Source organism: Alosa pseudoharengus, unplaced genomic scaffold (genome assembly GCF_046254945.1).
Source record: "Alosa pseudoharengus isolate Yale_2024_CS ecotype anadromous, Long Island Sound unplaced genomic scaffold, YU_APseudo_1.1 YU_APseudo_1.1_scf_21, whole genome shotgun sequence".
In the NCBI taxonomy this organism is placed as follows: Eukaryota; Metazoa; Chordata; class Actinopteri; order Clupeiformes; family Clupeidae; genus Alosa; species Alosa pseudoharengus.
This window is the reverse complement of record NW_027468674.1, coordinates 25,807,031-26,070,669: the sequence shown is the minus strand read 5'-3', so window position 1 is coordinate 26,070,669 and position 263,639 is coordinate 25,807,031. Positions and strand designations below refer to the sequence as shown.

The 263,639-nt window shown below is 42.5% G+C and overlaps 22 protein-coding genes and 3 non-coding genes across 44 annotated transcripts in view; 14 read left to right on the top strand and 11 right to left on the bottom strand.

Moving 5' to 3' along the window:
• Positions 1-23,902: 23,902 nt before the first annotated feature.
• On the bottom strand, positions 23,903-28,875 carry desi1b (desumoylating isopeptidase 1b). The gene is made up of 6 exons (XM_076298342.1): positions 28,449-28,875; positions 28,158-28,179; positions 27,988-28,057; positions 27,727-27,836; positions 27,018-27,140; positions 23,903-26,523 (listed from the first exon to the last, which is right to left on the bottom strand). Exons 1-6 carry the CDS (start codon positions 28,537-28,539, stop codon positions 26,430-26,432), a joined length of 510 nt encoding a protein of 169 aa, XP_076154457.1. The 5' UTR covers positions 28,540-28,875; the 3' UTR covers positions 23,903-26,429.
• Positions 28,876-28,991: 116 nt separating this feature from the next.
• On the top strand, positions 28,992-35,089 carry xrcc6 (X-ray repair complementing defective repair in Chinese hamster cells 6). The gene is made up of 13 exons (XM_076298341.1): positions 28,992-29,107; positions 29,375-29,450; positions 29,550-29,662; positions 29,859-30,000; positions 30,365-30,616; positions 31,102-31,288; positions 31,645-31,831; positions 32,394-32,562; positions 33,377-33,538; positions 33,876-34,005; positions 34,161-34,261; positions 34,415-34,531; positions 34,703-35,089. Exons 2-13 carry the CDS (start codon positions 29,378-29,380, stop codon positions 34,900-34,902), a joined length of 1,833 nt encoding a protein of 610 aa, XP_076154456.1. The 5' UTR covers positions 28,992-29,107; positions 29,375-29,377; the 3' UTR covers positions 34,903-35,089.
• A 137-nt stretch (positions 35,090-35,226) lies between these two features.
• On the top strand, positions 35,227-39,987 carry LOC143138535 (uncharacterized). Its single transcript, XM_076298979.1, has 8 exons — positions 35,227-35,516; positions 36,535-36,612; positions 36,787-36,837; positions 36,996-37,046; positions 37,760-37,810; positions 38,387-38,437; positions 38,527-38,589; positions 39,019-39,987. The coding sequence occupies exons 1-8, from the start codon at positions 35,432-35,434 to the stop codon at positions 39,756-39,758; spliced, it is 1,170 nt and encodes a 389-aa protein (XP_076155094.1). The 5' UTR covers positions 35,227-35,431; the 3' UTR covers positions 39,759-39,987.
• Positions 39,988-42,063: 2,076 nt separating this feature from the next.
• josd1 (Josephin domain containing 1) lies at positions 42,064-47,614 on the top strand. Of its 2 annotated transcripts, none has more exons than XM_076298339.1 (5): positions 42,064-42,207; positions 42,698-43,408; positions 44,125-44,253; positions 45,061-45,255; positions 45,752-47,614. In XM_076298339.1, exons 2-5 carry the CDS (start codon positions 43,122-43,124, stop codon positions 45,852-45,854), a joined length of 714 nt encoding a protein of 237 aa, XP_076154454.1. In that variant the 5' UTR covers positions 42,064-42,207; positions 42,698-43,121; the 3' UTR covers positions 45,855-47,614. The 2 variants fall into 2 exon arrangements, with proteins under 2 accessions (XP_076154454.1, XP_076154455.1); XM_076298340.1 differs by having other exon boundaries at positions 42,617-43,408.
• A 274-nt stretch (positions 47,615-47,888) lies between these two features.
• Positions 47,889-53,698, top strand: cbx7b (chromobox homolog 7b). 2 transcript variants are annotated; one of them, XR_012990137.1, is made up of 6 exons: positions 47,889-48,266; positions 49,291-49,334; positions 49,462-49,527; positions 49,642-49,708; positions 49,808-51,120; positions 51,946-51,981. XR_012990137.1 is itself a non-coding variant. In XM_076298338.1 (6 exons), exons 1-6 carry the CDS (start codon positions 48,198-48,200, stop codon positions 52,146-52,148), a joined length of 795 nt encoding a protein of 264 aa, XP_076154453.1. In that variant the 5' UTR covers positions 47,889-48,197; the 3' UTR covers positions 52,149-53,698. The 2 variants fall into 2 exon arrangements, 1 of the variants encoding a protein (XP_076154453.1); XM_076298338.1 differs by having other exon boundaries at positions 49,808-50,153; positions 51,946-53,698.
• Positions 53,699-53,922: 224 nt separating this feature from the next.
• Positions 53,923-83,632, bottom strand: ep300a (EP300 lysine acetyltransferase a). Its single transcript, XM_076298336.1, has 31 exons — positions 83,343-83,632; positions 78,773-79,416; positions 77,316-77,477; positions 75,723-76,044; positions 75,230-75,343; positions 74,250-74,456; positions 73,655-73,748; positions 72,252-72,368; positions 71,944-72,061; positions 71,538-71,721; positions 71,361-71,414; positions 71,056-71,132; positions 70,678-70,842; positions 69,176-69,685; positions 68,705-68,941; positions 68,440-68,608; positions 68,087-68,205; positions 67,301-67,540; positions 66,450-66,538; positions 64,956-65,036; positions 63,695-63,751; positions 63,416-63,493; positions 63,236-63,303; positions 62,957-63,107; positions 62,703-62,849; positions 62,407-62,520; positions 61,985-62,150; positions 61,691-61,858; positions 60,824-60,985; positions 59,950-60,231; positions 53,923-59,633 (listed from the first exon to the last, which is right to left on the bottom strand). Exons 1-31 carry the CDS (start codon positions 83,434-83,436, stop codon positions 56,346-56,348), a joined length of 8,478 nt encoding a protein of 2,825 aa, XP_076154451.1. The 5' UTR covers positions 83,437-83,632; the 3' UTR covers positions 53,923-56,345.
• A 12,866-nt stretch (positions 83,633-96,498) lies between these two features.
• On the top strand, positions 96,499-108,829 carry l3mbtl2 (L3MBTL histone methyl-lysine binding protein 2). 6 transcript variants are annotated; one of them, XM_076298298.1, is made up of 18 exons: positions 96,499-97,233; positions 97,858-98,268; positions 98,482-98,644; positions 98,881-99,014; positions 100,004-100,115; positions 100,351-100,430; positions 100,747-100,864; positions 101,041-101,175; positions 101,453-101,541; positions 101,895-102,144; positions 102,568-102,635; positions 103,340-103,444; positions 103,726-103,873; positions 104,168-104,250; positions 104,422-104,656; positions 106,807-106,905; positions 107,635-107,877; positions 108,232-108,829. In XM_076298298.1, the coding sequence occupies exons 2-18, from the start codon at positions 97,873-97,875 to the stop codon at positions 108,378-108,380; spliced, it is 2,607 nt and encodes an 868-aa protein (XP_076154413.1). In that variant the 5' UTR covers positions 96,499-97,233; positions 97,858-97,872; the 3' UTR covers positions 108,381-108,829. The 6 variants fall into 6 exon arrangements, with proteins under 6 accessions (XP_076154413.1, XP_076154412.1, XP_076154415.1 ...); XM_076298297.1 differs by having other exon boundaries at positions 96,499-97,278; XM_076298300.1 differs by having other exon boundaries at positions 96,499-98,247.
• trnaq-cug (transfer RNA glutamine (anticodon CUG)) lies at positions 96,863-96,934 on the bottom strand. Its single transcript has one exon. It is a non-coding gene; the product is annotated as a tRNA-Gln (tRNA).
• A 330-nt stretch (positions 108,830-109,159) lies between the features above and the next one.
• On the bottom strand, positions 109,160-115,300 carry chadlb (chondroadherin-like b). 3 transcript variants are annotated; one of them, XM_076298304.1, is made up of 9 exons: positions 115,012-115,300; positions 114,766-114,800; positions 114,013-114,180; positions 113,633-113,827; positions 113,164-113,465; positions 112,369-112,867; positions 111,445-112,131; positions 110,446-110,612; positions 109,160-109,610 (listed from the first exon to the last, which is right to left on the bottom strand). In XM_076298304.1, exons 3-9 carry the CDS (start codon positions 114,178-114,180, stop codon positions 109,310-109,312), a joined length of 2,319 nt encoding a protein of 772 aa, XP_076154419.1. In that variant the 5' UTR covers positions 114,766-114,800; positions 115,012-115,300; the 3' UTR covers positions 109,160-109,309. The 3 variants fall into 3 exon arrangements, with proteins under 3 accessions (XP_076154419.1, XP_076154420.1, XP_076154421.1); XM_076298305.1 differs by having other exon boundaries at positions 115,016-115,300; XM_076298306.1 differs by lacking the exon at positions 115,012-115,300 and having other exon boundaries at positions 114,766-114,827.
• Positions 115,301-115,848: 548 nt separating this feature from the next.
• rangap1b (Ran GTPase activating protein 1b) lies at positions 115,849-125,270 on the bottom strand. The gene is made up of 16 exons (XM_076298310.1): positions 125,200-125,270; positions 124,325-124,448; positions 124,014-124,141; positions 123,790-123,849; positions 123,518-123,697; positions 123,237-123,371; positions 122,886-123,044; positions 122,485-122,598; positions 122,271-122,370; positions 122,033-122,117; positions 121,741-121,897; positions 121,446-121,550; positions 121,176-121,278; positions 117,810-117,898; positions 117,306-117,427; positions 115,849-116,879 (listed from the first exon to the last, which is right to left on the bottom strand). Exons 2-16 carry the CDS (start codon positions 124,434-124,436, stop codon positions 116,801-116,803), a joined length of 1,728 nt encoding a protein of 575 aa, XP_076154425.1. The 5' UTR covers positions 124,437-124,448; positions 125,200-125,270; the 3' UTR covers positions 115,849-116,800.
• Positions 125,271-130,672: 5,402 nt separating this feature from the next.
• On the top strand, positions 130,673-147,392 carry zc3h7bb (zinc finger CCCH-type containing 7Bb). 2 transcript variants are annotated; one of them, XM_076298295.1, is made up of 22 exons: positions 130,673-130,876; positions 131,777-131,837; positions 131,929-131,965; positions 132,086-132,283; positions 132,735-132,893; positions 133,147-133,227; positions 133,439-133,498; positions 133,612-133,654; positions 133,843-134,084; positions 134,988-135,291; positions 135,585-135,643; positions 136,397-136,496; positions 136,752-136,913; positions 137,247-137,452; positions 138,546-138,646; positions 139,189-139,370; positions 139,637-139,713; positions 140,065-140,333; positions 141,307-141,412; positions 141,740-141,848; positions 142,210-142,343; positions 143,653-147,392. In XM_076298295.1, the coding sequence occupies exons 2-22, from the start codon at positions 131,779-131,781 to the stop codon at positions 143,686-143,688; spliced, it is 2,724 nt and encodes a 907-aa protein (XP_076154410.1). In that variant the 5' UTR covers positions 130,673-130,876; positions 131,777-131,778; the 3' UTR covers positions 143,689-147,392. The 2 variants fall into 2 exon arrangements, with proteins under 2 accessions (XP_076154410.1, XP_076154411.1); XM_076298296.1 differs by having other exon boundaries at positions 130,673-130,890.
• A 728-nt stretch (positions 147,393-148,120) lies between these two features.
• tefa (TEF transcription factor, PAR bZIP family member a) lies at positions 148,121-156,588 on the top strand. 2 transcript variants are annotated; one of them, XM_076298318.1, is made up of 5 exons: positions 148,121-148,333; positions 152,135-152,497; positions 152,865-153,073; positions 153,649-153,860; positions 154,312-156,588. In XM_076298318.1, exons 1-5 carry the CDS (start codon positions 148,261-148,263, stop codon positions 154,331-154,333), a joined length of 879 nt encoding a protein of 292 aa, XP_076154433.1. In that variant the 5' UTR covers positions 148,121-148,260; the 3' UTR covers positions 154,334-156,588. The 2 variants fall into 2 exon arrangements, with proteins under 2 accessions (XP_076154433.1, XP_076154432.1); XM_076298317.1 differs by lacking the exon at positions 148,121-148,333 and adding an exon at positions 150,618-150,886.
• Positions 156,589-157,513: 925 nt separating this feature from the next.
• Positions 157,514-160,292, bottom strand: phf5a (PHD finger protein 5A). The gene is made up of 4 exons (XM_076298335.1): positions 160,181-160,292; positions 159,743-159,766; positions 159,311-159,477; positions 157,514-157,720 (listed from the first exon to the last, which is right to left on the bottom strand). The coding sequence occupies exons 1-4, from the start codon at positions 160,230-160,232 to the stop codon at positions 157,631-157,633; spliced, it is 333 nt and encodes a 110-aa protein (XP_076154450.1). The 5' UTR covers positions 160,233-160,292; the 3' UTR covers positions 157,514-157,630.
• Positions 160,293-160,646: 354 nt separating this feature from the next.
• On the top strand, positions 160,647-170,394 carry aco2 (aconitase 2, mitochondrial). Its single transcript, XM_076298303.1, has 17 exons — positions 160,647-160,714; positions 162,384-162,526; positions 162,744-163,002; positions 163,651-163,743; positions 163,863-164,021; positions 164,225-164,375; positions 164,771-164,875; positions 165,033-165,124; positions 165,227-165,332; positions 165,447-165,604; positions 165,786-165,859; positions 166,011-166,122; positions 166,275-166,553; positions 166,792-166,983; positions 167,214-167,346; positions 167,852-167,973; positions 168,271-170,394. The coding sequence occupies exons 1-17, from the start codon at positions 160,679-160,681 to the stop codon at positions 168,403-168,405; spliced, it is 2,349 nt and encodes a 782-aa protein (XP_076154418.1). The 5' UTR covers positions 160,647-160,678; the 3' UTR covers positions 168,406-170,394.
• A 662-nt stretch (positions 170,395-171,056) lies between these two features.
• Positions 171,057-175,576, top strand: csdc2a (cold shock domain containing C2, RNA binding a). Its single transcript, XM_076298330.1, has 4 exons — positions 171,057-171,298; positions 173,879-174,171; positions 174,602-174,724; positions 174,996-175,576. Exons 2-4 carry the CDS (start codon positions 173,996-173,998, stop codon positions 175,156-175,158), a joined length of 462 nt encoding a protein of 153 aa, XP_076154445.1. The 5' UTR covers positions 171,057-171,298; positions 173,879-173,995; the 3' UTR covers positions 175,159-175,576.
• A 563-nt stretch (positions 175,577-176,139) lies between these two features.
• Positions 176,140-179,476, bottom strand: LOC143137951 (phosphomannomutase 1-like). Of its 3 annotated transcripts, none has more exons than XM_076298326.1 (9): positions 179,398-179,476; positions 179,048-179,160; positions 178,745-178,862; positions 178,567-178,643; positions 178,364-178,455; positions 178,170-178,269; positions 177,943-178,018; positions 177,510-177,625; positions 176,140-177,428 (listed from the first exon to the last, which is right to left on the bottom strand). In XM_076298326.1, exons 2-9 carry the CDS (start codon positions 179,120-179,122, stop codon positions 177,312-177,314), a joined length of 771 nt encoding a protein of 256 aa, XP_076154441.1. In that variant the 5' UTR covers positions 179,123-179,160; positions 179,398-179,476; the 3' UTR covers positions 176,140-177,311. The 3 variants fall into 3 exon arrangements, with proteins under 3 accessions (XP_076154441.1, XP_076154439.1, XP_076154440.1); XM_076298324.1 differs by lacking the exon at positions 179,398-179,476 and adding an exon at positions 179,292-179,388; XM_076298325.1 differs by lacking the exon at positions 179,398-179,476 and adding an exon at positions 179,292-179,388 and having other exon boundaries at positions 178,745-178,859.
• A 7,664-nt stretch (positions 179,477-187,140) lies between these two features.
• gucy2cb (guanylate cyclase 2Cb) lies at positions 187,141-217,228 on the top strand. The gene is made up of 28 exons (XM_076298792.1): positions 187,141-187,147; positions 194,381-194,530; positions 195,027-195,139; positions 195,749-195,816; positions 196,145-196,360; positions 196,881-197,002; positions 198,322-198,424; positions 198,718-198,829; positions 199,681-199,795; positions 204,684-204,766; positions 204,923-205,040; positions 205,770-205,854; positions 206,678-206,780; positions 206,974-207,036; positions 207,221-207,292; positions 209,237-209,341; positions 209,463-209,549; positions 209,721-209,853; positions 210,334-210,471; positions 211,388-211,476; positions 211,633-211,724; positions 212,244-212,402; positions 212,860-213,052; positions 214,379-214,553; positions 214,990-215,088; positions 216,568-216,662; positions 216,810-216,886; positions 217,045-217,228. Exons 1-28 carry the CDS (start codon positions 187,141-187,143, stop codon positions 217,226-217,228), a joined length of 3,156 nt encoding a protein of 1,051 aa, XP_076154907.1.
• Positions 217,229-219,509: 2,281 nt separating this feature from the next.
• Positions 219,510-235,631, bottom strand: kctd17 (potassium channel tetramerization domain containing 17). Of its 5 annotated transcripts, none has more exons than XM_076298319.1 (7): positions 235,199-235,631; positions 230,360-230,468; positions 229,944-230,035; positions 228,038-228,187; positions 227,430-227,555; positions 226,636-226,787; positions 219,510-223,629 (listed from the first exon to the last, which is right to left on the bottom strand). In XM_076298319.1, exons 1-6 carry the CDS (start codon positions 235,538-235,540, stop codon positions 226,683-226,685), a joined length of 924 nt encoding a protein of 307 aa, XP_076154434.1. In that variant the 5' UTR covers positions 235,541-235,631; the 3' UTR covers positions 219,510-223,629; positions 226,636-226,682. The 5 variants fall into 5 exon arrangements, with proteins under 5 accessions (XP_076154434.1, XP_076154436.1, XP_076154435.1 ...); XM_076298321.1 differs by having other exon boundaries at positions 228,086-228,187; XM_076298320.1 differs by having other exon boundaries at positions 228,038-228,184.
• On the bottom strand, positions 229,627-229,698 carry trnaq-cug (transfer RNA glutamine (anticodon CUG)). The gene has a single exon. It is a non-coding gene; the product is annotated as a tRNA-Gln (tRNA).
• A 2,249-nt stretch (positions 235,632-237,880) lies between the features above and the next one.
• Positions 237,881-243,411, bottom strand: plbd1b (phospholipase B domain containing 1b). The gene is made up of 11 exons (XM_076298791.1): positions 243,380-243,411; positions 242,267-242,506; positions 242,096-242,179; positions 241,715-241,853; positions 241,386-241,526; positions 240,018-240,162; positions 239,724-239,924; positions 239,255-239,395; positions 238,522-238,707; positions 238,258-238,364; positions 237,881-238,089 (listed from the first exon to the last, which is right to left on the bottom strand). The coding sequence occupies exons 1-11, from the start codon at positions 243,409-243,411 to the stop codon at positions 237,913-237,915; spliced, it is 1,593 nt and encodes a 530-aa protein (XP_076154906.1). The 3' UTR covers positions 237,881-237,912.
• Positions 243,412-244,458: 1,047 nt separating this feature from the next.
• Positions 244,459-244,531, bottom strand: trnar-ccu (transfer RNA arginine (anticodon CCU)). The gene has a single exon. It is a non-coding gene; the product is annotated as a tRNA-Arg (tRNA).
• Positions 244,532-244,825: 294 nt separating this feature from the next.
• Positions 244,826-248,062, top strand: cby1 (chibby 1, beta catenin antagonist). Of its 2 annotated transcripts, XM_076298334.1 has the most exons (6): positions 244,826-244,988; positions 245,448-245,530; positions 245,623-245,728; positions 245,855-245,967; positions 246,067-246,154; positions 246,260-248,059. In XM_076298334.1, exons 2-5 carry the CDS (start codon positions 245,453-245,455, stop codon positions 246,124-246,126), a joined length of 357 nt encoding a protein of 118 aa, XP_076154449.1. In that variant the 5' UTR covers positions 244,826-244,988; positions 245,448-245,452; the 3' UTR covers positions 246,127-246,154; positions 246,260-248,059. The 2 variants fall into 2 exon arrangements, with proteins under 2 accessions (XP_076154449.1, XP_076154448.1); XM_076298333.1 differs by lacking the exon at positions 246,067-246,154 and having other exon boundaries at positions 246,260-248,062.
• Positions 248,063-248,538: 476 nt separating this feature from the next.
• slc16a8 (solute carrier family 16 member 8) lies at positions 248,539-251,697 on the top strand. Its single transcript, XM_076298311.1, has 4 exons — positions 248,539-249,707; positions 249,935-250,078; positions 250,368-251,201; positions 251,458-251,697. The coding sequence occupies exons 1-4, from the start codon at positions 249,491-249,493 to the stop codon at positions 251,685-251,687; spliced, it is 1,425 nt and encodes a 474-aa protein (XP_076154426.1). The 5' UTR covers positions 248,539-249,490; the 3' UTR covers positions 251,688-251,697.
• Positions 251,698-252,377: 680 nt separating this feature from the next.
• Positions 252,378-256,182, top strand: pdap1a (pdgfa associated protein 1a). Its single transcript, XM_076298329.1, has 6 exons — positions 252,378-252,575; positions 253,279-253,361; positions 253,531-253,605; positions 253,705-253,826; positions 254,052-254,203; positions 254,391-256,182. The coding sequence occupies exons 1-6, from the start codon at positions 252,563-252,565 to the stop codon at positions 254,423-254,425; spliced, it is 480 nt and encodes a 159-aa protein (XP_076154444.1). The 5' UTR covers positions 252,378-252,562; the 3' UTR covers positions 254,426-256,182.
• Positions 256,183-261,289: 5,107 nt separating this feature from the next.
• Positions 261,290-263,639, top strand: part of sh3bp1 (SH3-domain binding protein 1) — a 10,147-nt gene continuing 7,797 nt past the window's right edge. Inside the window, exon 1 of one of the 2 annotated variants that reach the window (XM_076298308.1) lies at positions 261,290-261,551. In XM_076298308.1, the coding sequence (XP_076154423.1) occupies positions 261,505-261,551 (47 nt within the window). In that variant the 5' untranslated portion in view covers positions 261,290-261,504. The remainder of the gene's footprint in view (positions 261,552-263,639) is intronic. The other variant, XM_076298307.1, reaches the window with a different exon arrangement.

Here is a 263,639-nt window from a genome sequence, read left to right as displayed (position 1 = left end):
AGGGGCCCTCTGTCAAACGTGACCTTTCTCTAGTGAAAGGAGATGCAAATGGCCAGTCACTCAGCTGGCCAGAGCTCTTTATAAGCGAGAATGAGTTCTGGGGGCACCTGAAATCCATTGAGGAAAGATGTCTGTCACTGCAGGTTTTTTTTATCATCTTGGCAATTTCAATTTCAGGGCTTGCATTCCTCATCCTCTCGGACCATAGGTGTATATCAAGGTGCCTGTAAATGCTATTTTAGACTGGGTCATTGGCTCGTGAAATCTCCACAGCCTGTCCTGTCAATCTACGTCTTGAATGGCCGAATGCATCTCAGGGACGGACTCATAGATGGTGATATTTGTATATAAAAGCCAACTAATAATGATAGGAACAGATATTCCCAAAGGCCCTTTTGTGTCGTTGTTTCTTGATTTTTGAGAAGTCCGGCTTGCATCTCTAAACTGCTAAAAATAATTTAAGAGTTCTTCAAGAGGTCGACTTCAGAAAAGGCATTTACTTTTGTATTCATTCTTTATAGGAATTCCATAGGTGAAGAGTGAGAAACAGCTAACTCAAAGTGCACAGATTTGAGATATGTTGATATGCTAGATAATAGAGAGTCACATACAGTTACAGGAATTCTTTTGTATATAGTTAATTATCATTTTTAGTTTTGTCAGTGGGTGGTATCTCTATGAACCAGCAAACACTGGAGACACCCATCCCAAAATGTTCACTACTGAGCTTCTTTAACTCCTCATCTGTGAAAACTGCTTCTGAAAATTAACCCTTAGTCCAATAATCAACACACTATCATATCATTTGTACAAAGTTCTCCTTATGGATACATGGATTTTTCCAAATTTTCCAAAGGTCGTGACACAGAATGGTGGATCCTGATTTTATTTACTCAGTGCAATATTGATGGGATTGATCCAGCACTTTTCTGGTATACTTTTGCAAAGTGATGGTGTTTGTCCTACAGGGTAATTACTAGCATCAATGAGAGATCTGGATTACTGGACTATATTGATTAGATGGGTTTGTCAGTATGTACATCACATGCTTATTGCGCAATACATACCATGCAATGGAACTATCTAAACAAATCAAAATACAGGTAGATCCAACACATCAAAAGTGCTACTTTCCGTATGCTGATACTTTTGCTGTCAATTAACATGACAAGTGTAGTATAAGACATGAATAGAGCTTTTGAGGCTGTGACTTTAAGTCCATGTAAAGAAACTTTGAAAACATGTGACAACAGCACTGTATGAATCTATTTCGTAAGTCATTAATCAAATGCATGCGGAACAGCTTGTCCCCACAGAGGTCATGGCTGACATACCAGTGAAGATGAGCCCTTATGGCCCCTCTATTCTCACCATTTCTACCAAACTTCTTTAACAAAGTCGTCCCAATAGGGAAATGGCTTAACCATCATTTATGTATAATATCCTCTTACATGTATGTGTAATGTATAACCTCTTACATGTTTGTGTTTTGTGTATGGGTACAATCGTTCAACTAGATGCATCTATTTCCCTCCTGAGAGTTTTGCCTCCCTCAAAAATTTCACCCAACTCTGGGTTCATCTTCTCTCCCTCTTTTCCTTCTAAAATCCAACATCTAAAAATACTGTAAGCTGTGTTTTTTGTCTCTGCTATTTTGAAGTCTCAGGAATAATCAGAATAACAAGCATGGAATGGATAGCTCGCGTTTGCTATAGCACTTCAAACCTGAGCTGCCTTGTGGGATAAGCTTGAAAGGAAAACAATAATGTTACCCTGGTGAAAAAAAAAGATGGAGAGCTGACTCATGTAACGCCCAGAGAGAGAGACCATCTTCCCAACAAACTCACCATCACACTTCAAAATGTCCATTCCACTTCAAATACTTCAATCTCTCTCATACCTCCTGTCACATTCTGTATTTGTCAATACTGATCATTAAAGCTCCACGAGCACTGAACTAGGTTGAACTAGCAAAGAATCAGTTAGGTCTTGCCTCGCTCAATCGGTTGGTATTGAGGAGGGTCCTTTTTCAAGCAAATTGGGTCAGAGCCATTTTCCAGAGTTCATAGCAAAGTCATTGACTAAAGGTAACCGAATTAACATGTCTTGCTCCCTTTCATTGACTTTCAAAGTGTGGTGGGATTTGTTTAAAAGCGGCCACTTTGAGCCAACCATGTGTAATATGACTGCAGGCTTCACAGAGACAGAGAGAGAGAGAGAGAGAGAGAGAGAGAGAGAGAGAGAGAGAGAGACAAACAGAGAGAGAAAAGGTGAAGGAGAGTGGAGGTCAGGAACAGAGGCGGCTGGAGCGAAGTCGCATGAGAGTATTAGTGAGGGGAGGGTAGTGGTGATGGTGGTGACAGTGACGATGAAGAAGAGGCCCCCCAAAAGTGATTTAAAAATAGTGATTTATTTAGAGTGGATGATTCAGACCGGTAGCCGTTCGGCAGGAATTGATTTGCAATGGGCCTTGTCAGAGTCCTACTTAATCTTTTTGTTTGGAAGCTTCTGGAAACCTGAGGGGAGGGGGCTTGAGTGGCTTCGAAAAGAGATTTGGACGTGAGAAACAGTAGATGGAAGGAAAAGGGAGAACAGGCGCAGACGCACACGCTAGGGTGGAGAGAGGGATTGGGGGATGGCGGAAAGAGGAGAAGAGGAAACAAGGGATTAGAGCACTGGAGGACGTGTGTGATGGTGGCAAAAGCAGGATTGAGCGGCAAGGGTTGAGCGGGAAAAGACATTTGACAGGCAGGGCTGAATTAAAAACGAATTTATTTTACACAGGCAAAGATTTGTCTACCAAAGATTTGTCTTTGGGAAAGAGCGTGTTTACTAGTGGCAAGCCAAATCCACGTCAGTCCCATTGGTTGCCATGTTCTTGTAAAAACCCTAGAAGTTTTCACTTGTCCACTCTCTTCGTACATACAGAAGGTTGATCAAACATCTGCATGTATTGACCGAAGCCATCCACACTGGAGGAATGAATAGGTCAACACATCTTTGAAGGTACTGGAAATGACCTTACATTTGAAGCTGCTGTCGAACATCAAATCCCTGAGCCACTGCATTCCAAAACCATCAAAGAGCAATTTACCAACCTCACAAATAAAATCTAATTTTGAATCCCTTTGTTTCCTCATGCAAGAGCTCGGCATGGTAATTAGAGCTGTACAGGACTGGCAGATGGATTAGTTCATTTTAATGGGGTCTGCGCAGCTATTTTTGTGCCTCCCTGTTATTGGTTTCCTCATACAGTACGATAATGTCAATGTAAAGCATGCCTCTGGCATAGCCACTATGGAACATTCAGCTCTTGCTTCCTTCACTTTCGAGCTCTTTGATTTGCCACTCTGTCCCTCTGCAACAAAATGGACCCTTTGTGGCCCGGGCCATTAGAGTGAAAGATACGCAAAAATTGTTTGATATCATTCCGTATTCTCCACAACAGATCTTCATTCATTTACACAAATACATGGACAGGCTCCTCTCCATCTCCTTCTGTTTTACCAAAAGATGTTGTCAAGTGTACTGCTGATTTAACATTCAGCCCCCCGGAAAATGACCTGTTTCTTCGCCCTTGCCATCCTTGCTACGGGGTTTCCTTCGCAGGGCTGATGAGTGGTTCACTACGCCTTGTGGGGGTAGAGGAATTTCAAAAGAATTTCAAAGTCCCAGTGGAGGTTGGAAAGACAGCAAAAGTGGAGGCTCTGGAAGCTTGAGAGCACAGTCAGGCTCCCCCAAGCCACTGGGCTGCAGTGGAGGAGGTTGCCCATAGCAGAAGCAAAGCCTCCCACATCTAAGGTTAAAAGACAGGTCACCAGAGGGCAACGCCAGATTTTGGCAGCATCTCCGTCCAACCCCATGCTAGTTTTTACCCCAGCATAGATACTATAGTAATCAACATTCAGTGTTTGGTGCACTTCCCTAATTCACTTTAATAGCTAATTGGCGGTGGTGGTGTAGTGGTTAAGGAGCTGGGCTAGATGCAGTAGCCTGAGAGTTGTGGATTTGATTCACGGCTTCCATCGTTGTGCCCTTAAGCAAGGCACTTAACCCCAAGTTGCTCCAGGGACAATCTCTTGTAATATAATTTACATATGTATCTCACATTGGACAACAGTGTCTACTAAATTAATGAATGTAATTGATGCATTTTAAGCTGATGAGTTGAAACATCATTTTTTGTTGTTGTTGTTATTGGAGTTGAAGCTCATTGGCTGAGCTATGATGTGACCAACAGGAAACGTACACTCCGAAGAGCCACCTGGGCAAATGAGATGGAGTTGACTTGGTAGACTGGGTGGTCAACGTGGTGGTACTGGTGAAGAGAGCAGCTGGACCCTGACCACGGATCTGGCCCACATGTGGCCTGCGTCTGGCTCAGTCAAGGCCACAGATCAGTTCCTTTCTGGGGGAGGAAAGCAGGAGAACCACGGTGGAGGCAAACCCCCCCATAGCAAGCTCAGCAGGCTAGGTTGACTCCTGCAAGCCACAAACCACAAAGTGCCCCCAGAGGCCGAGTACTCCCCTCAGCTCTCCTGCTCTCTCCCAGCTCACGTGTGTTACCGAGGTCCCGAGGAGCGAGTCTGGGAATGATAATCACCCCTTAATGAGGAGAGATCTTGCCGAACACGCTCGCAGCCCCCGGGTTCAGGCGCACTCGGTGATAAGTGGGATCTTGACTGGCCAGATTAACTGCAGTGGTGAAAGAGCATCATTACAGGCATTATCTCCACTCTCAGTGCTTGGCATGTATTGAGCTTGACTCAGTCTAATACCGCTCATCTCTGGTTCTGATACATGTTAAAATTAACAATATAACACCCAATTATAAGAAAGGCCAGCGCATTCCTAATAGCAAGTGACTCCGGAACTGATCAGCATTCAAGCCAGATCTCGGTTTTGCTACTTGGATGTTAATATAGTGATAATGAAACAAAAACATCAGGTGTTTTGAGAAATTTAAGAGCTATATAGATCAAAACTCCGATGCAAACACAAAAGAACACGAAAGGGGGATTTATCTTTATACTGTTAGTGTTGCTATGCTTTTATGTATCTAGCACTCCCCTGTTTGACAAGGTGTCTAAAAAGCTAATGAGTGATAATCTTACTAATAAATCAGTGCTTTACTCACAGTCAACCATTAGAGCAAATGTATGCTTGAACTTAATTATAGTAGACAGAGGAATTAGTTCTCTCACACACTCATGCTTCTAATGATCTTCATGATAATATTTTTTGTTTACATAGCTAAATTCATGTTTTCCCTGTTCTGCTCCTCTGCACACACACCAGTCACTGAGCTACTGTGGGCGGAGATAGAGGCATGTGCCAAACTGTCTTAGTTTCCTTGGTAGTTAACTACCCAGAGAGTCAAAACATTCCATCTCCTAATGTCAAACTCACTCCAGTTTTAATACAGCTGCCTTCCCACCCAATAAACCCTGTCATCCCCATAGTTAACACGCACGACCCCTCCCATAAATAAAGCTTCCTCCCAACAAATTCCAAAAATACACCGTTAAAGCCAGCAAGCATCATCCCCGTAGTTAACACTCACAGGCCCTCCCATGTCACGCTACATTAAAGGTGTGCACTGGCTATGCTCCTCTCAGTTTTTCCAGGATAAATGCTCTGGACAGCAGTGGCATTTTAGTGCCCTTCGCTTGCAGCTGCTCCTACACAATGCACACTGATATGTTACTCAGTAAAGTGCTGTTGATGATATCACTGCCAAGACAAGCTAAGACACGATAATAACATGCCACTTACATGTGGCTATTCCAAGAGATAGGAAAAAAATGTGTCTAGAAAAAAATGTCTTGAATTTTAAGTTGAATCTTCATGAACCTTCATGAAATTTAAAGACATACACAATTTGATTCGACAGAGGCAACTGATAACAAGACAGTTCAGATAATACTCTTCCTCTTATCATGCATTCAGCCAGTCAGGATTCATTTGACAAAACTACCGAAACCATGAGTAGGCTTGATCTGCAGTGTCCTAATTCTCTACTATGCATTCATTAACCATAAACCACACTTGCTGACTAATCAAGACATGGTCATGGAATTAAGATGTTTAATTCTGATTAGATCTACACAAGAATTATTTAAGTAAAAGTACAGGTGTACGTCAGATGCATAGATTTTTTCATTGATTTAATGTGTCTTGGGTGCATTTACAAAAAGCTAAGTTGAGCATTGAGGGGATTGAGGAGGGGGGGGGGGGGGTCACAACCACCCCATCCCCTCATATTTTATGCCTATGGGTCGAACAAATATATTTATTTTAATGCCAGATGTAAATGGCCTGAGATGAGATTGTGGATGATGAATTCCAATATGAATTTTCAGCCTCCTGTTGTTGAGTTCAGATGAAAACCTGCATTTTGATTAACGTTTGAGTTTGTGCTTTGGATGCAATGCATGTTTCTCTTGAACACAGGGCACGGTTGCTGAGTCATAAACTTCCCTTGGATAAGGACCAGATGTTGCAGTAAAACCTGATAGCAGTGAGCAAACATCAATCTTTTTCTCCTATATTCTCAACTGCATCTAAATATTTCAATTAAAGTTTATAAATTCCAGACTGTGTCAATTTGTCTCTATTGTTGCAACTCGTCAAATAACATAACCTACAAGATAAACAAGGAGGTAAAGGTATTTTCAAAGGTATTATCATAACATATTATAAATGTCTCAAAGCAAGTGATGTTTTGATGCTATGATATTTATACTAAGTCCTTCACAAGACACTCTACTAGGTTACACTCATGACTGCTATCACAAAGTGACCACTAATTCACGTAATTAACTCCAAACTTTCTCAACCCATCTTTGTCAGAGTTTACTGTCCTTCCGTTGTGTTAATTCCTGAGCTGGGGAACACTTGGAGAAGCCGCTGTCTGCGCTGGTTAGGACTACACTCTGTCAGCATAGCCATAGTCAGTCAGTTCTCTCAGTGCCAATAGAGCAAAAGGTCAATCAAACACTAAAAGACACCCGCAAGTCATTTTAATAGCCCACTGCACACTAAAGATGAGTTCTTGTGTTCTCATGTCAACGTTTAGTCTGAGCGAATTAGCCTAGAAAAGGGTCAAAGGTGGAAGTAAATACAGCAAAAGCATATTTGGTATCATTTGAATCGTAATTTTCTGTAGATTAAGAATTTGTGGTGCCTACAGCTCAGATTTGTACCGAAAAAAATATATAGGGCTTTGAATGGAGCATGGCACAATGATTTTTGGGCCAAAAACGTATGTTAGTACATCTTCATATTAGCTGATATTAGAGATGTCCGATAATATCGGCCCACCGATATTATCGGCCCGATATTAGCATAAAAATGTAATATCTGTTAATATCGTTATCGGATTTTTTTTGCCTTAAAACCGATAAAATAATGCTTGCGTTACACCCAAATAGTGCCTATGCGCTCCTGAAGCGTTTACAGGCGCACAGATGATGACCTCATCAAGCTGCGTCTTGAAGCATACAAACAAGCGTGGATGGCTGCAGTAACAAACTTGCTCGCTCTGTTTTAACATTATGTCTGGTTTGGAATTGGCCATGGCCGTCGTAGCCCCTTGAGTTGGCCGTGACGCCCCTTTGAAAATCAGAGGTTTACAGGCCACGGTGGCCTTCGTGCCCCCTTCTTTAAATATTCTGCTTTGCGTCCTACTAATAGCGATATCTATAGCCAAATTACGCAGTGGAGAAAGTGACAGCGCAAGAAAGTGCGTCCAAATTAACCCATTCTTCTCAGTTGAACTACTCGCGAAGTAGCCTACTCATCACACAGACATCACAAGTATCACATGAAAGAGCTTTTTCTCAGCTTTTAAACGATGTTAGCCGCTAATTGCTGTGGTGAACGGTTCGCGAGAAAAGTAAATAATACCATCCAATCATAAATTCTACTGAAGGTTTTGCGTCCATCTCCCTACCCATTCATCTCGGTGGAATACTTCACGAACCCTTCGTTTAACATATGACAAACCATATATCAGAATAAACAGCAGACCTTACCGAACAGAAAGGTGTAAATCAGTCCCCTGTACAGTTAGCCGTTCCAGACTAATCCCGTTTTGAATTTGCAGTACATTTCAACATACATGGATGTCTCCAAATTTGGGATTTAAGTTTTACACTGTGTTTAAATTGTTCCACATTATTTCATAACGGGCCAAATACAAAACAAATATTACAAATGTCACCTAGACATCGGTAAATCAGAGGACAGCTGACTGTAAGAGTTTGTGAAAGTAGCCTTAATGATCACAAAATGCTAAGCATGCATCTAGGCTATTTGAGTTTCTTAAAGCTGAGCTGTGCTTAAATTGTTCAATACATGATTTCATGACAGGCCAAATATAAAATAAATGTTAAATATAGCCAGATGTGGACATCTGATCATCTAATATTTTCAGATATCTAGGCTATATTTAACATTTATTTTATATTTGGCCTGTTATGAAATCATGTATTGAACAATTTAAGCACAGCTCAGCTTTAAGAAACTCAAATAGCCTAGATGCATGCTTAGCATTTTGTGATCATTAAGGCTACTTTCACAAACTCTTACAGTCAGCTGTCCTCTGATTTACCGATGTCTAGGTGACATTTGTAATATTTGTTTTGTATTTGGCCCGTTATGAAATAATGTGGAACAATTTAAACACAGTGTAAAACTTAAATCCCAAATTTGGAGACATCCATGTATGTTGAAATGTACTGCAAATTCAAAACGGGATTAGTCTGGAACGGCTAACTGTACAGGGGACTGATTTACACCTTTCTGTTCGGTAAGGTCTGCTGTTTATTCTGATATATGGTTTGTCATATGTTAAACAAGGGTTCGTGAAGTATTCCACCGAGATGAATGGGTAGGGAGATGGACGCAAAACCTTCAGTAGAATTTATGATTGTGGATGGTATTATTTACTTTTCTCGCGAACCGTTCACCACAGCAATTAGCGGCTAACATCGTTTAAAAGCTGAGAAAAAGCTCTTTCATGTGATACTTGTGATGTCTGTGTGATGAGTAGGCTACTTCGCGAGTAGTTCAACTGAGAAGAATGGGTTAATTTGGACGCACTTTCTTGCGCTGTCACTTTCTCCACTGCGTAATTTGGCTATAGATATCGCTATTAGTAGGACGCAAAGCAGAATATTTAAAGAAGGGGGCACGAAGGCCACCGTGGCCTGTAAACCTCTGATTTTCAAAGGGGCGTCACGGCCAACTCAAGGGGCTACGACGGCCATGGCCAATTCCAAACCAGACATAATGTTAAAACAGAGCGAGCAAGTTTGTTACTGCAGCCATCCACGCTTGTTTGTATGCTTCAAGACGCAGCTTGATGAGGTCATCATCTGTGCGCCTGTAAACGCTTCAGGAGCGCATAGGCAATATTTGGGTGTAACGCAAGCATTATTTTATTGGTTTTAAGGCAAAAAAAATCCGATAACGATATTAACAGATATTACATTTTTATGCTAATATCGGGCCGATAATATCGGTGGGCCGATATTATCGGACATCTCTAGTTACAAGCCACCTTATAATTTCTTACAAAGCACATTAAGGGACACAAAGTATTAGGATAGCAGTTAATTTTCTAAATTTTGTTTCTGAAAGATGAGACTGTTGTAAGAAGCAATATTTTCCCCTGGGATGAATATCAGTATTTAGTTTTGCTCAGTACTGTCTTGATTCATTATTTTCCATTTCACTGCAATGGATGATGAGACTAACCTGACTCTCGTCAGATGAATTTCGTTCCGCCTAGCTCCACTAATCCATCTGGGATCGATCCATTGGAGTGTTGCTTCAGAAGGCTGGGCCTTATCAAAAATCCTTGCATACAGTATGATTGGATAAGCCACTTGTCCGTCCTCTATTAACATGCTACTTCAACCACTCACATTGAAGCCAACCCGTGACGCAGAGAACAGTCTCACAGTCACTTCTACGCTACGTCACATCTATGAAACTCCCGCCCTGCGTCCTGATTGGCTCTACCATAAAATCTGGTCCCGAAATCACTCTCAACGGAAGCGATCCCAGATACAAGGATACAAGGAAGTTTATTGTCACATGCATATAGTTACTGGAAGTAAGAAACGCAGTGAAATTATGTCTGGTGTCAGCCTATTTGTGCATTTATGGGGGGGGGGGGGGGTAGAAGAGGGCAGTAGAAGAGGGGTTTAGTAGATTAAGTGGCAAGGGCTGCATAAGAAGGTGGGGGAGGATTGGGATTGGGGGGGGGGCACCAACAAGGTGCACCCAAGAGCAACAGGGACAAGGAAAAACTCCCTTACCAAGGAAGAAACCTTGGGCAGATCCACGGCTCAAGGGGCTAACCCAACTGCCAGGGGTCTTGGTGTGTGTGTTGGGGGGATGACAAGGGAGATGGGATAGTGCTGTGTATGTGGGGAGAGGGCAGTGTGCAATATGTGTGTTGGAGAAGCTTCCTCATGAGACAATGTGCTGTGTATTGGGGGGGGGGGGGGGGCAGTGTGCTGTAAGTATGTTGGGGATGTGTGTTGGAGAAGATCCTGAAGACAATGTGCTGTGTATGTAGGGGGGGGGGGGGGGGCAGTGTGCAGCAAGTATGTAGAGGAGGCTTACTGTAGCAAGCAGTGTGCTGTATGTATGTGAGGTGATGACAGTGATGATGTAAGTGTGTGTGTTTTTTGTGTGTGTGTGTTGGGGGTGGGGCAGAAAGGCTAGGCAATCAAGGACATGGGTAGATAGATGGAGGATGAAATCAAAAATAATAAATAAAAAGTTCTATGGAGATGTGCAAAAGTTGGAGAAAGTCAGATATGATATGTGTGTGTGTGTGTGTGTGTTTTGACGTGTGATGAAATAAGAAAATAAATAAAAGGTCTGTAGCATAGGGAGAGGGATGTAAAAGTGCTAAAAGTCATGTAGGTGTGTGTGTGGGTTAGTCGTTGACTGGACTTCTTCAGAACATATTGAGTGTTAACAGTCCATGTTAAGTCTTGTGTGATGAGTAGGCTACTTCGCGAGTAGTTCAACTGAGAAGAATGGGTTAATTTGGACGCACTTTCTTGCGCTGTCACTTTCTCCACTGCGTAATTTGGCTATAGATATCGCTATTAGTAGGACGCAAAGCAGAATATTTAAAGAAGGGGGCACGAAGGCCACCGTGGCCTGTAAACCTCTGATTTTCAAAGGGGCGTCACGGCCAACTCAAGGGGCTACGACGGCCATGGCCAATTCCAAACCAGACATAATGTTAAAACAGAGCGAGCAAGTTTGTTACTGCAGCCATCCACGCTTGTTTGTATGCTTCAAGACGCAGCTTGATGAGGTCATCATCTGTGCGCCTGTAAACGCTTCAGGAGCGCATAGGCAATATTTGGGTGTAACGCAAGCATTATTTTATTGGTTTTAAGGCAAAAAAAATCCGATAACGATATTAACAGATATTACATTTTTATGCTAATATCGGGCCGATAATATCGGTGGGCCGATATTATCGGACATCTCTAGTTACAAGCCACCTTATAATTTCTTACAAAGCACATTAAGGGACACAAAGTATTAGGATAGCAGTTAATTTTCTAAATTTTGTTTCTGAAAGATGAGACTGTTGTAAGAAGCAATATTTTCCCCTGGGATGAATATCAGTATTTAGTTTTGCTCAGTACTGTCTTGATTCATTATTTTCCATTTCACTGCAATGGATGATGAGACTAACCTGACTCTCGTCAGATGAATTTCGTTCCGCCTAGCTCCACTAATCCATCTGGGATCGATCCATTGGAGTGTTGCTTCAGAAGGCTGGGCCTTATCAAAAATCCTTGCATACAGTATGATTGGATAAGCCACTTGTCCGTCCTCTATTAACATGCTACTTCAACCACTCACATTGAAGCCAACCCGTGACGCAGAGAACAGTCTCACAGTCACTTCTACGCTACGTCACATCTATGAAACTCCCGCCCTGCGTCCTGATTGGCTCTACCATAAAATCTGGTCCCGAAATCACTCTCAACGGAAGCGATCCCAGATACAAGGATACAAGGAAGTTTATTGTCACATGCATATAGTTACTGGAAGTAAGAAACGCAGTGAAATTATGTCTGGTGTCAGCCTATTTGTGCATTTATGGGGGGGGGGGGGGGTAGAAGAGGGCAGTAGAAGAGGGGTTTAGTAGATTAAGTGGCAAGGGCTGCATAAGAAGGTGGGGGAGGATTGGGATTGGGGGGGGGGCACCAACAAGGTGCACCCAAGAGCAACAGGGACAAGGAAAAACTCCCTTACCAAGGAAGAAACCTTGGGCAGATCCACGGCTCAAGGGGCTAACCCAACTGCCAGGGGTCTTGGTGTGTGTGTTGGGGGGATGACAAGGGAGATGGGATAGTGCTGTGTATGTGGGGAGAGGGCAGTGTGCAATATGTGTGTTGGAGAAGCTTCCTCATGAGACAATGTGCTGTGTATTGGGGGGGGGGGGGGCAGTGTGCTGTAAGTATGTTGGGGATGTGTGTTGGAGAAGATCCTGAAGACAATGTGCTGTGTATGTAGGGGGGGGGGGGGGGCAGTGTGCAGCAAGTATGTAGAGGAGGCTTACTGTAGCAAGCAGTGTGCTGTATGTATGTGAGGTGATGACAGTGATGATGTAAGTGTGTGTGTTTTTTGTGTGTGTGTGTTGGGGGTGGGGCAGAAAGGCTAGGCAATCAAGGACATGGGTAGATAGATGGAGGATGAAATCAAAAATAATAAATAAAAAGTTCTATGGAGATGTGCAAAAGTTGGAGAAAGTCAGATATGATATGTGTGTGTGTGTGTGTGTGTTTTGACGTGTGATGAAATAAGAAAATAAATAAAAGGTCTGTAGCATAGGGAGAGGGATGTAAAAGTGCTAAAAGTCATGTAGGTGTGTGTGTGGGTTAGTCGTTGACTGGACTTCTTCAGAACATATTGAGTGTTAACAGTCCATGTTAAGTCTTGAGTAATGTGGACACCAAGGTATTTAAAACTTGTGACTCTCTCTACAGGTTGCCCGCTGATCATTAGTGGGGTGTAACTGTAGTTCTACTGCTGCCTTCTGTAATCCACTACCATTTCCTTGGTTTTATTGACATTCAGTGTCAAGCTGTTAGATTGACACCACTGTGCCACCTCATCAACCTGATCCAAGTAGAGCTGTTCATTGTTGTTACTAATCAGGCCCAAGATCACTGTGTCATCTGCAAACTTGATGATGGAGGTAAGACTACTGTTGGCTTTGCAGTCATGTGTCATCCATAAGATGGATGTGAGTGGAGTAAACATTGGTCTAGTGTTATCCAATTGCGTGCAATGAGATTTTCAAATGCATGCTTGGTGCCGCCCCTCGAGTTGGGCCATTACATTGTTTGTGGAGGGACCCTTAATCTTTCTAGATTAACAGGGTCTGGATTTTCAGGCTAGAAAATGTCCACTTCCAAATCCAATTGTCCAATTAACAATTACCACTTGACTATTTAGTAATTTAGCACTCTGGAACAAGGCGTCCGAAGGAGACAATGTAGATAGAAGATTTTCCGAAGACTGTTGATCTTTATTCACCGTATTGCAATGATAGTACAGCCCAACCAAAGTCCAGACCAACCATCAAAGCAATAGGGAGGAGATGTCATCAGCTGGGGCCCCCGACAAGATCTCCCCTACGGATGGCTATACTGTACACTATATTTTATACTCCTCAGCCCTTGAGAAGTGCCACCCTCTCACGCCATCTCCATCAACACCCTTCACCAATCTGTACCAAGCAGGGTCGCTTACATTGGTGGAAACCATCTTCCCATCATGCATAAAACTATATGCAAACCTATGTAATGCATAGGTAACATATGTAAAATAGTGTAGCCCTAAGTTTTTCTGTTTCCTTCCAGTTTGGTGAAATAAGGCCTTATATTATTATCTTCCTAGCTAGACAGACCCTAACTCGTAAGGCACAGTGGCCTCCTCATCCCCGTCCTGTCCAGTCCTCACCAGCTTGATAACACCCCCTCTCCCTTAACCATGTAAGGAGGAGATCATCTCATCCTGGTACCCCCAGTACTTTATGAAACCCATGATTACATCCCTTCAAATCCTGAAAACCCACCATAATACCTAGTAGAGTCCTAGGTAATATCAGTCCGCTGCTGCTGTTGCTTATATGCCTACTACCAACTTCAGGGAACAAAGTATAACTATTGCAATGCGATGCAAGGGTAGTTTTTATTTCTAACAGTATTCTATCAACACAGACATTTACATCAATTGTCTGGCGTTATAATTTAATTTGAAAGAAATAGCTGTAGATGACAATGTTTATCAGATGTTTGACAGAAATGGTTTGGATTTAATCTAAAACTCTGAACTGAAACAGTTATTTTAAAACAGGTATTCACACAGATGTTTGCATTTTTAAAACAGCAAATTATTTACATTTCCCCTGGTTTCAGAGAGGCTACTACTACAATACTATATAATAAGATGTGGAGGTTGAAACAACTTTAATAAATAAAGTTTGTTTCGCTTTAATAAATGTCTTAATCTTTTTTAATGTCAATTCAGATAGTTGATTCTATGCCTCAGCCAGCTATAGCCTCATGACCTTTAACCTCTACTTGTGACCCCATGATCTTTAATGCCTTATTAGTTAATTTAGGCTTAATTAACTGTGTTGGGTTTAATGAGGATCCTTCAATCTGCTTGAGAGGTATAAAACAAACATTGCATGTCAACTATGACCTCACGTGACCTTGACCTTTGACCCCAAGACATTAAACACCTACTAATTTCATCAAGAACTTATGGTGAGTAAGTACACCAAGTTTGTTAAAGATCCTTTTACCAGTATGGGAGATATCAGCTAATATCTATATGTGATAATATACGATTTTGGCCCAATAATCATTATACCATGGTCCATTCAAAGCTGTATATCTTTTTTCTGGTACAAATCTGCACTGTAGGCACCTGAAATTCTTAATCTACATGAAATTACGGTTCGATTGATACCAAATATCCTTTTGCTGTATTTACTTCCACCTTCAACCTAGTGTTAATTTCGTCAGACGAGACGAGAGGAAATATGTTCGTCAACAACCTTTTTTTTCATGACTAAGACGAGATGATGACAAGACGGCAGTAATGTCCTGAAACACTGACTAAGACTATCTTAAGATGCATTATTGTTGACGAAAAAAGACGAGACTAAAATGTTTTGCCTGAAATAAAAACTAAGATAAAATCTCCCTTCATGTTCGTCTACAAAATGAGAAGACAGAATATCTAGCTGTTACGTTTTCAAAATATTCCGAATGAGTTCATATGCAACAGCTTTCCTGTAGGCTAGTCTACGTGCTGTTGCTGCAACCCTGTGGCTGCAACACGAAACTACATGGAACAAGAACACTGGAGATTTCTGCCAGTTAGCAAGCTAACTACCTAAGCTTTATGCCACAATGCTACATACCCAGAAGTTGAAGCTTCTCTCATACAAATTAACATCCCCCAGAATGTCCATACGAAAATGTTCAGCATGTAATGTCAACTATTCATCTAGTTAGACTGATGATGCAAAGTTTGCTAGTAAGTAAGCTAATATGGAAAGTTCGCTAGCAAGTTAGCTATGGCTAAGATGGAGAGTCTGTATGGGGAATGTGTTGTGTTTGGGTGCATATCTCCATCTAGCGAGGCGGAGTAAAATATTAATAGTTTCGCCTACGACAGTGTTTCTCAAATTTTTTCAGTTTCAGGACCACTTAACTAACCCTAGCTAAAAAAAAAAAAAAAAGATTAGACCTACTTCAACAGTAGCCTATAATTAGTCTACACAATAGGCCTACTCACTGAATCACCTTGCTTATTGTCTTTGCACTTTGCTTATTGTGTCAGAGGATTCATACTGTATGATTTAAACTGGCATATCTTACATAGACAGTGTTGCAGAACTGTTTGGATTTACATACAAGTTATATTGCAAACAACTCATCTATATTATATTTTACCACGTCTGCTCGCGGACCACTTGGGATAGCTTGCAGACCACCAGTGATCCCCGGACCACACTTTGAGAAACACTGGTCTACGAATATGACAGTGGTCCAGTCAAATCTTTTACTGTCTATGGTCAAATCCCAGCCGAGCTATAACTGTAGCTCGACTTACCTGTGCATGTACTGACTGACAAAAAATCTGAATGAGTAATTATAACAGACGAGTAGCCCTGTGGACACACTATATTGTTGGAAAATTGAGATGTGTGAAACACTATTTGACTTAAATGGTAATCAGAAATAATTTGTTATAAAAAAAGACTAAAATGTGTTGACTAAAACTGACTAAGACTAAGATACCTTTAGTTTTCTTTTCACTAAAACTAGACTAAAATTACGAGACTTTTAGTCGACTAAAACTTGACTAACAAAAAGGATATTTGAATGACTAAATATGACAAAGACTAAAAAGAACATTTCGTCACAAGACTAAGACTAAGACTAAATTAAAAATAGGTGACAAAATTAACACTACTTCAACCCTATTTCGCTCAGACTATCAACTGACACAGTAGCGGCTCCTGGGTTGACAAATAGGCGGGGCAGAGTCTGATGATCAAGTTTAGAAAAAAAAAAGCCAACTAAAGGCCCGGTTATACTCGCCGCACTGGACCGGTAGCGCAACGTGACGTCAAAATGACGTAGATCTCTCTGGCGCGCCAGGGTTTTGGCCGTGTAGCCCACGGTAGCGCACCACTCATTTTTTTTCAGACGAGCGCTACAAGGCGGAAACAGGAAGATGGACTAGTTCGAGGGCAAGCGAGTTGCAGTGTTTTGTTACAGTCGTGAATTTTTAATAGTTTGCTGGATAAGTTAACAAAGTTACCAGTCAGAGTTGCAACACATGGAATTAAGAGGAAAGAATAGAAACGATTTATTTTCAAACAAAGGATATCTATTAAGGCCTGAACAAAATCTTTCCACTTCAGGAAATTACACAAACTCAGCCAGCTGCTAGCTAGCTAGCCAGCTAACTAAACTGTTTAAATGATTAAAATTTCCCTCGGGATGACTAAAGTATCTATCTATCTATCTATCTATCTATCTACCTGTGCGCACACCTTGGAAACTAGATGATAATGATGGTGGTAGTGAATAGTAGCAACCAAAGTCTGAAGTACCATCACAGAGGCTAGGTAATAGCAGAGCCCGTTTACATTCTCTGCTACTAGTGTTTCTTAATGCAGCTTCTTCTGCTGTGTAGCCTAACGTAGTTAGCGTTAATCTTTTCACAACAGCGACACCTCTGTTTAGGACAATATTGCAACTAGTGTCGTGACCACGACGCGCGAGTATAAATGGTTACGGCGCTTCTGTGACGTCACATTGTCGCGCTACAGGTCGGGTGCATCCATAGATATATACACTAGATGTCGCCTTCTGCTTCTCAGCATGCGTCAACACCGCCGCCATCTTTGTACAGGGATCTGAATCGCTAAACTAGTTCTCCTGTATTGTCAGCGTTACCTATTAGCGACGTTTGGCCATCCCCAGCGATAGAAAACCTTTTTAGCGATTAGCGACAAATTTGGGAACTTCTCACAATGATGGCAGATCGGCTTCTTTGTTGTTGAAACGTAAGAAAATCACCTTTCTCATGGCTTTGTCATTTATGAATTCAGCTACATCTCGTTTGCCCATGGCACTGACCCATGATTATAAAAGTAACGACTGGCGTAGCCTATGTAGTAGCAGAGGTAAATGTTCTACAGATCTACAGCAACTTCTGGTGAGATTACAACTTACATGAGTAAACGAGACGAGGGGTATGTGGCCTCAACCAGAGCCTGTCTACGAAGAGCCTGTTTACTTTCATTGTATCGAACCTGGTTGCAGTTTACTCATTGTTCCTCTAGGGGCCGCCGCTAGCTAGTGCAGAATGAATAGGAGTCTTTGAGGCTAGACGGGTAAAATGTATCTTTATTATCGTCTTAAGCTTAGTTTTCTGTAGACTCAACCATAAATACATGCCTGTCAGTTGGAACAACCCAAAAAATTAGATAATTGCTTGAGATTTTGACGATTTATGGTGATTTTATTTTCGCTAGATCTTTGCCCAGATTGACGCTAATGCATTATAGAGGAGTGGATCACTGAAGCAAGATGGCGTCTCGATTGACGCATTCGTTCCAATGAACAGCAGTAGTCAAGGCGACATCTAGTGTATATATCTATGGGGTGCATCGAGTATAACCGGGCCTTAAGAGGCCGTTTACACGACACCGCTGGGTGGATTTTCTCTTACTGCTTTCACACCTTTAACGACTCCGGCAAGAAAAAACCTCACGTGTAGCCTACACACAGAGGTGTTAAAATGTGCTGTAGGCTAGTGCATATGCCAGACCAGTCGATGGCGCCGCTGTGCAGAAGCTTCACGATAATTTCGTGTGAATGGCGTAGAAAAAAACATTGTTGAAAAAGTTTGTTAAGTCAGAGAATGTCTAATAAGTGCTCTGGTTAAGCAGTCGCATGAAATAAGGAGACTACAGACAATTCGGTTTTCAATTCAACTGTTAAACTAATAAAGTTCATTTTCAAGGTATGTGACTGCTATGTGAAATTTCTAATTCTTAGCCTACGCATTGCATTAGGTCTGAGCACCACTGGAGAAAACACTAACATGCAGTAAGCTACTGTTTAACTAAGTTAAGCTAACGTGTGCTTCTAACTTAGCCACTAAAGGCTGATAGGCTACATTGTGCACATAAATCATGACAGGGGAAAGAAAAACATTTTAATATGATAAATAAATGGTTTGGTTTGTTTTGACAAGCAACATGTCAGGTCGAGTGCCGTGGCTGAGTTGAGAGGTGGGGCTATGTCATAAAGTTGCCGGCTTCGCACCTACAGGCGTCTACACGGCGAAAGTTAGCCGGCGGTTTCAAAAGTTCCCACTTCGGAAGCCGGTTTCAAAAGCTATCGGTTTCAGTCTCCTAAACTGCCGGCGTCGTGTACATGCAAGGCGTTACCGTTAACAAAACCTCACCGGTTTCACAAAAACCGGCGTCGTGTGCACGTCGGTCCACGGAGATTTTGTTCATTTTTACGGCTTTCTTTCTTTCTATGGCTAGGCTATGAGCGAAATCTGGGGAATGGAATCCCATAATGTTAGCACTTGCGGTCAAAACACCATTTTTTTCCATGCATTATATGGTTAACCTACTTAATGTTATTTTATTGGGTAAGGCTATTTGCACCCCTGGTACAATTAACAGTGTATGCTATTCATACCCTGGTGCAATAAGAAGTTAATTCTATTCGTGCCCCGGTGCACACAGCAATGTGTCCTATTAGTACCCCTGGTACAAATATCAACGTATGCTATTCGTACCCAGGTGCACACAGCAATGTGTTCTATTAATAGCCTACCCCGTCTGGTACAAATATCAGTGTATGCTATTTGCACCTCTGTGCATTTATTCTGGCATATTGATCACACAATGTAATAATAATTGAAAAAAAACAAGCAACATGTTTTTTTGTTGTTACGTGAGCAGAAGTCATACACTTTTTGCTAAATGCACTGGGGTATGATGTAACAAATATACAGTAATACAGTAATACATATGAATGTAGTTGGATTGCAGTTCATTGGCTTTACAGTAAGATGGAGATTTGATATTGCCCAACTGATACGATGGGTGTCCATTATCTTGGCCTTGATCATTGTAACGTGGGGGCGTTAGCTCTGGGGTGCGCTGGTGCAGAATTTGGGAAATGTTTTCACTCACCTGGTATGGACTCGGATATAAGTGGGAGTGTGTTGCATTTCCTCGGTTTTCCTGGCCTAAGCCAGATAAACAAACCTGTAAAGCCTGTTCAGACGTGTCTGTGGGTTTCGGGGAAGAACAACTTTGATATTCCTTTTCGCAGAATATAGAAGAATCTTTTCTTAAAATAGAATGGAACACCCCTATATTTTCTAAGAATCCATTAGCGGCTCCTGGGTTGACAAATAGGCGGGGCAGAGTCTGATGATCAAGTTTTTAAAAAAAAGACTCACTAAGGGCGGTCCACGGAGATTTTGTTCATTTTTACGGCTTTCTTTCTATGGCTAGGCTATGAGCGAAATCTGGGGAATGGAATCCCATAATGTTACCACTTGCGGTCAAAACACCATTTTTTTTCATGCATTATTAACCTATGGTTAACCTACTTAATGTTATTTTATTGGGTAAGGCTATTTGCACCCCTGGTACAATTAGCAGTGTATGCTATTCATACCCTGGTGCAATAAGAAGTGAATTCTATTCGTACCCCGGTGCACACAGCAATGTGTCCTATTAGTACCCCGTCTGGTACAAATATCAATGTATGCTATTCGTACCCCGGTGCTCACAGCAATGTGTTCTATTAATAGCCTACCCTGTCTGGTACAAATATCAGTGTATGCTATTTGCACCCCTGTGCATTTATTCTTGCATATTGATCACACAATGTAATAATAATAATTAAAAAAAAACAAGCAACATGTTTTTTTGTTGTTACGTGAGCAGAGGTGATACACTTTTTGCTAAATGCACTGGGGTATGATGTAACAAATATACTCTAATACAGTAATACATATGAATGTTGTGGGATTGCAGTTCATTGGCTTTACAGGAAGATGGAGATTTGATATTGCCTAACTGATACGATGCATTTATGTATCCATTATCTTGGCCTTGATCATTGTAACATGGGGGCGTTAGCTCTGGGGTGCACTGGTGTAGAATTTGGGAATTGTTTTCACTCACCTGGTATGCACTCGGATATAAGTGGGAGTGGGAGTGTGTTGCATTTCCTCTGTGTTCCTGGCCTAAGCCAGATAAACATACCTGTAAAGAATGTTCAGACATGTCTGTGGGTTTCAGGGAAGAACAACACCTTGATATTCCTTTTCGCAGAAAATAGAAGAAACTTTTCTTGAAATAGAATGGAACACCCCTACATTTTCTTAGAAGTTACTGACAACTGCCAATGTATGTGCTCCATCACAAACCATTAGAAATGCCATAGCATGGGTCAGATCTTACATTACAGTTCAGCATTATTAGTGCTGTGCTGTGCTGTGCTGTGCTGCAAAGCTCACCCCTTCCCCCAACTGAGTGACCAGGAGTCACTATTTTCCCCCTGGCTGGACAGTCTCTCCTCCACAATATGCTTTTTTGTGTGGGAATGTGCTCAAATTGCAACCACCCCTCCCCCCAATGCTCATGCACTCTATTAAAAACGGAACAAAAAAAAAATCTACAGATGGCTATCACTAGAGCATTGCATAACCCAAACGTAACCACAGAACAGCTATATTCTAAAACACACTTGCGTAATGGGTCAATTGTTGGCAGGGTAGAAAAACTACCCCTTTCCCATCTCAATTAATAGGGACCACTCACCACTTCTCACGCCCAGGGCAAGCCAGTTAGCCTCAGCACTGCTGCTGAAAATGACTCAGATCTGGCTGGTTATCCACCTAGGCAAAATATTTTCAACTGATGATTGCTTTTTAAGCAAACACATGATAAACATATGATTTTTTTAATTACTGTGTTGTTAAAATACTATTCTCCACTTAGTCACTGCCTGATATACGTCCAACTGTGAAGCACTAGAGTCTCTTAGTCATGTTTACTTTTCCATTTTGTCATCATAGAAGTTATGTTCTATGGTTCTAGTGTGATAGAAACGAAACATGCAAATAGAGGACAATGGTATGGCTTCCACATTCTTCAACTCTAGAGTTCTTTGCTCTTCTGATTCCCGTAATATTCTTTTTCTAGTTCGTCAGTGCTTACTTTATCTGTGCACTCATTGCCACATATACTCCGTGGTGGTCACCTATGTGTGCAAAAGTAACCTGCCTGAGAACGGATACACAGATTTTTGTGCATTGGGGAGGAAAGATAACAATGAAAACTTTGAGTCAGGCCATAAACCTCTACTAGAACTAAACTAGATTTGCCCCCACATTCTCTCCTACACTTGAAATTATAGTCCACGAGCCCATTATCCATATGTGACTGAAGTATGTGAGGCTTACCACGGTGCATGCATGTGTGTGTGTATTTGTGTGTGCATACATACGGATATGAGAGGGGTATCTATGTCCTCCTGTTTTGATTTCGTAAATGCGAGTAGTTAATTAGTGGCATGGCCTGCAGATTTATCTCCCAGCGAGGCCTTTTGTGTGTGCGGCTTGTGGTTCTAGCCATATGTGACATGTGGATGGCGCCGTTGAACACAGAGCTGTGACAAGTTGCCTGGCAGATACGTTTGTCCTCTAAATGGCAAGGCAGTTTCTTTGTACACACAAGCGAGTTTAATTTAAACCCACAATAGAGCTAATGTGGAATCTGAATGTCATTTCAAGACATGTTACGGCAGATCATTACTGGTTCATGTAATGGAAGATGACCAATTAAAGTGGCATTAGCATGTTTAGTGGGAGCGACACATTGGTATGAATGTGGCCAAACAAGCTTAGATGTGTCTGTCCCAGGAGAAAGCGACTAAGTTCTTAGGAGCTATAAATGAAGTGCTCGATTCTGCTGATCTGTTGTGCAAGGCCAATGGGAGAGGAAATAGCATGTGGCGGCGGTGATGCAATTTATCAGCAACCTTTTGAAAGTGTGTGTGTCTGTGTGTATGCATGTGTTTGTGTGGGCTGACAATACTTTGTTATTCTTTTTATATGCAGATGGTGTATGAACTGAGAATGTAGGAGGTAGGTATATATGCTATGTAGTATTATAAAACAGCATTACATCTACTAGAATTAGGATTTGAACACTCCCCCTGTAAAAGCAATTCCAGCGTTTTAGTTTTCCTATCTAGATTTGGGCCCTAGTTGGGTGGCGAAAACAGCCTATTCCGTCCAGGCAGGATGTCTTCAACTACAGCAATAAATTAAAAATGTTTGTTTTCTTTTCTCTCTGTTCTGACATATTATGCACCCCATTATACTCTTAACTCATTTGTAGAAAGTCACTTATTTAGTAAGTTAGAAAACCAAAAATATTTTCCACCAGCACATCATACACCAGGTCCCAGGGTGACCAGGAATCATGTTGTCCTTGTATTTCACCTTGTATTTCAACCCTTTTTTGGTGCATCACCTTACTGTTTGATAGTCTGTTTCACCACCCCAAAAAATATTTTCTAAAGAAATGGCAACAATTAAAGCAGGATATCTGCCCTTTGTTGTAAAGTGCAGTCCCAATCAAACTGCTTGTACACGAATCATCACTACTCACTGACTGGCTAATCTAAGTAGATCACCTGCACCACCTGGTGGTCACAATTTGTACTCCATCTGCATGTGGGTGGGGTAGTGACTTGTTGAAGGGCTTCTGTACCCAAAGTCTAGTTTCACTTCCTTGAAAGTAAACGTAAAGGGGAACTAGAGTTTGTCCTGGATTTGTTTTCTAAACCCCTCCCGTCGACACCCACACACAAAGACAGAGGGGGCATTGTGGGGTCTAAAAGTAGAAACTGAATACAATTATCATGCAACAAAGCCGTTGTGTTTCCCGCTGAACAGACTTCAATGATTTTATTATTTAGCTCTTCTCTCTGGGCCTTGTGGTTTTTACTAGTAGGAATTGCCGTTTCCTTATGTTGTGTTGTCTTTGGATGTTGAATATGTTCAACATCCAAAGACAATACGAAACATAAGGATGTTTTGCACTGGGCAGAGCACATTGTAAAACAGCCCAGAATCAAACTTTTCACCATATTCCCACCATTCTACCACATCCCTATACACTAACAATTGCTCTATTCTACTCTCATAAAATAATGAGATGACTGGCACCCCAAAGTACCTATGAATAACTGGCAGACTTATATACTTTGGCTTGGAGTATTTATTTTCAGTATCAGTAGTGGAGGGATAAAGACATAACCCAACAATAGTAAAACGGTTTGTTTAAAAATGAAAACAGAGGCACTCTTCACTGCAACATCAAAGGAAGAGGTAAGGTATCAAGGTTATCACTGTCTGAGATAGAAATGTAGTCAAATATAATATAGATACTGATAATAGAATTTCATAATAATAATACACTTTTGTATTACAAAGTTTAAACATTCAGAAAGTCAAGTTTAAGTAAAGTCAGGGAGAAAAACATTAATCCTTCCTTAAATAAATTACAATAAATTTTGACTATAACCACGGTCTGAAAATTAAACCGCTGTATGCAGCATATTATGGCATGTTATAGTGGTGCACTCAATGTGACACAGGAAGAGCAGATCAAATCCTTAAAAATAAATGTAAATATATTAAATTGTCATTTTGAATTTAAAAGTAATTCATCTCATTTGTACATGGAAAGTTTGTAAGTTGCGCTTACATAAAGCAATAATGTTGCCAACCATGATCCAATTTTAAGTAATTGGAGTCAGACTGCATGGCTCTTGTCCACCATAAAGAGTCTCCAAACAATTTCTCTTTTCTAACTTTACTGCCACTCTATAAAACTAATGGTCAATAACCACATCCGTTAAAATTCCCATATAGAAAGACCCTGTAGAGTGCTTCTCCATATTATCTATAGATAACTCAAATGTAGGAACACACGAAATCCAGGAAATAACCCACAACAAATCATGATAATATTGGAAAACATTGGTAAGTGAGTGGACTTGGTCAATATGGCCCAATGACTGAATATGGACAGTCATTGGTATGGCCATGCAAAGGAGACTAGTTTAATATATATTGAGCGTATATAATAATATAGTCTCTTACAACAAATACATTGCATGACAACCCTTTCAGTGACATTACAGGCGATTCATTTTGTATGGCTCATAGGCTGATGAGACCACATTGTTCACATAGCTGGTTCAGAAACACTACTCTGCCATTCTGGTATCCCTGTTTTGTGGTCCTCAGTGTTTGCTTAGAGCATGGCTTTGTCACAGAAACCACCAAATTCCTGATATTCCTTGGCATTAAATGTATGTTAAAACATATCTCCTAAAATCCTCAAAACTCACGCCCTGACACATTCCTCTTGATACTTTAACTTTCAACTTTCAGCTATCTTTTCCGTCTTTCAGAGTGGGACATGGGATATTGGTGACAAGAGAACACAGAATACACATAACGATTATTATTATAAATAGTAAGGTACATGAGAACGAGATGAGAAATTAAACGGATATGGCTGGCCGTAGCTGCGGAGAGGAGAGGAAGACTATACAGCTTTGACCCTTCAGACCTGATGGTTCTTTTCCAAAAATACATTGATCTTTCTCTGTGCCGCTCTGATGCAGCAAGGAGCGGCCGCGACAGACGCACTCAGACTGAGGTATAGAGGAGGGCTGGTCCTGCATGTCTATGACACTTTAAATCAGTGGTTCTCAAAGTGTGGGGCTGCCCCACTAGTGGGAAATAGAGCCATGACAGGTGGGGCGTGATGAACAGGAGGAAGTTGGGGGGGGGGTTTGTGTGTGTGCCTATCTTTAATAATGCCTTTCTTTTTTGACAAGGAAGATCATAGATTTAAAAAAAATAGCCACACACAAACATAGGAGTCATAACCAGGCCGATATGAATTTAAAATAACATCTGATCCAGCTGACCGAGATGGGAAATGTAATATAAAACCAAAATGCAGAAAAAATATTTTAACGTTGCCATTTTGCAAGGTTGATGGGGTCAGGTGGGGCCCACCTCCAACATGAGGAATGACAGAAAAAAATTGAGAACCACTGCTTTAGATCAACAAAAATACACAATGGATAGCTTGGTCCATGGTCTTGGCTATGTCTCCACTGGACAGGAAACGCAAGGGTGAGGGATGCTGCTTGTCAATGTCAAGCACAATTTAGTAAAAAACGGTTTAGTTTAACTAATCTGGCAGTACTTTTAGATGATACAACTAAAATCTCCCAAAAGCATTTTTGAGGATTTGGGAAATTTCCCCTGCTTTTTCACAGTAATGTGGTCTGCACGATTGACGTTTTTTAATCTAAACAAACAATGAGAGTTGTGAGTGGAGACAGAAAGTTGCACTTTGGCCCCATCCTGAAGCAGTGCCTACAGGTCAGCTTCAGTATCTCCTTATGTGAATGTGAATAAAGTTACAATAACAGGATGGCGCAATACAGTATGGTTACAGTACTGTTTGGCTTATGCCTGCTAGTCCAATAGTAGCAAATATGACTTCTACTCTACCCAGTAAGTTAATACAATCAGTTGAATTTATTTTAAAACAGTGGTAAAGTTAAAAAAAAAAAAAAAAAAGACTCCAGGGTGTAGGACAGGATTTGGTCAGGCTGCTGGTGGCTAGAGCGACATCACTAGAGTGGACACTGTTGATGGATCAGAGCTGTGGACACTCTCCTTGTACCCTGCGTACCTGCCCTCTATCTCTGTCCGTAATGCCCGTTGATGGGGTTGCTCCCAGGTGGAGCGATGGCTACTGAGTCCAGGAGGGGGCGCAGTGCTTGACCAAAGGGCCTACAGGGTTAATGAGGGAAGAGATTACCCACAAAGCTGCCAGTCTGTGTTTACAGAATATACTATGTATGCATACAAATATTAGAATTCTCTGATGTTTTTAAAGGTCTGATGATTTTTAGGTGTATTCATGAAACCACTTGTAGTGTATTACTTGTGGTGGAAAGAATATGTAGTCCTACTGTTGTTGGTATTGGCTGTAAAAAACTTTACGCATCTATGCTTAACAAGTGCTACTTAAATTATCCACAATATGTGTTACATATTCATTGAAAGTTTTGTTCTTTTCTACATCTCCTGTATGCAAACTAAAATGAATGAAAACTGGGGGTGAGCTCACTCTACTGGCGCAATCATTTCCATCAGATTATTAGTAATGACATGTGATCCTATAAATCAAAATCCTCTTTAATCGGCTGCGTTCCTGTCACACACCAACACAAATTGCACAATGCTGTAAGCGGTGACTACAAGCACTCTGCGAGATGACTCACGTGGAGAGAACCTCAGACGGCAGGTCCGTGATGTAGGACGGGATCTTGCGGCCGGTAAGAAACTGGGCCACTTCATTACTGAAGGTGTTGCAGTTGTGCTCAAACAGTTTGTAATTCTCTGCGCTGTGATGAGAGAGAGACAAGCAGGAGGACTCACTAGGATGCTTTCTGATGTGTGCTCTATATCAATATTATTTGCATGAATCAAAATACACTTTATTAGGCTGTTTTGAACACACAGTGTATGACTGAACGCTAGTTTAAAAAAAAACTCTTCAACAAAAATGTTTGTTCAATCATGTTCAATCAATGTTCAATGACAAAAAAATAAGTGTAGGAAAGACTGAAGATAACTACATGACACATAAAAAACTTGTGAAAGGCAACTTTAAAATTGTGCACTTTCCACACACTTTCAAATGCTGAAGTGTGTCTTTCATTGTGGAATGTGTGTAGAACAAAAAATGAAATTGTTATAAAACAGCAATGTTATGGAAAGACCTCCAGGGGGGCATTGCCAGCCTCTAGAATGGAGGCCTGTCATTAGGTCTAAAACTCTGAGTTGCAGAATGCATTATGTTGAAAGACACAATGTCTATTTTGCTTGTTTTTATGTTAACCAACAGAGACTGGCAAAAACACCCACAGAGCTGCAGAAATTCAGTTCAGTATTATCACAAACAATAATTGTAGTTATTGGCAGACTCACCTATAAGTAGACTCCCCTAGACTTGTAAGGTAGTTCATGAAGATATCCTCAGTCACCTCTGTCTCTCCTAAATCTACAATAGAATCAGGCTGACCCAGAAATGTACCACCCTACAAAGCACCGGGAAACAAACAAGATCAGTCATTTCCACATTCCACTTCAGACTCCTGGTTTGACTGCATCAAGCCATCACATATAGTTTACATATTTGAGGGAAACGGGCAACTCTGTGGTTTACTTTGACAAATGAATGTCCCTTACTGGTGGACAACTGGCGATGCCTTGTCCCCCATAGAAAAACTCCTCTCCATGGATCACAATTGCTGTGTGCCTGAGAAGGAAAACACATTGATTCACCCTCTTAATCCTTCTTAATGTCACAATTGTGAAGTGCCAAATCTGTCTTTTTCATATACACAGGGTTTACTTACCATATTCCGTCCAGTTGTTTTCCTGTACATAGATAAAGGAGTTGTTAATACTTGCCACTAATTATCAAAAAACAAAATGACTAAGCAGAAAGTGTGTCTTTAACTTTCTGATAGGCTATGTGACAATGCTAGTCAGCTATCTTCAAAAGTGGGATTAGCGAAGACAAGAAAGTAATTTGTTGATTTATTATAGCCTAACTTGCAAAAGCAAATCTCATAAAAAAAAATAGATTTAACAAAAACAAATACTTCTATGCCCAAAACTTACTTACCCCCCACCACTTAACTTACCCAACATCGCTGGACTGAGTTGACGAGCCATGCCTTTAGACAGGTCATAGATGTGCAGTTTAACACTGAAATTTGTGTTTTCCTGGTCCATCTTACTGTATGTCAACTTACAAACGTTGTCCAACGATACCAATGGAGAGGGAAACTAGAGACCTAACTAGCTTGCTTGCTCACTAGCTAACGTAGCAGCAGTAGCAATACAATAAACTTTTGCTACCTAACGTAGAAGCTTACAAACATGTGTGATGTGATACGATTCGATTGGGTTTAAGAAAATAAGACAATAGAGACGTAATAACCTCAATACGACTCTAATCTATCTATTTATCCAAGTACACAAGGAAGTATTTTAAAACGATACAATGTATCCAATATATAGTTAAGATATCATCTGATGTAGGTGTAGCCAGTGCTGTGTCACAGTGACTCAAACGCCCGGGTGTTTACAAAATTGCTTGCACGGGCCTTGGTTTCCAAACAGGAAGTTATAGAAGCGCCTCTAGGCGGCGACGCTTTTCTCTTTGAGGTCTGACACACCAACGAAGAAGTCTTCGCGCTCATTAACTGGAGGAAGGAGCTCTACTATAAGTCTTGTTTTGTTTACCAGTGATACAATTGTTTAACTATCGTAGATTGTTTAATGCTATCCTAGGCTTGAGGTATGTGCCATACATCGTCAAGTTATCAGAATTACCATAATGTGAATTCCATGCCTACATTTCTCTGCACCTTCTTGCCAAGTTTGTGCTGATCCTGTGCAAATCAAAAGTTAGTCCTATCATTAGCTAGCACAAGTAGTAGTGGTGTCGCGACATTAACTAAAACAGAAAGTGTTATTGCATCCCTTATCTCTTTCGTTTGCCATGAAACGAATGGATACATTCATGAATTATGTTTTTCTTCTGTCAACTGCTCTGCACATGTAGCCAATGGCTGAATGGAACGCATATTATCGCAATGAGGACGAGGAGGTGGAACAAGAGGAAGGCGATGAGGGCGCAGGTAGTTTAGGCTGTTCATATGGAAGTCGTTATTATAACAATAAAGTGTAGTCGTGATGGTTTCAAGACAAGTATAACATTATTGATTTTCTTTTTCCAGTCGATTATAAAAACACTGGGCGTGACAGCCTTGTCTTCCTGGTGGACGCGTCCAAAGAGATGTTTATAAAGGGAGAGGATGGAGAACCCTCCAACTTTGACATGACAATGGAGGTATATGACACGAGTGGAAGTGTGGTTGGTAAACCCCACAGCTGTCATTCGGCCATAGGCCTCTGTTCTCTTTTTCTTGCTCCATTGTTCTCAATAATATGATATTTCTTACTTTGTGATTTGCTGTGTAAAAGCATGTTTGTTTAGTTGTCATAGGCTACTTTGTTGTGAACCATCTGTTTTTTTTTTTTTTAAGTGTGTGCGAAGTGTCTACATGAGTAAGATCATCAGCAGCGATCGAGACCTGGTAGCACTGGTGTTCTATGGCACAGAGAAGTGCAAGAACCCCAGAGACTCCTTTAAGCATGTTTACATATACCATGACCTGGACTCACCAGGTAAGGAACCCTCCATCCTGCCCTGGGAGGTCCCCTGCACTGCACATGTTCTGTGTGTCTCTGCTCCTAACTCACCTGGTTAAAGAAACTGGAATTGTAATGGTCTTGATTAGCTATCATTTTAAGTTACTAACTGAACAAGCAGAGAAAGGTGGAGGACTGGCAGGTCAGAGGTACCATGAGCAGGATTGCAAATCACTGCCCTCAGACTAAAATTATAGCACCTCTTAAACATCCCAGATGTTTATGATGCCAATCGCTTGCCTACTCTTCCTATCAGCGACTCTATCTTTTGTTTAGCTTCATTTCTGTAATATCTTAATGTCTATATGTCTCTCATGCATATTATTTCATGCTTCCTCAGGGGCCCGTAGGGTTCATGACATCGATAACCTGCGAGGGGAGAAGGGTGCCCAGCTGGCAGCTGATGTGATGGGCAGTGGGGAGACGTCCCTGGGCGATGCGCTCTGGTGTTGCTCAAACCTGTACAGTGACATCAAGCTGCGCCTCTCCCACAAGCGCCTGATGATCTTCACCTGCCGAGACTCCCCTCACAGCGATGACAGTAACCGAGACAGGACTGCGCGCACAAAGGCCTCTGACCTCAGAGAAACTGGTGGGCTCACACTTCTCTCGCAAAAAGCATTGCTAAAGCTCAGCTCTAGCAGAAAAGATGTAATTTGACAGATGCACAATCATTCATTTTAGAATGTTTTCGAGGTTTGATTACAACCTGTTCAGGAACCTTGGGATGTTTGAATGTTTGTTGTTTATTTATTTTATTTTATTTATTTTTCTTTTTATCTATCTATTTTGCTGACAGCTTTTATCCATAGCAACTTACAGAGACCAATTGCAGGTTCAGTTCCCCTGGAGCAACTCAGGGTTAAGTGTTTTGGGCACAATGGTGACAACCAGGAATTGAGCCCACAACTTTTTAGCTACTGCACTCACTAGCCCAGTTCCTTAGCCACCACACCACCGCTACCATATTTACCTGTTAAACCTACTTAAATCCCTCTATAGGCATAGAATCTAGATGCTGCCTCGATCAAGGGTCTCTTTATATTTTAGTTAATGATCATGTGTTGTTTCTCATAGGTGTAATCATAGACCTGATGCACTTGAAAAAGCCAGGTGGATTTGATGTTGGCCAGTTCTTCTGCGACATTGTGAGCCCTCCTGAGGATGAGAGTGAGCTGGGCCTGCATTTGGAGCCGAGCGGGAAGCTGGAGGACCTTCAGAAAAGAGTCCGAGCCAAAGACATGAAGAAGAGAGCCCAGAGCAGGCAAGTCAGACATGTCTTCAAGGCAACTGTGTATTGCTCAGTAGCTAACATTTTTCCCATAGATATTTCAATATCTCAGTAAAGCCTAAAATGTAAAAAAAAAAATGTGTTTTTGTTGGCCATTGAAACACTGTATTCAGTCTTGGCTTTGACTTTGACTTCATGATGACTTTATAATGACAAACTTTGTACAGAGAGATAAAAATAGTCGAGAACAAGTCTAAGTTTGAAATTAACCACATATGTTCAATAATGGTTTGCATATGTTAAAACACTCATGAAAGTATAGCTGGGTACTGCAGAATTTGATATATTTCTGAAGCTTACAAACCATTTGTTGCTCAATTTTTATCTAGGCTTACATTCTCTTTGGGAGATGGTATGAAGGTGGCCGTGGGTGTATATGTGTTGGCAAGGACTGCCACCAAGCCCCCATCTGTCCTGCTGTACAGAGACACAAATGAAGCTGTGCGGACAAAGACCCGTCTCTTCCACACAAACACCGGTAGTCTTCTGTTGCCCAGCGACACTAAGAGGGCCCAGGTAACTTTGGTTTATCTCTACTAACAAGCCATGTGTCCTTTTTGGGTGTTGTTACATGAGTACTTGTAATGGCATTACTTAAAGGTGCTCTGAGCGATGTTGGGTAATGTCACTTCTGTTGATGTTCAAGCAAAACAGCTCACCCCTCCATCCCCCTACCTCCAGTTCAACTGAAACTGGTGGCTGGAAAAGTTTGTTATGTTTCATGGTCCAGGCTGCACTAGGCTGTTTTTGTTTGCCGGTTTTTGGACCCTGGGCTGTCTACAGAGACCGTGTTTTATTTTTATTTTTTACAGTGTATTCAGGGGACAGGCAGCTAGTGGATTGTGAGGAGATGTTTGCTGTATATGACAACAAATGTTGTAGCTTAGAAACTGCGTAACATCGCTTAGAGCACCTATAAATCATTACCATTTAGAATGATGAAACATTCCATTGGTGTAGACATGAAATGTATAATACTGTATGCCGTAAGATTGCACTTTATATTGTGATTGTTTGTTTGTCTCTTATGGCACAATGACGATGATTTTGTTGATAGAGTCTTTAATCTTCTCATCAGGTCTATGGACAAAAGCAGATAGTGATGGAGAAGGATGAGGTGGATGAGATGAAGAAGTTTGATGATCCAGGTCTGGTTCTCATTGGGTTCAAGCCCATGAGCAAGTTGAAGGTGCACCACCACATCAGGCCTGCCGTGTTCATCTACCCTGAGGAGGAGCAGGTCTCAGGTCAGCCCGTTAAGCACACGTGATCTATGAGATGACGTGGAAAAAAATCAGTGGAATAGATATGGTGGTAAATATAAACCATATGAAATATGGTTCACACAGAAGTATAAATAGTTTGAGCTGGGTTCAGATCTGTGAGTTAGAGAAGCATTTTTTCCTGTAATTGTGATGTGAATCTGGTAATTGTAAGTTTACTACCGTGCTATAATAAAACATATTCTCTCCATAGTAGATGTAAAGCAAACACATACAAGCAAAAAGTGAAAGTTACATTTGAAACAGAATACCGGTAGCCCCGAAATGTGGGCTATGGCAACCCGAAAGTGCACAGGGTAATCCAGATGTGGATAGCTGGTAGTGGTGGGGGAATAAAATCGATTCTGTTCAGTATCGCAAAATGTTGTGCACACAAGCGTATTCATACAGTAGTGCATTTTTGCCAATTCCCATCCTTAATTGCTAGACGACAAAAATCACATGAATGCCGTATACTTGGTTGATGTGTTGATTAGTTGTTGCTTTTAAAAGGCAGGCCACACCATACATGTAACTGAAGCGCTCCGTTTGCAGAGCATATGCACTATTATACAATTGGCTTCCACTTTAAATCATGGAACTGGCCACGTCAGACGTGATAGAGGCGCATCATAAAACAAAATCCGGCCAGTTTTCTAAAACTATTTTACGCTCTGCAGACAAAACACTTCAATTGGGCACCTGCTGTAGCCCGGCTGTAAGTCTAAAAGAATGATGGAAACATTTTGTATTGTGTTTGTAATAACTCCAATTTCTTCTCTTCCTCTTTTCTCTCCAGGTAGTTCCTGTGTGTTCGCAGCTCTGCTGCGTCGCTGCAGCGAGAGGAACCTGTTTGCCGTGTGCCGGTACATCCCCAGACGGAACACCCCACCTCGCTTTGTGGCCCTGGTGCCCCAGAGAGAGGAGCTAGACCAGGGTCAGGCCCAGATCACTCCCCCAGGTAACATGCCACCTCTCTGGGATGCATAAGAGCAGTTAGAATGACTGTTTGAATCCAAGTCTTTTTCCAAGAGAATACTAGCTTGCACTGTTTCACTTGAGACAAAACTTATCACCATGTTATTACTCAGCCATACTAGTTAGATAGATAGATAGATAGATAGATAGATAGATAGATACTTTATTGATCCCCAAGGGGAAAGTTACACTGCCATTACAAATTGACACGTTTTTGGAAGAGTATATATCACTATCAGTAGTATGTACAGTATGTCCCGTGTGAACATTATGAAATGCCTTTAACTCTGTCATTAACCCATTCCATTGACTACCTCCAGGTTTCCATGCCATCTTCCTGCCTTATGCAGACGATATACGCACCCTGGATGTACCTGAGTGTCCCACAGCAACAAGCGATCAGACAGACAAAATGAAAGAGATTGTGCACAAACTTCGCTTCAAGTACAGGTAGACCAACTACCAAACCATCTGGCTACTTTGTTACAAGTTCACCTGATCTATTGACTACCATAGCTGTTTCCTAATTCCCAAAGAGGTGTTGAGAACATCAGTAGGCATACTGATGTATGATAAATAATACCCTTTTCCATTTCTCATTCAAGATGTGATGCATTTGAAAATCCAATGCTGCAAAAGCACTTTAGAAACTTGGAGGCTTTGGCCCTGGATCTCATGCAGCCAGAAGATATTGAGGACTTCACCAGTAAGGCGTATTCATAATTATTTCAATATACTCAAATAAATCAATCCCACATGTACTGGACCCATGACGGCAAGCTCTGAACACAGCAGTTCATCTTTGTATTTTAAATGCACTTGCTCTTGCTTTCTTTGTGCCATTTGTCATTCTCTCCAGTGCCAAAAGTCGAAATGATGGATGAGCGACTTGGACCGCTTGTTCAAGAATTTAAGGACCTTGTTTACCCTGCCGACTACAACCCAGAAGGAAAACCCGCCGCCAAGCGAAAAACTGGTGAGAATGACCATCAAAACTCCATGAAGTATCCATGAAGACACAGAGAACTTTTACCTTACTTTCCAAAAAATAATTATTTTCTTTATCCTACAATGACGGTGAAAAATGGTTTAAGAACAATTTCTATGATTCATGTTGAGATTTATATTGGGGTCACCCTATTTACAGCTGACGCAGGAGGAGGGGCAGAGAAGAAACCCAAAGTGGAGGTGTCACAGGAGGAACTACGTGCCCATGCAGAAAAGGGTACCCTGGGGAAACTTACAGTTCCTGTGCTGAAGGAGGCCTGCAAGGTCTTTGGGGTTCGAACCACAGGAACAAAGAAACAGGAACTAATTGACGCCCTTACGGCCTGCATAACCAAATAAAGCTGTTTAAATGATAAGTTGGGTATGGTACTAGGATCACAGGTGAACACTATGTTAAGTCCAGTTAAATCAAATTTTACACGTTTTTTGTTGTTGTTGTTGTTGTTGTTGTTTAAACATGCGTAAAGCTATAGCGTTAATGTTTGTCATCGCAATACCTGCTGATAATAAAAATGACCAACAGCCATATGTGTGATGTTTTATTTAACCAGCCATTGTCACACTGTAGGCCATCTCGTATTTCCCGCCCTTCTAGTTGGTTTGGTTATGTGAGGCGTAGGCCTAGGCTACCTAATTAATTAAATGTCTCGGCTTCCGCATACTTATAACGTTGACAAATGACCGAACGGGTTTGAATAGTGAAATGAAACTTTGATTTTGTAAAGATATCACTTATAAAGAGACGTAATAGCGCGCGGAGCAAGCTGGGGCATTTCGCTTGTGATAGCCTCAAGAATTACGCGCAGCAAGCTGGAGCATATGACCGGGGCGGCGCTTTGTTAGGAAACAGCCTAAGCGTTGAGGAAACATGGAATGTGATTGCAAACCGGACAGCCCATGTACGACGAGTTCAAGTTGCGGAGAAGAGTCTAATATTGAATCAGCTGTCAAAGGTGAGATTAAATGATATGAAATATCAAGTTTTTCAGTGACACTGAAGTATTCAATCTCTTTGTGTTAAAACTCCAACTCATGTTCGTGGGATGGTCCTATTATGATCCACGCTGTGTGAAGCATCATCACCAGCTGTTTGAGCCGAGGGCTACTGGTGGACTTCCTCCAAACAAGCGATCCGACTATTGAGCTGGCTAGGGCACAACGTGTGCGCAAGAATTCTCTTAAATGGAATCTACCTGTGCTATAATGAGTCGACCTAGTTTATGAGCATAGATTTTCTCTAAGGTTCAGTAACCTACAAATTAATCCTTCTCTTTCACTGCTTCCAATCCGTAGGCTATACGTTTCTGAAATTCTCCTCTAAGCGATCCGATTAGGTGGCCAGACAGTGGCCCATGCATGCTCACCTTTGTTTTTGTTCGCATGCTCATTTCAATTGCCTCATCGCACCACACTTGACTAGGCCTATTATATATATGTATATATCAATATATATAAATATATAGACTGAAAGCGTGTTTGTAGGCCCGATTGACATAATACATGAGGTGGGTCTTATCGACAGTGTTGTTATTGGGCTCCTTGAATATCAGAGTGCCAAGACCCTAGAAATTATACTTCCTTTAATTGCAGTGAGATTTTTTTTTAAATAAGAAGAGAAGAATATTGGAGATGAATTCAGTCTCCTTCTGAAGCCAATTCACTTTACTCCACCAAACACAAATAGGGCAGGGGTTACCATGAAGTTGTCTGTCACACTATTCTTAACTTAAATCCTCAGTGGTTGAAGTGATCAGTTAAGCTCGAAAAACAAAGATGAGACTTGATATAACATTAAAAGAAAGCCCTACATATTCTAAAGTGAGTAAATTAATGTAGATTTTAAAACTCTCCGTATGCTGTGTGTGCAGTGCACATCATGGAATGGTTGGATATTTCATGACTGATATGATTTTACATCTTTAGCTGTATAAAGCTCACACAGCTCTTCTTTCAAATGTGTTCTCTCCTCAGGTCTGTGGATAGATGCCAACACCCTGTTAACAGGATTGATTTCAGTTGCAGGATATCTTCTCTTCAGATGCTCACAGGGTCTGTATGATTATGCTGCTTTATTTCATACGACTCACTGTTACATGGACAATAAGGCAGTGGAGAATAGTATATGTATTAAGGTGCCTAACTTTATTCTCTGAAGTTAGTGAAATATAACCAGATGAAATATGAAAAACAATACTCCTTTATCATTTATTCCTCTGTTTGCAGCCCTACCAGGATTGTTTAGATGGCCAATTCGCATCATATGTTCTCTAACTGGTAAGTTGTTTTCCTTGTCCAGTAAAGTAAACTGCTGTTCGGATATATTATTCGGATATACTATTCGGACTAATTAGGTTTTAGGGGAATGAAACAAGATTTATTGTCAAGTGTACATCTTATGTAAGTTAAATATTAAAACCTTCAATCTTCTAAAGGCATTTCATCTTTATGGAGCTGGTTGACAAATCTTCTGAAAGCTGTTCGTGGTATGTATTTTGGAAAGAGGAATATTATACATGTAATTCTTTCGCCAAAGCTCAAAATATTCAAGTATGCAGGCAATGTTTCTGTTACTTCTTCAACTTATGCTTTTTACCTCAGCTCCTTTCTGACACAAATTGTGTTACATTGTCAGTGACACTACACAAGCATCTAATAAAAATGTCTGTTTTTTTTTTGTTTTTCCTGCTGCTGATACGCCAACTCCACCCCCACTGTGTGTGTGTGTGTGTGTGTGTGTATGTGTGTGTGTGTGTGCGTGTGTGGGAGTGTGTGTGTTCACCCCGATTTCTTACTGGACTATGCATAGTGACACTTTGAGACACCTGGACACTTTTTCCACTTTTTCCAGACTCTTTTTAGCTGCTCTTTGCTATGTACCACTCAGCTGTGGCACATGTGATGAACCACTTTTTTCTTCTCATCACAACCACAGCTGTGTGTGTGTGTGTGTGTGTGTGTGTGTGTGTGTGTGTGTGTGTGTGTGTGTGTGTGTGTGTGTGAGAGATTTTGGCTAGATGTATGTAAGTGTGTGCTGTATGGTGAATATATGTGCAATGATGTGTGTAATGTCTGTGTGTTTGTTTATTCTGTATGTATGTATGCTACTGGACACCTTAATTTCCCTCGGGATTAATAAATGATACTCTACTCTACTATACTCTACTCTACTGTTTTATCACAACTGTTTTTTTTTCAGGGCTCAAGACACTATTCCATTGGTTTGGTCGCATATGGCACTTCTTTGTTGGTGAGGATTTCTTGTTGTTGGAACTTTCAATGGCTTGTATAGCGTTGTGAGCCTTACACTTAGACACATTATTGTGGTTATGCAAAGTAGTCATAGGATCAGTTGGGGAGGTTTAAAAATGTAAGTCGTGAATATTTTCTATAGTATAAAACACAACAACTGGCTACAGTGCTTGTACCACATTCGGGTCCAAGTGCCCATGGGTACCCAGGTTCGAGGCCAGCTCGGTCATTTCCCGATCCCATGCATCTCTCTCTTCCACTCACATCCTGTCAGTCTCATTGATGTCCTATCACAATAAAGCAATAATTCACACAAAATATACTTAGAAACACATCAACATATCAATTTCTGTAAAAATGCTTAAAAACAAACCATGAGGCTTTTGATTGGATTTATTTCTCTATGCCAGTACATGTATTTCTTCTTTATCCATCACATTTTAGCACCATATTTTTCCATTTTCAATGTGTGAGCTCTTTGTGTTCACACTTGTTTCCAGTTAATGGATCATTCGTTTTTTATAAATTTACATATCATTGTTTATCTTGTACTTTTGGTTTTCTCATCACACAGCACTACTCGCAAAATTTAGCTGGGTGCCAGCTCTCGTCAAAGCCATTGCAGGTGATTCTCCACCACAAATGTCATCTGTTTGTCTGAATGACGATATCTCTCTCTGCCTGTCCTTAGTCTTTTTCTGTTTGTGCTCCTAGGTGTACTTACATCAATAAAGCAAGGGCTGGAATTTTTATTGAATTTAAAGCAACGTGTAAAAGGTAAGTCAGTTTAAATGCAAATTGCTGGGATGTGTCATAAAGTTGCACAATCTAGAAATTTCCTTTCCATCAACTTTCATTGGGTACTAATTTAGTGCTCATTTAAGGTAGTTCCTAATTCGCTTAAAATTCTCCTACCCTTGACAACAATGTTACAGAGTGCATTATCAGCTGTCCCGGGCCACGCACATCAGCAGTATCAGAGATTCCATCTCCTAAGTCAGTGTTGCATCAAAATGAGTTTGCATTTTAAATAACCTGACTTAAAGTTGAGTTTGCGATATTCAATATTTCCTGTTCATGTGGTAAAAGTGGTCATAAATAGTTCATGGAGAGCCACAGTAGGGTATTGAAGAAAGAAAAATAGCATGTAAAAGAGATTTTGTGTACTTTAAACATATTGTTTTTTTTTTTTTTTCATTCTCTCAGGGCCATTTAAAAACAGAGAGGCTAAAGCACAAAACATCAACAGTCCACTTCCTAGCCCTAAATATGATGACCAGGGTTTGCGACTCATTGTGGTCGGGCCACAGGGGAAAAGCCGGCTCTCGCTGGTCAGCATTCTGCTCGGCTCCAGCACCTCCCTGAAACAGAGAGACGCTCAGGAGTGCAAGAGGTGGAAAACAAAGATAGATGGGAGAGAGGTGACAGTGGTGGACACCCCAGACTTACTGGGCAAAAGCCTGGAGACGGCTCAGAGGGCCCGAGAGGCCTTACGCAGTCTTCAGCTGGCCAGCCCTGGCCCGCATGCCTTCTTGCTGGCCCTGCAGTGCCCTGGCTCAAAGGCCGGAGGCGACTTAAGTGACACAGTAAATGTCTTGCATGCCTTAGAGGAACTTGTGGGCGAAGGGGGCCTGAGTCATGTGCTGGTGGTGCTCCTCACCCAAGCCGAGAGTTGGGGTGGACGGGGGGCGCGCACCCTGTCTCAGCTTCTGGAGGAGGACGCAGGGGACCTCAGGGAGGCGCTGGCCATGTGCGGCCAAAGGGCTGAGCTGGTGGGCGACGGGGGGGATGCAGCCCCAGGGCTGCTGGAGAGGGTGGTGGAGATGAGGGCCCTGCAGGGCCACTACGTCCACGAGCTCCAGCGCAGGGAGGAGCGCATCAGGGAGGAGCTGCTGGCTGACATGGCCCACGTCCTCACACAGAAACTCGAGGGACACTGGGGCTGAGAGCAGAGATACAAGGCCCTGTCAGACAAACAAGGCTCATGAGATTCTGATCTGTGTAGTTGATTTGGGCTGTTTGAGTGTGACTACAAGCTAACTGTTAAAGGAGAATTCCAGTGTGTTATTGATCTAAAGTGTGTTGAAACATGATACCGCGTGTGAACGTATGTCTCATAGCTCACCTCGGCTTGTCCCCTGCACTCAGAAATCGACGATCGACGCCATCTTGAATTTAGTCACAATAAGTCGAGCAATGAGTACGAACGAACAGGTATGATAAGGGATCAGATTCCAAAAATAATTCAGTGGAAATGTAGCAGCAACTGGAATCCATGCATTTCCACTGAATTATTTTTGGAATCTGATCCCTTATCATACCTGTTCGTTCGTACTCATCGCTCGACTTATCGTGACTAAATTCAAGAAGGCGTCGAACGGTAAAATTCCTAGAGGTACTGTCTGTATAAATCGTCTTGTAATAAACTACCAGTGCTTTTTCAAAGTTCTCCATGTCTCGTTTTAAATGTCAAGGCCCTCGGAAGTCTACCAATGAAGTATGGAGCTACTTTGAGCCTCGTAAATGGTGTAAAACAGTGATTTATTTGCATGGCTAGGCCGATGCCCGAGGCACCGCAACGAAAAACTGTTGGTAGCATTGGCTAACTAGCGCCAGATTTCTGAGTGCAGGGGACAAACCGAGGTAAGCTATGAGACGTTCACACTCGGTATCATGTTTCAACACAGGTCAAAATCACACCGGAATTCGTGTGTTTACACTGGATTTTACACTGACACTACTGGCAAATTTAATATATTGTATTTTTCAAGGATGATGGTACATTTAAATTTTGTTCATTTTAAAACTAATATTTTAGTACAGTTTGTACATCGCTAACAGTTTTTCAAACTGGTGCTGCAATAAAAAGGTGACATAAATATAAAGAACAGGGTGCTTGCTCTTTTTCCAAATTAAAATTCCAGACTTTTTTAAAACTGGATTTTTTTTTCTCAAGACCTTAACTTTATGTACTTGTATACTTGTGTGCCTACTTCCTACTTCATTGGTTGAGATTGTACCAACTGTGTTTATTAGAAATAAAATTTTTATAGGCTAGAATTCAATTAACAAATGCATTATTCACAGTAAATTATGCTTTGCGATTGATGGACTTTTATTTTGACGAGTTGTCGTCGTTCTGTCTTCCACATTCATGAAAGGTTTGGTATGAATGTTGAGTCATGTCTCATGAAACAGTCATGAATGCTTTATGTGAAGTTTATGACAGCTGCTATGAATGTGTTAAGAACTCACCCGTCAAGTAAAGTGTTACCAAACTATCTATAAAAAAACATGAATGGATGGATGAATGTATGTAGAATTCAGTCTCACTCACATCTAATTTTTTCTGTCCTTGACATGACTGAACTTATCTTTATGTTATCTCATTTTAACTTCTGAACAAGCTGTATCACAACACTCACAAAAGTGCATACATTTGACCTAGCGCACTTGGTTAGAACAAAAAATAAACTGCACAGTATGGCAAATACTCAAATTTTTAATTTAATTTAACTTCAAATCCAGCCATAAATTCAAAAACACGCAACGACCCATTTCTGTTGACCACTAGGCTAGCTATGTGTCAATAGACCTCAGCAGTGACGAAAAGGTGCCAGACTAGGCTAAGCAAGCGTTGATTGGATATCATTCCATTAGGCTAATACAGTACGTGTTAGTAAAATTATAGTTTTATAGCCTAGCCTACCTTCCTATTTCTCATTTCACAATGCCTTTGAGCATACTGTAAGATTCTACCATACATTTTTTCCATACTTTATTAAGACTTTCACACAAAATTCAAGACTTTTCAAGGTCTGGAAAACAGTGTTTCAAAATTCCATACTTATTAAGACTTTCAAGACTTGCGCAAGCACCCTGAAAGAAAGATCATCGATGATTCATCCCTTAAGTTACAGTAAAGTTGTAATTCCAGTTCAAGCAATGGGTGGAGGCATCTAGCCTAAATATTTTTCTTTCATCCATTCTTTCAACTGCACTGTATGCCACTGTGAATCATGCAGAGAAGTTTGTGGAGGGTTTTTTCCACTCTAAAAGAAAAAAAGACAAGAAACAAGTACGGTATATTGCACATGTATAATGCAATGCCTGCGTTAGCCTTTAGGACAGGCTATGATTCCAAATAAGCCCTTTGTGAAATAGGAATCACATTTCGCAGTGTTTAGGGAGGGACCACAGTACGCATGTAGTGCGTGACGCAGACTGTGACAACCCAGCGAAACGCAAATAACGTTGTGCGCATGCCCGTGTTGAGAGAGTGCTATAAGGAAAAGTGGTAAAGACAAAGGAATAAACAACCTTAGGATACAGACGAGGACACAAATCAGAAGGATATTGACAGTCCATACACTGCTACACCACATGAAGACACAAGTAAGTGAAATGGTGATAAACAACGAATGTGTGTTTTGGTCGCTTTTGGTTAATGTAATCAAACGAGTAGGCTACTCTGTGCACACACCACTACGAACGATTATTTTAATGGAATAAAAACAGGAAATGGTGATCTTTCGTCAATACCTTGCCTTTAAGTGTGCGTCTGATAACCCTCCGTGAAATGTTAGGTTGTGTGAAACGTGGCTCTCTTGGCCTTTTGATTTCTGTTCCCTACCTACCGTGGGTGCTCCTGCTAGCAACCATAGCCAATCAGCTGGTTGAGATGTTTGACCCCCCTACTCCAAACATTACATGCTTAAAAAGTTCACAACTATGAAGTTATTTAATGTCTTTTAACCAACTAAAATAGCTTCCTCAGTATCTTTTGCTTTTGTGGCGTTTACAGGAGATGTGTTTGACCATTTTCCTTTTGAAGCCACGAGATCAATAACATTGAAGTCTCCCTTCGTTTCTGTCTCCTCCGCAGCATCTGACTTGAAGAACTTTTATGGCTTGACTCGACTTTTTGATTACCGCCAGTTTTTGTTCCACCAGCCAGGCTTTCACTTCCTTTTCAGTCCACTCTGAGACCAGCTGAAACTTGTCATGTTAATGTCTGTGACAACCACAGACATGGAAAGAACTGCATGTCTATGAGTCCTAAAGCAAATGTCTGTGATCGACACAATGGGGTCCAACCAAAGAAGATAAGCACAGTTGAAAGTTCACCTCCTGGCTCCAAGTTGTACCAGAACAGTGTCCCTCTTGATAACAGAACGTGAGGTCTGGCTAGCCAAGGGGGCCTGGCTTTCTTTTTTGCCAAGTGACTACCATCCCCTCCCCTTGCCACACATCCCTCAGGCAACTGAAAAGTTGTGGAGATGGTAGTGTTGGCATAGCCGTGGAAAGGAATGGGGAGTGCACCGTGCTCTGGAAAGGGGAGGGGGGTAGGGGGTCTTCAGGAACTGGGTTGTATGCCATGGAAGGTGAGCAAGCAGAAGGGGAATCTGGAAGGTGCTGGCAGTGCGTCAGATAGGGAGGAGGGGACAGATTCTACCCTGTCCATAACTCCTCCGCCACCTCCCGCCATCTACCACGAGAAACAGCGTCGGGAGCTCTGTGCTCTCCACGCGCTCAACAACGTCTTCCAGGACGGAGCGGCTTTCACCAGAGATGCATTGCAGGAAATCTACCAGAGGTGAGGGAATGGGGATATCGTAGGTTCAAACACAATGGGAAGAGGGTATATTGGATGGAATACCAGCTGTTCAGTAGATTATCTGGGAATTTGCTGCTCTGCATGTTTTGGGTGTCTCAACTTGAACACACCTGATTCACCCGACTAATAATAGAGCCCGTAATCAGGCATGTTTGGCTTATTTAATAGTTAGAGCCCAAGCAGTACTGTGCATCCACAAGAGCATGATGAAAGATCACCACATACTGATAACTATTTCACAACCATCCTCCTGTTGTTCCTCCAGCACTGCTGCTTTTATTGAATTTGTCCTGTCAGGCCTCTGCATACACTGATTAAACTGTTAACATTTGCTTGTCCCCATTCAGGGAGGTCTGAAACCAAAACATTTTGGCATTAGTCCTGAATGACTGTCTGAAATACCAGCTGGTATATAGGCTGTGGGCTGTGCCATTTTTGGTGGTGATGAATACTATTATAAGCAGCTCATTTGTAATTACAGCTCTTACAAACAGAGAATCCTAACAGACCAAAGAAGAACAGTGGTGAATGATCCTTGTGCAGAATGTGCATGTTGTCTTGGACTTTGAGTTATAAAAATGTTGTCAGTGCTAGCAGAGGGATCTTTGCCTCATCTCTCCTCTTTGTTTTTCTCTCGCGCACACACCCTCATTTCCTTGCCTGCATATTTGTTTTCTTTCCTCAATTTCCTCAAGACTCTCCCCGAGCACTTTGGTGACGCCACACAAGAAGAGCATGCTGGGTAATGGCAACTATGATGTGAACGTCATTATGGCTGCACTGCAGACTCGTGGCTTTGAGGCTGTGTGGTGGGACAAGAGAAGGTAAACACTGGACTCTTCATTACAATCTTAAAGCAACGACGATGTAGTTCTTTTACCCTCAAACAGTTTTAATACTCATTTTGATACAATATTGACTTACAATGAAGAGAATGGAGTCTCTGCAAGGCAGGAACACCTAGTATTGCACTATGTAATAAGGGTTGGAATTATCACAGAGGTGACAATACAGTACTATCCTTGGTACAGTGATATTTGGGCCCCAATTCTTCTTGTTCTTTATGTTTTACAATACAGCCAGTATCGTGATTCAATTCTGCAATACATTGCGATTTATTTCTACCATCATTTAGAGTCTGTAGGCATCTTGCCATGCTAAAATTGACTTACTGTCCGATCTGCCCTGTGACACGAAAATAACAAGGTTGCATGCCATCTTATGGAATTCAGCAGAACTTGTGGACTTCAGCAGAAGCAATCTGAGTAGATGAATGTACCAAAATACATTTTATATAATATAATTTAAAATAAATAAAAAATTGTGGTGCTTGGTGCCATAGCGATATATTATGCCAAAAAAGATTGCAATGCTACAATACTCAATATATTATCCCACCTCTACTATGTTATGCTGTCATGGGTAGGAAGGAGCATTACTATTTAAAGATGATTAGAGTCTGGATGATTAAGGTACCCCCTTAGTGCTAAATGGCTACCCAGTACGTTGAAAATTGACAAAAGGTACACTGTACCTATGTGTTATACTGTGTTACTGTTTTTTATGTTCAGTTCAATACCCTGTATATGCATGTGTTCTGTCAGTCATCATGTAATCACTCTTGTCTATAGGGATGTCGGAAGCATTGCTCTGCCCAACGTTACTGGCTTAATATTGAATGTGCCCTCAAACTTGCGCTGGGGTCCGTTACGGCTGCCACTGAAAAGGCAGCACTGGATTGGTGTGCGGGAAGTTGGAGGCGTCTACTACAACTTGGACTCCAAACTACGGAGTCCTCATGCCATTGGAACAGCTGATGATCTCAGGTACTAGAAATAGTTTTTCACATAGCTGTTATAGTGTAAAGTGATTTTGATGGTTGAAGGTATATTGGGAATCACAATGGTGGGAATTCATATCCTAAGAGATGAGCTTAACATTCATATCATCACTATGCACCGGAGAAGGCCATATGGCCACAATATAGGGGCCGTACACTAAATGCATAGTTTTGAGGGCCAATATGTTTATTTTCAACCTTTTGTGCTTGAATTTGGAGGTGGCTGGTGTTGCGTCTATATTTACCAGCATTCCATGCTACATCTTGCCCAATTCTTGTATTCCGGCTAATTTGATGTTTTGATGTGTGGAACTTTCTTTAAAAAAAAAAAAAAAACATTGCCCAGTAGCTCCATTCTCAAATGTGAAAAATAAACTTCAGTATTTAGAGAATCCACTAGGAGGCACTACTTTGTAAAACCAGGTATCCCCTAAGTGGTCATTCTGTTTTTTCTTTCTTTCCTTCTGCGGAAATGTCAACAGGAAGTTCCTGCGTCACCAGCTTCGAGGGAAGAACTGTGAACTCCTTTTGGTCGTGTCAGAGGAGGTTGAGGTCCATCAGACGTGGAGGTCTGATACCTCTTGAATGTTGCTGATAGCTTTTTCGTCTCACTCCAGCTGTGGTTTCAGGAGGGAAGGTTGGTCCAATCAGGGAACCTTTTTCCAAGCAGTTAGGAGTTTCACTCCACCAATCACAGAAGCACACTGGCGAGCCCCTTCTTCTGTTTACATACCCACTGCTGGACTCAGGCCAATCAGACTGAAGCAGTGAAGGTAATGGACACACAGGGATTGCAAATCACATCACAAGAAACCACAACACTATACTGATTGATGACAATTATGTTCGGTGTTTGGAATTACTATGTGTTTTTATATAAATATATATATATGGAGTATTTTTCAATGTTTTTTGTTTGTTTTTTATGGTCTAATTTCAAAGTGGAGAAGTCTTACTGTGTATAAAGCTACCAGTACTTCATTCTCTGTATACCTCTGTACAACATCGTTGTCCCTGTAGCCTTCTCCCTCTGCCTTTCCCTCTCTCTCTCTCTCTCTCTCTCTCTCTCTCTCTCTTTCTTTCTTTCTTTCTTTCTTTCTTTCTTTCTTTCTTTCTTTCTTTCTTTCTTTCTTTCTTTCTTTCTTTCTTTCTTTCTTTCTTTCTTTCTTTCTTTCTTTCTTTCTTTCTTTCTCTCTCTGTCTCTCTCTCTGTCTCTCTCTCTGTCTCTCTCTCTGTCTCTCTCTCACTCTGCATCAGCATCTCTTCTCTCAGTTGTCATGGTGTATTTTGTCTGTCCTGCCTCTAAGTTCTCGGCCTCTTGTGTCACTGCTCACGGTAGGACACCCCAACTCCAAAAAAAAAGACAATTTCAAACCAGTAATTTCACTGAAGTTTTTAGCCTTGTTCCAGCTTTTTGACAAATGCTTGGAAAGACCCAGAATTGCCTGTGTAAAATTGTTTCTTTCCATATGACGTTATATAGTTACTGATAAGAAGTACCTTGTGTAATGCATGATAACTCCTTCAGTGGATGTTATATTCACATAAGGAGGGTTCTGTTACAATCACGATTGTTACTTCAATACCCAGTGCATGCACATCACTGTTGTTGGTCCTCTACAACACTATACTGAAATCAGAAGTTGACCAGTAAGTTGTGTATGCCCTTCAGGAATGGAAATATATCCTGTTCACTTGCCAAAAATGCCATTCTTTTTCATTTCAGTGATAGGTTTATGATGTTACAAAATTCATACAAGTAACCTTTGTCAAAAGTATACTTTGGGTTGGGTATGTGACAGTTCAGAAAAGAGATAGAAATTGACATGTGTTTTGTAAGTGGCAGAGTTTGTGTCAAAGTAAGACTTTAAGACATTGAAAGTACATTTAAGAAGGCTGACGCAATGAAGATGATGGTTTGTTTGCAATGTTTGGTATTTGTTGTTTGGTATTTGCCCTGTGTTATCAAACAAACAATGGAACTGATATGGTGACTTAAATATGTAACTCTACTTGAAGGAAAGTTGAACACTCCTCCTCTTGACTATGTAGTTTTTCATTTTTAAGAACGCAACATGTAGTAATGAGAGCATACCACTCTATGAGGTGGCTAAATTGAAGTCCCAAAGAACCATGATTGGACATCCTAGTTCAGAGTTTCAACATTCCACACTACATATACCATGGTGCTTTGGGAAAAGGGTAGTAATGTTTTTAATTGATTATTTGCCATGACAATCTGTCACTGTTGCCCTTTTTATTTGGGGCATCTGGTTAAAATGTGCTTCTGTGTATGTTTTGTTTTTCGTTACACAAATAAATGCTTGTATTGGCACTTTAATACATTTTTGCTGTGACATCCTTGAAGGTCAAAGGTAAAAAGGTTAAACCACATAGCACGCCTTTGCCATAACTTAGTGAGTCAAAAATCCTAGCCTACTGCCAAAAACGTGCCTCCCCTTTTGATACTCTCAAGAGCCCTTTAATTTGCTGCCCTTGTACCAGCAGTAATATTTATACAGTCAGACATCCATACGCGGAAGGCGATCTGTCAGTGACGTGCGCGAACCAATGTAACCTCGGTTTTGCGCCGGCAAATTGCAGTAGATAAGAGACTCAAACGACGAACGCGCTTGGGTAACACGGGGACGCGCCCAACAGTGCAGATGTGTCGCAGATTTGAAAAGTCATTCCATACACAGATAGATCTAGTAAAAGGAGATGGAACGGGCAGCAGAGCATCGAAACTAAACCGAAATCAGGCCAGGGGTTAGATGGGGAGGGCCAGGGTGGGAGTAAAGCTTTAGTAAACGCTTTTATTGCTCTGACCATTCCTGTTATTTGCGTGGAAGATAGGAACGCATTCTGCAAACAAACATCAGCAACTGTTTTTTGGGGGGAACAGACGGAGAACGAACTTTAAGAGGAATGGAGCTGTCAGCGATTGGGGAACAAGTGTTTGCTGTGGAGTCAATCATCAAAAAAAGAATAAGAAAGGTAAAAAGCTGCGTAGGGACCGCTTTTGTGAAATGACAGGCACCGATTTCACATTCTAACAAACTAATTCGATTTTATGCATAAGTGCCATACGTAGATAACGAATTGAACGCATGACCGACACTGCTACTTTAGTTCTGATACTGTTTTAAGCCATTAGATAAATATGGGGGAGGGAACTCGGGAGTGCCCCTCTAAACGTAGGAGTGCGTTGCCATTGCATTAACCTAGGCTACATGCTACGGTAACCCATCAGGTTACCAGACATGCGAATTGAGTTACATAACATTAGTTTGATTTTGGAAACCCTTTAATGCGCAGCTCTGTTTTAATCTGTTTTTCCTGCAACGTTATTTTACAGCATAGTAAAGACATAGTGAAGTCCGCTGTTTATCCCATCATTGGCAGCATGCAATGTGAAGTATGACAACTGATACCTAGTTTGATGTCATGTAGCCCGTTATTAATGTCGCAGGCTATACAGATGACGTCGTCGAAAATGGGTCACACAAATATATTTTTCTTGTACCTTAACTGGTTTGTCATTGGAGTAGCTTGACATACATATGTAATTGATCTGTAGGCATGAATTACATGACCGATATAGGCTGAAAAGTAGCGAAGTAAATGATTCTTGGTGCGTGCGCCGGTAAACGTCATGAGGTGGACACGGGGACAGTAGTGGAGATGCACGCGACTTTACCCCTGCCTACATTTCCCACCTCTCCTTGCATCACCAACACACCGCCTCTCAAAATATTCTCGAATGCTTGGATGTTGTAGGCTGGTAGTAGGATACTTGTGGCATTTGGGCGCCCCTAGGATGCGATTTTTGACAGACACGAATGCGCTCATGTTGGATGATGTCATACCAGAAAATCATTCGAGATAACGTCACCTTCCAGTTGCCTCTTAAAAATTAGAGAAATGAAGATGACTTCTTCAAAACAAGATAGACTAGATATGGAATACCCTAAAACAATTCATTTTTAATGACATTTATCGCCCCCCCCCCCTCCTTTAGGGAAATGTGGAGTATTTGCTGAAGTGGAAGGGGTGGCCCCCCAAGTAAGTAATACTGCTATTTAATAATATTATAATACTATAATGGTTGTAAATACAGAAACATTAAGATTACACATTATATTGTGTAATATAAAGGGGAAATTATTGACAATCCCTTCCTCTATTATAGGTACAGTACATGGGAACCTGCAGAACACATTCTGGACCCACGCCTGGTTCTCGCTTATGAAGAGAAGTAAGTGAGCCAACTTTTTGGACTGCAAAGGCACCAGAAAACACTTTGTTACTGTATATGTGTCCACTCTGGTCTATCCTTTCTTCTCATCTCACCATCTCACCCACACTGCAGGGAGCAGAGGGACAGGGCACTGGGTTACCGGAAAAGAGGACCGAAGCCCAAAAAGCTGCTTCTGCAGGTTCATTCAAGTGACCACCATAACCATTGTGTTTACTGTGGGTGTATAAGTTCCAGTACTCTTTCATAGCTATGTACTATCTGTCTTGACTGATTCTAGGATGTCTATACCATGGATCTGCGAAGTGCGCACAAGCCCCAGACACAGCCACCAGCCCGCTTGCGGCTCTCCCTTACACGGACGCTAGAGCCACAGTCGACCACCTCCACAGACCAGCCTTACCAGTCGTACGGAGGGGGTCTGTGCCACGGGCTAGCCCAACACAAGAGCAAACAGAGCCAGGCACAGTACACATGGGTTCCCAGTCCCCCACAGACACCCACCCCTTCTCAGGGACTGTCAGAAGAGGACTGGGTGGAACAGGAGGAGGAGGAGGAGGAGGATGAAGAGACCGGGGCAGAGGAGGCCGAAGTGGAGATGGCCATGCGGCGAGATGTCCTCAGCAGTAAGTGTGCTAGTTGGTCAGGCAGAGGCACACACATAATCACTACACTGACCTAATTCCTACGGGATGTGGCAGGGCTGTTTGTCAACCCTGTCGCACTGTAGGCGACCCTACTGGGCATGCCACCAGCAAAATAAGCTCCCTGAAATCCAGCATTACTTCATTCAGATCAGTTGATCAGATGTGTGGATTCTCTTCCACAGGCAAGGATTAAGCCTTTGTGGCAAATGGTTTTCTGGGGAATAAGGTCAATAAAGGTTTAATTTATTTCAGTGTAAATACATCAGAAAAACTTTATTATTTCTTTATTGTTTTTTTGTTGTTTTTTTTCAGTGGAAATGTCCATTGAAGTTCTCTTTTTCCAGGATTAGTCTTAATATATGTGCAGGAGTCTGGTCCTTAGAGTTTGATTTCTATACTTTACAGTTCTGTATTTCTATTTTCTCAGTTCCACATCAGTCAGTGACCAGTCCAGACTGAGACAAAACCTGTAACTTGGCATAAGAGATGGAATATAAGTGTTTCATCAACTACTATAAATGCAGTACGTGTATCTGAGGAAACATTCTTTTAATCTTAGATAGATTTCCGTATATTCAAATCCAACAGGTAATCAAATACACACTTCTCTTTAGTGCTCCTAAAGCCACTGGGTCATTTGTTGGGTACCCATTTACAGAGCCATTGTCATATTTAAACACAAGTTTATTATTTTTTTAGTGCACTTGGTTTCACCTTTAAAAAGGTTCTTTGTGTCTTGACCAATTGTCTTAAAGGTATCCAATGCCGTTTCTTTTTCTTTTTTTTTTTGCTACTGGGCTCTCCCTACTGTTGCGGCATATTTGTATTTTACAGAACTGTCGTAAATACCACTCATAGTTTGCACCCTTCCCCCTGGACAAGGTACATGTGGATTTGTTTACAAACCGGCAAAGATAATCTCCTAAGAGCCATATCAACTGACAAGGTAATATTACACAATTTCATTCAAATAGGCTATTGCACAACTGCCGTAAAGCAATTCGTGATTGTCCGGGTTGGGGTAGAGCAAGTTACAAGGCTGGTTCCCCGTAGAGGGGTAGGCTATAGACCTCTGAAGTTCGCCTACAAAAAATGCTACCATCTTTGCCCATAAGGAGATCCGGTGTCTTGAGGTTTTTCCTATGGAAAAATAACATGGGGATTTTTAATTATCACACCTGTTAAACTCTAGCGGGGACAACGAAATTGGAAATGCAAACGTTTTGCTCTACACTTTTGTCCTCTGCCTTCGAGTGGATACTGTGATCTGTGGTACGGTAAGGCGGCACACTTTGATTTTTGCTACCCCAGAGCAAACTTGCAATGCAACTTGCCATAGGTAGTTAGCTTCAATTAACACCCGGATGTCCTTATATGGGCAAAGATGGCAGCTTTGGGTACTTTTTGTAGGTGAAGTTCAGAGGTTTATGGCTGCGGAAGGTGTGCGATTCTTCACATTACAAGTTAGTTTACCATCAAAATGACTTTGAAGCTGTTATAGTAAGGTAATAAACTTTGCATAGGATGTCTTAAAAAGCATTAATACAGAGAGTTGACCAAATGTATTGAAACAGGCAAATGAAATGCATGCAAGACATGTTTTCTATGGTGAACAGTATTTTCCACATGCTCACATCATTACGAAACATATTCACTGTGAAGTTCGTAAATTTAACCCTTGTACGAAAACTGAGCTCTCATTTGAATTGGCTGCCACTGCAATGGGTACCAGTGGTTCGCTTGATCTTGAGCTTGTCCTTGCTTTTCTCAGGACCTGGAAGGTCAAAGTGCTGGTCCCCTGATACCCAGCCGGAGGAAGTGACCGCATCCCAGACACCAGAGTGCTGGAGCCCGTTCACCAGTGCCGAGGACATCACTGTGACGGACGTCACCATCAACTCTCTGACTGTGACGTTTAGAGAGGCCCTGACTGCCAAGGGCTTTTTCAGGGGCTGGGACTTGGAATTTGAATGAGCCTTGGCAAATGATGAAAGGATAAAGGGGAGAAAGAAAGGAGGAGGAGGAGGGTGGGTGTGGGGGTTTGAGTGTGTGAAGAAGTCCAGACCTTTTAAGACAATAGACCTCTGAAGTTCACCTACAAAAAAGCAGCCATCTTTGACATCCAGTATCTGGCAATTTTTCCTATGGGAAAATAACATGGGGATTTTGAATTATCGCACCTGTTAAACTCTCGCGGTGATGAAAAAGTCCGAAATGCAGACGTTTTCCTGAACACACTTTTGTCCTCTGCCTTCGAGTGGATACTGTGATCTCCGGTACGTGAAGGCGGCACACTTAGATTTCTGCTACCTCAGAGCTAACTTGCAAAGCAACTTGCCATAGCTAGTTAGCTTCAATTAACAACCGGAACTCCTTATCTGGGCAAAGATGGCCGTTTTGGTTCTTTTTTGTAGGCGAACTTCAGAGGTCTTTTTTTAAATGGGTCATTTTGTATGACACCTTTGTGAGAGAACGAGGAAAGGTGTATGTTTTGCATAGCTGAGACACTACACACTTATGTAGGTACGCATAGCAAACATAGACCAGGGTTAGTCAGCAGATATCATTCCGTCCACTTTTCGTTAAGCCTATGTGCATGATATTGGGCCCCTGTGAAGTCAATGGAGTTAACTTTCAATTTCAGAGATTTGTTTGTAGAATCTCTTGTGTAGTTTAGACAGTTTAGCACACTGCCCTGTATTCTGTGATGTTTACAACATACAAGACAGACAAGGAATCCAGTGTTCACTTGGAAGAAATTGGACTGTGCTTGTATTGCCCATCAGTAGTTCCTTAAACAGAATTCTTTCAAAAATCTATCATTGGTCAAAAAGTACCAATTCTGCTTCGACGCTAGTCTCGGAATACTGACACGGTTTATATGGTGTGACTGTGTTTGAGACAAACACTGGCTGTGACTGTTGCACTGAAAAACAGTTTGTCAGTCATGCACTTGCATGAACCATTTGCTTGCTGTGTTATCGATTTTATATTATGTTCATCCGAAGTATTACACTCACATTAATGTATTAACTGTTACTTTGAAGATAGATCTTAGTTTTTCTTTTAGATTTGTCTATCGCTCAACACACACACACAAAAACATGAACATCCTATCACTAGTCAAACAAATGCGATTTCAAATCAGTCATCCACAGAGGGGTTCTTTGAAGAGGAGCTTAGAATGGCCTTTGCACAACTGTTTTAAACCTGAGGGTCTTACTAATGTTGAATGTATTATATTTATTATTTATTTAAAAGTAGTGTATTTGTTAGTGAAACAAATGGACTAAATGCACTCTTTGAATGGTGAAGTATGTGAGTGCCTATAGAGTAAGGTTTGCTCAAACAGGGTATATTCAATGCGAGTTCACTGGGTTTCAAATACCCATAGAATTGCAAGAGACCTGGGAAGTATTGGCATTGTGCAGTATGAACATTTTTGTCTTTATGTTGACGTTAATAAAATTGTTGCCTTTTATATTGAAATAAATTCATGTGTCCACATGTATACCCATCTCCAAGTTTGAGTTTCCTTGTCCACAATTTAACAGTTATGAAGAATAGAGTAGAATGTGCTGATCAGGCTATATCACCATGACAACTGTGTGAAACATCCATACACATGTTACTTCAATTCATTCATTCATTCATAAGGCAGATTAACCCATTGTTTTTCTGATTATCAACTACATACGACATAAACCAACGCAAGAACAGCACAAACCACCTGGTATATTTTCCAATGGTACAAACATACTTTAATGTACAATTAAATAATTGGCAAAGAAATCTGACCACCAAAATAACTTAAAAAAAAGGATAACTACTGACACTGGAGCAACAGTTAATTAGTTCTTTTTGCTTCTGCTCAGCAAGCACCATAATGTGTCAACAAGGGGAAAAAAGTGGTCAAAAAAAATGTTTTGAACACTAAACAAATAGCACATGGTCTTTTCCAGTCTCTCCTTTGAAAAACAGAACAAAAAAAGAAGTAAAATAACAAACCAAAAATAAACGGTTCAGTTGCCATGGTTTGTACAGTGATTCAGTATCTATATGTTTTTATATATGTAAGTATAAGACATTTCTTCAAATGGCATGATATTTACTCAGCAATCCCCAAATGGGTTGTATACTGTATGACCGCAGTGCCATCTTGCATCCCCAATAGATCATTGAAGAAAAAAAGAAAAATCATTTAATTTATCAATTTACGTAGCTTCAAGTTTTTTAACTTTCAAAAAAATAAAATTAAATAATATATCTATATATAAAAGACAAGAGTTATTTCTCCATGTTCTTATAAAATAAGTCTCAAGGCATATTGCCATGGATTCTGCTGTGGTTACTTCCCGACCCTACACCAACCCTTAGAGAAAAATACTAAATCGACCAATTCTCGATTCTATTTATATTAGCAGTCCATCTTATTCCTGAAATACACTGTGGGTCTCCACGATAGCATGTCAACACATTTTCTTTTGTGTGTGTATATGCAAGAGAGCGAGAGAAATAGATTGAGAGAGAGTGTGTGTGTGTGTGTGTGTGTGTGTGTATATGAACAGCAAAGTATTTATTGTGTGAAACAGAGAGTATTGGATACGCACCAATCATCATTTCAAGAGCTGAAATGTACTCAGAGAAGGCGCATTGGTGCTTGTTCAGCCTACACTTGACCGCTCCAAAACCTCTACACTTCACGTCTTGGGTGAAGCCCCTTCCATCTAAGCTGCCTATACTTCGGCCGCTCCTACCAGCATGAATCAGAGGGAAAAACACGGTTAGAAAAAAGTTAGTTCTTCGCCTACCCATCAGTAAGTCTGTACAAATTTTTTGTTTTATCAATTTACATTTTATTACAAAACAAAAACAAAACAAAAAAACAGTATTTAATTATTAAAGTCCACAGTTTGTTTTTCTTTGTACAGTAAAAATTATTAAATTAAAATCCCATAAACTCAGCACACAGGAGAGGAAAAGAGAGGAAGTCGGCGCAGTGCTTCCCTGGGAGGGGAAGGTTTGAAGAGAGAGAGAGAAGGCTGAGAGGGAGCGTAGTCAGTGAGATGGCAAAACAAACAGAGAGAGGGAGGGAAAAAAGGACAATCCTTCCCCCATCCACCCTCCCAGACGTGAGGGATTGATTCCTTGCAAAGCTCCCTCCTTTTCTCCCTTAAAAAAAAAAGAAAAAAAAAAAAGAAAAAACGATTTCCTTCCTTCTTCAGGTCTCCTCGGTAGACAACAACACAGTGTCCTGTAACTGAGCCTTCCTCTAAAGCCAAAAGCCGATGCCTGCAGTGCACCTATAGTGTCAGCAGTAATTTCATGGTTCTAAGTGAAAGTGAAAGACAGAGAGTGAGAGAGAGAGAGAGAGAGAGAAAAGGAGGAGGAGCGCACATTCATGGGAGAGGGTGCTTGAGTGCAGGAGAGCCTTGACACGCGTAGGACTGCCGTTTCCCACACATCCCAGCAACAGCCAGCCATCAGTTCCCTAGCAACACTATCAAAAAGTTCAGATAAGCCCCACACCCCTCATGAAAAAAAAAACAAGAAAAAGATTTAAATGAAAAAATGAAAAGATGAACTCATCCGTTATCCTTGCCTCATTCCGGTCCTTAACAAAAATATATTCTTTGTGAATTGTAAGCAGTCTGAATCTACATACGCTATAAACCGTCAAAAACACAAAGTGTAATGGAAAAAACGTTGATATTTAGACCGATGAAGATGAGTAATATCATAAAAAAAAGTAACTGCAAAAATGATTACAATCAAGACCGCTTTATGGAGGAAAAAAAACCCAAAGCTATTATGTTCACTAACTTCGCTCTTTAATTTTTACGCCACTTTTAAAATCTTAAAAAATATTTGTAAAAAAGGCAGACATTTTGACCCCAAAAAATAGTACTTGTGTCATATACTAAGCAAGGATATTGCCCAACCCTTTTCACCCATACCCATTTGAACACAATTGGCAAAAATATATATTAACAGCAATAACTTACCATTCATTTATTTAATTAATTTGTCAACTTGTGTATTTAATGAAGCATCTCCCATAGGAAGTTCAGTTCTTTTCATTTATATCAGAAAAATATTAAATAATAATAGGAAAACCTTAAACTGCCCTCACCCAATGGTGCCGTGGCAGTTTCCAATAGCATGGAAATGCTACATAATGTCTAAGCCATTATGATTCATATTAGTCCCGAGATCCTGGTTGTTACCGGACATCACATCGTTTACCCCAGGCCCATGCAGTGCCCCCATACTCCCTAGCTGGGACAGCATGGCATTCTGATCCGACCCAAACGGGCTTTGGTCCATGTTGGGCTGCTGCTGTTGTTGCTGCTGCTGTGGAGGGGGTGGTGGCGGCACCATGCCGGCGTTGTGATGCTGGGGTAGGTGTCCGGGGTGCGGAGAGCCCGTCTGGGTCTGCGGGGAGATGCGGTGGGGCGAGGGCTGCGGCTGCATGCGCGGGGACGGGCTGGAGTGCGGCGGCTGCGAGTGGGGCCGCGGCGACGGCTGCGGCGAGCGCACCTGGTTGCTGAGCGACGTGGCCAGCTGCTGGCCCTGCAGGTGGGGCGACTGGGCGATCTGTTGCTGCTGCTGAGGGCTCATGGGATTGCTGTGTTGTGCGGGAGAGCCGGCGCCAAGATGCTGCTGCAGACGCTGCTGCATGGCCTGCAGGTGCATGGCCTGCTGGGGGCCTCCCTGCTGGGGCTGCTGCTGCTGCTGGACTTGAGACTGGGGGTGTGGGCCTCCTCCACCAGGGCCTCCTCCTCCACCGTCAGGCCCCTGAAGACCAGCCATGGCACTCTGCTGCTGTTGTTGCTGCTGCTGCTGCTGCTGCTGCTGCTGTTGTTGCTGCTGCTGCTGCTGCTGCTGTTGTTGCTGCTGCTGCTGCTGCTGCTGCTGCTGCAGCTGAATTTGGTGCTGATGCTGGAGCCTCTGCTGGAGAGCAGCTGCCACCTGGGGGGACATGGTGCCACTGTAGCCCTGCTGTCCTCCAGGGGCTCCCTGCGGCTGCTGCTGCTGGAGACCCCCGGGCTGGGGCTGGCCGGGCTGGTTGGGGTAGCCTTGCTGCTGCTGAGCGAGAGGCTGCTGGAACTGAGCGTGATTACCCATTTGCTGCTGTTGCTGCTGCTGCTGCTGCTGTTGTTGCTGCTGCTGCTGCTGCTGCTGCTGCTGTTGTTGTTGTTGTTGCTGCTGCTGCTGCTGAAGCAGTTGCCTCCTTAGCAGTAGTTCTCTGAACTGGGGCGAGATGTTGGGCATTCCGGAGCCTTGGCCTGGCATACCTCCTTGTTGTTGTTGTTGTTGTTGTTGTTGTTGCTGCTGCTGCTGCTGTTGGAGAGCTGCCATTTGCTGCTGCTGCTGTATGTTGCCAGCCAGCATGGGCCGCTGTTGGAGCTGCTGCTGTTGGAGCTGCTGCTGTTGCTGCTGCTGCAGAGCGCTCATGGAGGCCATGCCCGCCGCCTGGCCCATGTGCATCCCTGGCTGAGGACCCCCGGGGTTCGCGTTGACCTGCTGGCCATCCATGACCGCCGGGCCGCCACCAGGCGCTCCAGGCATGCCAGGGCCGCCGCCCGGTCCCCCACGTCCCAGGTACCTAGGTGCCCGCTGCTTGATGAACGTGGCCATGAGCTGCGGGTTGGAGCGCAGGATGTTAAGCACCTGCTGCTGCTGCTGCGCCGAGCTGGGTGAGCGCAGCGTGCGGAGGAGGTCCTGGAGGGCGCCCTGCGGGAGGTTGGCTGCGCCGCCCGGTCCTGCTACCGCCTGTCCACCAGGGCCTGCTATCATTCCCATGGGCCCTGGCTGCCCGGGCTGGCCTGGCTGCTGCTGCTGCTGCTGCTGCTGCTGTTGTTGCTGCTGCTGCTGCTGCTGCTGCTGAGAGGCCAACTGCTGCTGAGAGGCCAACTGCTGCTGAGAAGCCAACTGCTGCTGAGAGGCCAACTGCTGCTGAGAGGCCAACTGCTGCTGTCGCTGCTGCTGGGCTGCCAACATGGCCGCGTGGTTCATCTGGGTCATCATGGGCCTCTGCTGGGGGGGCATGCCTGGGCCGCCCCACTGCTGCGGTGGACCGCCAGGCTGCTGCTGCTGCTGCAGTATCTGTGGCGGGATCTGGCCCTGGGGGCCTCCCTGCTGGGGCGCCATGCCCGTACCCACTTGCTGCTGCTGCTGCTGTTGTTGCTCCATCTGTGCCCGGGCTGCTGCTGCCGCAGCGGCTGCCGCCACCTGCGGGGGCAACCCCTGGCCACCCACCATGCCGGCTCCTGGGTGGCCCATGCCCATCTGGCCCTGGGGCTGGCCAGCCTGGTGGTGGTTGTGCGAGGGCATCATGCCGGCCTGGTTGGCCTGCCGCTGCATGATCTCCCGCTGGGCCAGCTGCCGCTGGTTTTCGGCCACGCGCTGGATCTTCAGGGCCACCTCCAGAGCGGCCTGGGGAGGCCCCGTGGGCTGCTGCTGCTGCTGCTGGGCCATGGAGGCCTGCTGGGACATCCCCCCTACCGGACTCATCCCAGGCTTGCCCATGGACATTTGGGCTGGAGCCCTGGGGTTGTACATGCCAATGTTGTTGGGGTGCTGCATCTGCTGGACCGATGGAGGCTGTTGCTGCTGTTGTTGCTGCTGCTGCTGCTGCTGCTGTTGTTGTTGCTGCTGCTGCTGCTGCTGCATCATCTGCTGCTGCTGCTGTTGATGCTGAGGGGAGCTCATCATGCTGCCCGGCCCGGGCATCTGTTGGAACTGTTGGATCTGGTGGTGCTGGGGCATCCCAGGCTGCTGCTGCTGCTGCTGCTGTTGTTGCTGCGGCTGCTGCTGCGGTGGCATCTGAGGCTGTGGAGTCCCCCCTCCGCTGCCCCCCATCCCTGGCTGGGGCCCTGGCGTCAGGCTCTGCCCCGTGGGCGTCTGCGGCGTGCCGGGCTGCGTGCTGGGCGTGGGCGTGCCCGGCGGGCCGCATTCCTCCGAGCCCGGGGGCCCGCCGGAGCCCGCGCCCGCCATCTGGCCCGTGCGCTGCATGCTGGCCATGCGCCGCCGCAGCATCTGCGCCTGCTGGAGCCGGTGCTGCAGCTGCTGCTGCCGCAGCTTGTGCTTGATGTTCAGGCAGAAGGGCACGGGGCACTTGTTCTCTTGGCAGTGCTTGGCGTGGTAGCAGCACAGCGCGATGAGCTGCTTGCAGATGGGGCAGCCGCCGTTGGTCTTGCGCTTGCAGCCCTTGGTGTGCTGCACAACGCGCTTCATCTTCTGGCACGAGGGCAGCGAGCAGTTGGCGTTGCGGCACTGGCAGGCGTGCACCAGCGACTGGATGCAGCGCTGGATGCTCAGACGACGCGAGTCGCCAGGGTTCGCCACGGCCGCCGCCGCCTGGTTGTTGCTCTCGTCGTCCAGGCCCAGGCCCAGCTTCTCCATCTTGTGCTCGTGGCCCTTGACGCTGTAGCAGGCGATGCACAGGTCGTAGTCCTGGGAAACAGAGAGAGACGGGAGAACGGGAAATGGTGTTTTAACGATGTGGATGTCAGAGTGCCAACACTGAGAATTTTTGGACCGACATTCAACACCACATTTATCATTCTTGCACCATTTATTTAACTTCAGAATGAATCCGCCTTTCGCTTTACTTGGACTGGCATCGAAACCACCTTTAACATTTTCACATCAAATAAAAACCACAAATTTCTCATGGAAATGTTGTTCTCTCCTACAGACTACAGTGCTACACAAACATTACAATGGTCACACGTAAGTGGTCATTTCCCCTCGCGGGTCGTGTCCTCACCTCGCAGACGGTACAGTGCCAGCGCGTCTCCACGTGGTGCTTGCACTCGTTGCAGGTGTAGACGAAGCGGTCCTGGCTCTGGTTGTGTAGCTCCACCAGCATACACATGGAACTCCACTTGGAGCGCCGCAGCGAGGAGAACTCCAGGTGCTTGTCGCGCGCCAACGTCAGGAAGGCGTCGCGCCCGTCCATCAGGTCGCACGCCATCAGTGGGTCCGGGTCGGTGATGGGCGGCAGCGTGTTGGCGGTGGGCCCGGCGATCAGCCGGATCACAAAGAACACCTGGCGGAGGAGAACAAATCAGAAGAGATTGAGAATGTTTCGCTTGGCGAACTTCATAGGCACACAACGACAAGACAACTGCAGGACTAGATTCAATTCAATTGAATATTAGCCTCATAGCTCCATGAAATACAGGCCCCAACTTGAAACTGGGGTTCTTCACAGAGCCCAGCTCTGCCCAACAGATAACACGGTTGGCCTTTTTGTCTTCTCTGTCTCTATTAAAGTACATGCAAAACTGGATGATATCATAATTTACAAGATTGGTTCCCACTCTATAAATCCTGAGAGGTTTAACACCCATCTAAAAATATGGTGTACATTATGTTCTATAAATCATAGAGAACATATCTAAATGCATCTAAAAATATGATCTACATTATGTTCTACAAATCATAGAGAACATATCTAAATGTATCTAAAAATATGATCTACATTATGTTCTACAAATCATAGAGAACATATCAAAATGTATCTAAAAATATGGTCTACATTATGTTCTACAAATCATAGAGATCATATCTAAATGTATCTAAAAATATGGTCTACATTATGTTCTCTATAAATCATGTTCCCCCTTCCTGTTGCCTACCTCTTTGTGCTTCTCCATGGTGGCGTAGAGCTTCTGGGAGAGGTCGTTGGACACATTGGGCATCCCGGGTTTCTTCTTGTTGGCTCGGCTCAGGCTGCTTTTGTTCTTGCTTGTCTTCTTGTTGTTCTTCTTCTTGGCATTCTTGCTGTCGCCTTTCGTGGCCTGTGGGAAGCATAATGAGGACATCAATGCATTTCATTTCTAAGGCACCTCTTGTTCTGAACATAAAAATGAAACGATGAAAGTACCCTGTATGGAGGAGCCAAAAGAAGACAGTGAAACAAAATAATTTCATGATATTTTGGATTTTTTAAATGCAAAACTGACACCGACTGATCTATTTTAAAGGATAGGCACCACTCAGATTTTCCTTTTTCATTCAGATAGTAAGCGAGATGTTTTACTTTAGCATGCATTTAAGAGTACGCACAACAACAAAATAGCCAAACATTTTTCTTGGCTACCTCAGCTCTAGCCCACCTCTAAGATAGAAGCTTATTCTGGAACAGACCGAGCTGTTCCAGTTGGACCTGCCGGTTGTGCTGATTTAGAATGCCAGATAATATATCTCCACCTTTTATTAACAGAGCCAGGGATGTGCATATTAGGTAAATGAGTGAGTGTTTCCTTCCATGTTCCCTCCAGTTCTAAGAATGCACTACAGGCAAAAATTAAGGACTTTGGAGAAGTCAGTTTCTTAAAAACACCATCTCCTCTCACTGAAGTGAATGTTCATTCATGATTGTAAACACAGTCGTGTAATGAAATCCATGCAAATATGATTAGCTAAGTGAAGATGGATTCAAACAGGGCCAAATCCACTGAGCTTGCTCAATCTAAGTCCATTGAGACTTAAGTCACACTCACGTCAACACTCTCATTGGAAGTGCTGTTCTCCTCCCTCTTCCTCTCCTCCTCCTCCTGCTCCAGCTCTTTGATGCTCTCCTCCAGGACGTTGGGCCAAAAGTCTCCTTCGAAATAGGGCAACTCTTTGGCACTGGTCAGGCGGTCCTCTGTGGCCTGCTTGAAGATGTCCTGAGAACAACAACATACATGGCGGTCAAAACCAGGCAAAAAAAGAGAAAAGAATAATAAAAACGTCCTTTAAACCTCTACTGATCAAACTTGTGTCTATGACGCGGTTTCACACTGATAACTAACCTTGTAGTCGTGCACTATGCGCTCGGACACGGCCTTGTCCAGCATCTTCTTGTACCACTCCTGCAGTCTCTTGGGCTTGGGGATCTTTTGATCCATAGGGTGACAGTGGAAGATGTAGTCGTCGCCTTCGCTGGGTGGGCAAGCCCAGATATGCCCCTGGGTATACCTACACACACGGAAGCCATTAAATGTCTACGGTCACACTGGTGTGACGGGGAATGTTGGAAAATTAACATTCTAAAGAATATCTGGGTTTTTTTAGAACCTTGAATTGTTGCGGAACGGAATCTTCTATTAAAATGTTCAAAAACCCACACCCAACCCACACACAAGGGTTAATACAGTTAGGACATCACCCAGTTTGTGATCATTGTCTTGCCCATAACTTATCAGTAAGGGCTACAGAGCTAACTTTAACTTACCCCAATCTCCTTGCATACTCCAGGTACCCGAGAAGGATCTCGTGGTACACTGCAGTCCTTAGATGCCGTGGCTGGAAGAAGTGGACACTGTCCAGATAGGATATGTAAACTCGCCTATGGGGGAAGAGGGGACAGACCAGGTAAGTAAAAAGTCAGCATAATGGATTTAATTTAACTCAATTAGTCAACTGAAAATTAATCTTCCAGGCATCAAGAACTTCAAATCTTTTCTTGACCTATCACTCTATAAACACCTCATGTGGTCACAGTAGTATGACTAATTGAGTGAAACTTGCCTTTGATTAGGCTGTGGGCAGTCAGAGCCATACTCCTGTACATGCATGCCAAAAAAGCAGACGTCCGCCCCATCAATGTCCTCAAATGCAAACAGAGCTTTGGAGCGGTAAGGAAATGACTCCGCCATCTCTCCACTGTCCACAAACCTGCAGACGGACAGACACACAAACTTAATCAATCTCCGAATCCATGATGGAGCAATCATTTTCTGTGGAGATTAGACTACAGGTCATCAGTTTGTCTCTGTGCTCACCTGGACTTCATTCCTGGTTTGACCTCCACGACCTTGTCGGAAACGTGAACCACACGGATGGTGACATCGCCGGCTTCGGGGTGAGACTGTCGTCTCAGGTAGTCGTTCACCCGCGTCTCCAGATAGCTGCTGAGTTTAGTCTGAGGCAGCCCTGGTGAAGGACAAAACACAAGATAACATTAGTGACAACAGGAGTGCTACAGCCTAAGGTCCAGTGATGTGTAGGCACTCGTCCACTCTGCGTAAATGGGCCAGAAGGAAGGTCAAGGTTGTGCTTACTCTTGGCTGCATATTTATTCTCCTTCCGCGACTTATTCGATTTCTTCAGACAGCTGTTACATACAAATCTGCAATAAACCAGATGAATGGTGTGAGGTCAGAGAAGAGCAACTCTAAACGAGTTGAGAAGCGACATCAAATCAAGAGTGAGACAGAACACGGGAAGATCGTTTAACTCACCCTGATGGCCAAATCGTATCATGGTGCAGAACGCAGATTTGATGCATTTTACGCCCACAGTCCAAACAGGTTGAAAACCTGCAGAGAAATACATAGTAGTCATGCAAAAAATGCAGATGAATAGAAAAATGACTAAAACCACATTACATACTATTTGTAACTGAACGTCAGAGATTTGGAGGGCTATTTGTATTTTGTTACGCAGAGCAAATCTATCTATACTACATGGTTATGGTTACATACACCAATGAGCACAGATTAAGTGACTAGTACACGTACATTTCAGGATCCAGTGTGTCATTCTTCTTCTTCTCAAACTGCTCTTTATTGATGGACCTAAAATGGGAGTGGACAGACACAATAAACACAGTCCCAGAGACAAAGGCAGTAATGCTTACAAACAAACAAACAACAACAATGCTAACAAACAAACAATCAAACACACACAACTTGTAACAGAGATTATGGTTTTGTAAAGTTAAATTCCATGCTAGAGGATTCAATTCATGAATTTAAACTGTTAAAAAGTTAACTGACTTGCAATGTTTCTCTTCAAAACAGACTGTTGTTACCACTTTAAAAAATCTAAACGTTTTTATTTTTCTTAGAAGAACCTTGAAATGAGCCAATGCCTGAATACTGTTTCAGATTCAGCCAAGACTCTTGGAAACTTAGGAGTTTGTATAGTCCAAATAACCAGAGGGCCTTTTGAATCCCTTATAAATCATACAATTAGTCAAAAGCTTTTGCCAATTTATTATTCAGGAAACTGAACTCCCATCAGTATACCCAAGACTCAGAAATAACCATCCTATCCTTTGGCATAAGTTATTTTCAGGATCTTTCGACACAACAGGAACACAAGCCAATGAAGCAGGGGGGATAAATAAGACGGGAAATGTGAGAGTTAAAAATAATTTAAAAAAAGAAAGGAAAAATTGGAAGATGTATTACATGTGATTTACGATCATTCAAATTTCAGGCTTAATTTCTCTAACTAGACTCGTTATTCAGGCGTGACAGTCATTCCTATTTATTGTATCTGGAGATCATGACCCAACACGTCTTGTTTCCTTATTTTTTTTATTTTTTAATAATGTTGATGCTTTTCAGGTGCAATTACTTTCAGAACTGACATTTTCCACAAAACCGGAGTTGCATTAATCCCCTGGCAATTTAGCCACTTCTCTTTGCAACCCAAACCTGGGAATGCATGCACCGGCATGTCTACGCGTCTCCACAGCGCCTGATGAGCACCGGTCTCTGCCCAGGATGCCTTATGAACCGCTGACAGGTTGACATTTGGAGGAGTGGAGCTGAATTTCTTGGACTCTACTCTGCTGTTTATGGAAGGTCTCCATTCAAAATGTAACCCAGTCCTTGTTTCAAAGAGACTGTGTGTGTGTGTGTGTGTGTGTGTGTGTGTGTGTGTGTGTGCCTTTTTTTCCAGGTTCAAGTCTAATAATTAACTGTCTGGGGATGAGGTAAGGGAGGGAGGGAGGAGGATGAGGAAGAAAGGGAGGAAGAGGGGGGTACTCACGTCTGAGGCTGGGTGGGGTCATCCCCCAGGGACACACTCTCACCCTGGATCTCGTTGAAGCACTTTTCACAGAAGTGGTACCTGCCAGCAAGAAGCCCATATTTTGGTGAACTACACCGTTCAGCCATACGGCAACAGCCAATCACAGAGACGGCACGAGGACGCAGCCACCAATCAGGGCGGGACGGGGCGGGGCGGGGCAGGCCAAAGGGTAAGCAGGCACAGACGGGGAGCGCAGGACAGGGTCGTCATCAGAGCAGCCAATCATGATGCAGGATTTACAAGGAGTAGGGTTGGAGTTGGGGAAGGGGATGAGGGGATTGGTTTGAGGGTTGATTGGATGAAAGCAAGCCATGACGAGCAGACATAAAAAAAAGAGGAGGAGGAGGAGGGGGTGGGTTGGGGGCATTAACATGGAGGGGTTAAAAAACAACAGGGAATGGATAGGAAGGGAGGTTTTGAGGGGAGACAACACCACGGACAAACACAAGACAAGCAGAAAGCCAAAGCAAAGCACAGATTAGCGTTTGTACAGGTAATGAGGGTCAAACCAGCACACCTACACAGCTGTGGCAGAATCAAGGGGGGGGGGGGGGCTGGGCGATGGGAAACGGTCATTTAAGGACACATGAGAACACTGAACACACAAGCAGCAGAAGCAAGGCTGTTCCGCAAGCCAGGCAAGCTCATTTTAAAGTTGGTGCGCTCATTATGCTTTCCATTGCAATTAGTCTGCTTTAGTTCATTTATGTCGTTACTGATCATTTCCCTTTGGGACCAATGCACTTATCTCAAATTAGTGTCGCAAACTACTATAAGGCCTACAAGAATGACAACAGAATAAAAAGCACCAACTTTTAAAATGGCGGAATATAACAGACAAAGCAACCACATTTAGGAGTTGATTGGTGGAGTAAATATCAGCACAAGATTAACAGAACACGATTAACATTGCATTTGGCATAACATTTCAATGTAGATGTTGACTTTGTAAGACAATTCAGGTGTCAACATCATGTTAATCATTCAACATCATCATACATCACTGGAATTTCTGGAACAATAACCATAGGCCTACACAAAAATAATATTAACACGTACAAGTTTGTCTGGATTAACTTTTGTTGTAACATCGATTTAGTATGTTTAGTAGAATTAAGTTGTACAGTGGTGGGAAACAGATGATCTATTGGCTTTGGATGACATTTTCAAACACAAACAGGCATGAGCTTGTATGCCTGTCCGAGTGAATGTTGTGATTACTGCGCAGGCCTCTGAGGAGTGGAGTAAGGTTGCACAACACTGTTAAGGCTAAGGCTGAGTCAACGCTCTCTCATATACTCACCCTTTACTCCAAATGGACACTACGGTCTTTTACTCTGTGTGTGCGTGCGAGTGCGTGCGTGCGAGTGTATGTGCACTCATGCGTGCCCTGTCTGTCTGTGTGTCTGTGTGTGTGTGTGTGTGTGTGTGTGTGTGTGTGTGTATTCATACCTGTTCTGATAACTGAAGTAAGCAGCATCTCGTGGTATAGTGCACAGCTGCTTGCCATAGCAGCATAGAGTTTGGGGGGAGAACTCCAACTGTAAAAGATAAGAATTTAAGGAGAGAGAGAGAGAGAAAGAGAGAGAGAAAGAGAAAGAGAGACAGACAGAAAAAGGGGAAGAGGAAGAGAAAGACAGTGAGTGGTGAGCAACCTTTCCTTGTGCTTGTGAAATGAATGGCTATTGGTAAAAGCTGAAACAAAACAAGGCTGTGCTCGAAGGCCTAAAAACGCTGTGCAAGCAAAAAAGAAACACGCAAGACAGTGATGGTCATTGTAAGCCTCGCCCCATAAATTTGGGAACACATAACTTAGCCCAAGGCTCTTGTATTTTGTGACACAATCGTCTGCATACACCAAGTTTAAAAGCCTGTCTTTGCCCGAAGATTGCCCGAAGCAAAATCACGACCAAGACGGGTTAACTGGCATGTGCCGCCGCACCCCCCCCCCCCCCCCCCTTCGTGATAACATTACAAACAATTGCCCCCCTGCCCCAACCACCCTTCCCCCCCCATTCCCCCTCATCAACAACATGGCTCTCTCCCAGGAGGTAATGTGCTGAGCTCTCCGGCATTTAACGCTCAGCCTCACATGGCTCTCCTCGGCTCAGTGCTATGACAGGTGCGAGGAACTGCGGCCCGTCCACTGAGACTCGGGCTAAAATGGATAGGGCTAAAAAAAGGGCCAAGCACACAGGAACAGTGAAAACCGTGTACAGCTGTACATTTCAAATAAAGAAAAAAACACATTAGTCTATTCACACACGACACACACACACACACACACACACACACACACACACCTTTCTCCCACAGCAGTAGCCCAGGCCCTGCATGACAGGGTCGATCTCCTGCTCGAAGACCTCAGCCAGCTTGGAGCAGTACTTGTAGACGCGCGAAGTCTTGCGGTTGTAGAGCCAAGCGTTGTTGAACATGAGCCAGATGTCGTCCACGTACTGCCAGGGCTCTTGGTACTGACCAGTGTCTAGCTTGCGCTTGATGGTGGACAAGTCGATGGGGTTCTTCACAATGTCAAAGTAGTCCTGTGGAGAACAACATCAAACAGTTTTACAAGTCAGAGTCAACGGAAGTAGCTCCTTTACACTTATGTAGCTCCTATTTTTGAGAGTGGTTGACAATTCTGCCCGGTATGAATACATGGTGTTTGTTTCATCTAAATGGTAAGGAGGAACCTGACGGTCAGTTAATTTCCCCTAGAAGTCTCCACTACTCAATCACAGTGCTTCTGGCCATGTTATAACTGTGTTCATCAGTACAGATGCAATCTACAGTACCGTTACTACACTTACAAAGCTTATTAACAACTTTGCTCAGTGTATTAAGTTTGTCCCTTCTCAGCTGATGTACACTACACTGTTGTGGTGTAGAGGTTTCATTCTATTTGAAACTCTTAATGGTGTTTTACACCTCCATATTTACACCTACTTGAACAATTCTTCTCATACACACAAGCTGCAATAGACATAATTGATGTAAACTGCACGCCATTAAGCATGATCCCAAATCAGCACTCCAACTCAAAAGGTGTATCCTAGGTCAGTGGCAGAGATCAAAGTGTTGGTACGTACAGGAATGCCCAGCAACTGTGGATCCACAGGTTGGCGGAAGGGCAGGGACTCTGGGTCCTGGCGATACAAAGCCTCCAGTGTGGGCATGAGGGCTTGCCGTAGCTCCTCTGGCTTGAAGACTGCACAAAGTGGAGAGGTCAGAGGTGAAAGGTCAATGAAATTAGTAAAAAACCTGAATCATTTGAGTTCATATTAATAACTAATGATTAATGATCATTCATGTGCAATTTGGCTTTGTAGCAATGTTGCATTAAACGCTTGTTCAGATCCTTAAAAGTATAGAAAGAAGGCAGTACAGGGAATTAGTTGAAACTAAAATCACAGCATGACTAATGAAAGGAATACAGCCTTACTCTTCTTTTTGCTCTGCGGTCCTGCAGGCGAGGAGCTGGTAGCTGAGGGCGTTGATGCCTCCTCCTCTTCTTTGGGTTCCGTCTTCACTTCCGGCTTCCTGTCTTCCGCCGTGGACGTCTCCATGGCGCTACCTTTCCCACCATCACCTGATGGCTCCTCTTTCTTTATCTTAAAAGGGTGAAATTCAAATTTCAAGTTTAACACAACATTGCAATTAGGACACGACAGCAGTTCACAGCCGACAGTTCACATAACATGACTTACATCTGGTTTCTCTTCAGTCTTCACGCCACCCAACTTTCCCATCCTGCCTCCACCGGCCGACTCCTCTTCATCCTCCTCGTCTTCGTCGTCCTGCTGCTTCACATCCATCTTGGTGTTGTGGCCAGACGTTGCTCCGTCGCAGGGCGCCTGCTGAGACGAGGTGTCAGCGCTGCTGCTACTGACGGAGGCCGGCGTGGCTACCTGCCCGTCCAGGTGGAGCGAGCCCTTCTGAGACAGCTGGAGAGAGAGCAGCGAGAGTCAGGAGGGTGAAAGAAGCAGCGCTTCTGAAACTAACATTTAGCACCACCATTGGGCATAGTTTAGCCTTGATATCTTCAACTCATACTGTATAATCCCTTATAAGTACATAACATATTTTGTCCTAATCAAAACTTATTCCCTGACGACATGATTAAAACACAAAATTTAATGCATCCATTTAGTTAGGTATCCCCTTGCAAAGCGACTCACTGGAGTGCGGGGCAGCTGAGATCCGTGCCCTGCGTTGGGGGTGGACAGAGTGCACTGCTGGCTTCCCGAGCCCACCGAGCCTGGGCCGCCTCCCATCGACTGCTGGCGCATCTGCGGGGGCTTGGGAGAGGCGCCTGGCCCCTGGGAGAGGGGCTGCGGGCCGACGCTGCCGGGCAGCTGAGGGAGGCCGGGCGTGTGGGGCTGCGGCGTCTGGGAGCCCGGGTGTACCGTCGGCGGAGGCGTGCGGTGCGGGGTGGGACTGCGGCTGCGGGCCGGCGAGGGCGAGTTGCGGACGGCCGGGGGGCAGTGCGGCATGCTGAGGGGCTGCTGCTGCTGCTGCTGCTGCTGCTGCTGGGGAGGGGTGGAGGAAGAGGAGGCCGAGGGGGGACCAACGCTGCCGGGGCCCGTGCCCATGCCCGAGGACATCATGGAGGAGCCGCCGCCGGCCGACCCGGGCTGGCCGAGGGGGCTGTTGACGGGCATGGAGGGAGGAGTGGGCATCTGGGCCTGCTGTGGGATGGCAACACACACAGGCTCAAGAGAGGAGCTCAAATACACCACCACACTTCAACACACAGCAGCAACTACAGATGTACAACAGTAACATCAGTGATGCTGACAGCCAGTACGTTTAACATGCACAGTTTAGCCGAGCAACAGTTATAGCTGTTATAGCTATAGATTGGACTGGACTGCTGCGTTTACATGCTGGATGGGAATTATTGACCGTAGTATGCATGTTTTACTCCGCTACGCTAGATGGCGTAGGTCATCTAGATGCTCCCCTCCCTGCTCATAAAGTCCATATTAGCTAGATTAGCTTGCTCAATTGCTAGCCAACTTTGGATTATAAGTGTAACTAGTTAAATAGTTGACTTTACTTTTTGACAATGTTCTTATGGACATACTGGGGGATGTCAATTCATATATGTATGAAATATGGTGCAACTTATGAGTATGTAGCGTTGTGGCATAAGGTTTATGTAGTTAGCTTACCAACTGAGCTAAAAAGGCTGAGGTGTACAGAGGTACGCATGTAGAGTACCACAGTCAAATTTCAGTTTGATAGCCGTGTATATATGCTTGAGTAGCTTTATGTCATATTATATTTAGAATTATCTAGGTGTGTTGGTTGGACCGAAAGAGCTTCGATTTCCTCCGATTTTAGCCGACTATGCATATTTACATGCATTTAAAAAACTTTGGTTTGGGTTGGACTAACAATAATTTGTTTTTTTTCCGAGTGTCATGTAAACATACTGAGAGAAGTGGGGGGGGGGGGGGGGGAGTGATCCGCTATGACCTTGCCTGTACTTCACCATACACGAATGACAAAACTAGGATTAGACACAGATACAATCTAGAGATACAGAATTATGTTCTAAACAGGTCACTCCAACTCTATGGAGACCTCAATGTCCATTAGTGTACTTGACTCTACAGTCAAGTCTGAGAGAGGAAAAGATATATACATGAAGACCAGCAGGTAAAGACTCTCTCACCTGAGCCATGCTTGCCTGGCCACCAGACTGGCCCATGTTAACGTTGACGTTGCCGAGAGATGGACCGGCTCCAGGGAACTGGCCCTGCACTGGTGCCATGTACTGGTTCTGCATCTGGGCCACACTGGACTGGGCCATCCTCGCTCCTCCTCCCATTCCCATCTGCTAAGGAAGGAAGGAAACACACACACACACACAATGTACAACCGTCAGACGCATGAACTCTGTGACATTTACTTAACTGGGTCACACTGACACCACTGCGCACACACACACAGACAGTGAATTACGCGTCAGCAGTGGCAAGGCACCAGTCTGCTATGAGCAGTGACCAGTGGTCAGTAGCCATGAGCTGAGGGGGCTGGTCAGAACTCTTACCTGGTTCATGGGCGTTCCAAGCTGAGGGGGCGGAGTAGACCTGGGGCCCATGGGCATCTGGTTAAAGGGGGGCATTCCTACCAACCCAGAGAAGAGGAGAAGAGGACGTTAGACTGAAAGCAGTTTTTATGGCAATTTTTTGTTAAAGGGTGAGGAACACCACCACAACAATGATCACAATTTTAGAGAATTTTTGATTTAATATGTTTTCTTATATGAACAAGAAAACACAGAAATAATTAAACCCATTGGTCAAATAAATGGGTATGAATAATAAACACAACTGTTCCAATGGTCAATCATACCTGCAGGGTTCTGCATCCGGTTGACCATTTGGGCGGGACCTGACAATGGACCATCTACAGAAAGAGGAGGAGAATGAGACACTGTGCGCATTGGGAATTAGTGTAGGTTGATTAAGACAGAGCATGATGCGTTTTTTTATGGTGTTAAGATAAAAGTGTGTGTGTGATTCCACTCACTAAGTGGCAGTCCCGTTGGCGGTGTCGGCTGGCCCATTACAGGAGGGCCCGGTGGCAGGACATTGGGGGCCATGCCTGGTTGATTTCCCATAATGCCTTGCTTCTGCAGTCGTGTCCGCCGCTTCTCTTCCAGCTCCTTCTGGATCTTGTAGATCTTCTCTGCCAGGAGATGGTAGTACTCAGCCTGAAACACCACCAAGGAGCGCAAGAGTCACCAACAAACAAACAAAGATGGAACATCCCATTGAAGACTGAAGGGGTGAAGATTAACCATAAGTAACCAAACAAAACACCAGCCAATGGCCACACACACATACGAGAACACCTCCAGAATGTCCAGACAGGAGCGGTGCCTAATTATCCAGCAACAACTCCCATCTAGACACAACAACAGTCAGACCCTTACCCTGCTGTTGGCAGACTCGTACATGTCACCCTCCACCTTCCGTGCGTACGCCACCAGGTTCTCCATCCGCCGGTCCTTCAGAGCAGCGGGGTCTGGCGTCGGGAAAATGGCCTGGACACTGGAGAGCGCGACGAGGGTGAGTAACATAAATGGCATGATCATGAATCATCTCAGAATGCAATGTGATCTCAGTAATGTGACACAGGGTTAATTAAGAGACATGATGAACGTGGGTAACAACTAAAAAATTAAGTTTGGTAAATCTGTGTGTGTGTGTGTGTGTGTGTGTGTGTGTGTGTGTGGCTTACAGCTTGTGGACGAGATGATTGCGCAGATCCTGTGTGATGTCCTCATGCCAGCTCTTCCTCATGCCCCCGGTGGAGGCTGGGTTGGCTGTGGGCATGGTGCCGCTGTCATTCATCAGGCTGCACAGGGGAAGAAAAGGGGGGGGGGGGGGGTGTGTTACTTAGAACTCAGTCTTTGGTAGACCGCACTAGCTTACAGGTAGTCCATCAGGCAACATTTAAATGAGACCAGGAGGGAAATGACAAAATTCCAAATCTGACTCTGAAATCTAAATCTGACTCTGAATCTGACATAATGCCGTTTAATGCCCAGCCAAGCCCTATGTGTTGGGCTCTAATAAACCCAACAACAAGGGCTCACACATCTAGTGTGTCAGCGTAACAATGTTTCTTAAGCCACATTTCAAGCCAGAGAATTTCATATATCACAGTAAGCATTGTAGCTTAAGCTGTTTGTAACAGAGAAGTGCACCAAAGACCTAATGACCTAACCTGAACACCCAACAAGTAAAGACACCCATCCATGGGCCAAGCAATCCTTGGGAAACCGGTTCTGTGGTTTAAAAGAGGGTCCAGCCAGTTCTCACCTCCTACGTTTGCTTATTATCTGGCTTCACAAGGTCTTTGTGTTATCCAGGTTATCCAGGACTGTGTTTGCCAAAAAGGCTGTTTTATGCTTCTACAATGATACGCGCTGCCTCGACGCCTGCATGAACCTTTCAAAGTTCTGTTTCTCCTGTGTCTGCGTCGCTCACCACCAAAACGGTAGTCAGAATGGCAAACTCCATAGACTGCCATGCTGAAATATTAATCTCATTTGTTTGGCCTTTTCTTGCTTAAATTTTATAAATCAAGTGTTGATTTGAAAATGTTACTAACAAATAGACCCTTTACAAACGGATAACCCGGTCATTGAAACCAAAATATGTCGGAGTTTATTTGCAAAGCTTATGTCAGTGAACTAGCATGTTGCTACTCCCCATAGTAGGCTGCTTGAAGCAACCGGCTCTCAATACACAGGGCAAGTCAACCGATCACAGTCCTTGCAGTCAGCGCTGCCTCGACGCAAGATTACAGTTTTTTGGAGGTGCGCGTCAGGCGACGGTGGAGGGTGGGGGGGGGGGGGGGGTACACTGTAACGAACAGGGCTTGGAGGGGCTACGCCGTCGATTCAACGCAGAAGCAGAAAATCATTTAATTTCAATCAAAGAGTAATTTAACAACTACCATAGTAAAATGGCAGAAAGAGAAAGAGACTATAATTTTGAAAAACCTTTCCACAGTTACCTCTGTGGTTGTTCAAAAGAGTTTTCGGGAAACATTGTCCAGACCTCGCCCTATATGAAATCAGACTCCTACAGAGCATTTCTGGTCATGGGCTGGTTGCAAAAGGCTGAAAATCTCACCTTGAGTTCATGTTGAGGTGCATCATGGTGTCCTGCAGAAGGCTGCCCTGGTTGGGTCCCTGGCTGCCCACTGCTCCATTCACTGGATTCCCTCCTGAAAAAAACATGTGATGGGTGAGCAAAGCTTGGACAAAGAAAAAAATGAGCAGAACTTCCCCACACCCCTAAACTGTTAAAAATGTGGTCTGGGTTTTACTGTAGATAATCCATTCAATGATCCAAGTAGGCTTAGTCCAAAGAAATGTCGCAACCACTGTGGAATCACAAAAGTTCAGAGATTTTTCACATCTGCAAGCTTTCACTGAAAAAAGGTCATTTGGGAGAATTCCATGTTCTACTCTGCTCTGCTCCCCACAGCGTTATTAACCAAATGATTACATCCCACCACAGGAAATGGGGATTCATTAAAAAGTGATTCACCTGCTTTTCAAGTCGTCCCATCAGAAACACTATCTGAAGTAAGAGCAACTCGCTTGCATTTGCAAAAGGGTGAAAACAAGCACTTAAACAACGTGTGTGGTGCTTTGTCTGCGTCATTCTTCCAGGAGTTGATGCCCAGCCCTTATACTGCCCTGTGCCCGCTGTGAACACTTACCCATGGCGTTGAGGGATCTGGACGTGGCCTGGTTGGGCTGAGGGTGCACCTGGTTGCCCGAGTAGGTGAGGCCCAGGGCGGCATAGGCCCTCTCGATGGAGCTGGGGTCAATCTGGCCCGGCGTGTTGAGGCTGGGAGCGCTGGGCTGGCCGCCGGTCACTGAGCCCAGCCCACTGCCCAAACCGAGGCCTGCAGAGCCCACGAGAGCTGTGGGGAGAGAGGGATGAAGGGAGGAAGAGAGGGGGAGAGAGGGACAGAAAGAGGGAGAGAGAGAGGGAGAGAGTGGAAATAGACAAGTGGCGGAAGAAGAAGAGATTCAGTCGAAGTTACTAATGAAGTGAAACATTAAAACAAGTCACATTGTACATGCTAAGCACCAAATATCATGAGTAAGATTATGGTTTTCTATGTGATCAGAACTGAACCCAAAGAAATAAACATTCGAGACAGACAATATGTCTTCTGTTGGGTTGGCATCTTAAAAGACACTATGCTTTAGTGTCTATTTGTTTTAGACATGCACAGCTGCCCAGCTCCAAGATGAATGATATAAATCAGGTCCCATCTCCAGTTTCAAGTCGCCCCAGCACATTTATCACAGCGATTTTATTTAAACAACTAGATGAAGAGAATCTGATCTGGAAACGATCCTGCCAAGGGCCATTCAAATGCCTGATCAAATTCCCAACTAAATCTGTGCTTTATTTTTATAGAAAGTGAACTGATATGGGTGGATCTCAAAAAAATACAGGGTAAGGGGGTTGGCATCGGATTCCATTTCACCCCATGCAGGATTGCCAAAGTTGTACTAAGAATATGCCGAAATGCCATCAGCAGGAGCTGGCAGCGTGGTGCCCTGCTGTGTGTGTAAAGAGTGAATGTGTGTGTGTGTGTGGGTGGGTGGGTGTGTGTGTGTGTGTGTGTGTGTGCGCGCGAAGTGGCGGGACGAGCGGAGTCTGGACAAGAGTACACACACTCACACTGCTGATTCCTCTTGTCTCCGGCGTTTTTGAGCGGCAGACACACAGGGCAGTCCTGTCGAGTGCAGTTCTTCCAGTGGGAGATGATCTGTCTGGACGAGGCACAGTGCGCCACTGTGTAAGGACGCAGAGAGAGAAAGAAAATGAGAGAGCGAGAGAGAGAGAGAGAGAGAGAGCTTAAGGTCAACACAGGTCACGATGAGCCCTCTTCACCAAGTAAGAACACAACTAGGAATGGGGCACTCTTGTGCTGAACTACAGAACCTCATTAATCACTGGCCAAGTTAAAGCCATAATATTGATGCAAGTCTTGAGGAAAATATATAAACAATAAGGTTCTTAAAAGACAAACAAAAAGTACATTCTACTATAGATGGATCGCATTTTTCTTTAGAGTTCAAAGATAAAAAAAAAACCCTCCTTAAAAACAATTTTAATATCATGCATTCATCCTAAAAAACGGCCACAACCCACACCCTCACAAGCCCCTCACCTTGGCAGGTCTTGCCGGCCTGGCAGTGGGTCATGTGGTTGAGGACGTTCTTCATGGTGCGGCAGTGGGGCAGGTTGCACGGGCGCATCTCGCCGTTGGCCTGCTCGCGCCGCTGGCACTTGTGCGCGTGCAGCAGGAGCACCAGCTGCTGCTGGATCAGCTTGCGCTTCTCCGGGTCAGCCGTGGGGGGCACCCCCACCCCGACGCCCACCCCGGCAGACGCCCCGCCCGGGCCCGCTGGACCCAGGCCACCCTGAGCGTTGGGCACCATACCCGCTGGTCCTGACGTGGCCACCCCACCTGCTGTGGGCTGCTGGGAGGCCTGGGACAAAGGGGAAGAGGGAGAGAGAAAAGGAGAGAGGAAGAAGGGAAAGGAAGAAGGGAAAGGAGAGAGAGGGGATGTTAAATTGGATATTGTGAGTGGAAACTTGCAGTTCGATAGCCAGAACATGAAGAGGTCCGCTCTGGTTTTCATCCGTTTCAGTTTCAAAAGATCCCACCTGGACTCGATTCTATCTATTTACACAATCAACCAAACGAAAGGTGGCCACATTTGTGCAAAACATGTTCTACGGACCCACAATAAGACTAAACTACAGACAGGCTTTACTCTACTATGAAGATATTTTTGTGTTTTTCCCCATTTCCCCTTGGACCTGGAGATGAATAATGTCAGAACAATATTTCTGAATTCAACATTTTCATTGAGCTATATGATTTAAGATGGCAATAAAGACACAAGACTGTTACTCAAAAAGTGGGAACAATTTAGCTCAATATACAGTGGGAGAGGGCGAGACAGAAATGTGTGTGTGAGTGTGTGGGGCTGAATGATGCCATGTAGGCTACGTTTACACTGGCAGGCCTTGATGCACGGTTCTGATTTTTTGCCTATCGGATCTTCTTGCCTGCCCGTTTACATCTACGTTTAAAAGTGGCCCATATCAGAAAAGTCTGTGTTTACATGGTTCACTAATTTGCTCAACACTTGAGCCGGCCCGCATGCGCACAAGAGGGTTTGGTCACGGGAATGAAAGCAAACACACAGATGGCACTGAAAATGCACGGATCAGATATAGGCCCAAAATCGAAACTGTGCATCAAGGCCTACCAGTGTAAATGCAGCCTTACACACTTCTAAATTGCACCACATGCCAACACTGTAAGTAAACCTGGACTGAATAACTGTATAATTATAATTATAATAATTATATTAGAGTTTACACTATAGCATGTAGCAACAACTGTTGAATTGGGCCTGGAGTAGTCATAGAACTTGTCTATGTAAAAGTAAGAGCGAATAGAGGCAGGCAATCCCTCCTGCCCCCAAGCAGAAAATTGGTAGAGAAAAAAAAAAAAAAAAAATGCACGGCGGTGTAGGGTCAGTTCAGTTTGGGAATTTCCTGCTACTAATGTGCTCGGAAACCAGAGCACAAGCACAGCTCTGCTCAGAGCCGTAAGGTGCAGCGCAGCAGCAGAATTAAGAAGCCCTCATGCATAAGTAGCAAGGGACAGAGAGGGAGGGAGGGAGGGAGGGAGGGGGAGAGAGAGGGAGAGAGAGAGAGGATATCAGCATGTTGGTTTGTTGCTCACCATTCCGGCCATCCCTTGCATGGGCTGCGGCTTCTTGTCCATGCTGAAGGGCAGGCCGGCTTTGTTCTGGAGCTGCGGGGCCAGCCCAGCTCCTCCCAGACTCTGGCCTGCGGACTGGCCGTACGGGCCTCCATAGGGGCCCGCGTTTCCCACCATGCTCATCTGAGGAGGAGCGCGAGGAGAGGAGATGGAGTTATGGAAGAGGGACAACAAAAACACACATTTGTTAGCCTACACGTCAACAAAAAACAAAAAAGTGTTTGAGTGTTTACATTTCTTCAAATAGACAATTCTCAACGGTTCATTACAGACTCATTACGTGCCATTAGGAAGAAAATGTGAACTGGACAGAATCAAGTGCTTATTAGGCCTATTACATCCTGATAATAGTGTCAATTATACCAAATACAGCAACTGAAACAACAGGAAGATAACATCAATACAGGACCTTAAACGAAAGACTCCACTAACTCAAAACTCAACCTATTAATCAGTGTCTGTTCACAAAAAGAAACACCACAGCCATTTATCAAAATGTAGAACGATGCAGTACAGTAGAAGGCATCAGCTGAGGACCCAAAGCGTTCTACTGCGTGCTAGGCAGGGCAGGGCAGTGGCAGGTCAATGACGCCATAAAAACAAACAATAAAAACAGCACTACTTTCACTTCGGCCAGCTTAATTCCTCATTCTTCACAGAGCGTGCCACATTAAATAACAAGGCGGCTGCACCGGGCCTGAAGTGAAACAGCCATTTTCACTCCAGAGGGGCACTAACTCAGTCGAGCTTTAGTGCTCATATGCAGCGCCGCGGCCGCAATTAAAAGCAGCCATCTTCTCGGGGGCAGTGGCAGACGCAGGGACCGCTCCTCATCAATTAGGCAGGTAATTTACGCCCCCATTAAGACATCAGAGACAGATTAGACCAGACAACTCAATTAGAACGCCAGCAGCACGGAAGGTGGAGCTCATCGGAGAGCAAACGACTTTGAGCTTGTCAGCAGGAGGATCCTCATATCTCTTGTACGATACAAACCTACAAACCACGACTATCCTGATAGAGGGGGTCAGATAGGGGCCTTTTTTTTTTTTGCAAGACAAAACCATCAAACCAGCCACACATACAAACACTTGTGTGGCCCTGCAAAACATCAACAATTTTAGATCTTCGACACAGTCAATGCACAGATGCATTTTGCAATAGCAAAATGACACATTAAACAAACAATATTCTTTCACTACTTCAGGGAACAACCTCATGGACAATTTAGAACATAAACATTACTGCTGCCTCTACTACCCTATGGGATTCAAAGTATTTTCTTTTAACGCTAGTTGGCCAACATCTCCATTCCTACACCGACATTCCCAACACTGAACTCTGCCCCTTTTCCTTTAACTCGATGCATCCGCCCACACAGAGCTAGGCTCGGCGACACGCCTGCAGGGTCCTCTTACCTTGTTCAGTGCTCCGGGTTGCTGTGCTCTCAGTGCGTTCTGGCCGGCCACTCCTGGCTGCTGTTGCTGGAGCGTCTCGGCCAGCAGGTTGCTGTTGCTACCCATGCCCTGGTTGGGGTAGCCCATCCTGGGGGAGCCGTTCATCACCTGCCCCCCCATGCCCATGCCCTGCTGCTGGGGTGTGGGGCCCACTCCCTGCTGCGACTGCGGTCCGGCGCCCTTCTGGACGCCCATCATGCCTCTGGTCAAGCCGCCCACCATGCCAGCCATTTGCTGCTGCTGCATCAGACTGGACTGCTGCGGGGACATGTGCTGCTGCTGAGACTGGGGGCCCATTCCCTGGGGCCCCGGCGACATCTTCATGTTGCCCAGGAGGTTGCCCATCCCTGGCCCGGCCTGGTTTGCCCCGGGGCCTCCCTGCTGTTGCTGCTGGGCACCCGAGCGGAGGAGCTCGGAGAGCTGCTTGTGCTTGGCAGCGGCGTCCTGGCCCACGGCCCCGGCCATGCCCAGACCCATGGAGCTGGAGCCCGGGCCCAGGCTGTTGTGCAGCTGGCTGAGGTCGCCCCCATTGGCCAGGCCCAACTCCGAAGAGCTGATAAGTTCATCTGGGAGGTCGTGTTCCAGGTCAAAGAGGGAGCCAAAATCTGCAGGAGAGGGACGGTCATATAGAGGAAGACACAGGGAGAAAGACAGGCAGAAAGACAAGGATGGAAGGGAGGGGGGAGAGCAAAGACCAACATTAGTTTTGGTTGCGAAACGATGAAAGGATTTCCATTAAATTTATTCACAATGATTTCAGTTTTGCACGCGTTGATGCAATAAATCAAGTCCAACAAGTCCAACAAAGCCATAAAGTCATCAAAGTCGGATTTGTTTTAAAAAGAAACTTTTCCCCGTAAATGACACGGACGAATAAGTAAGAATTGCTCCAGCATGAACTTGAGTCTTTTGCCATTCCACAGAGCTGAAAGACAACACAATAAAAACATCTCGTTGTGGCTTCCACTGTGTGATGCCCGAGGCGTTTGCGTGCAGCGAGCGGGAGAGAAATGCTTCCTCCCTGGGCAGAGCGGCAGCACAGAGCAGGGCAAGTGTGGGGTGGCGGTCCCCTGGGCCGCCTGTGGGTTTGACTGGGTGCCAGGGGCTGAGTGGATGTTGTAAGGTCGTAGCACTGAGCCGTAGGGAGGTAAACACTGGCGCCCAGCTAAGAGCAAACAACACTTACGTTCACACTCGCGCGCACACACACGCACACACACACACACACACACACACACACACACACACACACACACACACACACACACACAGGAGTGTGTGCAGGAGTACACACACACGCGCATGCCCACACACCCCCACACACACACAAGTGCAGGAGTACACACACACGCATGCTCACGCTTCTGCTGCTTACTTAAGGGGCGGGCCTTAAGGGTAGGAGAGATTTCCAGAGTAAACAATCATATTTCACTGACATATCAGGACATAAACAAGCAAGCAAGACCACCAACCTGACAATTACAAGCCTTGCTGTTCGACTGCTGACAGCAGTGCTTTTTTGTGTGCGACTAAAGTCAGAAGTTATGATACAATTGGTTGTTAACAGATGGTATTCCTCAAAGGGTGCTCATCCAATCACTTGCCAAAGTTTATGAAAAAGTACACACAAGGTACTTTTTTAAATAAATAAATAAAAAGCAGCAGCAGCCTGAATATGGCAAAATCCAAAGATTCATCACTGCCTGCCAAACACATCACACCTTTCAGTGTTTCCCACAGAATTGAATTCCATTTGTGGTGGTTGGTTTGCAGAATTAACTTGAATGCAACAGTTTTTAACAAATTAGCACTGCGTGATTATGATGCTAACCAGATTTAAGCACAATTTAGTACAACCTGGAAAATCATTGTGTGGTTGTCAATGTTGATATTGTGCTGGGCCGCCACAAATAAGTCAATGTATGGGAAACTGCCTTTAAAAGTAGCTCAGCAGCTCTCCACTAAAAAGAACCAGCTTATTAAGAAACACTTGAACGCAAAGCAACTGGAATCTTTCAGCATACATGATGCTGTTCACTACATCTGAACTGCTCACGAGTCACGCTGTTGCACCAACAGGCAGGAAAGCAGGCCAGGATTGCTTACAGCCTTCTCTACTGCCAATCAAATTAAAATCAAGAAGCCCTCTACCTCTTCTCTCCCTCTCCATCCACACTGCCGGCTTCCATGGAAGCAGTTGACAGCATGAGAGGTGGCCACATAAGTGTGCCTAGAGCTAGTTCATGCATTTCATGCACATGACAGGCCTTCTCCTGCAATATCAGTCTGAGCCTAACAATCTACTTGCTTCTGCATCTTCAGAATATCATAGTACTGCCTTTTTGGGTGCATTTAGAGAACATACACTCCAAATCGCCATTATCTGAGCTGTTATCTGATGGATGAATGACAACATCTGAGGGTAATATAATTGCCAACACTACCCCGCCCCCCACCCACCCGAATCCAGCCAGACCAATCTGAGCCAAAATGCATACATCACTTCAAACGTCTTGCTGACAAATGGGACTGTCAGCCATTTCGAATCACAGTCTGTCCCCTGTTTTTAGAACTACGGGAGGAAACAAAACGGTGAATCGCTCAACTTCATAACTTAGGAGTTGACTTAGGAATGCAAATGGCATTATGGAACAGTTTCACGGCATGGGATGAATCTTGCCAATTATATTAACTGGCGATGGAGGAGAGATCTAATTTGGATTATTAATTCAACAAACGTGTTGTCGGCCAAAAGACGTGAACAGGCATTAACGACCCAAATCGTGTTAAATTATGCATAATCAGTAAAAAATGAACATCTGCCATGGACAAGGAGAAAAGCACAGTGGTCTGGCATAGTGAAGCAATGTTTAGGGCTCTGAGCAACCACAGATGAACATCAGTGTTTACAATAAAAAACGAGGGTGTCACAGTAGTAGTGGGGCAACTTTTTCACACTTAAGACATTATCATTAATTGTTCAAAACTTCTTAATGAATCATTTTACATTTCAACATGTCAATTTATTCAACATGGAGTTTAGTTATGAGCTTATGAGCTAACTTACCCCACTATCCGAAACTCTCTTACACAACAAAGTCTACATCCCATTTAATGAAATCACATCCTCACTTTTCTATAATTCTGTGAACATAAGATATGGGTTCTTAAATTAAAATGCAAAAATCGGAAGGGAGCTTCATCCCAGTCGATTGAAAGTGAACAATAGAAATCAAGATGCAAAGAAAAAAAATGACCGCACATAACTGGTGATTTCTGAGCTAACTTCACAGACTTTTTCGTTCTCACAAGTGGCCTTATATACCACAATCCGCGTGATAGTAATGGCTTCAAATGACCACCGATAAAGGTTTGTTTCGGGATAGCATATACGTAGGGTAACAAGTTTAAGTTTATTGTGTTCGGAAGCTCCAATCTACCAGCTCAGTTAGCTTAAAGCCATCTACTAGCCAGCGAACTAACAATGGCAGGGTGCACTGCTAAGAGTTGCATGGGCCTGCGACACATCAATCTGTTATTAGCTAGAAACCAGTTTGGACTGTAGAGCTAACAGAAACACATAACGCCAAAGCTTGCCAGCTTAGAAAACTCTATCTGATCACGACAAATTTGTATTATAAATATATCCAGTAAACAGTACTGAGGGGAGCAATTAGACCGATTGGCGAAAGCGAACAAAGTTCGAAAGATGATAACTTGCTAGTTAGCTAACTAGTTTGCTAATTAGCGTCGAATGCCAAAGGCTAACCTAGCCAATAGGCTTTTTGTCGCTAATGTTGTTGAAACGGTGTAGCCATTCTTGCTAGGTTAAATAGCACCTAAGCTAAGACTATGCATTGTTGATTGACGGACAAAGTGTCATTACCAAATCTGCCTCTGCTGTTTTTAAAGATTTGAAGCAACACTTAGTCAGCTAGTTGGATGAGTTGTATCTCATTTTTTCATTGCTAGGTGAGAAAATATTATTTGCAGTTGCTTGAGATTTGACTTCGGAGGCAACTTGCAAATTACTCAGCAAGCGTCTTTTATAAACTAACGTTAGCATTAAGAAAACAATTTGGAAGAGTGAAACCTGTGCTTTGAAAATGAAAAAAAAATGCTCCAAGACATGATGAGTGGATAACTGGCAGTGACTAGTCGAGGAGCATTCAAAACAATCATGGAAGTAATGCAATACACTGAGCTGCTTAACCTCTACCAATAGTCAAAGCGATAACACAAACTGGCTCAGCTGGCTAACAAGCTAGCTAACAGCGTTAGAGAAATAGCGACCACAGCTCTGGCTAGTAAGCTAGCTGGTCTACTGTGTCAAGCTAGCGTAAGCTAGTCCTGTTTAAGTCCCTCATATAAGCTAGCAAGCTTGGTAGCTAGCTAGCTAGCTTGCTACGACAAAATAGAAACCATCACTCGTCATTCCTCCAAATTAATATTTTTAGAAGCATTGGTTATTAAATTTAAAATGATTAAAATTATACAAGACAACATTCGAGAAAATAACTATTATGTTTACCGTTTCCATCGCTGGCGGAGACAGAAAGTGCCGGAGAGGATAGTTTAGGCCTCTTGGCTGAAGGCGGGCCAGAGTCCAGAACGTTCTCGGCCATATTTTTTACGAATTAAAAAATATATATCCACAGAGATAATCGTCTTCGCCTGTTTTCGAAGGTTGTTTTTCGTTTATCTTCATAAAATTTGACTTTTCCCCCTCCTTTTTGGGGACGAAGGGGGGGAAAGTCCCGTGTACAAAATACTCCTCTTTCCTGGGTTCGCCTCTCGATTTCAGCTTCGGCGTATCAACCCCCCTCCCCAGTCGGATTTTTTGTTCTTTATAAATTTCTGCAAGCGGCGGAGGAGGGAGGGGGAGTCGGCGAGAGGGAGCCACACGTAGCGGCTTTCGACCTCGAACTCGTAAACAGTTTTCATGTAAGAAAATTGTCCCAAAGAATATGCTGTGGTATGTGTTATTTGTCTTTTTAACCACTCTGCGCAAGGAAGTGAGGGTTTATTTCGGGGATCCTTATTACGACGTGTGTTGGTATTTACAGTGCCCCAGAAGATATGGAACGGTCAACAAAATATTTCTTCATCTTTGTAAATTATTTCTTATCATCTTTAATGCGAAGTTACCTTATAGTTTCCACATATGTCTAATCGGATTTTTTTTATATCGGTTAATGATCCAGTTTGCACCACTCTAGGCCTTTTTGTCCTCCAGTCCAATTAAAGGCAGATTCAGACTTTTCTAGACAATTATTATTGTCATTTGAATAACTTGACAAATACTAGGGCACCTGGGCCTACCTACACCAGTGCAGTGCCATTGTTTTTGTCTAAACCTTCTGACCCAAAACAGTTAAAGAGAATTTGATTGTAGCCTGCAATTTACTTTGGAGCCATGCATTGCACATTAAATAAGCTTCTGGCCTATCAATAAATGCATATTTCTTTTATACTGTAAGTAATCTTTCTAAAACATAGGCCTACATGTAAAACCGAGAGCCTTTCAAAATTAAGACCAACAGTTAGCAAGCCAGTTTTTTTTACTAAATGGCTGTGTTGGCTTCATAGGCTAACTATTTTTTGTACAGAATGTTATAGCATATTCTTATAAACTTTTTTAATGCCTAGGTCCTAGATTGAGGATATTTGATCTGGCAGTAAGCCTAACAGGTCAGCCTAGTTGAACTGTTCAAAGTTGTTCAACAGTTTTGAGGAGAGATGCTGGCACACAGTAAGAATAGGCCTACCCTTTTGTCTTTGCAATTCATTTCCATTCTCTATAATACCACATTAAACTACTAGGGGTGTAGGTACACAAAATCACGGTTTGGTGTGTAGGCCTACCCCGGTTTTGAAGTCACGGTTTGGTTAATTTTTAGCATGGTAAGCATGTAGGTTCTGCAGGCCCAAAATGCACTGACAATATTGCTGATGTGCAACGGGAATAGTATTTTCAAAAGTTTCAAATGTTTTTTTTTTTTTTTTTTGAAGTTAATTGACTAAACTGACATATACTGCAATTTAATGTGTTTGTTTGGGAACTAAAATTCTAAACATGGTCCACAGGCAAAAAAGCCTACTGTTGAATACTGTTAAAGACTGCATTCGGTACACATCTGTATTGAACCTTACGTCCTGTACCTAACGGTTCGGTACGAATATGTATACCTTTGCACCCCTATTAACTACATGAGCAAATCCATGTACAGAATAAAATATTTTTTTGTAGCAAAAACATCAGGTGAGTGAATAGATGGCATGGGCTGGCAGCCAGGAAAGCTATGGGATACTTTGCGTGACTCTTCATTGTCCTTCACCCACAACCCTCTATTGTCCGATCTGTGGCAAAAAAAAAAAAAACTTTAACTATACACTGCTTTGTGTCTCAACATTTTACATTAATTTATTTGTTTTATGCCAAGCAAAATAGTACTGTAAGCAGAAGCAAATGAAGGAATTTGAATGCAAGATCATGATGCTCAGTTTCAAATCCACAAATGGTAAAAAATTGCAGGTGCATAACATCAGGCTCAGTTAAGGAATTGATCCAACATTTATATTATAATCCCTAGTTCTAGAAGGCCTAGAAGTGTCCAAAGCATTATACCTCAATTCATTGTCCCTACCCTCTTTTTGCATCAGAGTATCTCCATTGGTGCATTAACTATCATCTAATGGTCCCTTCAGACTACAAGACTTTTCAGTTACTGACAGGAAAGTGCTAGTCACACACAGTCTGGGAAAACGTGATTCAATGAGAGCAAGAGCCACAGATAGTTGCAGACTGCTCAGTACCGAGCAGATTTGAATGCTAAACCTGTTGGCTACACCAACTTTGAGCGACGACTAGGAGCATGAGTGAACTGAAGTGAATTTTGCAAAGACTTCCAATCTACCCAGGCTTAATGCGAATGATTCATATACACCCCTCAACACTGACAGGTAGTCACATCTAGTTTTTATTTGAAATATGCTACTCAGTCCAAATAAAAAAATAATAATCTTCAATCAAATAATCTTCAAAGAACTCATGAAAACCCAGCTCTTCAGAGAGTACTTCCTCTCCTAGCACCACCAACAACTGAACATGCTTAATCTAGCACTTACCACTTGACTACCTCCCTGTAGAACTGTCACTCGATTTGATATGAGTAGTACTTATTGCTGCACTAACATGTCCTTATCCCACTGCACCTTGATTGTTTTTTTGTAAAAGGCTTTGGATAAAAGCATCAGCTAAATTGTTAAATGTAAATGTAAATAATTGTCCAGCACACAGAATACACATATGTTTTGCAAAATAGGCCTACGGTGCATTGTTGAGTCATGAGTTATGATTAATTATTGTTTATGTTGTATAACACACCCCTTATTTGAAACATTAATATGGGGGAAGGGGTTGACCTGTAAGGAAATTTGTTTTCTGCATTTTGTGCACACATTCAAACACACATACACTTAATGTACAAAAGATAACATTTAGACCTTAAGCATGAGTGTACCTGTGATTTTGTATGAATATTATAGCCCTTTGTTTATTTTCAGAGGATAATAGATACCAGACAGACAGTGTTATATATGTTAACTATAGTTAATATTTTGTATTTTATGCAATTGAATGCCCTTATCCCTCAATTAAGTTACTATTCTGTTCTCCATATCTAGATTCAGTCCGATAGTGATGCAGAATTACAGTTAGTTCTATTAAAGTTCAATATGCGCTGAGTGATGCACTTTTCTGACCGATCATGGCATGGTGTAAAATGTTATAGTCTTAAAAGTTAAAAAAGTAAAAGTTATAGCCTTTGTTAAACATTCATTTTACTCTGTACAAATTTCAGACTTTACCAGCACCAGTGACCCCCAGACTCTCATATGTCCTCAACCATGATAAGTATCTCTTTATTTGTTCTGTTCCTTTTCTCCATGATCCAGGCACCTCTTCTGATTTCTCCCCATAACATAATCTTCCACACATCAGAACCTGCTATCCCCCCATGCAGTTTTCCTTTCATTTGCCAGTCTCAAATAGCCTTATCTTTGAAAATCTGCCAAAATTCCAAAGCCTCTTCATTAATGAAGATAAGACAAGTGTTTTATGGGTACTTTTTAATAAAGCTGCCAGATGAGAACCAGTGAGGCATCTGTTTCTCATGTTTCTATCCTCCTGCACAGTTTTGCACTTCTCTTTCTATCCTGGTCAAGGCCCGTTTTTACAGTTCTGTGTAGAATGTATTGCACACTATGTTTCTTTGCTTCAACACGAACACAGCGTTTTAGGTGTCCAAAAACGATAATTTTTGAAAGCGGGTTCCAAGGTGGGTACTTTTGAAAACCCTGTTTTCTTCATGCCGTGAGACCATCAAAAATGGCATTTTAGTGACAACATAGGCCCACCCCCAACCTCTGACTCTTAAACCCAGCTGCCCTCGACATGACACTCATAGTATTGCCTAGAAATACTAGTTTTCATACATGACATTACCTACGATTATACTCAGTAAACATCACAACTGGTGCTGCACAGCACCAATAGCTTATCATGACTTGGTAAACAGTGTTTTTCCTACTGTATGTGTTTTCTCAATGCATTGCAATCCTACTGTCAGTGACTGACGCGAGAGAACTAGCCAGAAGTTATTAGGGAAGTGCGATGTAAAAGTGAGAAATACTAAGCGGAGAGTCTGATCACCTCACCTTAGAGCAGGGGTGGGCAACTAATTTACCCAAGGGGCCACATGACATACTGGGACTGTTGAGGAGGGCCGGACCCAAAATACCGAACTCAAGTCTGAACTCAATTCTGTTCAATTCTATTCTGTTCTTGTATAACATTAAGTAAATCATATGGTTTTGTTTACTAGTCGTAAGAACAGATGAAAATGTGAGGGAGACAAAGGAAAAACAGCAATATTATTTAGTCTATGTCCAGTATTTAATCCTCATTCTCGAAAATGATTTTTTGACATTGACATTTTTTTCAGTTTTCAAAGACTGATATAAAAAAGTACTACAATATCTATATAATTAGGCTAGGTCATGAAAATGTGAAGGAGTCAGTACAACCGATAGGCCTGTGCCACCATTTCATCAACACTCAGCAATATTTCATCATTAAATCATTACCATCATTAAATTAACTCTATGCAGAATTAGACTACGAAAATGTGGAGCAGACAATAGTAGGCTGTCATTAGTTAATCAACATGCACAAAGAAAACTTTTTTAAAAATGTAGGCTATGTTTTTGCTTTAACTTTATGCACATAACTGTGATTGGTCAACTCGCTCTGTGTGTTGAGCCGGCTGCTTCAAGCAACCTGTGGGTAGTAGCATCATACTAGTTCGCTAACATAAGCTTTGCAAATAAACTCACATATTTTGGTTACAATTACGGGGTTATCCGATTGTAAACTGTCTATCTGCCAGTAACGTTTTGAAATGAACACTTCGTATCGCCAACGAGCAGCAGTAGGAGTTCGTTCTAACAACCTTTGCGGTGGTGAGCGACGCAGACATAAGAGACACAAAACTTTGAAAGGTTTACGCCGACGTAAAGGCAACTGCATTGTGTCGACGCAGAAGCATTCTATTCACCAGCACATCAGTGAGGGTGTTTACGTCGTATGCATCCACGCACAAATGTATGGGCGTACAAATAGCAGTCGCTTTCAAAATAAAAACAACGATATTGATTTGCATGCATTATCTCTATGCTAGGCTCTTGACTATTGTTCTTTCATGGACCATACGCGGGCCGGTCAGGGAAAGCCCACGGGCCGGATGTGGCCCGCGGGCCGTATGTTGTCCATGTATGCCTTAGAATGACTATTATTCTGAGCTGTCCATGATAAGATATGTCAGCATGTAGGGGTGGAGAAGTTCAGCCATATTCAACAACAGCTGAATTGAGATCATTTGGCATTTGACAATAACTACAGTGGCCATATCCTCCAACCAGCCACAATTACTCTAAGCTATCAATTTCTCATCACTGTTTTGGTCCTTCGAGCCAGAGCAGAATTCCACTGTGTTGAGTGCAGATGTACCTATATAATACAGTAGGGTTGGGCACTGAAACATGTTTATTGTACCGGGTCCAACATAAATGGCACCTATTTCAGTGCTACTTAAATCCCCAGCTTTTTATTTAAACATCTAACATACATGTAACAGAAGCATCACTGCAGATGATCTTATATCACCAGTGCCTACAGTTAGCTAACAGAAACACATTAACATGCCTAAAGCTAAATGTTCAAAAATATGGCAGTATTTCCGAAGAAATGCTGACTCTGGCGTGCAACATAATGTTTAAAAATTATTTTGTGGACTGCTGATTTAGGTGCTAGCATGATTATTAGCTGAATACAATGTGTTATATTTATCAAATATATTAGGAGGTCAACTGGGGAAAAGTGTATCATGCTTTAATTTTTGCAAATGTAGCAGATATCAGCTATAAGATGTATGTGGAGATGATGAGAGGTCTATGTTGCTAAATAAAAGGTGTCACTTCTGCCGATATATTCCAACAAGGCACTATATGAAAGGGCCCTATCCGTCAGAAACGGATGGTTTAAATACAACAAAACAGTTTTACACTTAGTTATTCACTTTCACTATTCAGTCCTTAGCACTCACCCCCCCCCCCCCCCCCCACACACACACACACACACACATACACACACCTACATGACTTTTAGCACTTTTACATCCCTCTCCTAGCCTGACGAGCCAGACCCACATTACAATGTAGGTTCTGGGCACTCACCATTCGCAGTGCTCAGTGCGAGGGGTGGGATAATCAGTTGTCTTTCAAATTCCCTCTGCACGCAATAGGACAGCGGCAGCGCTATGAGTCCCATGCGTTTCCCACCAGCAGAGCTAGTTGGCTAGTTCAAACGTTTGCCAACTTAATAAAAGCTTAACTCGTGTCACACTGTTCGCCAACAGCAACATCCATCTTATTTGTTTTCAAGTAGCAGGGAATTCAAGCCAAACCGTTGCAACTCTGCCATCAATCATTATGTTAAGCCCACCTAACGACTCTATACACGATTTCATTGGCCTGATTGAGTTTCGATTTCTGGAGCTCACAAGCCAACGGAGAGTTGCTAGACTAGCCCTGGCAGCAAATGTAATTGCTGCCACTAGGGGCGCGTCTAGATTTCTAGGCTATCCCTCTCCCTATGCTACAGACCTTTTATTTATTTTCTTATTTCATTTCATCACACGTCAAAACACACACACACACACATATCTGACTTTCTCCAACTTTTGCACATCTCCATAGAACGTTTTATTTATTATTTTTGATTTCTCCTCCATCTATCTACCCATGTCCTTGATTGCCTAGCCTTTCTGCCCCCCCCCCACCACCCCCCATCCCCAACACATGCACAAAAAACACACACACTTACATCATCACCTCACATACATACAGCACACTGCTTGCTACAGTAAGCCTTCTACATACTTGCTGCACACTGCCCCCCCCCCCCCTACATACACAGCACATTGTCTTCAGGATCTTCTCCAACACACATCCTCTACATACTTACAGCACACTGCCCCCACCTACCCACACACACACACACACAGTCACTGCTCCACTCCCCTCCCGCCCACACACACATCTTCACTGTCATCACCCACATACATCATACATACAGTACTCTGCTTGCAATAGTAAGTCCCTTCACCATACTTGCAGTACACTGCCCCCCCTCTCCCCTACATACACAGCACATTATTTCATCAGGAAGCTTCTCCAACACACATCCCCAACATACTTACAGCACACTGCCCCCCCCCCCCCCCCCCCAATACACAGCACATTGTCTCATGACATATTGCACACTGCCCTCTCCCCACATACACAGCACACTATCCCATCTCCCTTGTCATCCCCCCAACACACACACCAAAACCCCTGGCAGTTGGGTTAGCCCCATGAGCCGTGGATCTGCCCAAGGTTTCTTCCTTAGTAAGGGAGTTTTTCCTTGCCCCTGTTGCTCTTGGGTGCTCCTTGTTGGTGCCCCCGCGCCTTTCTTATGCAGCCCTCGCCACTTAATCTACTAAACCCCTCCTAAGCCCCAAGGTGAGTTGCACAGTTTTGAAAACGAACGTTAAGGGTTGTTTTAGGACATGTTTGAGTAGCCTACTACAGTATGCCTGTTGGCAGCCACCCTGAGCAGTCAAAGGTGATTCAAAACGAGTCAGAAAAGTCGAGACAGGACCAATCATCAAAATTTCGGTGTCCACCACTAGTTCATCCAAAACAAACCAGAAAAGGGCCTTAAAGTGCTAAAAAACGGAATTTTCACTTACATCATCACCTCACATACATACAGCACACTGCTTGCTACAGTAAGCCTTCTACATACTTGCTGCACACTGCCCCCCCCCCTACATACACAGCACATTGTCTTCAGGATCTTCTCCAACACACATCCTCTACATACTTACAGCACACTGCCCCCACCTACCCACACACACAGTCACTGCTCCACTCCCCTCCCGCCCACACACACATCTTCACTGTCATCACTCACATTACATCATACATACAGTACTCTGCTTGCAATAGTAAGTCCCTTCACCATACTTGCAGTACACTGCCCCCCCTCTCCCCTACATACACAGCACATTATTTCATCAGGAAGCTTCTCCAACACACATCCCCAACATACTTACAGCACACTGCCCCCCCCCCCCCCCCCCCCCCCCAATACACAGCACATTGTCTCATGACATATTGCACACTGCCCTCTCCCCACATACACAGCACACTATCCCATCTCCCTTGTCATCCCCCCAACACACACACCAAAACCCCTGGCAGTTGGGTTAGCCCCATGAGCCGTGGATCTGCCCAAGGTTTCTTCCTTAGTAAGGGAGTTTTTCCTTGCCCCTGTTGCTCTTGGGTGCTCCTTGTTGGTGCCCCCGCGCCTTTCTTATGCAGCCCTCGCCACTTAATCTACTAAACCCCTCCTAAGCCCCAAGGTGAGTTGCACAGTTTTGAAAACGAACGTTAAGGGTTGTTTTAGGACATGTTTGAGTAGCCTACTACAGTATGCCTGTTGGCAGCCACCCTGAGCAGTCAAAGGTGATTCAAAACGAGTCAGAAAAGTCGAGACAGGACCAATCATCAAAATTTCGGTGTCCACCACTAGTTCATCCAAAACAAACCAGAAAAGGGCCTTAAAGTGCTAAAAAACGGAATTTTCACTTACATCATCACCTCACATACATACAGCACACTGCTTGCTACAGTAAGCCTTCTACATACTTGCTGCACACTGCCCCCCCCCCTACATACACAGCACATTGTCTTCAGGATCTTCTCCAACACACATCCTCTACATACTTACAGCACACTGCCCCCACCTACCCACACACACAGTCACTGCTCCACTCCCCTCCCGCCCACACACACATCTTCACTGTCATCACTCACATTACATCATACATACAGTACTCTGCTTGCAATAGTAAGTCCCTTCACCATACTTGCAGTACACTGCCCCCCCTCTCCCCTACATACACAGCACATTATTTCATCAGGAAGCTTCTCCAACACACATCCCCAACATACTTACAGCACACTGCCCCCCCCCCAATACACAGCACATTGTCTCATTATATATTGCACACTGCCCTCTCCCCACATACACAGCACACTATCCCATCTCCCTTGTCATCCCCCCAACACACACACCAAAACTCCTGGCAGTTGGGTTAGCCCCATGAGCCGTGGATCTGCCCAAGGTTTCTTCCTTAGTAAGGGAGTTTTTCCTTGCCCCTGTTGCTCTTGGGTGCTCCTTGTTGGTGACCCCCCCCCCCCCCCCATCCCAATGCGCCTTTCTTATGCAGCCCTCGCCACTTAATCTACTAAACCCCTCCTAAGCCCCAAGGTGAGTTGCACAGTTTTGGAAACGAACGTTAAGGGTTGTTTTAGGACATGTTTGAGTAGCCTACTACAGTATGCCTGTTGGCAGCCACCCTGAGCAGTCAAAGGTGATTCAAAACGAGTCAGAAAAGTCGAGACAGGACCAATCATCAAAATTTCGGTGTCCACCACTCTAGTTCATCCAAAACAAACCAGAAAAGGTCCTTAAAGTGCTAAAACCCGGAATTTTCCTTTAATAATGCAGTTAGGAAATGACTTGGGTTGCCAAGTTGTCTAAGTACTGCAGCATTGTATGGAAAGGGATGGAGTTACCAATGACCGGCATGGTGGAGGAGCTCAAATGTGCTAAGACCAGTCTGGAGACTCTGTCACACTCCAAGGATCCAGTCATCAAGATCACTGCCCCGTTAGTGAAAACAGGAAGGAAGTGGAATCAACAGGAAGCAGTCAGGCATGCTCAAGGTGCACTACATAGACATATTGTTCGGTAGGTGCAAAATGGACAAGCCAGACTTGGTCATGGTGCTAGGTGGAAAGCATAGGGTAAGTCTACAGCACAGAAGACACAGATAAGTCTACAGCACAGAAGACACAGATAAGATAACCAGCTTTGTTGCGAATGGCAAGCAACATGTTTAACATTGAGCAAGCAAGACGTTCGACGGTGTCTCAAATTAAATGAGGACAATGGATATACTGGCATGGTGTTGAGAAGAGGAAGTTCAGCTGGAGAGAGGCCATGGATCCTTACCACATTACATTCATTGCAGCCACTTATGATGTTTTTCCAACTCAACAAAACCTCAATCAGTGGGGTGGTGAAGACAAAAGCTGTCAGCTGTTTTGTATGGGTCATGGCTCTTTAAAGCATATTCTGTTTAGATATAAAATAGCCTGACCCAGGATCGCTACACCTGGAGACATAGTCAGATTTTAAAATCATTGGTGTGTTTGCATGAGAACAGAGTTAAATCTTTGCTAGGAATTTACAGGGACAGTAGAATTTTGTTTCTGAGAGACAGAAAAGTGGCCATTGGGCAAATACAAGCAATATACAGGAAGTTGTGGCAAAGCACAGGATTAGAAACTCCTGGTGGATGTCAGAAGGCAACTGCAAGTGCCACAGTATATTGTTGTGACTGCTTTGAGACCAGACATGGTGTTGTATTTAGCGTGTGAGTGCATTGTCTGCTAACTTGAAAGGAAAGGAAGAAGTCAACGTATGCAGAACTGGTAGCAGAAGTAAAGCACACACATGCCCACTAAACCCATGTCAGTGTGATCAAAATGTCTCTCTGGAACTTCAAAAGTCTCAAGTGGAGCCGCCTTGGAGTGGCGGTACACTTTAACTTGCTGGCATTCCATGCAGGCAGCTGCCCACTTACAAACATCTTTCTTAAGGCTGTGCCAAACGGACTTTGCTCCCACCATCTTCTGTGATGCTTTCCTGCCAGGGTAGGAGAGGCTGTGAATGGTGTCAAATACTTGCCTGCACTAACCATATTGTACAATAGGCATGGGCTGGCTGTAGAGAGCACTGAAATGTTGGTCTAATAAAAGAAAATAATTTTGCACCAGAAGTTGAGTGTGTGATGAGAGTGTTTCTTTTGATTGAAATCATTAAAGCAACACCAAAGAGTTTTTTGTAGCTTAAAATAATGTTTCCAAAATCGTTTCAGTGGTTCATCAACTTGTAACAGGGTGAACGGCACTTCTGCATTCGCTTCACAGCCCTCTATCGGCTATAACCGCACTATGTAAGTTTGCCAGATTGGGTAGCGGATCTGTAGTTCGATGGAATGAGACATAAGAAACTACAAATTTGACTTGCATCTGATGTCGCAATACATCGTACTTTCAGAAATCGTGCAATATATTATACCTTGTCTATGGACATCGTTATTTGCAAAGCCGGTGCTGGATAAACAAATAGCGTGCGTGCTCCAGAGGGAAAGTTCTTTGGTGTTGCTTTAATCAGTTGGTTTATCTCAGAAATGTTTACCCCATTGTTTTCCCCGCTGCATGACAAATGTGTGTTGTAATCTCTGAAATGAAGGCAAGTTGACTCCCTCTGCTATTGGGATGACCAAGGGTCAGACGTCTTGGCCTGGCAAAAGAGGCTTGTGGTCAACAGACATTGATCAGAAGGGTCAGTGGTGGGCAAGCGTGGATTCACCAACGGCACCTTAGTGTCAGTGAAAACCTAAACCCTCCCTAGTTTGGCAGCCTTTCCCTTGAGCACCAAATAAAGTGGACGCATTAAGTGTGGCATGTGGGGCTAGACCATGGTAAAAATTCACCATGCCCCAAAACTGCTGCTGTGCCCTGACAGTTATTAGCTTTGGGAACTGCCTGATCGTCTCCACGTTAGCATCCAAAGGCACCGCCTCCTCACTGCTTAAGAAGACAATGGAGCACAACCCAACCTGGCATTTGGCTGGGTTGATGAGCACAAAGCCACTCAAATAGGACCCTGAGGTGTTATACATGTTCAACCCTGGATACTGCCACTAAGATGTTGTTCAGGTAAACAAAAAGGAAAAGCAAGTCACAGAAGACACTGTCCGTGAGCCGTTGGCAAGTCTGTACTGCATTATTCAGGCAGATGAACCCAAATAACCCAAACAGGATGATAACAGCAATCTTAAGGACATAACTTTCCCAACGCTCTGGATGGAGCTACTATTGTCAGCCTCCAGAACCGTTGAATTTCCAAGTCTGTTGCAGGCAAAATGCTTACCCATGGCCCAGTGGCACAGGGATTTGAAGGATGCATTGGTTACGAACCACAAACTGTCCACACAACCAACGCCCGTCACAGCTAGTCAGCCTCTTCATTTCCAGACTCCTTGGAATGACAGACTAGGCAACACCTGGTAGTGTTGGGCCTATAACAAGCATGGTAGTAGCCCTTCTTTCTTCTGCTGCACTGTAATGATGACCGCTCTCTCTGGATCACCCATTTAAAGGGGAAATAGAGACTGAGAGCATAGGTTTAATTGCCTGCACAAGAGAACTTTTTAATCATGATCAAAACACTTCAGTTCAGTTCACTGTCAGTTCAAGTGCACAGAACAACGTTGCAACCCAAAAAACATCATCAATTAAAGATACAACAACATTGTCAACCGTATGACACTGCATTTAGAATGCCACATGCTACACCAAGCTTTCCAGTTTTATTCATATTCTGTAGATTTTTGTTAAAAGATTTGTTCACGTACATTCATAGCCTGAAATATATAACACTGTCTTCTTAAAGATGGCAAAAGTACCTTTTTATGGCCATTGACAGTAGGCCTAATTCAGCCTTTAAGGGTAAAATGATATCCTATCCTCCATATATACACAGGCCTATATATTGCTCTGTTAAAATATTTTACACCAATTTGTCAACAAAATGAAACAAAAATATGGAACCTGACTTTTGTTCAAATTTCTGTATTTGAAAAGCATGCACATTAGCTAGATAATGCCTCGTGTTTAAATTTAACATTTCAGGCAAAATTATGGTTTAGTGGGCCTAAACCTAAATCCTACAAAAGAATATTCACAAGAACATTTGGCCTGGACATGTATTGCTAGCTTTGGAATAGGCTTAGTCTGGGTGAATCCAGACAAACCTGTTAGCAAATTTGAATTTGCTTTATGATGACCGATAGAGCAGTGCATTCAGCACAACCAGTGGATTGTGATGGTGACAGGGTTAAACAGATATGGACGTGTATTTTCTTTGAAATTGAGTAAACAACTGTATTTAAAACCTTTGTGTAGCCTACAAGAAAGATGTAGGCCTACTTGCTGCACCTCTGAAAAAAATGGTATAGTTTAATGCACCAATTTATGTTTAATTTCACTGCTGGTTATGCCCCTGGAAGTAGTCATAACTCACTGGAGCCTTTCCAGACACACTCAATCCTAATTGAGACTTGAGAACCAAGCTAGGCCTACTCCCTTACAGACTTGATTCTCCATGAATTCCACAAACCTACATCAATGAGTAATTTGTATGTATAGTGATGATGGTAGGTTATTTACAAAGTCATCTGCGGTAGTAGTTGCTTTTTTGGCAGATGATAGAGCGTGGATGGTCGCGGCAGGACATGTTCAAAAGTTAGGTTCTACCGAGATTTGAACTCGGATCGCTGGATTCAGAGTCCAGAGTGCTAACCATTACACCATAGAACCTCTATAGGAACGTTGCACGTCTCGGATCAAATTGAAAAAGCAATAGTATTTCCTTACAGTTTTTTAGATATTGGTTCTAACATATTTATTTTTTAAGAACTGCACTATGTAGGCCTACGTTAATTAGGACAATAGCGTGTATTGTGCACTTAAAACGTCTACAATGTGTTGTTAACATGATCGTATGCCCAAACTGGTACCGCTTGGCGGCGATGTTGAGCCATGTAGCCTATGTTACGGTCTTGCGATTTTCAACATCGTCGAAGAAGAAATTGGAACGTTTTCGAGTGGTGGATAAGGTGAGTTGATGTCTATCCAGGCTGTTTCACTTGTCATTAAAACAGGTAACATATATCAATGTATCGCCATATTCAGTTGTTTGGAACAACTTAGGGTTTAAATGTGTCTACAACTGTCCAGTCTATTTTTATTGAACTCTGATGCTCTGTGAAAAAGACCATGCCATGGATTGTTGGGGATGGTCCGAAGGCAGGATAGTTCTCGTGTTAGGATAGTAAAGCTAAATCTAAAATGTTGAAGTCTTCATACGCAAGTCTTTTTAATGTCCCTGCATACACCAGTTTGAAATATGGTGCTCTCAAGGCCATGTCTGTTATGTGGCACTCTTAAAAGGTCTGACTTGGAGACCACTCATGCTGCAGATGAAGGCTTGGCGTAAACCTTGTTTTTAACCCACTGTAGTTTTGCACGCAAAACTTGGAGTAGCCTAAAAGAAGACAGGGGCAAGCTGCATTTGCCTTTCATTAAGTATGGTATCATGTCTACATTAAATGGAGTAGCGGTATTAATCTGATGTAGGCTATTTCATTCTCCAAACACAGCCATTTCATTCTCCATACACAGCCATGTGAATGTCACAAGGATATTCTTAGCACACTCATTATGTTTCCTCTGACATCCAGCATTAGGCGAAGACCATGCCGAACCGCTGTTGTGCATATGGCTGTGGAAAGTCCTACGATCAGAATGTGACACTCTTCCGCTTCCCCAAAGACCCTGAGGACTTTCAGAAATGGGAGAAACAGGTTCAGAGGACCCGCAGTAACTGGGTCGCCAAACCCTTCTCCCACCTGTGCAACGAGCACTTTGGCAAGGACTGCTTCGAAACCAGACCCAACTTCATTAACAAGACCCAAGGAAACAAAGGCCTGAAGCTGAAAGAGGGGGCCGTGCCGACCGTGTTCATCCGCCCCCCGTGCAGATCCTGTGGGGGCCATGGCACAGGCTGCCCAGTCTGCACCCCCAGAGGGAAGCGCCAGGGTCTGTGCATTCAGCCAAGGGATTGTGGCACGGTGTGTAACACCAACAGAGAGGCAGGTTACATAAGAATACTTCTAAACAAATGTGTGTAATCTAACGTGGATCTAATCTCATCTTGGATGACTTGGGTGTGGATTGTGTTTATATGCAGTTTTTATTATGGCTATTGTTTCGTTGTGCATACAACAGTATAATCTCTATGATTGCGCATACAAGCATATAATCTCATTAAGGGACAGGTGATTAATTGTTTTTCTCTCTTTCAGGATGATGGGCCTAAATGGGCTCCGGCTTTTGGTAGTTCAGAGGAAGAGGAGGAAGATGATGATGATGAGGAGGAGGAGGAGGAGGAGGAGGATGAAGGTGAAGAAGACATGGAGGATGAGGAGGGAATGGAGCCATTTGATGAAAAAGACAAAGATCTTCCTGGTGAGAAGATAGGTGGGGGTTGTATAGGTGCACCGCAGTAATATGTGCGGTGTTTGGAAGATGATAGATTTTTATACCATTTTTATATATCTAGTGTTTGTGTGCCATTTTAAATAATCTGTATTTTATTCTCTCTTTAATCACTCAGAATATGCCATTGCTTTCACATACCACTAACAACACTTTAGTTGTTATTTCCCTCTCACTACTACTCCCTTTCTACCCTTCTTACTCAGCTGTCTGTGAGATGTGTGGGACCACAGGCACCAAAGGTAACTTCTACTCCAAAACCAAGCGATTTTGCAGTGTCTCCTGCTCACGGTCCTTTTCTTCCAACTCTAAAAAGTCCTCCATTTTGGCTCGACTACAGGTATTTATGTCTCTCTCACTGTCATATACCAAAAGTCTCTCAGCCTTCTATCTCTTTATACTTACCTGTGTTTTTCCTTCTATGGTAAACTATATTAGCAACTCCCATTTTGCCAAATGAGTGTGGAGAGTCACTGTGACCAAACAGAGTTGTAGGTGAACATTAATTATGTTGTTATTAGCCAATCTTTGCCCATGGTGAGATAGTGGATTATATGGAGTGCTTACAACGGTTGTACAGTGGTGTGTTTGCCCCCTTCCTGATTTCTTATTTTTTGCATGTTTGTCACACCTAAATGTTTCAGATCATCAAACAAATTGAAATATAAGATAAAGATAACACAAGTAAACACAAAATGCAGTTATTAAATAAAGGTTTTTATTATTAAGGGGAAAAAAATCCAAACCTACATGGCCCTGTGTGGGAAAAAGGGTTTGTCTCCCATGTTAAATCATAACTGTGGTTTATCACACCTGAGTTCAATTTCTTTAGCCACATCTATGCCTGATTAATACCTGTTCTTAATCAAGAAATCACTTAAATAGGACCTGCCTAACAAAGTGAAATAGACCAAAAGATCCTCAAAAGATAGACATCATGCAGAGATCCAAAGAAATTCAGTAACAAATGAGAAAGAAAGTAATTGGGATCTATCAGTCTGGAAACAGTTATAAAGCCGTTTCTAAAGCTTTGGGACTCCAGCGAACCACAGTGAGAGCCATTATCCACAAATGGCGAAAACATGGAACAGTTGTGAACCTTCCCAAAAGTGACCGGCCGACCAAAATTACCCCAAGAGCGCAGCTTTTTCACTCCACTGTTAACTTTGACAGTTACTTTAAATAACATGTTCCGGTGGACTATTAAAATCCTGTTGGGTTGAAGATTGAAAACATAAGTGGCATATCACAGTGGCCTTTCAAAAGAGTTGTTAGCTGCTAACTGTCAATAACTCACTTTGTTTGGTATGTTCTTTGGTATATTTACAGGGAAAACCGCCCACAAAGAAAGCTACAGTGTTGAACAAGACTGGTTTTACAGGTATCCTCCCCACCCAGCCTGTGGTACCTCCACAGGATGCTCCAGCTGTTGGGAAAGAGGGTGAGAAAAGTGTCTTCCTTCATTACAGTTTTGACTCTAGCAATTTACCTCTCTCTGTCTCTCATTTTTAGATTCAGAAAAGAGAACTATAAGAAACCCAAACTAGACTCTCCACATGTACAGAACAAGAAGAACTATTTGAAAACATTTGCCTTTTATACATTATTACTCTAGGTCATGAAACATTGCAACGTTTCTAACACATATCTCTGCTTCTCCACGTCCCTCCCCCAAGCAGCAACACTGAGTTTTGATTGGGGTGGTTATCTGGACAAACACGACAATCCTGCAGCATCAGTGTCCTCCTTTAGACATGTAAGGCTCTTTCATTACTCTAAAGGGATGTTTCTTTAGTCATGTCATATGATCCAGTTAAATTCTGATGTTTGAATGAATTCCTGTTTTACTCTAAAAATCTTTTGGGTTCCGCAGTGGATTATGGTAGATGATTTCAGCTGGTTGATGATTTGGAGGTTTAGGTGGATGATTTCTTCTAAGTACCCTTCCTTTTGAATGAATGAATAAATGAATGAATGAATGAATGAATGACTGATTGAATGACTAATTGTTTGGTAGGTTGGTCAACACTCTGAAACATGAGAAATTAACGTCAGGCTTCTGTTGTCAACAGGTTCCTCTTTCAGACAAGTGGGACGACATCAGAGAGGGTATTAAAGTGGAGATTGTCAACCACAAGGCTACTTTCCACGGCAAGGTCTATTGGATCGCCACCGTTATCAAACTAGCAGGTGAGACTGTGATGTTCTTCACTGGGCAATGGCTCTGTTTGTTATTTTTGTGTGATACTTAATGTTTCCACTGAGGTCTTAACTATTGAACTCAACTGCTAAATAAACCAGACTGATAAAATGTTTTTTGCACTGAAGAAATGGTTGCCTACTGGTGTGTTTGTATTCCTAACTAGGTTATAATGTCAAGCTTCGCTTTGAGGGCTTTGAAGAGGACAGCAGCCATGACTTCTGGTGTAACCTGGGCAACGCAGACATCCACCCAATTGGCTGGTGCGCTGTAAACAGCAAGCTACTCGTGCCCCCACCCTGTGAGTCAGCAACTTCTCAGGCTCCCTAGTTCACAGCTATTTTTTGTCTTCCTCTTACAGTATTTGTTTACAGCTGTGTTGTGACTGCATACAAAACATTTAGCAAATCATATTATGGCAAATAATATTTTATTTGCATACACAAACTATTGCAAAGAATGTACTGTATATATCTCAGGTGTTGTCTAATACTAATTAATGGTGTACAACACATTCTGGGTATTAAATTGCGGTTACAGGGAATAATGATGTTTGGACTCTTCTTCCCCCACCACAGCTCTGCATCAGCAGCTGGCGGACTGGAAGACCTATCTGATGAAGAGGCTGGTTGGAGCCCTCACGCTGCCTGTGGACTTCCACATCACGGTGAGAATGGCAGCTCTAAACCCCTCTCTCATGGCTTTTATGGAGAGTGGAACTGTATCAGATTCAGAAACGTGCTTTATTGGCCAAGTGTGTTGATGGACCGAATTACTTTGTTTCCGGCTGTTGGTGTGAATTAATTTATATAATCTAACATCTTGACATCTGAGCATAATATAATCAACATTATAGACAATTAGACAAAATAGACAGTACAGGATAATCAGACAATGTTAATATTATTTACATCAGGACACAATATACAAATGAAATACCCACTGTATAAGAAAGTACCATAACTCATAGATTCACTTGCTGCCTTTTCTCCCTCTACCTGTCTCTGAATCTTGGATCAGTTGGCGGATGCGATGCGATGCCCCTTTCGCCAGGGTATGCGTGTAGAGGTGGTGGACCGGGCACTGGTGAGCCGGACGAGGCTGGCGATGGTGGACACGGTGGTTGGGGGTCGACTACGGCTGCTGTACGTGGTGGGTGGCCAGGTGGCCAAAGACCAGGAGTTCGCAGACTTTTGGTGCCACATATACAGCCCTCTGGTGCACCCAGTAGGCTGGTCTTACAATGTGGGCCACCTCATCAAGGATGCAGGTAAATGGAGCTTTGGATACAGTTTAGGCTTTCTATTTCTGCATAGTTGTGCGCATTTATTTTTTTTGTATGTTGTCCTTAGATGTCATTATAAACATAAATACATGTCCACTTATAAAAATGAAAGATTGGCTGTGGGCCTTTTTTGTTTGAGAATTCTTAACTGGTCACGGTCTGTACATTTTAGCAGGGTAGCTATTAAATCCTGAGATAACACAATGTGTATTGTGATTGAGCCTGGGATAGAGCTGCTGGCACACCACTGTGGTCATTATTTAAATCTTGTAATGAATGTAAGCTGTGACACAGTTGTGAAAGCCTTGTCAAAGACGTTATTTTTTGTAACATGGTTTGCTTCCCAACCATGTAAAGTTTTAAATATTTGAAGATGCTGTTCTTTTGTTTGATTTGTATATTTAATAGGATATCCTGAGCACTCACCAGCACTCAGCAAGTTGTCTTCTGAAAGTTTCCCAAGTTTATTCAAGAAGGTGAGAGAGAGAGGGGTTTTTGCTTGTGGGTGCTGGACTGAAACGGCTTTATCTGTTAAACCCTGATTTGTGAGATTTTAAATCAAAGTCAGTTTGACACTACAGATGATTCTCAACATCTCATTCCACTTCTATGCAGACGACTCAACTGTATTTCCCACTGAAGTCTAGGGACTCTCTACAGTCTCTCCTGGACTGTCTGGAGGATATTAAAGGCTGAATGGCAAATAACTTCCTCCAGTTAAACAGCAACAAAACAGAAGTTATGATCTTTGGCCCTCCCAAATCAAGACACACTCTTGTCAGCAAATTAGATCACCTTGTCCCATATTTCAAGTCCCATGCTAGAAACCTTGGTGTTATTCTTGATTCAGAACTTTGTCTTGACAAGCAAATCTGTGCTGTTGTCAAAAGCAGCCTTTATCAGTTTTATCAGTAATTGCCAAAAATCAAACCTTTCCTGTCTTTTTAAAGATCTTGAAAAAGTCATCTATGCCTTCATTACATCACGACTGGACTATTGCAACTCTCTATACCTAGGCCTTCCCCAGTCCCTACTAAATCGTCTTCAGATGGTTATAGTGTTGATCAGTTTTGCATTCTCTGCCAAAGCATGCTGTGCATTTTACACAGTGATACTAAGTATGATGGCTGACTACCGGTGATACTACTGAAGTGATACTGACTGCATGTATGTGTCTCAGCCCAGGAGCGTGTACATGGAAGGTGGCTTTTTTGAGGAGGGGATGAAGCTGGAGGCCATTGACCCTCTGAATCTGGGGAACATCTGTGTAGCAACCGTGCGGAAGGTTGGTCACTTCTCCTTCAGTCAAACCGCTAGAAAGTGTTTTGCTTTCATGGTTTTTGACCTGCCGGGAATAGTATAGTTATTTTCTGCATAGCAAATTGTGTTGCCTTTTAAAAAAGGGTTTGCATTATGAGACAATGTAAAAAATTGGTATCTGTCCAAGGTTTGGTGTAGTCTCCTTGTGTTTCATTAAAATATTTTAAAGCAAATTCTTTTTGTACCTGAAATGTTATAATATTTAACCGTATTTCTGAGCTGTGTGGTACTTGTGTCTTGTCGTAGGTACTTCTGGATGGCTACATCATGGTGGGCATTGATGGTGTTGAGATCGGCGATGGCTCTGATTGGTTCTGCTACCATGCCAGTTCGCATGCCATCTTGCCCACGGGATACTGTGATAAGAACAACATCCCCCTCACCGTTCCTCCTGGTAAAGCTCACCTTTCTCATGGTCATGTGAGGTGAAGCACCATTTGGTTTAGCTGGGTAGAATGTCCCAAACGATACTAAACTGAATCCGGCCCTAAAAACTTAACTGACTTAAGGGTTGTAACAGAGCATTGTCTTTGAAACTTTATGCATTTGGCTTTAGATGAAGCCGTAAGTAGAGGTGTTTTTATAGAAGATCATTAAATATACAGTTTTTAAACCAACTAGACCTAAATAATCAGAATAAACATGGGTATTAGGTTATTTATTTTATACTTATTTTGAATTCTAACAGGTCAAGACTCTTCAACTTTCACTTGGGATACATATCTGGCAGAATCGTGTGCAGTAGCTGCTCCTAAAAGGCTTTTCAACACTGTGAGTGCTTTGAGAGCTCCTCAATGAATATTTCGTTTACGTAGTTAATGTGTGTGTGTGTGCGTGCATGCGTGCGTGCGTTCTCTAGCATCTCTCGGCTAGATACAGGAGGGGTGTGAGTTCCCCAGCTGTGTCATGTGTTTGCATGTCACGCCATTTGTTTGTCCCCAGGATGAGGTGGGCCACGGGTACATCCCTGGCATGAAGCTGGAGGCTGTAGACCTGATGGAGCCGCGGCTGGTGTGTGTAGCCACTGTCGAGAGCTGCGTGGGACGCCTGCTGCTCCTGCACTTCGACGGCTGGGAATCCGAGTTTGACCAGTGGGTGGACTGTGAGTCTCCAGATATCTACCCAGTTGGCTGGTGCGAGCTCCACGCTTACCAGCTTCAGCCACCTCTCAGTCAAGGTATGGGGAGGACAAAGCCAGTGGCATTGTGTAGCTAGATTTCATGTAGTTTCTCATATATAGGTGCTGGTCATATAATTAGAATATCATGAAAAAGTTGATTTATTTAAGTAATTCCATTCAAAAAGTGAAACTTGTATAATGTATACATTCATTCCACACAGACTGTTTATTTCTTTTAATTTTGATGATTGTAACTGACAACTAATGAAAACCCCAAATTCAGTATCTCAGAAAAATAGAATATTGTGAAAAGGTTCAATATTAAAGACACCTGGTGCCACACTCTAATCAGCTAATTAACTCAAAACACCTGCAAAGGCCTTTAAATGGTCTCTCAGTCTAGTTCTGTAGGCTACACAATCATGGGGAAGACTGCTGACTTGACTGTTGTCCAAAAGACGACCATTGACACCTTGCACAAGGAGGACAAGACACAAAAGGTCATTGCTTATGAGGCTGGCTGTTCGGAGCTCTGTGTCCAAACACATTAATAGAGAGGTGAAGGGAAAGAAAAGATGTGGTAGAAAAAAGTGTACAAGCCATAGGGATAACCGCACCCTGGAGGAGATTGTGAAACAAAACCCACAAAAATGTGGGGGAGATTCACAAAGAGTGGACTGCAGCTGGAGTCAGTGCTTCAAGAACCACCACGCACAGACGTATGCAAGACATGGGTTTCAGCTGTCGCATTCCTTGTGTCAAGCCACTCTTGAACAAGAGACAGCGTCTGAAGCATCTCGCCTGGGCTAAAGACAAAAAGGACTGGACTGCTGCTGAGTGGTCCAAAGGTATGTTCTCTGATGAAAGTAAATTTAGCATTTCCTTTGGAAATCAAGGTCCCAGAGTCTGGAGGAAGAGAGGAGAGGCACAGAATCCATGTTGCTTGAAGTCCAGTGTAAAGTTTCCACAGTCAGTGATGGTTTGGGGTGCCATGTCATCTGCTGGTGTTGGCCCACTGTGTTTTCTGAGGTCCAAGGTCAACGCAGCCGTCTACCAGGAAGTTTTAGAGCACTTCATGCTTCCTGCTGCTGACCAACTTTATGGAGATGCAGATTTCATTTTCCAACAGGACTTGGCACCTGCACAGTGCCAAAGCTCCCAGTACCTGGTTTAAGGACCATGGTATCCCTGTTCTTAATTGGCCAGCACGCCTGACCTTAACCTCATAGAAAATCTATGGGGTATTGTGAAGAGGTAGATGCGATAGGCCAGACCCACAATGCAGAAGAGCTGAAGGCCACTATCAGAGCAACCTGGGCTCTCATAACACCTGAGCAGTGCCACAGACTGATCGACTCCATGCCACGCCGCATTGCTGCAGTAATTCAGGCAAAAGGAGCCCCAACTAACTAGGAGCCTCATACTTTTCATGTTCATACTTTTCAGTTGGCCAACATTTCTAAAAAATACTTTTTTGTATTGGTCTTAAGTAATATTCTAATCTTCTGAGATACTGAATTTGGGATTTTCATTAGTTGTCAGTTATAATCATCAAAATTAAAAGAAATAAATATTTGAAATACATCAGTCTGTGTGTAATGAATGAATATAATATACAAGTTTCACTTTTTGAATGGAATTACTGACATAAATCAACTTTTTGATGATCTTCTAATTATATGACCAGCACCTGTTAATAATATAGCATAGCATATATATGTTATAGGTACTTGTAGCGCATGCATGTGGTGAATGTAATTGTTCTGCAGATGATAACAATCAGTCTCTTAGGCTTATGTTGTGTTGGGTTTCGGAAAGATCAGCTTTGATGGTGTAATGTAGTCTTTAAATACACATACCTGGCAGCAATCAAGCATGCGTCATAGAGATAAACCATCAGCATTGTGGTGCCCAAAAGAGTAGATAGATACTTTATTGATCCCCAAGGGGAAATTCAGGAATTACAATTGCAAAAGGAATTTTAATTTTGAATACAAATGTGTAAAGTGTAATTGTTTAAGTACTATATAACATGAGAGTTTGTAAAACATTTGACTGTGTGTGTTTCTTGTCCCAGCTTATGGGAAACTACTGACCTGGTTTGACTATCTAGGGGGAAAATGAATGATAACCATTGATGGATGTGGCAGTAGATAATGTGTAATGAATATTGAAAATTGATGTAGGTGTGTTTGGCCTCTTTGCAGAACCTTCGCAGGGGCAGGAGCGCAAGAAGACTAACAGACCATACTCAGGAAAAAAGAGTAAGTCTGCGCCAGGTAATAGACAGCCTGACACCATCGAACGTGAGTTCATATCAGCCTACTTGTGGTGGAAGTGGATGGGGATTTAATAGCAGTTCTTAAAAAGAACCTTCATTTTTATGATTTGTAAGTCTGAATGTGTTTATAATTGTTTCCTACTTTAGTAGGAACTAGAGTTATCATAAGACCTCTTACCATTTATTAAAACAAACACAAAAACACACCTCTTCTTGCAAATCTTTTGGGGGAAAAATCTGCTAGGGTATGTAAACTTAAGAGCAAAACTAACTGTCAAGCAATATATTCATTCCCAGCCCTACTGCACCACTGTGTCTTCAGAAGTATCAAAGTGATTTCCCTTTGTTGGTACATTTTCTGTGTATGTGGTTGGTATGCTTACACATTCCATGGGTGTTTTCAAGGAAGATGGCGCAAGCGGAAATGGATCTGGTTTTTTCTGAACTCTGAATCAGTGCTTTAAAGCACTGTCCAAAAACACTGTTTCACACTTCAAAACACTGTTTGTGGACAAAACATAATGGTGTGGTGTGGACATGCTGGGGACAATTTTAGTGGGCCTACTTCCATCGGAATCATTTTGATTTTCCACTCAAGCTTATGTATTATAAATAGTCTGAATGACTTGATGAGTTTGAGTGATCGATGTTCCCAACTTTAGTTTGCCCAGCTGTACATGGCAAAATGGAAAATAGTCAGTGGTTAAATAGTTGATTCAGTGTGGAGCTGTTCTTAACATTTGATGTGTTTCAGGGAAAAGGACCATGAAAAGGAAGAGTAGCTCCACCACGCCACCCAAACAACCCCAGAAGCAGGATGATGCACCTTCCTCAGACAAGCAGGATGAGGCCGTCGACCAGGCTGTGGAGGACCCATCCTCAGACAAGCAAGAGGCAGTCGACCAGGCTGTGGAGGACCCATCCTCAGACAAGCAAGAGGCAGTCGACCAAGTTATGAACCTAAAGACTGAACCAGAGGAGGAGCCAACGGAGGAGAGTATGTGTGATTTAATTTACCAGTGGTCTTTTAAAAACCCCATGGGAGTTCGATACAGTATCCTTCCATTCTATTTAGGGATTTGCAGTCTTGTACACTGCTAAGAGGATACATAGTTGACATTTCATATATGACTCCTGAAATAATATAAACTTAATATAAACTTAAACCGTATACAGAGGCCCAGAGATTCTTCCAGAGTTTAGCCAGCTCTGGATTTTTCAACTTCAGCATGACCGCTTAACTTGCATCACTGTGTGGGTGTGTATACATAAGTTAGTGGTGTCTGCATTTCTTCATTGGTTAAATTTCTCTAATGTACATTATCTTCTGTTCCACCCGCTCCCCCAACAGTAATTGCTGTGAAGGTTAAAGTGGAGGAGGTGGAAGCGGAGATGCCCATCACCTCCTGCCCGTCGGACACCGAGGTGGACACCCCAGAACCATCAGTGGCTGACGTCAAGAGGGAGGAAGACGTGACACAAGTGGAGGGAGCGGTGTGACCCCCTCCTCTCTGTGACCAGAACTCTGTGAAGTAGACATCCTCGGGTCTTTCAGGACTATGGCACAGTCATTAGTCGTGTTGCCTGCGGTTACGCACTTCAGGGCAGATGCGCAGTGGTCTTTTCATGATGGCCACCACCGTACAGACTGCATTCGGAGAGGAAAACCAAAATGATTCACAGCATCCATACCAAGTGGTTGCTCAGATGTCCCCATTCCAACTCCACTCAGATGAGTCCTGCCTATTGTGTATGTGGGCTGTGTAAGCCGCTCAGTGAGATGTTACCTCCCCATTCATGGTTGTCTTGTATCACAGCTGTGAGATGCCACTTGTAATAGAGCAAGGAGTGCTCTATCACAGGAGGGATTATTACTTTTGTTGAGACTTCAGTTATATCTGTTTAAGGTTGCTTAGAAGATAAATAACATTAAAGTGAACTTTGTGTAACTTTTTTAATGGTTTTGAAGTGTTGAAGAGTTTGAGGAGTTTTGTCACAATCTTGTTGGCAGTTAGCTTCAAGATTTTACCTTGTGTAATCCAATAAGACAAGCATTCTATCGTCAAAACAAGTAAAAATGTTCTATCAAAACTCCTATTGGAGGAGAGAAAATAAAATGTTCCTTTATCCCCATTCTTATCAAATACCAGAATCTGTGATGGCTTTCTGCTAGTTAGTCTACACAGTAACATTGGTTTTAGGTTTTCCAAAGTACATTCACAACCAAATGAAAAGATACTGAAATAAATCGTGTTAACATTCCTCTTCCTAAAAACATTTAACCAGTACACACTATTAATGTAATATAAAATACCTTTATACACAAATATGAATGTAGTTTGGATTACAAAAAAAAGGATCTAGGTGTGGTTCCAGATGTGTGGTAGTGACTAAGCTGTGAATACATCTGTGCTGGGATCCTGTATGAGTTACACTGCCTTCCTCTTTTTCAATGTGGCCTGCTTTTCTGTCTGTGTTGTGTGAGGTTGGGTCTGCCTCTTGCCTGGCTTGGCTTTAGCCTTCATCACACGGACTACTTTTGGCCCGTTGAGGAGGGCCGGTTTGGGCTTGGTGGCCTTCGGGGGCTTGGAGGTGCGGGGGGCTTGTGTGGAGGGCGGCCTCTCGCCTGGGCAGCTCTTGAAGATGTGAACGTCCTTGACCCTTTGACCCTTGAGTTCTGGCGGGTGAGCGCAGGTGGCTCTGACCTTAAGGTTCACCTTGTCAAGCCACCTGAAACGGACACACACACACACAAAGGGCAAACAAAAGCATAAAAATCCATCAGAACATAGCCTCTTTAAAACTGCTCAGTACACCGACCACATACTGTGTAAAAGGAAAAAGTCTAGCTTGCTGTGCTTTTGGCTTGCTGTACAAGTTGTTTAATAAGTGAATTTAACAACTGTTCTAAGGAACTCTGTTTTTATGCTTTGTTATAAGGAACAGTTTGTCTGAAGGTCAGGTACAGTGTGTGTCAGCATCTACGGCCCCAAAGTGGAAGAGTAACACAGTGAGCTGTGGTGTATAAGTGCTGTACATACCTCAACCTCAAATAAAGCCAGCCTATGATACATAGTCCCCATATTGGTTAGATTCGATGTATCAAAATGGCCAAGGTTCAGCATAGCAATAATACTGAATTTACATTTTTGGAGGTTCTTTGCTAATTATTGCTCTATTCTATTCATAACACAAGTTTTAGCGTAGGGTACTGTTATTTTAGTCTTTGGTCTACTACTCTTTTCACTGACAGATAAATATTGTTTTTATGACATTATCTTGTTTCTTGAGAACGTGTTCTAGCTACTTTGTAATATATTGTGATGATTTACTACCAGAGAGTGTTGAAGCGGTGACCTCACTACACTGGAATGAACACATGTGGTGGGTCCCATCATGGTCCTGTACTGCGTCAATATGTCTACATATTTAGCAGAGGTGAGCTCACAAGATGTTTGTTTAGAGCTCGGTGGTGTGATCTGATTGAGGCCAAAACGGTGTCCTTTCTCATTTGTACCACTAGGGGACAGTCTACACTTGTGAGCTGTGTAAGTATGCAACTTACTTCCGTAGAGGCAGCAGTGGGCAGTCACAGTGAAAAGGGTTCTCTCCCAGGTTTATGACCTCCAGCCCAGTCAGAAGCCTCAGGTCAGGCACCTCCTCCATGTGGTTGCCCTCCAGGAAGAGGCTTCGCAGCCCAGACCCCAGCCCAGACAGAGAGTCCTTAGACATCTAGGAGAGGAGTGGAGAGGAGAGGGTGTTACAGAGGCAAGAAGGACTACAAGGACTTTCTTTGAATGTTAATGATGGTCTGTATATGATTTGCAGAACCAAGTAGCTCTTCCAATTGCGTGATACATAATATTTCATGATTGCAGGTGCTGTATCTGTCACTATTGTTGACAATTATGTTAAAAGTCCTTCTAGGCCCTTCATCCAGCAATTCTGCTCTAGCTCACCCTTTCAATCATGTTTCTTAGTAGTGTTTATATCTGTAAAGCTCTTTACTGTTTATTACTTAGATCAGGGAGTCGAGACCCCCTTGGGGATTGCATTTGGGGAGATCATTTTAATTCTACATTGAACCACCACCAAATTCATCTGTTTTGTTTAAATGGCATTTCCATTTCTAACACACATGCATACAAACAGCGTTGTTGTTCACACTAGGCAGTCAATACATTGGCAGTCTGACCTTAGCTAGGGTGTGTAAATTGGCAATAGTAATATTGCAGCCTTTGTGGGCTAATAGTTTTGTCATGATAATGTAGTCCTCTGTGGCTTTGTTGTAGTAGTATCTGTGCATTGTTGTTTATGGTCAGAAATTGCTGTTACGAACATGATAAAGCGCTCATGACACCGCTGATGGTTGATAACGTAGAAGTCTCATCCACTGTCTATGGAGATGGGTTCTCAAAAAAAGTAACATTGCTCCAACTCAAGTCTCCAATCTAAATGTGATCTAAAAGCACAGCCGTAAAGCTGTGCTCAAAAACTCAAAAAGAGGTTGAAAACCACTGACTTATACCATTGTAACTAAAGATGACATTCTGGTACCACCTACCTTCTCTAAACCCATGTTATCCAGATAGAGGTGTTTTAAAGTGGCCCCAACTGCCCGGAAGGCCTCAGCGGCCACCCAGCGGATGGGGTTTCCCGACAGCCGCAGCTCCCCCAGGCTGCTGGCCTTGGATAGAGCATCACTGGGCACGTCCCTGATCTTGTTGCTGCCCAGATGGAGGGTGTCGAGGTTAGGTGCCGGGTCAAAAGCCCTCGGCGAGACCGTGTTGATGACATTGGACGTGAGATAGAGCGCCCGCAGGTTCTCTGCACCAGTCAGAACGCCCGCCTCCAGCTTGGTGATGGCGTTGTTCTCCATGTGCAGTGCCAATAAGCCAGGCAGCAGCTTGAAGGCGCCCTTAGGGAACTGGGTGAAGCGGTTCTTCTCCAAGTGGAGGTAGGTGAGATGCGGCAGGCCCTTGAAAGTGTCGGGGCTGAGGGAGGAGAGGTCGTTCTCGGACAGGTAAAGGTAGATAAGGCCCTTCATGCCATTGAAGGCGCCCGTCTCCAGCTCGTGGATCTTGCAACGCTGCAGGTGGAGGGAAACCACGTCAGGAACGCCGGGGAAACTGTTGCTAGGGATGTAGTGGAAGTGGTTGCCACGCAGGTCCAGCAGGCGAGTGTCCGGAGCGAATCCGCGAGGGACTTTAGTGTGACCTTTGTTCTCACAGGAGGAATGGAAGATGTCAGCCTATGAAGGAAAACACTTCAGAGTCAGTTCTAAAAATCAAGCTCATTATCATTTTACTTATCAAGATCATATCCATCATCATCATCATCGTGACTAGGCCTGAACCAACAGTAAACTGGTATTAACCACTTTTGAATTATTGAATAATTTTTGAAAAATGTTTTTATGTATGTCTTTCAATTTTTCACACAAACACATCTGAACAGCTTGATCCCGCTATCCTGCTATGCTTCTCACCTCACAGTGGCAGTCAGCTGGACACTTGACCTTGTTCGGGGGTGGCGTCGTGGGCAGGGTGGCCCTCTCCTGCTCCTCCTGCTCGGCCTTTAGCATGGCCTCCTGGCTCTGGCAACGCAACTCCCCTGGCTGCACGGCCTCCAGGTTCTCCCCAGACAGATGCGGCGGGCCTCCGCAAGTGCCGCCCAGTCGCACCTTCTCCCGCAGGGCCCACTCGCGCAGTGGCCGCAGGTAGCAGCTGCAGTAGATGGGGTTCCCGGCTAAGTTGAGGCGCGTCAGCTTAGGGGAGCCTGCGGCTAGCGGCTGCAGGACGCGCAACTGGTTGTGGCTGAGGTCCAGGTGAGTGAGGCTTTTGGAGGGGAGCACAGCGGTGTTGGAGAAGTCCTGAAGGGACATGTGGTCCAGGAAGAGGTGGGTGAGTTTGGACATGGAGACGGTGTCCTCACCCATGTAGGTCATGGGGTTGTAGCTCAGATCCAAACGTGTCACCTCCGGAAGTCTAAGAGCGAGAAACAAGTATGGAAATGTATTGAAGGACAGTTTTAGCTTTTGAGTCGGTCAGAATAACTTCTGTTAAAAACATTAGTAATAAATATTCCCTTAATATCACTTCTCTCACATCCATTTGAACTGCAGAACAGTTTTCAGTCTTTTTGCTTGTAAATGTAAATTCATAGCCTCTTACACTTATACACATGAATACTCTTCACCTTAGTTTGTTTCCTTACAAAGTTGCCTACATTGTCTTTTACAAACTGCATTATTAACTGAATTCACATGAGCTGTCAAAATTACCTGGTCATAGTTTCAGTAGGGAAAAACTGGAGCTCATTGTGGTCCAAACTAAGTCTTGTGAGGGTGAAGAGCCCAGCAAGAGACTCAAGGTCCAAGTAATTGAGGGAATTGTGACTAAGGCGTAGCCACTTGATGTTTTGCAGGCCCTGAAAGACCATATTAGGCAGGTACACAAGCTGGTTGTGGGTGAGGGAGAGCAGGTTGAGGAAGCCAAGCTGAGAGAAAGCCCCTGGTTTGATCTCTTCTACCCTGTTCCGGTCAATAAGAAGCTGCTTCAGGGAGGACAGCCCATCAAAAGACTCCTAAAAAGGACCAAAGAAAGTTGAGGTATGAGGTGATGTAAAAACAGAACAATATGGGCGGACACTTCTAACAGTGCTAACATTTAACATTTAACACTTTTAACATTTAATCCCCTACACCTGCTTCTCCTTGTAAAATGAACTGATTATAAAAAGCAGGGTGTCACCTGGAGGAGAATTTCAATGTTATTGTTGGCCAGGTTCAGGAAGACAAGGCGACCCAGCCCACGAAATGCGCCCTCCCGCACCGTGCGGATGTTGCTGCGCTGCAGGGACAGGTGGGTAAGGTATGGCGTGTGTGCGAAGGCATTAGTGGGAAGCACCTGGATGTCGTTCCCTCTCAGGTCCAACTTCACTGTTATCTGAATTGAAAATATAGATGCTTCTTTATATTATGCGTGTGAACTAAACAAGAACACCTGACAGATATCACGCCATGTTTAAATTATTTCAGTGTTATAACATCAATACTGGAATTGCTTTAAAATTAATAAATAGAATATCCCCTACTGTTAAATAACGTGCACCACTTTGAATGCCATCTCACCTCATCAATGGTCGGAGGAACCGTCGTTAAATTCTTGTTGACGCACGCAACCGTGAGTTGTACTGCGTCACATACGCACAATTTTGGACATTTGGCTGAATGCGCCCCAGGAATCCCAAGTATTAACAACGCCATTACTGGCCACAGGGAGACGTACATTTCACCCATCTGTATAGGGGAAAGCAACTGTATCTGTAAAGTTGATCAAAATAAATAACTCCAAAATGTGTTATCTGTCTTAAAATAGATAACCTGTCTGAGATGACACGCAATTCAATAAATGCGTGATATTTCCCGAATCAGTAGTCTAATAATATAATCTACCGACACATTTGTGGATTAGCCTCATTTCTTGGCCTTCGCAAAAAATCTGGTATGCGTAGGAACACTACAAGGCACTGTCCTAGCGGCAGAATCAACAAGAAAGTCCACGACTGGACAAGGCTAACTTCCCAACCCAACACCAAAATCCACAAACATGCAATGTTTCTTATGAGTTAGATACATCACTGTTTGTCTGCTGACACTGAATATGCCTGTGTCATATCAGACATAAAACTTTGTTTAGTAGAATGTATGAATAAGATTTCTCTTTGCGCAAAAGCCATGCGCATGGAAAAATTCCCAATACGTTACGTAGAGATAGTACAATATCACTTCAAAATTAAAATAATCAACAGAAAGCCTATTTATCGGTAGGGAGGGCAGGCCTATACATTTTGCATACTTAGAACACGTTTATAAACAACTTACATTTGTGTCACCTGATGTTTACCGCAGCTGTCCAACTTCACGTGTTGTGTATGCATCCAGGAGAAACGTGTGGAATCCAAATTAGACAGGAGAAACAAATAAACAGCAACTACATCAGTAAAACCGAAAAAAAGTTTCAATAAGCTATACCTTAAAAAATGGCATATCCAGATATCTAAATCATGATCACGCAGACAAGCTTGACTTGAACAGGACAAGATATGGTTATGAACTGAAGAAACTTACGCACAAGATATGGAAGCCCAGAGAACTTTTAGTCGGTAAGGTATGTGTGCGGTGTCCCCCTAGGGAGTCCACCTCAGTCCACAGTTTAGCTGGCAGCGGCGGGTTTGCACAAAGGCGCGCAGTGTTTTCTCACTGGGCACTCACTCGCGGCTGCCGGGTGTCTCTTATAAATAAACCATAGAACACAGTACGTGGTACTGGCGGTTATATTCTGAATTGAAAACGTTTTCCTTGTCACTTTTCTTTAACGTGAATAAGCTATACTGCACAATATACCAGTAGTGTAGAGTAACAACAGTGTAACAAATACCTGGTCCCTGCAGCAGCCTTTCTTAGAAAAAAAGTTGTCCCCTACAAAATGAATAACTGAGCTTGAATTGTCAGTTTTGGTTTAATATGATCTCGCCAGTCACAAACCCTTGGTCCCCTTGCAGCCGTATGCTCTCTCACATTGTCTGGTCTGCACAACAGCCCTCCCTCGGCCGTTCCCCATCTAGAATAAACTTCTTTTATCCTCCATTCAGGCCAACCAACGCTCGCTAGATCCATCCCTATGCGCGTTCAAAGTGCTATAGAATTCTGTCTCTCGGCCTAAGAAAACAGCATTATACAATGTCGACTCCAGAGAAGTGAAAATATGCTGCAGACATAAGTCGAGCCAAGAAGACAACCAAAAAGTTCAGCAACCATGTCATGGTGGTACAGAGCTGTTTACCCATTAGTCAGCCTGGAGTTATTTGATATCTGTTCATGAAGAGGAAATCTAAATGAAACCATTCAGGTCGTTTTACACGTATTTTACACTTTTTACACAAAATATGAAACAATTTGAAGATGTAAACTCACTTGTATCCATTTAATTGAGTGGTACTGAGCATGTCAAAAACAACAAATATAAACCACACATTCACCATGTGTCAATACAAATGTAATATTGTAATAGCTTGATAATGTGCACAAGACAAAAGTACCTCTTCTACTTGATCCTTCTTGTAAGTTAGGTTATATTCTACAAAGGTATGTAGCAGCCACCTTGTTTAATTCCTCTCCCTACTGCAGTCACCTGAGTACATATTTTGATATTGTCAAATGCTTTCCAAAATGCATATGTACACACACATAATTATTTTGAAGACAAATGTTGAGAAAAAGGCAAATTGGAATGTGTAAATGACAGTGCTGCACAATAGAAAAATGCAAAATGGTTAGTAGTCACCTTTGTTATGTCTTCCCTGTTCACCTTAAGTCTATTGCTCCACTTTTTAATATTTTTCCCTTTCATTATAAAAATATACATTAAAATGTAAAAAAAAAAAAAAAAAGACCTGCATTGTTGATTAAACCCAAACCATCCCACAACCTGATCTACAGTTCCTATATAAATGAGGCACTTTTCAGTCTCTTATCGTCCGATCTTTTCTGAAATGTACATTAACAGATGGACGATCCTCAAAGTGACCTGTATTTAAGGTTTGCTACAAAGGACACTGAGATGAAGCAGAGAGTTGTGATACAAAATGTGAAGGCATATGTCCTTATAGCATGAATGTATGAGTGGTTGTCACGTCTGTTATTCACAGGGCATGGGAGGGTTTCAGCTCGGGTGCGTAAAAAAAAAAACAGGTCTTACTAAACTCATCACCTATACAATTCAAATGCTACATTAAAAAAAATAAACCACAGGAAATCTCAAAGAACTCTCAAATGTCTTATTTGTTGCATTTAAGCAGCCTTTGTGGAGACCTGCAGTCCAATGGCTGCCAGACTCCTCTGCACTCTCCGTGCTCTTTTAAGAAGCCGTCCTTCTGTCCAGTGCTGCCTGGAGGGCGTCTCGGCCACTGCTGCAGCTGCTTAAGGCCTCACCATATCTGTGGGAACACACACATTTTACCATGGGGAACTATGTGAACACTGACTACTAAAGCCCTTAGTCATACAAGTGCAAGCTGTAAACTAAAAGCCAGTAGCAACATTACAGTTGGTACTGATAAAAAAAACTGCTGATATTTTTCACAATGTAATTTGCGTTGTACTGTTCAAGCCTTTCTGAACAGAAACAGCACAATGTTTTTATTCATTACATTTGAGAAGTATATTCTGGTCCACCTGTAGATATGTAGTTGACGTTGATGCAAACATTAAATAAAAAGGTGAACAGCTGTCAATACCTAAGACTTGAAAACATATATATTTGTCTGAATGTCACTTGCCGCTCACATTTAAAATCTATGAAATTAACCCGAATTCAGTTCATATTTGTTGGTATACAATATGGAGTGACTTATTTGTCTTACTTTGAAACAAAGGTCTGCAGCACATCTGCGTGGTCCCGAGGGAAGTACTCCTGCTCCACAGAATGAGTCAGAGCCAGCAGGTGACCAGGCATCACGCACGCTTTCTGAACCTTGCCCTCTCCCTACAACAATAAAGATGCTTAGATGGAGAGCTCAAAGCACTAAAACTCACATAATAATCCAACAGGCAAACAGATCAAGTAACAACTAGTAAGGACAAAACCTGATTTAGTGCAGGTAGGTTTCGACAGACCAAGAAAGTAAGCTTTTAGTAGGTACATGAAATCACCTTCACTGACATTTAGCACAGGACCGTTTGGAATGGGTTCCATTACAGTTAATTGCAAGACTACAGTAATATATAATATGGTAATACATACCAATCAATGCAACTATATAGAATGATACAATATATAAAGTTAATCTAATTATTTACAAATCTCCCATGTTGGATGAGTTGAATTACGTTTTGTGCACGCAGTAGTCAAAGCAACATTAAGTTACCTTCAGCAGCCCCAGCGTCACCAGAAGGGAAGAGAGGAAACTGTAGGACTGGAAGCATGAGCCACACAGAGCTTTCTTCAAAAGGGCATCTGTTGGACAAGACAGTGATCTTAATCATTCAGGTCCATCACATTCATCATGGCATTCAAAATAACTGCATTTAGTTTTTACTTTTGATGTTTAATATAATCCATTCCAGACCCATTTCAAATAGAGGACATTTACATTTATTCATTTAACAGATGCTTTTAGCCAAAGCATTATATTCAATTCAATTATATTAAAAGGCCAATTGTCCCCAGAGCAACTCGGGATTAAGTGTCTTACTCAAGGGCACAACAACAGGCGCTGTGAATTGGGGAATCTTTTCTGGCCACTGCATGCTAACCCGTCTCCTTAACCAAAAAAAAGATGGCATTGTTGAGCATTTGTGGCTGCAGTGTAGTAGCTTGCTAAGTAATTAAATACTCTTCCAAAAAAACAGTGAGCATGAGGCAATACAGCGAGTTATCTTTCATTTGGATTCACTTTCAACGGGGATCAGACTGCACCGACACCGTAATGCTTGGTCTGTGAGGAAAAGCTATCCAACAGTGCCATGGTCCCAAGCAAGCTTAAACGTCATCTCCTAACTAAACACCCGTCACTTCAAAGCAAGAACACCGAGTACTTTGTTCGCCTGCCTGAACATACTCAGAAACAGGTAACTTTAATGAGGAAAAGCACAAAGATGTCTGAGAGAGCTCTCAAAGCTAGCTACTTAATAGGTGAACTCCTAGCCAAATCAAAAAAGCCACACACTATGGCAGAGACTTTAATACTACCTGCCTGCAAAGCCATTGTGCCATATGTGTTGTTTTGGAAAAGATGCACATTACTGGGGAAATTTGCATTGCAACTTGATGACTCTACGGACATTAGTGGACATGCTCAACTCTTGGCCAATGTGCGTTTTGTAGATGGAGATGCCATCAGAGAAGACGTCCTATTTTGCAAGAAAAAACAACAGGAGAGGACATTTTTCGGGTCACATCAGAATATCTTCAGTGGGAAAACTGCGCTAGTGTCTGTACTAACGCAGCAGCAGCCATGGTCGAGCACACAAAAGGCTTCGTTAACAGAGTGAAAGAGAGACACCCAGATGTGATTGTTATGCACCGCTTTCTGCACCGCAAGGCACTCGTTGCCAAGACTTTACCAGCAGACCTAGCTCCATTGTCGGATGATGATGTGCACATGGTAAACTTCGTACAGACAAGACCTCTGAAAAGCCGCATATTTGCATCTTTATTTGAGGAAATGGGAGCGGAGCATAACGCCTTATTGTTCCATACGGAGGTCCTATGGTTGTCGCAGGGCAAAGTGCTGGCCCGTATGTACGAGCTCCGGGAGGAACTAAAAGTGTTTCTGACTGATGAGAGTTGCCATAATGCAGAGCTGCTGGCAAGTGATGAGGCTGGCATACTTGACAGATATATTACAGCATTTAAGTGAACTGAACACAAGAATGCAAGGCCGAAAAGAAAACCTGCTCACAAGCACAGACAAAATAAATGGATTTCGTTCAAAGGTGCACCTCTGGCAACAACATCTGGAAAGTGCCAACCTTGACATGTTCCCCCTCACTCAGAAATGGCAAGGAGATGTTAACACTGCTGCACTGTGTGAGATAATAGGTAAACATTTAAAATCTCTGCACTGAATGTCTCGACTGGGTTAGGGACCCATATAGCTCAGCAGCAAAGGACATGACTTTGCAGGAGCAGGAGGAACTAACTGAACTGAGATAACACCGTGGTTTAAAGCTAAGCTTTTCTGATCTACCTTTCGACAGTTTTTGGTTGACTGCTGCCAAGGAGTTCCCCATTCTGGCAAACAGAGCTATTTTGATATTGCTCCCATTTTCCACAACATATCTACAGTATGTGAGCTGAGCTTTTCAAGCATGACTGCTATAAAAACTAAAAACAGAGACTGAGAGCTGCTGAGGAAGAGCTTTGTGTGTGCCTTTCTTCAGTTCCTGCCAGGATATCAGCTTTGTGTTCATCTAAATAGGCCCAGATTTCACACTGAGTGAATAAAAACAAATTGAGAGATTAAATTGACATCATTGTGTGTCACACAGTGTGTCATTTTCTAATATTTTGGTTGGTGGTGTGCCGCAGGATTTTCCTAATGTAAAAAAATGTGCCGTGGCTCAAAAAAGGTTAAGGAAAACCCACTGATTTATGTGGTAGAAGTGTGAAATATATATTTTTGAAATTAGTGCCTTGACCGAGAAAAAGCCGAAAATGTATTTTTGGCTCATGTGGATGAAAGCCAACAACTCCCAGAATTTACTGCCCTTTGCTGCCCTGCCAGGCCACTCCCCCGGAAAGTACAAGAGGGACTCATTAATGTCACATAAGAATTCTAAAATTAAAACGATCATTGTTTTATGTTGCACTCAATCTTGTGGCCATATATTGTTCTTCATATGGAAGTTTTCAAAAATCATGTGTTTTGCGAACATTAACAGCACATCATTGTTGCCTATTTGCACGAAAGTCACGCATTTTACATTTCCATGTCAGGTGTCCCCGCGAATTGACAGCATAGACTACCATGTCCGACATTAAAATAATGTCCAGTAGCAGCGAAAATTGCTGAACTTTTTTACATCACATCACAAATGAGTGGTTATGGGCTAGGTTGATGCAGGCCCTTGAGACCAACATACCAAAACATTTTTCGTCATCCTCGGTGCCACGGCTGTCGGTAGTTTAAACTAGCCTATGTAAACTTCGGAGAATTTCAATATTTTTGAACATATTGTGAATGAATGGCCGTCACAAGTTGTCGTTAGCTGTAGCCTAGTAGATGCCAGGAGTGTTTATCACAACAAACTTCCAAGATGCAGTAGGCAGCTGTGCATTCATATTAGACAAGTGGTAAAAAAGTTAAAACGATCAAAAGTGTTATGACACTTATCCTACCCTATACATTTGGTAGATTCAACAGAGAACCATTCCTGTGAGAGTAGGCCTGCGAAAAAGCACCACCTATCCACAAATCTAGCTAGGTTTATTTGTGTTTGCAGTCATCCTGAAATATGCGTAGCAGTGGCACCGGATTTTAAACACATAACAAGCCCACGTTGCATGCAACGCCTGTGCGCCTACTTTGGGGGACTCAGATGATGCTGAAAAAAAAATCAAAACACGTTTTTTTCGCGCCACGGTAATCCACCGAGGTAAATTAAGATAATTACAATCAAACCAGGAATTGTTATTGTCCAGAATTTTATCGTGGTTACACCGGTAACCGTTACATCCCTACTATGCATCTTGTTCAGACACTGTAGGTCCACTGCTGTAGCTCTCTTACCTGTAGTGTCCAACACAGCTTTCTTCACTTCAGGCTCCTCTTCATACACAGAGGAGATCTTCAGAAAAGCATCTGTAATCTTGCTACAATCGGAGTAATCCACCTTACAGAAAGAAAGAATGACATCATGATGATTCTGCATTCACTGAATTCCACCATTAATGAAATAAAAACAAATTGCTATTGAACCTCTGTGCATTGCCAAGGGTGTCCTGAGTTTTACTAATGTCTTTTCTATGTATTGGTCTCAGCGCAAGTTCCACCTCTTACCTGCTGCTCAATGAGAAGGGTTCTTTTGGCCCCAAGATCCAGAAGCTTCTCTGCTGTGGGTGAGGTAAGGAAGGCCTGGAGGTCTGGACTACAGGCGGGGGACACCTGGGACAGAGGAGGACCACACAGGGTCAAATGGGAGTTAGTCTTCTAGAGGGAGATTTTAGATGAGAAACAAGAACCCCCTGTAATTGCAGGTAATTGCAAATACCTGAACCATGCTTCTGATTTCTGTTATGATGACTTACATGACAGTTCTGAAAGTGCTCTTTGGATTCCCTGACCAAGTGCTTACCCGGTCTGATGGCTTCACGGGGCTGCCGTCGCCATCACTGCTACCTTGTGATTCGTCCAGACCATTCTCCTCCTGCTCCTCCTCATCATCACTCTGTTCCTCTATTTCTTCATCATCGTCTTCATCGTCATCTTCATCTGGCTCACCCTCATCATCACTACAGAGAAGGACTTCAATTATACTTTCAGACACCAATGTACAACAAACATACACACATTTGTATACAGCTGTCTGTAAATAAATCACTGCACCAGACAGACAACCATAAGACAAGCAGAGAGAAAGATTTTACCTGAGTGAGCCCAACATGTCTGCCATGTTCATGCTCTCCATAGCTTCTCTTACTGCCTCACAGCCTTCTTCACCAAAGCAGTTACCTACACACACACACACAAATATGCTCACCTAATTGTCAATGACACAAGCTCACAATACAGTAAAAATGCCAAGATATTAGCAATGAAATTAATCCAATCACTATGCCACTGATTTTTTCCTTTATTTAAAACTGGCTTATGACCATGTCATACCATTTAAATCCAACTTCTCCAGCTGGGGTTTGTCTTTCACACATCTGGCTACCACTAGCGCCGCAGCCTCTGACAGCTCACCAAAGGACAGGTTCAGTTCCTGGACAACAAAGTCATACAAGTGCACAAACAGGTTCACATCGCAAAACCCTCACCCAGGTTTTATGGTCGTTTAAAACAAACTGGGTCGTTTAAAACAAAATGTGTTTCTGACCTTGAGAATGGGCAGTCCTTCCCTCAGCGCAGCAGCGATGGCAATGGCTCCTTCTGACCGCACCAAGCAGTCCCCAAAGTTTATGACTTGGACATTGCGAAGGTGCCTGAGGGCCTTAACACACAGCACAAGCAATCAAGTTCAAATGGTTACGTAGCCTAATACAGTTCAAGAACATATCAACCCTTATAGATTGGAGCTCTATTTTGCATTAGTGAATGTATGCTTGAGAATGCTGTATTGGTCAGCCCAAGTTTGAAACCCAAATAAAACGCTTGTGAGTCCGGGTCATTTTAGATAAAACCCTGGTAATTCCAAATGCACTTTACTTCTTTTTTTTTTTTTGCATGGCTGGTAAATGCCCAGTCGTATATTCATGTGACATCTCTCCAGGCCCTCACCTGTGCCATTGGCAGTGCCCCTCTCTTGGTGAAGGTGTTGTCATTGAGGTTCAGCACTCGTAGATCAGGGTTGTGTTGCATGGCTCCAGCCAAAGCTGTTACACCTTGGTGGTTGATCCCATTTTGAGGCATATGGACTTCCTCAAGACTCCCCATCAACTGAGACAGACAGGGAGAGAACGACAAAGAGAGTGAGCAAGAGGGGGGAGAGAAAGGACGCCGGGTTAAGGAGGAACCATGGCATAATAGAAATGTCAAGTGGGATATTTTACAGCATTATCTAAAACTGACTGTGGCATCCAAATCCAATTGTGGCATCCAAAAAAGACAAATCAGACAGCAGATGTATACCTGGAAGGCCTTAGCAAGTGCAGTGGCGCCTTCATTCTCCAAGCGGTTCCTGCCTGCTATGAACACCTTCAGCCTCAGGGGAGCACCAGCGTCACTGGACTGCTTATGACACTCAATCAGTGCGCTTGCTAAGATCTGATACAAAAAAACAATACAAAAAAATGCAAACACATAATGGATCTCGCGTTACACCTGATATACATAACCCTACATAAAGCTGTCCATATTTTCGCATTGGACACTGCTGTTGCTGCCACCTTAACACACTGTTAATGCCTCACCTTGCCTCCTCCGATACCCATGCCACAGTTGTTGAGTTTCAGTTCGCGAAGGGTGTAACAGGCTGGACTTTTTAGAAGGGTCTCTATGCCCTTCACTCCGTCTGGCCCAAAGGCATTGTCACTCAGGTCCAGTTCAGTGAGTCTGGCTCCTGATTTTATCAGGGCACTGCCCAGCGATTTCTATGGAGGAGAGCGAGAGCGGGTGAGAACTGCTAATGACCGGTTTCTCACCGGTTAACATCAGACTGAAGCCAAACATATCATGGACTCACCAGGGCAGCAGGGATTTCAGACCGAAGGCGCCCTGTGAACATGTCACTCCAGCTACATCTCTGCATGAGAAAGGAATAAGAATTGCTAGTTGAATAGCTTATTGAATACTAGAATAATGTATTCACACAAGCATGTCCCAATGACCCAGAAACATTCCCCAGTTGATTTAAATCACTAATCATTACTAACATAATAGAATGTAGTGTTTGCATGCAAAACATACCTGCAATTCACTTTTATTTTCCAGAGCCTCAGCAATCGATTCTGCTGCCTCAACCCCAATGGTGTTTCCTTCAAGCCTCAGAGCTCGTAGCCCTTGGAACTCCTCTATGGCATGCGCTATTTCAGCAACTGTTGAGGGAGACGTGCAGCAGTATGACAACAGTAACCCCAATGACTACAGAGTTACTTACATGTTGCTAATACACCGTATCAGTTGTTCTGTACACGCCTGCGTCGGAGTTATACTCAGCGAAAGAAAACAAAATAGATCACAAGATTGAGGCTACTTCATTCTAAAACTTCCTCTCTTACCGGATTGGGCATTATCTAATTTAAGGCCTTGTCCCTTGTAGCTCAATTCTCCATCACCCACATGCGTTTTGGCCAGCGCCTCTGTCAACTGGGCGATATCTTCAGACGCCATTCGGTCAGCAACCTGTCACACACGTACCAAGAGGATGTGTTAAAATGCAATTCACTGATAAGTGGCTACATCATAGACACATACCGTCTATGGGCTAAATTAAGTAACGTTAACGCTAGTCTCTCACATTACTATAGGTGTTAACGTTAGCACGTTGTCTAATGATGGGCAATAACAAAATAACAAGTAATTAGGTTAACTCATGAACCGTTAACGTTAATTTAGCCGTAAATCGACTATAACAGATGTTGCAACATCTGGACTTATTAGCTTATCGCAGGCAAAGCGCTAGCACTTGCCTAAGGTTTCCTCGTTGACCAGGCTTCGGGCACAATGACACCCACATTAGCTGGTTACTGTAACATTAACCATCTGTGACTAACGTTATAACTTAACGTTAACAGCTAGCAGGCTGATGGATCGATTAACGTTAGTGTTATGAAAAGCGTTCAATTCTAATTAGGCAACAAAAATGAATACCAATGTTACATTACGATTAAGGGAAATCATTCATTAGATTACTGCATCATATAATAACGTGTTAACTGCTCAGCTAAGGTTAGCTAACACTAGGTACCAGCCCAGCTAGGTAACGTTAGCAAGCTAGCGCTGAAGACATCTAACCTATACAATTGACAACTTTTGACGACATAATTAATGGAGCGACTAATATATTACATCGCATGGCTTCCCTATTAATTGATTTTCTATTTCATCAAAGGTGCATGAGCTACTTAACATTATAACAACCACTCAAACTCACCGGTTACCACGAAGAATGGTTTTAAAACGACACCGTTCTCAGACCTCGCGGTTTCCTCCCGCGCGTTCTCGTAACAGGTTGAAAACTTCAGCAGCGTGCACCATGGTGCTCACGAGTCACGCAGGCATTAGGAGGGGCTTGCTTGAGGTGGGGGGGAAAAAACATTAAAATAAGATCTAAAATTAGGCTAGTCTAGTTTTACTTGGTTAATATGAGTATGGTAAAATTATCCAAAACAATTCAAATGTGTCCAATAAATTGACGTTTAAAATTGTATACAGTCAAGGTCAATTAATTTAGCAGATGCTTTACATAAATTCATTTTAAGGCTAAATGAAATTTCAACCCAATTAAAATTGATTTAGGCCTATTTCAACTAATTATATCAATTTAATCGGGAGGTCTATGTCAGAGGAGGAGTGCCGGTGTGTCCCATAAGTGTGTCCCCTTTTTCCAGATAGGCTACTTAACAGAGCCAAAAGTCCTCATCACTCCAAGATGACCCCTGCATGTAGATAACCCTACACCTCAGACCTAAATTATTACAGATTACAGAATTAGAAACTCCTTCCAATACAACCCTTCAAGGCTAAACCCTGTTAACATGTGATAGGTCTAAAATGTCTGGGGGGAAATGCAAATTCTACAGCTGACCGTGCATGTTATTATGTCCGCCTCGCAAGCGAAGCGGCGGTTTAGTCAGTTTTCTTCTTTTTCTTCAATTCATTTCTGTCAACGATTGGGAAACTGAAAGCAGAGAGGGTTAAAGCGGAGCTAGTAATCAAGGATCTTTGCTGAAAGACCGGGCTGCTTGGTGGGCATGTAGCCCCACAAGGATGGCGTAGTAGTAGGCTACACAGTCGTTTTGATCCGTCGCCCACCGGGCCCCGAGAGTGTAGGTCGGACACAGTTATCTGTGAATATCTCGAGCACCGTAGGGCCTATGAACCTTTTTTCGTATGTTGGTCTCAAGAGGCCATGTCAACCAATCCTATTAGCGTCGTCACCTAGTTAAAAATGAAAAAGGGAAACCGATGCGTTTGTAGCCTAATCGCAGGTATCTTTGGCTGATATGTTCAAAACTGCACGAAATTTAAAACGTAGGATCATTATGCATGCCATTTTCCTGAATTTCGTTCATGGGGGCCATACAATAAATTACAGTTTTTCTCAGTCGCTTTGGTGCTTTTCTCAGATCAGAATGAAAATTCTCATAACTATTAGTTCAACCTCCACAACATTTAGTCATTTGTGCACATCATAGTAGCAATTTCTCCTTCCTCTGAACAAATTGCAAATGCTTTTAGACATGTATCAGTTGCTTTCATACAATTCTCTGCTGTTTTTTAACATTATCATTTGCTTATGTCATGTCAGTCAAAATGAACTATACTTACACTCTAAAAAATGCTGGGTTATTTTTTCAACCCAAACGCTGGGTTGAGGCTGTTGGGTCGTTTTGTTTGGTTGTTTTTACTCATATTGGGTCATTTCTGTAACCCAGCTTGCTGGGTTGATAGTTTATCACTGCTGGGTTGATAGTTTAGGGCTGTGCTCCCCCCTGTCCCCCACCTGACGTGGAGTACACTACCCAGCACCAGGGTGACTTCAACACAGCTGCATAGTTATTTGAAGGTTGAGAGAAAAAAAATCGGCAGGCAGGCAGGCATATTCTTTCAACCGTCCAGTCCAGCAGCTGTCAACATGCAATGGAAATCAGGTGATTTCGGAAGGTATGTATCTGCTTTTATTTATTTATTTTTATCCAGACGGATTTTAAAAGTCCACCCAGAGACATACCCTTCGTGATATCAAGGAATATTCTGCCTGCCATTTCGTTCAGCTTCAAGCAGGTTAGCAGGTGTCATTCATTCCAGCTAATATTAGCTACTGTTAATGTTAAATCTACACAAAGACAGACTCATAAAACATATTTCTGTATTCACTGGGTAGGAACTGCTGAACAGAAACAAAACAAACTTTTACAACGAACTACAATTAGCATACCAGCAGCTGGTAGGTAACGTTAGCAGACTTGGAAACTTCATGCTAATTAAATATGCTTCGTGGCTAACGTTTGTCAACTAGAACTAGCTAACAGTCGAAGTAGTCTCTTCACAACACACGTAACTTACGATAATAATCATGCCAAACAACATCTTATTAAATCATTCAGGGTAGCCTCATATTATAGCCATGTAACTTACTGGGTGGTTCTTGGTGGTAACATTAACTTGGATTCACTAAGAATGTGTTAACATAGCTAGCTAACGTTAGCACTGCTGACTGTCAGCCTAATGTTAGGCTAACGTTAATGGTAATGTTACCTGCTAGTGTTATCAAGCTCATCTGACATTTAAACGCACGTTTTGTATTACCGGTATTACAACTCCATAATATGAGATGGTCATGGTTTCCGAGTGTGTTGCACTAATAATTTGTCTCCTGGTGGATTTTTATGTCTGTCAACATCATGCACTGGTAATGGTTCATGCACGTCTTGATATAAAGTTTTGTAGGCTAACCATGATTAAAATGCACTCTTTTTTTCTTTGATTGACAGGACTGACCCCCAAAACGGACTTTGGAATCTGCCTGCCTTCATGGAAGTATCACATGCATTTTATACTAGGCTATCTATTCAAAAATAAAGAAAACTATCAAATAAATAATTATGTTTAACTTTTTTATTTCATTGCATGGCTTTTGATGGACATTTAATATAGACTGTCTATATCAGGCCTAAAGCTGTTAACAGAAGGTGTGACTTTCAAGTAAGTAAATACAAACTTTGAGTTATTACAAGTTTGTACAAGCAGAGTATTTTAAAAATCAACCAGTAGTTTTGGGGGGATTTGGTTACTTAACCCAAACGTTACGTAACTTTAACAGTTGTGTCAACATAACCCAACATATAGGTTAAATGTCAACCCAGTTGTTGGGTTAAATTTAGTAACCCAATTTGCTTGGTTAAGATAACCCAATGCTGTGTTGGACCACATTTTACTCAGCGGCTGGGTTGAAAACAACCCAGTTTGGGTTGTTTTCAACCCAGCATTTTTTAGAGTGTATGGATGCTGAATAGTCATTCCCAATAAAACTAATAGTCTTAATTTCATTGCTTGAGTCATTACATACAAAATTGTTGAACTAGTTATCAAATTCTGTCACAATGCTGTGGAATTGCAAAGAGCATACAGTAAAAATGTACGTATTCAGTGTCTTGTACTCACTCCCCTAACTACAGCAATGTGTAACTTTACTGTAGTTTTCAAATGGCTGTACAAGTACTGTAGTGCTGTCTTGAGCATGTTCAGGTAGTGTCACCGAGTTCTGACCTTTTTTTTGCATTGGAAAACACTGAGAGAACTGTCATAATGAAAACATGACAAAGCCATTTGACTATCTTGTTCATAAACGATGGTGTCAAGACTTCTCATTTTGATGACACTGACAGTTTCATTGACATGAATATCTGCTTTTGAGGAATGGACTATCCATTTTGAGCAAGTGACGTGCTTTTGCAGGTCATCCACTAGGTTTTGCTGTTTGCACAAATTGTTTTGAGAAATGCAGTGCAAATGTTAATAGTGATGTGAGAATAGCACCAAAGCGACTGAGAAAAACTGTAATGTGTATATTCAGTGACTGTACACCAAACGGCCTGTAGATGGCACAGTTTTCTGTGTAGGATCATTATGACACCCTCTGAATGCATGCCGAGTTTCGTGAAATACTTTTTATGGGGGGGGGGTCATAGGCAGCTACACACATTCGCGCGTGCACACACACACAAACACACACACACATGCAAGCCCACATTTTAATGCTTTTATTTGGACCTGGACAGGAAGATTCACAGATCCAAACATTGAGTATAAGTATCACACCTAGGCAGCTCTGATCAAACACAGAATGCATTGCACTATTTTCATTCTTTCTGCGCGGCATGATTATGGGTAAACATGGCATTGTCATTTCTAGATGGATATACTACCTATTATTGCAGAAATGGAGCAGTACTTAGCCAGTTTTTTTGCAATTGGGTAGCTTAATCCACACAGTACAATTCACGTAAAAGTTTGTGCACATTGCACATGCCCAAGACTCCCACAAGAATGATACAAGTTTGCATTTAAACTCCATGTTTGTAATATTGTCAGCAAGTGTTTACAAATCAAATGTCCATGTACAAATCAAAAGAACATTCTATTTGAACAATAGTCCCCCCCCCCCCCCAGATTCATTAGATATAAAGTGAAATATTTCAAGCCATGTTTTAATCTTGATGATCAGCTTACAACTCATGAAAAATAAGTATCTCAAAATATTAGAGGTTAGAGTGCTGTAAAGTCCAGAGATGTACTGTGGTCTTGTTGTTATGATTAGTCTGATAAAGAATACAGTGTGGTTTGTGGTTGGATGGGTACCACGTAGCCAGGTTTGATCTTGTTGGCAGGACTTGAAGGCACACTTTGGTGGTAAACGTGAGAATATCCTCGCCAAGAGAGTTTGACAATATGATGTGGGAAAGGGAGTGGTTTGCAAATGGTAGAAGCGCCAGTTTTCACATACTGTACACACACACACACACACACACAAATCCACACACCCATATAGATACACACACAGCACGTGCATGCACACACAGAGGCACGTACACACACACACACACTCACAAGTGACCCCACACACACACACCAGTATGTGCAGGACTGGGCGGCAGTCATATTTTGTACCGTTCTGCGGTACATCTAGTTTATAGATTGTATGAGAATGACCCTATGTATCAGGCGGGAACTAATTGTCTGTGGTTTGTTCATTAACATCCCATTGTTTGCAAGAAACAAAAAGTCCTTCCTGAACCATATTATGGAAAGTTTATTATTGATGGAATGTTCTTACCCAGCACAGATGTAATTTATATGAGCAAATGTAAATTTATGAATTGTTTAGACCAGGGGTTTTCAACCAGTGGTCTGCGGCCCACTTGTGGTCGTGAGGACATTGCTGTTGGTCCCTGATCATGGATTCAGTAATGTAGTTTCAATGTGTGAATAAGTAGCCTATTTTTATTCAGTGGTGGTCCTGGGGTTACGTAATTAGTCAGAATGGTGGTCCCTGGTTCACAATCAGTTGAAAACTCCTGGTTTAGACAGTGCCTGATATGCACATGATTCTGCAATTAGGTCTAGTAGTCCACATTGAGTTATCTTTTGTTTATCTGGGCCATCAAAATATTGTCTATAAATTACATTATTACACCAGCTTAATGTAGGCCTACATTAAGCTGGTGTAGGCTATTTGTATTACATTTGCAACAACATTTTTCAGATATCGTGACAGTCATACAGTGATAATGATCATTTCCCATGAGTATTTTGCGTCCTCTTGCGGTCATCTTTGCAAATACTCAAACAATCCTCCCTTTAGGACCAGGGGAAGCGACCAAATTTATCGAGTCGAATAAACTTAAGCGCAACTTGGTGAAGACGACCAAGAGTGAAATCTATCACATGTTCCGTCCAGATTTAGGAGCTTGTGTGTGTGACAATGCGACACTGTGAAAGTATGATTCTGGACGAATAGAAGCAATAAACTACATGTTCTCCTAGTAGTTTCGCTGCATAAAGGATATATATCGATCTAAAGCAGCTTTTGGACAGATTTATCCGCGGTGGGTTGCTCACGGTAATTTAGCTAGCTAGCTAAGTTAGCATGCACAGCGTTTAGATTCACTTGTAAATGCTAGAATGTAATTGGTTGCATATGTCTTGTTTTCCTTGCTACATAAATTGCATGATAGTATTACTGTTCTGCATCATTTCCAACTTGTTAACAATCAGACAAGATGAGCTACAACTACAATTGATTTGCTAGCTGGCTAGTTAGCTAGCTAACTTAGCCGACAGGCTAGCTTGAGTTCGATGTCTATGATATTCTCTACATTTCGTATGGAAACCGAAATGATTTTGTAGTTCGTTGAAATGTTAAGATGCTTTTTTTACTTGCGGGTATGCTACTAATCTGCCCTTTGTATGTTCATTGTGTGATTAAATCACTCCGTAAATGTATACATTGTAGCCTTGTATGTAAACAAATCCAAACTTGACAGCATCTAGAATCTACGCTTGCTAGCTTATGTTACCAAGTCGTCGGTGTGCTACTAGCCGGGCAGTATCTTGGCTACATTCGTGGATACGTTAGCAGACATAGCATTAACTGTTGCAGGTATATTATTAATACCACTCTCTATCATTGCAATATGTAAGTAGTTCTACAACAGCATCAATTAAAAAAACACATTAATGTTACGGGATTCACTTCCACATCAGCAAGTTACGCAGGATGTGGGTCAAATTGTTACGTGAGGGCGGGGATGGTTCATAGCCTCTCGCAAGCGGTTTGTTAGGCCCGGTAGGAAGTTAGAATATAATATATTTTTTTCTCTCCTTTAGTGCTTTGCAATACGGGTTATCTGACAGATAGTAACGCTAATATATCAGATCATTGGGTTGTGTGAATGGTTTGTGTAATGACTTCATCGCTAACAACTGGTATGTTTCGGCATTTTTAGCAATGGACCCCGAGCGACAGAAGAGGAAAGAAGAAATTCAAAAAGCGTTGGGTTTTATTCAGTAGGTTGGAACCATTGTCATATCAGTCATGTTCATGCATACATGCTTTTATGTGTATTATGTTCATTCATACAAACTGTGCTTGATGTAGGTCATCATTGCCTTTTCCTGAACCTGAAGGCTATGAGGTAAATATTGCTTTTCTTAGACAGCCTAACTCGTGCTCCTGAATGCATTTTGACTCTGGGTTCTAGGACCAGTAGATACAGTTATCTAGAACACACAGTCTTGTCATTTTTCCCACCCAGGCATTTTTGACTCAGCTGGTGTGCAATCTCCTGGATGAGGGAAATGCAACATTTCGGGATGGGGAGTGGAGGCAGGCTGCAGTGAACTACAGTGAGGGGATCAATGTGGCCCGCTACGCCCAGTCTGAGGCACTGGCCATTCCCCCGGAACTGCTGGAGAGCCTCTACGTAAATCGGGCAGCCGCTCACTATCACATTGTGAGTCTCACTCAATTTGGAAACAGAGAGCTGTTGTTAGATGTGTCACACTCAAATATATCTGGAAAGTGACAGTGGTTTGATAACCTGGCATACATGTTTAAAGTGCTCACTGGAAACTCTGAAATGGCCACCTTACCGGTTACTGTCACTTTGCTTTCACTTTCATTTTATTCTTACCTGCTTGATAACCCCAGTGAAATACTCTCAAAGGCTGTTCTGTTGGTGATGTTTGTTGCCACAAAGGTTGCTTTGTTAGTGATTTTGTTTTTGACGTTGCTTGATTGTTCATTGGTCGCTGTGGGAAATCACCTACCTATAAGCACTAGGAATCTAACATCTCTACTGTGTATATTTGAAATTACAGTTAACCATGTTTCCATGTCAAATTCATGTAACAATCCTTTACTGTCCTCTCTCTCTCGCTCGCTCTCTCTGTCTGTCTGTGCAGGGAGAGTATGAGCGTGGTGTGCAGGACTGCGATAGCGCGCTGTGCGTGTTTGAGGGCAGTCGCCGGGCGCTTTACCGCAAGGCCCTGTGCCTCCGCGACATGGGCCGCCTCCGTGAGGCGTACGAGTGTGGCACAGGATGCCTCCTCACCGCCCCACAAGTATGTGACGAAAGAATCAAATATATGTATGAGTAGTTGGAAATGTGTGCCTTTTATTTGCATACATTTGACTTGCCTTTCTCCAATCAGTGTTGTTTACACTGAGAAATCTGTGAGAAAAAACTGAGTTTTGCAACAGAATAAATCTAAAGGTGTGCCCTGTTGTTGCAATAATGAAGAGATTGCTTTACTTGCATTCTTATTTGTATACTCATTAGTATTTTTTTTTTTGCTCTCTGATTTGCTTTCTCAGGACAGACAAGTGAGTGAGCTGGCCCAGGAGTTGGCCAATAAACTGGGCTTGAAGATCCGTAAGGCTTACGTCAGCCCACAGGTGTGTGTGTGTGTATGTGTGTGTGTGTGTGTTAATGCCTTTCAAAACATGTTTTGTGTGTGCATGAATGGTTTCAGCAGAATGGACACTGGACAATGGAGCTCTGAAATAGTTTGGTCTGCTTTGCATTTGATGCACACAGTTCCATAAAGTTTGTATATAAAGCAGAATTCATATCTAATGAATCTTTGTTGGAAATGTTTTTGTGCAGGTGGACTCAAGTATGGCTGGATCTGAAAGCAATGGCGATGGGACTCCTTCCCCTGGGGAGGTAGGTGATGTTTGTGTTTCATCATGATTTCTCTTGACTCATTTTATGACCTGATTTAGTAATGGTGTCTAAAGGCTTTGATAGCAGCTTAATTTTTTCATTCTTTTATTCAGACATCCTCAAATGGCCTTGAGTCTTTAAGTGAAATTGGATCAGGTAAATGCTAACAGATTTATTTTATTGTTGTAATAAATGGTGTTCACATTTTTCAGGAGATGTTTTACTGTGGCTTGTTGTGAATTGCACACTGTTGTAAAATGAGACTTTCTGTTCTCTTTCTCTGTTTCTTTCTTTCTTTCTTTCTTTCTTTCTTTCTTTCTGCTTCCTTCCCTTTCTGTCTGCAGACATGTCCAGTGCTCAGTGCATCCCTGCGCCGTTGGCCACGCCCATCCCCGTGAGCGACGACGCTGCGCCTCGCTCCCTGTCACCCGGTCTGCCCCCCGAGACACCCGAGAGTCCTGGCCAGGGCCTGGCGAGCAGCGTGCAATACTCGGTGCCTGTCTCGGAGCACATGGGCGACTGCAGCGTCATCAGCGAGGACATGGACCTGCTGGACTGCCTCCCCAAGGGAGCTGAGGTCAGCGTGGTGAGTGACCTTGCCGCGTTTCCCTCAGCACAGCCCAAACACACAGGATGGAACCAGAGGAGTGAGGGAGGGAAGCGGTAGAGGGAGGGAGGGAGGGAGGGAGGGAAGCGGTAGAGGACGAGTGGGAGGAAAACAGTGCTCAGAGGGAATGCACAATGAGCAGACCTAAATGTAAGATAGAGAAAAGGAGAGTAGAGAGAGTGAGCAAGAAAAGAAAGAGGAAAGGAGGATAAAGTTCAGGGAAAACAAAGAAAGAGAGGAAAGGAGCTGGGAGGAGGTCAGGGAAGTGGAGAGAGGAAAAGGGCAGGTTAAATGATGGACAGAATCTGTGAATGGATTTTAGGCATGGCGGGGTGGGGTTGGTAGACAGGAAAGAGGAGAGGATACGAGGAAGAGTGCAGCAACAGGAGGAAGAAGAGAAGGAGCAGAGCGAGAGTCAAAATGGAGGGACGAGAAGAGATCTGAAAAGGAACAACAGAGAGGTGGAAAGAGAGAGAGGGAGGGAAGGAGGGGAAAGAAGAGATAAGTCATTTCTACTCCACGTCATGGCATCTTGTGTTTTTCTCGGCAGACCTTAAGTCTGTCAGGAATCAACAGCACACTCCCAGGATGACTCAGCAGCGTCTCACGTAGCAGACAGTAATGTGACCGCTCGGTATTTGTTTGTTCGAGGCTTGATCGTACTCAGGACAGTTACTGTGACCGCTAAAGTGCACCCAGTAGATGCTGTCATTTTATTGCACAAAAAAGTTTTTATAGGTATATAATATAAGGTATATTATAACCTTTATTGGAATTTTTTTGGCCTAGAGTAGACTAATAACCACCCTCTAACCACTCTCTAATGCAATGCTGTTTGTTGTGCTGTTGACGACTGTGCTGTGCTTCTGTCCCCTTCTCCAGAGTCCTGTCCAGGGAGCTATCCCCACCAACCTCCCCAACACGGCGGTGGCCTTGCGGTCGGCGTACCCTTCTGGCCTGCCGGCGCCGTCGCCCCAGCTGCCTGCGGCATACTTCAGCTCGGCGGTCAGCCCGCTCTCCCCTCTGGAGCCCTTCCCCATGCTGGCCCAGAGCGAGGCCTCCAGTCCGAGGCTGGACTCGCTGGGCTTCGGCGTCGGAGCCGGGGCCACCGACATGGCAGGGAAGGGGGGCGTAGGGTCCCCCGAATCTGGAGGACTGGACTCGCTGTCAGAGTACACCCTGCCTGGTGAGTGGTGCGAGATGGCCTGTTTTCTGATGTCCTAAATTATGCTGGTCAGTGATCAGACCAAAGGGACTTGCTGATCTTGCATGTACAACAACTTTTATAATGCAGGCAGTCATATCCTGCAATTTAGGACCTTGTATAGCTGTGGTTTTATTCATGATTAATTTCTTCAAGCAGTGTAAACACAGATATTGTTGCTGACCCCTAAACTTAATTGCAGTGCATATTACTTCGCATAGTGTAGTTGCCTGTTGTTTAGTTTGCTGGTTCCTTATTTCTCCTTTAACCTTTAGGGGGCAGAATCAATCACAGTTTCATCCCAGGACTGCGCAACCACAACGCCTCGCACACGGTAAGTCCCTACTGCTAAAAACACACAACATCTGTCAGTCTGTTCTCTTTTGGGAAATTCAAAGGCATTTTTCGGACTTCCTTATTTTGACACGAGCCCCATGTGATGAATAGAAGTTGTAGGTTAAAGAAATAACAATGACTAATAAAATGTCATCAGATGGCAATGGCCTGATGCAGTATGCAACAGGAACCTGGGAATTTCGTTTTAGTCATCTTTTGTAATTCCAGATCACTGACTCTGCACAATAGCATTTGGTACTTAGGCTGTGTTACTGGTGAGGAATTAATTTTGAAATGGAGCATATTAGTTCAGCATTGTCAAATGTTTTGATGTTTTAATGGTTTTATGTACTGTACAGGCCAAAAGTTTGGACACACCTTCTCATTCAATGCGTTTCCTTTATTTTCATGACTATTTACATTGTAGATTCATCAAAACTATTAATGAACACGTGGAATTATGTACTTAGCAAAAAAGTGTGAAATAACTGAAAACATGTCTTGTTGTATTCTAGTTTCTTTAAAGTTGCTTTTTTTTAAATGTAATACCATATTCAGCAAGCCATAACTTGACATATTTATCTGTGGGCCAAATAACTTTGCATTCATTCATAGTTTTGATGCCTTCAGTGAGAATCTACAATGTAAATAGTCATGAAAATAAAGAAAACGCATTGAAATGAGGAGGTGTGTCCAAACTTTTGGCCTGTACTCTACATATATACACATTGATATGTTTTTTTTCTTTTAGAATGGTCCCGCTGCCACCAACCTCTCCTTGTTGTCCAGGAATCCCCTTGCTGCCACGCATGAGTTTAGACAGGCTTGCCATGCCTGCTACAGCCGAATAGGTACCCAGAATGGCTGCTACTTACTTGCCATATATTTGGAGTGATTATTTAGCCTTTTTGGAGTGATTGGTTGTCAAGACATTTGTAATGTCAGGAGCAAAATATTTGTTAAATACATTTTTAAGATCTTTTACTTTGTTCTTTCACGTTTGAAACCAATTTGAAGTCAACTTACACAATGATACTCCCCAATTGATGTAATTGTGAACCGATGTTGCACAGTAGTCAGCAAATGGAGTATTTCCCATTAATCAGGCCCCCGGGTCATGGACTACAAGTACCAGCCTGAGGCGGCCCACCGCTGCAAGAGAGACGTGCTGCTATGTCGCCTCAAGAACTCCGAGGACCCCACATGGAAGAGGGTGCGACCTCGGCCCGCCCGAAACAACTTCCTGGGCGCTTTTGTCCTCTGCAAAGGTAGGAGTGTCTGCGTCAACATTCAATATTAGAGTATACAGTGCAGTCTTATTGATCTAAAGCATCTCGTTCAAGTGATGTAATACAAGACTTCAATAATCAAATGGTGTTTTATTTGGAGAAACATTGATTTGCTTTCCCCTCCACAGTCATCAGTGTTGCTATTAATCCATTCCCACATTCCCAAAAAGGCACTTTAAACCTGGTCTCTCTGGTCAGGTCACCATCAGCTGTCTAGACTGTCTAGGCCAGTGTTTCTCCTCCTTTCATCCCTCTTTTCTACTTCTGTTTTTCCTCCTCTCCTTCTCTCTATCCTCCGTTCCCGTTCTGCAGAGGTGCAGGAGCGGCAGGAGTGCCAGTACGGGGAGAACTGCACCTTCGCCTACTGCCAGGAGGAGATCGACGTGTGGACGCAGGAGCGCAAGGGCGCGCTGAGCCGCGAGCTGCTCTTCGACCCGCTGGGCACCAACGAGCGGCGGGCGCTGAGCGTCACGCGCCTCCTGCAGCTGCACATGGGCATGTTCATGTTCCTCTGTGAGGTAGGGCACGTTCGGCCCTCGCTAGGACACTACATAATAATAATAATACGTTTATTTTATATAGCGCCTTTCTCAAACCCAAGGTCGCTTTACATAGTAGGAAGGCAGGGAAACACAATAACAAACAAAACAAACAATACAACAGAGACAAAGGCAGGGAAATACAATAACAAACAAACAAAACAATACAACAAAGACAAGTTATCTGTAGGAACTATGTGTTGGGTGTGGAGGAGAAGTGATCATTAAACAGAAAGGTCTTGAGATGTGCTTTGAAGAAAGGAAGAGAAGGACCGGCACGAAGGGGTTGGGGGAGGGAGTTCCAGAGTTTGGGGGCCAAGGCACTGAAGGACCTGCCACCCAGGGTGGAGAGTCTGGAGCGGGGGATAGCCAAGAGGTTTTGGTCAGAGGATCTGAGTGAGCGGGATGGAGTGTAAGGGGTCAGGAGGTCGCAGATGTAGGGGGGAGCAAGGTTGTGGAGGGCTTTGAAGGTGAGTAGTAGTACTTTGTATTTGATCTGGACTACACACGGAACTTGCGATATGCACACACAGTATGGCGTCATTACGGTTGTGGGTTATCTTGTTTGTTTGTATAGACTTTGGCTGGTCTAACGGCTCCCACACACAGTAGCGTGCGGTGCAGTGCTGGAGACGCATCCCGTCCAATTTACATGGGCTTACATCATCCGTTGCCGAACTGAGTTGTGGGTCCGTTGCGTCGCGTTACTCCCGTTGCTCACGTCGAAAAGTTAAACTTTTGCTTCACCGACGGACAACAACAGAAGGCACCAGTCAATCAAATTACGGTTATACTTCTAGTCATTTGCATAGCTAACAGTCGGGAAGACCCACTGGCATGCTTTGACGGAACGCAACTGTGTGTGGGAGCCGTAAAAGTCCATCAGAATTTTTATTTCTTCTTTTTAACCTTTTCTGAGACTTTTTAATTATGTGTGTAAACTCCTTTGTGTTCATTTAAGTGTGTATCACCATGGAGTGTTACCATGACGTAGCAGAAAGTGTGTGTGTCCCCTTGGATAATCAGTCCTCTCTATCTCCTGTCTGTCTCTCCCCTCCATGTCGGCCCTCAGGAATGTTTTGACAGTAAGCCTCGCATCATTAGCAAGCGGAGCAAAGAGAACTTGGCCGTCTGCTCCAACCTCACTGCCCGCCACCCCTTTGACGATAACAAGTGAGTAAAAGCGACGCTGTTCCTGGCCCCCGTGAGTCGTCCAAAAGCCCACTTATCTCTCCCCGTAATGGCTCCCAAATTCAATTTCCCCGTCCTGTTTTGTTGGAGGGCATCGACTGCTGTCTGCTTTCATCTGGTGGCTCTTCTCTCTGTGTCCCTTTCTTCTGTCTTCACCTTCATCTCCGTCTCTCCGTCCTACGCTTCACATCCCCCTCTGTTCCTTACAGCATTGGCTTGGTGTCTTCGTCTCCATATGTTGTCTGCACACTACATGTTTCCTCTTTCATGTTCATCATTTCATTCTTCTCCTGTACTCCACTGTTCTTCTGTCTCTGCTACTCTACCCGTGAGCCGTATCTCGCCATGTTCTTTTTTTCATGATGACACTTTTCTGTCCACTGCTAGTGTCTGCCTTCCTTGCATTGTCTTTGTTGTGTACCTTTCAACCAAATTTTCAACTTACTGTCCATCTCTCTCTCTCTCTCTCACTCTCCTCTTCTCTTCTCTTCTCTTCTCTGCCTCTCTCTCTCATTCTCTCCCAGGTGCCTGGTGCACGTGGTGCGTTCCGCCAACGTGCGCTACAGTAAGGTGCGCCCACTGCACCCGCTGTGCCAGTTTGACGTGTGCCGCCATGAGGTGCGCTACGGCTGCCAGCGCGAGGACAGCTGCTCCTTCGCCCACTCAGTCATCGAGCTCAAGTGCTGGGTCCTGCAGCAGGACACAGGTGCGTGCTCTCACACACACACACACACACTCTCGACACACACAGTCATCCTCACCGCATCCTCTCCCTGCTCTCCCACACAGTCTCACTGACACATTCACACACTCACTGCCTCATAAGAACGATCATTTGTGGTGGGTGTAGCAATCTGCTGAATGAGATTATAACATTTATGATGCTAGTAATGACGCCTATCCTCCTTTGGATTATTGTTGAGTAATATCTTCACTGTGTGTGTGTGTGTGTGTGTGTGTGTGTGTTTTTAGGCATCACCCATGAGGAGATGGTGCAGGAGTCTAAGCGGCACTGGCAGAGGTTGGAGCAGAACGCACAGAGGCAGAAGGTGAGGCTTCAGAGGCCAAGGGCACAGTGCCGTCTGTTGTGCCCAGTCATTGTGGCCGCACACTGAGCAGCCCTGTGGGCTAATGTTACGGTGCTGCCAACACACTTCACCCGCTCTGTCGTTACTCTGGAATGGATACGCATCCTGAGTCATTGCTGGTGTCTTATCCCCTTTGTGTCTATTTGAGATACTTTTTTTCTTTCCAAATGCTTTCTGCCTTTTTATAATGCTTTCCTTTCCCCTCTCTTTTGCCACACTCTGATTATTTATCTCCTTTCTTTCTTTCATTCTTTCATTCATTCATTCATTCTTTCTTCCATTCATTCTTCCTCTGTGTCTGTCTGTCTCCAGCCTCAGCACATCCCTCAGCAGCCCAGCAGCAGTGCTGGCGGTGGCGGAGGTCCAGGTGGGGTCGGGGGCATGGGTGGAGGAGTGGACGGTATGCTTGGCATAGGAGGTGGAGGTGGTGGTGGAGGTGGCGGAGGAGGAGGAGGCAGCTGTGCCCGCGGCCGAGGCCTCAACCTCAAGATGAAGTTTGTGTGCGGCCAGTGCTGGAGGGAGGGCCAGGTCAACGAGCCCGACAAGCAGCTCAAGTACTGCACAGCCAAGGCCAAGCACAGGTGAGATGCCCTCACCTGTACCAGTGGGAACCACGTGGGGAGGGATTTGCTTGTGATGTATTGTTTTCTCAGCTGTTGTGGTGTACTTAGAAATGGCCTGTGTCTTCTGTCTTAGTGACTCAGCAAAGGCAGCTCTGGCAACTGGAACAGAACTGCACACAATGGACACTTAGGCAGGCCAGAGCCCAGAAATAGCTTTTGTTTTCATTCGCTCATATTGCAAGTGGACTACAAGAAAAGACATTTGGGGCATGTCACCACAAAATGAGTCCAGTTGCCCAAAAAAAGGAAAAATGGGTTTATTCGATATTCAAAGTCTACAGTTGAACTTAAAAATAAGGGGTCATTTGGGGAAAGTTTTGAGAAAATCTGCTGTAAAATTTGTTATACATTAACTGAAAAATAAATGCATAGCGACCAGATACTTTGTGTTAACCACCATTAAACTTTGTATAAAAGATAGATGATGACAACAAGCACCTTATCTTTCACCTTTTATCTTTCCTTATCACTATTTCAAATAGATCAGCATCTCAGCTCACTTTAAAAGTATGCTCCGAACGACTAACCTCCAATGACATGGGTGTCTGGGACACAGCAGTAAGACTTTGCTCAGACCCCACCCCCTGACCAAACTTGCGCACATACACATTTATTTTGCCTACAAAGTCATATTTGGAGATTGTTTTACAGTGTAATATCGTGGTGACCGATACATTATAGATGAAGAAATGTATTTGCGACAAAAATAGAAAAACAATATTTCAGACATTTTCTTTCAAATAGCTATATCTCAAAATTAACCTTAGCAATATTGGAGTCATTTTGTCTTGACACATTCCACGTATTGATCTGTCTGTATCTGTCGTCTCCTCTGTCTGTTTCCTTATTTCTTATCGTATTTTCTACTCTCTCCCTGTCTCTCCCTCTCTGTATCCCTCGCTCCCCCCTTCTGTTTTCCTCTCGTCCCCAGCTGGACTAAGGAACGCCGGGTGCTGTTGGTGAAGTCCTTTGAGAAGAAGAAGTGGGTGGTGGTGCGGCCGTTGCCTTTCTCGCGCACCTACCCTCAGCAGTATGATGTGAGTCCCCACTCCCACACGCAGGCTAGCTGCTAGCTTACTGGCAGGAAGCTGGTTGCATAAGGCACATTAGCCTAATTCAGCCTTTTGGGTCTCTTTTGTCTGAATGCGACTTCTTGTGTTGGGATCAATGGGCCTTTAGAAAGTCACAGGCTCGGTCACAATCAATTTTCACTTGCTCTTTTGGTACACTGAGCCGTGACACTAGAATATAAGATTGACACTAGACAAACAAATACACCACAACAACAACAACAACAATAATAATATGCCAGGTATAAAGACATTTACTCAAGCTTCCTCCCCATCTGTCTATGACTTCCCCAGATGTGTGTTCACGTGATGAAGCAGAAGAAGTGCCACTACATTGGGAACTGCTCCTTTGCTCACAGCCTGGAGGAGAGGGACGTGTGGACGTATATGAAGAATAACAGCTGTGAGAACGTTCTTCCTGTTCCTCCTTCCTCCTCACTCTGTCAATCACTCCTCCTTTCACGGATTCCCTATGCTGTTTTTTTCCCCGTGTGACTCAGTGACATATCTAGGCTATACGTGTGTATAAAGTAAGGTGGCAGTGGGCACAGTAATGTCAAATACACCAAGTACATTAACTGCGTAACACTGATGTCAAATATTTCACAGAAGTGAATCTATGTCTCTGTAGCACTCTGCAGCTCAGAGCAGGACCTCCATGTCCCACTGTAACCTTGTCTGTGACGTGTCTGTGACCTGTCTGTAACTTTGTCTGCGACGTGTCTGTAACCTTGTCTGCGACATGTCTGTGTCCCTGTTCACAGTGCGGGACATGCAGCAGATGTATGAGATGTGGCTGGCGCTCACCAAACAGAACCGCGGTTCCGACGGAACGCTCATAACCCCGCCCCCCGAAGAGAAACAGATTACCATGACAACAGATTACGGAGAGTCGATAGTGAGTAATAGGAGTTGTCTTGGAGTGACTCATAACATTCCTGGTGCATTTATGAACTTAATATGTTTTTGCTTTAGTCTTTTGCAATGTTCACAAATTTGCTGTGTTTCAGATCTTTTTTTTATTCTTTGAGATAACTAAGAAATTTGCATTCATTACTTTTAGATTACAATGTAATAGGATGCTATCTTTAACAGACCAATTGGATTAAATTAGTTATGTGATGTGCCAACAGTTTTGTCCCAGATTGGAGCGACTTTGTTGTGCTGTGGGTGAGAGCAGATGAACATAGGACTTAAATTCCACTAGTGACCGTAAACAAAAGAATCCTTTGAGCAAATATGTCTCCAGCTCCCTGAATCCAGGCACAGTATTTGTCACAGCACACATGATTAGCAGATTATATCATAGCTGTACCACATGGCTCAAAGAGTGGGTTTTTTTTTCCCTTTTTTCCCCCGGTTTTAGATGTTGTTTAGGGGGCTTGCATTCCAAGTTTCGCTGTGTTTACAGAGGTACCTTAATGCAATGGTTCTTAAATTGTCTGGCTTTGGGACCCACAATTTCACGCGTTCATTTAGTCGCAACTCATATATAGTCTTAACCTACTTGCGTATATCGCTAAACTGATGTCTAACATGACATGTCACATTAACACTGTCTATGTCCATGGCAACGACTCGCATACGAATAAAGTCAAAATATTGATATTAGATATTAGATCTGATAAAATAGTACTTAAAATGGCCAATTTTTCCGCGACCCACCAGTTAAAGGTTGTATCAGCGATGATTTCAGGCCCAAACATATCACATTCATCTATTCTTTCCTAACGATTTGCTAGCTGTCTGCCCCATAAGCAGGCCGTCAAAAAAACGTGTCTCTGTAGCCACCCTAGGCTCCAAAATCTGTACACAAAAACAATTGCTACCAACAAGGGTTGGCAACCAACTCAAAGGCTAAATAAAGTGTTTCAACCAATAACCGAGGAGATGCGTGTTTAGAAGAGTTTTAATTGCACGGGAGGGAGGGGGAGGGAGTAGCGAGCTAGCTCTGTTAGCTATGTTTTGGGAGTAGCGAGCTAGCTCTGTTTTGTTTGAACATCAACAGAAGTGACTTTAAGAAACACTGCCTTAATGAATAATCCTCAGGTTCTTTTTGGTTTAGTTTTGTTCATTCTGGAAAGGATACCTGTAAGCTTAGGTGTGTGTGTGTGCGCATGTGAGCAATTATTATTATGATTATTATTTGTGTAGCACTTTTCAAAACCTAGGTCTCAAAGTGCTGTCCATGTCTTTCCTTCCGGCAGGCTGGGGGTAGGTTGTCAGGTGGCGGTGACCTGTGACCCCGGTCAATGCAAGGAAGAGAAGCTGGCCAATGGGCAGTGAGAGGGAATGAGGATTCCTGCAGCAGCATAATGAGCCTGCCCCACCCCAACCCCCGTCCCGCCCTCATCCATCCCAGCAGAAGTTTGTAATCACCCACCCCACCCCACCCTCCGGCACCACCACAAATTTGGAAAACTTCAGGAACCCTCACGTAAGGCAGAGGCAACACAACCATCAGTAGGACCAAAATGTGCAAAAACACCGCAGCACACATACACTGCATCACACACACACAAACGCTCACACACACACATACAAATGCACACACTCACAGTTCCTCTCGACATCCGCACCCCGACCCTTCCCACCCCTTCTTTTAAATACACCTGCTTGGCAGCACTGCTCAGAGATAAATGATAAAAGCCTGGCACATTCGCCCGTGATATGTGGGGACAATCTGATTATCAAAACCCTCTCTTTTTGTAAAGAGGAAATTATGCCAGAACTTTTGTTTTGTTTTCTTCCTTCTTTTTTTGAATATAAATAGTACTCTGGTTGTCTGCCATATTGGCGGAAGAGTATGAATGTATTAGCCAACCAAGGCCATAATGAGGACGTTTTTTTTATTTTAAAAAACAAAAAACAAACCTCAGACACATTGAGAATTGTGGAATGTAATGTTATTTGGCAAACCAAGGTGAATCTTGGGGAAATTAGATTTCATGGTAAAACACCCCATTAACCCCCCCTCCCCCCTCACTACCACCCAAACCCCACCCTAAATCCTACTGCACCCATTAAATTCATCAAGCTGGCGTGTCATCAAACTGCTTGCCAACCCCCCCCCCCTGGCCCCCGGGCCCTGCATGGGTGTGGGTGTGGGTGTGCGTGTGTGTGTGTGTGTGTGTGTGTACTATTATCAGACCCACAGGCAGGAATGCGGACACTTGCCTGAGCAACTCCATAGCCCCCAAGCTCAGGCTCTCGAGACTGAACTATAGCAGCCATGTTCTTTTTTTTGGCTTACAACCTTGTCTCTCAATACTTGGAAAGATCCGCAGATAAAGAAACTTTTTCTCACATAGGCAGGCCGACATTGCGCCCCCTCCGACCCCCCCCCCCCCCACACACACACACACACAGACACACACATACACACAAAAAAAAAAAAAAAACTGAGTGGCTGCTGACAAAACCAAAGGGGAACTAGGGCTCATTGCCATCCCTGATGTTTGCCCACAAGTTCAAAGTATGGCCTGTCTGAGGAATGTGCAAATGGCTTGCAGCCCTCCAGTGTCAACACTGTCTACACTGGCAAAACCCTTGATGCTGTGGAATTTGGAGGGCATGGATTAAGAGACAAAAGTAGTCAAATAATGCACCATTTGATGTGCCTATCTATCTAGTGTTATACCCATTTCCAAAATATATAGTCAGGGCATGCCTCAGGAGTCCGAGCAAGCTTTGTCCTTATCTACGTTAGAAAGGTATGTGGAGGTATGTCTATATTCACACACATTATACACATACATATACATATTTACAACTATCGCTATACTACTAATGATTATTGATAACTTAGCCGTTAAGCTTAATTAAATATAACCTGACCTTGTATTGATTACATAGAAACTCTTGTTATTGAGCTATGCTATATGACCTGTATTGCTGATTAGATGACTAGTGAACTTTTTTTATTTTCATTGCTTCTGTGAGGGTCATTCCGACAGCCTTGAGTAAGTTTTTGATGTGCTCTGCAATAGTAAGAACAGCAATGTTGATGGAAAAAAAAACAATGTTTCTTTGCATGAGCAAGTGGTGGTTAACATCAAAGGAAAGAATGGCAGTGTCTACTGCCAGGTCTGTTAGCAAACAGGATAACTTTAATGTGTGGAGACCATGCAGTAGCCCTTTCCAACGGCTGCGTCAGCTACTGTCTGTTAACCGCACACAGTATGACAGACCTATAAAGTTCGGCTGCTTTTGGAATGGCCCAGGTGTATGCTTCACTGAGGGATTGTATTACTACTATTATTATGATGATGATGACTATGATAATGATTGCTCTATTATGACTATTTCTATCCTCTTATATGCCATTGATATACGTATACGTTAATTGCGATGTATAACTCTCTCTTTATATATATATAAATATTATGTATCCATGTATAAATATTATACTTAACAGTAAATAGATGTCCATGTATGCTAAGTGGGCTGTCCAGTGACACGCTGATAGATGGGTGAGGGGGCATCTGGTGATAGTTGTTGGCAGATTGAGTGGCAGTGTTGGTTGCATCAGTTTTCTGTGTGACTTGCCCATCGCTGTTGCACATTGAACTGCCATAAACCCAATGTAGATTGGGCCGCTGGCATTTCTTACAATAGTTGTAAATTACATAAGTGCAGCCAACATCGTAGTATACATGTTATAAACTCACTGGCGAGAAAGAAGCAATTGAGATTCCTGACATTAAAAAGCTAAAGGTGTTGGTTTTGATTCTGTAGTCAGTGAAAAGGTGTTTATTCTCTAGTTGGAAAGTTAGTAGAGTTCTTCACCCCCCTGCCCCCAAATACTCTGTGATGTTGTAACAATGCAACCATCTTGTACCTGAGTTGCGTAAGAGACCCTGTGACTGCACACAAAGCATACATTGATATTTATGTTTGTCTGCATAGCGCCTTAAACAATATATACATATACATTTATAAAATGCCCCTAACATATATAATCGTACTCTTCCAATATATGATATAATGATATATATATATACACACTTAGAAACTCGTATAAGGAAAATAGGTAACAGGTGATGGATGTGTTTGTAGTGATTTTCTTTTTCTCCGGTTGTTTGCAGAGTGTGGCTGTCTATTATGTGCACAGCCTCTCTTAGTTCCCCTATAAAACTCTGTCCTGATATAGACCATCATGAACTGAAAAAAGAGTGAGTGAGAAGGCAGAGAGCAGTGCATCGGGCATAGTCCATTTCAGTTTAGGATCCAAGATGGAGTGGTAATCACTCCCCTTCCCCTGGATGAAAGGGCCTGGTCCCCACGTTTACAAAGTCATATCAGAGAACTGGGATGTCTTACCTTTGGCTAAGAGAGGGAGAGCACTTGGAGAAATTATGTAGAATCACTCCCCATGACTCTGTCCGTCCCTTCCCAGTTAATAGTCATGACTTGTTTGCTTCATCTGAACATGGAACAAATCTTTTGGGTTCATTTCGGGGAGTAAGATCACACGTGGTTAGATGACCTATGTGTTCAGCTCTTCCAGCTAAAAAGGGAGATTTTTTTTCTTTTCTTTATAAACCAGACAACTCAACATACACACATTGGCAAGATTACTCATTTACCGCCTATGTCATGCAATTTATTTAACAGGGTGTTCCATGTATAATTTCGACAAGTCCCCTAATATAGGTTACGTTTAAACTATGTTCAAACGGATAACAGCTGAGAAACTCACCTAGTTTTATTACGATTTTTTTCAGTGTCTTAGTTGCCTGAAAAGAATCAGTGTTTTCAAAAAAAGGTGAAAAACAATGCCTCTTTTTTGTACTGTATTTTTACATTTGTTTTTGTTTGTTTGTTTTGCCTTGTTTCGTTTTTTTTTTTTTTTTTCATTTCTCCTTTTTTCCCTGGTTGGAAGATAAGTATGATCACAATGGACCAAATCTCATGGAAGTGTTTAACAATAAAGAATGTTTTAGAAAACAAAGGTGGTGTTTAGTTTGTGACATGAAAGGACTAGGCTGAGCTAACACTGCAAGACCTTTGCTCTCAATTGTGCCACTAGTTTACTAACAATAAATACTCTTGTTGCACACCTATGATGAGGGTAGAAAATGACCTTGGGTAGAGCATATGCAAAGCCTGGCTTTATAGTGTTGATATGGTAGTGGAAAGGGGAGGTCACCGATTCCTCGCCACGTTTTTTCACCCGTTATTTAACCTAGAATGGAATGCAACTGGGTCTACGTGTTGCACTTGTAGTGATAAGTTAATGATGTCTTATTGCTAAATTGCTTAATGTTACCGTGTCGAAATATGGAAGGGAAGCTCGAAGGATGTGGTAGCCTACATTGGAGTGCAAAGATATTAAATATGCAATAGATGCACCAGGACATTCTATTCTTGCGCATCGTCACGTCGATCCGCGAAAATGTTGAGCTCCGATTTTGCACGTTTGATTATCACAATAAATAATGAGAGGACAACATTTAAGAAAATGTTTGTCTATGTTCTGTCCGACTTCACTTATTTCGTAACATGTTTTTTTTTCCCGTGTGGCTTAGATAACGAGAAGACTGATGCCGTTGGTTTTTGCTACGGAAATGGCGTTACATAGAACCAATTGGAAACTCACAAACGTTTCAAGGAGGTGTTTTTCTCCCACTGTGAGCATTGATTTGTCAGTGACCATAGGTGTGGGCTGGACTTGTTGAGTAACCTATTGATCACATTACGAACCTCGGACCTTATGAGCTCAAGAAAAGTTTCAGAACTGACGAGTGACAAATCAATTTGACCTTTCAGACGGTACATGTGAAAACCCTAGCCTTGGTGTCTAATAGTCCAGGATGTCTTCAGAGATTCCGGAGATTTTCAAAGCCTTGCTTGAGTATCCATTCTCAATCCCCAACTTTGATGACGGTAAGAACTAGGCTATACATTCAACAACATGCTCATATTTGTGGACACATTCTTACGCTCCTCCTGCGTAAAAGTGATATTTTCTCAGCTCTGTCATACAATTTGCCTTAAAGGAGACGCCTAACCCACAGTGAAAAAACATTCTTGCAACCTATTAATAAAGCCTATATAAGTAACGTTGTGGAAAAGCAAAACGGAGGACATCGTCTAAGAAATCCGAATGACATCTATTTGGAGTTAAATTGCCTGCCTGTCTGTCGTGTGAAAGAAAAAGGGCCTAATTACAGCCAGTTTAATAGGGTATACAGGCCTCCTACAATACAAATGTAAGAGTGAAACGTGTTCGTATCAACACTGTCATTTATGCTGACAACACCACCTGTGGCTGTCGCCAACTGTTGGTAGTTGTCTCTAACGGAGACTGTGAAGGTGCGGAAATGAGGATAAATTTACTTTTGTAAACATGAACTTGGCATTTAGAATTTTTATAAACGCTTTTGTAGCTGGTATGTGCTATTATGCTGTCTTGGGTCGGTTCCCGAGCGTTTTGATTCTTCATGCGATGGTTAGGCCACACACTGATTCGCCTTACGTAACTTTAAGAGACTCGGATTTTTGCATGAGAAATCATTAAATGGTCTTAAAACCAAAACATTGCCTTAGAGCCATGTTAACACGACAACAGCTGCAGGCTATCTCCAAATTCTAGCCTACATTGACAACTATTCGCTCAATGATTGATTAACATTTGACCGGGTCACAAAGTCGTGCAGGTGAGATTGCATAGGCAATGAGCAGTGTCTGGAAACAAGTCGATGAAAAATATTGTAGAAAACTGTGATTGCATCTTTTCAGGTCTAGCATCAGATTTGTAGATTGGACCAGTGGCTGCAGGCGCATGCCGTCCATTGTTGGACTACGATCACCTTTAATTTAATTTGTGTTGTGAATATAGGCCTATATAAATATAGGTCTACTAGAGGTCGGCCTAATAACTGACTAATGTTGGGATTGGCAAAACTGTGGGTCATTTGTCGCCAACCGGACCGCCAGAAAACCGATTTCCAAAACAGTGGCCGTCCGCAGCCTCTTGTGCAGTAGTCGAGTTGTGCAAGTCCGTTTTTCTGCATGTATAAACTGTGCGTTATTTCGAACACGACACAGAACTACCACTAGGTTATGCCATGCACTCTTCTGCACATAGGTGCCCCTGTAGTACACATACATAATGCAATAGCATAGATATCATGCGCATTGTGCCCCAAGAAAGGCTCAAGCTGCATTCATACGTGTTGTGGAACAGCCTTAAGTCATCGACTGATGTCCTTGAACAGTTTGGACACCAATTAGGCGAATTGATGCTAGCAAAGCAATTCGTTTAACTGTGATTGGGTAGTATGCAGATGTGCATACCCTACAGTATGTGCCTATTTGTTTATAATGGGTTGGTTGTAGACTACACTAATGTCCTTAGTTGCTGCCAAATTAAACGTCACTGCGTATCGTGTATTTTGTTGTATGTATTGTAACCCATGACCTACAATGCAACGGGTGAGAGCTGGTTTGGTGAAGGATATCCTCGCGGCTGTTATCGTGCTATCAATAGAATTTGATGTAGGCTGAGTTGTCTGAATTAGCTCGACAACGAGCTATGACTACTGGCTGGGTGCTGGGTAAGCTATAAACCAGACTGTAGGCCCACAGACAACCATGTCAAGTTGGTGACATGACCGAGCAGGAGTTCACGCAGCGGATCACTGCAACACCCATAGTGCTACTCTGCTACTCCGCCCAAGAGTCAAGCTAGACATATAGGGGCGTGGTGGCATATTTACTAAATGTGTTTACACACATGTGCGGACACGTGAGTTGTGCTGTAGGGTAATTTCGGACAGTTGGGCAGTAGCCGGTCAGAATATAGGTTAATTCACTGTGGATAAGTCTTTCTACAGGCTAAACATTTTCTTACTCTGCAAGGTAGGCTAAATGTGTCCTGGAAACGACAATTGCCTTTTCCAGGACTAAAGTGTTTAAAATATGGCATACATTGTGGTTCAATTTGCTATGGTACTGTGCGTAATGGTCTAGGAAAATGGGGTATGTAACTTTTAGGTTAGCCAATGAGCATTCGCTTGAGTGCCATAGGCGGGTTCTTGACATATGTACTCTAATATTTAAATAAGGAGGACACGGGCAGCCTATCCGAGGCCTGTATTTATTTATTTATCCTAAAATAGGCGCGGTTTCGCTTGAATATTGAATTAGTAGAAGCTCTGAGTTGGGTCAGGTTTGGTAGAAATGTAGAGTGAAGTTGCCTTCACCAGAGCCCGGGCGCGTATTGGATAGAGGACATAAATTCTATCGTCGATTATTGCTCATCCTTTAACAGCCTATTGCCTATTTTTGGAGTTACCGTTTACGTTTAGAACTCAACAATGTCTGTTGAACCCATTACAATCACACTGGAGACAGACTCCACATCTAGTTCCTTTCCACTGGCTTTAAAAAAAATTCTTGAAATACCCCCGCCGAATCTACTGGAAGGAGACGACGGTAAGCCTAACCGTGGTTTGTGGTCGTTGTTTTTAACTCGGGCAATATGACACACAGGCCAGACACTGCCCATACACTGCACAGAATAGTCTCGATGTATTTAAACCATACATGGATCTTCACTGTTCGATCAAATGTTGTAGCACAGTCAAGGAAGACGTTCTATGATGGGGGGGGCAGGGGATGATGGCGAGGCTGTTTTGTTAGCATGCGTACACGGAAGCTTTATGGTCATCTGTCTACAGAACATTATGGACATGCTTACTTGGTCTGTGAATAAATGCATAGGTTGCTTATCGTATGTTAATACGTAACATACCAGTAGACCAGTTATGTTTCCTTATATTTCGTTTATCGAAATTAAAGTTTCATGGGTTGTGTAACTCGTTATGGTTGCTGGTGCATCTCCATCCTCTGGGGTCGCACTTTGTCGAGATGAGTTGGAGACATCGAATCTGTGGTCAAAAGCACAAGTTTGTCATGTATAATTTTGAGTGAAAGTTAAGTTCCTACTGTTTTGAAGGATTCAACTATAGATCAGTCATTTTCACATCCTTTAAAATTGATATTCAAATGCGTCTTGGGTGATCCGATCTCAAGTGGTTCTGAAAAGGCTAGTGTTAACAATCACCAAGACGCACTGTGATCCGATCACTCAAACACTTTCTGAATTGGTATGAGGTGCATTTGAGACGCATTTATTTCCATTGTACTAGAAATAACACTTGTTACTATTTGGCCACATATATTTTGTAGTGTAAACATCTTAGTGCTCTAGAATGAGGCTAGGTCTAGGCCTAAACGCCAGAGCTGCCAATGCGTTCTGATGTGTCCCCGTGACTTTGGCAATAACGAATCTAAGGACAAGTGGTCAGCAACGTCTCTAGCGTACACATTGGATACATGTGTAAACAGCTATGTGTCTCAGCTGACTACTTTTGATCGGATCATCCTAGACGCATTAAAAAAAATGTAAACAGGCATACTATGTATATTTTGTGCCTAAGGAGATGGGGTCAGTACGGCTAGGCTTCTTGATTTCAATAATAAGTAAAGTGTAGCCTCTTAAAATACGGTAATAGAAAATGACCATGTATATTAGGTGCTGAACATATGTTAATTCATGTTTTGGAGATTTTACAGGTTGTATGTATAGTTATAGATCCATGATCATGTTTTTGATTAACCCTCTTAATTTTGATTAGACAGATTGTACTCATTTTATATTTGTCAACTTTGGTGTTTCAGAAAATGACAAAGACAAGCTGTGCACGGGAGATGTTTCAGAACTCCTGGGGTCTGTCACTGGGACAGGCCCCTCGGCCTCCCTAACCCCTGCCATCTGGGACAAGACAATCCCTTTCGATGGGGAGACCCTCCACCTCGAATACATGGACCTGGAGGAGTTCTTGATGGAGAATGGCATCTCTGAGAATGTTGAAGAAAGATCTAAAAAGAGCCCAAGCAAGGAGGAGTCTGTAGCACAGGTTGAGACATCTTCCTCTGTGTCCAGTGTGGTCAACAATGCCCAGCCATCTGCCTCCATCCAACTGCTTCCCATTCTAGAGCTGGACCATTGTCAAGAGGAAGTCATCAGTGAGGATGTCACAGGTCAGTAAGACAAGGTATAGTGCTGCAGAGATATCAACCTGAATTAGCATGCTAAATTACTAGCCACAGCCCGACAGGTGTCATAATACCAGTTTCGGCCATGGGAGGCGGTATGCGGGCAACATAACCGCCAGCCAAACTGCAATACACGTGTCTCGGTTGTTACTTTAGGGTAGACCAACTCACTTTCTGGAGGTATACTGCCCCATCTTTTATGGAATGTGGAGTATGAATGGATTTTTTGGCGGACATTACACATGGCACCTTTAAACAAATAAATCATGAAAAAGTCAATCAAGGGACATGTTGTAAAAGACATACTTTCAAAACATGCATTCTTGTCTTGACCTTCTACATGTGACTATAGAGAAGGACCGCATGACTCCGGAGCCTGTCGACCCAGAGGAGATCGAGGTGGATGTGAACTTTGAACCCGACCCAACTGACCTGGTGCTTTCCAGTGTGCCTGGTGGTGAACTGTTTAACCCCCGCAAGCATCGCTTCAAAGATGAGGACCTCAAGCCACAGCCAATGATCAAGAAGGCCAAGAAAGTGTTTGTACCTGAAGAACAGAAGGTGAGTTATGTTAAGACATGTCTATATCTATCTATCTATCTATCTATCTATCTATCTATCTATCTATCTATCTATCTCCCGTTAAATGGGAGAATAATGAGTTACTATGTGCATTAAGAGTCTCCGACACTAGTGTGAGGTTCTACAGTAAGCTAGTGATAGAAGAAGTGATCCAGTTAGCAATATGGAAGTAGTTGCAATGGCAAAGACTTGTGTACGAGTGTGAGGAAAATGTGGATCCTCAGTTAAGTAAAGGTTTATAAGGACATTCAGATGTTGTGGACAATACATTTATGATGAGGATGCAACACTATAAATCTATCTTCATCCATCCATCCCATAATGGAAGGCACAAGTTCATGTGCCTATACACTTTTCTATAGTCTGATTAAGATTTGCTTCACACTGTAATGTGAGATGAAGGTAAATTGTGTTATGAAGCCTTAACACCTCCATGTTGGATTCATTGGGTTTGAAATAATTGAAGAGTGTGATTTGAGGGCAGTCATAAGTAACTTAGAGCTTGTAGCTTTTAACCAGTGTGATATAATGCTCTTTTCCTTGGCTTATCTCAGGATGATAGATATTGGGAGAGGCGTAAGAAGAACAACTTTGCAGCCAAGCGCTCCCGTGATGCCCGGCGACTTAAGGAGAATCAGATCACTGTGCGCGCGGCCTTCCTTGAGCGAGAGAACACGGCGCTGCGACAGGAGGTGGCCGAGCTCCGGAAGGAAAATGGCCGCTTCAAAAACGTAGCATCTCGCTATGAGGCCAAATATGGACCCCTGTAAGTCTCTAAGAAAGGCCATTGCTGGGACACACACTCAAATGGGGCAGGCAGAGTCACCTAGCTTAACTCCGCCCCCCCCAAAACCCCCGCTGCCGCAGAACTCACTGCCACTCCATAGCACCATAACATCCAAACTAAACAGAATTTTTAGTCCTCACTCTTTGTATCAGTGCATTATACACTTTCTAGAAATGAGGAGAGCTGTTGTGTGGAGAGTCGCAGTTGGACGAATAGTATTATCTTCCAGTGGCACAATGCCACATTATGTTGCCTAGTTACAACTTGCATTGTAAGCACATTGATGGCAACGTTAGAAAATGTAAACAACGACATGTGTTTGTATATCAACTTTAGGGTGCGTATATCAATTTGAAAAGTCAATGTCAAATCTGGGTTTCAAACAGTGATCTTCCCCCATGACTGACCCCTGTTTCTCTTCTTTTTCAAGTGAACCGGCAGAAGACCTTTAGATTAAAGTTTATATATATTTTTATGGGATCGGGGAGGAGGGGTTATACACCTCACCGAAGTGTAGTGTGTAAGTTGAATGGGGCGAGGACTGTACAGTGCTTTTAAAAGACGAAGAGGATGAAGAGAAGGTGGCTATGAGTGGGTCGTTAGCTGGATTATTGGGAGCTGAATGAATGAACTGTCACTGTGACGTGACGCAGTATTGTCTTTCATGGTTATTTTTTGTGTTGTTTTTATTTCAAAACATTTGCCTTTGTTAATGTATGTATGTACAGTGTCTTGGATTCTAAAGTATTTTTCTGTTAATACAACGCAGCAATTTCTAGTCATGTTTTGTTTATGGCAATGGACTGGTTTAGGGGAGGGGGGCATTAGAAATAAGATGAGCACAACATTCTGTTTGTAGTGGTAGGACATGGCACAGCTTGCTTCAAATTAGGTTTGTCAGTTCTATCTAGTAATGATCCCTTTTGCTTCCATGTCATGTTAGTGGTTTGATTTGAGTGGTTTAAATTTTCAAATTTCACTGTCCGGGAAAAAATTATGTGAATCAAAGCAATCAACGACCTACATTAATGGGTAGTTAACTGATATACGTATGTAATTTATTCACTGTAGCTCACAGAGCTCAGTTTAAATGTCTTCGTTAGCGGTAGATATGCATGGTCCTCCTGGCCAACATGCTTGCAGTGCAGTGTTGTGTACAATCTGTCTACCTGTGCAGTTTGTTGAAACTGCACATCGAACCTGATGTTTAATTGTGAAACCATTTACCCGATTGGTCCTGATTGTCAGTAAACTGTTTGTCCTGACTTTTGTTTAAATGCATGTATCCTCAAAACTCACTTAGCCCAAGAGTTGATCTCTGTTAAGATAAAAGAAGAAAGCCATTCAGACCAAGTAACTTCTTCATGTGTAAACTGCTATGGATTCTGGCATGTTTTGCTTACCTTCTGAGTGGGTGTTGTTTCACAAAACTGTATTACTGACTTGTCCTGATAACTGTCCTATGTTAAAACCAGAAAAGGCTGTGTGTTTCAGATTTGTGTTCCACAGGTACAGTATCAGATGGACTCAGAAAGACACTTTTGTTTACCCCATACAGAGCCATGTGTTGGTTCACCATTATACTCTGGGATCTTTTGGAGGTCAGTCACCTGACTGAAGGACATGTACCGTACATGTTAGAAGCCTCCTAATATAGCTCATGTTCCATATTGAGCATAACACACGCAAGTGGCCTCAACTGAAATAGAAATGGTTGGCCTTTGGATTACAGTATACTGGGTCACAGGTCAACCGAGATTGTTTCCTCACCTCAGCAACCGACATATCAGGAAATCCTTGAAATGCATTTCTTCTGCAGTATAAAGAGGGCGGCACTTTCTCGGCAAGGACCCCAAACCCTCAAGTGTCTTAAGCTGACTCCACACAGCACTTAAATTGGCCTGTTTACATCAGGCTTCAGCATGTAACATATCAGGAACCCATATTCAGATACTCAGTTGGGGCCTCCGTTCTCTTCAGTCAATGTAATTCTGTTTGTTACCATTGTGTCTATATAATGTGCTTCAGTAGTAAGATAGAGATCAGTTTAACTTACAGTGGACTATGTTTGGTGATGTCATGGTCATGATCAAGGATTGTTATTTATCCTCTTTGCTAATTGAAATGGCCATGATGGTATAGCTTCACAAAAAAGGGAAAAAAGCAATTCAGGCAAAATTACTTAGTCACACTGAACTCTGGGATGTTTGCAATTAAACCTAAAATAACATTATTTTAATTCAATAGTTAAAATTGTGCTGTAATCCAGTCTTGATTGTGGAATAATTTTTATCGGATCTGATGTTATAATTGTATTGAAAGTTCTTTGTCAGGTGTGTGCCTTGCCAGCATATCCTCAGTGTCCAACTTATCTAGTTTTCTATATACACTCTTTGAACAGTTATCATATTTCTTATATTGGGCTTCCATTCAGTTACAGCAGCATTCAGAGCGAGAAGCATCAGACTCATTAGCAATCCCTCGAGCTTCCTGGCTTGCAATTCTGGCCACCTTTTTAAAGTATTTTTCTTTTTGGTTAATTTTGTAAGCAATAGGTTCCTTTAAAAGTCCGTTATACAAGCAGTCCTTCAAATTTTCCAACATGCCTGTTTTTTCTTTCCCCCCTAGTTTTGTTTTGTATAAAGCAAATTGCTCCCACTTTTTCTTGTATTGTGTTGTAAATATGAATTAAAGACATTTTACTTATTGTGTTCGTCAATGCATGTTTGGCAACAAAGCGTTATGCATACTTTTTCCTCTTATAGTCTATGGGGGACTGAGGGAAGTGGGTAATTTCTTGTTAACATGATTTTTCTTAAACTCTGGAACCAGGGCCACTTAAGTTTAGCATTTCTGCTTCATATCTACTTTTTAAATAACTTTGTTAACTTCATGGCATGTCAACGCCAGAACAAACATGTCCTGTTATGTATTTTGAAAACCCACCCACTCTCCCAGCCTGAGTTGAACCACTTTTACGAATGTGTCACAGCCTACACATATAGTTAGCATACATAATTATATCTTAGGATCCAATCCAAGGATCCAATTATACATTGCAACAAGAGCTCAGCTAGTTACAAAAATTATCCTAAGCAGTAGGAACTGTGGGTATGTACTTCATTACAATATGAGAGAGGCTGTCATGTGACGTAGGCCTAAGATTTCTCAGTCAACCCTCTAACAAAGAATTTGACCTGTCCTAGTTAAAGGTATGATATTAGATCAGTCCACCAAGAGTGATTATTTTCTTTTAGCTTGTTAGAATGTTTCTGTCCATGTCTCAGAATAGCAGAATACCCCTGGCATTAGGCATCTATGACTTGGTATGGACAGCTAATAAAATAACATACATGTAAATGTCAACTAAACAGCATAAAAGCCTCCAATGCCATGTACAATTACATTCAACCATTTTTACAACATCCACGATTAGTAAAAGTAGACATGTTCAGCACATGCTCTCTTAGTGTTGGAACTAATTGTAAAACTTATGCACCAACACACAAATCACACTAGTTAACACTGGTAGAAATAATATGTGCTCTAATGAACACCAACAAGGCTTGTGTGCTTCCGTTTCCAAAAACAATGTAACCCTCACAGCGGTCTCTAAAAAAGTACACACAATATTTTTCGTTAAAAAAGAAACTTTAATACAATGAAAAACCCTTGATTAAGAACAAAAATGTGAAATTCACAACTGAATCTGAAAAACAATGGTCATTCTCCCCATGAGCCTCAATTCTTCACCTTTTCTTGAAGCCATATTTTTTCCTCTCATAGAAAAGATCAGTCTTAGAGCTGCCAAGGTTCACAATCTTGGGACATCCATCACGCTGTTTAGGAATGGAAACAGAAGAGATGTCACAGAAATACTTTGACTGACACCAGCTTCAGTTTGTGACTGTAGGTTGTACAGATGATCATTTACATTTACATGTAATACAACACATTTGAGTCAGACTGGTTAAGAGGTTATTCTAACTTGAAACAACCTCATCAGGACACCGGATAACACAATTCAAATTCACTGGGACACAGGTCCAGACCTAGTGTTTTACCCCTACAAGGTGATGGAATGAACCATCATAAGGCATGTATTAAACCAACTACTTGTGTACAAACAAAAAGTTTAAAAGACCTTATTATGTGCTGCATGATAAAAACAAATGTGTCATGTGTAATTACTAGGGATGCATGATATTATCGTTATGAATTATGACATTGGTATCAGCAGAAAACCACTAGTATACATTTAGGGTAGAATGAAAGGGAATGTGACCAAATAAGTCATCACAAGAAGAGTAAATGGTTCATTCTATTGCAGGAGAGACCCAGCAACATCAGTGAAGAATTGATATTTATGGCGTCCTTGGCGTCAAATAGCGACAAGACAGTATCCAGTATGTCAAAAGTAGACTAAATGGGTCATGATCCTACCCGATCAACAATGTTACATAGTGCGGGCATGCTATGGCAAAGCTAGAAACTTTGACTATTTATTTTGACTTTGCTAGAGACTATTGACATTAAATAATATAATAATAAGCCTTTATTCAAGGTAAAATAACTGCATTGTGTTGCTTTAAAAGAAAATAAAAAAGATTAGTATATCAGTATCAGCATTGGCAATCGCCCAAAATGAGCAGAGGCGGATACCTCAGGTTCAGAAAGTCCTGCCAAGTATCCATCCATTTAGTAAACCAGCTCATCCTAATTAGCAGCCAGGTAGATCAGATAATTAATGAGATCACTTGTGTTAAGTGCACAGGTAGAAAGAATATATGGCAGGACTTTTACTTTCTGGAACCTGGATGTCATCCTCTGAAAATGAGTTTTGAAATATCAGCCTATCAAATATTGCCATAAATTCAATATTGTGCATTCCTAGTAATTACGAAACATTGGCAGCTGTGGCGGTGGCCTACTGGTTAGCGCTTCGGACTTTTAACCGGAGGGTTGCCAGTTCGAACCCCGACCAGTAGGAACGGCTGAAGTGCCCTTGAGCAAGGCACCTAACCCCTCACTGCTCCCCGAGCGCCGCTGTAGCAGGCAGCTCACTGCGTCGGGATTAGTGTGTGCTTCACCTCACTCTGTGCTGAGTGTGTTTCACTAATTCACGAATTGGGATAAATGCAGAGACCAAATTTCCCTTACGGGATCAAAAGAGTATACTCACTTACATAGTTATCAACACATTCACTCTAATGTGATGTTCTAACAAATATAATCAGTAAATTTGTTTGTTTATATCTTGGTGTCACGGGTACGCTGGCAACTACACTGCTCAGTCCGGCATCAGTCGTCTTATGTGTGAATGTTTTGTGTGTGGAGCGCTTTGAGTTGCACTCTGTGCACAAAAATGCACTATATAAATAAAAGTGACTTGACTTGACTAAATGTGAATGGCAAAGGTTAATACTAACATCTTTCTCTTGGATTGTGCATTCCTTGCAGTAGTACGCATCCGACACGCCTGGTCCTCCACAGATCACACAACGCCCCTGGTAAGATCCATAGTTGCACTCATCACAGATCCGCACCAGCGTACAAGGTCTTACATAAGAATCACAGATGACACATTTTCCATCACCTGAAAGAAACAGAAAAGAAACAAAACATATTGTTTACAGTTTACAGTTACTACCAGTGATCCCTCTATTTTATTCAGCACTGGGCAAATATGAATTAGAACCAGTTAGGGAAGAAGCAGTCAGCTGGTATACAATGGAATAGAAATTGCTAAGTGACCCCAAACGTTTGAACGCAGTGTAAATGCAAAAAACGTTAAGAGAACATTATTTGAACACAATGTAATAATTGAAACCTAAATTAATAATTTGAACAAAAACACTTACATTTTTCACATAACCTCCCGATAGCTGTAAAACATACAAACCACACAGCGGATGAGTCATTTGAAAACTACTTTGATCATGCATTCCTATTTACTAATGTAGGTGGCTAGTGTAATTAGCATTTTGAGGCTAGGCTAAGCAATAGCCCAGAGGACCAACAGACAATCCACAGCCAAAATATTGTTACCCACTTATATGCGCGGCACATTTATGAAAGCTGTGGTAATGGCATGTGTACAATTTCTACAAAAACAAAATTAAACTCGACTGTAACCGGCAATAACTTGGCTGTCTCTAACTCTATGCTAGCATGGTTAGCATAACGTGGCTAACCTGTTCATTCAAGTAAACGTTACACATGTATTCACCTTTGGATAATTTACCAAGGAACATTAAATGAACAGTAAAAAGTAATAGAGGCCATCACATAGCACTTACCAACACCAGCCTGTTTTCTGCAAAAAATCAAATCTGGATGATGTTTGGCCATTGTAGTATAACACCCCTGCAGCCCTCTGCAAACAACGTCGCGGCTGCGGTGGCGAATTTGTCCTTTGAACTTTGACCCGAAGAATACTTTAACCTTTCAACTTAAAGAAATATACCACTAGTCTAGGTTATTTATTATAATCAATATAACTCACAACGCACCCTTACTTGATATTAAGAAATATACTTGAAATCATACTACAAATTGTCGACTCAATAGGTTTGAATTTAACTCAGTCTATAAGTAAAAAGAAATATGATATTGCACACGAATGAGATGGGTCAAATAAAAAAACAGCTAAATCTGGACTCATTGCACTGATTTTTCAATAATTATATAGTTCTTTATCATCCAAAATTAACGTTCGAATTCTGTTCTGTGTAAGGATCAAATGTCTTCTTAGAGTGACGTCAAGATTGTGCGTCACATCTTTGTCAGTGAACAAAATGGCAACCTACTGCTTAACTGTCAGCCGGCTTCAGGTGAGTGATAAGTTTTCATAAACTATTGGAAAGTATATGTTGTATTTCTTACACGGTTGAGTTTTATTTGTGTGTCATGTTTGGTCTTTTATGTGTAAATGTTGGTTTCTGCAAGGGTTTTGTTGCTTGTCGTAGCTAACGGTCCAGACCTCGTCTATCTGTATCACAGGTCACCGTGTTCTGAGAAACTAGCCTAGCTTGGTAGCTAGACAGCTACGTAGGCAGCAAGCTAATTTTTACCTTTATGTGTTGAAGGGAAGTTTGACAATGACATGTTTATACGGGTCAGGTAGAACGGATGCATTTTGGAGAACGTAATATAACGAAATCCATGAGTGATAGACTAATTGTCTTCCTCCATCGTTAAGGAGAATCGTTTTATGTTAGCAAGGTTAACACAAGGTGACAAACAGGCTAGCTGGCGTTTGCTACGGAGCATAGCAACCACTGAGGGCGCTGGCTTTGCACAAGGCTATCTATCCGCTAGTTGTTTTGATGTCGAGCTAGTAAGTTTGTTTAAACATCAGAATATATGTTTATATATATATATATATATATATGAATGATTATACGTTTTCAGTTTCTTTGTGAATATTTATCGGTAACAACGTGCAATTCATGATGAAATAAAAAAAGGCATACACGAGCAAATGTTCGTTTATTTTGTGGTCTTGTTCATTGTTAACTGTGTAATCATGATCTGTGTTACCTAATGTGCTGGTTTAACGTTAATTTATCAGCCAACATTTTGTGAAGGAATTATTTTGTGTCATAGCAGTGTTTTTTCAAGGTTAAATCCATGTGTGGTTGGCCATCATGACGTGGCCTGTGCTGAATTGAACAGCTGTGGGACTTGGCATTTCTAGAGGTTTTGATTTAGCGTTACGTTGAATATAATTTCAGATCCACTGAACCTCTGGAAATTATGAATTCAGATCTAACGTTACTCAAAGTGTTTGATATTCCGCATCTCTTTTGAACCAACCATCCTGAGCTGGTTTTGTAGCAGCCGTTGTCCTTAGTGACCCCTACAGGAACGTACCGCAATATTGCTTATTTTAATCTAAATATAGCGTAGTCACAGGCCACTTAATTGCAATGTGATTTCTGTTTGCTCTGTAATATAGTATCATATAAAGAAAATCCCGCATTGTTTAACACACACACACACACAGACACACAGGAACATACTTAGGGCCAAACGGTACATGTGGCAGTAAGCATGTGTTGTCCTTGCTTAGATAGATGGACACCAGAAATAAACGTTAGGTAAATTGGCACTGTAATTGGTTTTAATGCGTGCATGCTGATTGTGCGAGTACCTGGTGGTTGCAGCAGAGCTGAGAACTTTTGGGAATCATGATGTTGACTGGTTTTAAAAGGGATGTAGAGAATTATTCATGCAGCTTCCATGGTTTAAACTTAATGCACATAATGACATGTTCACAATATGATGGACATTATTATGAGTTTTTAGTCTTTAAAAAAACAATAAGATTATTATTGTGTCTGTATTGCAGCAGCAGCCTCATATGCTTTGTGTGTGTGAGGCATAGGCTACTGGGTTTACAATGCTGGTATCTAAGATTGTTTGTGTTCAATGAAATCTATTGTAAAATGTGAACACAAATAAAGGAATTAAAATGTGTGTGCTGGCTTGCTCCTTTAGCTTGCACTGGGGCAGGGTGCCCGCCGCCTGCATGTGACTGCAGCCCTTAGCGCGAAGGCCAAGGTGTCCATGAGCCGCTTTGAGCCGGGCAACCACATCAACTATGAGAAGCTCCAGGCCAACATCGACATTGTGCGCAAAAGGTCAGTGCTATACTCCCACAGCCCCAGTGTGCCTACTGAAGTTGTTTGGTTGCCTATGGTCTTTCTCAAACATTGATGTCCTTGTTTTAAGTAGCCTATTTTTTTGCCTCAACATTAACTTAGTTTTGCCTCAACATTTTGACATTAGGCTCCTTTTTTTTATTTTAACCTATTGATCTGTAGGACCTCAACTCTTCCTTCCTCTGTACATTGACAGGCTTAACAGGCCTCTCACGCTGTCTGAGAAGATTGTGTACGGTCATCTGGATGACCCCCACGGGCAGGAGATTGACAGGGGCCGCACGTACCTGCGTCTGCGCCCTGACCGCGTGGCCATGCAGGACGCCACAGCCCAGATGGCCATGCTCCAGTTCATCAGCAGCGGCCTGCCCAGGGTTGCCGTCCCTTCCACCATCCACTGTGACCATCTCATCGAGGCCCAGACTGGTGGAGCCCAGGACCTGAAAAGGGCAAAGGTAAAAATGGGGATGGGGGCAGGCATTGTGAAGGGCATGCATTGTGAAGGGCAGGCATTGTAAAAGGCAGGCATCTTGCACATTTAGACTTCAAAGCATGCTGTTTCTTTTTTTTTTTTAATCACATATTTTGGAAGTACACAGACTATGGATAATGTCAAGCACTTGCCCTGATTGTGAAACTACCCATAGAAAGAACTTACCAAGAAATGATTGGTACAGAACATTTCAGGATTCCCATCTCCTCTGAAATGAACTTGCTATTGCAGGAAGCAAGCAGCACTGTCTGTCACATTTTTTGTTGATGATGTGTTCCTATGGAAACAGTTCATTTGGAAATTGTGTTTTATATTGGCCAGCGGAGCTAAGCAATCAGCAGAATTAAACATTTCATTAACTGCATAAAAACAATATCACACTGATGGTCATAGTCGTGATGATGATCATGTGGTCTTGTCCATTTAACCAATTCACAGCCATGCAGATATGCAGTTTAACAGACTGATTATGGAAATCACCTTAAAACATTACCCATCAGTGAAATAGTATTGTAGTAGTATATAAGTGATTTGATCTGCTGCCACATATGCCTCAGGCCTTTTATGTCTGAAAAATTGACTCTGTGTGTTCTCTTTGGATGTGTCTTAGGAAATTAACGAGGAGGTTTACAACTTCCTTGCCAGTGCTGGAGCCAAATATGGCGTCGGCTTCTGGAAACCAGGCTCAGGGATTATCCATCAGGTAATGAAGTCCATCTGAGTCCAGTCCATCGTCAAACTCCTGTGCCTCTGTCAGCTAATATTGTACGAGCCTCCTGTGCTCTTTTTGGACTTAATCACATATATAATGTCATGCCGTAGATCATCCTGGAGAACTACGCCTATCCTGGAGTCATGCTGATCGGTACTGATTCTCATACGCCAAATGGCGGTGGCCTTGGCTCCATCTGCATCGGAGTGGGTGGTGCCGATGCCGTGGACGTCATGGCTGGCATCCCCTGGGAGCTGAAGTGCCCTAAAGTGAGTTCTCGCCCCACCTCACTCTTTCATCTATCCCCACAATGTCTCCTCCTCTTGTTTCGCCACTGTGGTGTGGCCAACTAGAGGACCTTTAAAACAGTTGCCATTACAGTGAAATTTCATTTTTGAAGAGGTTTATTATATATTGAACATACAGTATATGTGAGTTAAGCTCATGGTATGTAACCTTTTTGTTTGTTCAGGTGATTGGTGTGAAGCTGACTGGCAGTCTGTCTGGCTGGACATCCCCCAAAGACGTTATTCTGAAGGTGGCGGGCATCCTGACAGTAAAGGGTGGCACTGGTGCAATTGTTGAGTACCACGGACCTGGTGTTGATTCTGTCTCCTGCACAGGTATGATGTAACATGAGTGGGTGTTTTCCTAGTCACATGTGCTTCCTTGTGATTTGAGTAGCCTTTAAGCACACAGAAGACAGGAAAAGGTGAATGACTGACCTGAACAATATTACAGGGTTCAAAGTGCTTAGGCAATGTGTTGGAATTCAGGTGTGGGCAGGGTTGATTTAAGATTTGAAAATACAATTCCGATATCTTCAGGCTCATAAGTGTTATGTACTTAAAGCCCTAATAGTGTTGATACTCACTTACACTAGTCATTAATTAATTTGATGCATAATATTTACTCCAGTGAGTGAGATTACAAGTACAGTATCTAGTGTGTCTAGTTATTTAATATATTGGAGCTGAAATTCACACTGAAATGGTACCTTTGCTGTTATTGTGTGCAGGAATGGCAACTATCTGTAACATGGGAGCTGAGATTGGCGCTACTACGTCTGTTTTCCCCTACAACCATCGCATGAGGACCTATCTGGAGAAAACTGGACGTGCAGGTTGGTGCTGTCCTTGGCCTTTCCTGTTCCATACTTGTAACTCTGCAGTTTCCAAACCAGTACCAGTTTGGTGTAGGATGCTACTTGGTTCTAAAGATATTGTGAAGCTGTTATGTATTTTGAATGTTTTTGTATTTTTTTGTCCCCTTCACCTCAGAAATTGCTGCTCTGTCTGATGAGTACAAGGACCTGTTGGTACCCGATGCCGGCTGTGAATATGACCAGGTCGTTGAAATCAACCTGAGTGAGGTCAGTTGTATGTATTTGTGTGTTTTAGTCAGACATGTAGGATTGTAGAATATCAGATTTGGGTTGTGCACTCTTCATGTTAATCATTCTTCCCTCATTCAGCTGAAACCCCACATCAACGGACCTTTCACCCCTGACCTGGCCCACCCTGTGTCCGACATCGGCAAGACCGCAGCAGACAGCGGGTGGCCTCTGGAGGTCAAAGTGGGTAAGTACAAGCTGGTCCTGCTTTTGAGCTGTTCAGCGCTTGCACGGTATCATTGGAAAACCAACTGAACTTCACTTCCTAAGTCTTAAATGTGCTCATGTCTGTCCTCCTCAGGTTTGATTGGCAGCTGCACTAACTCCAGTTACGAGGACATGGGCAGAGCTGCCTCCCTGGCCAAGCAGGCTCTGGACCACGGCCTGAAGTGCAAGGCCCAGTTCACCGTCACCCCCGGGTCTGAACAGATCCGTGCCACCATTGAGAGAGACGGTTATGTGAGTACTGGGGGAAAGGGCAGCTGTGCACTATCATATTTATGTGTTGTGATTAATGAGGGTGTATTTAGCTGGTCTGTTGTAAATGTTCATACCTAAAGGTTACGTCACAAAAAGAGGCAAGATTGCACAGTGTGTTTGGTATTGATGAAACTAAATCTATGTCTTGGTTTGCCTGCAGTCCAAGATCCTCAGTGATGTTGGAGGTGTGGTGCTGGCAAATGCCTGTGGACCCTGCATTGGCCAGTGGGACAGGTACGGCCTCTCAGGGAATCAGAAACAAATTACTAGTATTACATCTGTTTTGTTTTTCAAGGTCTAAATTGGCTTTGGCAATGCTCTTCAAGCTAGTGTGTTCCTCCATTTGTGAAACCAGGTAACATCTTCCAACATTTTTTCCCCTCAGGCGTGATACAAAGAAGGGAGAGAAGAACACCATCGTGACATCCTTCAACCGTAACTTCACTGCCAGAAACGACGCCAACCCTGCTACCCATGCTTTTGTTACCTCCCCTGAGGTATGTCAATGATGTTCTCTGTACTTACATGCATGTTTGCTGTAGATTCTTACAAAGTGTGAACTTCTTTAGTAATCTCAAATAACCTTAATCCAAGTTCCATCTACACCTCCCTCAACTGCATTCTTGTGTGTCGACGTTTTTGACTCCAGATCGTCACAGCCATGGCTATCGCTGGCAGACTTGACTTCAATCCTGAGACGGACTTCCTCACCGCGGCAAATGGAGAGAAGTTCAAGCTCCAGCCCCCCACTGGCGATGAGCTGCCCGCCCGTGACTTCGACCCCGGTGAGGACACCTACCAGCACCCACCGCCAGACGGCAAAACCCTCCGCGTGGATGTCAACCCCCAGAGCAACCGCCTGCAGCTGCTGGAGCCCTTTGACAAGTGGAGTGGCAAGGACCTGCAGGACCTGCAAGTGCTCATCAAGGTAATCCACTCGAGCTGAGCGTGATTAATGTAAAAAACGGATATACCAAAAAGTATACCATAAATCATTGTGGTATATTTGTTCAAATAATGTTTATCATAATATTACTATATTTATCATAATAAATAACTCCACTGTAATGGCGTAAGAGGCATAATTGTAGAAATAGTAATCTATGCCCTATAAACTTTTCTCAGGTGTTGATGTGTGCGGTCATCTGTTTTAACCTTCCGTATAGGTGAAGGGCAAGTGCACCACAGATCACATCAGCGCCGCAGGGCCCTGGCTCAAATTCCGTGGTCACCTTGACAACATCTCCAACAACATGCTCATTGGTGCCGTCAACACAGAGAATGACGCAGTCAACAAGATCAAGAACCAGCTGACCGGAGAGTATGGTGGCGTTCCTGATGTGGCTCGCCACTACAAGGTTTGCAAAAGTACTCCCTAATGTTCCTTTATTGCCTGCCTGTGCCGCCACTAACCTTGAGTTAATGGCGGGTGTTGTGGGTCAACATCATGAGTTAAAAATAGCAGCATGCCCCTTGGCCTAAATGCCAGACATTTTGCAAAGTGTGAGTACTAAGTATACTTGGGAACGGTACACTGTTGTGTTTCTTCTCTTCAATGCTGGGCTCTTGTCCCTCCCCCCGTCTGCAGAAGAATGGTCTGTCCTGGGTTGTGGTTGGAGACGAGAACTACGGCGAGGGCTCAAGCAGAGAGCACGCCGCCCTGGAGCCACGTCATCTGGGAGGCAGGGTCATCATTGTCAAGAGCTTCGCTAGGATTCATGGTACACAACACTCCATTACACCCAGCTATTATAGGTTTGGGGGATAAAGCCTTTATTTTTATCAGTAAAGAGGGAATTGTCATAACTGACAGCACAAATATCATGTTCAACCTTTTCATTATTAGGTTGCCAAATATTATTCTGAAGAGAAGCAGCAAGAGACAGAAAGAGGTAGAGCTGTAATAGAAAAAGTAGCTGGGCTATAATCTGCATAATGTGTGCTGTCATGAATCAAAAATTCAGTATTTTCTCATTTTATATCAATAGTTTATATAACAATATTAATATGATAATAGATATCGAGAAAATCGAGATATGTATCGAACCCTGGCTCAAAAATCTTGATATCCCAAGCTCCCGATTCGGTTTGTGTCGTTACAGCCCTACTGCATAGCACTTCATAAGAGTTTCTCAGAGGATGTAGGTGGCAGAGTATTGTAACTCCTAATGGGTTTCATTAAACCCAGACATTCATACCACAGTGTGTGTCTCCTTGTTAATTCAGAGACAAACCTGAAGAAACAGGGCCTGCTGCCTCTCACTTTTGCCAACCCTGCTGACTACGACAAAATTCGCCCAGATGACAAACTCTCCATTACAGGCCTCAAGGACTTTACTCCAGGAAAGGTGAGTTATGTGTCAACCTTCTGCCTAAAAAGCCATTGTTTTTGTTCATGGTTCTTGGTTCTATGTCATGTAAATCTTAGTTTAGATTTACATTGAATTACACCAATATTGGTTTAAAGGGCATGGAAGGGAGGTGTGTAATTTCACAAGCTGTTGAATCGGGTACTTTAAACTTCCCTGGACGCACATGAAGATGTCAATTTAACAGGGTTACCATTGGTGAAAAGTGGTTGATTGTTTGGTGTGGAATTTAAGCAGATTGTTAAGTCTCTGTTTTCTCCCCTTCTCCCTCTCCAGCCTTTGCAGGCCGTCATCAAGCACAGCGATGGCAGCAAGGACACCATCACCCTAAACCATAGCTTCAACGAGACACAGATCGACTGGTTCAAAGCCGGCAGTGCCCTCAACAGGATGAAGGAATTGCAACACTGAGGGGAGAATGACCTGCCACAGAGGGGAGAGGTTATATTCAGGGGAGCAGAAAGTGGGAGATGTCTTTTGAATAGTCCAGAGGGGTTTAGCCATTCTTGTTATAAATCAAAACTGGATGTAAGCAAGGGATAAGTTGAAAGTCACCCCCCCACCCCCCACCCCTTCAATAGACATAATCTTTTAACCACACCACCATGATCACATGAGCCAATTTTCAGATGTACAGGGAGGTCACTCACAAACACTCTCATTTGCAGAGGATACATAAAGACTGTTGCAGCGCAACTGGAGGTGTGACCCAGCTAGTCACAGGACTGCTTACTTGCATGCAGTCAGGCAAACTTCTCTTTGCTACTTGTTGATGGTTAAGTCGAATGAAATGTTTGACTAACAGGTGCCGCTCTGTATTTATTTCACAAAGGGAAGCTCTTAGCAGAGCACAAAGTAGACATACATGCATTACTGTCATTGATTTTTAAACTGGTATTCTTTTTTTGCCTAAACCAATGCTGCTCCTGTGTCAGTCTTGAAGTTGTCACCTGTGGCTTTTTAAATGTCCTGAACCTGCTATTAGTGCTGTCTCAATACTGTACTGCAATGGGCTCTGCATGAAATTTCTGTGATTGAGTTTTGGTGACCAGTTAATTCATTCTCCTGGTTTCTTGACCTAAGCGAATGCTCTTTTGATACAGCAGGTAGTCCAATTGGACAATGTTGGACAATTGTTGGACCTGTTTAAAGTATGAAAGGATTATCTGGTTATTATCTGCTGTAATGGGACACTGTGTATTCATGATGGTCAAATCCATTTGTACGTTAGTTTCATTTCTCTGAACTGTCGACAGAACTCCTCTCCCACTTGTACCACTACTGCTTGCCACCACCACCAATATCAGTCAGTCCCCTAAATGTTCACCATCCACACTGAATGCCTCACAGGTCAGAGCTTCTACTATTTACAAAGTATTTATTTATGTTTTCCAAAAACTCCAGATGTGCTTTAACCAAGTTGGAACAGAACGGTCCTGTCGTGACGGATCATGACTCAATGCTATCAGAGCCATGGTTGGACGTCCAAACTTTCATGCCCTTTTTACACCCTTTTTTGTGGGGTGGTGTATTTCCTCATTTTGTTTTCGTCATAGAGCTAAACCCATGATGAGGCGTGTGACCTCTTTTATTGGCCTGCAGTAGAAGCCACCTGATCTCCCATTGGCCAGCAGTGATTTGAACAAGCATTTAAAAACAAAACTAACTAAAATAGCCTAGACTGTTTCCAGTTTCAGTTCCAGATTACCTCAAAGCGAAAAATCCGTAATAAAACTAAGTGAAACACATAGAATCATACAATCCTGGTACTTCATGAGCCTGCCCAACTATGCTGATGGAGCAGTGATATCCTCTCTTTATATGTAGTGTTGCCATTCACACTCTGATTTCCCCATACACTCCGCCTGCTAAACTTGCTAAAATTTGGTTAACTCTTCTCCCTCTGTTCACAATGGACATTGTGTCTTGTTCCGTGTATATTGAAACGTTTCTTTTTTTTTCCCTCTCTGGTTTGTTTTTGTTTTGCATTTAATGGCCAAATGTGGTCTAACAGACCACTGGGTTGTCATAAATTTAATTTTAGAAAGAACAGTGATGTCGGTGTGTGTGTGGTCTGTTCCTCACAGTGTGGTTAAGCCTGAATGAGAATAACTGTTCAAGGGTAGTGGGCTTGGCTAAAGTCAGACTTGTACCTTACTGAATCTGTATGTAAACACGCACAATCAGTAGCCTAGCCCTAACATCAAAGCTACAATATCACTTAAAAGATTTTAAGTCTTGAAACATCTGAAGTTAACCATGAACAAAATTATTTCAAATCTTCCAGGTAATAAGTTGTTATTTAGCTTGAATGAATTGAATGCATCTGGTTTTACTTAAATTTCAAATATGTAATGTTGGCTGACTGTGCAACTTGTATATAAAGTCAGAATGTCTTGATGCCATCCTTCCCCATGTTCATTTGTTGAAGTTGTTTTTAACTGACTGAAGTGAACTGATCCATCTACACTGATTTTCCTATTCATTGTTATTGCAGTCAACTCCATCTCAATAGTGTGTCATGGGTTAGTCAGACCACAAGCTTTGAACACTTACTTTAAAATAACACACAGTTGAAATGTAATTTAGCCTGACATTTAGCAATGCTGTGAACATGAAAGTGTGGAATAGCCTACAAACTTAGGCCTTGAAACTGCCACTTCTAGTTTCAAGTTTTCATGTTGCTCAAGTCAAGTGCAGCTGTGTGGCAAAAAATAGGCCACAGAAGTGCAGTGTTTGCCAAAGCTCTTGTTTTGATTTTTCTCTATCTCTCTATCTCTTTCTATCTATCCACAGTTATGTGCAGAATAATAACAGTGTTTTAAAAAAATTGAATAAAGCTCAAACTCCTTAGAATAGCTGTTAATTCCATAATAGATTAGTGCAACCACTTCTTGGATGTTATAATAATCGAAACTCATCATTTTTGTAGCCTACTGCATAATTACCCCTCCTGAAAGCTTTGAACAGGGTCTGCCCATTCCGCAGTTTGCATAAGATAACGGTTTTGTGCTGCATGATCATCAGTCGTCCACTCATGCTTTCAGAATCCTGTGCTCACTGTAGCCTATCCTAGGCTACATTGTAGGCTACCCTGTCTTTCAGCAAAACCGAAAATCTGAACCATTTACAACGAACAGTTGGCTATTAGTAACGCTAAGACCACAAATAATATGATTTTGCAATGAATATCAGACAAGAAAATTCTGGCAACAAATATAGCCCATCTTCAACCCCGCCCCTTTCTCTCTTCTGTGTAGCCACTGTCTGAAGCGGAGTTGCCCATATCGACAGAGCCATAAAGGTAGGCTTTTAACGATCTTTACCTTACCCATTATAGTCCATCTTGGTAGGCCTAGTTGGCGGATAATGATGTGGTGGACTACCGTGTCTGTAGCGCACTAATTGAATGTAGATTTCCATATAGGCTTTACGGAAGGTTCCGTGATTCATTTGTATTCGTCTGGGATGTTCTGGTTGGGCTGCATTGTTTCCTTGCACTCATGCACTTGTTTGAGCTCAGATTTATGGACAACCACGTAGGCCTATGATTTGATGAACTGGACTGGCAACGTTGTCTTAGCGCAAGTGGCAATTAAACAGCCTACTCTTTCTGATGCCTTTTTACCAGTGGGATGGGTTTCAATTCCAAATTCTCACAAGTAGGCCTAGCCTAATATGAAACGTGAGAGTTTCTTTTAATCATCCTCTATGAAACAGTTGCAGGGGCTTTCATACTTTCATATAGAAATACACAAAGTTTTACAAATTGGGTTAATATGGTGTGGCTATGTAGGCCGTCATAGAAGCGAAGACTTGTAGGCTGTGCTTGAGACGTGCCACCCATACAGATAATGCTGAGCTGAAATAACCCACAATGTTCGCCCTGCCACCCTACAGACGCCCCTGTCTCGCTGCCGAAATCGGCGAGCCTTTCACTGACTAGGACAATGAAATTTCAGTGGAGCTGAAGTGTAGCATTCTAGGTAAAAGCTCTCACTTAGGAACGTATCTGGTTATGAACTAACACCCAGTTTAGATTTTTAAATAACTCGTTGCACACAAATCTAAGAATGTCCCATAGGCCTAGTTTAATGGCACACATTTGTGGTAGCCTACGTTTCAGGTCGGCTACGACCGTAAGGCGCTTGACGTCATATATCACTTAGAATTCATTAGTCCTACACTATTTTTTTTTTCAGTTGAAAACACAGACCCTGTACTAAGCCTCAATGTAATTATAATCTGGTAAATGTGTAGCAGATTTACCAGAATTAGTCCAACTAATGTGACTGCAGATACAGGGACCTAAAGATCGCTTGCACTTGTTTGATCGTTACACTGACGCCATTTGTTTCTCTGTCGTTTGTGAGCACTTGACTTCTTTCATGTGATGAGATTTCGTTGACAGCGGTCATAGATATATACACTAGATGTCGCCTTGACTACTGCTGTTCATTGGAACGAATGCGTCAATCGAGACGCCATCTTGCTTCAGTGATCCACTCCTCTATAATGCATTAGCGTCAATCTGGGCAAAGATCTAGCGAAAATAAAATCACCATAAACCGTCAAAATCTCAAGCAATTATCTAGTTTTTTGGGTTGTTCCAACTGACAGGCATGTATTTATGGTCGAGTCTAGAGAAAACTAAGCTTAAGACGATAATAAAGATACATTTTACCCGTCTAGCCCCAGACTCCCATTCATTCTGCACTAGCTAGCGGCGGCCCCTAGAGGAACAATGAGTAAACTGCAACCAGGTTCGATACAATGAAAGTAAACAGGCTCTTCGTAGACAGGCTCTGGTTGAGGCCACATACATACCCCTCGTCTCGTTTACTCATGTAAGTTGTAATCTCACCAGAAGTTGCTGTAGATCTGTAGAACATTTACCTCTGCTACTACATAGGCTACGCCAGTCGTTACTTTTATAATCATGGGTCAGTGCCATGGGCAAACGAGATGTAGCTGAATTCATAAATGACAAAGCCATGAGAAAGGTGATTTTCTTACGTTTCAAAAACAAAGAAGCCGATCTGCCATCATTGTGAGAAGTTCCCAAATTTGTCGCTAATCGCTAAAAAGGTTTTCTATCGCTGGGGATGGCCAAACGTCGCTAAATAGGTAACGCTGACAATACAGGAGAACTAGTTTAGCGCTTCAGATCCCTGTACAAAGATGGCGCCGGTGTTGACGCATGCTGAGAAGCAGAAGGCGACATCTAGTGTATATATCTATGGACAGCGGTGATGTTCTGGCCCCTAAGGACTCAACACGGTTAGAAACGGAGTCAAGGTCGAATGAATGCCTGTAAATCCTTAGTTGACTCACCTCTTAATTCTCTGGGCTCTGTGCATCATAAAATTAGATATGAGCATAAGGGTTAAACCCTGGCTGGATTATATTCCTTTTGACATTTCCCAGTAAGCCATCGTCTAATTCAACTGTGATGAGGTGGACCAGGGAGTAGGAACTGCCTTCAATGGTTTGAAAAGGACGCTGCTTTTATGCCCAAGTAAATATTTAATGTAGCCTATCTGACACACTTTTGAGAATGCCTGTGGCATGCATCAGCAGCTCATTCGGTCTAAAAAAGAAGGCTGTATCTCAGCAGCTCTATGACATTGGCTAGTCAACATCTTTTGGCATGTGTCATAATCTTTTAGCCCACTTAGATAGTGATGCATCCAGCTTCTTGTTTCTTTGCTCCCCCCTTTCTCGCTTTCCTTCTGCTTGTGTCTCAAACACTTTCCTTTTGCTTGTGTCTCCCCCCCCCCCCCCCCCCCACACACACACACACACACACACACACACACATCCTTTTCCAACGATTGCCTTGAACCCTGAAACTAAACTCCACCCCGGTGGTTCACCTCAACAGGTGGAACCAGTCTGGATAAGCAGATGGACTAACACACCTGTGACTACCGTGCTCTTTGCTGTGTCCGAACCACCTGGTCTGTCTCAGAGGATTCCTACAACCATTTGCCCCCCAGTCATGGCCAACACAGACCCCTCATCGCCAGCCAAATCCCCATTGTCTTCCACGCAGGCTCCCCTCACTCTCTCTTTCCCCTTCCTGAGGGAAGGCAGCCGCGTGTGGGAAAGGAAGCCGCTCAAGTCCGGGGAGCTGCCCAGCCCTCTGCCTACCAAACGCACCCGCACCTACTCCGCGTGAGTCTTACTTACAGGGCCTGTAAAGGGGTAGAGTTTGTAACATTAATATAGCTATTCTACTGTCCATTTTCAAATTCCTCAACCTACTGGCATAGGTATTATTACCTGTGTGTGTGTGTGTGTGTGTGTGTGTTGTGCTGCTGCTTTGTTATTGTCAATAGTCACATGACTGAATCTTTTTGAGCAATTATTGCACCTGTCAAATTTGTGTCCTTATGTAATATTTATTCTGAATTGTGGACACAAAGAAGTAAAGTGTGTACATGTTCACAACCACACTGTGTGTGAGTGTAAGTGTGGTTGTGAACATGTATGTGTGTACTTGATCAAGTTTATTTGTCAGGCTATAGAGGTTTTGAGGTTTTGATAATTTCCAATGACTTTTGGAGTTTTGTTGTCTATTTCTATTGCTAATCCTTCCTCTCAGCACGGTACGGGCCACGTCAGGGCCTGTTTTCAAAGGTGTGTGCAAGAGCTTCTCCAGGTCACAGGGCCATGGCTTCATCCGGCCGTCCCAGGGTGGAGAGGACATATTTGTCCACATCTCTGAGTAAGTACCAGGGATTGTTGGCAGGACACAAAGCTTTTTGCCGCACAATACAGTGTTACGTAACTCTTAACTGCTGTATTATGCAGGATAATGCAACTCTTTTAAGCAAGTTAATTATACAATGTATAACAACCTAATTATAGTATGTAGGCATTCATTAATATGCTGCACTCAACTAACCCACAATTATGGCAGTTTTTCTCTGTAACACTTTGTGAAACTTTTGTGAGGTTAATTACTCTGAGCTTCTAATACATCCCTCTCTGGTTAGCATTGAGGGTGAGTATGTGCCCGTGGAGGGGGACGAAGTCACCTACAAAGTGTGTGCGATCCCACCCAAGAACCTGAAACACCAGGCCGTGGAGGTAGTCATCACCCACCTCAACCCAGGCACAAAGCATGAGACCTGGTCTGGCCAGATCATCAGCTCCTAAGCCCACTTCCACATTTGGGGAAGGGGAAAGGGACACCATAGTCCACACGCAAGAGAGAGACTGCACAAGGAAACACACAGAGGGAATAGGATGAAGAGGGGGAACATTCAGAACAAAAGATGGCCGGGGGGAGTGTAAATGAATATGTAAAGTAGTGGTAATGAGGGCAGGAACTGGGATGGGACGTGGTGAAAGAAGGTTGGCTGGCAAGTGGGTTACTGGCTGGTGCTGGAATTAGGCTTATGCAAGTTCAGTTTTTTTTCCCCTCCCTGAGTTTTGGAAATGTGTGGTGGGAAAGTGACATGAAGTTGGAGTATAGGGGGGGGGGGGCAGCAGGTTTGTGCACAAAGGGGCCCTAGCAGAGGTAATAGATGTGTGAATGTGGCAGGCAAAACATACTGTGAAACAAAGACAAAAAAACAACTTTCTTCCAGAAAAAAATTCTTCCAGATTATCTTTGTTTTTGCATATTTATTTATTCTTTTTTCATTTATTTATTTTCATTGAAAGTAGCTGTTTCTTAGTATAATGGTAAACTCTTGAGGTAAGAAAAAACATCATGATCACTTTTTTTTTTTTACTCTGTCCAGTCTCCATTCCACCTCTAATCACTATGTATTTATACCGCAACTCTTTAATCAGTTACATATTAAAAATTAACCAAATTACACAAACTCACATTTTGTAACTTTCTAAATAGTAGATCAATATGACAGTTTAAATCACAAATCTACAATTTGTAATGAGCTATTTGATATCTGTGTCACATTTTCTCCTGGTCTTTGTACTGTTGTACAACCCTGTTTCCAAAAAAGTAGAATGCTCTGATTTGCAAATCATGTAAACCATATAAATAATTGATAATAGTGCAAAGACAGCATATCAATTGTTGAAACAGAGAAATGTTATTGTTTTCTGGAAAGAATATTAATTTTGAATTTGATGTCAGCAACATGTTTCAGAAAAAGTTGGGACGGGGGCAGCAAAAGACAGGAAAAGTTGTGTAATGCTAAAGAAAAAAAAAGGAACATTTTAGAACGGCTAAACTGGCACAATGACTGGGTGTAAAAAGAGCATCCCAGAGAGGCAGAGTCTTTCAGAAGTAAAGAAGCCGAGGTATTCATCACTCTGTGAAAACCTGGGTGGGCAAATTATGCAACAATATTTTCCATTAAATGGTCAAATTTCAACATTTGACATGTTGTCAATGTCATGTTTGCTACTAAATGGGGTTACGAGATTTGCAGATCATCACATTTATTTTTTGTTTACATTTTACACAGTGTCCCTTCTGGACATAGGGTTGTTGAAGAGTATTTGTATTGTGTTTTTGTTTACTTTTCTGGTTATTTCATCATTTGCTGTATACATTAAAGTGGGTTGTCTTTGTCATAGAAAAATGTTTAATAAATAGTTTTATGATTCATTTCCTTTTCTAAGTTGCTTCTCCATAGATTTAAAGTCTTATTCAGATAATGAATAGCCAAGAATAACAGCCAATGTGTGCTTAAAATGTACTGCAAATGCCTTATGCCTCACACAAAGATCGATAACTATAACAGCAAAAAAGTATCTTCCTAATATGAATAACAACGTCCACATATAAACTACAACGATAACGATATGAATAATATTGTCAGGGATCGCTTTCAGAGCGATTTTGAGAACAATAAAAAGCTGACAACCAATCAAAATCCATCCAATTTTAGCCATCACCAACACAAGGAGAGCCTTTTCTTATTGTTGGTCAGTTTGGAATCTTTTATATAGTTATAGTTATCTTTATACTTTATCATTCCTGGTGTGAATGGCCCTTTAAGCAGGAAATCACACAAAATCTCGCCTCTTAGTATAAAGTAAAAAAAGACATTCTCTAATGAAGTTTCACTTGTTTGCCTTTTGTCGGAGATGGTTCTTAATGGCCACTTATAGACCCATTCTGTCACTGATGGTCACTGTTCATAATACAATTGGCTGAAGTGAAAAAGTCACCTGAGGAGAGGACCATTCACACGGGCATCTCCTTTACAAGTTTGGTCAACCTGGGACATCCCAGTACAACCATCTTTTTCTTTCACTAAAACCCCTTTCACTAAAGCCCTTTGGGCCTTGACCAGAATTGGCTGAAAATAAAACCCAAACAAAGCAAAAATTCAGTCCATTGATATGTTTAAAAACAGTCGTTGACAAAGTCTTGCTGTGTCACCGGGGGAGGACACTGTAAAACCAATGGTTCTTGGGTCATTGAAGATCTCATAATCATTGCCACCCTATAAGAGAGAAAATGCAAATTATACATGACATTTACAAAACACACACACACGCACACGCACACACACGCACACACTTACAGGATAAGTTTCATTTCCAAAGAAGTAAACAGCATCCAGTCCCTCCTCTTCCACCAGATCTAGTGAGAGTCTCTTGTCCCATCCCTCAGGGAAAATGTCAAAACTGATCAGACCCCCTGTCAGGAAAAAAAAGAAAGACCACCATCAGTGGTAAGAGTTGCAACACACTTTTAATCAATTAATCCTTTACAGTTCAGTGCTATCTGTGATACTCTTTTTTTTAATCCTTTTACCACATTCAAGCCATTATGTTGCCTACTGTGAATGTGATATAATATCAACACATTTAACACATTCAGTAGGCTTATTTCTGAAAACCCTAGTCCTTAAAAGACTGGGCTGAGGAGTGTCAAAGGGTTCTTAACAAATGTATATTTTTCAATATGCAGCTCTCTGATGCTACATTTCAATTGTTTATTTCATTTTGACTTACCTCTGGAGAAGCACAGCCCTTTCCCTTGGAACTCTGTCTGAAGAGCAGCGACAAACTTCTCAAGAATTTTCTCTCTCTAAGATGAGAACAAGTTGTTGCTTATGATCCACAATATAATACTCCATCTGCATTCAATCTATAGAAGATCACCAACCACACTTTTTTTTCCAAAACAAGGTAAATCACTTTTCTTAATGCTCACACCCACATGTTGATACAATTGCTACCTTGTCGACTTGTGAAAACTCAATTCTTTCTTCCTTAGAGCAACTCCGACCAATGGGAGAGACATTCAGCATTCCGTTACGCAATTCCACAAAAGTACCCCTGTATGGAAATGCACATTGAGTAAAATGTGAAGTTTACAATAGGTTTAATGGTTGGAATTATTTCATATACAACTTATGGACTGTGACAGTACCTTTTCTTTGGTAGTTTGAGGCCTGCCATGTATCGGAGACAAAAGTTTACAAGCTCCTGCAGTAGTTCCTCTCCCAAATGATTCTGAATGGCCTGAGAAAAAATCATCAAGACATCACACTAGTTAGCAACAGACTTCTTTCCTTCCTCATAATAGGGCAGTGTATTTTTCATGGAAATTGTGGGCAACCACTTCTTTCTTACCTCTTTTGAGACAAGCTTTCCATCCTTGTACTGAACAGTTCCATTCTCCGCAAAGACATAGTCAAACTTTTTCAGGACTGTATTGAGACAAAAAAAGTTTCAGGTATCAGGTATTGTTGGTTAAAAAATATTATAAATAATAATAATAATATATTGCTCAGAAGCAGGTAGGCCTTACCTTCATCCCCCTCCCCAAGCTGTTCTGCAATCTTAGCATAATCAGATCCACCGACTACACCTATCTTCACTGTCTTTCGCAGGGTTTGCAGAAATGCGTCCAAAACGGGATCAATCTTCTGTTGACATGAACAGACACGCGAGGACGCGCTCACACAGACACACGCACACACTTGTAACTGCTGCGAAAACGAAAGCGCACAGACTACAAAACTGACGCTACATAATAACTGTCGAATATAGCTGTTAAACGAGTTTTTAAAAATATAGGTAGCCTATATTATAATATAATTAGCCTACTTACCTCTCTGGCTGGCGTAAGTGTGCCATCCACGTCGAATAAACACACCACACGTCTCACGGAAAGACTGTTCTCCATAATATTCTGGCTACAAAGGTTCTCATCAGAGAGATAGCCTATGTCATGACATAAAATGCATTAAACCTTGGTTAAATAGTAATGAACCACATTTCTGCAGATTATGACATCATTGTACAACAATTTTCAGTTTAGAAGATAATCTACTACTACTGGGCTACTAGCCTACAGTTGCATGGCACATCCATCATTTAAAAATAATGTAATCGGGCTCTCCTCGTAAACGCCGTGGTCCACAAAGTTTTAAGAATGAGACTGGTGATGGGTAGGCCTACCTAAGGCAACAGCCAATCACTATCCGGGTGCATTACGTGCATTACGTGTGTAATTCAGCTTCGTATTGTAGCGCTAAGCGCAGACCTGGGGCATTGTGATTTGTTCCGCCCATTTCTGTAGGCCTATCAGACAGAACAAATGAGCGCAATATCCGGTTACACCGTCTACCCAAGCCTACATTTGTCTTTTACAGTTTTTCTCGATTGCTTTGACCTGCTTAAAGAAACTGGGATCCACTTGGTCTAGAGTTTAGATTCTCTGCCCGAGCCCGAGCCCGAACTTGACCGCGGGCCGGGTCGGGGCCGATATTTCCAGCCACTATCCTCGGGCCGGGCCGGGTCCTTGATCAAGCATTTTTTTTTTTTTAAATCATTAGCCTACTTGGGTGGGGAGCTAAAGCTATGCCATAGTCAGACTCAGAAATATTATATATTTAGGCCTATACTATAGTAGGCCTAAGTAACAAGTGTATACAACAGGCCCGGGGTGGGTAATCGGGAGAATCGAGAGAATTCCCGGTGGGCCGCTTCACTTTTGGGCCGGTCGAGGAAAAAATATTGACATTTTGTCACGTTAGTCTAACTTCTCTTAAAGTAGGCTACACGTTCGGCATTCTGTGCATGGCACCGTTGCCTCTGCATGGGTTGTAGCCTACCGTGTGAGGGAGTTCTCCCCTCCCAAAAAGAGTTGGTTGGGTCCATATAGCCCGTCTTTTCCAAAAAAAAATTTTTAGATACGGATAGCCGGGCCGGCCCTACAGTAGCCATAAGCGTCAGGAAGGATGGATGGTAGAAAGAGGCCAGGAGGGACTGAAACGGCCAGGTAGATGCTGCTAAATGTGCCAAGCTTCTATTAGGCCTACAGACAAAAGACAAAAGTGGCAACTGGTAAAGAGAGATAGCCTATAGGCAATGATTATTAGCAGTTATTGGGCTAATATTGGACGTTTGTAGCGTTGTCAAGCTATTTGCAAGCAACATATTACATTTCTTAAAATATTAGCCTTTTGAATCCGATTCATAGACTTTGCAGTATGCTAATATTAATAACAAAACTGAAGTTTGATCTGTGTAGGCCTATGCGGTAAAAATTGTAGCCTCTGAGCAGCAGATCAACCAGTCAACCACTGAAAATGATGAGCCCGAAATTAGTGAAAGAGCAAAATATTAATGCTATATGATGAACATATGCCTTTTTTTGCTTAGAAGAGGGTGTAGTAAAGGAGTAGGCTAAATCACCAAACAACAATATAGCCTACCCATGCAAAAAACATGTAGCCTAAACATTAGTTCAATATGCCTCTTTGTGGAAGCGTGGGATAGGCTACATTTCAAAGGCTTTCTTTGTTTCTGTCTTTCTTTCTGTTTTTGTTAAAGGAACCATATGTAAGAAATGTATTTCAATTAATCATAAAATGGCCCTGATATGTCACTAGACATTAAGAAATCATGTTAATTTCAAATACTTATATCACTGACAACTGTAGTCCGGCCAGGATATTGCCATTTAAAAAGTGAAGTTGCAGCCCTCAACTGATGTCGATGTTGTGTTTTGTCATGTCATGTTGTGTTTTGGCCTGATGCACCACCCTCTACCTATCTACTAATCACAAAGTCAGTAGTGTTTTGGCATCCGGGTTGGCAACCTCGAGTCGGTGGAGGAGGAGGGGATACACCGCTCTACAGTAATTTGAAAGTGATTGCAGTACCAGTTTTGGCCAAAATCTTACATATGATTCCTTTAACTTGTGGAATAGTGGAATATTTTTTGTTAACTTCTCAGTTGAAGTGAATTATTATATAATCTTTACACATTTGTTGAACCATGGTACTAATAAAAAGTACAGGATAGTAAGAGCTGAAATGTTGCTTCATTTATCCAATTTCCACCACTATGGAAAACGTGGGCCGGTCTTGGGCCTGAAACTCCCGGGCTGAAAAGTGGCCCCACTCCGGCCCTGGTATACAAAGTTATACAAGTTAGGCTCAGAGTTACAAAATGTCATTTGTAATGTCATCTGCGCAACACGTGTCATGCGCAGCTTCTCCACTCCCACGCATCACACCGGTGTTACCAGATATACGGTTTCTGAGATTCTGGGTTTCCATGGGTGGAGTCAGGTGGAGTTTAGCGTGAATATTTATAAACGGAGGTTGTCGTGCGCGCGCGCCTAGAGAGCATTCATGAAGCGTGACTCAAATGGAACTGAAAATGTTGGTAAAGAAGCTAGAAGACTACAGCAATTTTAACACGTTTTTGAATGTTGATATGGGTTATTGTGGAAAAACGTGACAATTTCGACGACCACTGGTGGTCGAGTAAGTGTACGATTATGCAATTTGGCGTATATGTTTTGATCTTGTGTAGCCTAGACAGGCAGGCTATCCTACAGCCTATCAAATTGTCATTACTTTCATTTAGCCCTGTTTAAATGGGCTATTTAGCACTTAAAGTTGTAATGACAGTGGGACATCATGGTAGATGTCTTTTAAGTGTCAGTACATCATCTGTTTTTTTTGTGTGTGAAGTCCAATGAGTTTCGAGGTTTGATCATGCATGCTTGCCTACACAAACATGTTAGCCTAGTTTGACAAATTTACTTGTGCTGCATTACAATGCCCAGCTACCTCTGTTGCCAAAACAGATCATTAAGGCATGCTTTATTGGACATTCTGATATCTTGGGAGTCTTGTGAAATAATAAAACGTGTTTTATACAATCATGTTGTTATTGTACCATTAGGGAAGCAGGGCATCAATATGGGCCATGCACTTACAGTATATTGGTTATGTTTATCCATAAAGGTCATAACTACATTAAGTCAATATGCTTTATAGGGATGCACCGAATCCAGATTTTTGGGGTTCGGCCGAATACCGAATCCACTGGTTAAGATTCTGCCGAATCCGAAACCGAATACCGAATCCTACTCCATCCTCAGTCCATTAACACAGTAAACACATTTATGAAGTAAATAACATCCACAGCAGTGTATATTTAATTTTATTTTATTTTAACTGCAAATTGAACATGTAGCTCGACTAGAATCACCTTCTTTGGACTGAAAGTACTGCCAAACAACACTTTTTCTGCTCACGAGTTCCATTTTCACTTTCTCACTCACACAGCCTGAGCTACTGCATTCGAACGGGCCACCTACGTAAACACCTTCCTATAATCAAAGGCGGCGTCATGACGTCGACCAGTGTAGCGCGCATAGTGTAAGCGTAGGGTTCGGTTCGGCGGGGAAAAATTCTAAGGTTCGGCAGAAACCGAACCCCGTCAAAAAATCCAATATTCAGCCGAATCCGAAACCGAATCCTGGATTCGGTGCATCCCTAATGCTTTATTACCTTACAAACACTGTCTAGCTTTACATGGATGATGCCTACTTATAGAAGTCCTTCAGATACACAAGATGAATGGGTTAATGTTATTAATGTGGGGTATGGTCATATAGAATCTGTATATTCAAAAGGTAATGGTTACAAATGCAATTAAGTAGTACTTTACAAGAACCTATGTGCTCAATGAGGATGATGGGGAGGGGGGGACTATAACGTAAAGTTCATCAGATTGAGGTGAATGACTACATATGGGCTGATTATAACAGGTAATCTGTTATAACAGGTAATCTGGCCCTTTAAAACCCCAAATGAGTCATGTGATGCATAAAGGACCCCTGAAGAGTTTTTACCTTAAAATAACGTTTCCAAAATCATTTTGAAAGCCCATACACTCTTAATGGAGTTAATGGCATTTTGAGCAGGTCTTATCGCTTTGAAAGTTTAGGTAGGAACAGTTAGGTCCTTCAGGTAGGAACAGAGAAACAGACAACAGAATTATGTTTATGTTCATTATAATATGAATTATTGATTTCTTATTGTAGTGCATCATCAAGATGACAAGTTACTTAGTTGCCTGCTGTGATGAAAATATGTTCACCAGCACTCACCAAAACACACCACTCCACTTGTGTATTTGATGCCAGACAGGCTCATATCACATGCTGTTCTATATGCCTATGAATTTACATTTTCGACCAAATCTGCTCTTATGTTCTATTCCCTTTGAATATTAGGCTAACTTGGCCAGACTCCCTCTTACAATGTAAAATTGAAATTGAAAAGAATAAACTGCTGTACAATAGATAGACAGGGCACCCCATTTCTGCCCTTTGAAGGCTGATTACCCAAACTTTATTTTGTATATCCTTATCCTTGCACACAATACTCTGTGAGTATTTTGGTATGATAATATTGTTTAACTTTGAGTTAATACTGATGTCAAGCCAATGTTTTTTGTCTTGAAGATAAAATGTGATTGCTGCCAGGGCTGGTAGGCCTACCACTGAATGTGTAAACTGGCCTGACACTGAAGGACAGTTTATTTGCCCTGGCTGTAAATAACTAAATAAACTAAAAATAAAATTGTTTTTACAACTTTTTGTGTGTTTAGTTATGTGTAGTAATTCCTATAGATTATGTCTCAGAATAACATATCACATGTGCATGAGGGCAATGACAGGATGCCATTTGTTCAGAGTTAGGACATACACAGGCGTGTAACATGGGCTATTTATTGCACAGACATTTGTGTTGTAAGGCTATACAGTGGGTCAATCTGATGTAGGCTATGTTGCTGCCTGGGCTAACATCACTACAGATGCACAGAGGCTAGGCTACAATATCAAAACGATAAAAACATAATAGCCTAGCTAGGCTAGGACTACCATCAAGGCCTACTGTGTAAAAATCGCCAATATCCTTAATGGTAAGCGACGACCCACTGAATCCAGAGACTTTCTAATGTAGAGACACAGCACTCAAAAAATACTCCATAGAAAAGCATGGGGCTAGTTTGTCACGCCAATATGGCCGTTGTCTACACATATCCCACCCCTTCCTCGGCAAAACGTCGACATGTGAATACATTGAGCCAATCATATGGTGTGTTGTGAAGACATCGTGCCAATCATGTGTTGTGATCTCGCCGCTGGGGCAAGATTGGAATCGTGAAGCCTTGCGCACGCGCAGTTCGACCCAAAGACTGTGCCCGATGAGTGCCCATAAAACGTTGGTATATGGTCGCCGAGTGGATGGACTTGCCTAAAAGGACTTTGCTGAATCTGACACAATTTTGTTTGACTGGCTGCGACACAAGATAACAACATTGACGCCAAATTGCATCTAAACTCGAACACGACATAGTCATACTTTCCATTAATAACACATGACAACATCCAAAAACGTGTTAAAACGCCGTGGTCTTCTACTTTCTTTGACAACATGTTCAGTTCCATTTTATTCACGCTTCAGCAATGGGCGTCTAGGCACTCGCGCACGACATCCTCCGTTCATAAATATTCACGCTAAACTCCGCCCTGGAAACTCAGAATCTCAGAAACCGTATATCCGGTAACACCGGGCCTGCTTAAGCTTAAGTGCAACGTGAAGCTTGAAGATGTAAAGACTTTGAGCAAGTTTGGAGAAAAGTCGGAGGTATGCATTTGTCAGGTATGCTTTGTTGCGTGCATTAAAGCAACACCAAAGAGTTTTTTGTACCTTAAAATAATGTTTCCAAAATCGTTTCAGTGGTTCATCAACTCGTAACAGGGTGAACGGCACTTTCTGCATTCGCTTCGCGGCCCTCTACCGGCTATAACCGCACTATGTAAGTTTGCCGGATCGGGTAGCGGATCTAGTTCGATGGAATGAGACATAAGAAACTACAAAATTTACTTGCATCTGATGTCGCAATACATCGTACTTTCATAAAATCATGCAACATATTCTACCTTGTCTGTGGACATTGTTATTTGCAAAGCTGGTGCTGGATAAACAAATAGTGCGTGCGACAGAGGAAAAGTTCTTTGGTGTTGCTTTAAGTGCGCACGATGTTCACCTATGACAGCAAAAAGACATGAAGCAGGCTTGCCATGGCAGAAATAATGATAGCCAGCCTTCAATGTCCTCTTTTGTCACTTCTCCAAGCATACACCTCCAGCATCTGCCCTGTCTCACTCCTGCCTTTCTTATCCAAAGGCATTGAACGAGCAGTCTCCAAACAGGTCTCTGACTTCCTTTCACAGAACAACCTTCTGGATCGATCCAAATCAGTCTGGGTTCAAAAGCGGCCACTCTACCGAAACGGCTCTGCTGTCTGTAACAGAAGCCTTAAAAGAAGCCAGGGCGACCGCTCGGTCATCAGTACTCATTCTGCTTGACTTATCGGCTGCCTTTGACACGGTTAATCACCGCATCCTTCTCTCTATACTCGCTAACATGGGAATCTCCGGTTCTGCTCTCTCCTGGTTTGAATCCTACCTCACAGGACGCTCATTTAACGTATCATGGCTTGGTCAGCTATCTGCACCATCTCACCACAGGGGTCCCCCAGGGCTCAGTACTGGGCCCCCTTCTCTTTGCTATCTACACCACCTCCTTGGGACAGATTATCCGTTCGCATGGCTTCTCATACCACTGCTATGCAGACGACACACAGCTCTATCTGTCCTTTCCACCTGATGACCCCTTGGTTTCAGCACGGATCTCGGATTGCCTCTCAGACATAGCTACATGGATGAAGGCACACCACCTCCAGCTGAACCTCTCAAAGACTGTACTGCTGGTCCTCCCAGCTAAACCTACCATACACCACGACATCAACATCAAATTTGACTCTCTGTCTGTTTCACCTACCAGGACTGCAAGAAATCTAGAAGTTGTTCTCGACAACCAACTAAACTTCTCAGATCACGTTGCCTCAGTCGCCCGGTCATGCCGTTTCACACTCTACAATATACGGAAAATCAGGACTTACTTAAATCAAGATGCCACCCAACTTCTGGTTCAGGCAATAGTCATCTCACGACTCGACTACTGCAACGCCCTCCTGACAGGTCTCCCAGCCTGCGCAGTGAAACCACTTCAGATGATCCAGAACGCGGCGGCGCGCCTGGTCTACAACCAACCCAAGAGGGCACATGTTACCCCGCTACTCATCCAGCTACATTGGCTACCTATGGCGGCCCGCATCAAATTCAAGGCTCTAACGCTTGCCTACAAAGTAGTCTCCGGTTCTGCTCCCACCTACTTGAATGCCTTCATACAGACATACGCTACCTCCAGACCGCTGCGCTCCTCAGACGAACGACGTCTAGCTCCACCTCCGGTACGCTCAGGCCAATCCAAACTTTTCTCATCTGTTGTTCCTCGCTGGTGGAACACACTGCCAGTTCCTACAAGGGCAGGGACATCCCTCTCCATTTTCAAAAAACTCCTGAAGACCCAGCTCTTTAGAGAACATCTCCTCTCATAGCAACACTTACAACAAGTCTTGCTGATCCTAGCACTCACCAGCCGTCTTAAACTGACACGTAACTGTTAAAAACTGCACTCACTGATGCACTTATTCTTACTGTACTCTAATGTTTTTTAAATTGTCCTAATGTTGTTGAGAATTGCTCTAAACTTAAACTGTTTACCATGTTGTTAGTCGCTTTGGCTAAAAATGCGTCAGCCAAATGTAATGTAATGTAATGTAATGTAATGTAATGTAATACACCTGAGAGCGAGGCAAGCCCTCACAGAGAAATGCGTTGAGTTTTGCTGCAGGGACATCATTTTACGTTGTAAATGGCTTTGATTGTCCTTCCTTTGGGCCGATCGTTGGCCAAAATGATTAAATTATATATATAGCCTATTCTATTGGCCCAAAAGGTGCGTCGGCCCACCGGGAAAATGCCAGGTATGTCAGATGGCCAGTCCGCCCATGGCCCGATCTAAGCTCTAACTTGGTCTTCATGTACCTTCTTTGCACAGCAAAAGTAATCTCTTGCGAATGTGTTTACACGTTTTCATTGGGTTCACACATTTCTCACACCCCTTTGCAAAACAGTTGACACAGATGTCATTCAAAAACAGCACAAAAGGTGTTTAGGCCTACTGTAGGTCTACTTTGGTGAAAAATGTTGTAGTTCAATGAAATTTGTGCTTACTGTAGGTGTTTACTGTAGGTCTTACAATGACAGTTACATCTTAGGAGGAATGAATACAATTATTTTTTATTCAGTACATTTTGTCTTTTCACATTTTTTTCTGAAATGGAAATGGAACAGACATAGCAAAAATGCTAATTTTGAGAACTATATTTTGCATTTTGTTGTCTAGTGTATAATGATTGATTGAAGTGATTTGATGACAGGATGTGTTTGCTTTTGCTGCATGTTTTAAGTGTATTGAGAGAGTAATAGCCTTTTGCAAGCAAAATGTGTCATTTTGGCTAGAGTGCTTTTGTGGGTGTTAACTGTTTTGAAAATGTGATGTCAGAGTTAACACAAGCATCAAAGCGATCGAGAAAAACTGTATTACCTGATAATTTCCGCTGGACATTGAAAAACTTTCACAAGACAGTATTTTACAGGTAGCCTATGCTCCATTCTCCAATAGATGGCAAAGGACTGATAGGCTATGATCCAACGTTAGGTTACTAGGCCTACATATATGTAGATAGATAAAAGATAAGATAAAATCTTCAATGATTCAGGCTTGGGGGAAAATATTATGATAGTGCTTAGGCTACAGCAGTGGCGGTTCTAGGATTTTTCTGAGACAGGGGCCACAAAGGGGCCACATCATACACTGAGGGGCCAAGAACCGGTCAACATCCATGCACAGAAAATCCCTTGTTCAGTAACAGTGGTGTAGTCTACATGATATGCAGGACTATGCGGTATACCCACTTGCTTAGAAAGCATCACCATCTAAGTATCCCAACTTAAAATAGGCAAGGAAAGGTATTGATCACAGTATACCCACTACAGCTAACTAGACTACACCACAGCAGTAAGGTGCGTATTTCACCAGTCTCACCTTGTTCAAATACTTTTGCTAAAAAACTAAAAAGCCAATATAAATCTTAACAAATTTCCCATTTATTTATAATGTGCATTGAAAACACAATATATAAAACTAAAATATAATAGACACTTCAGCGGAAATGCATTGATATTTTAAACAGAAATCATACATCATATTTGTACAATCATATTCATTTTTGTTCAATTGGACAAGTTTTACTTCAACTCTTTCCTATTTCCCAAACTGCCAGTTTGCATACATTTAAACAAACAAACATACACACACACACACACACAGCATGTGAGCAACAACTACATCATATTCACACAATTTTTTTTTCAACAATTATTTTTACAATGGTCTGATTTGGAATGGTCTTTGAATCACCGTCTTGCTTCCAGTTAGAAAAGTCTGATTCTGATTTGAAGACAGACGATGGGGAATTTGGAAGCGATAAAATTATGGAAGGGGTAGCAAAACACTAAATATGGAATACTCCAACCATTTGAAGTCTTTGTATCAGAAGTCATTTAGTGGCCTCTTCCTATTTCCATGCTGTATCTTGCGGAATACCTTTGGTTGCACAGAACCAGCTGCTCTATAATGGGAAATGTCTGGAGAGGAAGAAAATGAAACAAGTTTGAGTAACTTAATTGTTATTAACTTTCATAACCCACTGTCAACCTTTTTACTTTTTTAACACCTACCTTTAATGTCATGATTACATTATATTAGTGGTGTGTTAGTCTAGGTGCCTTTCACTTTAAGAAGGAGAGTAACTTGTGTCCTTGTCTGTAGGCTATTATTTGGAAATGAGATGTGCATATGAGGATGTACGTCAGGATGTTTGCTGTTTGATTAATTAAAATACTACTTATTTTAATACTACTTTCACACAAGTGATGGCACCCCTGCTTATGTCAGATTTGGACAGATCTAGAAATACAGTGCTATATAATGTAAATACAATATCTGGAAGTAGTGTATCTGTGTTTGTGCATGTGTGTATATGTGACTCATTTGTGGGATACTGTAGTGTTGATGATACCCAGCTTGTTCTTAACAGGTTATCGGATTCTTGTAGGCTCTGTTGTTCTTCTGTGGTAGTATGGTTTTTCATAGTATGCTCCTTAATCGCATTAAAGATGGCAGGTTTCACATATCTCACAATTGTGTTGATTTGACACCGACTACCATAGACTATAATGGAAAATTGGTTTCTGTTCTTTTCTGTTCTCATTACGACAGTTTATGCTCTCAGTGTTTTCCCATGCAAAAAAAGGTCAGAACTCAGTGACACCTGAAAATGCTCAAGACAGCACTACTTGTACAGCCATTTGAAAACTACAGTAAAGTTACAAATTGCTGTAGTTAGGGGAGTAAGTGAGTACAAGACACTGAATATGTACGTTTCACATATTTACTATATATGCAATTCTACAGCATTGTGACAGAATTTGATAACTAGTTCACCAATTTTGTATGTAATGACTCAAGCAATGAAATGAAGACTATTAGTTTTATTGGGAATGACTATTCAGCATCCATAAGTATAGTTCATTTTGACTGACATGACAAAGCAACTGATACATGTTCAAAAGCATTTGCAATTTGTTAAGAGGAAGGAGAAATTGCTACTATGATGTGCACAAATGACTAAATGTTGTGGAGGTTGAACTAATAGTTATGAGAATTTTCATTCTGATCTGAGAAAAGTAAGAAACAAAATTTCAATTCTTTGTATGACCAGTGCATGTAAAGAAATTGACAATAAAAGCCGACTTGAAAATCACCAAAGCGACTGAGAAAAACTGTAATCAAGACGATATTCATTGTGGATGAGAATTTGTGGATGTGGATGAGAATTTGTGGCCCAACAGACATATCAGGAGGTCTAAGAATACTGTGCACTGTAATTCCAACTGCACTGCGTAGAGTTTGGAGATTGTCCTACAGTATGTTCACATTTCTACTTTTGTTTTCTGTTTTTTTCCTTTGTGCTATGCAGTGCTGTATTTTCCTTTCTGTATCGCAATGACATGGTCTGTCAACAAATGACAGTACAAACAGTAAAAGCGGAAATGTGAATCTTGTCCAGTCTCTAGCAATCAAACTACCATATTAGGTGTAACCTACAATTTACAATAATTGTCATCAAAATTTTAGCCATAGTTTACATTAGAACATCCCTCCAGAGTACATATTGACAACATGACTAGCAATCAATTTGACTGTCTTATCCGTACACAATGACACAAGGACTTGTCATTCTGATGGCACTGACTGACTTGTCATTCTGATGGCACTGACATGTGTGACACAGATATTTAATTTTGAGAGATGAATTAAGGATTTTGAGCAAGAAAGTGGCTTTTGCAGGTAATCCATGGTGTTTTGCTATTTGTACGAGTTGTTTTGAGAAATGCACTTACTGTTTTGCAAATGTCGAGGATGATTCGAGAAATGTACCAAAGCGCGACTGAGAAAAACTGTAATATGATTTTGACCAATTTTCCTCCCTCTGGAGGTGTGTGTGTGTGTATGAGAGAGAGAGACAGAGAGACAGACAGAGAGAGATGAACACTTTATTGTACAAAGAAAGAAAGATAGATAGATAGATATTGTAGATAGATAGATAGATAGATAGATAGATAGACATCACTCACAACATACACATACAACATCAACAGGATGACAAAATAACAAATCCACATAAATAATATGGACAAAAAAGATACTAAATAAAAAAAATCCACATGAATGTACTAAGGGATGTATAAGCATGAGATGCTTGCAGTGACAGGGCAGGGGCTGACCCTATGATTCAGTATGCATGCATGGTAAGGTGGTATGAGAGTGTGTGTCATGGTGGTAGTGCAAATAAGTCCAACAGTGCAAGGATAAACTCTAGAGACCAGCATTAAATATGGACAATATAAGAGAATAATGTAGACATAGTAATATAACAACTATAGCAGTGCAAGGATAAAGTAAAAAAAATAACAACATTAAATATGGGCATTATACAGGAATAAAGCAAATAGGAGATACACAAATCAACTGTCAATATTAGAGATTTGAAGTAATAGGGGTACAGCCATTGTTTTACATTGTATTACAGTAAGTTAGGCTTCAGTCCAGGCTAAGGGAAGGAGGGGGGTTGTGTATATGGGCTTTTAAACAGTGTAAGCATAGTAAATAGTGGGCCAGTGGACAGTCAGTACACAAACATTGCTATAGGACGTAGTGGAAGTGGTGGAGAGGGTGGAGAGGCAGACAGACTATGCAGAGAATTCTATCTCTCCTCTTCCCTTTTGAGAAGTATTGTAGAGTTGTGTGGCCCTGGGGACAAATGACTTCCTCAGTCTGTCAGTTGTGCATGGCAGTGTGCGTAGTCTTGAGCTGATCATGCTCCTCTGCTTTGTGATAGTGCTGTGGAGTGGAGTGGATGACAGTCATTGTCCAAAATGTTGAGCAATTTGTTCAGGGTCCTTTTATCTGATATTGAAGTGATGCACTCCAGTTCAGCGCCCACGACAGAGCTAGCTTTCCTTACCAGCCTGTCCAGTCTCCCAGCATCCCTCTTCTTAATGCTTCCTCCCCAGCATACCACAGCATAGAAGAGGACGCTGGCAACAACAGACTGGTAAAACATCCAGAGGAGCTTGCTGCAGACATTAAGGGACCACAGCCTCCTCAGAAAGTACAGCTGGCTCTGCCCTTTCTTGCAGAGTGCTTCAGTGTTAGTTGACCAGTCCAGTATATTGTCCACGTGTATCTCCAGATACTTGTAAGTGTTTACCACCTCCACATTGACCCCCTCAATGGAGACTGGCAGCAGAGCGGGCTTAGACCTATGTGAATCCACCACCATCTCCTTGGTCTTAGCAGTGTTGAGTTGTAGGTGGTTGAATTTGCACCATTGCACAAAGTCCTCCACCAGACTACTCCTCCTGCCCATCCCTGATACACCCCACAATTGCAGTATCTTCCGAAAATTTCTGCATGTGGCGTGACTCTGTGTTGTAGCAGAAGTCAGACGTGAACAGGACTGGAGAGAGAGTATAGTATAGTATACTCTTTTGATCCCGTGAGGGAAATTTGGTCTCTGTGAAACACTCAGCACACAGTGAACACACAGTGAGGTGAAGCACACACTAATCCCGGCGCAGTGAGCTGCCTGCAACAACAGCGGCGCTCGGGGAGCAGTGAGGGGTTAGGTGCCTTGCTCAAGGGCACTTCAGCCGTGCCTACTGGTCGGGGTTCGAACCGGCAACCCTCCGGTTACGAGTCCGAAGCGCTAACCTCGGCCACGGCTGCATAGAGCACAGTTCTCTATGGAACTCCGGTGCTACTCATCACAGTGTCAGAGAGGCAGTTCTTCAGTCTGACGAATTGTGGCTGCTCTGTCAGGTAGTCTGTAATCGAAGGTACTAGGTGAGCGTCCACATCCATCTGCAAAAGCTTGTCTCCCAGTCTGAGAGATTGGATGCTGTAACAGCATGATCTACCATTATCTCTACCACTGAACTCTGAATTACCCTGTTCCTGATATTTAAATTGTGGTAGCCCTGAAGTGTCACATTCATTGATATATGAAGCTGTTTGGTAGCAGAGCAAAAGGGTGTGTGGGAAAATCAGAATCAGATAGTGTGACCTGCTCTCATTAGGAAGCAATGTAAAGATTGCTGAAGAAATATGCTGGATTTGTTTTTTCGGGTTTTTTGAGGTGAGTTTTTGGATTGTCTTTTCCATCAAATATGAGATGTTGAGAAAACCGTTTACTTAGGAAGTTAAGCGAAATTCAAGGTTACATTTCTTTCTTTTTTAACATGAAACTATACAAATATAGAATTTACAAGAAGATTTTTTTCAGTTGATTAATGTTGCCTTTGAGCTCAAATCAAGACAAACACCACAAACACTTTTATTGCACCAGTACACAATCTGGCTGCTTTTATAGCAGTTGAATTTATCAGCATGACACAGGTCATTCATTTTATGGTTGCTGCAACCTTTGTTCTTTTCATGAATTTTGTTCTCTCTCCCTGTCATTTTACTGATTCTAGAATTTTCTTCTCTGGGTTCTCCTTCCATCTTTTCCCCCACACCTTGTTTTTCCCTGTACTGTGCTGCTGGAGATATAATTGCTTATGAAATATCACAACTGTGGCCTACAGCTGCAGTCCACCTGTTTCACAAGGTGACCACTGTTTATCTGGAAGTCTAAATGTGTTGGAAGTGTTGGGGCTGAGCTACACCAGGCACGTGGGCACCAGGCACTACAACAAGTAGCTACACGATACGTGATAGCGGCGCGTACGTTCGAAAAAAATAGACCATTCATCTAAAATGGATTTTACGCGCCGCGAACGGAACGTATATTTTGTACATCTGCGTCTTGTAAGCTATAGTATGTAGATCTGCTCATTTGCTTCAAAAGAAGTGCAATTATGTTACTTCTCTTTCGTTTTCTATGACCTATTTGACAATTCTGCGGAGCCTGCCAATTGCTACAATATACATTTTAGCCATTCGACAGCTAATATTTGGTGATGCCTTATATGTTTACACAGGCAGGTGATGTATTGGGCTACAGACTGAAAGCAGACATGAGGCGTTTGTCTGTTGTTCATTAACGCAAGTTGGCAACAGGAGTGAGCAACTAAGAGGTTAAACGCAGGTGTGTAAGCAGAGCCTCCAAAGTTTCGACAAAAACCGCCACTAGCCTACACCTTGACATGCCAGAATTGGACCTTGGATTACACATTTAAGATCTGTTTCAAGACGATGGAATTAAATTATCATAACTTCACACCACAGATAATCTTGGTTTGTGAGGCAAAATTATGACGGATGGCAGCCTAGGCTACTCAAAGTTAAGACGAATAGCTGGACGACTGTGGAATAGACCTATAAGTGAAAAGGACCACCTGTTGTGAAGCTAAGGATATCTGATTTAATTGCATATGCGCCTACGGGGAAGCCTAGGCCTATATTATTTAATGTTTGAAAATGGCGAAGCATAAATCTGAACCATTCACTTGCAAACCAACCAAGAGAGGACAACTGGTACATCAGCGGTGGTTTTATATTTCTATATTTACATTAATTTTGAAAGGCTGTGAGTCCGTTCAGGTGTCTTGTCTCAAAGGACGAACATCCATTAATGTCGTGTTACTGGAGGACGATGAGTCACCGTGGAGAATGAGTTTTGTGAGAAGAGCTGTGGACGAAGCCATTCTGACAGTCAACAAGAATGATGGTAAATGTTCATGGATATTGAATCAGGCATTGATCTTCATATCAATTAGAGAGAAAAAAAGTTTTGTAGCCTATTCCAGTGAAACAGGCAATTGCCCTTTTTACTGGAATAGGCTAAACGTTTTTTTAATAAGGCCTATATGACAGAGATTTAATGATGAACTTGGCATGAAAAGAGTTCATCTAATTTTGATTAAAGGAAGATGGTAATTCTAATTTGATGGAACTAAATGAAGGGAAGTCAATGACCTGTTATAGCTTTTAATAGATTTAACAATTAAATTGCCAATTTAACCAGTGGCAAATATCTCAGTCAGTAGCCTACCTAGTAGTGAATTTTTTCAGTCATTTGATTAGTGGAATAGGCCTACAGATGACTTGAAATAGATGTGTAGGGTGTAGGTGTAATATGGCAAATTATGTGTTTCAGTTCCATGTTATTATAATGCTGTTCTGCTCTTACGTGAAAGAATAATGCCTCTCAACTGTACCTCTGTCTGAAGGTCTCTATCGTAATCTTACTGCCAACTACAATGGGTTCCAGACTGAATTTTACAGACGGAAAGGCTGTCAAAGCAGTAGCTGTGAAGGAGTCCAAATCCTGAAGTCCTTGACTGTATGTGTCTTCCACATGAGCACACACAATATTTAAGCTTTATTCAACCAGGTTTAACAAGTGGTATATCAATTTTGCCTCTGGGCATGACATTCTATCAGCCATGCCTTGGCTGACTCTACAAAGTGAAATGTTTTTGAGAAACAGCAAGCAGAGGACTCTTAAGATTGGGCTACATGCCTGGCGTAGCCTTTGCTTAAGACAAAACATGTATCACATCAACATTTAGGACATTTAGAATACATTTGTATTATTCTAAGTTATTGTAACATGGTTTGACTCTAGCCTATATCTTGAGAGACTCATGGGATGACTTAAGAACAGAGAGGGTGTTTTTTTTATTACATTACATTACATATGATTACTTATAGATCTATCCAGTACCTTAATAATCATCATAAGCATAATTTAAGTCTTGAAATGAGAAACTCTATAACTTGATAACTTACCCTAGGAACAGTGGATTTACTATGGAAATTACAAAAACACATTTCAACTGTTTACTTTGATTGATTTTCAGAAAATCAAAGGAACACACTGAAATGCATCCAAGCTGTGGACTTTTGACATGTTCTGTGTTCCATATGTGCTTTGATTCATGTGTTTTAGGAAAATGGAGAAGTCGGTTGTGTCTTGTTGGGACCCACCTGCACTTACGCAACCTTTAATATGGTGGAGTGAGTTTAACTATTGCATCTAATGTAGGCTAGATTTACCTCTAACCTCTCTATCTCGTTATTGTCAATGCATTCAGTTGATATTGTATTGTGTTAAGCAAATGCAACTTAACTTCTGTCTATGGAATCCACTTGAAATGACTCATACCATTTAGTTATTTCATTGTAGACATCCTTATACCTGTGTAACACGTGTAGTAACTAATCGACTATATAGTAATAGCATGGTAATTCAATAGGCAGATGGTTAACAATCTAAACAGAGAAGATTTATCTTTTTAAAATAGGGTAGTGCAATATTGTGATTCTGGTCAACTCTGTGTCTCAGCTGGGACATAGGTCTGCAGCTCAGTGTGCCTATAATCTCTGCTGGAAGCTTTGGCTTGTCCTGCAACTTCAAGGCCAACCTCACACGCATACTGCCCCCAGCCCGCAAGGTCTCCAACTTCTTCTTAAAATTCTGGGCCTTCGAACACCAGATTAAGCCGTCGTGGAACAAGACCTACATCTACAAGAAGAATGAAAACACTGAGGACTGTTTTTGGTGGGTGCCCATTTCTTTCCCATAGGTGGCCTCTAGAAGGAATGAGTATCTTTCAGACTTGGCATGGTCAGTTATGACAAGTTACAGGGTTGTACTACGAAAAAGTACTTTTATGTAAATGCACAGTGATATCCCGATTTGAACACTGGCCAGGCCTGAGAAAAGCTCCTGGAAAGCATACCAAACCTGCAGAAAGAGGTTTTACAGCCTAGACTGTAAAAAAAGAAAACTGTCACTTGCCTGTACGTTTGTCCATGGCAGCTTACTTAATTTATCTAAAAATCTTTTTTAAAAATAATTTCTACTGTATTATTTGCTTTTTTCAGAGCAGATACGGTTTGTTTTATCATCATTTGGTGGATATTATAATGTGAGTAAGTTGATTAGTGAACATAAGCAAAACAGCGACAGCTCGACATACCACTTCTGGTTTATCTGTGGATCATAGTTGTTGTATGTTTCTTGGACATCTTTTGAAAACTGATGATTTTAATAGGAAAAGCTTTCTCTCTGTCCTTAGGTACATCAATGCCCTGGAGGCTGGGTCATGGGACTTCAGCGCAAGCTTATCGAGGCGCATCCTGCTTCGATCGGAGGATGAACTGAGGCAGGCTTATAACAACAAAATGAGGGAAAGTAATCGTAAGTACATCTTTCTTCTCCATTATGACCACAATCAAATTTCAATGTTGAAAACCTATATTGGTTACACTTTACTTGACAGTGTCGACATAAGAGTGACATGACACTGTCATGAACGTGTCATAAACAAGTCATAAACATTTATGACATAACGCTTCTGTTATTAATAAAGAAGCCCTATGCAAAAATGTTAGCAAAAATTACCTTAATTATGCAGGTTGAGAGTCGTTCTGATGGTTCTACAACACTTTTTGGGTCGTTTGGTGGGTGCTTCGCCTCCCCCTAGTGCTTCTCCGCGGAATAACCGAATATGCAACTTTCTGGTCACGGTCCGAACAATTCCGGATGTAACTCAGCGGAAGTATCTAATCGTGCCTCGAAAATGTAGTCAGATTGTAGTTTGTAAGAAGACTGCAAAACGGACCCGACTTGGCTTTGTTGCTGTTGAAATTGTTAGTAGCCTACCCTTGGGTGAACTTCGTTTTTGTAATGTGGTTTGATTATGCTTGAACAATGTGTTTGCTCGACCGTTTTATTGTGAGCCCTGTATGTGTTTAGCTTGGTTTCTTGATGGCTAGCTCGCTAGCTAGTGGGGGTTTAGCGTAGCAGTCGCTGGCTACCGAAGCTGCAGGGGGAGCTATATCGTGAAAAATGTGAGCCCACATCAGGCGAAAACCCAGAAACAGCGAAGGAATAACCAGACCTGCATAGGGCTTCTTTAAGTGACATTCAGTTTTTGTCATAACAAGTTAGGGTTAGGATTAGGGTTAGGTTTAGGGTTAGGTTAAGAGTTATGGTTGGGGTTAGGGTTAGGGTTAGGGTTAGGATTAGGGTTAGAGGTTAGGATTAGGGTTAGGGGTAAGGGTTAGGTTTCATGTGTCATGACAGTGTGATGTGTTCATGACAGTGTCATGTCACTCTTATGTCGATACTGTCAAGTAAAGTGTTACCCATATATTTAACTATGTAATATGATATGATATGATATGATGTAATATAATATAACTGTATATTTTGACGTTTTTTTTTTTGCTTAAAAATACTTGCTAAACTGGAGATTTTTGTGATTGGTGATTAAAGGTACTGTAGGTGATTCTGAGCCATTTCTAGCCTGTAACACTTTTTGTCACATTCAGTGAATATTTCCTCATGATCCACTAGCTTTCCATTCTGTACAGCACGCTGGGAGAGAATCGCTTACAGCCTCCTACAGACAGACACAATTTCCGTTTTGAGCTGTATACCTCTAGCAATGCCATTTTGCATACTGCGAATCTAGTGAGGAATCACCTCTTTTTGCCTCTTATCTCTTCATCCAGTCTTTATCCTATGCGGAACCCCTGAAGATGTCACCAGATTGAAGAATAATACTGATAGTGCTGTTGATGCTGACATTGTCATCTTCCTCATCGACCTTTACACGTTGGTGTCAAATCATTTAATTATGCTTGTTCTCATCTCATGCGTAAAAAAACGTAACTCTGGCTTTAGCTCTTAGGCTATATTGCCTGAATGTCCGCTGGAAATGTCAATATAATTAAACATGGTACACACATTTTTTTATTATGCAGGAAATAATCTCCCTGTAAGGAAACCTGTAAGGTTTTGGTTACACATAGAGTAGGACGCAACATGTAAAGATAATTAATATCTCTATGTACTAAAACTGACACGTAATGTGTTGGAGTATTAACAGTGATAGTGTATCCCCACAGCGACAGGTATTACAGAAATACAACCTCGTTCAGTGCCATGCAAAATGTGTTGGTACTGACCATGCCCAACACCAGAAACTACACGATTGGAATCAATGCTATGAACCAAACGGTGAGAAGCTATAACGTATTTCTAATATGTGTGCTTTTGCATGCTCTCATGTTTCCATGTATTAATTTCTATCAAGAGGGGTCTAAAGGCATATCTGCTCAACATATGTTTTGTATAGTATTGTTTATTTTCATTAGGCTGTTGATTAACATTGTTGTTTTTATTGATATTCTCCTCAATGTAGTCTTACCATGCTATTGTTATTATATTATTGATTGAATGGACATTATTGTTTATTATTGCTTTTTTCCTTAATTTTCATTGTGTATTTCATTAGGCTATTGAATTAATATTGTTGTTTATTATTGCTATTCTCCTTAATGTAGTCTGACCAATATTTTAAATAGTCCCCTGTTAAATTTAAGTATTATATTGTTTTGTATTTGTGTGTCGCTTTGGACAAAGGCATCTGCCAAATCCCATATTTCAGCCCCAGCCTATATTTCACACTCCAGTTTAATTAAGTAGTATAGGCCTAATTTAGGGTATAGTAATTTAGAGTATAGGCCAAACGGATTGCCTGTGTCCTGTACAGGGGCGCTGCTAGAAAATTTGGGCCCTATGACAAACAATAGTTCTGCCAGACCCCCCCCCCCGGGGGCCCCACTGTCAGTGCTGGGCCACTGGCTGATTCAACATGTGTAATCGGCCAAAATGAACGCCGACTCCGACTGACGACGGCACGGGACACACCGAACTGACTCAAGTCCCCGACCTCCGATAGCCAATAATCGGGTTGGTGTGTCCTTAGAATCGTCCTAACCCCCCACCCCCCACAAGCGGCGTCCCTGGTCCTGTAGTTTGTGGGCCATTCATTTTTTCATTCTGAAATGATGCTTTTTACCCCATAGGAAAATGATTACACTGCAGCTTACCATGATGCTGTGCTTTTGGTGGGAGATGCCAGAATAGCACAGAATAGCACAGAGGTGCTTTTTGATTACTTCAGGAACGCGACTTTCAAAGGTAAGGGGTTTCAATTACTTTACTGTTGTTTAGTAAGCAAGGGTCTTTAAAATTAAATATTTTACACACAATTACTAAGATATAGCCATTATAAATGGGAAAGTTAGATGGATTTTATAAAGCAGAAGACATAAAGCAAAAGCTATAAAAATTAAATGACAATAAATTAGTTCCTTCCTTTTATTTTTTGGGTTGGAGTGCCAAAGGTTCCACACCCTATTTACAGTATCAATGACTCACCCTTCCTGCACAGGAAAGTCATGGTAAAGAGGTCATAAACATGTGTGATATCTGATTTTGGTAGCATGCTTTAGTTTAATAATGTGAGTTAATAATTAATTGGCAATTTCGGGTTATAGAACCAACTGGAAACTTAATCATAGGCCTACTAATGGTCACAAAGTCTGATCTGATGACTGTGGTGCAATAGAATTGAAGTGGAATGATCTGGCTCAGATTTTAAACTCTGTGGACCATACCCTCAGGATATGTTATTTTGCCCTTGAGAAGCTTATCATGGTTGTTTTGTTTTTATTCCAAATGTCTGTGTTAAAGGTGCTGTGTGGAGTGTTTTTGTTGATTTACAGTAAAGGTACTGTAAGGGATTCTGAACAATTCCTAACCCATAAAATGTTTTGTCACATTCAGCGAATAGTTCCTTGCCATCCACTAGCTGTATAGGCTACTGTAAAAAAAACTGGACTTTGTACACAGCCCTGGCTCTGTGAACGGGAAAACACCTTTTTCAGGGAGCGCTAAAGATGTGTGTTATTTGGTGTCTGGATCAAACATCAACAAACCTGACGTCATCCAGCATTACAGCCCCTGTAAAACATCCACATAATGATCTAGTTATAAGCGTAGGCGTAATGTTAAAAGGGCCTATGTTATGTCTTGTCTAGACATCCACTGAAGTTAGCATGCAAACAGCATGGTCGCTGTATTAAATACAATGCAACTCAGTGGAAATGTGCCTTGTGACTGCATTCAAGACAACTCGAAGATTACAAATTCCACACATCTAGTAACAGCTACTATGTACTGTATCTCTGCACCTAGGGGCTTCACATTGTACGCGGCATGCGCTATGCTGACCGCTAGGTTGCTTTTGGTTGAGGTAATGTCCCAAAGATTTTTCTTGTGGTTGCCGCCAGGCTCAGCGCAAAAGACCTATGATAACGGCTCCCACACACAGTTGCGTTCCGTCAACGCATGCCAGTGGGTGTTCCCAACGGTGGCTATGCAAATGACTTGAAGTATAGCCGTAATTGGATTGGCTGGTGCCTTCTGTTGTTGTCCGTCGGTGCAGCAAAAGTTTAACTTTTCGACGCGAGCGACGGAAGCAACGCGACGCCACGGACCCAAAATTCTGTTCGGCAACAGATCAAGAAAATGGACGAGATATGTCTCCAGCCCTGCACCACACGCAACTGTGCGTGTGAGCCGTTACAGCGCGCGTGGCGTGAGCGTGTCCGTGTCCGTTTTTATTTCGGCTCCCGTGTTAACAGGTTAGACCTTGCACACCGCCTATGTGACACGCACGTCTCAGGTGCAGCTCGAGCTGCGCCGAAAATGCGTGCATGCTAGGAATAGGACTCACGCCTATTTTTCATGCAAGCGTGTTGGAAGCGTTTCCATTCAAAACAGTAAAGAAAAAAAAAATGACGTGAGAAAAAGAGACGTTGTAATTGGCAGAGAGGCCGCTGCAGCGCTGCATCAGCCATGCTTCTTGTAAGCAAAGACATACAAAATCTCACACAGCCGCCACGCAACTGACACGCAACCGACACGCCACGTTCACACCACGTTCCCGGTGTGAAACGGCCGTAGGCTTTGCTCAGCGCAGCGGCAAATCCGTTCTTGTGCGCTCAATCCATTGACAATAAAGGGGCAGAGCTGCGCTATGAAATCCATTATTGTCAGTGGCTTGCGCGCACAAAAACTGGCCTGGCGCTGCGCTGAGCAAAGCGTAGCGCAAGCGGCATATTACCGCTTTGCCGTTCTTTTTTTTTTTTTTTTTAAGTATATTTTTTGGCCTTTTGGCCTTTATTTCGACAGGACAGTGAAGATAGACAGGAAGTGAATGGGAGAGAGAGAGATGGGGTGGGATCGGGACATGACCGTAGGTCGGATTCGAACCTGGGTCCCCGTGGGCACTTGGACCCGTACATGGTATGGACACTGTAGCCTGTTGCGCCACAGCGCACAACTTTGGCTGTGGCGCCCTTACAGTAATGGGTTTCATAGCGTAGCGCTGCCGCTTGTGCGTACAATGTGAAGCCCCAAGCGGGAATTTACTTAGCCCCGCCCCTCGTCTATGCCTCTGTCACAAAGGCCCGCCCCCATCTCTGCCTAAAGATTCGTTCGTTATGCGAGTTAAAATTGTTATTATTGGCCAGACAAGATATTATCGGAATGAAGATGTTAGGAGCACAATACAACAGAAGATGCCATTACAACACAGTTAACGCACAGTTAACAAAGCAGCCACATTGAGAGCCTTCACGCAAAGAGCCCGTTGGCTTGCCATAGCTTACCTGTGGGCACAGTTGCCAACCATTCCATTAAGGCTATTTCGTTCCAGAAATGAAAAACACCTGAGCTCTTTGACGACACAAGAGTTAGTTGCCTGTGATTTGTCCTCCTACTTTGTGATGTCAGAAGAACGGGCTAATCCTTTTTGGTTTTTGTAGACCAAAGTTGATACACTGACAGTTCAAACCAGAAATCCTCACAAATGATGAGTGTTTTGCTCATAATATGTCTTGTAACAAATAAAAAACACTAAATGAACATGTCAAAAGCGTTAAAAACTTGTTTCTTGCTGCAGTGGATCAACTTCAGTGTCACTGTGATGAAGTGAATAATACAACCAGAATTATCTCTTATGAGGTGCTAATGTATGTGCACTAAGACGTGTCTGGCATGTCGCTGAAAATTTTCAAAGTACACAAGGGATTTGGTCATAGGACTCATTGTCATTGAAGAGGTGAAACTTTGGTTGAAGCATTAGCCATTATGGACACAGCTGGCTAGTTGACAGATATCTGTATCTGTTTCATGTGTCTCTCTGATGTTATTGGGAGCACTGTTTTTTGGAGAGGGCCATAAAACCTTAAGGTTCAAAGGGCCTTGGTAAAAGATATTACGTAATCTTTTTGAGAGATAACTAATAGATGCTATTATAGTTTTTTTCTGATTGCTTAAGCACATTTTTGGTAACTATGGCTTTTTTTGCAAAACTCTACACACAAATAGGAAAACCTCTCACCCAATCAGCAAAACATTGTAGTTCTCTTGCAAAAGCTAACACACCTTGCTTAACTCTTCACACCTTCGTAAAAATTGTGTTTTTGGTGTCAACTACTTTAAAAATGGTGCCAACTACACACTAATGGTATAAATAAAAAACACATCTGGCTTTTGCTTTCTCTGTGCACAAGGTAGGCTATGTCAGTTTGAGGTAATACTTTTGTCAGTTCTGTAAACATACAGGGATCCAAACATCAAGTATTAGTGTTTATTTAGACACATCAAAACAAACACAAGTGTTTTTTTCCAAGTCAAAATACAAAATAGTAATTTCACAGAGAAAAACAAAAAAATCAACATCGTGTCGTCTCTCTGGGTCCGGCCACAAAATTTCATCTACATCACATACAATGTTCTCTAGTCCAAGGCACTGGGGAAAATATCTTCTGGAATGCCGTATCCAGGCCTGACATGACAATATCCCCACATGTAGACTGATTTTTTTGCCTGTAAAATGGCTATTTCTTTCTCTTCTTACCCTTCCTCTTCCCCCTCCCCATCCTCCTCTTGCTTCTCCTTGTCCTCTTCCTCTAACTTCACCTCCTTGTCCTTGTCATTCTCTCCCTCTCACTTCTTCACCTCCGCATCCTCTTCCTCCTCTTCTTCCTCCTACTTCTTCACCTCCATGTCATATTCTTCAGCCTCCTCTAATTCTTACCTTTCTCACTCTTCCTGCTCCCTCTATTGTACCCATTGTACATTACCTGTGGCTTAGTGCATAGGCTGATTGCAAAGTGAACTAATTATCTAAAACAGTTTTCACATGTGAAAGTGTGCCAGAGAGTTGGCAAAATAGTGAAAATAATAGCCATACATGTGTATAGATTTGCTAGGAGTGTGTTGATCATTTGGAAATTGAGTGTAAAGCATGAGTTGTGTTTACAGTTCTGCAAAAACAGTGCTGTGTAGTGAATTGTGCCTACAGTTGTGCAAAGTGTGTGTTACAAAATTGCAAACTGAGTGCAAAGCAGTGTTTGTGCTTTTAGTTTTGCGAACTCAGTGAGTGGTTTTGCTATAAGTATTAATAGTTTTAGAAATTGTGCTATAAGAATCACAGTTGTGTTTAAGCATTCAGAAAAAACTGTATTTACATACATCAAAACAAACACAAGTGTGTTTTTCCAAGTCAAAACAAAAAATAGCAATTTCACTGAGACAAAACAAGTCTACATTGGGTCGTCTCTCTCAAAATTTCGTCTACATCACATGCAATGTCCTAGTCCAAGGCACCAGAGAAAATATATTCTGGAATGCCATATCTAGGCCTGACATGACAATATCCCCACAGACTGATTTTTTTGCCTGTAAAAGGGCTATTTCTTTCTCTTCTTCTAAGCATTCAGAAAAAACTGTAAGCCAGCACAATAACTTGAGGGTTGACACACTCTTATCTAGCCAATTTAAGTAGCTTTGAAAAATTTATATCATTGCTTCTCATTTTATGACTGGTCACTGCTATTCTTTGTATTGCTTTTGTTTTCAAGAGTGCTTCAGAAGTAAAACTGTAAGCTGTAAGATGTTACTTTAAAGAGAATCATGTTGCACTGACTGTGATGATGTTTTCCTCCATTCAAAGGTAAAGCTGGTGTGTACCATCTGGATGAGTATGGCGACCGTGATGTGGACTTTTCTTTGATTTATACCACTGTGGACAAACAGGTTGAGGATGCAATTTTATTCCAAATTTTGTGTTCTCAACTGCATATGTAGAAACAGATAATCAACAATAATCCATCTCTTAGAAAAGTTCCCATATACTGTATCGTTGGTGGTTTTGCAGCAAACCTCATCATATAATTTACTTTTTTTCATCAGTATCAAATCCTCTTTGAATTCAACACCACTACCAACACATCAACACTCTTGGACCCGTCACCATCATTCATCTGGCCTGGCAGTCTTCCTGCAGACAGCCCTCCGACTACTACCTCAGGTACTCCACAGCTACTGCCTGTCAATCAGAATCTCTACTGTGGACACTGGAGAATTTCGAATGCACCACGAAAGGTTTTTTTTTCAATGCATCTAAAAGATTTTTTGTTTTTTGGATGAATCACAGTAAGGTGTTGTCCAGATAAATCTGAGAGTAAATCAGACAGGAAGATTTGAATAGTGATAAGGTTTTATTATTTTACCGTTCCACCTGACACATTGTGCCCCTAGACATACAAGACTGCAGAGCAGAGCCTCTTCCTTATATCAGGCTGTCCTTAGCTGGGTTCTAAATGAGCAAGGGATGCCTTGGACAAAAGCATCTGCTAAGTACAATAACCATAACCAACCATAATCATGTGCTGTATTACATAATCCAGTGCAATGATTGAGTCTTGGATTGGTGTCCTTGTCGTAGCATTGTAAAGATCAGCACAATTTGTGACTTCTAAGGTGACACAACAATGAAATGCACTTATGCTCCACATGACATAGAATGCTATAACAAATGGTAGGGTAGGGTCAGAGTTGCCATGTTGCATTTTTTATTATCTGTCTTTTTTGTTGGTCAAACTGTGAGCTTATCTTATGCCTCACCTTGTCTTTGCGGCACCATTTTATAACATCATTGCTAATGACACCCTTGACTGTATATGTCAGGCTAGTGTGGATGAGCTAAGCTTGCTGACCTACAGATAGAAATAAGAAGGATTTCTGTGGGTGTCCACAGGTCTGCAGGATCATGACATCATTGTCATCGCCCTGGGCACCACGGTGGTGGGAGTCATGGCGTCCGTGGCCTTCATCTTTTACTGGTGAGCTGAGCCCCCACACCCACTGCACTCACACACCGCCTCAAGTACCAATTAGCCCTGCTCAGTCCAAGAGTAGCCAGGCTACAAGTCCCTGACCGCTAGCCCCAAGGAGGCATGACAGAGGGAACTGGCAAAAAACAGATTTGTTCCAGTCGTGGGAAGTGGCTATTTTCTGTTGTTGTTAACTTCAGTCAGCGGTGCACATCTTCCAGAAACATGAAAAAGACTTCTTTACTCTTAAAGTAAACTGAGAATAAATCTACCTAAAATGGGTTTCGATTGTGTCCGTCACGTGTCATATTGGTAGCACTGGCCTGTTGAGTTAGGGATCTGTGATTGGCAACTGAAACTCAGATAAGGGATGACTGGAATTGATCTGCCCTTGATCGGATTCAATATTACAGTAACATCTAGTACCTGTAAAGTGTGAACCACTCCTTGAGTATGAATCCAAGGCCAAACAGACGGAGTGCAATGATGTCTGAGCTTGTATGGTATGTGAACAGATAAAAGAAGAAAACTGTGTGTGTGTGTGTGTGTGTGTGTGTTGGTGTTTGTTTGTGTGCATGTGTGTGCGTGCATGCGTGCATTTATGCCTTTGTGCGTGCATGTATTGTCTGTGTGTCTGTGTGTGTGTGTGTTGGTGTGTGTTTGTGTGCATGTGTGTGCGTGCATGCATGCATGCATGGCTTTGTGCGTGCATGTACTGTGTGTGTGTCTGTATGTGTGTGTGTGCGCGTGCGTGTGCGTGCGTGTGCGTGCGTGTGCGTGTGTGTGTGTGTGTGCGCGCATTTGTGCGTGCGTGTCTGTGTGTGTCTTACAGGCAGAACAGATCATATCGTCGCATTCAGAAGAGGTGGTCCCACATTCCCACTGACATGGTCACCCCAGTGGAGAACAATATTCGCAACATGGTCTCCCTGAAGGTGAGAATCTATAATTGCATCCATCCATCTATATGGATCCTACAGTATATTACCTAGGTTTTGGGAGTTCAAATCCAGAATAACCGCGGGGAGACTGCCATCTGGTGGTTAATGTGGAGGAAACTACAGGTGATTACTGTAATATGGTCATCAAAGCTCTCTTACCAACATTTAGCTTTGATTTGGCTTTCAGATTGAAGAGGACTCTAGGAAAGACAATAGCTTTCTGATCCACCGTGCACGCTACGACAAGAAGGTTTCTTTTACTTTCTGTCCATCCAGTCACCAATGTTCTCTGTACGGTGTTGACACAAGTGGCCCTGAACCAGCAATGCAGCAAACGTTTACTTTTGTTTATTATTACCTTTTTGGTGTATTTTGGTTATTGACATGATAGTCTCGATCTGATGCCCGTTTTCTTTTTTTTTAAAAACGTTTAGATCGTGATCCTGAAGCAGCTGGTCCACTCAGAAGGCTACTTCACTGAAAGCCAGCGCATTGAGCTGAACGCTGTAAGTACTAGGCAAGCCGCCTCACGCTCTCCAGCATCACAGCCCACCCCTGCCAATGAAAGGCTGGAAAAGATTTTGTGACACTGCAGAACCTGGACTCTTCCTCTCTTTAAATATGTGCACAATTTATTTTGGTATTTGTTATTTGTTTTCCTGAAATATTCAAGGTCTTCCCTGAAAAAGTCATTGTCTGGATGGCAGTATATGTTGCTCAAAACCTGTATACATCATTCAGAATTGATTATGCTTTGCCAGATGTGCAAGATGCCCATGCTGTAGGCACTAATGTACCTCCACACCGTCATAGATGCTGGGTTTTGAACTGAGCACTATAATAAGTTGGATAGTTGAATAAGCCCTTTCTTCTTTAGACCAGAGGAGTCCATGATTTTCAAAAAGAATGGAAAATATTGATTGAAGACCTTTCTTCTAGCCTGGGTGCCAGCCGAACTTAACCCCGCCCACAACATTTGAGGTCGGGAAGTTCGGTCTGGCATTGCTCCGTTGTGGAGCAACTATGCTCGGACCAGAAAAACTCCTGAACGGTTTTGTTCAGAGCTAAAAATGCATCTTTGTTTAACAGTGGACAGATGTAGGTTACTAGTGACAAAATATTAGCTTTCAGTGTGGTATAATGTCTTTGTAAATTACGTTTAATTACAAAGTGTTTCATTCATCCCGGATCTCCCTAACAGAAATGCTGTTGCTAGAAGGTAGACATTAGATTTCACCATTGCGTCTGTTGTAGAAGATATTGACAGTGCAATAGCTTTAAAAAATGACCAAAAAACAATGTTAAGGCATTTGTGGAGAAGAAGGATGGTTTGGGTGTTCTTCCTACAAGATTCACCCCCTGTATAAGTTGAAACACGCCCCATGATCACATCCCAATGGAGCAGTATCAGACTCAAATTCTGACTAGAATTTTGACTATGAAAACATCAGGGTTTCTCCACTTTACCTCAGTCCATTTTAAACCTTCTCAGGCCCAGATAAGATCGTGGTATTTCTATAAAAAGTGTTTTTCTTTTGCATGTTTACACTACCATTTGTGAATTGAGCATCAAACTGTGTTCATAGACAATGGTTATCAGAGGTTTTCCTGAGCCCATACTATGAGTTTCATTACAGTAACAGGTCTGGTTTTAATGCAATATCATCTGGGTCCAAAAAGACCACGGCCATCTAATATTGGACTATTTTTCCGCTCTGTCCCTTGTTTGAATATTTCTCTGGATTATCTGAATATTTTAATGATATTATGTACTATAGATGATGAACTCCCCAAATACTTTGCAATTTCATGTTCAGAAGCATTATAATTATTTTGTTTCATCATTTGTCCACATAGATTCACACAGAGTGATGAATATCTCTACATCTTTACTTCTAGTAGACTCTGCCTTTCTGGGATGCTCTTGTTCATACCCAATCATGTTGCCAGTTACCCTAATTAGTATAGTAAATATTCTTCCTTTGATTTTCTTTATCATTACACATATTTTCCCAGCATTTTCTAGGCCCTGTCCCAACCTTTTTTGAAACGTGTTGCTGGTATTATTTGAAAATGAACATATATTTTCCATGAAATAGTCATTTATGTCATTTTCAACATTTGATATGTTGTCTGTGTCCTTTTTGCAGCTACAGTAAATATTTTTAAAACAGTAAATCTTTTTTACAGTTTTTATTTACATTTCACACAACGTCCCAACTTTTTCTGATTTGGGGTTGTACATTCTGGTGTGGTTAAGATAAGATCGCTTTTGTCCTCATAACATGTTCCATAATGTTTCATAACACTACCACATAACATGTCTGTGTCTTTGAATCACTTTGCTGCAAGGAACGTTAACATGGCACCATGTTGAGTTCCCAAATATTTTATGTGTAATGCTATGAATGAGGTAACTGACTGTATGGTTATATGCTTGTTGTCTTTAGCTTTTACATATAGATTACTACAACCTGACCAAGTTCTATGGCACTGTGAGATTTGACCAGGACGTGTTTGGTGTGTTTGAGTACGGAGAGAGGGGCTCATTAAGGGTGAGTTACTGCTGGACATGGACAACTGACTTGCAGTAATGAATAGTCAAAGCTTTTGTCTGTTGTCTTTTGCTGTTTCATTTATATGTTCAGTCTAACATTTTATTGACATCCATTTCAGTATGTGCTCAATGACAAGATCTCCTATCCAGAGGACACCTTCATGGATTGGGAATTTAAGACTTCTGTCATGTATGATATTGCCAAGGTAAGATTTGAGCTTGTTTTAGTTTTGGCATATTTATGCTTGTTTTGTGTTTTTTTTTTTATGTGTGCTGATTGTAGAAAACCCACTAAGTAAATGAAAAGTGTGCATGTTTTATTTCTGTTTATGGTATAAAACGGTTGCCAATGGTTAATCTCTCTGCCATCACTCTAGGGCATGTCTTACCTCCATGCCAGTAATATTGAGGTTCACGGACGTCTGAAGTCCACAAATTGTGTGGTGGATAACCGGATGGTGGTCAAGATCACAGACTTTGGTTTCAGAACCATCCTCAGTCCTGGACGAGGTAAAGCTTCTCTTACTAAAGATATCCAAAACTGTTGGCTGGAAGCATCCCAATGTCTGAGATCCTAGAGGGGTCAGGATTCCCCTCCTAAAGTGCTTGTGAGCAAGGACAGAGATGATGAACTTTCACGCACTTCCTTGATATCTTATATCTTGATATCGCTTGATATTTTCTCACACACACTTTTGATATCTTATTTTGCTTGATATCTTATCATGCATGCTCCTGATATCTTTTCAGCTGCTAGTTGTATTTGTCATTTATAGCATAGCAGGCCATTTTGAAGTTGTAAATCTGTTTGGTGGACATCACTAATGACTTAATTGCTGTAATCTTCTCATTATGAAACTCACCATCAATCTCTTGAACAATAAGAAGCTAGTTTTGTTGCTCTCCTATCATCATTATAATCTCTCTCTGTCTCTCTCTCTCTCTCTCTCTCTCTCTCTCTCTCACACACACACGCTCTTTCCTTTTCAGACCTCTGGACGGCGCCAGAGCACTTGCGTATACAGGGCGTCTCCCAGAAAGGAGACGTCTACAGCTTTGCCATCATAGCCCAGGAGATCGTGCTGAGGAAGAGCACCTTCTACACGCAGGCCTGCTCAGATAAGGCTGGTGAGGAGGCTGTTTTTTCAGATACCCACAGCTTAGGTGTTCAACTCCTAATACTATAAACCCTTTCAATCTGTTCCTAGAGGGTTTATGGATAAATTGTTCAAATGCAGATACTTTGAAATGAAAATGAATCTGACTTTTTAGCGTTACAAAATGTTGACTGTAAACGTTTTTTTTACTATTTGTTTTTGTCCACAATTTACCATTAGCTCAATGTTGTTTTCTGTGCATTGCCATCGGAAATGCATTAGGGACGCACATGTTTGTTTATCCAATTGAAAAGGTCTATAGGTATATTAGCCTATCTAACATCAAAAACAAAATCAACAAAGCAACTTTTGTAGGGCAAAAAAAGAGTGTTTCACTGGGGTTATCAAGCAGGCACCTTCCTTCATCTGTGTCGTTGAATTAGGCCCAGGACACCTTCACTTCCAACACACTAATCAAAAGCTTATCAAAAGCTAATAATGATAATAAATAATTTCATCAAGGATTTCATTCATTTCATTCAAGAGTTTCTCAAGCTCCATTTCCTCACCGTGTTCATCATAAAATGATGGTGTAGATGTGCCTAATAGTATTGACTGACAGCGTCATTGGATAAACAATAGTTACACTCTATAAGAAAGAGTGTTATGAGCAAGAGGAGATGGAATGGCTAGTTATTTTTCACTTGATGAGATAAATGATCAGAAAAATATAAATCTTCAATGGTAACGTTTGTGTCAGGCGCCACAGAAAATCTCCAGAACACTAGAAAAACCTATTTGTTCAGCTACATTATATTGGGGTCTTGTCAGTGATCACATCTTTGATCAGTCGATATCAGTGTTTCATTTACAGTGAGTTTAAACAAAGAATAGGGCTGCAAGCAAAGCTTTGGTGACATGAGATTTACTCCTGCTTTCTCACACAGATAAGCTGGCCAGAGTGCAGTATCCTAGTGTGTACCATTACTTCAGACCAGACCTGCCCTTTGACACTGCTGGAGAAAGAGAACTGGAGGTAAGTGATCAGCATGGAAATATAGATGTGTTTTGTGTGGGCATTGAGATGCATTTCTGTTAATGTGCATACATGTGTTTCCTTGTGACATGCATTTGTGTGTTCAGTGTTCTCTTGTTTGTATCATTTTTTTTTCTCTCGCATACATGAACTCAGGTGTTCAAGTTAATCAGAAGCTGCTGGGACGAGGACCCAGAAAAGAGACCCGACTTCAAGAAGATTGAAATTGCACTGGGCAAGATTGTCAGGTATCACCTAAACCAAACCACTCGGCTCTCCTGAATAACGGCACCCATCTGGGCCACTGTGACCTACATTGGGCTCTGTGTGCCAAATCATTTTGGACCCCATTTGTCTCCACTGATTGAGTGTGAGGTGCCTTTCTTGGACTCGTTTTCTGCTCATCAATCAGAGAGGTGGCTTCCCTCCAAAAGGAGCTGAGAGAGAGAGAGAGAGAGAGAGAGAGAGAGAGAGAGAGAGAGAGAGAGAGAGAGAGAGAGAGAGAGAGAGAGAGAGCTCATGATGAAGGCGCAATGTGCTTAGAAAATGAGATTTTTTTGGCCTCATATACTTGGGTAATCATGCAAGGAGAGTTTCATTCATACAGTACTTACAAAGAGCATGATACTGCTCTAACCAAACCAATATTTATTAATCAAGCATTTGTCTCCAACACGGCATTCACTTTTTCATATTAAAAAGCACTGTAGTAAGTCAGTGCTGCAAAGAGTTTTACGGATCTTGTTGTGTCTGTTTTTTTTTAAAAGTAGCCTGCACAACCAGGCCAATGAGAGTTACATGGGTAACCTGATCCGCCGGCTGCAGATGTACTCGCGTAACCTGGAGTACCTGGTGGAGGAGAGGACAGCCCTCTACAAGGCCGAGAGGGACAGAGCAGATGACCTCAACTTCAGACTGCTGCCCGGGTCAGTTAGCCTCCCAGGAATGCCCATCTCTAGATAGATGCAACAGTCAGATAAAGGACAGACATATAGACATAATGAGATGAGATATAAACCACCAAATGAATAAAGAAAACAAATGAGAGGATGAATGAATGGTTACAGCTATGGAGTTCTATGAAGCACAGACTACATGGTGAATCATGCTTGTCTCAGATATCTGCCAAGAAAAGACAGATGGGATACATCTTATTAATATTAAAATAATAGACATATGTCAATACATGATTGGCAGAGGCCTTAATGGTCAGGCCAAAGAGAGACCACACTATTATCTACTGTATTGCCTTGCAAGTTTGCTAGGCTAAGTTATGTGTCCAGCCTGGGATACAATCAGCCTGGCTTGGTTTTTTTCCCCTAAATCATGATGGCCGACACTGATCTGACCCCCCCCCCCCGCCTGTGCCCTCTGACCCCACAGCCCAGTGGTGCGCTCCCTGAAGGAGACAGGCAGCGTAGAGTCGGAGCTCTTTGAAGAGGTCTCCATCTACTTCAGCGACATTGTGGGCTTCACCACTCTGTGCCACTACAGCACGCCCATGGAGGTGGTGGACATGCTCAACGACATCTACAAGAACTTCGACAGCATCCTGGACAACCACGACGTCTATAAGGTCAGAGTGTAACACCGAGTCAAGTCAAGTTTTTTTATATCAGGGTTGTGCAAAATTCAAGAATTGAATTGAAACTGGCTCTTAAATTCCAATTCAATTCTTGAATTTCACTTGCATTTCAATTGAGGTAGCAAACAGGAAGCAAGAATTGCAATTCAAATTTTGCACAACCCTGATTTATATAGAACATTTCATACACAGAGTTCATTCAAATTATGTTTTCTGAACAAAGTTCAGGAGGAGCCTATAGGGTTGATTGACAGACATCACTCACCCCACTTCCGTTCGTGGGATATAAAACCCTCCTTACTGCCCATTACATCATGGTGGAGTTGCAAAGCCTTCCACCTCCTCCCTTGCTCCTCCATTTCACTATCAGCTCTAAGCTCTAAATGACCTCTCATCCATAGGGGGTCAATATCTCCGCTATTGGCATCCCAGGATCATGGTCAGCTACCAAGCCAATCTTGCTATTCTCTGCACTCAGTCTAAGCATTCCAATCCAATCAAAGTAATCTTGTGCTTTACATAAAATAAAAGCATAGAAGGGCAATAGTCAAAGAATAGTTTAAAAAGTAAAGATCATAATAAAAAATAAAACATAAAACACACAAGGTAAAATCATTTATAGGGCAATTCCACGGAAAATTTACTTTTTGTCACATCCATAACGCCAGTGAAATGCCTTGGCATTTGTATGACGTGAATGATAACATTCATTTTTTGTGCATTTTTTCTCATGTACATTCTTCAGCCAAAAATAGCAAATGCTCAAATTTCATGTAATCATTCACATCATACCATACCATCACATTTTATTGGCGTTATGGATGTTACAAAAAACTTAATTTTCCATGGAATTGCCCTATAAATAAAGAATAATTAAAAAGACAAAATAAAAGACACTGAGAGACTGAAAGACTGAGTGCAGGTATTTTGCTTTGTTGACCTCGATTGTGCTGTAGCATTTGTGTGTGACCAGTCTAGAAATGTTCACTCTTACTTATGTTGGTCAATATATTTGGCATTTGTGTGTGACCAGTCTAGAAATGGTCACTCTTAGTTATGTTGGTCAATATATTTGCCATTTGTGTGTGACCAGTCTAGAAATGGTCACTCTTAGTTATGTTTGTCAATATATTTGGCATTTGTGTGTGACCAGTCTAGAAATTGTCACTCTTACTCCATACATTTGGCATTAGCTCATGTGATTTCATGTAATGCACAAAAGAGATAGCATGCTCATACAACTCTAGTACTCTGTCACTTCAACTGGAGTTTGTATTGATGCTCATTCCCTGTTCGTACATGCCATGTCGTTACCAGGTGGAGACGATTGGAGATGCCTACATGGTGGCTTCAGGGCTTCCTAATCGGAATGGAAACAGACACGCCACAGACATCTGTCGCATGGCACTGGACATCCTGGCCTTCATGGGCACGTTTGAGCTGCGCCACCTGCCTGGCATTCCTCTCTGGATCCGAATTGGGGTGCACTCAGGTACCCCAATACTGGTCTGACCATCTCTCTCTCCCTCTCCCTCTCTCTCTCTCTCTCTCTCTCTCTCACACACACACACACACACACACACACACACACACACACACACAGCACATATGTACACAATCTAAAAAAACATTAAGGGTGCTTTGGCTTGCTTGCTTACATAGAAAAATTCTCAAGTGCTCTTTTAAATGTTTTTTGTGGTCTGTGAGTAAATTACGAGTGAGTCAGTGGTTCATGTCTATGTAGACATATAATCTTATGTGCATTCCCATGTCACATGACTATACACAGCCTTGTGTTTCAGATCAGGCTATTAGTTTTGGACAAGAATCCATGAAGTAAAATGTGGGTACTGAAAGCTCAGGATTACTGTAATGTGCAATGTGTATTGTGTGTGTGTGTGTGTGTGTGTGTATTTGTGGTTTCGCAGGTCCTTGTGCGGCCGGTGTAGTTGGCATTAAGATGCCGAGGTATTGTTTGTTTGGCGACACTGTAAACACTGCGTCCAGGATGGAGTCCACAGGATTGCGTAAGCTCTGCTAAATTGTCTTATGATCTGATGAAGGACGTTATGAAGAAGTATCAAGCCTTGTTTGTTTGTTTTACAGTTTTTTCTGAATGCTTAAACACAACCGTGATTCTTATAGCACAATTCCTAAAACTATTAATACTTATAGCAAAACCACTCACTGAGTTCGCAAAACTAAAAGTACAAACACTGCTTTGCACTCAGTTTGCAATTTTGTAACACACACTTTGCACAACTGTAGGCACAATTCACTGCACAGCATTCTTTTTGCGGAACTGTAAACACAACTCATGCTTTACACTCAATTTCCAAATGATCAACACACTCCTAGCAAATGTATATACACATGTATGGCTATTACAGTTTTTTCTGAATGCTTAAACACAACTGTGATTCTTATAGCACAATTTCTAAAACTATTAATACAACTGTAGGCACAACTCACTGCACTTAAACTATTTTGCCAACTCTGGCACACTTTCTCATGTGAAAACTGTTTTAGATAATTAGTTCACTTTGCAATCAGCCTAAGCACTATAAATAAGCCACAGGTAATGTACAATGGGTACAATGGAGGGAACAGGAAGAGTGAGAAGAGAAAGAATTAGCCCTTTTACAGCCAAAAAAAAAACAGTCTACATGTGGGGATATTGTCATGTCAGGCCTGGATACGTCATTCCAGAATATATTTTTCCCGGTGCCTTGGACTAGGACATTGCATGTGATGTAGACGGAATTTTGAGAGAGACGACCCGATATAGACTGATTTGTTTTGTCTCAGTGAAATTGCTATTTTGTGTTTTGAAAAACACACTTGTGTTTGTTTTGATGTGTGTAAATAAACACCAATACTTGAAGTTTGGATCCCTGTATGTTTACAGAACTATGACAAAAGTATGACCTCAAACTGACATAGTCTACCTTGTGCACAGAGAAAGCAAAAGCCAGATGTGTTTTTTATTCATACCATCAGTGTGTAGTTAGCACATTGTGTGCTTACTTTTGTGATGGCTTGTGTTTACTGTTTGATACGAAAACACCATTTTTACGAAGGTGTGAAGAGTTAAGCAAGGTGTGTTAGCTTTTGCAAGAGAACTACAGTGTTTTGCTAATTGGGTAAAAGTTGTTCCTATTTGTGTGTAGAGTTTTGCAAAAAAAGCCATAGTTACAAAAAATGTGCTTAAGCAATCAGATAAAACTGTATTAGAGCAATTAACCATTGGACCCTATCTGATGTTGTGAATTATTCACATGGACAAATAACTTTATGAATATGAGTGACTTGTTGTTTTTAAGCTGTCTAGAAGGCTTTAAAATTTTCTATGTAATTATTAACCCTTCAAAGGTTAAATAGTTGCATTTTGTCCAAAAAGCTATTTTCTAGTAATCTTACTATTTCCACAAGCCAGCTGTTATTGATGGTCATTCATAGTTGACTGCCTTTGAGGCTGTTTGATTGTCTTCTGGGATTCCCCACAGCTCTCCGCATCCACGTCAGCGAGTCAACCATCAACATTCTGGAGCGCACAGACAGCGCCTTCGAGTATGAGAAAAGAGGAGAGACATACCTCAAGGTCTGAACCAGCTTCTTATATACATATTACATTCTATAGACGTGTATTGTATATGATACATGCATACAGTACAGACTGTATACTGTATGTATATAAATGTATGTAAGTACATACACACATGTGATGAAACCATGGTGTTCTTTTCAGGGGAAGGGCAAAGAGATGACATACTGGTTGACTGGAGTTAAAGGACAGGACTACAATTTGCCAACACCCCCAACAGCGTAAGTTTATTTCTGATGAAGTTTATCTCTGCAGATTGTACTTTTAAAAATGTACACTTGCTCACTCTTTTAATGGAAGGTGTAAGTATGATTGTAAATAGCAGAGTAGCCACAGATGTGTGTTGTGTACATAGTGGTCACCCTCGTCCCTCCTGCAGGGAGAACTTCCAGCGTCTGCAGCAGGACCTGGCCGAGATGATCAGGATGTGCCTGTCCAAGCGTCTCCAAGGCCCGGAGAAGAGGAAGACCCTGTCCACACGCCAGCGCAGGGTGGAGCTGGAGGATGAGGAGCCTGAGTACTTGCACCTGGCCTCAGTGGAAAACTACAGAACCTTCCTGTAGAGCTGCCTGCCCCTCATCTCAACAGATAGATGGATGGACAGATTGAGGGATACATGGAGGTATGGACGGACTAGTCTTCAGAACGGACAAGTCGTTGGAAAAGGGCTGATGTCGCAGGAATGTCTTTCATTTGCACTCGCGCGAGGACACGGTTGACTCCAGTGATTTTAGTGGCTGATTGTTGTATTGACCTGATTGATTAGCTGCATCAGGTAGGCCCGAGGAGGATGAGGACCTGCAAAAAAATGCATTCACTTGGAATGGCCTACTGTTGGCATCCATGTCGCGGAATGTCGATGAATCACCAATTTGGATGTTACGAATAGAGTTGGTTTTGTATTTCATCCTTTTATCTGGCACCAAGGACTATTACCAGCTGGAGCACCTCTCTAGAGGTAGGGAGTACAGGACTCATTGATCGTAGTCCTCAAGAAGGTGTACGGTAATTTCTCCAGTCAGAAGAATTCAGAATTCTATTGGTGGTCAGATTAGTGACAGGTAGCGCTAGCAGTAGGCTAGCTAACTTCATGTGCACAGGAATGAATGAATGAGGTAAGAATAATGAGTGAAGATTTGATGAGTTTGATCTAAGGCTTTTCATTATCTGACAAATACTGTGAGTTAGGGGTGGGCAATATCGTCTGCGATAATATCGTGATTATTGTTTTAACGATGTGCAAATTGACATTATCGAGTATTTAAATTACTGAAAAAACACTCGAAATCACGCACTGAAGACTCATACATTCCCAGGAGGTAGGCTATGCGGGAGAAGTGCAGCAGAGCAAGTGTCACGTGATCACTGTCCCACGCAGCCTAATGTTTATTTTGTGCAGCAAGAGTAGCCTACTTGGGATTTTATGCGGCTACTTCTGTTCAAGTAGCATTGATGAGACAGTCACTTTTTTCCTACACGGTATTATATGTAGAGAAAACATTAGCCTTTGAGTATTTTAATAGTCAGTTGTAAACAAATTACTATTCTCATGTAACTCTTTTGTAAATGGACTGAAGTTCGCTCTAAATATCTACGTTTACCGATTATGCTAACCGTTAGCATCTCTATGGGATTTCTCATTTACATTAGCCATAAGCTAACGCATTAGTTTCTATTCTGTAACTTGGAATGCTAGCCTACGTGATTGCTATAAAACAAAACATAGAAGGAAATAACTGAGATGTAGGCTGTTGGTCTGCTCTTAGTTTTACATTGAATCCTATGTAAAGGTTTGAAAGGAACTTCAGCTTCAGACTTTCTCTTGGGAAACTGTTAGGCCTATTCATCTTTAATGTAGCTGGCCAGACCAGTGTTTTTCAACCACTGTGCCGGGGCACACTAGTGTGCCGTGAGAGATCATCAGGTGTGCCGCAGAAAATTACCCAAATGTCACTCACTGGTCCAAAAAAGCAACTGTTGCATCAAATAATTTATAACCACATGCTCTCATTGATTGTTTGATTGCACTATTTGTGGTAGGCAGGCATTGTACAACGGGGGGCCCATATCCAGTATTCACAGAATCATCACATATCCAGTTCATAACAACAATTAAATTAGATATTCACCTACATGAAACAGAGGGCGCTTGTTTTATTGAGCAGGTCTTGCATAGAAGCCATAATAAGGCCATATCTGTGTATTATTTGAAATTTTAGGCTATGGTATGTTTATTTTTTTTCCACACAGGATGTTAGTGTGCCGTGGGACATTTAAAGTGTCAAAAAAGGTTGAAAAACACTGGGCTAGACCATGTTATTGCCACACACACAAGTGGGGGCAGAATTGGAAATGTGTCATAGAGTGACAATGCATTGGTTGATTTGGTTAAAAAGTCACAGGTTAGGTTATTGGTTATTATTGTAATGATGCTATTCATAAATAATGAGCTGTAAAGTAACTCAGACTTTAACAAAAACAATTTTTTAAAGGATATCGACTAATTATCGTTATCGTTATCACTTTATAGACTGTATTTTTGTTTGTTTGAAGTGGCAATTATGGATTGTGCAATATACATTTCAATTCCTTACATGTATTCTGGTAGCATACATCTTTAATTTATCCATGAAGTTCTGCTTAAACAACTGATCTGTTCCAGTGGTAGTTGCTAGCTTCCACATTAATTGTTCGACATGTCAGTGATTGTATTGTACCTCTTATTTATCATTTGACTGGCAATCATCTTTCAAAAATACATATTATGTATGATATGAGAGTTCTGTAGTTATTTAGTTTCATTTGGTACTTGCTTTGAAAATTTCAGACCACAATTACCAAAAATATTGGAAAAAAAACCTTTATTGTAAGTCTACTCATTTGGTATTTACATGATTAGACCACCAGTACACAAGGTTATGCCCTCCTGCTCAGCATGTTAGAGTACTGATGGAACACTTGGAACTGGTTCACACCTTTTTAGCATGTAAAACAAAGTCTGAAGAAATATTGCTAAACTTGTAATGCAGACCAATTACATATTGAAGGTTCCAGTTATACTGTTAATACATTTGGTGAAGTACAGTATGACAAAGCACAATGCTGCAGATGTCTACAGTATATACATCTTTATCTTACATATTTAGTGAAACTTCAAAACTAAACGGATTGTCTGATTGTAATGAACGAAAATCTCTTAACAGTTCAATGGTACATAAGCGGAAACCATATGGTACAGCAATGTATAAATAACGTAGGAATGTAAAATCATTCATGCAAATAATAAATGCTATCACATACACTCACACACAGATAATACACTAGATCCCTAAGGTCCAGCAGAGAATTTGCTTGTTAGGTGTATGAGGCCCACTAGGTCTGGGGTTTGCTGTAGGGTGTTCTAGAAATGTCTTGGGTCAAAGATGGCTGATAAAGACTGCTGCTTTATCAGATCTAATTCACATATTTTCATTAAACATCTCCATTCTCCAATCAACTAAAATACTGAACGATGCTGAAAAACATAAATGGGCTACTTTTCAATAAATGAAAACATACAAAATATAACAAAACAAAACCCATTTGCAACAGAAAACATAAAAAATATGATCAAAGACTGTAAAAAAATACATTTTTCTTCCACCATGCTATAATCAGCATTCATAGAAGCACAAACAGAGATCAGTTGTAAAATGAAAAAAAAAAAACTATGAAAACAAATAAAAAAATCAAGGCAAAATATGACTACCTTAAAAACTGTATCCCTACACTCAATGCTATATCACCACCTAATTTATCACCACCTTCTCTGCCATTTCTACCCCACATGAAAGCATGAAGACAGAAGAAGAGATGTTCTAACTTCTCTAATGTTTCTCCCCTTCTCCCTCTCTCCTGGCTTAGGCCTACATGTAGAATTGTTTTGAGGCCCTGTGATTGAATTAGCTTTCCTGAGAACCTGTCTGTGCACTCCTGCATCTGCCAGAGGCAACAGCACAGCAGTCTTCTGCTGGGTTTAGAAGGACTAGTGCTTCCAGTAGTTCTTTTAACCTCCACGTACAGCGGTCCATTAGGCACCCCCCCCCCCCCCCCTCACTAAATCACAATTTTAAGCCAATTCAACTGAAATGATGGCCAGTCGATGTGCTCTCCCACTGACCGCTAGAACAGAGGAGGCTGAAGCTCCTTACGGCTCACCACAGATGGCACCGCGTTCTGTGCAGAAATAAACCCAGCCTCTGGTCATTCAGCCAGCAGCTTGGACACGCTCACGGAGGTTATTACGTAAACACAAAGCCAAGCTTGTGTGAAAGATGATCATCTATGACAAATGGACCATGTTCAAAAGAAAACAAAAAACATCCCAATGTGTTCCATTATCATGAACACTACCTACTATAAAAATTGTGCAAAATGCAAACCTTTATGTTGTTGTGAACTTGAAAGTATACACACCCAGTATACACCCAGTTTTTGATAGTTAGTCAACTTGCAAAAAAAAAATGCACCCTATGAGACCTGGAGCCTAATTTGAATGGCGGACAAAAAGCAAAGTCTATCAACAAGCAAAGTTATTGTGCATGAACTATAGTATTAGTATAAGTATATATACTCTTTTGATCCTGTGAGGGAAATTTGGTCTCTGCATTTATCCCAATCCTTGAATTAGTGAAACACACTCAGCACACAGTGAACACACAGTGAGGTGAAGCACACACTAATCCCGACTCAGTGAGCTGCCTGCTACAGCAGCGCTCAGGGAGCAGTGATTGGTTAGGTGCCTTGCTCCATGGCCGTGGATGTGGCCATGGGAGAGCAGTGCTCAACCACTTCCCCCGCCCACATTTTCCCTACTGGTCGGGGATCGAACCGGCAACCCTTCAGTTACAAGCCCGGAGCCCTAACCAGTAGGCCACATATAGGTATTTTGTGGTATGTGGGAGCATTGAGCTGACTCATTAATGTTTGCGTTTTTAATTTCTAGCCCATGGTGTTAAATTAGCAAATTGATTAGGCCTATTATTAAATTAGCTTTAAAAGACTTTGCACTTTGCTCATCATTCAAATTGAGGCCACCTATATTTCAATGGTACCTTGATAGAGCTCCTTCGGTTTCCCTTAAATGACCTAGAGCATCACCCCTCTTCACCACTGGCCTCAGGCTGGACCAGATGTCCGTCTATTATAATTTAAATTGGCCTGGGCCGGTGATGGATTCACCACTCACAGGAGCATAATGTGAATTGATTGGCCCACTGGTGTGCTTGGCTGACAAATGAATTATTGCCAGTGTGTTACAGTATTTGAAATGGTGGGGAAGAGAGGACACAGCCATTCATACAGCACACACACACTGAATTGAGATTAAAGACCAGTCTCGAAAAATACATATTTCTCAGATCACAAAGGAAAAAAAACTGTAAATACAACCAAAATGAGGCAAAACAAACAACAACAACAATTGCAACAACAGTATAAAAAACCCTGCCACACATACTCACAGGAGTCTGTCATTATATCCTGAGCTCCCGTCCAACACGGAAGTCTACAAGCCTGACTAGTGACTACACCTCTGAACACCAGCATGGCGGGCTTGAGTGATGGGGGCCGCCGGCACTTTGGCATGGCGGTGCAGAGACAGCTGCCTGTACCATCAGTCGGGAGCCTCGGGGCTCACAGGGTGCTAATGGCCCACGACCCACCAGAGCACCCCCGCCGAGTGCGCAGGTGGACCGGCCCTGATTGATGTGCTAAATGATCCCTACAGACATGTAATTTCCTCGAGAGTGGGAAGATTTTTAGAAGATTCGGACAAAATATTTGTACAAACGAGCAATGATTTCTGCAGCTATGAGCCCTTGAGACATCTGGGAAAACATTTTGATAAATATGCGGATGAATACGAGATGTCCACAGTTCTGGAAGCCTCAAAATCAACAAAAACAAAAATATGATACAGTACATGCCAAATAAAACGATAAATAATGAGGCTATTACTAGCTTTTACATCCAGTTCATAAACCCACTCTAAATTGTGCCAAATGACACCACATTAAAGAAGAGTGTAGAGGACGGGAGACCAACTGTCTGACCGGGTGTGGACTCTCCCAGTGTGCAGCCTAAAAGCCTCTCTGATGGCACATAGAGGGAGAAGTTCTCCCCAAGCCAGTGTGAGTACCTGAGCATTTACCCAGTAGAGCACAGTCGTGCTCCCTAATGGCTGGCTAGTGACTCTAGCCCTACTAAAGAGGAACTACAGGAACTAGTCAACAAAGGGGTGTTTTTTCCAGGACTTCCATCCACACACACATTGACAGGCATCCAGGGTGGGTGCCACATTCTGTCGTAACGCTTATGTACATACACCTTACATACACTGAGCACGCACTTGTAAATCAAAGCTCTACAGGGGTTCAGGTTCAGACAGATATACTTATGCTGTGCCGAGATACAAAAAATGCAAAGGGCCATTTGTGCTTAAGCGGATCTCAAAAGCCAGTGATTTTCAGCTTATAATGTTGCACGGGACAGCTGTATCTGTCAAGAGAAGCTGAATCTGCGCCGATTGGGAATCTCTCTGGCTTTCTCTCGCCTGGTACAGCGTTAGCTGCCTATTTAGGATGAGTTAGTCATTGCTCTTTGGTTGAATACATGTTACTAAGATGTGTTTGCCTCTTTGGCAAGCTGTTAAAATGCACCAATTTTAGTGTCATGTCTTCCTTTTTGATTCATATTTCTAAAATCTTTGTAGTGGACAAGAATATTTACTAAGTCTTCAAGCAGGTCTTCATATTGTTTTTTTTTACTGAAATATGAAATGTATGAAATAAAAGTGTAAGAGAAAAACACAGCTACGGCAGAAAGACATCACTACAGCTATAAAACCTCAGCACACAAAAAGAAGTAAAAAACAAATAATCAAATCTCTGTCCTCCTACATCCTGGATCCGTGGATCTGAAAAAGCTGCAATACAAGAACAGACACAAAGAGGACATTCATCAGAAAAGCTGTACACACAAGCACCCAGGAAAACATATTCCTCTTTCAAATCCATAACAAAGCAACAACAAAACCTCTCTGTAGCATTACATAGGCTACTGCTCCAAATCTATTTTAGTGTGTGTGAGTTTGCTATGAATCAGATGGCTGATGCATACATCACTTTTGTACAAATGTTGCGTTTTGGATGTCAGTGCAGGTGAGAATGGCAGATGGTGGGAATGACAAAGAGTTCACAGAGTGCTTTGATGTGTGTGTGATCTGGTTATATAATCTCCCATCCCTCCTCACCCCCACCTAAGCTTTGGGTGACTCCTGTGTGGCCATCTACACAATGTGCCTGGCTTTGCCCCTATGGGACTGTCTGAACCCAGAGGGAGGGCATATCAGGCAGTACTGAGGACGCACAAAAGGATCACAGCGGTGAGTGTGTGTGTGTGTGTGTGTGTGTGTGTCTGTGTGTGTCGAGGGAGTTCTATTAGCATGAACGCTGAATATCTACCACCTGGGTCTGCAAGTCTGTTTGGCTTCATCCAGACCTGCTTTCCTCTTATGTAGAAATGTGTGAAATGTGTCTCTCTTGGTGTGTGTGTGTGTGTGTGTGTGGGGTTTGTGAGTGGGTTCCTGGAACATGCCAGAACACTCCTCTGTGGAGGTTTGTGCTACTGCATTTCACTGGCAGTCTGACATTTCTTCGCTTTATTCTTAAAGTAGTGGTTCAGGATTTTGGACATAGGACCTCATTTCCAAGTAAGCAAGTGTGATATTTATCAGTGGAGACAGTTTTCAACACGTTTCATCCAGTCCTTCTAATTGCAGAGTTCGCAGGTGCTAGGCTAGCGCAAGTCAACGGTATGTGCTAGCCTGCCACTAAAAACAGTCTTACCCACTCCAAAGTACACCGAGGCAAATAAATTATAACGCCAGACTATCGATGTAAATGTCTGTTTTGATAGTGTTATTTCTAACGTTATTCTATCCTTGCATTTCAACGATCGCATTACATTTTGAGGGACTAGTTTCTTAGCAGCGGCGGAATTATACTTGCTCCGGTTGGTAGTACTGCGCCGAAAAGTAAACAGTAAAGCGCACTCCAATGGGGATACCTAGTAGTAGCCTTGGTAATATCAGTCCGCCGCTGAGATGCAAAATGACTACTACCAACTTCAGGGACCAAAGTATAACTATTGCAACGCGATGCGAGGGTAGTTGTATTTCTCACACTATTCTATCAACACAGACATTTACATCGATTGTCTGGAATTTGCCTCGGTGTACTTTGGAGTGGGTAAGACTGTCTTTAGTGGCAGGCTAGCACATACCGTTGACTTGCGCTAGCCTAGCACCTGCGAACTCTGCAATTAGAAGGACTGGATGAAACGTGTTGAAAACGGTCTCCACTGATAAATATCACACTTGCTTACTTGGAAATGAGGTCTTATGTCCAAAATCCTGAACCACCCCTTTAACTCTCAGTCCATTTCAGCCACAGCAGGCCTATATTTCTTGGAAAATCAATAACATTACTTAAAGGACATAGTAATTAGTAACGGCAACCAGCAATTTTGTTCCAATTTCCTATATATCTGAGGAGTGATGAGCAAAAGCCACTGCCCTATTTATGATCTCAGCTATTAGTAGGAGTGGAATGTGGTGTGGAACAGTGCCTCCTCAGGCCTGAGGGCAGATCGAGATCAATGTCACACTTGCAATGAGGCCAAATCAGCTGAGCATAGGCGAGAAGAGACAGAGAGAGAGAGGGAGAAAGAGAGAGAGGGCTTTCTTTGTCACCTCTTCTATCTTCGACTAGAAGTCTCTCAGATGTAATCAAAAGGACTCTTAAAGTCAGGAGAGAGAATAACAACCTAATTAGGAAACTATACTTTTTTGGTTGTTTTTGCTCTTGGGAGTATTTCTATCCTGTTAAAATAAAGTATCTACTGTATTTATAACAAAGATTTCATGTTTTTAGGGTCTTAGCTAATGTCATATATACTTGTATGTGTACTGTGTGTATGAGTACTGTGTGTAATGAATGTGTAATGGATGTTTATCTATTTGATATTGTTTGGTCTTGCTGCAATAACATGAGCCAGGAACAGCAAAGATATTATTGACATAAGCCTACTATTCTGACTATGCAAACAAATATATCTGAATATACTGTACTGCGCATCAAACTATCTTACAGATAAGACTTGGAAAACATATTTCCTCAGGTCCTAACCTCGTTACCGCCCACTGATTGGAGCAGTGCAAAGCCACTCAGTGTAATCTTATGGGCGGGTATCAGGCTAAACACAACGTAATCTAATGACAGAGAGAAGCCCAGCAGCCTCCAACCACCCACCCACCCTGCTTCCTACTGCAGCGATGACGATGACTCACCCTCTTCCCAGAGAGATGCTCACAGCTCCAGCCCTGCTCTAGCACCACCCCCCCCCCCCCACACACACACACACACACTCTTCCCCACTCTACTGATCAGAGTCAGAGGTAGTGCTACTCATCAGAAGTCCTCTAGGGTGGGGCTCAAAGTTGGTTTGGTGATGGTTGGCAAGTTTTGTGTGCAGCACGAATAGGAGCTCAACACAATAAAACCAGTGTGTGGTGGTGTCTGAACATGCGACAATGTGATGAGATGCGTTTTTACAAAGACACATATGGGAGACAGTTGGGGTTTCATACCCCATGTTTTAACTAAGACGCCAGGTGTTTCCAAGTAACATACATCTGGTGCAAAATCTGGTGCATCGTCACTTTGTAGAGGCTTTTAAAGCTTTACAGAGTATGTCCCTTGGTTGGTTGAATATTTTGAGTATATTTTGTGCAGGGCTAGGATGACTGTTTGGCTAAGCTCTCGGGGAGGAGGGGAGACCAGCCACTGCTGACCGCTCAGGACTATGGTGCTACGGCTACAGCTACATCTAGAAGCACCACTGCAAGCATGCTCGGGGATTCAGTCCTCACCCATCCGCCATTGTGTGGGGAAGCGCGAGTAGCTCTACAGTGGTCTGCTAGTCCCTAATCCACTCATTGCGAGGGTCATTTCTCTCCCCTTCCTGCTCCTCCTCCTGCTCCTCCTCTCTCGCAGGGTCCTCCTCCTCCTGTACCTCCGAAGGCTTGTCACATAAACACACACACACATACATACACGCACACACATGCACACACACGACAGCACAACATAGAATGACGACAGGACAACGAGAATGGAGAGAAGTAGGATGAGAATTGCGGACAGTGAGGGATTGGTGGGTGTGTGTGGTACTTGTATGTGATGATTATGTGATGAGTGGTGGTGTGACTGAATGACACATTATGTTCTTTTTTCCTTTTTGGAACATTGGTCATGGGAAACATTAATACGGTTCCTCATCTAGAAAGCCAGGTGGGTGAACAGTGGGTGAGCGAATCATGATGATTGTTGATGATGTCTGGAGACGTGTTGGTTATACCAGCTGCTTGTGTGAATGCTTGTGTGAATGTGTGTGTGTGTGTGTGTGTGTGTGTGTTGGAGTTAAAGTAACTCCCTTGTTAGAGGTGTACTCATTCAGTGAATCAGACTCAAATGAACTTGCTCTTCAGCAAACAGAGGGAATGTTTACAAACTTTGTACACATTTGCAAGGACATAGGATTCTATTCAAGTTTACTAAAAACACACTACAGTGCATGTATGAGAGAGCAAAATAAGCCCATGTTTTAAAAGTATCAATGGCTCACTCTGAAAAGTATGTGTGTGTGTGTGTGTGTGATTCTAACCTTAGTCTTGTGGCTTTGCTCTGTCCCCAGGCCTCCGCCAGGTGTGTGCAGCTCTTTGGACACGACACAAAGGAACTCAGCCTGGTCCTCTGTCCCGTAGCTGTAAGATGAGCCGATGTTCACCATCTACCAGAGAGAGAGAGAGAGAGAGAGAAGGAAAGAGAGAGAGAGAGGGAAAAGGGGAGAACAAAGGAGAAGGAAGGAGAGAAAGAGAGAGGAGAGAGAGGGATAGAAGGGAGGGAAAGAGAAAGAAAGAGAGGAAAGGAGAGAGCAAGAAACAGATTGTTCCCTCTCACAGTGTTTGATTTCTTGGTCACACTATAGAGTTCTGGGGTGGATTGAAAAGGGGAATCAGTTTACATTCAAACCCAACATTTCACATTTGACAGCACATTTATGTGGGGCAGGCGTCTCAACGCATTGGACAGCTTTGAAACCACACGTCCACGTCAAGCGCACTGAACACTGGGTAAGGTGTAGGAGGAAGGTTTCGGGTTGAGCACGACGTTAAGGACGTGGACGGGAAGGGGTGGGGTAATGGATAAAAAAGGGGGGATACGAGGGGGGTGGGGGGGGGGGTTAATCAACTCAGTGTCAGTCCAACCCACAGTCCAGAGCAGTCCGGGGCGGGGCTTGCGGCAGGCGCGCACGCTGACCTGCTCAAACTTCCAGCCATCGGACATGGTGGAGACCATCTGCGTCAGCTCCTCCTCCTGGCACTGCAGCACGCGGTACACGTGTTTGGGAGGCACTTGCTGCTGGATGGAGGGAAAGAGAGACAGGAGAGAGAAAGAAAGACAAAGAGAAGATGTAGGATGGGAGGGGGAGGACATGGCATGATGAGTGAATGTGAGGATGTGAGAGAAGTGAAGTATTGTGAGGGGATTAATGGAAGGATGAGTAAATAAACAAGAGCATAAAAGCAAGAGATGGAAAGATTGAATGAAACAGTAGATGAAAAAAGATAGATTGGTAGATAAATAGATGGATAGATGGATGGATGGATGGACAGATGTAGATAACAATACATCAGGTACAAAGTAAAGATGAGATAGCATGAATATTTAGATTAGAGAGGGCAGGACAGATAAGGAGATGAGTTGTGGTTGGAGAATGATGTCGGAGAGAGAAGAGACAGCACCCAGCAGGAGGGAGAGCAGGAGGGAGCAAACGAGTGGGAAAGAGCGAGAGAAAGAGAGATGGAGAAGAAAAAAGAGATGTTATATAAGCCGAGTGGAGAGAGAAACGCTCACATTATTAATACAGTAAACAAAAATGGTTGAACTGAGCCCTATGTGTCGCACGCTCGCAGGACAAAGAGAGACACACACACACACACACACACACACACACACACACACACACACACACATATACACGCACGCACACACACACACACACACACACACACACACACACACACAGGCAGAAGAGGAAGTTGCGCAAGGCTCCATCTGAGCTCTTATTTTAGACTGGGCTGAAATGGGTCTTTTTTCTCTCCTTTTCTCTTTTCATGAGGCTTCCGCCCCCTCCGCCCCCCTCAGCCCTCAGCGTTAAGGCCACCAGCAACATTGTGCTTTCCTCGCATGACTTCCCCCGGTGAAAGGGCACGGCCCTGCAGAGCACTATTACATCTTCAAATGAGGGGGGTCAAGAGCCACTGCTTGTTATGGTGTTGAATTGCGTTGAATTGCATTGAATGCAGTGCTGGTTCACATCTCGTTCACTGTCATCCGTTGCCGAAGTGAATTGTGGTTCTGTTGCGTTGCGTTGTGTCGCTCCCGTCGTCTCAGTAAAAAGTTGAGAAATGTTCCGACGGACAGCAACGCAAGGCACCAGCCAATCAAATTACGGTAATACTTCAAGGCATTTGCATAGTACCCCCCCCCCCCCAACCGTCGGGAAAATCCACTGGCATGCAGTAACACAACTGTGTGCATCTAGGGTTGCACTAGATTTCTTTTGATTGACATACAGAGGTGTTTCTCTAACACTCCAGTCCTTTCACTACACTGGTGATTGGCCAGGTGGCCAAGGGGGGTGGGGGAGGGGTGGCATGCACACACGTATGGTGGCTTCCCCTTTTTATATGTGTCAGACATTCTACCTTGATTCTGTCAACATGCTGAACATTATTATGCTTGTCTGCAACAACATGTTTTCAGACACAGAGCCATTCTTGGTATGTTCAAAACTCAGGTCCCACCGAGATTTGAACTCGGATCGCTGGATTCAGAGTCCAGAGTGCTAACCATTACACCATGGAACCCCCCCTGCTGGTGGCTGACTGCAACTGAGCCTGAGTCGCACTACAAGGAAATGGACGTCTGCTCAGGTCACCAAATCCAACGGCCCGCGAAGGTTAAAAAAAGAGCACTGAGGATTCTCATTAAGTGCCTTAACGACCTGTCTGTCTGCGTGGAAAGCTGCCCTTGTGCTATTTATTGCCCGTACTAAACTGATCTCGTATTGATTCTCCTTTCGCCCTGTGAGGCAGCAGTGGAGAGCCGTTACCTGGGTCGTCTTACTGTCCCGCTCCAGAATGCGCTCCTTTATGAGTTTGATGAGCGGTGTAATGTTGTAGAACTCGGCCTCCTCCAAAACACCTTGATGAAACAGAACATTAGAGTTCAACATCAGCTTTTGACTAAAGGCACATGGACTCAGTGAATGATGTATTCAAATATGCAGCTCCCCTTAAAATCCCCACACAGAGACTGCCTTATCCTTGATACAGAGACTCGTTCCATAAGTAAGCAAAATTCCCCTTTATAATAAATGAATAAATGTAAATATATTATGATGACCACAGGCTGATATTTGAATGTTACATTTTTGTGCGTCTGTTTTTGTGCTGCTTTCATGTACTTCCTGGAATGGCTATTGCCATAATGGTGTCATAAATGTATAGTGGGTCTGAAATGAGAGACCTTCCTCTGCCAGCTCCTTGTTGTAGACCAGCTTTCCATGCCGCAGGTAGTTCAAGATGGGGCCGAAGTAGGTGGGGTCGCGGTCGATCACATACGCACCTGTCTCGTCCTGTTAGAGGAGAGATCAGGGGGAGACAACACGGTCATCAGTCCATCTCAGGAGACATAGGGACACAAGATCTGCTTTCCCTCCACACACACACACACACACACACACACACACACACACACACACACACACACACACACACACACACAGTAGAGTTGTGTTACATCATACACTGTACTGTGTATGTCCTCCAGCATCTTGCTCTATGAGTGGGAGAGCAGAGAGCTGATGTAAATGGATAAGTACAGCAGTGCTGGAAGGGAAGAGGGAGAGATCGAGGGAAGAAGAGAGGGAGCGAGAGAGGAAGAGAGAAAGAGAGGAAGAGATGTAGAAGAGAAAGCTGCCTGAGAAAGCCTTGCTGGTGTCGTCACAGCAAGTCTCGCTGTGATCAGTGACGTGTGTGTGTGTGTGTGTGTGTATGGCTGAGTGACTTAGTGCCTTAGTGCCAACTCGGCTCCCTGAGCCACTCAGAGCCCAATGTAAGTACTCCACAGCGCTTGGCCTTTTTTCGAGGAAGATAAGAGCTTGACTTTCTCTCTTTCTCTCTCTCTCTCCACATCTCTCTCTTGCTCTCTCCATTACTGCACGGCGAGTGCCTTACACAACCCGGCCCTAGGCACCACTCTTTTTTACACTCAAGAGAAAGCCGGAGAACGAGAGGAGGACTGGGAGTGGGAGAGAGAGTAGGTGCTGTGGGATGAGAGGCGGGGTGGATCCAGTTTAGTAACATCTTGCTTTGGTGAGGGCTGGATTGTATCATATTCCATGCAGCAATCTTTAGTTTATAAACAATCTGTGCTTTCAGAGTGATATCAATGTACTTGAGGGTTTGTGGTGTGGCTGAATGCTTTTATGTCCAGATCTTACCAAGAAGTCACATTAACAAATAAAAAAACCAAAATACACTTGGTGAACTGTTTTGAAGAATTTCGGTGATGTGAAATTGAAACCCTTGATTGAGGGAATACATGAAAACAAGCAAGGAAGGGAGAGATGTTGCTGGAGGATGATGTTGGACACAGACAATGAAGGATCCAGCCGTAGGCGGTGCTAAGTGGGCAGGAATGAAGGCTTGGGGGACATATCGAGAGAAGGTAATGGAGAAAAAGAGAGAGAGAGAGAGAGAGAGATGGAAAGTGTCAGACAGAGACAGACTGAAGCTTAATGGAGACGGAGCGAGGGGGTGGGGTTGGGTGGGGTTGGGTGGGGGTGAAGAGAGCCAGGGGAGGTAAGTGATAATAGATGGCCTATTCCTGAAAGGAAGAGCGCAGCAGTCACATGGGCAGCCACGCCGTGACGGGCTAAATTAGTGAGGAGAGGAGAACGGGGGAGAGAGGGGAGAGATGAAAGGCTTCTGATGGAAGAGGGGGAGCTGGAACAGAACAAGAGGGACAAGGGACACTCAGGATGGGCACAGGAAGGGGGTCGATAAGAGACGGCAATGTGAGGACACATGCTGAGGCATAAGCCTTGATTTTGAAAATGCCTGAAAAGATGCTCTGTGCAGCAGCAAACAGCAGAAAATCTTTTTTTTGGTCGACGTCCACAGACACACATACACAGGGAAACAAAACGTCATATTCTTTCTAAATAGAGAATCTTGCCTAGTCAAAAATGTCTTAATACTACAATATTCAGCTCTGCATTCATGTTCAGCATATCTGATACTAAATACTGCAATTCTGTACGCAGTTACAACAACAACAGTAACAAACAACTAACCCGTGTGTGACCTGAAAAGACTTCCTTCCTGATTTTCTCACTGACTCACATACAACACAACGCAATAACACAACCATCTTAATATACACACCCTACACAGAGTTGTCTAATCTGACTGACTTGGCAAAAACTGACAGCAGGTGAGGTCTGATGACACCTGTGTGGTGCCCACACTGCTGGCTCAGTCTTCAGGGACAGAGTGTCCTTGTTGGCTTTACACTCCAGCACGTCTTTTGAGCTGAGTAACCGAAAAATGTGGGGGCAGATTTGACTAGCAAATCAGCGTCACCAAACTACCCCTCCCCCCCCACCCCCACCCCCCTTCTGTGTGCTTTAATAGGACCACTGTTGATGGTGAGGAGCGCGTCGTTTAATGACGGAAAATGTCAAGCCTCGTCTCAGGTTAATGCTCTACCAGGAAATGTGGAGAACGAGCCCCTGAGGGGGAACTCGTACTTCCCACAGGAAACAGCCGCCTGGCTAAACAAAACAATAGCCTTGTTTATGCCTGACACAAAACACTATACTCTCTCTCTCTTTCTGCCAGCAATTCCCTCTCTTTTTACAATTGCTCCTTCCACTTACTTCACTACATAGGCTCTTCAAGTATCGCCCGTAATGGCAAGCAAGCGAGCAGCGGATGGCAAGCAAGCGAGCAAACAGCAACATGACTTGCCTGCTGAAGGGTGGGACGAGTCTTCACACAGCATCTGAGCCCCACCTCTCTCTCTCTCTCTCTCTTTCTCTCCCTCTCTCCACACACACACACATTTCCCCAAAGATAGTATAGACCATGCAACTTGTAATTAAGGCTGAACAGATGTAAATGTACTGGCCCCCTGCACGTCAGCAACTATCTACCATTCAAACGCCACCCTGTGTTTACACCCTCACAGGTATGGGAGGGAGGGAGGGAGAGAGAGAGAGAGGGAGAGAGAGTTTGCCAGACTGCTGCCTACACTGTTCTGCCGTGATCGAACATATCTTATCTTTACACAAGTCCTGCAGGATGCGGGGGAGCCTTTATAGTGGGTGCGAGTACAGACATGTGCTGGAATCTGCCCATAAAATCTAATAACCACTAAAACTATAGTCCTTCCCTGACGATGCTCGCTCACGCAGAGAGAGACCCTGCTGTGATTCTTGACCTTTCGCTGGGCCTGTTTAATAATGGATGACGCGCGCGGATGTATGTTTTAAACTGGTTCAATTGCCCTCTGCCCGGCAGGAGGGGGGCAAGAGTGACATTTCAGATGGTCTGTTTGCTCAGAGCTTGTGGAGAGAGGGGAGGAGAGATAGAGAGTGAGGGAGAGAGAGAGACAGAGAGAGAGAGAGAGAGAGAGAGAGAGAGAGAGTCACACACACACACACACACACACACACACACAACACAGACAACATGGGAGGCACACTCACACGTGTGCCCTCTACAAAGGCCTCAAGACAAAAACAGAGACCAAAAGCAGAGGTTTCAGTCAAGGAAATTGGAAATAGAACAGATCTATTTCTGGAATCTGAATGTTAAAAAAGATGGCCACTGATGGTATTTGAGGGGCAAGGCACTCACTGTCAGCTAGTATGCATGCACATGGGTTTTCAGCTTGCACTTAATGTGTGTGTGTGTGTATGTTGTAAGTGAGAACATGTTGATATAAAAGTTGTTTGATGCTGAGAAAAAAGGCATGGCTTTAAAATGGCTTGTTAAATGTAACTTTATGCCTTCTTCCTCATTTCAGGAATTGGAATGCCTCAGGCCCCACCCCCTCTCTACACACTGTTTACCTGCTACAGGCTACTGCGGCCGACACGTTAGCTAGCTTGTCTGTTTGTTTGCAAAGAATTGTCCCACCCCAAATACTCAGAATTGTTTCTATATCCATATGGCAGTCATAAAGGACTGTAGCGTAAATTCACTTACTGAGGCTGTGATCGGTTGAATCAAAGCAGAAATCCTCGGCCATAACACTTATTTCACTCATGATATGTCTTGTAATACATAGCAGACATCATACAGACATGTTTGCAAGGTTAAAACCTGGAGATGATCTTTAATAGAGACTGAATCAGGGAATGTCCCCAACCAACCCAGTGCAGTCACTCCAGCACAAGAGCTCCAGCGTGCCCCTACAGTGATAAAAATCAGCTTGTCACCATCTTGGCTGCCAAAACATTGAGGGCCTGAAACTGCACCAGCACTTGTTGGCTCTATTTTGGGTCTCTCTCTTTCTCTCTCTCTCTCTCTCTCTCTCTCTCTCTCTCTGTGTGACTAGGTCACACTGATATAAAACAGAAGCTGGCTTTTCCACCAACACATACATGGAAAGACAGTGAGAAGAATACTTGAAGTATTCTAAATGAAGATGGACTTTAAAGGGATATACTGTGGCAATTAGGGCCTACAAAAGCACGTGGTTATGAGTAATCATTACGATGTAATTAATTAGTAGAAGAGGAGAGAGGCAGGCAAAGGAAAAGCGAGGAGTGGAGTGCTGTGGAAATATTTTGGCTGCGTGTGTGAAGGTCATATGTAGACTCCCAAGTCTGTCCTACTCATCGTTTTACCGCAGCCACTGATGCACGGGAAACCAATTTGCGCAAGACAGCAAAAAAAGAGAGATCCTACTCTCTCTCACTCACTCTCTCTCTCTCTCAAACACACACACACAGTGACAATTATGTGTGTGTGTGCGACAGAGAGAGAGATGGAGGATGACTGTGTAAAGTATAAAGGGGAACAAAAGCAAAATGCACGATGAATAGTTTGAATAAGACTGATGCTAGAGGACATGTGAAATACATGTCCTCTACAAGAAGCTACAGTAGCTGCATAAAGCTCCACCGCACGTGTGCACGCATCTGACTTAGTAGCTTCATTTGGGCAAAGTGATGCTGTTGCTAGGGCAACTCATCAATTAGACCTTGGTCTTCGCTAAGGAGTAAGAGCAAGATTTTGTTAAAAAGGAAGGGCGAGGTAGGGGGACAAATCAACATTATGAATCTTGCCTTACCGTGTCAGAATGCAAGTCTTGCTGCTGGCACAGGCGATAGAGGAAGGAGGTCTGTTCTTTGAGCAGTGTCTGTCGTGTTGTGAGGAAAACTGTGCCGCCAACATTGAGCCGAACCCATTTGCCATTGTTTCCGCTCGCTGTGTTGATTCCTGACCCGTTGCCGATGGTTTGCGTTTCAGCGCCGCTGGTCTCTGTCGTGGACGAAGCGGTAGTCGTACTGTCGGTCCCTTCGCTGTCTTTGTTGTTGTTATTGTTGTTATTATTATTGTTTGGGTTAGCAGGGAGCGATGAGGTTTCTGATGTAGCCTGGGACACCGCTATTCGTTTATCTTCTGTTGCCATGAGGAGAGAGAAATGGCAAAGATGCGATGTGTATAGAGACGAACTGCTTCCACTCGCGGCAGAACACTTTTGTCACTTGCAACCTCCTCCAACGCTGATTCCCCATCGACTGCACATCACTCCACCTAGTATCCTGTTTATGCAGTGCCGTGGTGCATTGTGGTTGTTGAAGTTTCATAGCCTGTTGAAACCTGGACCTCGAGAACTCTTTACAAATGTTCACTATCACAACTAAGAGTGACCTGAATCAAACCTAAAACTGACCAAGATTTCATGGATCAGGACAAAAATCATTGCAATGCAAAACAATCACCTTTTTATTTTGAGACCAATCTTGTGATAGGCCATTGCAGGTTATCCTTTTATATGTAAACAATAATAGCAAGGTTAAGGCTGCCACCATGTGCAAACATTCAAATCTAAATTATTATTTTTTTAAATCAAAAGCAAAATGTCACTTAGAACTTATCTCACTGTTAGTGTTAGTGTATGCTTTCTAACACTATAACACATTATTAGCAGAACCAGATTAATGTCAAAACAATAAATAAATTAGTCTATAACAATCTAAACATGGATGGAAAAAATCCAGACTAAACAGGCTATTACAACATCAGAGAGAAACTAATCCACTCGCACAGCAGGTATCTTCATATTGGTGGATCATTGTACAGCATATGGTGGATAATCCCTGATTTACCCCAAAGCGGTATAACATTCAGCAAAACCAAAGACCTGAGTTTTTGTCCTTTACCGTGTAGATATGCAGTGCAAAACTGACTTAACCAATGGCGTAACAAACCAATGGTGGGCCCGGGTGCGAGAGCGCTACGCGAGCTCCATACCGACATACTTTGACCCAAGATGAATTAGCTCTGATACATGCAATACACATTAAGGGTGACTTCAATTGTTTATGCAAAGGGCCTGAGGCACTGAAGTAGTTTAGTAGTTACAGATTACAATTTCAAATAAAAAACACACGACTACATAGGACCAATTACATGTGAAAACATTAAAAATTATTTTATTAACAGCCTGCAGGCCAGGGTAATCTAATATTAGGCTACTGCATTAACATCAACTCGCATGGAATAACGGGAACACTCAATGCGCTCAATGCGCCTCTTCAACCCTCTGATGAAACTGCAAGCGTAGATTGCTTGCTTATAAACTCGCACTGCGCAGAAACTAAACTTAATGTAGCCTAACTTATTTAACCGTACAGAAACCAAATAAAATCATTCATATGCATACAATCCCCAATATGGAATTTTGGCCATTAGAAGAAGGCCATCTTACGAGCCTTTCGTTGTGCAAAATTGTCAACGATGTTCCCAATATTTAATGCTAGCTCTCGTATTTTCAATGGACAGGATAGCTAACCCACTGAGCCTCTCCTGCCCCATGCTGCTCCTAGGGTAGGTCTTAATAAGTTTGAGTTTGGAAAAAGATCGCTCAGCTGTTGACACAGGCAATGTCAGAAACAACATGAGAGCAACACACTTCCCCGAATGTGGATGTTACACTGTCATAATCTACCACCAGTATTTTGGCAAGTTGAAAAATAGATGACTTATGTGCAATGTCCCTGCTATAATGGTCTGACAAACGTCTTGCCTTTTCAAGCAGTTCATCATCACCTGCAAGTTGAAGGGTCAGGACGTAAAGACTCAAACACATGACAAGTTTCCCGCATACTTGCAAATCTTTGGGAGAGCTGGCTGATTATGATGTCCAGAGTTGCATTAAACTATCTCTCTGCATCGGTTAAGCGCTCATCTTCCGATAGTTCGTCAAAATGACGCTTCACTCTCCGTGCTCTAACATTTTCAAAAAAAGGAGGCAGGGCGGGGGTAGCGACGGGCCCCGGGAGATCACGGGCCCTGGTGCGACTGCACTTGCTGCACCTACTATAGTTACGCCACTGGACTTAACCCAATTAGTATTCCATTGTGGGAGTATTTTGCTAATAGCCGATCATTTCCAGGATTCCAGGACCAATGCCTATTCATTTTTACTATCCCAGTGACTACCTGCAGTGTATCTTCACTGTGCATGGCTTCAGTTAACTAATGAAGTGAAGCCAGATATAACATATAACACAATGTGTCACACACAATGACTATAATACACTCATTGGTCATACATTGGTATATATATACACACACTCACACACACACACACACACACACACACACACACACACACACACACACACACATACTGTATATATATATATACCAATGTATGACCAATGAGTGTATTATATAGTCATTGTGTATATAAAATAGTCATTAGGTGTGACCAGTGTAATGTCTCTGCCTTCCATAAGATGGGCCACTGGGAGCTGGAGTCTATAGTGGACTAGGTCAGGGTGTGAACAGAAGGGGCTGCATGGTAACAAAGCTGAAGTTGTACATCTGTGGAAGGCCCATGTGAGAGGTGCGGTTGAAGCGTTCCCAGGAGAAGGGGGGAAGTCCACCCTGTGTGGGGGGTCCACTCACTGCTTCAGCAACAAATTTCTGCGCATGAAGATAGTCGGTCACCTGTCAGGACAAGCAGGGAGGATTTAATATCACATATGGTGGTCCCTTATTAACTCACAGTGTGTGTGTGTGTGTGTGTGTGTGTGTGTGTGTGTGTGTGTGTATGTGTGTGAAACAGGTTTTAATAAATTAATGATATTCTCAAAGAATTTAGTTGGGCCACTCTGCCTTAGTGTCATAACAGCCTGTAGGATGCGGTCTCCTAATCCTTAAATCATTGCGACAGCAGATGGTTTTGCAGGGGTGTCCCTTGGCATATGGATCTTTTTTGTAGTCTGAAAAGACAATGGCAACGAATTGGTATTGAAATGGCATGAATTGCAATGACAATGCAATTTCATTAATTGTACCAAGACCCTGAGACATTTCATACTCAGCCTAATGCATAATGGAATACACTGCATTGTTATAAAGGTATTGAATAGCACACACTATTGTATCGCATGATATGTTTCATGGAGGCCCAGCTAAGGACTCTGCCCTGATCCCTGCGGAAGATCTTGGCTCTTGGGCAGAGGTCATAGGAGTAGTCTTCCCCCAATTGGCTCCACATCAGTTCATAGCCACTCAGGTTGTAGATATCCCGATGAAAAGGCACATTGTAGGACGCCCAGTATCCTTGTTGAAATGTGTAAAAACAGCTGTATTACAACATTGGCACTGACACTTGGAAAATAAAAAGCTGATTTTCCCAAATAATCGAAAGCGCATGGGGAATAAGTATAAGTATAGTATATATACTCTTTTGATCCCATTTGGTCTCTGCATTTATCCCAATCTGTGAATTAGTGAAACACACTGCACACAGTGAACACACACTAATCCCAGCGCAGTGAGCTGCCTGCAACAACAGCGGCACTCGGGGAGCAGTGAGGGGTTAGGTGCCTTGCTCAAGGGCACTTCAGCCGTGGCCTACCTGGCCTACGTGGCCTACCTACCTGGCCTACCTACCTGGCCTACGTGGCCTACCTACCGGTCGGGGTTCGAATCGGCAACCCTCCGGTTACAAGTCCGAAGCGCTAACCAGTAGGCCACGACTGCCCCCAAACATATATTAACAATATATGATATTATCATCATAGTGACTAGACCGTCATGGTAGCTGTTTTACAATGCTAAATTAATTAAAGTTGAAACAATGTAAAAATAAAAACCTTGACCATACCTTGTCGGAGAGCCTGGGTCTGATCTGAGGAAACCACCAGACCAGGGATCTGCTCGACCACAGTCAGAGCCCCATCATCAATCTTTCTGCCCAACGTCACTCTGTTCAGGTCTACCACCATGTACTGGTTATTATAGGTGCCTTTGAGAAAGAGGCAAAGCCTGGATGAGGACGCAGTGTGCTGAAAATCTAAGTCACTCTAATCTACAGTGTCATGCTCAGTTCATGAAATATCTTTATAAAAACTGTCCTTACATAAGATGCAAATATAGAGTATAGTATCTCCATATTACATAATTCTGCTCTTATAAATATTACAGCTCTTAAGTACTCTTGGAGACAAGGAATAATAATATCATGTCAACACTTTCTTTTTCCTACATTTTGTATTCAGCAGTAGGTACTTATGCCAAACCTATAAGGCATTAGGTGAATGTCCAACGTGTAATATACCATACCTGTCACTCACCTGAGTTATACTTTGAGAAAATACTAGCCCAGTGTTCACCAGTCCGTGCCATGGCATTAGCCAAGCGCACCCTCTGCCATGCGAGCAAGCTCTGTGGCGTCACCGAGGAGAAGAGGGAGTTGTTGTAGACGCTGTTTGTGGTCTGGGTCATGAGCAGCCCGCTGCCCAGCAGGTAAAAGTCGTCGAGCGACGTCAGAAGGCCTGCGTTGTCAGAGTGCATCATTAAAAGGCCCACCACCAACATCTCGCAGCTTCACCCGCACCCAAAGCATCCAGTCATCTCTGCTTAATTACCAGGGTAGCTGCTGAAGGACATCTTGCCCGTGGCTACGTCTGCACTGGACAGTCTAAGGTCCCAGTGCTTGTAGATGCGCATGGAGGCAGCGTATGTATACCAGCTCGAGTGAGCAAATAAGAGGTTTTCATAGCCTGGTAACATCTGACAGTAAGAGGATGCATCGAGGTAAGAGAGAATTCAGGGAGGAATTTTTAAACATCACATTGACTACAATTCATCTACCAAATCGTGGATATATGTTTTCATAGCACATATCATAGCTAGATGCAGAGAATATATAAGCAATGCAAAATAAAACATAAATAACAAATACCCTCCACTTAAAGCGATGGTTCGGAGTAATTTTACCCTAGGGTTCTTTGCACCATGACCCCGAGCCAAACACCCTCCCAGAACCTTTTTTCCCTTGGTCGAGCCCTGGTCGAGTAGCGCCGTCAGAAACGAATGACGTTCTGCAGTCATGATGGAACCAACTTTTATCTCGTAAATTACCCCACTAATAATGCCCTGAATGGTACGAAACTTCTGCAGTAGTACAACTACGACATTTAGTCCAATAACGAGGCATTAGAAAGTTTGTAAGTGCACCAGGAGTTTATTTAAATAAGACTTGCCTGATTATCTGCTACTATACTGCTGCGTCGACATTTCTTCCGTGATTTGGGAAAAGCCTGTAAAAGTCCTTGCAGGAAGCGATTACATCAACGTTTTTTGGTATATCCAGTTTTAAATATTTTTTTTCCGAAGTGTTTACAACTTAGTAATAACTAATAATTGTTGCAAACTGGACTACGAACAAAATATTAGTGCATTCCTGGATCTACATCCTTATGCATGCTTCCTGCCAGGACTTTTACAGGCTTTTCCCAAATCACGGAAGAAACGTCGATGCAGCGGTATAGTAGCAGATAATCAGGCAAGTCTTATTTAAATAAACTCCTGGTGCACTTACAAACTTTCTAATGCCTCGTTATTGGACTAAAGGTCGTAGTTGTACTACTGCAGAAGTTTCGTACCATTCAGGGCATTATTAGTGGGGTAATTTACGAGATAAAAGTTGGTTCCATCACGACTGCAGAACGTCATTCGTTTTTGATAGCGCTACTCGACCAGGGTTCGACCAAGGGAAAAAAGGTTCTGGGAGGGTGTTTGGCTCGGGGTCATGGTGCAAAGGACCCTAGGGTGAAATTACTCCGAACCATCGCTTTAATGCATGCTATATTACAATGTGAATAATACATGCATGACATAATTTATCTAAATGGTTTGTAAATGCCTTACAAAAAACACATTCTGATCATTCTGACCCATGTGAATCACTATGAACAAAATAGTAGTAGTGCAGTGTGTTATGAGCTTCTGACCTTGATGAGAACTGAACAGTGACCCATGGTTGGTTTGCTGAATAAGTCAGAGAGGCTGAATCTGCGTGATCTCAGGACTGGGACTAAGTCCAGTAGGTCCCCAACTGCATTGAGGAACTGTATGGCAAACATAGACAGCGACTACAACCGTACAGAAAAGTAAGAAGCAGGTTAACATAACACACATTCAGTACATGCAGACTCACTTTTACAAGTGAAAACACTGTAAAGTAAATTATTTAAAAAATAAAGTAAATAATTTTCATCACTGATTCACTAATAATGAGCATTGTGATATGAATGCATATAGCGTGGGACAGTTATCGTACCTGTCTCTGCTGTTTTTTTGCCCAGTCCGCTGCACCCGCTTGGAGCCCGTCCAACTGGGCAATAACCAGTCCTGCATGCTGCCACAGGGGGTCATTCTTGTTCTGCTTCACTTGCTCTCTGGTCCATGCATCCTGCTCTCTGACAACAGAAGGCGCTGAAGTTAATAAAAAAAATATTTTGCTGGTGCCATCTGAACAATGACAGTTGTACAGTTGTAGTATATCCTACAACCTCTATCAGATAAAACATTATCAGATAGAAATATTGTGTAGGAGGCGATAGCACACATCATAATGAACTAACTGTATTTGCATTTCCATATTCATAATGGTGCCTCAACGCAAATAGTATTTCTGAGTTCATCCTCTCAAATATCTTACCTCAGAAAATTTCTCAAGGGTGCCAGGACTCGCTTGTCCTTCATCAGCTGAGGGTACATGTTAATGTAATGACTGAACATCTGCCTACAAAAGTACAAAAAGACAAAATGCTACAAAACCGGGGACATGAGTTTAAAGCATAGCTGCAAACTATCTAGAAAAAATACTTACTCTGCAGTGAGGTGACCTTCCAGGTATCCAGCTATGAAAAATGTGACCTCATCTGGTTGGCGGATCTTTCCATACCCAGCTTTTATTTCTAGCACATTCCAGCCGGTGATGGACAAGCTGTCATTGAAGTATCCATAGGCATCCCCCATGCTGTCCATGATACCTTTTCTCAAATAAACTGTCTTCTGGGTAGCATCCCAATATACCGTGGCTCTCTGTATCTCTTGTAGATGCACAAAGCCACAATGGGATTTAAATCCTTCACTACATATGGACTGACAGACAATTAATGCTTCAGATATTATTCACATTCCTTGCAGTTTTATCACTGTCTTACAGAATAGGCCTCGGCTACTTAACCCTTGTAAGATGTTCATATTTTTGTTACTCAAACAATATTCCCGGGTCTGAGGCACCCACCACATTATTAGGCTTTTAACCCTTAAAGGTGTAGGTTTTTGAACATTCTAAGTTCCGCAACAATTGAAGGTTCTAAAATTCTATGTTGAATTCAATGAACCCAGATATTCTTTAGAATGTTAATTTCCCAACATTCCCGTCACACCAGTGTGACGGTACTCCTTTAAGGGTTAAATCAATACAGACATAGAAATTTAGGTAAAAATACTTAACAGGTGCTTACTTTCAATTACCAATGATATAGACATAATTTATGGTTCATATTTGCCATTTACCATTTCGATTATAAAAAGGTGGCATATTTGCCATTTGCCATTTCGATTATAAAAAAGGTAAAAAAAAAATAGAAACAAGAATTTGATCATTATTGGTGCTTATTTCTTAGAACTAAATCAGAACAGGTGAAAGTGCTTGAAATGTAACAATTTAGTATGGGAATAGCAGGTGCAGGAAGACAACATTCCTGCAAACAGACACCTACACTCAGACACACATCGATACAGGCACGGACACACAAAGAGACGCACAAACACATAGACACACACACACACACACACACACACACACACACACACACACACACAGCAGGCCCAGTTAGGAGGACATAGTTAAGGTACAACCCAAAACCAGAAAAAGTTGGGACGTTTGAATGACAGAATGTAAAAATCTGCAAATCTCTTAAACTAATATTTAGTTGCAAAAAGGACACAGAGACAATATATCATATATCAAATGTTGAAAATTACAAATTTGACTATTTCATGGAAAATGTATGTTCATTTTGAATTTGATACCAGCAACATGTTTCAGAAAAACGTTGGAAGGGGGGTTACAAAATGCTGGAAATGTTGTGTAGCCTAATGATAAAGAAAACAAAAGGAGGAATGTTTCGCAACTAATTAGGGTAACTGGCAACACGAGTGGGTATGAAAAGGGGGTGCCGTGTGCAGTCATTATTGAACATATGTTAATTTTTATGTTATTCAAAATGAGCCAAGGCCAATGAGTTTGAGTTAGAAGAAATAATAAATAGCATATTTTTCTTTTAGCAAACATTGAAAACGGGTCCCACAGACCCGAACACCTTAAGGGTTAACATAATTGGCCAGCACTATGTTAATAAATCGTCTTACAACGTATTCAAACCAAATCATATTGCATCACCTTTTTAAGGTAACGTCGGCCAACAGTCAATTCAGCTATAACACATTTGTATTTTCTATACAGTAGAAGAGACAACAGGACAGATATGCGATAGCTGACTTACCAAGAATTCCTTGACAGGTGGCAGCCAAGACGCACTGAATGATGATCAGGTTTTGACCACGCAAAGCTCCCATCGTGTCAGTTTTATTTAGCAAAAGTCTTAAGTCTAAGAAAAGTAGAGTGGACTATGTAGACTCACTAGGCCTACTAGGTTGCCTATAACCCAGTGATATAAAATCGTGGACACGCTACGTAAACCCCCAGGTCTAGGCTATAAGTTATAGGTGCTACTGAGGGCGTATTAGGATTTGTAGCTGTGAGAGGATTGGAGGATCAGAAACCTCAATTCATTCAATTGGCTGGCACTCGAAGCATAGATTTCATTCAGGATGTCGCCGTCATTGAATAATACAAACTCAACACCCACACCATCTGATCATTCTCCAACTATTTTGTTACAGGGTTGGTGGATAGCTCTTGCAACTCCCGAGTTTGATCTCAAAGTCATATGATCAGTGATGTATGATATTTCTCCGTTTTCTTCTTCATATAATGGAAAAGTATTTCACCCCAGATGGGACTCGAACCCACAATCCCTGGCTTAGGAGGCCAGTGCCTTATCCATTAGGCCACTGGGGCTGTGCGACATGCTGCATGCGAACAATGCTATTTATAGTTATTCGAACAGAAATATTTAAATTTCTTAATAGGAATGGTTTGTCTCCGTTATTATTATTATAAATCGACACTAACGAAACACGTGGCATGTAGAGCTCATGGTCACACATGTAATGCTATCTCCGTCAAATTGTAACAAGAAATCGGCCACATTGTTACTAGGACTTGCGCTGTCACATGTTGGCGTCAGTGCACATGCGCGGTAACCAAGGAAATTGTGGTTGTAGCGACCACACACTTCCGTCGCTGTGTACACAATAACTATTAGCTGCTAGGACTAGCTAATCACACGGAGGTCTTACTTATATGCGTACAAATAGGCTCATAGTCATTCTGTAAAACAGATAATTGGAGTGTAACACAAAGTCTTAATCGTGTGGCATTTGGTGTTTCATTTGTTTCAACGACCAAACCTTGGGTAAGACTAAAAATCAAAGCAGACAGAAACCATTCGGATAAATAACGTTAACGTTAATGTTAACTTAGCTAGCATCTGATAACTAACGTTAACGTGACAACCTAACGATAACTTTGCCTTGTCCGTTTTTTTGTGACTGTCGTAAGGTTACTAAAATGCAACGCCAGTTCTTTAACTGTTAATCATATTGTTATTTCTACACATGTTGCATATTAACGTTAACGTTAGCATACTCACTGTTACCAGCGACGCCAAACCAGAGTAACTAACATGATTTGCAAGTTAGTTAAGATTTGGGGTCAGTTGTTCCAACATAGTTTTGCAAACTACTAAATTAGACAGCTCTTGCTGACGTATTACTGTGAATATATCCAGAATTGACCAACCGTGACCCTGCTATCCTGATTTGGATCTTGGCTAAGACTATTCACTGCCACATCCACTGCCTTTTGGTTTCAGAAATCATGCCTCTTTTTGGAAACACATTTAGCCCTAAGAAGACACCCCCTCGCAAATCAGCGTCGTTGTCCAACCTACATACGGTTAGTACATACGCATCATCCGCTGCTGTCCCTCACTTGGAATAGTTTTCTCAGCTTACCAAGGCATACAACAACTTCTATTCACTCTACAGCTGGACAGGTCTACGAGGGAAATAGAATTAGGTCTGGAATATGGTGCCCCGGTAATGAATATTGGAGGCCAGAGTTTGAAATTTGAAGAGGGTCAGTGGATTACAGGTACGTGCTATCACAGGTAATCAAAAAACGATTATGTTTTGTATTTGTTCAGATGTTTGTAATTTTATAATTTTATTTCATTTTGGCAGTGGATATCTTTTGATTCTGTTTATGTCATGTGTCTAGAATCGGGAGGCAATGTTTCAGGAAAGGAGGTGCAGAGGCTGAAGAAAAGGAACCAGCAGCTAGAAGAGGAGAACAATCTATTGAAATTAAAAGTTGACCTTCTGCTCGACATGGTGGGAATCTACTGTAAAGAACAGCATAGTGTTTTCTTCAGTTTATCTTAGAATCTAGAAGTGTTAACAAATGTTATGTTTCTGAATTTGGTTTCTTAGGTAACAGAGGAGAGTAAAAAGAAAGGAAAGCAGAAAGGAGATATAATTTTAAGAGCTTAGACTGAGGAAAAGCAAGCAGCTTGCAGAAGTACATGCAATGCAGACACAAAGCGGTTTTCAGCAATAGCCACAGTTAAAGACTGTTAAAGGTCAATTGAGTTGTAATTTATTCATTTTTTTCCTCCTCCCATAGTTGTCTGAAACCACAGCTGAGACTCACCTCATTCAGAAGGAGCTTGAGGAAGTGAAGAACCACGCCCGGAGAAAAAAGTAATCTGAAAGAGTCCAAATGATTTTACCAGATTACTGGGTTGGTTTGTTAAATATGTATGTTTAATCAATATGTAAAGAATTGTTTAAATTTTGTAAACATTTTTCAAGAATGATTGAGATGATAGTATGCAGATGCAGAATATTGTTTTGTGTTTTATTATTTGTTTGTTTTTTATACATTTTTCTACAATATTTTTGATGTTCATTTACATAAGTGTGAGTCACACAATTACATTTATTTTTTAAAGGCTTGCCCCCTTTTCTGGCATTTTATGAACATGTAACATAATTTAATATATACCATTACACATTTCTGTAGTACCAATTTTATATGGTGAGTAATGAAATAAGTACAGTACAGGCAAGAATTTCTTGTAAAAAATGTTCTAATGTTTAATGGGCAAACAATAATGGTGTATTTGTAAATAACTTACTGTTGTGTTATACTGTGTTTTTGACACAGAGAACAATGGATATGTAAAGAAAGGCATGGGCTGTATTTAATTCACAGGAGTCCTGGACTGTATAGTCCCTACACTATGTATAGTCCCTGCACTCTGTTAGCCTACATGGACAGCTAAGGTGTGGTAATTTCATCGTTTTATTAAGTAACAGCATATATTTCTGTCTTTTTAAATGATTGTAGTTTAATTAGCATAGTCTTCGTGATAACATGTATTCACATGATAATTACACACTATCACCGCCCATATAGTTTCAGCATCAGATTAGGTCTCTGTATATCAGGAAGTGTTGCTTGTAATCCTAGAGACCCTCGTAACAGTAAACAATCAGGTTCATTATGTAGAAAGGGCTTACAAAGGGGTTTCATGTGCTTGAAAATGTACACACAGATTTACATGGATTTCTGCATGTGGTTGGAGACACGTACTACACCAGGGCATTGCATAACACAATGAATCCTGTATGCAGGCCTGTGCACGTGGGGCATCTTGTCCCGTTAACCCCTCTCGCTGGGGCAAATGGTGAGGGAGGTGGTACACCTTTGTCTCACCTCTTGGCAATACGTGGAACTGAATGTTGTTTCAGAGGGAACATATTTTAGTAGCTTATGCAGTACTTTAAATCACGTCAAGTTTTTTTATGACCAACTACGTGCTGATAATTGTTGAACCAGTGCAAAAAATTACTTTAAGGGGCGAAATAAATACAGCATTCAGGTTTGCAGCTGTATCGGGTGTGTATAGTTACAAACGTCTTATTTGTTTTGCCCATATACATGTAGAATCGATCAATGACGTGAAGTTCATAAGGAATTAAAGTATACATAAAACAAAGGAGTCATCATATATCACTTAAACAGCACTCATTTATCAATGAAGAATAGTATTAATTGTATGTTGAAAGGGTTCTGTGTGAATATTTGTAAAGCAGCTGAATCTTTTCAGTGACAACAAAGTTAATACCTTTTTTGTATCTGTCATTGTCATGGCATATTAATTTATTCATACATTTTTTTTTTAACAGGGAATGTATGTATTGTAAATATGCCGAAATGGCCCCAAGCCATGCAGATATTAGGCTATCTAAGACTAAAAACAAATTACCAAACAGAAACACAAAGCATACCAACCATCAATATACTGTAGTAGTCGTAAAAGACAAATTCACACAGACTGAGAGGAATTCATACATCCACTGTCTTTTGCAGCATTTGCACTAAATTGTAAATATATTTTAACACAAGCCTTGCTGCCCTAATTTGTAAATATTTATAGTGTTGTTTTTGTTTTTTACTTTTAATATGCTGTAACTTGTATCTCTTTAATCAGGCACCCTCCATCAGTGTTTCATTGAATTAGGCCCACTTAGTACATGAAATCATGTGACAAACATCTCCATGTAATTTGTATTAATGGAACAGAACTGAACCTGCTACACATTTTCAAACAAATTCCTTATTTTGCCATATTAGTGGGAGGCTTTCAAACTCATGTGGGTGGGGTTGTAGTGGGTATAACTGGCAGATCAGCATAGTCAGAGGGACACGAATGAGAGAGTGACCGTGTAGTACCATACCGGAATAATCAGAGTTTTCACGATTGACACAAAAAAAGTTGAGATCAATGAACACCTCAGAAGGAACTCCAACATCCAAGAGTCTTGAATTTTGTTACTGACAACGTGAGAGAACAGGAGCGCATGTTGTGCAGATGTTATGACATTCATTTTGCTCAAAAATGAATCAAACTAGTAAATTGTCTGTCATTACCTGGAGGACAATCTGATGTTGTGGTGTCAAAGTGGAAAGTTCTTCAAGTGGATCTTGGTATCACAGGTAAGGTTACACATTTTTCTGTTTACTACACTTTAGGCAGATTTGGCTTCTACAATCTGGGATGGGATGTAATATAGTATTGTTTAGTGACTACAATGTAATGGAAAAGCAGTATAAACAAAAATTGTATGAACCAAACAAACATTTGTTATTCTGACGATGTGATCAGAGTTGCCTGGGCACTGTTAGCTTTGGCAGTGAAAGTGAGGGGTCAATGGAGACTCATATACATGATGCTATACGTTGCAACGAAATAAGGCTTCCCTATGTATGGCAAGTGATCTCATACTTGTTTGTGTAGGGTACATGTGAGTTAAAAACGTGTGTTTTGAGGCAGATTACCTCTGTTCTGTACAGTTCTAAAGGAGGATTAGGGGAAATTCCAGCTATACAAAGAGACCTTTTTTACTTATGGGAATGCCACTACAGATTACAGTTAAATAAATCAGTATATAGCAAAAAGAGTACACATGTCCACATCCTTGAGATGTATATTAATTGAAAGAAACATTAGCATAGCAGCAAACGAAATATAGTCATCTGAGAGACATATCTCTGGGCCAATTGTGTTCTCAGCTTAGTCACAGTCATAAACGGATTGTGAGTAATAAAAGGTGCAAGAACAAAAGCTGGCGTAAACAAGAAAGCCAAAAATTAGAAAGTATCACATTTCCACATGAATGCTTTCATTTGAGCTCGAAGTCTTAACCAAAATTAGGTCTATTGGAGACACACACTCACAGAATACATTCTTGTACCCACAGATAACATTTGCAATGTCAAGTTCTTCAACTTATCCATAGACATTAACACTCAAGTCTTCTGTTCCAGGTGACTTGTGTGTGAAAAGAGATGGGATCCAGTACAGCAGAGAGAGAGGCCCCAAGACCCCCGGATGGCGGCTGGGGCTGGGTTGTGTTGATTGGATGCTTCGTCATCACTGGCTTCTCCTATGCTTTCCCCAAAGCTGTTAGCGTTTATTTCAAAGAGTTGATGAAAGACTTTGGTTGCGGGTACAGTGACACAGCATGGATCTCCTCCATCATGTTGGCCATGCTCTACGGTTCAGGTCAGATGGCATCCTTAATTTAGAGAAACTAAACTACTCTGATTATGGAAAGAACGGGAGGAATCACCGGAGCACACAGATGTTTATTTCTGTTCGGAGCAGCTGATGACAAGGAACATCTGTGTGTTCCGCTGATTCCTCCGTAAAGCATTGGATTGTTAATTGTTAACACAATTGCACATAAGTTATTACAAAATAACACATCTCGTCACAACCTCTGTTATCAGGTCCCCTGTCCAGCATCTTGGTAAACAAGTTTGGATGTCGTCCAGTGATGCTGCTGGGAGGACTGTTGGCATCAGCAGGAATGATCACTGCTTCCTTCACGACCAATATCATCCAGCTGTATTTGACTGCTGGAATGCTCACAGGTGTTGATGCCTCTTTTACCATACTTTTCCCCCTCCTCTTGACAGTTCCTGTCTCGAAGATTTACTTTCAGTCCATATGTCAACTCGTATTTTTTTGTATGCTTTAGTGGTTTGATATTTTAATGGAAAAAACATGACTGGAAATGTCTGACTAAATGTCTGGTTAAACTGCAGACTTAATGCAGAAATTCAGTTTCTAAGTCAAATAATCTGTATGTTGAAACAATCAAGTAATCAGCAAAACAACTTTTAAGAGATGTCATAATCTGACATGCCCATCTTTCCCTAGGTCTTGGTTTAGCCTTCAACTTCCAACCCTCCCTCATCATGTTGGGGACCTATTTTGACAAGCGCCGCCCTCTGGCCAATGGACTTGCAGCAGCGGGGAGCCCCGTGTTTCTCTCAGCCTTGTCCCCTTTGGGTCAGGTGCTTGTCGACAAGTACGGCTGGAGAGGAGGGTTCCTCATCATGGGCGGCCTGCTACTCAACTGCTGCACCTGCGGGGCGGTCATGAGGCCCTTGCTGGGGAAGCTGAAGAAGGCACCAGTCGGGGTGGAGGCCGACGCCCAGGAGCTGAAAGAGATGCTGCCGTCAAAGGGCCATGAGAACAACGTGGTGAAGAAGAGCCAGAAACCGCCCAAGAAGAAACTGTTGGACTTCAGTGTGCTTAACGACAGAGGCCTGGTGATCTATATCATTGCCAAGTTCATTGTGGTCTTAGGCCTGTTTGTGCCCACCATTCTCCTGGTTAACTATGCCAAGGACCAGGGGGTGCCCGACCGCGATGCCGCCTTCCTACTCTCCATCATCGGCTTCATAGACATCTTCGCACGACCCACCTGTGGTGTGATAGCTGGCCTGAACTGGGTGCGACCAAAGATGCCCTACTTCTTTAGTATCGCCCTGATCCTCAATGGCCTCACAGACGTCTGTTCAGCAAGGAATACCAGCTACATGGGGCTGGTTATCTTCTGCGTGTTCTTTGGAATCACCTATGGCATGGTGGGAGCTCTGCAGTTTGAGGTGCTCATGGGGATAGTCGGAAGTGGCAGCTTCCCCAGTGCCCTCGGGCTTGTGCTGCTCTTTGAATCCGTGGGTGTGCTAATTGGACCGCCCTCTGCTGGTGAGTATTGGTATTGCAGCCATAGCATAGTCCTTAGGTGCATGGTTATCTATCCCTGATCTTACCTGACCTTGACTTAGACCTGACCTGCCCTAAGTAATGTTTAAATCTTGTGCTGGAATAGCATTGGATTTCATTGAGGAAAATGTGAATCTCACCTTAAATCAGTGGGTATATGTCTTTCTCTTTACAATGATTAAGAAATTGTGTTGGGAAATGCGTCTTAATACTGTAACCATTTCACTGTTATTCACAGGAATCTTGGTGGATGCTTTCAAAAACTATGAGCTGATTTTTTACATGGCCGGATCAGAGCTGCTAACTGCGGGTGTGTTCCTGGCCACAGCGTCTTACTGTTGCATAGGGAGAAAGAAAAGCAAGGACTCACCAAATGTGGAGGAACCAGATGTCGAGGAGGTGGTCAACCATACCAATCATGATTCGGACAATGCTCACCAAACTGCTTTGAAGGATGAAGAAAGTTGAGATCCAAGTAGAAGACCAATAAGACCAATGATACAATGAAAATTTTTTTTTTTTATAATAAAAGCTATAAGCCTACATTTGGTAGAACTAATTTGTCCTGGATCTGGTGCTTAAATGAAGGGTGGTCAGTTATGACATTCTTTAGGCTAGTCGGATTCACGTTTTGTGTATAAATCTTGTTTGTTCTGTGTCTGCCAGACTAAGCTAAGAAAGCGCTCACTTGCTGGAACAGAATGAGTACATTCTGCAAGTTTGACAGACTATGTCTCAACAATATATTTTCAAAAAGAAGGAAGTTGTAAATATGTTTGTGTAGGTCAATGTATTTGCTTAACACTGCACATCAATACCTCCGTCTAAACATCATGTTGTTTTATATCTCCTTTCTGCAATAAAAGCATATAATCACACAAGCATAATGGTCAACTTGTTCTTGACGACTAAACCAGATTTTGTTTACCCTAAGAATATTCCATCCACCCAACAGAAACCTATTAAACCAAACCAGATACATAGCCTACTTGGCGTGGGGCAGTGCGTCTGAATTGAGTACGTCATTGCCTTTGATGACGATCCTAGATTGCCTTGTAATTGGTCAGTTTTCTGTAAAATCCAACCCACTCATGATTTCTGTTGGATATGGCACCTGTCTTTCAGAACGTGTTTTCTTATTCACTAGCTGCCTTTCCCTTCGCAAGCGTGGTTGTGGACGACAGAGCGGACGTCGTATTGTCGAAGGCCTCAACACACACTCAAAATAAGATTTATATTATTTTATCCAGATTATAGTCAAGTGGGTAAAGTAACAGTCTGTTGCTATTCAAAACGGTTTTAGTGTATTATTTTAACTTTTAAGAACTTATCAACATTTAAACATGCCAAGAGGTGGTAAGTCATGCGTCTTTTCAAATAAGTTAGCTAGCTAATGTTAGCCTGGTAGCTAGCGAGCTAGTTTGGCTAACGCTAATGTTAGTCAGCCCATTTAACATCAGATAACATTGCCTTGAAGATGGAATTTAGTGGCCGCTTTTAAAATGTCTGTTAGCTAGATAACAATTTTATGTGGGTGTCCAATCGGTCAACTATTTCTCCACGTCGTGGATCAACCTGAAACCAGCTTGATGTTGATGCTAACCTTAATAATGGTAACGTTAACGTTAAAGCTGGTGGCGTAAACTTGATGGTTGATAGCTAACGTTAGCTATGAGTTGAGAAGTAGTTATCATAGTGACGGTAGTAAACGGGGAGGGATATGATCCTTTCAGCAGGTGTTTGACCAGTTTTCCTAAATGCAGTTTTCTGTTAACGTCTTAGCTGGGTTTCTAAATGCTCAGAAAGCCATGGACACAACCTGTCCATATTGTTATCGTCGCTAGCAATAGCGTGCTAGCATGCTAAGTTTTCACCGGCTCTTGCACATTATGGTCATATCTCGACCGTGCGTTGAATTAATGACGTTGCCCAGAATTTTTTCTAATCGCATGCAGTGGTGGTGTTGGTTGATAGAATGTTTAGGAAATAATCGTATTGTTTATTCTTTCTCGGTTTTTACATTAATACCTCTCTAACGTCATGTTTTGTTTTATTTTAGGTAAAAAGGGCCATAAAGGCCGCGGAAAGCAATTCAGTAATCCCGAGGAGATTGACCGACAGATGAAGGCTCAGAGAGAGAAGGTAAGTCATGGCAACTCTATGTTTAGTAAATGGATCGTATTTGCAAGAACAGCAATTCATTGCGGACCACCTACTCGCTGCTTATTGTCGTTCAATCTGTGTGGGTTGATAGAAGATTTCTTTCATAAATGGACACTGAAGTAATGTCGCATATGACCTGTTTGTACAGGAGGCAAATGAAGGTATAGAAAAGAGTGGCTCAGAATCTGAAGAGGAGACGAGCAGTAGTGATGACGACGTGTCGGTAAATATCCTGGCATTCATGTACATTCCAAACGATTTAAACTGTCTTGAGTATGCCTGTCCTGATATACTATGTGTCTTTGAATGCCTGCAATCTCAGTCAAAGAGGAAAGGAGTGGAGGGTCTGATTGAGATTGAGAACCCCAATCGCGTCTCTCAGAAGAGCAAGAAAGTGGCCGAAGTGGACGTCAGTGCACCAAGGGAACTCTCACGCCGTGAGCGGTCAGTGTGGCCTCTCGCCTACATTTCCGATTATAAACTGCTCAGTTCATGGTTTATGAAAATAATTTCTGTGTTTTAGTAATAACTGTCAGAGGGCCTGATCTAGATGCCAGTGTTTTTTTTTTTATTATTATTATTATTCTCTTCTCCCCTTATAAGTGGCATGATCACAACCTGAGTCAGGATTAAAATGGCAAACATATTTTGTATGTTTCTGTGTACCAGAGAGGAGATCGAGAAGCAGCAAGCCAAAGAACGCTACATGAAGCTGCACCTTGAGGGCAAGACGGATCAGGCCAGAGCTGACCTTGCTAGGTTAGCCATCATCAAAAAACAGAGAGAAGATGCAGCTAAGAAGAGGGAGGAGATGAGGAAAGGTGAGGAGACCAGTTGCATCTCGATAACAGCAGCCTATTTGATTTGAGTTTGGAAAGCTTTGTTTACCTATAAGCAAGGTTTTCCTTTTGGTGGCCTTTGGGTAGCTGTGTAAAAGGTAATGTTCATGTATGAGCAAAATACATGTTTGCTGTTAGTTATAACCTTTGTCCTTTCTTTCAATTCCAGTTAAAGAAGAAGAGTCAACAAAGTCTAAGCGCTAGCATCATTAGCCCTAATGCTGCAGGCTGAGGCTGCCTGGGCTGGACTGCTTTACGGGGGAAAGGGTGGGGAGGGAACCAGTATCTAAGGAGGGAGACAGCTCAGGGTTGCCCACACATCCCTTACCCATCATACCTCTCCACTTGCGAGCAGAGTGGTGGGGGCGAGAGGGAAGGGGGGGTGGGGGTGGTCTTTTTTTCCAGGAGTCCTGAAGGGAGTGAGGAGTCAGGTTTGGATCACATGTGGTGCTGGAGGGGGTGATGGAGCCAGTGGGGCGGTAACGTCGTTCTGCCATTTGGCTGGTTCTGAAGGTGCCCTCATGTAGATTTTGCCCTGACTCTTGACTGTGTTCTGATTCTGTAGCTGCTTGGGAGTTCATCCTTGGTTTTTAAATTGTTTTCTTTTTCATGACACAAAAGCGGTTTACATCAGGTTAGGGGTAGGGGCATCTTACAAGGAATGGTCTTGACTCTTCATTTGCAAGGCTTATTAAGGCAAAAAGTATCAACGGGTCTTTTGAAAGTTGAACAGAAATACACTATAGCATAGTAAAATCTCTTCCTGTCATATTCTGGCCTTTTTCATCCACCTTATGTGTCTTGTCTCCTCATCAATGCTCAAGCTCACCAATCTAAAAAGTTTAAGTAATTAAGTTTGTAAGCAATTTGAAAGTGATCGGACCGTAACAGGACTAACAACTTTGATGGCTTGCAACACTCCTCTGCAACTAGTTTGCCTCAGGGTGCTGAATTTTTACCTCATTGCACTTAATATAATTGATTTTTTTCAATGAGTGGCCAATCAGAAAGGGTCCGGTCATGAAAGTTAACAAAAGTATTGGAAGTGTATCGCTTCTCGGCCTTTTGGCTAAGATCAAGTGTAGTCAGATGGTGAGGTTGATGCTTAGACTGAGCTGTTGAGTAGTACTAGAATTCTGAAGACCTGTCACTGTATTATCTCAGGTAGGTCCAAGATCTTGTTTTAGTAATGAGTCAGGCCAACAGAGACAATTAGGATGTGTATTGTTGGGTTCAGGCAAGAATATATGGAGAAGAGAACATTGAGGCAAGATATCTAAATTGAACGTAATTCATGAAGCGTCTACACGTGTTAAAATGGTAATGACAGAATAGACAAAACCCTAATGACATCTTTGTTTACATTTTCATCAAGATTATTGGTAAACACAGGGCCGGTGGCATTGCATTACCTCCTCACTGTCTATCGCCCAGTAAACTGCATTGTTGGTGTGACCTAGCTTGACCTAGTCATTACTTACAGACAGGGTTTACCTGAACCATTCACTTAGTGATTGTTCAGGAATACAGTACTTAGCGGCCCTTTGCCATTGTAACGGGACAAAGGCTTTAAGCAACAGTTTCATGTTCCTGTTGTGGATTCCTCTTTGTTTCTTTATGTGCTTGTCTGGAAATGGGGCCGTTATTATAGTTATTGTTTTGTTGCCTTTGGAAGTCTCTGAGGACCAATTCACTGTTTGTCTCTACCCTTGTCATTCACATACTATACTTATGCCTGTACATTAGGTGGGACCTTAAATGCCTTGAACAATGAGGAAAGCAATATTCCCTTAATCTACCCAGTTACTACTTTGGAGAATATACATATATATACAGGACAAAGTGTTATAAAGAACATTTATAAAGAACTCAAGGACTGAATTGTATACAAGAACTGTTGGGAATTGTAATCTTTTGGTCAATATGTTGTATAGAAATAAATCGGAGAACTCATTCCAAAAGAGGTATTAGTATTCAATTTTTTTTATTTATTTTTTTATTTGTATTATTATTATTATTATTATTATTTTTGTTGTAGAATTTTGTTGGTTTTTAATGAGTTTCTTTGCTACTTTAAGGATTTCCCCATGCTGCAGATTCTTAAAGGACCAATGTGGAATTATGTATGATTCCAGTTGAAGGCAGCCGCATGGCACTTTACCATTGACTTACATTGTATTTAATACAGCGGCCACATGGGGTACAGACAGTAGCATTACAAGGGAGCCTGGCCAGAGCTACCTATTGAGCCATTTTGGCACTTAATCAGTAGCAATAATTGCAAATGTAGATATCAAAAAATTATTTTTGACTAACAATCAAGTCAAAAAATTGGAATAATTCCAAGTCACAATATCAAATGTTACTGAATTGAAGCTATCTACAGTTCAATAGTTACAATGTTCATTCCAGTGTCTGGCAACTTGAGTTTTCTCTAGTGAAAATGTACATTCCATCGACTACAACTAGTCAGTCTTTACCACTGAATTCCTTTTGAACTCAATTGCAATTCAGTTTTGATTTGTTAGAATTCCAAGTTCACATATTCAACGCATGAAACGGGACACAGATGTAGTGACGTTTTGGATCATAAGAATATTCAAGAGGTATTTGTTTCTGGTTAGTCATGTACATTCTTGATATAAATAATTACATTTAATCTAGTGGAAATAATTCATTTTATTTGATTTATAAAGCATCCTTGGAATGTCAACTGTTGACAAGCAGTACCAGTAGCAATAGGTATTGCAGATATTGTTGCGCTAAAAATATAAACAGAGTTCTAGATATCTAAAAATACTGACTTGTGTTTACCAACTATGGGATATGCTGTTTTATTGAAAAAGGGAGGCGTTACGAAGTATTACACACAGGAGTAACAATAACTGTGGTCATTTTATTAAAAATTGCGCTCGGGGAGCAGTGAGGGGTTAGATGCCTTGCTCAAGGGCACTTCAGCCGCTTTTCTACTGGTCGGGGTTCGGACCGGCAACCCTCCGGTCACAAGTCCAAAGCGCTAACCAGTAGGCCACTGCTGCCCAGGGAGGCCAACACCGGCTCCATGTGATGCCTCCCACAGTAGTCGAAGGCCTAGGCTACCTCCAGGGGGGTATTCCAAGTACGTAGTTTAGTGACAAGCCTGGATAAGTTAACTCAAGAGTAAGGGGTAAACCTCCTAATAGAGGAGCTGTATGGCTTCATGATTCTCCTAACAAAACAATGCCACAGGGCTCTTGTAGGAGGTTTACCCCTTACTCTGTGTTAATTTACCCAGGATTGTCACTAAACCACGTAGGTCTACTTGGAATACCTCCCAGGTGTTATCTTGGCAGATCAAGACCAGCTAGGCCAAGAGAATGGCAGAAGCTTCTCTCCTAACAGAGAGCTCTACTTTATCATGAACATAGAAATCTAGACTCACCCTAGCGGCATCCTGATGTGGGTTTGGCTCGTCAGGCTAGTTTATCATGGTGTATCACTGAGGGTCATGATACAACCACAATACAGTTAAGTCTTTTAGCACCTTATTAATGCTTAATAGTCCAGTCATTTTATGAAAAAAGGTTGAACAAATTGCAACAGAAGCAAACTTAACTGATTTTGTATCCTCAATATGTCCCGAGTAAAGGAAAAAAAGCCCCGAAGAATCCAATAGGGAAGAGTTTAGAAAAAGACCTAAATAGATTCATGCACCTATACAGTATTTTTCTCATGCGAATAGGGAAAAAAAAATAACCTTCACATATCACCTTGAAAATTACTGAGTTGATTGCTTACATCAAGACAAAAATTGTTTGTTAACATGGGCAAACAGGGCATAATGTAATTACGTATAGCTAATTTGTAGCCTATAATACCACAACGGAGCTAATAGTCCAAGCAAAGTAAGGTCTGACCTAAAACTAATTGCAATAGAATTTATTTTCACATTTTAAATTTCAATCTGTGATCTAAACACCATAGTAAAAGACCATGAAAATCCAGTTGGTGGAAATATGTTAAAAAGAGGGTTGTTTTATGCATTATTCTTCAGCAAATACTGACAAAACTGTAATTAGAATGTTGTAGAATACACATTCTAAAGAATACCTGACCCCATCTAACTTAACATGGAATTTTAGAATCTTGCATTGTTGAGGAACATTCTTTTATTTTCAAAGAGTGAATTTCTTTGGCTTATTTCAGACTGGTAAAATTGGTGTCTATTTTTACATTTTGGCCCTTTGAATCAATATAAATGGTTGTTGACTCTTTAAATAGAGCCAGTGTGTTTTTGCATGTAAGTATTCCACAATGTTCAAGCTGTACAAACACATAGTTAAGCATTATTCAGCCTAGGAAAGTGGTTTTGGTGTTTAATCTGATTTAGAGGTCACTGAAACATATACAGTATATCACACTAAAGTATCGGTCCATCATTATCCAAGACTTATAGCAATTTACCTCTTGCCCAGGAGTTGACTGATAGACTGTCTGTCCAATCAGAGGGGCCTGTATGATGCCCCTTTACTTTGCACAATTTTGTCTAAAACAATAATCAGACAGCACAGTATGTTTATGTTAATGAATGCAGGAAAATTGTGAAGGCAGAGTTGAAGATGGACATATTCGACAGAAGGGTGCCGATGGGATAAAAAAGGTGACTCTATTGTTGTAACATCTGGCAAAAAGGTGCATGCTATACTAATAAATATAGTTTAAGATTAATAATTAACAATGCATGCCTATGCATGGGTCATGGTTTTACCATGTCATAGAACAGTCAAAACTATACATATTCTAAAAGCATATGCACTGTACATGAAATATAGCATCAATCAACTTATTTCCCATCTTCCTCCATGCCATGCACAATACATTGCCCTCTATTCTGTAGAGGCGAATCAAGTCAACAGCTGATACATTTTGGCCTGCACTATTAAGGGAAACAAATTAAACACCCTTAACTGTATATTTTCTGAAAGCATATACCCTCTAGAGGAGATATAACACAATTTAAGACATTTCTTCCTCCATACCATGCATAACATATACTCCTCTATTCTACGCGAATCAAGTGAACAGCTGATACATTTTGGCCTGCACTATTAAGGGAAACAGATTAAACACCCTATATTTCTGAAGGCATATACCCCCTACACCATTTAAGACATTTCCCATCTTCCTCCATGCCATGCACAATACATTGCCCTCTATTCTGTAAAGGCGAATCTAGTGTAAAGTGGATACATTTTGGTCTATACTGTCCGGGGAAAACAAATTAAACACCCTAAACTATATATTTTCTGAAAGCATATACCCTCTGGAGGAGATATAACACCATTTAAGACATTTCCCATCTTCCTCCATACCATGCACAATACATTGCCCTCTATTCTGTAAAGGCGAATCTAGTTTAAAGTGGATACATTTTGGCCTACTGTCCAGGGAAAACAGATTAAACACCCTAAACTATATATTTTCTAAAAGCATATACCCTCTAGATTAAATATAATACCAGTTAAGACATGTATTATCTTCCTCCATGCCTTGGACAATTTGTTTGTCAAATGTTGCAAACTTGCAATTAGTTTTGGGTCAGACCTAAATTTGCCTATACATTACCTATACAACAGTGTTTCTCAAAGTGTGGTCCGGGGACCACTGGTGGTCCGCAAGCTAGCCCAAGTGGTCCGTGAGCAGACGTGGTAAAATATAATATAGATGAGTTGTTTGCAATATTGAACCAAGTTGTATGTAAATCCAAACATTTCTGCAACACTGCCTATGTAAGGCATGCCAGTTTAAAATCATATAAATTCTCTGACACAATAAGCAAGGTGCAAAGACAATCAGTGAGTAGGCCTATTGTGTAATTTACTGTTGAAGTAGGTCTACTTTTTTTTTTTTAGCTAGGTGGTCCGTGAGGCTATTTTTATTGATTAAGTGGTCCTTGGTCTGAAAAAGTTTGAGAAACACTGCTATACAATAACATTATGCCCTGTTTGCCCATGTTAACAAACAATTTCAAAAAAACGTACAGGCCTAATACATTTTTTGTTTGTCTTGATGTAAGTAATCCCCTATTTTTGACCCCTATTTTGGCCGAAAATGACTGGACTATAAGCAAATGATGCTTAGATGCCTGGCAGTGAACAGACACAAATAATGATCGTTTACATTGTGGTGCTGCTGACACCAATGGGATTTTCCATTTTTGTGACTGACCTCCGAACATTGAGCTTGATAACATTTTTAACTTTCTGAATAGGCTACTTTCAGATGTGTCACCACTAGGGGGACCAGTTTACCAGTACAAGAAGCATCACACATCATAGTTAAGGAGATGCACTCTGTCCAGTCTCAGGAAGAAGCTAACCCTGAGACAGAGGCCTGTCTCCTATGTTAACCGTCCAGGCCTGTTACAACTTTGGTGATAGAATCAGCAGTGTTGTCTTTTAAAGGAAACCATCATCACGATAGACCCCATGGTGTTACGTAGAATAGTGATGTTTCCTCTTTTCTGTCTCACATCCTGCCGTGGGGAATGTATTTCAGTTGTATAGGGCTACTGAAGCAGTGATCCCACACATTGTACAAAGGCTGGGCAAGAAGATGTTTCTATTATTATCTATTATTCTATGTTTCTATTACAGCATATGGCTGGTATTAAGTGTCAAACCTCATGCATGTCGCTTATGACTGATTCAACACTTTGGCTCCAGATGTCTTCATAGTTCTCTATAACAGAGACACATGAATTCTAAAGTATACCATTGTCAAAAATGTTTGGAATAGGCCTATGCAGAAATCCAATAATATTAAAAATATTAAATGAAGAATAATTATTTCTCAAAAACACATTCTGAATGTGAAACCTGAATTTATCAGAAACTGTAAGTGGTTCTCAAATCTAATTCCCATGAAGGGGGATTTCATGTATTTAAACCACAAAGCAGTGCACTACTCAACTCCATACAAATTAACATGTTTATGGTTGTTTAGAGTTTCACAGTGTGATGCGAAACTTTCTTTCCCCTTGTGCAACTTCCTCTTTCTTCGATGAGGTATATCACAGAGTCAGACACTCAAACCACTCGTTGATACGCCCCGAGTACAAGTATAACGACTGCTGCTGGGGGTGACTGCAGTCTGCTGCGTTTTGGAGGTGACCAGCACCAAGGGGGGAGATATCAAATGAGATCATCTCTCTGGTGCAGCTGACCTGAAGATACACACAGGATCTGCAGGAGAGTTTTTACCGTCTGGCAACTCCCAACACAAGGGTGAACTCTCAGAGAGCAATGTTGAAACAGTTCAAACTCTTACAGCAGTTTGGATCAGTATCAAAGTAAGTGAAGAGACTTCAGTTTTGAATTAATCAGTTGTTTGTTTATTAGTTGTGATTAAGATTTAATGAAATGGAAGTTCATTGAAGATGGTTTAATCTCAAATATCAGTTAGTGGGGAAAGAGCATGCATCTTCTCCATAGTGTTTCTGTTTCACCTTTGTGTCGCCCACGGTTTGTGAAGGGGTGAGCAAGTGTCAAGTTGTGACACTTCAAAAATTATTTTAAAAATGCTCTTCTTCATAATTGTTTGTTCAGTATGCTGGCTTGGTTTGACAGTGTTGCATACGTTTTTTGTTGTTATTTCTTAAAAGCTTTCTATACTGTCCTAAGAAAGCCGCAGATGGAGTCCAGTGGAAATCTCACAGAACAATCTTGTGTGAGATGATGTGTGATTTGACATTTAGATTCTCCCTCTCTCTCTCCCCTCTCTCTACCTCACTCACCTACTCCCCGAGAGGCAAACCAAGTGTATGTGGATTTTCTCATGTGGGTCTTGTGTGAGAGTCAAGGTTGTGTCACAAAACCACCTAATCTAATTGGCACTTCAATTCAGTAATGCCCATTGTACTCAATCACATGCTTTCTGTGACCGAGCCGACTACAAGTATCTCATGTTTAGAGGAAAAAATACACAACCAAACTTTTGACTGATTGCCTTCAGATCAGCCATACGTAACTCCGACTGGGTTGTCTGTTTGTGTGGGTGAGCGTGAAGGCCTCCGGGGGTGTGCATGATGGCCTCTGTGCAAGTGTCGAAGCAAAGTGCAGAGCACAAGACGTAAGTGCTTTGCAAACGTCATTGACACTGACGTGAGTGCGCGGTGTATTAATACTCATAGTGCAAGCTGCAAGGAGAGTGTAGGCCGGGCCACAGAAAAAGCACCCACGCCACTGTATCATGGGTCCGTGCCAAACACACAGGCAGACAGACATGAGGCACTTGGTTTCTACGGAGTGGGTGGTCAAACTGTGCAAGGATCCATGGGGTCATGCCTTCCAATAGGCTGATACTAGTAGGTTGTTGACTCCCAGGGCTCAGTGTTTGTTTCTTTTTTTCTGTTTTTCGTCTCAGTAGGTTGTGCAGTAGGTTCTGTTTTTTGTGTTCGTGTTAGACAAACCAAAAGCTGAAATGAGAGTAAGGGCTAAAGAGGAACACGCTGCCATTATTATAGATTTGTATAACACACATACACACACACACACACACACACACACACATATACACACATACACACACATGCATACACAGATGCACACACATACAAAGAGAGAGAGGGAGAGCGAGGGAGAGAGAGAGCGAGGGAAAGAGAGAGAGAGAGAGAAACCGAGAGATAAAACCAGTCTGATCTCTCCCATGAAGCTGCATGTGTACACAGCAGATACAGAGATCTGTGTAGAACCTGCAAAAGCCCCCGCGTGTGAGGGAGTGGCCTCTTCCTCTGATTCTGTGGTTAGTGTCAATCCATTTAGTACACAGCGCTTAGCTTTACACTGCTCAGGGCTATTCATGACGACCTGTGGTGAAGGGTGTTGAGTGAAAAAGGTCACACAATAACAGTGGTAATAAACACCAATAGAATAAGACACAGAATAAGAGAGCTTGGATGTTACAGGTTTAGGATGACCACCCCCCTGCCCTTTTTTCTGAACTAATCGATAACCAGTTTGCACCATTTGCGTAAACAGCAAACACCAGGGTGTTTGTTGGCTAGACTTTCAGACCATGGTTAGACTGATTCCTTAACTACATGGTAAATGCAAATGTGTCCAGGAGGAAAACTCAACACTACCCAGAACCAGGATAATTCTGGGAAATAAATTGTTCTGGGAAATGAGCCGTGTGTGTGTGTCGTGTGTGTGTGTGTTTGTGTGTGTGTGTGTGTGTGTGTGTGTGTGTGTGTGTGTGTGTGTGTGTGTGTGTGTGTGTGTGTGTGTGTGTGTGTGTGTGTGTGTGTGTGTGTGTGTGTGTGTGTGTGTGTGTGCCTGTGCCTGTGCCTGTGCCTGTGCCTGTGCCTGTGTGTGTCTGTGTCTGAATGTGGTGGATCCAGGTCGTCATACAAAAACAGTACGGCTTTGAACAGTCTTAC

What these genes read in the sequence shown, in the direction of transcription:
- desi1b (XM_076298342.1), bottom strand. Translation starts at nt 28,539, where the DNA reads ATGGACCAGGAAAACACAAATTTCAGTGTTAAACTGCACATCTATGAC. An exon ending in AAACAACTGGACGGAATATG is followed by an intron (nt 28,058 to 28,157) that starts GTAAGTAAACCC and finishes TTTCCTTCTCAG; the next exon opens with GCACACAGCAATTGTGATCC. An exon ending in CTAGGGGAGTCTACTTATAG is followed by an intron (nt 27,141 to 27,726) that starts GTGAGTCTGCCA and finishes CTCTCATCACAG; the next exon opens with CGCAGAGAATTACAAACTGT.
- xrcc6 (XM_076298341.1), top strand. Translation starts at nt 29,378, where the DNA reads ATGGCTGAATGGAACGCATATTATCGCAATGAGGACGAGGAGGTGGAA. An exon ending in TGAGGAGGAGCAGGTCTCAG is followed by an intron (nt 32,563 to 33,376) that starts GTCAGCCCGTTA and finishes TTTTCTCTCCAG; the next exon opens with GTAGTTCCTGTGTGTTCGCA. An exon ending in CGCCGCCAAGCGAAAAACTG is followed by an intron (nt 34,532 to 34,702) that starts GTGAGAATGACC and finishes CCCTATTTACAG; the next exon opens with CTGACGCAGGAGGAGGGGCA.
- LOC143138535 (XM_076298979.1), top strand. Translation starts at nt 35,432, where the DNA reads ATGGAATGTGATTGCAAACCGGACAGCCCATGTACGACGAGTTCAAGT. An exon ending in TATTGAATCAGCTGTCAAAG is followed by an intron (nt 35,517 to 36,534) that starts GTGAGATTAAAT and finishes TTCTCTCCTCAG; the next exon opens with GTCTGTGGATAGATGCCAAC. An exon ending in TTTAAAGCAACGTGTAAAAG is followed by an intron (nt 38,590 to 39,018) that starts GTAAGTCAGTTT and finishes TCATTCTCTCAG; the next exon opens with GGCCATTTAAAAACAGAGAG.
- josd1 (XM_076298339.1), top strand. Translation starts at nt 43,122, where the DNA reads ATGGGGAGTGCACCGTGCTCTGGAAAGGGGAGGGGGGTAGGGGGTCTT. An exon ending in TTGCAGGAAATCTACCAGAG is followed by an intron (nt 43,409 to 44,124) that starts GTGAGGGAATGG and finishes AATTTCCTCAAG; the next exon opens with ACTCTCCCCGAGCACTTTGG. An exon ending in GTGTGGTGGGACAAGAGAAG is followed by an intron (nt 44,254 to 45,060) that starts GTAAACACTGGA and finishes TCTTGTCTATAG; the next exon opens with GGATGTCGGAAGCATTGCTC.
- cbx7b (XM_076298338.1), top strand. Translation starts at nt 48,198, where the DNA reads ATGGAGCTGTCAGCGATTGGGGAACAAGTGTTTGCTGTGGAGTCAATC. An exon ending in CCAAAAAGCTGCTTCTGCAG is followed by an intron (nt 49,709 to 49,807) that starts GTTCATTCAAGT and finishes GACTGATTCTAG; the next exon opens with GATGTCTATACCATGGATCT. An exon ending in GCGGCGAGATGTCCTCAGCA is followed by an intron (nt 50,154 to 51,945) that starts GTAAGTGTGCTA and finishes TGCTTTTCTCAG; the next exon opens with GACCTGGAAGGTCAAAGTGC.
- ep300a (XM_076298336.1), bottom strand. Translation starts at nt 83,436, where the DNA reads ATGGCCGAGAACGTTCTGGACTCTGGCCCGCCTTCAGCCAAGAGGCCT. An exon ending in ACGAGTCTGCCAACAGCAGG is followed by an intron (nt 71,722 to 71,943) that starts GTAAGGGTCTGA and finishes GTGGTGTTTCAG; the next exon opens with GCTGAGTACTACCATCTCCT. An exon ending in ACCGCAGAGCAAAAAGAAGA is followed by an intron (nt 68,206 to 68,439) that starts GTAAGGCTGTAT and finishes CACTTTGTGCAG; the next exon opens with TCTTCAAGCCAGAGGAGCTA.
- l3mbtl2 (XM_076298298.1), top strand. Translation starts at nt 97,873, where the DNA reads ATGCCGAACCGCTGTTGTGCATATGGCTGTGGAAAGTCCTACGATCAG. An exon ending in TGTGTAACACCAACAGAGAG is followed by an intron (nt 98,269 to 98,481) that starts GCAGGTTACATA and finishes TCTCTCTTTCAG; the next exon opens with GATGATGGGCCTAAATGGGC. An exon ending in TCCCAAGTTTATTCAAGAAG is followed by an intron (nt 102,636 to 103,339) that starts GTGAGAGAGAGA and finishes TATGTGTCTCAG; the next exon opens with CCCAGGAGCGTGTACATGGA.
- chadlb (XM_076298304.1), bottom strand. Translation starts at nt 114,180, where the DNA reads ATGGGTGAAATGTACGTCTCCCTGTGGCCAGTAATGGCGTTGTTAATA. An exon ending in ACATTGAAATTCTCCTCCAG is followed by an intron (nt 113,466 to 113,632) that starts GTGACACCCTGC and finishes GGTCCTTTTTAG; the next exon opens with GAGTCTTTTGATGGGCTGTC. An exon ending in CCTACTGAAACTATGACCAG is followed by an intron (nt 112,868 to 113,163) that starts GTAATTTTGACA and finishes TCTCGCTCTTAG; the next exon opens with ACTTCCGGAGGTGACACGTT.
- rangap1b (XM_076298310.1), bottom strand. Translation starts at nt 124,436, where the DNA reads ATGGCGTCTGAAGATATCGCCCAGTTGACAGAGGCGCTGGCCAAAACG. An exon ending in GACATGTTGGGCTCACTCAG is followed by an intron (nt 121,898 to 122,032) that starts GTAAAATCTTTC and finishes CCTTCTCTGTAG; the next exon opens with TGATGATGAGGGTGAGCCAG. An exon ending in CCCTTCTCATTGAGCAGCAG is followed by an intron (nt 121,279 to 121,445) that starts GTAAGAGGTGGA and finishes TCTTTCTGTAAG; the next exon opens with GTGGATTACTCCGATTGTAG.
- zc3h7bb (XM_076298295.1), top strand. Translation starts at nt 131,779, where the DNA reads ATGGACCCCGAGCGACAGAAGAGGAAAGAAGAAATTCAAAAAGCGTTG. An exon ending in CTGAACCTGAAGGCTATGAG is followed by an intron (nt 131,966 to 132,085) that starts GTAAATATTGCT and finishes TTTCCCACCCAG; the next exon opens with GCATTTTTGACTCAGCTGGT. An exon ending in CGCTTTTGTCCTCTGCAAAG is followed by an intron (nt 136,914 to 137,246) that starts GTAGGAGTGTCT and finishes CCCGTTCTGCAG; the next exon opens with AGGTGCAGGAGCGGCAGGAG.
- tefa (XM_076298317.1), top strand. Translation starts at nt 150,769, where the DNA reads ATGTCTGTTGAACCCATTACAATCACACTGGAGACAGACTCCACATCT. An exon ending in TCTACTGGAAGGAGACGACG is followed by an intron (nt 150,887 to 152,134) that starts GTAAGCCTAACC and finishes TTGGTGTTTCAG; the next exon opens with AAAATGACAAAGACAAGCTG. An exon ending in TTGTACCTGAAGAACAGAAG is followed by an intron (nt 153,074 to 153,648) that starts GTGAGTTATGTT and finishes GGCTTATCTCAG; the next exon opens with GATGATAGATATTGGGAGAG.
- phf5a (XM_076298335.1), bottom strand. Translation starts at nt 160,232, where the DNA reads ATGGCCAAACATCATCCAGATTTGATTTTTTGCAGAAAACAGGCTGGT. An exon ending in CAGAAAACAGGCTGGTGTTG is followed by an intron (nt 159,767 to 160,180) that starts GTAAGTGCTATG and finishes TATGTTTTACAG; the next exon opens with CTATCGGGAGGTTATGTGAA. An exon ending in CGGGAGGTTATGTGAAAAAT is followed by an intron (nt 159,478 to 159,742) that starts GTAAGTGTTTTT and finishes TGTTTCTTTCAG; the next exon opens with GTGATGGAAAATGTGTCATC.
- aco2 (XM_076298303.1), top strand. Translation starts at nt 160,679, where the DNA reads ATGGCAACCTACTGCTTAACTGTCAGCCGGCTTCAG. An exon ending in GGAGAAAACTGGACGTGCAG is followed by an intron (nt 164,876 to 165,032) that starts GTTGGTGCTGTC and finishes CCTTCACCTCAG; the next exon opens with AAATTGCTGCTCTGTCTGAT. An exon ending in AGGACTTTACTCCAGGAAAG is followed by an intron (nt 167,974 to 168,270) that starts GTGAGTTATGTG and finishes CTCCCTCTCCAG; the next exon opens with CCTTTGCAGGCCGTCATCAA.
- csdc2a (XM_076298330.1), top strand. Translation starts at nt 173,996, where the DNA reads ATGGCCAACACAGACCCCTCATCGCCAGCCAAATCCCCATTGTCTTCC. An exon ending in CGCACCCGCACCTACTCCGC is followed by an intron (nt 174,172 to 174,601) that starts GTGAGTCTTACT and finishes CCTTCCTCTCAG; the next exon opens with CACGGTACGGGCCACGTCAG. An exon ending in ATATTTGTCCACATCTCTGA is followed by an intron (nt 174,725 to 174,995) that starts GTAAGTACCAGG and finishes CTCTCTGGTTAG; the next exon opens with CATTGAGGGTGAGTATGTGC.
- LOC143137951 (XM_076298324.1), bottom strand. Translation starts at nt 179,313, where the DNA reads ATGATGGATGTGCCATGCAACT. An exon ending in CTCAAACTACCAAAGAAAAG is followed by an intron (nt 178,270 to 178,363) that starts GTACTGTCACAG and finishes ATTTCCATACAG; the next exon opens with GGGTACTTTTGTGGAATTGC. An exon ending in TTGGAAATGAAACTTATCCT is followed by an intron (nt 177,429 to 177,509) that starts GTAAGTGTGTGC and finishes TCTCTCTTATAG; the next exon opens with GGTGGCAATGATTATGAGAT.
- gucy2cb (XM_076298792.1), top strand. An exon ending in GTGGCCTTCATCTTTTACTG is followed by an intron (nt 205,855 to 206,677) that starts GTGAGCTGAGCC and finishes TGTGTCTTACAG; the next exon opens with GCAGAACAGATCATATCGTC. An exon ending in AACTTCAGACTGCTGCCCGG is followed by an intron (nt 212,403 to 212,859) that starts GTCAGTTAGCCT and finishes CTGACCCCACAG; the next exon opens with CCCAGTGGTGCGCTCCCTGA.
- kctd17 (XM_076298319.1), bottom strand. Translation starts at nt 235,540, where the DNA reads ATGGCAACAGAAGATAAACGAATAGCGGTGTCCCAGGCTACATCAGAA. An exon ending in CAAGGAGCTGGCAGAGGAAG is followed by an intron (nt 230,036 to 230,359) that starts GTCTCTCATTTC and finishes TGTTTCATCAAG; the next exon opens with GTGTTTTGGAGGAGGCCGAG. An exon ending in AGCAAAGCCACAAGACTAAG is followed by an intron (nt 226,788 to 227,429) that starts GTTAGAATCACA and finishes TTATGTGACAAG; the next exon opens with CCTTCGGAGGTACAGGAGGA.
- plbd1b (XM_076298791.1), bottom strand. Translation starts at nt 243,411, where the DNA reads ATGATATATTGTCTCTGTGTCCTTTTTGCAAC. An exon ending in CTCTGTGTCCTTTTTGCAAC is followed by an intron (nt 242,507 to 243,379) that starts TAAATATTAGTT and finishes ATCCCATTGTGG; the next exon opens with CTTTGTGCATCTACAAGAGA. An exon ending in CAAAAAAACAGCAGAGACAG is followed by an intron (nt 241,527 to 241,714) that starts GTACGATAACTG and finishes GTACGGTTGTAG; the next exon opens with TCGCTGTCTATGTTTGCCAT.
- cby1 (XM_076298333.1), top strand. Translation starts at nt 245,453, where the DNA reads ATGCCTCTTTTTGGAAACACATTTAGCCCTAAGAAGACACCCCCTCGC. An exon ending in CGTTGTCCAACCTACATACG is followed by an intron (nt 245,531 to 245,622) that starts GTTAGTACATAC and finishes TTCACTCTACAG; the next exon opens with CTGGACAGGTCTACGAGGGA. An exon ending in AGAGGGTCAGTGGATTACAG is followed by an intron (nt 245,729 to 245,854) that starts GTACGTGCTATC and finishes TCATGTGTCTAG; the next exon opens with AATCGGGAGGCAATGTTTCA.
- slc16a8 (XM_076298311.1), top strand. Translation starts at nt 249,491, where the DNA reads ATGGGATCCAGTACAGCAGAGAGAGAGGCCCCAAGACCCCCGGATGGC. An exon ending in GGCCATGCTCTACGGTTCAG is followed by an intron (nt 249,708 to 249,934) that starts GTCAGATGGCAT and finishes CTCTGTTATCAG; the next exon opens with GTCCCCTGTCCAGCATCTTG. An exon ending in AATTGGACCGCCCTCTGCTG is followed by an intron (nt 251,202 to 251,457) that starts GTGAGTATTGGT and finishes TGTTATTCACAG; the next exon opens with GAATCTTGGTGGATGCTTTC.
- pdap1a (XM_076298329.1), top strand. An exon ending in GTAGTGATGACGACGTGTCG is followed by an intron (nt 253,606 to 253,704) that starts GTAAATATCCTG and finishes CTGCAATCTCAG; the next exon opens with TCAAAGAGGAAAGGAGTGGA. An exon ending in GAACTCTCACGCCGTGAGCG is followed by an intron (nt 253,827 to 254,051) that starts GTCAGTGTGGCC and finishes TCTGTGTACCAG; the next exon opens with AGAGGAGATCGAGAAGCAGC.